Here is a 271,714-nt window from a genome sequence, read left to right as displayed (position 1 = left end):
TCTCCATCATCATCACCCTGGGCCTCACCGATCGTTCTCGTCAAAAAGAAAACAGGAGATTGGAGATTTTGCGTTGATTACAGGAAACTAAATTCAGTTACTAAACGAGATCATTATCCTCTCCCAAATATTATCGATGCTTTAGATTATTTACAAGGTGCTCGTTACTTTTCAAGTTTAGATCTTAAATCAGGTTATTATCAAATTGGATTAGATCCAAATGATAAAGAAAAAAGTGCTTTCATCACCACCGATGGTCTTTATGAGTTCAATGTCATGCCTTTTGGTTTATCTAACGCCCCCGCTACTTTCCAACGTTGTATGGATGTTGTTCTTTCAGGACTCAAATATAATTCTTGTTTAGTTTATTTAGATGATATTTTAGTCTTCAGTTCAAACTTTGATCAACATTTAGTTCGATTAGAATTAATTTTCCAACGTTTAATTCAAGCTAACCTCAAATTAAACATGTCAAAAGTCTCTTTGCTTTACCTGAAGTTACCTACTTAGGATTCAAGATTACTAAAGAAGGTCAATTTCCTGAACAGAAAAAGTTAGATGCAGTTAGAGATTTTCCAACACCAACTAAATTAAAAGATGTTAGGGCATTTATTGCCTTCTGTTCCTATTACAGAAAATTCATAAAAAACTTTGCCACTTTAGCCAAACCCTTAACCAGGTTAACAAAAAATGATGTAGGTTTTCATTGGGGATCAGAAGAACAGAAAGCTTTCGACACTTTGAAATCAGCATTAATTAATCCACCAGTTTTAGCTCATTACAATTCTAAATTAGAAATAGAAATTCGAACTGATGCTTCAGGTCAAGGATTAGGTGCAGTTATCGTTCAGAAATATCCTGAAGGTTGGAAACCAATTGCTTATGCTTCACGTCAACTTTCTAAATGTGAAAGTAATTATTCGATTTCAGAATTAGAATGTTGTGCCATAGTTTTCGCTCTCGAAAAATTTAAACCTTATGTAGATCACCAACACTTTACCGTAGTAACTGATCATTGTTCTCTGTGTTTCTTGAAAAATAAACGTAAACTCCCTCCTCGCCTGATGAGATGGACTTTGTTCTTAGAAGAGTTCGACTTTAAGATTGTTTACAAAAGTGGTAAATGTCATCAAGATGCTGATTGTCTAAGTCGATACCCTGTCGAAGAACCTGATGATTGTGAAGATAAAATAGAACAAAGGATCAATGTTTTATCAGTCGCTTTAAATACACACAATTTCCAAGAAAAACAACAAGATGACCGATTTTGCTCTTCAATAATTAATCAACTAAACAATTTTCTCAAGTTAAGCAAAAATCGACAACGAAGATTGAGTAAATACAAAATCGTTGGAAATGTTCTTTATCGAATCGTCTGGTCTCCTGAAGGTGATGTTGACTTAATTGTTGTACCAAAATCGTTGAGAAATGCAGTTTGTACTCTACATCACGACTCAGTCTTCGCCGGTCATCCTGGTGTTTCGAAAACTTATAATCGAATTAAAACTCATTACTTTTGGCCTGGAATGAATAAAGAGATAACAAACTATGTCAACAGTTGCATCAAATGTCAGACTCGGAAATCACCTTTCATTAAAACTCCCGGTCTGATTAGTCCACTACCTTTAACTGAAAAACCTTTCGACAGAGTGGGGATCGATGTATTAGGCCCTTTTCCAAGAGCTCATGGTAAAGAATATATAATAGTTGCAATCGATTATTATTCAAAGTGGGTTGAAGCTCAAGCCGTTAGTAGTTATACTGCTGAAATCACAGCTAAGTTTCTTATAACTAATATCTTCTGCCGTCATGGATCTCCAAAAACTTTACTATCAGATCAAGGAACTAATTTCACAAGTAAACTACTTGAACAAGTTAACTACATCCTGGCCATCAAACATAATTTCACTACCGCCTATCATCCTCAATGTAATGGACAAGTTGAACGAGTCAATTCAATCATCGCCACCATGTTGTCAATGTATGTCAATAAATACCACTCCGATTGGGATGAATATTTACCTTTCGTCATTTTCGCTTATAATACTAATCAACAAGCCAGTACCAAATTTGCACCATTTAAAATCCTCTACGGTCGTGATCCATTGTTACCAACAGAAATTGAACTGCCTCTTCTTTATCGTTACGATCAAGATGAAATTGTCGAGTGTGTTTGGCCTAAAATCCAAGAAATGGTAAAAACGAATTTACAAGAGGCTCAAAGTAAATACGCTCAAAATTATAATAACAACAGAGTACCAGTTGAATACTCTGAAGGTGACAAAGTATTGGTCCGTTTTCCCCATACTTTACCTGGCTTAGCAAATAAACTGCTTCATAAATCACATGGTCCTTTCATCGTCATAAAAAGAAAAACTCCATTGACATATCAAGTTCAAGGAACTGGGACAGATAGAAGGAGAATGACTGTCAACATTGAGAGGTTGAAACCTTTCATCGAAAGAAATGAAATGATCGATAATACCAATGTTAGTGATATTGGTGGTGCCGACAATCCAACGACTTTAGATAATAATCATACTTCAATAAATCCAGACATCAATGAAAATGCCTCAACAATCCCTGACATCGATGAAAATGCCTCAACAATCCCTGACATCGATGAAAATGCTTCAACAATTCCAGAAATTGATGGAAATGCTTCAACAATTTCTGATAATGACAAAAACGATTCTGAAATCCCTATTGACATAAGAGAAAAATCTAACTGTTCAAATTCCGACCATAAATCTTCATCAACGATCGACGGCATTTCCATGTATCCAGTCTTAAAGAAAGTTAGTTTCAAAGAAAACGATGATATCGTTCCAATCGATGATTCTTCGTGGATTACAATTGATGATAGTATAAAAACAAAATCTTCTACAGTTGTTCCGGGTGGCCCGAAACAATCAAAGAAGAAACCAAAAGACATGAACATAGATTTCGAAAAGTTGATTCGAGATTGGGAGAGTAATGTTGGACCAAGACAAAGTAGTCCAATCAATCACAATCCTCCATCACCTTCTTTTGTTACTCCCCAATCAACACTAAATCAACAATTAACTCCAAAAGCACCAACAAAAAAACCAACTGGTCTTCATTATACTTATCCAAAAGCAGTAGAAAAGACACCACCAAGTGAAAGAAGAGTTGAAAGAATTTGTGACCTAAAAAGACAAGTCGAAGCCATTCGTTTCGAAAAAGTTAAATCACCAAAGAAAAATCCAACAACAACCAATTTAATATCTTCATTAATTGTCATCTCTTCATTGATAATTCAATCTCATGCTAATTTCAATTTAGTAAAACCGATAGTTTGGAGACCATCAAATCGAGACATCACGTCAATGGAAGGTGAAATTATAACACGATTATATTTGAATAATACTTGTTCCATTATCGCAGATAAATTGAATTTAACTGAGTTAAACAGAGTATCATTCACAAATTGGTGTGATAATAGTTTCGAACGAAATATCATGCAACCAATCAAAGAGAATTGTGGACAGAAAAACTTAATGGAAAGCAGAAAGAAAAGAGAAATTTTCACGATTTTAGCGATCACTGCTGCTCTTGTTGTTGGTATTGGTGCTCTTGGCTTATCAGTCCATAATACAATACAGACTGGTAATAATAAAGAAGCAATGTCAAAATTAGTTACAAACCAGAACACGGCCCAAGAAGCGATAAATAGATTAGAAAAACATGTTAATACTTTAATCGATAAAGTTGATAATCAAACAACTCGTCTAACTACATTCGAACGCACCACTCTGCTCGTCTCTCTTACAACCGCAGATTTAGCAGCTCAATATCATGTTAACCAAGTCCAACTTGTTGACGTTTTTGAAAATTGGAAAGATAAAACAATTAGTGCTCAATTGTTTAGTCTCTTTAACCTCACTCAACATGATATTCAACTCTATCCAAGACGATTAATGACTCCATTAAATGTGTCCTCAATCCATATGAGAATTATATTGACTTATTAATTCATGGCCATAAATTAAATCCGATTATCTCATCATGGAAGCAGATCCATTTATCCAAAAATCAACTAATGATTGTCTATTTTACAAAGGTCCAAAAACAGTGTTATATAACTTGAAATCGAATCACATTTGTGATACTTATGGTTATGCATATTCTGGCCCATTACAATTACGACACGATTTTGAATGCAAACGAAAAATGGCACCAGAAAAAGACAAAATTTTTTGGAAAACTTTACAATGTCCAAATCTCAATAATGGAGAAAGTTTACTTCAAGTTAAAATCTCTGAACAAAAAAGATTTGTTTATTGTTTTGGACACGATATCAAACTGAATAATATCTCTCACAAATGTCCTGCATGGGTTTTCAGTCATTCACTTAATTTACCTTTACAAATCGATAATTATTCGTTCCCTTACTTCACCCTAAAATATGTCAAATCAAACATCATTGACCCAAAACATTATGATTGGATCGACCAACAAGTTTTTGCTGGGATTGATCATTCAGAATTATTACCTAAACTTGAAATAACTAAATTTAAACCACTTCAAGAAGATAGTCATTCTAATTGGATGATTTTATCATCAATCTTAATCTCATTTATCTTAATCTATTTCTTAATTTGTCTTTTAAGAAAATTCAACTTCGTTTTCTACACTCGACCTGGATTAATTCAGCCAGATTTAGTGAATGAGAAATCGAAATGGAGGAAAAGATTCTGAATTCCTAAAACTAATGAAAATATAAAAGGAATATTAATCCCAAATTAACATTTTAACCAAAATTTATTAATCATTTTAACTAACTAAATTCATAACTAATTTACCTTCATTCTCATCTACACCTTTATCATCCTCATCATCATCATCATCATCACCATCATCAACTCTAGTTATTCACTTTAACTATATTTTAATCATGATTTTATTTTTCTTTCATTTATTGTTTAGAGATGAATCCTAAAAACGATATAATTTATTTCAATACAAAATATTAAAACGATGCCACAGAACCCAACTACAATCATTGAACGAATTGATTCTGGTTCTGAATCTCCCTTGAAAATGAAACACCAGATAACCCTGATATCCAACTTGATACTTTCAATACCGTCCTCAGATAATACCTTCAACATCAAGAAATAGAAGAACCTTCTGATCAAATCCAAGAATCGATATTTAAAATAGATATTTCTCCCTTCAGCTATCAGAAATTTGTCATCGAAAAATGGATAAAATGATTGATGAGAGAACAAACGACCAACGAGATCGCTGGAATCAAATACCATCAGCATCTCATCAACTTGATTTACGCAAAGATATAATTTCACTGTTTACATTTTCGAAAACAATTAAAGTAAATTCTAATCCGGACTTTTGGACGAAAGTTTTCAACGAACACGGTGTGATGAGATATGGACAACGAGTGAAACATAATTTTGTCAACTCCCGATTTGAAATCTATTTAGGAAGAAAATCCTTATTTACTATAATCATCCTCCTTTCTAATGACCAAGAAGAGTACAACCGAGGATGTGAATTCTTAAAAACGATGGCCACTAGATCAGGATTCTACCAAGAATTACCATGTGATTACTGTGGAATTTGTTTCTCAATCGGCCATAGTACCAGAAATTGCCATTGTTGTACTTATTGTCATGAACGTTCTCATTACGTTTCTAAATGTCCAAAATATCAACAACAAAATACATCAACTTTGGCCTCTACGGTAGTTACAGACAACTCTAAACCGTATAATCCATCAAAATATACAAACAAAGCAACGCCAGTTACGAAAAGATCTATCAAAAAAGATGTTAACATCGGAGCAGCTTTTAGACATGCAGGTGAAATCATGGTTGCAGGTATTTTGAATCCAGATAATGTTATCCTTAAAGAAATCGGTGAACCTCCAATGCAAACCGTTGCTTTAGATTGCGAAGGTTGTACTCGATTTGATGGAGAAAAAGAAGTAAATGTGGTTAGTCGTTTGTGTGTGGCCGGCTATTTTGACTCTACTATCAAGGTCAATAACATTTACTATACTTGTGTTAAACATCACAACTTAAGCAGGTATAATTTATGTTATGGTGGTGTTCCTCCTCCTGAACTCAACAATGGTGAACCGTTAGGAACTGTTCAAAATAAGTTGTTAAGAATTCTCACTGGTAAACGACTAATTCTACATCACGGAGAAATTGACCTCGAACTTTGTGGGTTAAAACGGAAAGATTTAGAACAAAATTACAAATGTAAAATTGTAATGTTAAGTGATCTATTCAAAGATGGTAATGGTCAACATTTCAGCTTAAACAAACTTTATTCTTTTCTTTCTCCAAACGCTCAAATGTTACAACAATTTGGTGCTATGCCTGGTGGTAATCATAATCCTGAGAAAGACGCAAGAGCTACTTTGAAGTGTTACCTCAAATGGATTAACTACCCTAATCGTGACCTCCTTTCTTCTCATGGAGATAAAATACGAGACTTAATCAATTCTGGTAAAAATATTAACGATTTCAACTTAATGTTCGCAGATGAAATGGAGAAAAGAAAACCTTGGGATGGAAAATGGAATTGGGAAGAAAAATCTTCTGAACACTCGTGGAAATGGTAAAGACTGAGGACAGTCTTTTTTCAGAAGACCCGGCAATTGTGATGATGAAAATTTCATCATCTTTACCTTTCTTCTCTCTCTCACCCAAATTCCTTCTTCTCTTTCGCTCTCTGTCTACCTCAATCTCTTTCTTCTTTCTCTTCCCTCCGCCCACATTCCTTTTCCTCTTTCTTCTTTTCCTGTCTATTTTTTTTCTCCATTTTCTCTCTATTTCCTTTTCCCTCATTCTCACCTCAACAACAACAACTATCACAACAAGTGTTTTATATTCAAAAATTGTTATTGTTTATTGATATTTTCAATAGTTTTCTTTACTACAATTGGCTAATTTTATATATACAAAATATATATATAAGAAAAAGGTAAAAAATTAAAACTTTACATGTTTCTTTTCCCTTCCTTTCCCTATCATCTCCTTACCACAACGGGTGTCCGTTGTGGTGGAATCCCTCTCCTCCTTAAAATTAGATAAATTGAATTTTCAATGATTCGGGTGCTCGAATCATTGAAAGATGTTATATAAAATTTAGATCAATCAATTGATTATCAGAAAGATCAATTAACAACCGAATCTCCATCTAAGCCGAATCTCAGTTAAGCCGAATCTCAGTTAAGCTGAATCCCAGTTAAGCTAAAATTAAGATAAATCGAATTGCCGTCAAACTGAATTTCAACTAAACTAAAGTTCAACATTAAAAATAAAATTAAACACCAGAATCTCATCACCAGAATCTCATCACCAGAATCTCATCACCAGAATCTCATCACCAGAGTCTCATCACCAGAATCTCATCACCAGAATCTCATCACCAGAATCTCATCACCAGAATCTCATCACCAGAATCTTATTACCTTAATTTCATTACTATAATCTTATTATTCTAATAGATAAGCTGGTTGCTGACTAATCTCTTTCCTTTCTTTTGTTTTCTTAACTTCTTTTTTTTGTAAAGGTTACTTAATTAATAAGGTTACAATTCTCAGGTTAGAAAATCAATTATGAATATACAGTAATTAATTTAATAGTTAATCAGAAAATTAATTTAGAAACAACAACAATTAAAGTTAGACCATTAATTATCGGAAATCGTTAATAGTTAACTCAGTAAAATTACAGGAAATCAAATCAATTAACCAATTTAATAGTAATCAGTTAGTTAAGATTCACAGGTAATTAAATAAATCAATTAGTATAAAGTTCCCATGAGAATCAATTTCATCGATTAGATCAAGAAAATTCGACATCAGTATAAAATCAAAAGTAAATCAATTAGAATCCTCAGAGTTAAATTTTCATTTGACTACCAAGTTCACCTTATTAATTAATTAATCTTCTTTTCTTTTAATTTGTGTTCAATTGATTTTCATCAATTCTTTTCTTTTAATTTGTGTTCAATTGATTTTCATCAATTTCTTTCTATTAATCCGTATTCTTATATTTTCTTCTTCTTTATTATATCTTAATCTCTTTATTGTTCACCCTCAATTATAAATCAATTATTAACTTGTGTACCCTTCTAAACATTTTATAAAATTATTACCATTAAACTTTAATTTGCCATATTTAAAACCGTCACAAAAACAAACGTGACATCATCTTCATCGTTTTACTTGATTGGTCAGTTTGTAAACAATGGAACTTTTTGGTGAAACAGAGATTGAAAAAAATTCGACATTTACATGGTAAGTCAAGTTCATTTCGATCATTGGAAAGGTTCAATTAATTCTGTTATTCTTTTGCATCATTTTTCTTATCAAGTCGGTAGTGAATCCTATTTATCTCATGTCCATTTTTCATCTGACAATCACATCTACACGGCTGATGTTGAATTGATGGAGAGAGTTAATGTCTCTCAGTTATTACCGAACCTCAAGGTGAGATTATTACTTGGGGATAAGAGACAAAATTACTCATCGATTTATTTCCAATTTAAACTTTTCCAGTTTTTATCCTTGAGTCCTGTTCATGGTTACAAATGTACTTGTAATATGTTAGTCAATATTTTGTCATCAACAGCGAAACCGCTGGTTGGACTCATGTGTGAAAATCAATTTTGTTCGAGCGATGATTCCCTACAACCTGGTCATGTCGATGTCGATGAGATTGTTAAACACTGTGGCAGTCTCGAGTATATGAATATATTGGATGAACTTTTTCTTGAAAGTTATTTCCTTAAATATAAATTTGGACAAAATTTGAAACACTTTGACGGTTATATCTTACGGTACTATGATGATGAAGATTATGATTCCATGGAGGAAGAAATAAGTTTACTATGTCGCTACTTGAAGCAAATGCCAAATCTTGAAGTTCTGAATCTGGGAAAACCACTAAGTAAATATATTAATATCAAATAAGTTATTGATCATCTATACTAATCGTTTTTTTCGCCATCAGTTGAACCTCGTCTTTGGCCTTTACCAAAAATGAAACTGAAAGAGATTCGATTCGAAGACATGTCATTGAGATCGTCCGTCTTCCAGTTTTTGCCTTTGTTCCCTGATTTACGACGTATACATTTGGATATTCGTGAAGTCAAGGATAAAGATGAAGGATTTCCTGATTCGCATACTCATCTGAATGTTCAAGATGTAGTTCTAAAGACCGACGCAGTAAGTTTTTTATCTTAATTCATTTCCGTTATTCTAATTTCAATTACATTTATTATTCAGGATCAAGGCTCATCCGTCGGATTATTGAATCCAATTAAAAGTGTTATGGTCAAGTTCCCTAACTGTACAAACCTATACATTCATTACCTACCAGGCTTACAGACGATAACTAAAGAACATCTTATCGAGATAATCAAAATTTTGCCGAATTTAACTCTTATTGTCTTGAATAGGGAGAATTGTGGTGATGCAAATACTATTGGGACACTCGATCAATTCTGCAAATCAACAGATCGAAGAATAAATTTCATCTTGCGTGGCGATGACCGAGCAAATGATGGAACCAGGGTTCGCTCATATACTCGCTTTGCATTGAACGAAAATGTTGCGAGTCCTTTAAAGATCGATAACGAGTTCTTACAAAAGTACGTTTATTGAAATTCGTATTAGTTAAGCTCGAATTTTTAATCACTTCAACTTTTTACTCAACATACTGATCAACTCTTACAACTGATCTATATACACGAATTGAACGAAGATGTGGTCAAATATTTCGAGACCGACAACAAATTTATTCGGAGCTTTTGGGTTGTAAAAAGTATTGAATTTTTCTGCAACCAATTGATTGTTCAACGTTAGGCTTTTCTTATTAAATGAACAATGAAAATCATCTTGAGTCTCAATAATAAACTAGTATCGTTTTCGATCTTGATATTAGCTTTGTATACTTTTCAAAGCGCGATCCAGTCATCTCTTCATCTCTCTGCTGCTGTTGCTATTAACTTTAGATCGTCAAGACGATACGATTCGGTTTCTAATTGTCAAGTGTTTGTTTACTTGTTACTCGAATCAATAAATGTTTCAAATCATTTATTTGAATAGTATGAACCTTTTTAATCTTTGATAAATAAAAATATTATTATTTCATTATTAGTTCAAAAGAGTCAAAAAATATCAACGAATGATTTTGGCTGAAAAACTGAGCTTCGAAGTTTCGTTTTATTTTCTGAGATCCTTTCGATTGATGGTAATCATACAGCCACAAAAATTATCTCACTTTGCGATTTGAGTGATTAAACTGTGATTATTTTGATTAACTAATCGAAAACCTAATGTTTTTCAATTCTATCAATCTAAAGATTAATGATTCAATTGATTGTATACGCGAGTGATTTAATTTTTGCTCCAAAGTTTGGAATCAAACTCAATTTCTGTGGCTGTATAAATCGTGAAGATAATTGTGCATTGTTGTTCATCTTTTTATTAAATTTTGCTTCTAGAAAAAAGAGTCGAATAGTCGAATCAGTTGAATAAGATTAACATGGACAATTAAATACAAGCATTACTTTGAGAGTCTGTTGATAGCAAATTAGTTGAATAAGATTATCTATAAGTACTTTGGTCAAAGAGTAAGGAGAAAGAGAGATCAGTTAATGATGATGGAGTTGTAGTTAAAACATTTGGATCAGATGGCGCTGATTGCACTTTTTCAATGGGAAAAGAGAAGAGAAATTGAGGACGATGTGTAAAAAGTGGACTTTTTAATTAAGAGTTGAGACTTTGTGTATTTGTAGGGTCACTAATGACGAGTCCAAATATACATATTTCTTTCTGATCTGATTAGTAGTTTTCGAGAAAATCGAGTTCGAAGTTAAAACTTCAGGTCAATTTTTCTCAGCAACGACGCGTTTTCAGATCATGAAATTTTAAATTGAATGACAACTTTTGATGCTCTTTTTATCAAGCATATTTTTCTTATAAGAAAATTATCTCAAGAGCCTCCGGCCACAGTTCCGTTGTATTGTAACAAATGAACCTTGATTAGTCCCAGTATCAATACTTTAATGTTATTTTAATAAATATTTTCTGAAAGAACATCAAAATTTGATCTTAAATTTGAAATTTCATGACCTGAAAACGCGTTGTTGCTGAGAAAAATTGACCTTAAGTTTTAACTTCGAACTCGATTTTCTCGAAAACTACTAATCAGATCAGAAAGAAATATATATATTTAGACTCGTCATTAGTGGCGGTACAAATACGCAAAGTCTAAATTCTTAATTGTAAAGTCCAATTTTCACACATCGTCCTCAGTTTCTCTTCTCTTTTCCCATTGAAAAAGTGCAATCAGCGCCATCTGATCCAAATGTTTTGCAACTTCTCTTTTCCTCGTAGAGCTGAAGTCTCTTCTTCTTTACTCTTTGACTTTGGTGGATCATTTGATAGCAAATCAGCTTTGGGACTTAATCATTTTGCTTTCCTTCTGGAAAACTCCGATTGAACTTAATAAGTAAAGAAATTTTCACTTGTTGCATATTCCCATTCTGAATTTCTCCTATTTCCTTGAACCCATTACATTTGTGATAATGGAATTGAGTGATTTACCTTACGATTGTTTATCTTGTACATTTGATTATATTCCTGTGTTGGTCAATGTTTTGTCAACTTCAAAATGGTTAATTGGACTCATTATTGACTTAGATCCATGTTCTTTGAAAAATCCAGATACATTTGACGCTTGGTTTCATGTCGAAGCTGATGAGATAGTTCAACACTGTGGTAGCCTCAAGTATTTGGATTTATTGTATCGACTTTTCTTCGTAGTTATTTCTTCAAATTTAGATTCGGCTGAAATTTGAGATATTTTAAAAGTTATATGCATGATTATGATTTCAATCTAGTCGATGATTGCGCTCTTGATTTTAAAGAAATGACTTTTCTGAGCCTTTCTGCTTTTCCTGAAAAAATGAATCTCAATCAGATCGAAATCCATATAGTATCGACAAGAACTTTAACTTTCTAGTTCTTATCCCTTTTCCTGATCTACGAAGTATCTCTTTGAATATTCGTCGCATTAGAAATGAAGATGAGGTTTTTTCTGTTTCCCACACTCACCTGAATATCCAAGATTGCGTCCATCTTATTATCGGAAATGTAAGTTCTATTTATTATCTTTATTTTATCTTTAATTTTAAATTCTATTTATTATTTAGTACGAATGGCCCCTTATCAGATTATTGAAGCGGATTGAAAGTGCTATGGTCAAGTCAAGTTCCTCGAATATCCAAGATTGCGCTCTTCATATTGGAGGAATAGTAAGTTTTCTGTGGTATTTTATGAATTAACCTTAGTTGTGAATTCTATTTACTATCCAGTATCAAAACTCACCTGTTCGAGCGTTAAAGCTGATTAAAAGTATTATGGTCAAGTTCCCTAGTTGTAAAAACCTGTTCATTCATCTCATTAACAAAATTTCCATAGCGAATGAGGCTTTGGTCGAGATAATTGAGATATTACCACATTTAAATCTATTTGGGTTGGAGATAAGCAATTGGGGAGATGCAAATACTATTGACACAATTGATAAATTCTGTCAATCAACAGGTCGTAAAATATTCTTTTACTTGATTCGCGATGATCGAAAATGGAGCAAACTCTTTAAGGTTGGTTTAAAGACTTGATATTCATTGAATAAAAGTGTTACCAATCCTAATTAACTAAAATTGGATGATGAAAAGACTCGATATTCATTGAATAAATGTGATACAGATCCTTTTGCGACCGATAACAAGTTCATTCAGGCGCGTTTTCGTCGATAATAAAAATGAATAGATATAAAGTCGAAACTTTTATCATCCATGTATCCAAAAAGACTGAGTAGTTTGTTAATGAAACTCAATCCCAATGGACTTTTGATCTAACGTTTTCGAAACAATTTGTTGTTTTATCCATCTAAAGTAATCTAATTTGAACTGACTAAATAAACTTGAAAATATGAAATCTTTATGAAAAACATTTCTGTTCATAAAGATGATGTTTTTCCTCAGAAATTGATTGGTAAATTTAGATAAAGAAAAAAAAGAGAAAGAAGAAGTAAAGAGTAGGTCATTTTAATCGAAAAATATTAACTTTCGACAAGTGAATATAAATGCATTGAAAGAACTTGTTGGTCAGTGAAGGGCTAACGGATTAGGTAAAGTTCGGTCTTTTATCACCTATGGAGCCAAAAAAGTGAGAAGCCTCAGTTATTTCGTGGAGTTATACAGCCTAGAAAGTTGAGTTCGACCACACATTCAATTGGAGATACGCATACAAGTGATATCTTATCAATTTAGTAATGATTTTACATCGAAAATCGATAATATATTACTCTTTCCTCTGTATTGAATTGTTCATCCAGAGGTTCACAACATACATAAGAATTTATTTCAAATAATATTAGATAGAGAATTAGGAAGATTGAGTTGATATTCACACTATCGGTAAATTCTGTAGGCATAGAATTGAATTTCATCATGCACATAGATGTTCGCAGTTCTTGGACTGGTTTAATGTGATCAATATGCGTTGAATCAAAATGTTTGAGGCTCTTTTGCGATCAATAATTTCAAAAAAACGCATTTTTATATTGATGAAATTCAAACTTTTACTTTTAATTCAATTGTTATTCTTTTTAACTTATATCATCTGATATCACCATATCAGGATCTGTGATCAAGCCAAGTTTAACTCCTGTTTTCTTCATCGCTGCAGCCCATGCGAGACCAAGAGCGAAAAAGTAGTGGCAGGGATCAATTCCATAAATAATAAAATAACATCAACTTTCAAGTAAATTTCATGTAATTGTCTTAATGTTGTACACCCAAATTGATCCCAAATATTGTTGACATGAGCATACATTTCTTCAGAAATATGAGAGTCGGTCAATGTTGAGTAGAAAGCTTCTTTTGGTAAATGAGCAGTATCAAAATCATTAATCGATTTGAAATACTCATATGGTAAACAGCTTTTCTTCATTAATAAAGGGACAGGTGTTCCAGCTGCAAACACTTGACTCAATAAAAACCTTTTGAATACTTCAGGAACTGATGTGGCGAGATTGTTAAGGGATGAAGAGAGAAAACTGTAACTATCAAGAAAAACAAAGTCAATGTATTTTTCCATGGTGTGTGGAATCAATCGTGGTGGCTTGTCAAACATTTTTAGATCGTAGAGCATTAATGATAATATGTCTGTCGAAGTTTTTCAAATTATGAAAAATGACGGGAATCTTGGATGGAACCTTGTAAGCGATGTTACAAGCCTGATGAGCGGGACCTCTAAATCTATCAGTGGGATGATCATGGTCTCTTACACGGTTACTATGTAACTTTTTACGACAAATGTGACAGTTCTCTATATTTTTGAATTCATGTTCATCAAGTTTATTTATAGTTTCTTTTTATATTTTTATAGTTATTTAGTCAGACATTGACAATGGCTTGAAATTCTATTCATGATGGTCTTTCAACTTTTCTTTTATTTTATTATATCCAAGATTTCGACCGAAGGATAGTCGGTTTTCAACTATATTTGAATTCCAGTATGTATATAGTATGTTATATCAAAAGCTACAGGTGCGAAGCTAACAGGTACCAAGTCAGTGAGAACACATTCTGATCCTTCAACTTTAGTGGATAGAGTCTCAAAATCACCGTAAATCACATATGGAAAACGGCTTTCTTTTCGATAATCATTTCTAGTTATGTATGAATTCCGTAAGTCAGGTTCAGGAAGAATGATTCGTTGAGCTTTATGAAGTAAACAATCTTCTAAATAGCGTTCAATCGTTCTTCATCTTTGAACGAGTTTATGCAGCGGTGAAAAAAATGATGACAAGCTCAGCCTTTCCTACTAGCTTAACGATTAAAATTTGAAATGGCAAAGTAGTGATCATTATGTAGAAGAAGGTTACAATGTTTTGCATTTTGTTTATCTATAACTTTGATTGGCCAGATTGTTTTTGTTGACACTTCGTTATATGTTGCTATAATCGTATTAATGGCAAATTGGTTGAAATTCATCCAAAATCCACAAATTTTATATTTTTTCTTATCAAGTCAATAGTGAATTCTATTCACCAGATATCAGTTTTTCATCTTACAGTCACATCTATACAACTGATGTTGGACTAATGGAGAGAGTGAATGTCTCTCAGTTATTACCGAACCTCAAGGTGAGATCATTACTTAAGGATAAGAGACAAAATTACTCATCAATTTATTTCCAATTCGAACTTTTCCAGTTTTTCTCCAAAGGCTCGCTGACTGAAAAATGCACCTGTAAAATGTTGCTCAATGTTTTGTCAACAACATCGAAACCGTTGGTTGGACTCGGTTCTAAAGCTCCATGTCATTTTAGTGATCCAAAGAATATGAGCTCTGGATGCCACGTTAATGTCAATGAGATTGTTAAACACTGTGGAAGCCTCGAATATTTGTATTCATTGCATCGACCTTTTCTCGATAGTTATTTCTTTAAATACAGTGTTTCCTGATTGAAGAAACCAAACTTCCAAATGAGAGAACCTTTTTTTCATAACAACGAACCAATCATCAAAAGAAGAAACCAAATTTTCGAATGAAGAAACCAAATTTATTTCACTTTTCTGCTAATTTGAAACAATTTTTTAGACTTCGAGTCTTAAATTGTATTTGATTAATTTCAAAGCGACAATTTGTCTAGTAATTATGTCAAGACTTCTTATCTTGATTAATTTGATGAAAAGATAAATTTGGAATTTGAATTTAGTCTTAAATTAGGTTTTGCTAAGCAAGTTTCTAGTTATAAATTAATTTGCAGTAGAAATGACATCCAAAAAGAAAATTGATCTTTCAATCAAAAAATTGATAATTCAAGCTCGTGCCTCAGATCAAAAGTTTTCAAATATTGCTTCGACTTTTCAACTCAGCGTGAATACAGTTAAAAACACCTCGAGAAATTTTACAACTATTACAATCAAACGTGAATGAAGTTGTGAATAGACCGAGAGGACATCGACCAAGGAAACTAAACGATGAATGTGTCGCTAAATTACGTGAATGGGTTGATGAAGATTGTCAACTTACTCTGATTGATTTACAGAAACAAATGAAGGAAAAATTTGATGTCAGTATCTCGATTAGCTCAATTGGTCGCTACCTTGACGAGTTACATTACAGCGTTAAGAAAATCTCGATCGTTCCTATTGCTCGTAATTGTCCAGTTACCATCGATAAACGATTTGATTATTGTATCTCTTTCATCGCCTTGGATACAAATAGTAGAGAAAAATTACTATTCATTGACGAGACTGGTATCGCCGTTCATTGTCGTTCGTCTTATGGTAGATCGAAGGTAGGAAGTCGAGCTAATTTGAGAGTAAATGCAGTTAAAGGTCGAAACTATTCTGTGTGCGGCAATGTCAATAGATGGTCTCTACTTTTATCAGGCTCAATCAATTAGTTACAATACGTCTGAATTCATCGATTATCTCAAACAATTAATAGATCATTTAGATGTTGAACAGAAATTCAATTGTACTTTCATCATGGATAATGTTAGATTCCATAGAGCTGAAGACGTGAAAAATTTAGTTGAGTCTAGTGGACACTCGCTACTCTACCTACCACCATACAGCCCATTCCTTAATCCGATTGAAAATATGTTGAATCAATTGAAATTTTATATTAAAAGACAAAGACCAGCAACTATCGATGCTGTTTTCGAGGCAATCAGAGATGCATATGATGTCATCACAAGTGATGATTGTAAAGCTTATTATGATCATATGCTAGATTATCTTCCTCGTTGTCTACGCAAAGAAGAAATTGATAATTAATTGTAATTAGAAGAAAAGTGAAATAAATTTGGTTTCTTCATTTGAAAATTTGGTTTCTTCTTTTGGTGATTGGTTCGTTGTTATGAAAAAAAGGTTCTCTCATTTGGAAGTTTGGTTTTTTCAATCAGGAAACACTGTATAAATTTGGACAAAAATTAAAATACTTTGTTGGGCATTTCGAAGGATACTATGATCTTGAGGAAGATGAAGAAGAAGAAGAAGATATAGATTATGATTACAGATTTGAAAAAATAAGTTTACTATGTCGCTACTTGAAGCAAATGCCAAATCTTGAACGTCTGAGTTTGGATGAACCACTAAGTAAATATATTAATATCAAATAAGTTATTGATCATCTATTCTAATCGTTTCTTCTCGCCTAAAGTTGAACCTCGTCTTTGGCCTTTACCAAAGATGAAACTGTAAGAGATTCAACTCAGAGACATAAGAACGAGTTCGTCAGTCTCCCAGTTCTTGCCTTTTTTTCCTGATTTACGAACTATCCGTTTGCATATTCGTGAAGTTAAGGATAAAGGTCCTCCTGATTCGCATATTCATCCGAACGTCCAAAGTTTTTTTCTAAGCATAAACAAAGTAAGCTTTTTACCTTTATTTATTTTCGTAAATCTAATTTTAATTCTATTTGTCATTCAGCCTCAGAGCTCACACGTCGAATCATTGAATTTAGTTAAAACTGTCATGGCAAAGTTACCTAATTGTACAAACCTGTGCATTTTTCTCCTACGAAGGGTTATTACGATAACTAATGGAGATCTTATCGAGATAATCAAAATTTTGCCAAATCTAACTCTATTTGTCTTGGATGTAGAGAATTGGGAAGATGCGAATATCATTGAGACACTCGATAAATTTTGTAAATCAGTCGGTCGAAGAATAAATTTTATCTTGTGTGGCACTGCACATCACGAAACAATGGGTGCTCGCTCATATACACGTTACATATTGAACGAAGATGTTGCGAGTCCTTTAAAGATCGATTATGAATTCTTACAAAAGTGCCACGTTTATTGAAATTCGTATTAATTAAGCTCAAATTATTGCTCACTTCGACTTTTTTATGCACATCAAAAGATACTGTAAATGTTTTCTATTCGTTGGATTTTATTGCCAAAATAAAGTTGTTTTCATGAGAAGACAATTTTTAATTGTGAATCTTTGGTTGCTTTTTATTAATGATTGAATTGCTTTTGTTTCTTTAATTCTGAAAATGTAATAGCAAATGTTGATCTATTTACGAACGATGTCGAATTGATGGAGAGAGTAAATGTATCGAAAAAGTTCCGATGATGAAAGATGATGTTCACGAAAATTCCAATGCTTATTCGAATACTCAAGATTGCGCTCTACACATTGGAATAGTAACTATTCTGTAGTATCTTATGAATTTTATTTAATTCTAAATTCTAAGTCTCTTCCTCTCTCTCGGTTGCTATTAACTTTTTTAGTTTTTGATAAAAGTGATTAATGAAAATATCCTTTTGTTCAAGAGAATCAAAAAAATATAAGCAAATGATTTTAGCTAAAAAACTGAACTTAAATGTTTCGTTATTTGCTGGGATTTTTTCGATTGATCCGTAATATGAACTTCATACGAATACTTCAAAATGAGCTAAAACTCATATTTTATAATTGATCAGTTTGTAAACAATGGAACATTTTTGCGAAATGAAGACTGAATAAAATTCGACATTTACATGGTAAGTTGATAATAATAAAGTAATTTCATTGCGATTTACAAAAAGATAATCTGACCGCAGTTTCTTTATCCATGTTCCACAGACTTTTGTTTAACTGGATCAGATTAACCAAAGAAACGAAAAAAGTTAAATCAATAGCAATTGAACAGAAACTAAATTGGTGATGATTAAAATGTAACAACAGTAACTTTATTTAACAGATTCTGTTCAACAGTGTCTCATATTGAGCCCAGTTAATTCAAATTAACCGTTTGCGGTTCACACTACCGCTTATAATAATTCTTATTATTATAACCTTATTAACAATTAATAATTATTAACAATTTGATCTTTTCATTCATCTAATTAAAAATAAATCATTAATTTTTTCTTTCCACATTGTCTATTACGACTTCATTATAGCCATCAATATATTTTTTTTTCAAGCCTTTGGTAAGGCTCATTTTCCCTTTTCGTATTATTATTTCGTATTATTTTGTTGCTTTTTCTATTTAGAAATGGGATTAAAATCTTGTTTTCATCTTCATCGTTTTACTTGATTGGTCAGTTTGTAAACAATGGAACTTTTTGGTGAAACAGAGATTGAAAAAAATTCGACATTTACATGGTAAGTCAAGTTCATTTCGATCATTGGAAAGGTTAGATTAATTCTTTTTTTCTTGTTCATCATTTTTCTTATCAAGTCGCTAGTGAAGCCTTTTTATCTTGTGTCCGTTTTTCATCTGACAATCACATCTACACGGATGATGTTGGATTAATGGAGAGAGTTAATGTCTCTCAGTTTTTACCGAACCTCAAGGTGAGATCATTGCTTAGGGATAAGAGACAAAATGACTTATCAATTTATTTCCAATTTAAACTTTTCCAGTTTTTATCCCTGAGTCCTATTCATGGTGACAAATGTACTGGTAAAATGATGGTCAATATTTTGTCATCAACAGCGAACCCCCTGGTTGGATTTATGTGTGAAACTCAATGTTGTTCCAGCAATATAGTCCAACACTCTGGTCAAGTCCATGTCGATGAGATTGTTAAACACTGTGGCAGTCTCGAGTATATGAATATATTGGATGAAGATTTTCTTGAAAGTTATTTCTTTAAATATAAATTCGGACAAAATTTGAAACACTTTGACGGTCATATCATATGGTGCATCGATGATGAGGAAGATGAAGATGAAGATGAAGATGTGGATTATGATTCCATGGAGGAAGAAATAAGTTTACTATGTCGCTACTTGAAGCAAATGCCAAATCTTGAAGTTCTGAATCTGGGAAAACCACTAAGTAAATATATTAATATCAAATAAGTTATTGATCATCTATACTAATCGTTTTTTTCGCCATCAGTTGAACCTCGTCTTTGGCCTTTACCAAAAATGAAACTGAAAGAGATTCGATTCGAAGACATGTCATTGAGATCGCCAGTCTTCCAGTTCTTACCTTTGTTCCCTGATTTACAAACTATCCGTTTGGATATTCGTTAAGTCAAGGATAAAGGTTTTTCTGATTCGTATACGCATCTGAATGTTCAAGATGTAGTTTTGGACATAAACGATGTAAGTTTTTCATCTTTATTTATTTTTATTATTCTAATTTTAATTACATTTATCATTCAGCATCAAGACTCACCCGCCGGATTACTGAATCCAATTAAAAGTATTTTGGTCAAGTTCCCTAATTGTACAAACCTGTACAGCGATTTCGTACGGACGATAACTAAAGAAGATCTTATCGAGATAATCAAAATTTTGCCGAATTTAACTCTTATTGTCTTGAATAGGAAGAATTGTGGAGATGCAAATACTATTGAGACACTCGATAAGTTCTGTAAATCAGTCGGTCGAAGAATAAATTTTATCTTGTATGGCGATGGCCGAAGTGATCCAAGACGGACTCGCTCTTATACTTGCTTTGCATTGAACGAAGATGTTGCGAGTCCTTTAAAGATCGATAATGAATTCTTACAAAAGTACGTTTATTGAAATTCGTATTAATTAAGCTCGAATTTCTAATCACTTCAACTTTTTTACTCAGTATAACCTTAAATTCAAATTTTGTTACTCATCCAGCTACAGAGACCAGAAATTACCTTTCAGACCCTTGAATCTAATTAAAAGTATTATGATCAAGTTCCTTAATTGTACAAACGTTTGCATTCAGTTCATGGAAAGGTTTTCGATAACTAATGAGGATTTGATCAAAATTCTGCCGAATTTAACTCTTTTTTATCTTGGATATTTAAAACGTGGGGGATGCAAATACTAAATGTACAACAATGATACAATTGATAAATTCTGTCAATCAACAGGTCGTTGAATATCCTTTTACTTGCTTCGCACATGGAAATTGCACACTTAGAACTGGTTTATATACACGATACGCATTGAACGAAGATGTTGCGAATCATTTGAAGACCGGCAACAAATTCATTCGGAACTTTTTTTGTTGCGAAAAAAATGAATTGAATTTATCTTAAATCAATTGATTGTTCAACATTGGGTTTTTCTCATTGAATGTAACGAACAGTGAAAATTATCTTGAGGCCCAATAATCTTGTATCGTTTTCGATCTTGATATTAGCTTTTTAAACTTTTCAAAGCGCGATCCAGTCATCTCTCGCTCTCTCCTGCTGTTGCTATTAACTTTAGATTGTCAAGACGATTCGGTTTCTAATTGTCAAGTGTTTTGTTTACTAGTTACTTGAATCAATACATGTAAATGTTTCAAATCATTTATTTGAGCAATAAAAACTTTTTTAATCTTTGATAAATAAGAATATTATTTAATCATCAATTCAAGAGAATAAAAAAATATCTCCGAATGATTTTAGCTGAAAACTGAGCTTCGAAGCTTCGTTATTTCTGGTATCCTTTCGATTGGTCGGTAATTATAAATCGTAAAGTGAATTTAGATAATTGTGCTTTATTGTTCATCTATTGATTCAATTTTGCATCTAGAAAAGGAAAAGTCTTATTCAATCTCTTATCGATAAGTTGAATAAGATTGATTATTCGAGATAATCTGACCGCAGTTTCATCCAATTTCTGCAGATTGTTGATTAACTGGATGAAATAAACCTAAGAAACGAAAACAAGTTAAATCAATTACAATTAAACAGAAACTTAATTGGTGATTAAAATATTCTCTTCGCATTGAAGACTTCAATATTTCATTTGTTTTCTAGAAATAGTTACATTTGTTACAATGGAATTGGGTAAATTACCATATAATTGTTTATCGTATAAATTTGATTTTTTTTTCGAATCTTGAACAGCTTTTGAATCTGTCAACAGGTAAGAGAACTTTTTTGCTTTTTTTATTTAGAAATGAGATTAAATTCTTGTTTTCATCGTTTTCAACTTGATTGGTCAGTTTGTAAACAATGAAACATTTTGGTGAAACGGCGACTGAAAAAAATTCGACATTTACATGGTAAGTCAAACGCATTTCGATCATTGGAAAGGATATTTAATTCTGTTACTCTTTTGAATCATTCTTCTAATTAATTAAGTCGCGAATGAATCCAATTTACCATTTACCTATTTCTCATCTTATAATCATATGGTTACGGATGATGTTGGATTAATGGAGAGAGTAAATGTCTCTCAGTTTCATCAATTTACATGTATTTCCAATTTAAACTTTTCCAGTTTTTAACCCTAAGTCAGGAGCTGTATGAAACATGCACTTGTAAAATGATGGTCAATGTTTTGTCAACGGCGAATCCACTGGTCGGACTCACTGTCTTATGAATTTATCTCGAATCTGACCTTGCAGCATCTCCCAATCATCTTTACACGAACGATGTTGGATTGATGGAGAGAGTAAATGTCGCTCAAATGTTTCCAAATCTCAAAGTGAAGCCATTTATCAAGAAGAAAAAATCTTTTCTAATCAATTTTTCCACCGAACTCGCAGTTTTTCACGAAAGATGGTTCGCTCGAAACCACGTGTACCTGTAAAATGTTGGTCAATGTATTGTCAACTTCGAAACCTTTGACTGTACTCATTTGTGAAGCTCCGTGTCTTTCCGCGGGTCCTATGACTATAGACTTTTGCTGTCACGTCGACATCGACGATATTGTTAAGCACTGTGGTAGCCTCGAATATCTTGATTCATTGTATCGACCTTTTCTTGGCAGTTATTTCTTGAAATTTGGTCAGAATGTGAAATATTTTGAAGGTTCAATTGAAGGATACGACGACGATGAGGAAGATAAAGATTATGATTTCATGCTCAAAGAAATCTATCTACTGTGTTACTACTTGAAACAAATGCCAAATCTTGAAGTTCTGCGTCTGAGAGAGCCACCAAGTAATTACATTAATTTATTTGTTACTATCTGAAATCATTTGGTATACTAATGACTTTTTTCTTACTTAGTTGAACCTCGTCTTTGGCCTTTACCGAAAAACATGAACCTGAAACAGATCTATTTTGAAAATATATCGACAAAAACATTGGCCTTCCAGTTCTTATCTCGTTTTCCAAATTTGCGATGTGTTTCTTTTAGCATTCGACCAGTGAGAGGTGAAGATGAAATTTTCGAAGTTTCTAATACTTACCGAATATCCAAGATTGTGCGTTTAATATTGAAGGAATAGTAAGTTTTCTGTGGTATTTTATGAATTAACCTTAATTGCGAATTCTTATTTATCATTCAGCATCAAAACTTGCCTGTCGGATCGTTTAAGCTGATTAAAAGTATTATGGTCAAGTTTCCTAATTGTACAAACCTGTGCATTTATCTCCTGAGAAATATTTTAATAACTAATGAGGATTTGATCGAGATAATCAAAATGTTGCCCAATTTAACTCTATTAGTCTTGAATATAAAGAATTGGGGAGATGCAAATACTATTGAGATAATCGATAAATTCTGTCAATCGTCAGGTCGTCGAATATCCTTTTACTTGTTTCGCGATGATCGAATATGGAATCGCACGACCTGGATTGGATCATATACACGATATACATTGAACGAAGATGTTGCGAATCATTTGAAGACCGAAAACAAATTCATTCGGAGCTTTTTTCGTTGTTAATGAAAAGAATTCAATTTTTCTTCAATCAATTGATTGTTCAATATTCGGTTTTTCTTATTACATGTAACGACAAGCGAAAATTCTGCACTTTAGTTTTTAAACTTTAAAGTGTCTATTCACTAGTTAATTGAACCAATAAATGTCTCAAATGATTAATTCAAAGTTATCTTCCAAAGCCTTTCTCCTCATAAAGATGAAGTTAGTTCTTTAAAAATCATTTAGTGATACAATACAAAATGTAAAAGATAAAAATGGTTTCCGATATACATAATTGTCTGGACAATTAAGATAAATCTTATTTGTTTAGGAAAATAATCCATTAATAAATCCATTCAAGTCAAAGAGTTTTTTAATCTTTGATAAAATTGAAAAATTGATTCATGAAGATAATAGATGTTGATTGATATGATATTTGAATAAACGATAAAAGTGATTAATGAAAATATCTTTTTGTTCAAGAGAATCAAAAAAATATCAGCAAATGATTTCAGCTGAAAAACTGAGCTTCAAAGTTTCGTTGTATTTTCTGGAATCCTTTCGATTGATCGGTAATTATAAATCGTCATGTAAATTTAGATAATTATGCATCGTTGTTTCTTGTCCTCGTCACCAATTCCAGCTTTGATAGCTTCCATAATTACCTGGAGATTGGATGATAAAAAATGTCAATTGAGATCAAATTGTACATATGAATAAATAATAAAATAAATTACATTTTCTATTCCAACAAGACTTTTAGCTGAACATTCAACGTAACAGGAAGCATTCAGTTTACGAGCTAAGGACACTCTGCAAAAAATTAGACTTTTTAGTTAAGAGTTGAGACTTTGTGTATTTGTAGGGCCAAAAATATAAAGTCTAAATATGTTTATCTTTCTGGTCTGATCAGTAGTTTTCGAGAAGTTCGAAGTTTAAACTTCAGGTCCCTTTTCTCAGAAACGATAAATTTTTATCGACAACCATTTATTTTGACATTTTCAGACACAGAAAAATGTTTTGGTGAAATGTCCTGGTCATAATCCGTTGTATTGGATAAATGATTGTCTTGTCTCTGTGTCGAGAATGATCTGAACTTACTTGACTACCCAATATTGTGGATCGAGCACTTTCCATTTGATCAACAGTTTTACCGGAATGAGAGTGGCCTTTGATCTTCGAGAACTAATATCTCCGTAAGTACAATACTTAGAAATGTCTGAATTGTTTTTACCTCGAAAAATTGTGTGTTCTAGCTGAGATTATAGCTGATTCAAAGTTATACTAAAAACACCCAAATATTTTAACTTTTGTTCGAATGAAATATTATTTTATTAAACATTCTCGAACTATTTATAACAAAATTGGCCGATCTGCATGACCAGAAAACGATCGATTCTTATAGTTTTGGTTAAATGACGATGATTAGACTTATTCAGACATTTCTAAGTATTGTACTTACGGAGATATTAGTTCTCGAAGATCAAAGGCCACTCTCTCATTCCGGTAAAACTGTTGATCAAATGGAAAAAGTGCTCGATCCACAATGTTAACCCATATTAGGGTAGTCTCAGAAATAAGTTTCAGATCATTCTCGACACTAGAGACTAATCGCGGTCCATTTATTTAAATACAACGGAATTATGACCGGAGCACTTTGGACATTTTTTTCACCAAAACAAATCTAATTTTCTGTAAGGGCATGAAAAGTTGTCGGTAAAATAAAAATTTCATGATCTAAAAATTTATCGTTTCTGAGAAAAAGGGACCTGAAGTTTAAACTTCGAACTTGATTTTCTCGAAAACTACTGATCAGACCAGAAAAAGATAAACATATTTAGACTTTATATTTTTGGCCCTACAAATACACAAAGTCTCAACTCTTAACTAAAAAGTCTAATTTTTTGCAGAGTGTCCTTTACGACCCATGTCCGTGGTAATAAAAGTTTCCTCAGATCCATTTGATTGAGATGTCAAGTCGATGCACTTTGATCGATACCAAGGAGATGAGGATTTATCATCAGGTCTGAGATCACTTTTGGTTCCAACCAAAACGAACGGGACTTTCGGTGCATGTTCCCTGATTTCTGGAAACCATTTAGTTGTAATATTTTGATAGGAATTTAAATTGGCAACACTGAAACATAATAGAAACACATTGGTCTATGGGAAGAGAGAGAGAGAGAGAGAGAGAGAGAGAGAGAGAGAGAGAAGAAGAGAGAGAGACAAATCAAATTTGTAATCACAAATAATAACTAATGCCAACTAATGTAATAGTAGTTCCATATTTATCACTAAATAAACTACATCTGATAAGTAATAATTGAATTGAAATCCAAATAAAGAAAAAAATAAACCAAATCGATGAAATTATCACATTTATCAATTGGGAATAAACCCTAAATAAATTATTAAATTATCATCATCATTATGAATTAATTGAAAATCAATTTAAATCAAATCAATGAAAAACGAACCAAAACAATTGATTCAACCTAAATCAATTCAATTCAATACAATCAATGTTTAAGAGACAAACAAGTTAATTGTCTTAACATATTCTGAAAATTAAAAGGATTATTATAAGTTGCTTGAAATTGATTTGCTATTTTAATCCTTTGCTCTTTTGAATTTTGCTCAAACCTTTTGGCTCTTTTGAAGTACAATCAATTTGTGTTCATACTTTCATTTACTTTCATAGAAATATTAATAATTAAATTTGTAAAAATGGAATTGACTGATTTACCCTACGATTGTTTATCGTGTATATTTGATTGTTTTTCGAATCTTAAACAACTTTTGGATTTGTCAACAGGTGAGAAATTTTGCTGCTTTTTCTATTTAGAAATGGTATAAAATCTTGTTTTCATCTTCATCGTTTTACTTGATTGGTCAGTTTGTAAACAATGGAACATTTTGGTGAAACAGCGATTGAAAAAAATTCGACATTTACATGGTAAGACAAGTTCATTTCGATCATTGGAAAGGTTAAATTTATTCTGTTTTTCTTTTGCATCATTTCTCATCAAGTCATTAGTGAATCCTATTTATCATATGTCCCTTTTTCATCTGACAATCACATCTACACGGATGATGTTGGATTAATGGAGAGAGTAAATGTCTCTCAGTTTTTACCGAACCTCAAGGTGAGATCATTACTTAAGGATAAGAGACAAAATTACTCATTAATCTAATTCCAATTTTAACTTTTCCAGTTTTTATCCTTGAGTCGTTATCTGGGTCAAAAATGTACTGGTAAAATGATGGTCAATATTTTGTCATCAACAGCGAAACCGCTGGTTGGACTCATGTGTGTAGATCAATGCTGTACGAGCAATGATTCCCTACAATCTGGTCATGTCGATATCGATGAGATTGTTAAACACTGTGGCAGTCTCGAGTATATGGATATATTGGATGAACTTTTTCGAGACAGTTATTTCTTTAAACATAAATTCGGACAAAATTTGAAACACTTTGACGGTTATGTCTTACGGTCCTACAATGAAGATGAAGATTATGATTCCATGGAGGAAGAAATAAATTTATCATGTCGCTACTTGGAGCAAATGCCAAATCTTGAAGTTCTGAATCTGGAAACCCCATTAAGTAAATTATATCAAATAAATTATTGATCATTTATACTAATCGTTTTTTTCGCCCTCAGTTAAACCTCGTCTTTGGCCTTTACCAAAAATGAAACGGAAAGAGATTCGATTCGAAGACATGTCATTGAGATCGTCCGTCTTCCAATTTTTGCCTTTGTTCCCTGATTTACGAAGTATACATTTGGATATTCTTGAAGTCAAGGGTAAAGATGAAGGATTTCCTGGTTCGCATACTCATCAGAATGTCCAAGATGTAGTTCTAAAAATACACAAAGTAAGTTTTTCAGCTTTATTTATTAATATTTTGGTTATTTTGATTTTGATTTTGATTGCATTTATTATTCAGCACAAAGGGCCAACTAACGGATGTTTCAAGCATATTCCAAATATTTTGGTCAAGTTCCCTAATTGTACAAACCTGTACATTAATTTGATGCGAAAATTGTTGCTAACTAAAGAACATCTTATCGAGATGATAAAAATTTTGCCCAATTTAACTCTCATTGTCTTGAATAGGGAGAATCGTGGTGATGCAAATACTATTGGGACACTCGATCAATTCTGCAAATCAACAGATCGAAGAATAAATTTCATCTTGCGTGGCGATGAGCGAGCAAATGATGGAACCAGGGTTCGCTCATATACTCGCTTTGCATTGAACGAAGATGTTGCAAGTCCTTTAAAGATTGATAATGAATTCTTACAAAATCACGTTTATTGAAATTCGTATTAGTTAAGCTCGAATTTTTAATCACTTCAACTTTTTTACTCAACATAACCTAAAATCCAAATTCTGTTGCTCATCCAGCATCAGAGACCAGAAATTATTTTTCAGACCCTTGAATCTAATTAAAAGTATTATGATCAAGTTCTCTAACTGTACAAACGTGTACATTCAGTTCATGGAGAGGTTTCCGATAACTAATGAGGATTTGATCAACATTCGGTTTTTCTTATTAAATGAACAGTGAAAATTATCCTGAGTCTCAATAATAAACTAGTAGCGTTTTCAATCTTTATACATGTATTAGCTTTGTATACTTTTCAAAGCGCGATCCAGTCATTTCTTTCGCTCTCTGCTGTTGTTGCTATTAACTTTAGATCGTCAAGACGATTCGGTTTCTAATTTTCAAGTGTTTTGTTTACTAGTTACTTTAATAAATAAATGTTTCAAATCATTTATTTGAACAGTAAAAACCTTTTAATCTTTGATAAATAAAAATATTATTATTTAATTATTAGTTCAAAAGAATCAAAAAATATCAGCAAACGATTTTGACTGAAAAACAGATCTTCGAAGTTTCGTATTAATTAAGCAGAATTATTGCTCACTTCGACTTTTTTTATGCACATCAAAAGATACTGTAAATGTTTTCATTCGTTGGATTTTATTGCCAAAATAAAGTTGTTTTTATGAGAAGACAATTTTTAATTGTGAATCTTTGGTTGCCTTTTAATTGAATTGCTGTTCTGAAAATGGAATAGTAAATGTTGATTTATTCTTTTATCGATTAATCGACAAGGATTAACTCTGAAAGTTAAAAATAAGAAATTGGTCGGCGTGTTGGGGGCGAATTAGCCTAGGGGCATTTTGCGTTTCTTTTATAAAACTCCAGTTGAACTTATCAGGATAGACATTTTAACTATTGTTAGAAAACTAGAAACTTTTCTACAAATAATTACATTTGATACAATGGAATTGACTGATTTACTTTACGATTGTTTATCGTGTATATTTAATTGTATTCCTGATCTTAAACTACTTTTGGATCTGTCAACAGGTAAGACAATTTTTGTGGTTTTTTGACTTGAAATAAAATAAAATTCATATTTTCATCATTGATCAGTTTGTAAACAATGGAACATTTTGGCGAAACAAAGACTGAACAAAATTCGACATTTACATGGTAAGTTAATAATAATAAGATAATTTCATTGTGAATTACAAAAAGATTATATTAACTCTGCCATCTTTTCAATTCTCCTTAAACGTGGCCACAGCACAGCAAGATATCGATTCTGACCTTGCAGCATCTCCCAATCATCTTTATACGAACGATGTCGAATTGATGGAGAGAGTAAATGTCTCGAAAATGTTCCCCAATCTCAAGTTTTTCTCCAAATGTTATAATCTCGAAAAAATGTGTACCTGCAAAATGTTGGTCAATGTTTTGTCAACTTCAAAACCGTTGATTGGACTCATTTGTGAAGCGCCATGTCTTTTCTCAAGTCCAGAGCATCTTGGCTCTCGCTGCCACGTTGATGTCGATGAGATTAAACATGTGGGAGCCTCAGTACCTGGTTACATTGTATCGACCTTTTCTTCGTAGTTATTTCTTAAAATACAAATTCGGCCGAAATTTGAAATATTTCGAAGGTTCGATTGAAGGTAGCGAATATGAGGAAGATAGAGATTATAATTTCATATTCAAAGAAATGTATCTAATATGTTATTACTTGCATCAAATGCCAAATCTGGAAGTTCTGCATATGAAAGAGCCGCCATGTAATCTTCAAATGATTTTGCAATTAATTGTATCAGTAAATGGCTCAAATCATTAGTTCAAAGAGTAAAAACTTTTTTAGTTTTTGAGAAAAGTGATTAATTAAAATATCCTTTTGTTCAGGAGAATCAAAAAAAATATAAGCAAATGATTTTAGCTAAAAAACGGAACTTAAGTGTTTCGTTATTTGTTGGAATCTTTTCGATTGATCCGTAATATGAACTTCATAAAATGAGCTAAAATCCATATTTTATAATTGATCAGTTTGTAAACAATGGAACATTTTGGTGAAACGAAGACGAACAAAATTCGACATTTACATGGCAAGTTGATAATAATAAAGTAATTGTAAATTTAGCAACAAGTCAATCAAACAGATGAACCGGGAAGTGAGAAACTGTAAAATTAACCAATTTTACACAATAAAAAAAATTGAATTGTCGTCGGAAAATTAGAAACTTTCGCCATCTGGTGACAGTCAATCGACTCAGTTTTAAATCTCACGTTGATTAAAGATACTCTTATTATAAGAGTCAATTTAATCCAGTTTATGAAAATTTGTTCTTCTTTTAGTATTTTCATTCATTTTCTAGAATAAGTTGAATTTGTTAAAATGGAACTAATTGATTTACCCTACGATTGTTTATCGTGTATATTTGATTGTTTTTCGAATCTCAAACAGCTTTTGGATCTGTCAACAGGTAAGAAAATTTTTGTGCATTTTCTATTGAGAAATGAGATGACAGATGAGAGAAATCATGTTTTCATCGTTTTACTTGATTGGTCAGTTTGTAAACAATGGAACATTTTGGTGAAACGAAGACGAACAAAATTCGACATTTACATGGCAAGTTGATAATAATAAAGTAATTGTAAATGTAGCAACAAGTCAATCAAACAGATGAACCGGGAAGTGAGAAACTTTAAAATTAACCAATTTTACACAATAAAAAAAATTGAATTGTCGTCGGAAAATTAGAAACTTTCGCCATCTGGTGACAGCCAATCGACTCAGTTTTAAATCTCACGTTGATTAAAGATACTCTTATTATAAGAGTCAATTTAATCCAGTTTATGAAAATTTGTTCTTCTTTTAGTATTTTCATTCATTTTCTAGAATAAGTTGAATTTGTTAAAATGGAACTAATTGATTTACCCTACGATTGTTTATCGTGTATATTTGATTGTTTTTCGAATCTCAAACAGCTTTTGGATCTGTCAACAGGTAAGAAAATTTTTGTGCATTTTCTATTGAGAAATGAGATGACAGATGAGAGAAATCATGTTTTCATCGTTTTACTTGATTGGTCAGTTTGTAAACAATGGAACATTTTGGTGAAACGGCGACTGAAAAAAATTCGACATTTACATGGTAAGTCAAGTTCATTTCGATCATTGGAAAGGTTAGATTAATTCTTTTTTCTTGTTCATCATTTTTCTAATTAAGTCGAGAGAGAACATTATTTATCATATGTCCCTTTTTCATCGGACAATCACATCTACACGGATGATGTTGAATTAATGGAGAGAGTTAATGTCTCTCAGTTTTTACCGAACCTCAAGGTGAGATCATTACTAAAGGATAAGAAACAAAATGACTAATCAATTTAAACTTTTTCAGTTTTTATCCTTGAATCCTAATCTGTATGGCGAATGTACTGGTAAAATGGTGGTCAATATTTTGTCAACAACAGCGAACCCGCTAGTTGGACTTATGTGTGAAACTCAATGTTGTTCCAGCGATGAAATACACTCTAAATGTCAAGTCAATGTCGACGAGATCGTTAAACACTGTGGCAACCTCAAGTATATGGAAATATTGGATGAACCTTTTCTTGAAAGTTATTTCTTTAAATATAAATTCGGGCAAAGTTTGAAATACTTTGAAGGTTATATCACAGAGTACGACATTATTGAAAAAGATGAAGATTATGATTACAACTTTGAAGAAATAAATTTACTATGTCGCTACTTGGAGCAAATGCCGAATCTTGAAGTTCTGAGTCTGAATGAACCAATAAGTAATTATATTAGAAAAGTGATTGATCATGTATTCTAATCGTTTTCTTTTCGCCTTCAGTTGAACCTCGTCTTTGGCCTTTACCAAAGATGAAACTAAAGAGATTCGATTTCTAGACATAAGATCAAGTTCGTCAGTCTTCCAGTTCCTGCCTTTTTTTCCTCACTTACGAACTATCCGTTTGTATATTCGTGAAGTCAAGGGTAAAGATGAAGGATTTCCTGATTCGCATACTCATCAGAATGTCCAAGATGTAGTTCTAAAAATACACAAAGTAAGTTTTTCAGCTTTATTTATTTTCGTAATTCTAATTTTAATTCTATTTATCATTCAGTATCAAGGCTCACCCGTCGAATCATTAAATCTAATTAAAAGTATTATGGTCAAGTTCCCTAATTGTAAAAACCTTTCCATTGATATCCTACGAAGGGTTTTCACGATAACTAATGGAGATCTTATCGAGATAATCAAAGTTCTGCCAAATCTAACTCTATTTGTCTTGACTGTAGAGAATTGGGAAGATGCAAATATCATTGAGACACTCGATAAATTCTGTAAATCAGCAGGTCGAAGAATAAATTTCATCTTGCGTAGCGATGGCCAAACAATCGGCGCTCGCTCATATACACGATACGTATTGAACGAAGATGATGCGAGTCCTTTAAAGATCGATTATGAATTCTTACAAAAGTGCCACGTTTATTAAAATACGTATTAATTAAGCTCGAATTATTAATCACTTCGCCTTTTTTATGTAATATATCAAAAGATACTGTTAGTGTTTTCTATTCATTGTCAAAATAAAGTTGTTTTTATGAGAAGACAATTTTTAATTGTGAATCTTTGGTTGCTTTTTATTAATAATTGAATTGTTTTTGTTTCTTCTATTCTGAAAATGGAATAGCAAATGTTGATTTATTTACGAACGATGTCGAATTGATGGGTAGAGTAAATGTCTCGAAAATGTTCCCCAATTTCAAGTTCAAATGCCAAATCTGGAAGTTCTGCATATGAAAGAGCCATTATGTAATGAATTATTTGTCGTAGATTGGTACAATAATGACTTTTCTTTCAATTAGTTGAAGCTTGTTGGCCTTTTCCGAAAAACATGAACCTGAAACAGATCGAATTTGAAATCGTGTCGACTGAATCATTCGCCTTGCAGTTCGCATCTCTTTTTCCCGATTTACGGAGTGTTTCTCTTGATATTCGAACAGTGGAAGATAAAGATGATGTTTTCGAAGTTTCCAATGCTCACCCGAATATCCAAGAATGCGCTCTACACATTGAAATAGTAAGTATTCTGTAGTATCTTATGAATTTTATTTAATTCTAAATTCTTTTTATCAGTTTCAGTATCAATGTCCAGAAGTCGACCCAATGAATCTAATTAAAAGTATTATGGTCAAGTTCCCTAATTGTAAAAACCTTTTCATTTGTCTCATGGAAAGGCTGTCGATAACTAATGAGAGTTTGATCGAGATAATCAAAGTTTTACCCAATTTAACTCTTTTTGTCTTGGATATAAAGAATTGTGGAGATGCGAATACTATTGATATAATTGATAAATACTGTAAATCAACAGGTCGTCGAATATCCTTTTACTTGTTTCGCGATGATAGAAAATGGAATCACACTTGGAAATCGAACATATACACAATATGCACTAAACGAAGATGTTGCGAATCATCTCGAGGCCGACAGCAAATTCGTTCGCTCGGAGTTTTTGCGTTGTGAATGAAAAAAGTTTTTTTTCTCTTTAACCGATCGATCGACTCAGTTATCATTTTCTTTTCTTTTCTTTTTAAATCAACAATTGATTGATAAGAGTCAATTTATTCCAGTTTATGAAAGTTTGTTCTTTTTTGTATTTTCATTCATTTTCTAGAAATAATTACATTTGTTACAATGGAATTGGGTGATTTACCTTACGATTGTTTATCGTGTATATTTGATTGTTTTTCGAATCTTAAACTACTTTTCAATCTATCAACAGGTAAGACAATTTTGCTGCTTTTTTATTTAGAAATGAGATTAAATTGTTGTTTTCATCGTTTTACTTGATTGGTCAGTTTGTAAACAATGGAACATTTTGGTGAAACAGAGATTGAAAAAAATTCGACATTTACATGGTAAGACAAGTTCATTTCGATCATTGGAAAGGTTAGATTAATTCTGTTTTTCTTTTGCATCATTCTTCTTATCAAGTCGCTAGTGAATCCTATTTACCTTATGTCCCTTTTTCATCTGACAATCACATCTACACGGATGATGTTGAATTAATGGAGAGAGTTAATGTCTCTCAGTTATTACCGAACCTCAAGGTGAGACTATTATTTAAAGATATGAGACAAAATTACTCATCAATCTATTTCCAATTTTAACTTTTCAGTTTTATCCTGAGTCCTGTTCATGGTGACAAATGTACTGGTAAAATGATGGTCAATATTTTGTCATCAATAGCGAAGCCGCTGGTTGGATTTATGTGTGACACTCAATGTTGTTCCAGCAATATAGTCCAACACTCTGGTCAAGTCCATGTCGATGAGATTGTTAAACACTGTGGCAGTCTCGAGTATATGAATATATTGGATGAAGATTTTCGAGACAGTTATTTCTTTAAATATAAATTCGGACAAAATTTGAAACACTTTGACGGTTATATCATACGACTCTACGATGAAGATGAAGATATCGATTCCATGGAGGAAGAAATAAATTTATCATGTCGCTACTTGGAGCAAATGCCAAATCTTGAAGTTCTGAATCTGGAAAACCCACTAAGTAAGTTATATCAAATAAGTTATTGATCATTTATACTAATCGTTTTTTTCGCCATCAGTTGAACCTCGTCTTTGGCCTTTACCAAAAATGAAACTGAAAGAGATTCGATTCGAAGAGATGTCATTGAGATCACCAGTCTTCCAGTTCTTGCCTTTGTTTCCTGATTTACGAAGTATACATTTGGATATTCGTGGAGTCAAGAGTAAAGATGAAGGATTTCCTGATTCGCATACTCATCTGAATGTTCAAGATGTAATTCTAAATATATACGGAGTAAGTTTTCATCTTTATTCATTTATATTTTTGTTATTTTGATTTTGATTGCATTTATTATTCAACAGAAAGAGCCAACTAACGGATGTTTCAAGCTTATTGAAAGTATTATGGTCAAGTTCCCTAATTGTACAAACCTGTACATTGATTTGATGCGAGAATTGTTGCTAACTAAAGAACATCTTATCGAGATGATAAAAATTTTGCCCAATTTAACTCTTATTGTCTTGAATAGGGAGAATTGTGGGGATGCAAATACTATTGGGACACTCGATCAGTTCTGCAAATCAACAGATCGAAGAATAAATTGCATCTTGCGTGGCGATGAGCGAGCAAATGATGGAACCAGGGTTCGCTCATATACTCGATTTGCATTGAACGAAGATGTTGCGAGTCCTTTAAAGATCGATAATGAATTCTTACAAAAGTTCGTTTATTGAAATTTTTATTCATTAAGCTCGAATTTGTAATCACTTCGACTTTTTTACTCAACATAGCCTTAAATTTGAATTCTGTTACTCATCCAGCATCAAAGCTTATCTTTCAGACCCTTGAATCTAATTAAAAGTATTATGATCAAGTTCCCTAATTATAAAAACGTGTGCATTCAGTTCATGGTTGTCGATAACTAATGAGGATTTGATCAACATTCGGTTTTTCTTATTAAATGAACAGTGAAAATCATCTTGAGTCTCAATAATAAACTACAGTATGTAGTATTGTTTTCAATCTTGATATTAGCTCTTTACATGTATAATTTCAAAGCGCGACCCAGTCATCTCTTCATCTCTCTGCTGCTGTTGCTATTAACTTTAGATCGTCAAGACGATACGATTCGGTTTCTAATTGTCAAGTCAATTGTCATTGTTTGTTTACTAACTACTTGAATCAATAAATGTTTCAAATCATCTACAAACTTGAATAAGATAAGCTCAAATTTTGGGTAAAGATTGAGCTCAAGATAAAAGGATTCTATGAGATGTTGAGGTATCAAAAAATAGAGCAGAAAATACTACAGTTACGAAAAAAATCTGAGTAGCCGTTCATGAGAAATTCTGACTCAAAGATTTTTATGTAAGCATGCGCAAATAAGCTTTTTACAGCGCGCATTTTAAAAGAAAGAAAGACAGACAGAGAGAGAGAAAAGAAAGACGAGAAAGAAGAAATTTAGTTTTGAATTTTCGATTAAAAACGATATCCATTTCAATAAGCCACGGGTCTAACTAACCTTAAAAACTTTCGTAAGAAAGTTTTTTCCACTGTTATTTGAATAGTATAAACCTTCTTAATCTTTGATAAATAAAAATATTATTATTTAATTATTAGTTCAAAAGAGTCAAAAAATATCAGCGAATGATTTTGGCTGAAAAACTGAGCTTCGAAGTTTCGTTTTATTTTCTGGAATCCTTTCGATTGATCGGTAATCATACAGCCACAGAAATTTAGTTTGGAGCAAAAATTATCTCACTTTGCGATTTGAGTGATTAAACTGTGGTTATTTTGATTAACTAATCGAAAACCTAATGTTTTTCAATCCTCTCAATTTAAAGATTAATGATTCAATTGATTGTGTGCACTGTTGTTCATCTTTTTATTAAATTTTGCTTCTAGAAAAAAGAAAAAATCTTATTTAATCTCTTATCGATTAGTCGAATAATTAGATTTATTTAGAAATGAGATTAAATTAATATATTTATTCTTGATCAGTTTGTAAACAATGGAACATTTTGGTGAAACGAAAATTGAGAAAAATTCGACATTTACATGGTAAGTTAATAATAATAAGATAATTTTCATTGTGATTTACGGAAAGGTTGAATTAACTCTACCATATTCTCAATTCCAATTGCCATCAAAGTTGAGAGCGATATCTATTCTAATCTTGCAGCATCTCCCACATATCTTTACACAGACGATGTCGAATTGATGGAGAGAGTAAATGTCTCTCAAATTCTTCCAAACCTCAAGGTGAGTCCATTTAACGAGAAGAAAAAAGTCTTTTTCTAATCATTTTCATATCGAACTTCAAGTTTTTAACCAAAGGTTATACGCGCGGAACCACATGTACCTGTAGAATGTTGGTCAATGTTTTGTCAACTTCGAAACCGTTAGTTAGAGGATCGACAAGAACTTCAACTTTCCAGTTCTTATCTCTTTTTCCTGATTTACGAAGTATCTTTTTGAATATTCGTTGCATTAGAAACGAAGATGAGGTTTTTTCTGTTTCCGACATTCACCTGAATATCCAAGATTGTGTCCTTCGTATTATCGTAACTGTAAGTTCTATTTATTATCTTTATTTCAGCTTATGTTTAAATTCTTTTTATTTTTAGTGTGAATTGCCCCGTATCAAGCTGATTAAAAGCGTTATGGTCGAGTTCCCTAATTGTTGTTTTATCCATCCAAAGTAATCTACTTTGAACTGACTGAAATAACCTTGAAAAATATGAAATTTATTATGAAAAAACATTTCTTCTCATAAAAATGATATTATTTCTCAGAAATTGATTGGTAATTATAAAATTAGATAATTATATTGATACATTATTGTTTATCGTTTAATTGAACTAAAAGAGAAAGGAGAAGTAAAGAGTAGGCCATTTTAATTCAATCTTTTATCGATCAGTCGAAATAGATTAAGTTTCGACAAGTGAATATAAATTCATTGACTTGTTGGCCAGTGAATGGCTAACGGATCAGGTAAAGTTCGGTCTTTTATCACCTATGGAGTCGAAAAAGTTAGAAGCCTCAGTTATTTAGTGGCCTTATACATCCTAGAAAATTGAGTTCGACTAAACATTCAATTGAAGAACGCATACAAGTGATATTTTATCCATTTAGTTATGAATTTACGGCGAAAATTGATAATATATTACTCTTTACTCTGTATTGAGTTGTTCATCCATTGGTTCACAACATACTTGAGAATTTATTTCAAATAATATTAGATAGAGAATTAGGAAGGTTGAGGTGTTATTCACACTATCGGTAAATCCTGTAAGCAATGGAATAGTATCGCATCATGGAAATAGATGTTCAAGTTCTTGGAATGGTTTTATGTGCTCAATATGCGTCGAATCAAAATGTTTGAGGCTCTTTTGCGATCAATAATTTCAAACAAACGCATTTTCATATTGATAAAGTTCAAACTTTTACTTTTAATTCAATTGTTATTCTTTTTAACTCAAACTTTTTTGGCTTAAGGTTCGGTTTTTGTAAAAGGGAGGAGAAATTTTATTTAACTAAAAATTGATAAGTTTATCGAAAAGGATAAACTATCAGCAAGTTCGCAGTGAATGCGCTCCGGGGCTTCATTAGTTTTCTCTGCTTTTGAAAAAAAATCAGTTGATTTAAACCAGTTGACCTTAACAGTTGAGATATTTCAACTTGTGAATTTAGTAGTTTCCACTTTCTGTTCAATATTTTTACAAATAATTAGACTTTTTACAATGGAATTGGGTGATTTACCTTACGATTGTTTATCGTGTATATTTGATTGTATTCCTGATCTTAAATCGCTTTTGGATCTCTCAACAGGTAAGACAATTTTGCTACTTATTTTATTTAGAAATAAACTTGATTCATATTTCTATCATTAATCAGTTTGTAAAGAATGGAAAATTTTGGCGAAACAGAGACTGAAAAAAATTCGACATTTACATGGTAAGTTAACTATAGTAAGGCAATTTCATTTTGATTTACGAAAAGATTATATTAACTTCGCCATTTTATTAATTCTCCTTATCTCTGACCAAAGTTGAGCGCGATATCGAATCTGACCTTGCAGCATCTCCCAATCATCTTTATACAAACGATGTCGAATTGATGGAGAGAGTAAATGTCTCGCAAATGTTTCCAAATCTCAAGGTGAGTCCATTTATCAAGAAGAAAAATTCTTTTCTAATCAATTTTTCCTTAAACTCGCAGTTTTTCACGAAAGAGTATACGCTGGAAGACATTTGTACCTGTAAAATGTTGGTCAATGTTTTATCAACTTCGAAATCATTGACTGGACTCATTTGTGAAGCTCCATGTCTTGCCGTGGCTCCTATGACGATAGACTTTTGCTGTCATGTCGACATCGATGATATTGTTAAACACTGTGGTAGCCTAGAGTACCTGGTTTCATTGTATCGACCTTTTCTTGGCAGTTATTTCTTAAAATATAAATTTGGTCAGAATGTCAAATACTTGAAGGTTCAATTGAAGGATACGACGACGATGAGGAAGATAAAGATTATGATTTCATGTTCAAACAAATATATTTGCTATGTTATTACTTGAAACAAATGCCAAATCTTGAAGTTCTGCATCTGAAAGAACCACCAAGTAATTACAATAATTTATAATTTATTATCTGAAATTATTTGTTATATTAATGACTTTTTCTTACTTAGTTGAGCCTCGTCTTTGGCCTTTACCGAAAACATGAAACTGAAGCAGATCGATTTTGACAACATTACGATAAAAACATTGGCCTTCCAGTTCTTATCTCGTTTTCCCAACTTGCGAAGTGTTTCTTTCAGCATTCGACCAGTTAGAGATGAAGATGAAATTTTCAAGTTTCCAATACTTATCCGAATATCCAAGACTGTGCGTTTTACATTGAAGGAATAGTAAGTTTTCTGTGCTATCTTATGAATTAATCTTAATTCCGAATTCTATTAATATTTATCATCCAGAATCAAAACTTGCCTGTCGGGTCGTTTAAGCTGATTAAAAGTCTTATGGTCAAGTTTCCTAATTGTACAAACCTGTGCATTCATCTCTGAGAAATACTGCAATAACTGATGAGGATTTGACCGAAATAATCAAAATGTTGCCCAATTTAACTCTATTAGTCTTGAATATAAAGAATTGGGGTGATGCAAATATTACTATTGAGACAATCGATAAGTTTTGTCAATCAATAGGTCGTCGAATATCCTTTTACTTGCTTCGCGATGATCGAAGGTGGAATCGCACGGCCTGGACAGGATCATTTACGATATACATTGAACGAAGATGTTACGAATCATTTGAAGACCGACAACAAATTCATCCGGAGCTTTTTTCGTTGTTAATGAAAAGTATTGAATTTCTTTTCAATCTTTAAATTGTTCAATATTCGGTTTTTCTTATTACATGAAACGAACAATGAAAATTCTGCACTTTAGTTTTTAAACTTTAAAGTGTCTGTTCACTAGTATATTGAACCAATTAATTCTATTTATCATTCAGTATCAAGGCTCACCCGTCGAATCATTAAATCTAATTAAAAGTATTATGGTCAAGTTTTCTAATTGTAAAAACCTTTCCATTGATATCCTACGAAGGGTTTTCACGATAACTAATGAAGATCTTATCGAGATAATCAAAGTTCTGCCAAATCTATTTGTCTTGACTGTAGAGAATTGGGAAGATGCAAATATCATTGGTACACTCGATAAATTCTGTACATCAGCAGGTCGAAGAATAAATTTTATCTTGCGTAACGATGGCCAAATATTCGGCGCTCGCTCATATACACGATACATATTGAACGAAGATGTTGCGAGTCCTTTAAAGATCGATTATGAATTCTTACAAAAGTGGCGCGTTTATTGAAATTCATATTACAGTAGACTACACACTTATCGCAAGATCAGTGTGCTATGTAGACTAAGAGCTCAATGTTAAGTTAACATTGTTAACCCTTTACTCATTTCTAATTATCACACCAAATGTAAGGGTTCAACATGCCTAAATAACTAAGAAACACTACATGGTGACTTTCAAACAAAAATTACGATAAGTGTAGTCCACTGTAATTGAGCTCGAATTTTCAATCAATTCTTCGTGTTTTAATTATTTGTGATCGATTCTTTAAGACTAATTGACTAAAACTAATAAAATTTGTTACAATGGAATTGGCTGATTTGTCTTACGATTGCTTATCGTGTATATTTGATTGAAGAAATATGTCTACTATGAAACAAATGCTAAATCTTGAAGTTCTTCGTCTGAAAGATTTACCGAGTAATTATAATAATGAATTATGATCGTCCAAAATCTTTTGGTATACTAATGACTTTTTCTTTACTAAGTTGAACCTCGCGTTGACCTTTATCAAAAACCATGAAACTGAAGCAGATCGATTTTGACAACATATCGACAAAGACATTGGCCTGTCTGTGCTATCTTATGAATTTATCTCAATTTCGAATTCTGTCAATCATTAGTATCAAAATTCGCCTGTCGAATCGTTGAAGCTGATTAAAAGTCTTATGGTCAAGTTTCCTAATTGTAAAAACCTGTGCATGCATCTCATTGACAAAATTTCCATTACGAATGAGGATTTGGATTTTTTCATATTGATAAAGTTCAAACTTTTACTTTTAATTCAATTGTTATTCTTTTTAACTCAAACTTTTTTGGCTTAAGGTTCGGTTTTTTTGAAAGGGAGGAGTCATTATATTTAACTGAAATTGATAAGTTTATCGAAAAGGATAAACTATCAGCAAGTTCGCAGTGAGTGCGCTCCGGGGCTTCATTAGTTTTCTCTGCTTTTGAAAAAAAAACACCAGTTGATTTAAACCAGTTGACCTTAACAGTTGAGATATTGTTAATCTTCATTCAACTTGTGAATTTAGTAATTTCCACTTTCTGTTCAATATTTTTACAAATAATTAGATTTTTTACAATGGAATTGGGTGATTTACCTTACGATTGTTTATCGTGTATATTTGATTGTATTCCTGATCTTAAATCGCTTTTGGATCTGTCAACAGGTAAGAAAATTTTGCTACTTATTTTATTTAGAAATAAACTTGATTCATATTTCTATCATTAATCAGTTTGTAAAGAATGGAAAATTTTGGCGAAACAGAGACTGAAAAAAATTCGACATTTACATGGTAAGTTACCTATAGTAAGGCAATTTCATTTTGATTTACGAAAAGATTATATTAACTTCGCCATTTTATTAATTCTCCTTATCTCTGACCAAAGTTGAGCGCGATATCGAATCTGACCTTGCAGCATCTCCCAATCATCTTTATACAAACGATGTCGAATTGATGGAGAGAGTAAATGTCTCGCAAATGTTTCCAAATCTCAGGGTGAGTTCATTTATCAAGAAGAAAAAATCTTTTCTAATCAATTTTTCCACCGAACTCGCAGTTTTTCACGAAAGATGGTTCGCTCGAAACCACGTGTACCTGTAAAATGTTGGTCAATGTTTTATCAACATCGAAATCATTGACTGGACTCATTTGTGAAGCTCCATGTCTTGCCGTGGCTCCTATGACGATAGACTTTTGCTGTCATGTCGACATCGATGATATTGTTAAACACTGTGGTAGCCTCGAGTATCTGGTTTCATTTTATCAACCTTTTCTTCGTAGTTATTTCTTAAAATTTAAATTTGGTCAGAATGTGAAATACTTCGAAGGTTCAATCAGAGGATACAACGACAATGAGGAAGATAAAGATTATGATTTCATGTCCAAAGAAATCTATCAACTGTGTTACTACTTGAAACAAATGCCAAATCTTGAAGTTCTTCGTCTGAGAGATCCACCAAGTAATTACATTAATTTATTTGTTACCATTTGAAATCATTCGGTATACTAATGGCTTTTTCTTTACTTAGTTGAACCTCGTCTTTGGCTTCTACAAAAAAACATGAAGTTAAAGCAGATCAATTTTGACAACACATCGACAAAAAAATTGGCCTTCCAGTTCTTATCTCGTTTTCCCAGCTTGCGAAGTGTTTCTTTTGACGTTCTATCACTGGTAGATGAAAATTTCGAAGTTTCCAATGCTCATCCACATGTCCAAGATTGCGCTCAATATATTGGAGGAATAGCAAGTTTTCTGTGCTATCTTATGAATTATCCTTCCGAATTACCTTGAATTTAATTCTGAATTCTATTTATCATCCAGTATCAAAACTCACCTATTGGATCATTGAAGCTGATTAAAAGTATTATGGTCAAGTTCCTTAATTGTAAAAACCTCTTCATCCATCTCATGCAAAATGTCTCAATAACTAATGAGGATTTGATCGAGATAATCAAAATGTTGCCCAATTTAACTCTATTAGTCTTGGACATAGAGAATTGGGGAGATGCAAATACTATAATAAATCCATTTAAGTCAAAAACTTAAAAACTTTTTTAATCTTCGATAAAAGTGAAAAATTGATTCATGAAGATAATAGATGTTGATTGATATGATATTTGAATAAACGATAAAAGTGATTTATGAAAATATCTTTTTGTTCATCAAGAGAATCAAAAAAATATCAGCAAATGATTTCAGCTGAAAAACTGAGCTTCAAAGTTTCGTTGTATTTTCTGGAATCCTTTCGATTGATCGGTAATTATAAATCGTCATGTAAATTTAGATAATTATGCATCGTTGTTTCTTGTCTTCGTCACCAATTCCAGCTTTGATAGCTTCCATAATTACCTGGAGATTGAATGATAAAAAATGTCAATTGAGATCAAATTGTACATATGAATAAAGAATAAAATAAATTACATTTTCTATTCCAACAAGACTTTTAGCTGAACATTCAACGTAACAGGAAGCATTCAGTTTACGAGCTAATTTACGACCCATGTCCGTGGTAATAAAAGTTTCCTCAGATCCATTTGATTGAGATGTCAAGTCGATGCACTTTGATCGATACCAAGGAGATGAGGATTTATCATCAGGTCTGAGATCACTTTTGGTTCCAACCAAAACGAACGGGACTTTCGGTGCATGTTCCCTGATTTCTGGAAACCATTTAGTTGTAATATTTTGATAGGAATTTAAATTGGCAACACTGAAACATAATAGAAACACATTGGTCTATGGGAAGAGAGAGAGAGAGATCAAGTTAGTCATTGACAAATAATCATTTTGAGATACTGAATTTAAAGCAACTTGTTAATTAGTAGATGTTATTTCATTAAACTTTTAATAGGAAGATGAATAAAATGACAACAATCAATTCCCCATCACCACCCAAATATGTGGTTTCTTTCCTATGTAATTTGAATAATTATTATACTAATCGTTTTTTTCGCCCTCAGTTAAACCTCGTCTTTGGCCTTTACCAAAAATGAAACTGAAAAAGATTCGATTCGAAGACATGTCATTGAGATCACCAGTCTTCAAGTTCTTGCCTTTTTTCCCTGATTTACGAAGTATACATTTGGATATTACTGAAGTCAAGGATAAAGATGAAGGATTTCTGATTCGCATACTCATCTGAATGTCCAAGATGTAGTTTTAAAAATACACAAAGTAAGTTTTTCAGCTTTATTTGTTAATATTTTGGTTAATTTGATTTTGATTTTGATTTTGATTTTGATTGCATTTATTATTCAGCACAAAGGGTAAACTAAACGGATGTTTCAAGCATATTCAAAGTATTTTAGTCAAGTTCCCTAACTGTAAAAACGTGTGCATTCAGTTCATGGTTGTCGATAACTAATGAGGATTTGATCAACATTCGGTTTTTCTTATTAAATGAACAGTAAAAATTATCTTGAGTCTCAATAATAAACTAATATCGTTTTCAATCTTGATATTAGCTTTGTATACTTTTCAAAGCGCGATCCAGTCATCAATTCATCTCTCTGCTGCTGTTGCTATTAACTTTGAATCATCAAGACGATGCGATTCAGTTTCTAATTTTCAAGTGTTTGTTTACTTGTTACTTGAATCAATAAATGTTTCAAATCATTTATTTGGTGTCTCCTTGTTTTCATAATGACCTCTCAATAATCTTTTAAATAAATAGTAAATCTATTGTTTAATCCTTTTGTCTTTGTAAATTAGTGAAACGAATGTTTCTTAATTCACCTTAAGAATCAACCTTATGTTAACTAATTATTATTATCTTATCACAATTATATAAAAATATATCTTAAACATAAACTTTAATGTTACTAAAGGGAAGAGGGAAGTGGGACTGATCATACAATGAAAAAGATACAATGTATATCGAATGGATACAATATATGACGAAGGTGATCATGATCAGTGCATCATGATCACCTTCTAGAACATTCTATTAATTAAATAATCAATACTCATTCGTGACAATCTATTGATGACCATGATATTCATGGTCATCATCATGGTAACAATAGAAACAATACATAGACATGAACAAATCAATAATTTTGTTACATTACCCCCGTCCTCCAGACGAAAGCTCTCTTTTTCGTAACATTAATCGATAAATCAATAAGCACAATATTTGCATAAAACAAGCACAAAGAATGCGATAAAAACACCAATACAATATTATTCATACTCTATATTAACTTTCACATAGTCTGAGTTACAATAAAGTGATTATGTTCAGAAATTATAAACTGAAGAACATCTTCAGGTACATCAAATTTAATTACATTGAATAAAGCAGCAAATTCTAATAAACACTCACGAGCTTTTTCCAAAATTTTCGCTTGTTGATCAAATTTACCGTTGATTTCGTCTTCAATTCCCGAACAACGAAAATATGCATATTTCATCAGTAATTGATTACCTTTTATCCTACCCTCGATCTTTTCCTTGACCGATTTAGGAGCAGGTCGTTTCAGTGTTTTCTTCAACGTCAATATTTGATCTATGGCAATCCCTACCACCTTGACGAAGTTATCATTTTTATCCTTCAACACCTCAGAAGTCATCTTTTGATTACTGTTGAAAAGCAGAAAACAGCTAATACAATTAGATTAATAACAATTAATAACATATAATATGATAACATTAACATTAAGAATGTTAATTTACAAATGATTCATACAAATAACAAATTCTCTCAAAATTTTCATCAACATTAATCCAAGTTAGAATGAGAAATTGCAATAAGATCTCCATTAACTTGATTATAAAATAATTAATTATATTAAAACTAGAACAAGGTATGTAAAATTCCCATGGATCTATCGGCCACGTAATTTAAAAACCATCTCCCTTGCCACCAATAGCGCAATGAGTTGGATAAGGAGGAGGCGACTGTTGACACAACAACCAGTCCACAAGGTACCATCTCCTACGTTTAACCAAATTCCTAGTCATCAATAAAACTAATTAATTAAGCCGAGAAGCTAATCTATTGATATTAGCTTCGATTTGATTGATCTCCATCACCAGACCATCGATGGAGTTACTTGAGCTTTGATAAACATTATCACGAGCTCGTTTAAGAGTAGCCTCAGCTCTCTGGGCTCTTTGTAATAGATCATGAACTGAATTAATTTCGAATTGGGCAAAATATTGAGAAATTTCAGGCTTGATTCCTCGGACGATCAACCTTATAACTTTTCTCTCATCCATCTGAACATTAATTCGTTTACAAAGTTTGATTTGTTCCAATAAAAACGATAGAACTGATTGGTTTTCCTGTTGTCTTCCTTGGTACAATTTATTCTCCAATGATTGTACGTAATTTGGATTAACCATATCTCTGAGCAACATATTTTTCATGGTACTATATTCGACAACATTTTTATTTTTGACATAAGATAAGTACCAAAGTTTAATCGTACCAGTAATAAACATTGGGAATCGTTGAAGTCGAACATTATCATCCCAACCAACGGCCATCGTTTCGAACTCGAAATTCTCAAACCATTCGAAGATATCTTGACCATTGTCACCACTCAGTCGATAAACATTCAGATTTTGCTCAAGTGAAAGGTTATTTTGAAGAATAGACATTTTTTTTCTCTATCATTCAAATTCTACAATTTATATTATTTCAAAAATAACCTTTTTGTTCATAACACCTTTGATATCAAATGATCTCATAACAAATTATATTGATAAATACTTTCTACCTCAACTTGCTTTTGAAGCTGTTCAAGGTATTATATTTATATTATCAGTTATAACAAAATTATTCTAATATTCAAATTGCGATATATTTCATCACCCTGACTTGCTCTTTAAGCTGTCTTAGGGTATTCCATTATATCACAATAGTAGACACAGAAACTTACCAGTCCAATGTACGAACCAAGTTACCAATCGTTAATCAGGTTGAATAATTAGTTCTGAATTTAAAACGATTTTTTTTAAAACAATATAACAAACCAAATGATTAGCAGAAACTCTCGATCTCTGATACGTAAAACAAATTCAATTGAATCAAATCAATATCATATGATGAATGTCAAATCACTTGAAATCACTATCCTGCCTGGGTCGCCAAATGAAACGAATGTTTCTTAATTCACCTTAAGAATCAACCTTATGTTAACTAATTATTATTATCTTATCACAATTATATAAAAATATATCTTAAACATAAACTTTAATGTTACTAAAGGGAAGAGGGAAGTGGGACTGATCATACAATGAAAAAGATACAATGTATATCGAATGGATACAATATATGACGAAGGTGATCATGATCAGTGCATCATGATCACCTTCTAGAACATTCTATTAATTAAATAATCAATACTCATTCGTGACAATCTATTGATGACCATGATATTCATGGTCATCATCATGGTAACAATAGAAACAATACATAGACATGAACAAATCAATAATTTTGTTACATTAGTACTGTGCGCAGTAAACCTAATTAATTATAACAATTAGCGGCCTGGAGGGCCTGGGACTTCCAACATAATTAATAAAATAACCAAGGGCCCGGAGGGCCTTGGACACTCAACCTACTCAGCTACAATAACTATGAATCGCAAAAGCTTTACATTCATCATATTTGAATCTAGCAAAAACAAGAGGATTAACTTTAACGTTTACTTAAAATATTGTGAAAATGAGGGAGAATCATTATTTTGGTACAAATTGCCCCTTATCAAGATAATAAAGCTGATTAAAAGCGTTATGGTCAAGTTCCCTAACTGTAAAAACTTGTACATGTGACTGACGAAATTTCCATAACGAATGAGGATTTGGTCGAGATAATTGAGATGTTACCACATTTAACTCTATTTGGGTTGGAATTAATGAGTTGGGGAGATGCAAATACTATTGACACAATTGATAAATTTTGTCAATCAACAGGTCGTAAAATATTCTTTTGGTAAAGGCTCAAAAGAGCGAAGGCAAAAGGGTGAATGTCAAAAAAGCGAATGTCACAAACGCGAATATCAAAATAGCGAATTCGTGCTAATTCACTAAAACATAATCGACTTATCCAATTACTAGGAAAATAATGGTGTTGTGTTCGAGCTGAATGTAATGGTAAAGTGAATCTAATTGGTGATAAAATTGTTTCGAAATCTGAACATTCTCATGAACCTGATACTCTGAGAATAGTGAACAATGAACAGAAAAATTTTGCTAAGGCCATTGCTGAGACTTTTGTAACATAAAATCAACTTATAATGAGGCAACAACGAAAGTCCTAACAACGATTCAATTTCCTGATGAGGAAAAAGCCGCCGGACTTTCAACTTTTAATCAAATCAAAAGAACAATTATAAGAGCGCGTTATTCTCCTTTTCCATCTCTGCCTCGTTCTTTAAGTGATATCAATGTACCTGAAAATCTACAATCGAGTTCGAGTGAAAAGTTTTCTCGAATCTCTGATGGTGATGATGATAAAATCATCATTTTTGCAACTGATTCATTTCTTAGTTACTTGTGCCAATCTGATCATGTTTATTCGGATGGAACTTTTAAAAGTGTTCCTAAATTATTTCATTCTCTTTACACTTTAAATGTGATGAGAAATGAAATAATGATACCTGTTGTTTATGCGCTGATCCCTTATGCTTCAATGCTAATTTATACTCGACTTTTCTGTTTAATTCAAGACCTTTGTCAATCAATTGGGTTACTATGGAGACCTATGAAATTCACTCTGGACTTCGAAATCGCTACAGTCAAAGCAATTAACCTTATTTTTCCCTTTTGTGAACTCAAATGCTGTCATTTTCACCTGTGTCAAAGTTTATGGAGAAACGTTGGAAAGTTCGGATTGGTCAATCGTTATAAAGCCAATGAAGATAATGTTAAATTAACAGTTCGGCGGATTTCCGCTTTACCGCTTCTTATGAAAGATGACATAAATTCAGTTTATAACCAGATAAAGATTCAGGCACCTGATGATGATGCAATGCAAAACTTTTTGGATATTTTGATGAAAATTATCTTAAAAGTGATGCTCGTTTCCCTATCTCAATTTGGAACCATTATGATGATGATGACCCAAGAACTAATAATCATGTTGAAGGATGGCATTCAGCTCTGAACAAAGCTGTTGGCCGTAATCATGCTAATTTCTTCCAATTCTTCGAAACTTTGATGAAGCAGCAAAATAACTACGAGATTCAGATTCTCATCGCCTCTCATGGTAACCGTCCTCCCAAAAACCGGAAATATATTTCATTGAACGCAAAGATAGTTAACTTAACAAAAGATTACACCGAAAATCGTATCATGCCATTGGAATTTATCGATAAAGTTAAATATTGTTTAGGTTTATCAGAATGATGCGCAGTAGCTTCCCGTTTATTTTTTCTATGCGTAGTAAATTCGGGTGTTCAGAATTCGATGATAATTAATTTAAAATTGTAATAATTGAATTTTTCTTTATTTTCCCTTTGAAATCAAAGTTTTACTGACCATCAAAACTAATGCCATCTAGTGAGAGAAAGACTCTTATTGACATGCGCATTCGCTATTTTGACTCTCGCTCTTTTGGTTTCGCGTTTTTGTCTTTCGCTCTTTTGACCTTCGCTCAAATGAGCCCAAATCATTCTTTTACTTGCTTCGTGATGATGAAAAATGGGATGACGACTCTTCAGATGATGAAAAGACTCGATATTCATTGAATAAATGTGATACCGATCCTTTTGCGACCGATAACAAGTTTATTCAGCCGCGTTTTCGTCGATAATAAAAATGAATAGATATAAAGTCGAAACTTTTATCATCCATGTAACCAAAAAGACTGAGTAGTTTGTTAATGAAACTCAATCCCAATGGACTTGTTGTGGTACTTTGACTTTTCCTCCCATTATCACCTTGATCTTTGTTTGTTTTTCTCATAACAATTTCTTAACTAAAGACGACTTAGGACTAACTAATTAAGTGAACATCTAAATCAACATTTGATAATTGTCTTGATAAACTTTTCATTTTTTGGGTCATTATAATATTATCCATCACCGGACATTATATACAAAGTATGAAAAATTAGGTATAAATGATATTAAAATACAGAGTTAATACAATTAAAGTTGACAGACGTATCAGTCTAGAGTGATGATTCCAATTGGATTATTTAAATGTAGCTGTATGATGTTTGTGATGAATGTTTTGCCCCATTTTCACCATTTCTCGTACCAACTCCGCTGTAGGAATCGGAATCTTTTTGTTTTTTATTTTCTGCAATTCAATATAAGCTTTAAGGTGACTCGAGCGTCTCGTTCAGGAGAATAGTCACATGTTCATCATCGTCCCTACGTAATTTTTGGTGGTTGAAGAATAAAAATTTATCTAATGATACTAATCCTATTGGTTGTTGTAAAGGCCAAAGATCTTGCAGATCAACATGTTCGATAAATGATGCTTTTAATTTAGCTGGGATTAATTCAAGTTTATTTAAATCGTCTTTACCTTGGGTTAATAATCGTCTTCCGATTATCGCACTTGCCTCCATATCTCGTCAAGGCTTAACCCTGTTGTTAAAGCATTGATTTGTACAGGGCATTTCACCAAGTTTCCAAAAAGTTTTTCTTGAATAACTTTTTTGTTTTTGAGTGTTCAGACCACAGGCTCGAGTTATGGTAGTTTAGACCATACTCAATTGTCATATTAAAATACCAAGGTCATTCCAGTCATTTTGTTAGGATACGTTTTCAAGGCCATTTGATGGTCAAAATCGATTCAGATTAAAAAAATCACCATGCACCTAAATCGCAAAGATTTTACGCTCATGCTCTTTGTTACGAGAAAACTAATAAGAGGCGAATGAAAAGGATTTCGCCTCAAAAACGCTATATCTCAGCAACACAAAATGTCAAAAAGTTTTAAAATCGTAAGGAGCCTCATGATTGCTGATTAATTAGGTTGTGACCATCAAATGACCTTGAAAAAGAATCCCAACAAAATGACCTGAATGACCTTGATATTTTATTTTTTGTACAATAAAACTGTATATTTAAATTATTAAACGGACGGAAATACATTCAATACAATTCGTACGATTTTCGTAAATAAAGTTTAAACGGTAAGATTTTCAAGAAATTTTACGACTTTTTTTATTTGCTTTTTGTTTTTTATTATGATAATATCAAGACAATTGTTCAAATATTATGAATTCAGAAGGGCGTTAATGATACGTGTCTTGCCGTGAGACACAATTTCAAGACTGTCTATCGCTAATAGCAAAAATTTGCTTTTCTGTTATCAGATAAAAATTAAGAAACATGATGTTTGAATGGCCTGATCCCGTATCTACTCGCGTAGATCTCTTTATGGACTTTACAACAAGCTGGCTCCTTTAATAATTGACTGCTGTTTGCCAGAACTCGCTCTACTCTTTTCACCGTAATATTTCAAAAAAAAAGACCAATGGTCTGTATATGTCACACTACCAAAATTCAGAGTTGGCAAAAAGTGGTCACGTTAGCGGTCTCGCCGCACACGCGTTACAATCAAATTGTTCACCCAGACTGTTTTTTTGTGTGGCGAGACACGAACAGGTGGTGGGTTATCATTCGATTAACACACAACCTGAGGCAAGTCAATCTATTCAGCAAGAATAAATAAATGTTTTTAAAATGCTACGCCCTTTTTGTGTGAAAGTAAGTTCTAGAATGTTCGCGAAAAGTCCATTCAAAGTTCTTGAACGTTGAGAGGATTGATACGATTGAACACAAAGGTTATGATTGTCAACAATACTATGAGGTGGTAATGATAAACTGAATACAATGGTTTAGATAATCTACAAGAGGATTACCTCGGTTTGTGATGATTTCATTTCTTTTGTTAAGATCCTTTAGTTGAGTCAGTTTAGGCTTTCTATCAGTTTGGTTCTTTTGTCACCTCGGCTTGTGTTGAGGTTAGCTCTTTTTCTTCAATTGAGATTCTTTTGTTGAATTATTTTTCAGCTTTTGATTAGTTTTAGTTGAGTTCTAAACCTCTGATCTTTATTGTGTTGTTCCAAAGCATAAGCTTGTTTTTTTGTTTTTTTGGTGAGCAAATTTAGACTCGGACAATAATCAAGATCTACTTTAGACCAATGGCTAGAACTAAACAAACATTTCGACGCACAATCATAACAAGATCAAATTCGGCTAGTGGGATGAGATATGCGCTGAGTCCAGTGTCTCCCCTTTATGAAAACCGGCCTCCTCGAGGAATCAAAAGAATAGCAACAAAATGTCCGATAACTTCTAATACCTATCCGAAACCACCCACACCATCGTCAGTATTCGCTCCTCCTCAGCCCGCAGTGACCCCTGTATCTACATCCGGGCGTGTTTCAACCAGGAGGAGATAAGTTTCTCGGATGGTATTTACAAATTTGCGAAAGTTTTAAGAACGCAAAGAATGAAGATTGAAGGTAGATAGCATTGTGTGAGTGTGTTAAGATGGAAAGACTTCATTCAATTTCGATTCATTTAAATTCGGAATTAAAATCTGTTGATTTGAAAAAATGGTCAAAGCTCCGTATGGCTTGAATGAATAGGATAGTGATCGAATTTGGTCTAGTAGACCAAATGTAGTCAGACCCAAGGACCCGTCAAAATTTTATTGTAAATTTTGTGAAGTACCGGTCCAACTTAGACACTTGTGCGTTGCGAAAATCTAAATTTCCCTGTGCTTCACGTCAAACATGTACGGATATATGTGAAAAATATTGTCCTGGTCCTGGTCTACTTCTGTAGATTTTTGTGTTCTCTCACACGACGACCTTAAAATGACCTTTGAACGTTACCTTCGTTAAATGACCTCAATGACTTTGAAAATCGTAGGGTCGAGCGCTTCAATTCTGTCTATTTGCAATTGGAAAAAATAAAGTCAACTTCACTTATTCTTTTTTAATATTGTAAATTATATAGAGCAATCCAAACACAATAAACAATCAATTCACATTGCAAATCAATGCACATCAATCGTCTGTTTATCAGACAATGTGCATCAAACTTGTGAAAGTTTCGATTTTTTAGCAACCGGTTCAACATCACTTTCCTGCTGTTGCTTTTCTGACACAACCGTATCCGTATATGCTGTGGTTCGTTTTTTCTGTTTGCGGCTCAGTTTTTGAATGCTGGTTTTTTGCGTATAAGCGTTCAGAACCTTGTAAAAACTCGAGTATATTGAAAAAGTGATCTCTTTTTTATAGTTCGATTTGGATTAATTTAGAAATAAATTTGCATGGAAATTAGTTCAAAAATTCAAAAAACAAAAATTCACCCTCACACATGGCCACCAAATGTAATGTAATAATTACACGAAAAATTAAAAAGGGGTTGAATTTTCTTATTTTGAGCACAATTAATTGATTAATTAACCTTTAGCCTTCACTGGCTAAAGGTTAATTTGTTACTCTTATGAAAAAATAAATATCAACAATTAACAATTAACAAATCAACAATTAACACATCAACAATTAACAAATCAAAAACTATAAACGGGAAAAGACTAATAATCAATGATCAGAAATTAATAATTAGTAATAAAATTAACCATTACACATTAATAATTAATCAAATTTGTATTTAAATCAAATAATTGTGACACACTACAACTAATAACATATTTTACAGATTGTCCATTTATCTCTTGATTATACAAAAAGTAAGTCTTCTTTTTTGGTATCTTTTCCTCTTTACAATCGCTAATAAGGTCAGTGAAGACTAAATTTTTAGTACGATTGTGTTCTTATCTTGCTCATTCTCACAATTGATTTTTTCAGTAGAATCCTTAAACTTACGGTCAGTGTAGACCTCAGTTTATCATTTTTTTCTTTATTCATTTTTATCATTATCATTATGCATCAATATATTTCAATTTAACTCTTAGTTAAAACAAACCTTATAAATTATGAATTACTCTGAGCACTTTGGATTTAATCCAATCGAATTTAGCCCATCAATTAACACTATAAATTCAAACCATGTCATAAACAATCATATTACCTTTGAGCCATTCAAAGATGGCAATGAAGATTTGATTGATTGGTTAATAAACTTTGAATTAGCTTCTAGTGCTTTAGGTCTTGGTGCTTTTGAGATGTTCAAGATTATTCCCTTTTATTTGCACGGTTCAGCTCGCAAATGGTACAACGTTACCTGTAGTCCTCATTCTTTCCGAAAAAAGACTAAAATTTATGATGAATTAAGAAATAGAATGATCTCAGACCTTTGCCCAGTTGATTATCAAGCTCATCGCTCTCATCAATTTCATTATAGTAAACAAGAGCCAAATCAGCTAACGACTAAATTTGTCTATCAAATTCAAGAATTATGTATGAGAATGAATAAAAAGATGCCAGAAAAGCTCGTGATAATCTTCATCATTGAAAGACTTTTACCTCAAGCTAAATTCATAATAACTTTACAAAATCTTCAAACATTAACCGAACTTATTAATGCTGCTAAATTAGTAGATAAAACCGTCAATTCAAGGGTAAAAAAGAAAACAAAAACGAAAATACTTTGAATTCAAATCAATTACAATTTAAAATTAACAAAATCAATGAGAAATTAAACGATGCAGTCTCTTCAATTTTTCAAATTCCAAATACAAATCTAATTCACAAAGAAATTACAAACAACTTACAAATACAAAATAAACAAATTAAATAATAACAAAGTCCAAGCAATGTTCGATACAGGTTCCAGTTTAACTCTAATCAGTAAAAATCTAGTTGATCGACTGAGTTTAAATTTGCAACCGTATTTTGAACCCTTCCCATTAGCTGTTAATAATAGCCCAGTTAAAATACTTGGACAAGTCAAAGTTAGAATTAAAATTTGTGACGACGAATCAGCAATTGCAATATCAACAATTGTCCAAGTTACTGAATATTTGCCACATCAATTCGATGCCTCAATCGGTCACGATCTAATGACTAAGGTCAATCTTATAATTGATTGCGCATCTAAAACAATCCATATTCAAATCCAATTAATCTCACGAGTTTACCAAGTGCTAAACATTCGAATGAGATAAAAAAGACTGAATTTATTGAAAACTTTGATCGGTAAGGTTTAAGGAGTGCTCCGGGGTGTGTCTTAATCATTTAAACAACCACAACTCTTTAATTACGATTAATCGATGTGTTTAATTTCACCAACTTAATTAACTCCTGGGTAATTGTCTTTTATATAATTCAACATTGCGACAAATTTTTTACCAGGACTTAATTGTTTTAAAAAACATCTTTGAAATAAGTAAGAAAAATAATGATCATCTTTATCAACACCATTGATTCCTGTGGGTACTGCGTCTTTAACTGATCGCCAGAATCTCTCAACCTTTTGTGTGTTAATTGTTGGATCAATCGGATCGAGGAAGTTTTTTGAGTGGTTGACGGTGTAGTGTTGATATCTCAAGTTTTTTAGGTCATTATAACCTCTCCACTTGTCAGTATAAACAGTAGAACCAGGTAATACCCAATTCTTGACAATAGTATTTATTGTTTTTTGTCTCTCTTTTTTGACATCACCATGAAAGCCTTTTCTGAATTTCTTTCTACACCTCCAACTATCCAAATTGCTTGACCAGCTAAGGGCCGACCGGTGTGATTTTTTGCTGTGAAAATGTGAGACTCATCAATCTCCACCTCAACACCTTCTCCTCCCAGCTTAATTGAATTAGCTTTAAGTACTGATAAGCATAATTTTCTAATTTTTTTGTAATGTTGAATAGCTGTTGAAATAGAAACACCAATTAGTTCAGAAGCTTCAGTTACCGATTTCGATGAGCACCAGCAAAACACCAACTGAAGGTTTTGTAATAAAGTAATTTTTTCGTTCTCGAACCAAGTATTTTTAGATTTACTGTAACCTTTGAAACAAGTATTACATTCAAAAAACACTTTAAATTTCATCTCTCTCTTGATACGAGGATGAACAAATCCTGGACAGTTTAGAGCTGGACATGGTTTAGGTTGATCATTTGGTAATAAGCCGAATTCAGTCGCAAAGCCTAGACCGGGAATATCTTCTTCTACGTTAGTTAAATTAATCACGAAATTGAAAAAATTAAGGAAATCAAGATTTAAACCAGCAAAAGACATTGTTGATTACAATAGAAAAGCATGTTGATTATGGTTAATTGAACACATCGATTAATCGTAATTAAAGAGTTGTGGTTTTTTAATTGATTAAGACACACCCCGGAGTACTCCTTAAAGCTTACCCTTTGATCAAATCAATGCAAATTTAACGAAGAGAATGAACAACAAGAAAACTATTGTCCTGATTTAGAATTAGTTGATTCTCAAAATGAAATACCAAGTGCTGAAGAGGTACCAAAATCGATAGACAAAACTGATCACGCTAATTATCCTAATCTTTACGTGAAATCAAACTCAATTAAATGTTTATCTTCACATTATTACTCTTTACCTTCCTTAAATTGTTATCCTACACTCGAATATTATCAACCCTATCACCACACAAATGATAAAATCAACTCAAACAGTCATGAACTTGAAGATAATTTTTTCAACTGGTTGATACAAAGGAGTGTCGATGAAATTACCTAACGATAACCTCCAATAAACTTCTCGAAACATGGACTTCACCCTTTGCTTTGGCAGAGACTGCTCAAATTTAAGACGACGGAAATGTTGCAATATTATATAATTAGTGATTGACTCTCAACCATTGACGTAAAGATGATGATTATGATAAAAGAAGAAGTGAAAAACAAACCACTCAATTGAGATTTACCTGAAGATAAAAAGCAATAGTAATTCATAAATACTGAATTAAATATCATTAATTAATTACAATTTGATCAGTAAAGATCAACTAACGACTTTTGTAGTCCAGTAAAGGTCAACCAAAGTCAGTTTATAATATTAATACAATTAAGTTACCTGTATTTTTTGATTAAAATAGATTAAAAGTTTAATTAATAAATTGTTTGAGTTTTTATATTCACTATTGGTCAGTGAAGACCGATGGTTAAATCATCACCTCTGTAACTATATTCGTGTGTATAAATTGTTCGTCAGTGAAGACGACAATTTAGTCTGAAATATTAACAAGCCAGTGGAGGCTAAAGGCTAACTTCGAAACCATTAATTGGGCTCATTTGTGAAGATCCATGTCTCGTTTCAAATTCTCTTGACATTTTGCTGTCATGTCGATATCGACGATATTGTTAAGCACTGTGGTAGCCTCGAGTATCTGGTTTCATTTTATCAACCTTTTCTTCGTAGTTATTTCTTAAAATACAAATTTGGTCAGAATTTGAAATACTTTGAAGGTTCAATTGAAGGATACAACGAAGATGAGGAAGATAAAGATTATGATTTCATGTCCAAAGAAATCTATCAACTGTGTTACTACTTGAAACAAATGCCAAATCTTGAAGTTCTGCATCTGATAGAACTACCAAGTAATTACATTAATTTATTTGTTACTATCTGAAATCATTCGGTATACTAATGACTTTTTTCTTACTTACAAGGGAAAGTCACGAACTGTTCATTCGATATCGAGTCACCGACCACCGTAATCGATAGAGTACTTTTCGAAATGGGTAAAAATCGATATTATAGCTGCCACCTTTTCCGTTTCCGTTTTTGGTCGCTAATTCAAATTCTAACGAATTTTACGCTTTTGCCACTTTTAATCGGTATTTTAGAGTTAATTTTTTTGTTAATGATTTTTCCAGATCCATTCTATCAATATTAAACTATAATCAGATCAAATTTTACAAAAATACGACGACAAATCTAAAAGAAATTAATTTGAATGTTCTAAACAATCTTTAAGAATCACAAATTGATTGCAACTGATTTCTTCAATTTCGAATTTCATTATTTAAAAAAGGGTGAGAACGTCTTACTCATCAATAAGATTCGTTTTGTAATGCTTTTATCGAAAAAAATTCATAATTTTAGAACAAGTTATTGTACAGTGCGTGCTGAGATGATCATTCGTAATCTTGAAACTCTTGTTCTTCGCTTTACGTCGTTGAACCTCGTCTTTGGCTTCTACCAAAAAACATTGAGTTAAAGCAGATCAATTTTGACAACACATGGACAAAAAAATTGGCCTTCCAGTTCTTATCTCGTTTTCCCAGCTTGCGAAGTGTTTCTTTGGACGTTATATCACTGGTAGATGAAAATTTCGAAGTTTCCAATGCTAATCCACATATTCAAGACTGCGCTCTGCATATTGGACTAGTAAGTTTTCTGTTGTATCTTAACACATAAGGTACAAATTTACTTTCCGAATTACCTCGAATTAAAATCTGAATTCTATTTATTATCCAGTATCAAAACTCACTTATTGGATCATTGAAGCTGATTAAAAGTATTATGGTCAAGTTCCTTAATTGTAAAAACCTTTTCATTCGTCTCATGGAAAGGCTGTCGATAACTAATGAAGATTTGATCGAGATAATCAAAGTTTTACCCAATAATATTATTAATATTTAACTCTTTTTGTCTTGGATATAAAGAATTGTGGAGATGCGAATACTATTGATACAATTGATAGATACTGTAAATCAACAGGTCGTCGAATATCCTTTTACTTGTTTCGCGATGATCGAAAATGGAATCGCACACTTAGAACTGGAACATATACTTTAAACGAAGATGGTACGAATCATCTCGAGGCCGACAGCAAATTCATTCGCTCGGAGTTTTTGCGTTATGAATGAAAAAAAGTTGAATTTCTGTTCAACCGACCGATCTGAGTTTCTTATTACATAAAACGAAAAGTGAAAATTTGGATAATAAAAAGTAATATTGTTCTCGATCTTGAGATTAGCATTTCACACTTTTAGTTTGTCAACACAATTTGATTTTTTAGTTCCTAAGTTTTCAAATGATTATGTAATTGTATCAGTAAATGGCTCAAATCATTAGTTCAATGAGCAAAATTTTTTTTTAGTTTTTGATAAAAGTTATTAATGAAAATATCCTTTTGTTCAAGAGAATCAAAATAATATGAACTAATTATTTTAGCTAAAAAACTGAACTTAAATGTTTCGTTATTTGATGGAATCTTTTCGATTGCTCCGTAATATGAACTTCATACGAATGCTTCATAAAATGAGCTAAAATCCATATTTTAAATTGATCAGTTTGTAAACAATGGAACATTTTGGTGAAACGAAGACGAACGAAATTCGACATTTACATGGTAAGTTGATAATAATAAAGTAATTTCATTGAGATTTACAAAAAGATAATCTGACCGCAGTTTCTTTATCCATGTTCCGCAGACTTTTGTTTAACTGGATGAGATTAACCAAAGAAATGAAAAAAAGTTAAATCAATTACAATTGAACAGAAACTTAATTGGTGGTGATTAAAATGTAAAAACAGTAACTTTATTCAACAGATTCTGTTCAACAGTGTCTCATATTGAACCCGGTTAATTCAAATTAACCGTTTGCGGTTCACACTACCGCTTATAATAATTCTTATTATTATAAACTTATTAACAATTTGATCTTTTCATTCATCTAATTAAAAATAAATCATTAATTTTTTCTTTCCACGTGGTCTATTACGACTTCATTAGCCATCAATATCTTTTTTTCAAGCCTTTGGTAAGGCTCATTTTCCCTTTTCGTATTTTCATCAGCAATTATTTTATCAACCTTTCTATTTCCAGGTATTCCTGAATCACTTATATTCATACTAAATTCAAATAAATTTAGAAGTTTTTTAAAAGTTATCATTCAAATTAACCAATTTTACACAACAAAAAAATTAAATTGTCACCGGGAAATGAGAAACTTTCGCCATCTAGTGATCTGGATTTTTTCTTTTTAAATCAACAATTGATTAATGAGAGTCAATTTATTCCAGTTTATGAAAATTTATTCTTTCTTTAGAATTTTCATTTATTTTCTAGAAATAATTAAATTTGTAACAATGGAATTGGGTGATTTACCTTACGATTGTTTATCGTATATATTTGATTGTTTTTCGAATTTAAAACTGCTTTTGAATCTGTCAACAGGTAAGACAATTTTGCTGCTTTTTTCTATTTAGAAATGGGATTAAAATCTTGTTTTCATCTTCATCGTTTTACTTGATTGGTCAGTTTGTAAGCAATGGAACATTTTGGTGAAACAGAGATTGAAAAAAATTCGACATTTACATGGTGAGTCATTTTCATTTCGATCATTGGAAAGGTTAGATTAATTCTGTTTTTCTTTTGCATCATTCTTCTAATTAAGTTGCTAATGAATCCTATTTATCCCGTGTCCGTTTTTCATCTGACAATCACATCTACACGGATGATGTTGGATTAATGGAGAGAGTTAATGTCTCTCAGTTTTTACCGAACCTCAAGGTGAGATCATTTCTTGAGGATAAGAGACAAAATTACTCATCAATTTATTTCCAATTTAAACTTTTCCAGTTTTTATCCCTGAGTCCTGTTCATGGTGACAAATGTACTGGTAAAATGATGGTCAATATTTTGTCAACAACAGCGAACCCGCTGGTTGGATTTAAGTGTGACACTCAATGTTGTTCAAGCAATATAGTCCAACACTCTGGTCAAGTCCATGTCGATGAGATTGTTAAACACTGTGGCAGTCTCGAGTATATGAATATATTGGATGAAGATTTTCTTGAAAGTTATTTCTTTAAATATAAATTCGGACAAAATTTGAAACACTTTGACTGTTATTTCATATGGTACATCGATGATGAGGAAGATGAAGATGAAGATGAAGATGTGGATTATGATTCCAGATTTGAAGAAATAAATTTATTATGTCGCTACCTAAAGCAAATGCCAAATCTTGAAGTTCTGAATCTGGGAAAACCACTAAGTAAATATTTAATATCAAAAGAGTTATTGATCATTTATACTAATCGTTTTTTTCGCCATCAGTTGAACCTCGTCTTTGGCCTTTACCAAAAATGAAACTGAAAGAGATTCGATTCGAAGACATAAGATCGAGTTCGTCAGTCTTCCAGTTCTTGCCTTTGTTTCCTGATTTACGAACTATCCGTTTGGATATTCTTGAAGTCAAGGATAAAGGTTTTTCTGATTCGTATACGCATCTGAATGTTCAAGATGTAGTTTTGGACATATACGAAGTAAGTTTTTCATCTTTGTTTATTTTTGTTATTCTAATTTTAATTACATTTATCATTCAGCAAGACTCACCCGTCGGATTACTGAATCCAATTAAAAGTATTTTGGTCAAGTTCCCTAATTGTACAAACCTGTACAGCGATTTCCTACGGACGATAACTAAAGAAGATCTTATCGAGATAATCAAAATCTTGCCGAATTTAACTCTTATTGTCTTGAATAGGAAGAATTGTGGAGATGCAAATACTATTGAGACACTCGATAAGTTCTGTAAATCAGTCGGTCGAAGAATAAATTTTATCTTGTATGGCGATTGCCGAACAAGTGATCCAAGACGGACTCGCTCATATACTCACTTTGCATTGAACGAAGATGTTGCGAGGCCTTTAAAGATCGATAATGAATTCTTACAAAAGTACGTTTATTGAAATTCGTATTAATTAAGCTCGAATTTGTAATCACTTCAACTTTTTTACTCAGTATAACCTTAAATTCAAATTTTGTTACTCATCCAGCATCAAAGCTTACCTTTCAGACCCTTGAATCTAATTAAAAGTATTATGATCAAGTTCCTTAATTGTACAAACGTTTGCATTCAGTTCATGGAAAGGTTTTCGATAACTAATGAAGATTTGATCAAAATTCTGCCGAATTTAACTCTTTTTTATCTTGGATATTTAAAACGTGGGGGATGCAAATACTAAATGTATTGATACAATTGATAAATACTTTAAATCAACAGGTCGTTGAATATCCTTTTACTTGCTTCGCGATAATGCACATGGAAATTGCACACTTAGAACTGGTTTATATACTAGTACACGATACGCATTGAACGAAGATGTCGCGAATCATTTGAAGACCGGCAACAAATTCATTCGGAGCTTTTTTTGTTGCGAAAAAAAATGTATTGAATTTATCTTAAATCAATTGATTGGTCAACATTGGGTTTTTCTCATTGAATGTAACGAACAGTGAAAATTATCTTGAGGCCCAATAATAATCTTGTATCGTTTTCGATCTTGATATTAGCTTTGTATACTTTTCAAAGCGCGATCCAGTCATCTCTTTCGCTCTCTCCTGCTGTTGCTATTAACTTTAGATTGTCAAGACGATACGATTCGGTTTCTAATTGTCAAGTGTTTTGTTTACTAGTTACTTGAATCAATACATGTAAATGTTTCAAATCATTTATTTGAGCAATAAAAACTTTTTTAATCTTTGATAAATAAGAATATTATTTAATCATCAGTACACGAGAATCAAAAAATATCTCCGAATGATTTCAGCTGAAAACAGCTTTTGAATCTGTCAACAGGTAAGAGAACTTTTTTGCTTTTTTTATTTAGAAATGAGATTAAATTGTTGTTTTCATCGTTTTACTTGATTGGTCAGTTTGTAAACAATGGAACATTTTGGTGAAACGGCGACTGAAAAAAATTCGACATTTACATGGTAAGTCAAGCACATTTCGATCATTGGAAAGGATATTAAATTCTGTTACTCTTTTGAATCATTCTTCTAATTAATTAAGTCGAGAATGAATCCAATTTACCTATTTCTCATTGTACAATCACATCTACACGGATGATGTTGGACTAATGGAGAGAGTTAATGTCTCTCAGTTTTTACCGAACCTCAAGGTGAGATCATTACTTGGTGATGAGAGACAAAATGTTTCATCAATTTATGTCCAATTTGAAATTTTCCAGTTTTTAACCCTAAGTCAGGAGCTGTATGAAACATGCACCTGTAAAATGATGGTCAATGTTGGTGAGCACTCAAAATAGCCAAAAGAATATGAGCCGAATAGAAAACAGCCAAACTTATTTGAGCCAAAATAAAAAGAGCCAATTTCGATTCTTAAGTTCAGACAAATTGTAAGTATTTTATTCTGTCTAAATATTCAAGAGCTGATAATTCTCCATTGTTGTATCTTTCGAATAGTTTATCACGTTTTATATTAATTTGAATCCATTTATTCCTTTTTCTTACAACATTTGTACCAGAATTTTGGATTAGTAACCTCGTCTCGAATATTTTTTGTTGGTTCATTATTTTTTTTATAAAAATCCATAGATTAGGATGAGAGATTTTGATATCCAGGTTGATTGCATGATGCCAACCTTCGAGGTGATTAGTTGTTCGAGGTCCAATCAGATCAGCTGTATTCCATAGTGAACGTTCAAATCTTGCATCAGTTTTGTAAAAGTTATCATAAAAATATTCTAATAACTTTTCAATTTTATCTCCATCACCAGCATCAATTACTATTTTTTCAAAAACTTCATCAATATCAACAAGCTTAATCAATGGCAGAGAAATTAGTCTTTTGATTGTTTTGTTACATTTGGTCGACTCCGTAATCTTTTCAGGCCAATATTTTGAACTTTTCTCCATACATTGTCCAAAATGGAAATTACAACATTTGATTGTTGAAGAAGAAAACAAATTCTTTATCTTGAAATCACTCCCAGTTCGAAGTCTAATATAAAACTTCCGGAGAAAAGCTTAGAAATGCATCAATCGCTAGATCTTGAATCATTCAAGAAAAAAATCTTATGTAAGTTGACCGATTTTATCAGGGAGAAGAGCATAAATTACAGGAATCATCAGATCTTTTACCATAACATGGATAGTGTAAAGTTGATAAAAAATCGATGGTACACATTTGAAGGTTCCATCCATGTAAACATTTTTCGAAGCACATAATATTCTAAAAAAATCTCGAGTTCCAAAAATAAGAATTTTATCTTCATCTCCATCTTCAGCTAGAAGAAAATCTTTACCAGCCGACTGTTTGAAATTTTCAGGTATCACAATACCTGAACGAGTAACAGGTAAAGGTGGAAGTAATTTTAATTTGTTATATGAAATTGTGGGCTGGAGAGAGATGAACGGCTGAAGAGAAGCGCCAATTAGTTCAGATTGAGTTTCGATATCGGATCGATTTATTAGTTGATTTGTTGCTTGGTTATAAACTGTTAGCCCAGAAATTGTTGGATCAGTTGAAATGATCTCTTTGACTTTTGATCTTTGATTACGTTGAATCAGATCAATGAAATTCTGTTGATGATTATGATCACTTGACAAAGAAAATGAAGAATCTGAAAGTTTTCCTCTCGATTTACAATTAGTTTCAACACAAGACCAATAAGAAACATTTCCTGTCTTCGACCTTTGTCGATATAAATAATTGTTACACTTAATTAAATTTTTTCCTTTATTTGAAGTGATAAACTCGAAATTAGACATTTTACTGATTTAATTGAAATTGACTGAAACGATTTGAATGAAGCCAATATCATAAATGAATCAAGAAATACCTGTGAAAATTTCTCAGTAAATTATTAATTAGTTTATCAATTTTGGCCTAAATCTTTTTGGCTTAAACCACTTTGGCGATTTTCTATTCGGCTGTTTTCTAAATGGCTTAAATCTCAGGTAATCTCAATGTTTTGTCAGCGGCGAATCCACTGGTCGGACTCAAACGAATGTCTTATGAATTTATCTCAATTCCGAATTCTATTTATCATCCAGTATCAAAATTCGTCTATCGGATCGTTGAAGCTGATTAAAAGTATTATGGTCAAGTTTCCTAATTGTACAAACCTGAGCATTCATCTCATGGAATAGTTGTCGATAACTAATGAACATTTAATCGAAATAATCAAAATAAAGATGCTGCTAATTCTCAGATTGTTGGTTATAAATTAAGATAATTGTTATAATACATTCTTGTTTATCGTTAAATTGAACTAAAAGAGAAAGGAGAAGAAAAGAGAGCATTTTAATTTATTCTCTTTTCGGTCTTACAGTTGAAAAAGATTAATTTTCGACAAGTGAATATAAATTCATTGACTTGTTGGCCAGTGAATGGCTAACGGATCAGGTAAAGTTCGGTCTTTTATCACCTTTGGAGTCCGATAAATCCTGTAGGTATATAATAGAATCTCATCATTGACATAGATGTTCCAAGTTCTCGGACTGATTTTTTGTGCTCAATATATGCGTCGAATCAAAATGTTTGATGCTCTTTTGCGATCAATAATTTCAAACAAACGCATTTTCATATTGATGAAGTTCAAACTTTTACTTTTAATTCAATTGTGATTCTTTTTAACTCAAACTTTTTTGGATTAAGGTTCGGTTTTAGTAAAAAGGAGACGACATTTTATTTAACTAAAAATTGATAAGTTTATCGAAAAGGATTAACTATCAGCAAGTTCGCGGTGAATGTGCTCCGGGGCTTAATTAGTTTTCTTTGCTTTTGAAAACAAAACATCAGTTGATTTAAACCAATTGACCTTATCAGTTCAGATATTTCAACTTGTGAATTTAGAAATTTCCACTTTCTGTTCAATATTTTCTAGAAATAATTAATTTTTTACAATGGAATTGGGTGATTTACCTTACGATTGTTTATCGTGTATATTTGATCGTATTCCTGATCTTAAATCGCTTTTGGATATGTCAACAGGTAAGAAATTTTTTGTGCTTTCTTATTTAGAAATGAGATTAATTCATTTTTTATCATTGATCAGTTTGTAAAGAATGGAACATTTTGGCGAAACAAAGATTGAAAAAAATTCGACATTTACATGGTAAGTTAATAATAATAAGGTAATTTCATTGTGAATTACAAAAAGATTATATTAACCTCGTCATTTTATTAATTCTCCTTATCCATGACCAAAGTTGAGCGCGATATCGATTCTGACCTTGCAGCATCTCCCAATCACCTTTACACGAACGATGTTGCATTGATGGAGAGAGTAAATGTCGCGCAAATGTTTCCAAATCTCAAGGTGAGTCCATTTATCAAGAGGAAAAAATCTTTTCTAATCAATTTTTCCATCAAACTCGCAGTTTTTCACGAAAGATTATACGCTGGAAGACATTTGTACCTGTAAAATGTTGGTCAATGTTTTGTCAACTTCGACCCCGTTAATTGGACTCATTTGTGAATCTCCATGTCTTGCCGGGGACTCTATGATGATAGGCTTTTGCTGTCACGTCGATATCGACGATATTGTTAAACACTGTGGTAGCCTCGAGTACCTGGATTCATTGTATCGACCTTTTCTTGGCAGTTATTTCTTGAAATTTAAATTTGGTCAGAATATCAAATACTTCGAAGGTTCAATTGAAGGATACGATGACGATGAGGAAGATAAAGATTATGATTTCATGTTCAAAGAAATCTATCTACTGTGTTACTACTTGAAACAAATGCCAAATCTTGAAGTTCTTCGTCTGAAAGAACCACCAAGTAATTATTACTACTTAATACATTAATTTATTTGTTACTATCTGAAATCATTCGGTATACTAATGGCTTTTTCTTTACTTAGTTGAACCTCGTCTTTGGCCTTTACCGAAAAACATGAACCTGAAACAGATTGAATTTGAAAATATATCGACAAAAACATTGGCCTTCCAGTTCTTATCTCGTTTTCCCAACTTGCGAAGTGTTTCTTTTAGTATTCGACCAGTGAGAGATGAAGATGAAATTTTCGAAGTTTCTAATACTTACCCGAATATCCAGGATTGTGCGTTTAATATTGAAGGAATAGTAAGTTTTCTGTGCTATCTTATGAATTAACCTTAATTGCGAATTCTTATTTATCATCCAGTATCAAGACTTGCCTGTCGGATCGTTGAAGCTGATTAAAAGTATTATGGTCAAGTTTCCTAATTGTACAAATCTGCGCATTTATCTCCTGAGAAATATTGCAATAACTAATGAGGATTTGATCGAGATAATCAAAATGTTGCCGCATTTAACTCTATTAGTCTTGGATATAAAGAATTGGGGAGATGCAAATACTATTGAGACAATCGATAAGTTTTGTCAATCAATAGGTCGTCGAATATCCTTTTACTTGCTTAGCGATGATCGAATATGGAATCGCACGACCTGGACTGGATCATATACACGATATACATTGAACGAAGATGTTGCGAATCATTTGAAGACCGACAACAAATTCATTCGGAGCTTTTTTCGTTGTTAATGAAAAGAATTGAATTTTTCTTCAATCAATTGATTGTTCAACATTCGGTTTTTCTTATTACATGTAACGACAAGCGAAAATTCTGCACTTTAGTTTTTAAACTTTAAAGTGTCTGTTCACTAGTTAATCGAACTAATAAATGTCTCAAATTATTAATTCAAAGTTAATTTCCAAAGCCTTTCTCCTCATAAAGATGAAGTTAGTTCTTCAAAAATCATTTAGAGATATAAAAGATGAAAATGGTTCCCGATATACATAATTGTCTGGACAATTAAGATTATCTTATTTGTTTAGGAAAATAATCCATGAATAAATCCATTCAAGTCAAAGAGTAAAAAACTTTTTTAATCTTTGCTAAAAGTGAAAAATTGATTCATGAAGATAATAGATGTTGATTGATATGATATTGGAATAAACGATAAAAGTGATTAATGAAAATATCTTTTTGTTCAAGAGAAGCAAAAAAATATCAGCAAATGATTTCAGCTGAAAAACTGAACTTCAAAGTTTCGTTGTATTTTCTGGAATCCTTTCGATTGATCGGTAATTATAAATCGTCATGTAAATTTAGATAATTATGCATCGTTGTTTCTTGTCCTCGTCACCAATTCCAGCTTTGATAGCTTCCATAATTACCTGGAGATTGAATGATAAAAAAAAATGATAATTGAGATCAAATTGTACATATGAATAAAGAATAAAATAAATTACATTTTAACAATAAGTTTATCAAACAAATGAACAGATTAAAATTTAATCATTAAATTGTCGCCGGGAAAATGAAAACTTTCGCCATCTGGTGTTAGCCAATCGACTCAGTTTTAAATCTCACGTTGATTAATAAGAGTTCAATTTAATTCAGTTTGTGAAAATGTGTTCCATCTTTTAGTATTTAGTATTCATTTGTTTTCTAGAAATAATAAAATTTGTTACAATGGAATTGGGTGATTTACCTTACGATTGTTTATCGTGTATATTTGATTGTATTCCTGATCTTAAATCGCTTTTGATCTGTCAACAGGTAAGAAAATTTTTGTGCTTTTTTTTATTTAGAAATGAGATTAAATTCATGTTTTCATCGTTTTTCTTGATTGGTCAGTTTGTAAACAATGGAACATTTTGGTGAAACAGCGACTGAAAAAAATTCGCCACTTAAATGGTAAGTCAATTTCATTTCGATCATTGGAAAGGTTCAATTAATTCTGTTACTCTTTTGCATCAATCTATTAATTAATTAAGTCGAGAGTGAATTTCCTTTAGTATGTACCTATTTCTCATTGTACAATCACATCTACACGGATGATGTTGGATTAATGGAGAGAGTTAATGTCTCTCAGTTGTTACCGAACCTCAAGGTGAGACTATTACTTAAGGATAAGAGACAAAATGGCTCATCAATTTACTTGCAATTTGAAATTTTTCAGTTTCTAACCCTAAGTCGGAATCTGTCTGAAACATGCACCTGTAAAATGTTGGTCAATGTTTTGTCAACTTCGAACCCGCTGGTCGGACTCTTCTGTGAAGCTCCATGTCGTACCCAAGGTGTAATGGTAAAATACTCTCAATGCCACGTCGATATCGATGAGATGGTTAAACACTGTGGTAGCCTCGAGTATCTGGATTCCTTGTTTCCACCTTTTCTTGACAGTTATTTCTTTAAATACAAATTTGGACAAAATTTGAAATACTTTAACGGTTATATCGAAGGGTACATCAATAGTGAGGAAGATGCGGATGAAGATTATGATTTCAGATTTGAAGAAATAAATTCACTTTGTCGCTACTTGAAGCAAATGCCAAATCTTGAAGTTCTGAAGCTGGGAAAACCACTAAGTAGTTATATTAATATCAAATAAGTCATTGATCACTTATTCTAATCGTTTTCTTTTCGCATCAGTTGAACCTCGTCTTTGGCCTTTACCAAAAATGAAACTGAAAGAGATTCAATTTGAACATATATCCCCAGGTTCGCCAGTCTTCCAGTTCTTACCTTTACTTCCTGATTTACGAAGTATCGAGTTGAATATCCATTCAGTTAAGGATGAAGATGAAGATTTTCCTGATTGCCATACTCATATGAATGTCCAAGATGTAGTTCTAAACATATCCGGAGTAAGTTTTTTATCTTTATTTTTTCTCGTTGTTCTAATTGTGTTTATCATTCAACAGAGAAGGTCAATTATCGGATGTTACAAGCTGACCAAAAGTATTTTGGTCAAGTTTCCTAATTGTAAAAACCTGAACATTTTTTTGAGGCGAGAATTGCCGATAACTAATGAAGATCTTATTGAGATAATCAAAGCTTTGCCCAATTTAACTCTATTTGTCTTGGATTTATGGAATTGGAGTGATGCAAATACTATTGAGACACTCGATAAATTCTGTAAATCAACAGGTCGTCAAATGTCCTTTTACTTTCGTATCAGGGATCGGATCAGGGTTGGCTCATATAAACGATACGCATTGAACGAAGATGTTGCGAGTCCTTTAAAGATCGATAATGAATTCTTACAAAAGTGTTTCGTTTATTGAAATTCATATATATTAAGTTCGAATTTTCAACATTTCAGAAGAAAATTCAAGTTCTTGCTTTTTTTAATTATTCGTTAAATTTCATTCCAAATATCGTATCTTTGATCTAGTATCTTAGTATAAATTATATTAACTCTGCGTCTTTTCAATTATCGTTGCCCAAAGTTGAGCAAGATATCGAATCTGATCTTGCAGCATCCCCCAATCATCTTTACACGAACGATATTGGATTGATGGAGAGAGTAAATGTCTCGAAAATTTTTCCAAATCTCAAGGTGAGTTCATTCACCAAGAAGAAAAAAATCTTTTCTAATCAATTTCTCCATCTAACTTGCAGTTCTTCACCAAAAGTTACACACTCGAAACCACGTGTACCTGTAAAATGTTGGTCAATGTTTTATCAACTTCGACATCATTGACTGGACTCATTTGTGAAACTCCATGTCTTGCCGCGGGTCCTATGACGATAGACTTTTGCTGTCACGTCGATATTGATGAGATTGTTAAAAACTGTGGTAGCCTCGAATATCTTGATTCCATGTATCGACCTTTTCTTGGAGACTATACGGACTGAATTTGAAATACTTCTCAGGTTATATCGAAGGTTATGACGACGATGAGAAAGATAAAAATTATGATTTCATGTTCAAAGAAATGTATTTGCTATGTTACTACTTGAAACAAATGCCAAATCTTGAAGTTCTGCATCTGAAAGAACCACCAAGTAATTAAATTAATTTATCGATTGTTCAATATTCGGTTTACATTACATGAAACGACAAGCGAAAATTTTGACACTTTAGTTTTTTAACTGTCAAGTGTCTGTTCACTAGTTACTTGATTCAATAAATGTCTCGAATCATTAATTCATGATATAAATGCTTTCAGTAATCATTTAGAGAAGTGAAAGATAATTCAAATTAATTCAATTAATTTGAAAATGATCAAATCCATTCAAGTCTAAGAGTAAAAACATTTTTAATCTTTGATAAAAGTGAAAAATTGATTCATGAAGATAATAGATGTGGATTGATATGATATTGGAATAAACGATAAAAGTGATTAATGAAAATATCTTTTTGTTCATCAAGAGAAGCAAAAAAATATCAGCAAATGATTTCAGCTGAAAAACTGAGCTTCAAAGTTTCGTTGTGTTTTCTGGAATCCTTTCGATTGATCGGTAATTATAAATCGTCATGTAAATTTAGATAATTATGCATCGTTGTTTCTTGTCCTCGTCACCAATTCCAGCTTTGATAGCTTCCATAATTACCTGGAGATTGAATGATAAAAAAATGACAATTGAGATCAAATTGTACATATGAATAAAGAATAAAATAAATTACATTTTCTATTCCAACAAGACTTTTAGCTGAACATTCAACGTAACAGGAAGCATTCAGTTTACGAGCTAATTTACGACCCATGTCCGTGGTAATAAAAGTTTCCTCAGATCCATTTGATTGAGATGTCAAGTCGATGCACTTTGATCGATACCAAGGAGATGAGGATTTATCATCAGGTCTGAGATCACTTTTGGTTCCAACCAAAACGAACGGGACTTTCGGTGCATGTTCCCTGATTTCTGGAAACCATTTAGTTGTAATATTTTGATAGGAATTTAAATTGGCAACACTGAAACATAATAGAAACACATTGGTCTATGGGAAGAGAGAGAGAGAGATCAAGTTAGTCATTGACAAATAATCATTTTGAGATACTGAATTTAAAGCAACTTGTTAATTAGTAGAAGTTATTTCATTAAACTTTTAATAGGAAGATGAATAAAATGACAACAATCAATTCCCAATCACCACCCAAATATGTGGTTTCTTTCCTATGTAATTTGAATCATTTGTGATGATAATCAATTAATTGCGAGGTCATTTGACTATGAATAATTTTCCATCATGATTATCATCTAGGGAATTGCAGTTTGAACCATTTAAGGTTATGTTTCAAGCACAATTGGTGAGTAAAAAGTTATAATACAAACAAGCAACTAAATTTTCAAATTAAATGGAAATATAATTAACCTTCATTTGCAATTAAGGTTAATCGGGTTGAATGTCATGATTTTCTGACCATTGTGATTGTTTTCATGGTGTTGATTGTTTAAGTAGCTGATATGGAATATAATTGATAAGTGTCAACTATCAACAGAAGGGTTATTGAATTATCCATGATACTGAATGAAAACAAGAAGCTGATTATTTGAAACAAACAATTAATTATATTTAAAGTATCAATCTATTGTAGGAGGGGATGATCAAAGTGTATATTAGATGAGATTAACTGTAAATCTGATTTGAACATTTTTTTGTCTCTAGTTGACAATTTTGATTATTATCAAGTAGTAGCAGAATCGATTACATAAAATTAAATGGATTCATGATAATTACCCCTGGATAAGAGAGAGGTCTTAGTCTTTCGTAATCTTCTTGACCTGCAGTGTCCCAAAGAGCCAATTGATAATTTGATCCATGGTAATCCTGAATTCCGGTGTAATTTTCAAATCTTTTTTGTTGATTGGTTTGAGTGTAAGCGAGCGAGAGAGGAAGAGATCGAGAAAGGGAGAGAGAGAGATTAGATGGATTAATGATTAAATGAGTGAAGAAAATGGATTAGCATTGATCGGATGGAGCTTAACTTGGAAATTAGTCACAACCATCATAACGAATGGATTAGATCAACATAAAAATACGATGAGAAAAAAGAATCAAATATTTACACTGTTGGAACATATTCACTGTCTGGAAAAATTCCTTGGGTGTAAGCGATACACATACACGTTTTACCGACTGTACCATCGCCGACGACCACAATTTTCAATGGACTGGTTGAGTTGACGATTCCATCGGGTGACAAAAGCGATTCACCGGTTTGTTGTTGTCCCTCTTGTAATTGAGTCGCAGTTGTATTGTTGTTGTTGCAACAATCATTCAACTTATTAGATGATTCATTTTTTGCACATTCTACAGGTGATAAAACTCCATCGTCATTTCCATCATTTACAATCACCATGATTTCTTTAAATCAGTTAAATTCTAATTTTCTATCAAGTAATTGGGAAAAAAATAACAACTTGACTCTTTTATTGTAAACAAGAAAAACAATAAATTTGATTTGATTTGATTTAATTTCTCTGTAAAAAGCGACATCTGGATCATTTATAGAGAATGAAAAAAAAGTGATTCATGAAAGCGACAAATACAATTAAACTAAATCCCGTTACTTTTTATGAAGAAACTTTTTTACATGGAATTAGATTTATTTCTTTTTTAATTAATGAATAAATTTCCTCGACAATAACATCGTAATCCTCTAAAATTTTATCTCTGTCACCTTTGTGTGAATATCGTTTTCATCTCTTACTAAGTGAAGTTTGTGTTCATTTTGCTCTCGTTAGTGTGGCCATTTACTAATATGAACCTTGTTGATTTTTGATCAGTTGTTAGGTTCAAGTTGATAACTAATTTCAATAAGCTCGACAACTGAGTTAATCATGATCGAACCCATGATATTGAACATACACAGGTATAAGATGAATGTTATTCTAAGACCAATCGATTTACCAAATGGTACTTTCATCTTCCTTATTCTTTATTTAAACAAAAAGGATTCCAGAAAATACAACGAAACTTTGAAGCTCAGTTTTTCAGAGGACAGCGGAGGGCCTGGGACAGCCAAACGGGCGCACAATTAACCCAAAATTCGGCTTAATTTTGACATTTTGTAGCTAATGAACACCAACAATAATTGGGTTGAATAAATATTAGCTTCACCTCCAAACATTAACAATCATCTTATCCAATTATTAATAACAAGCAAACATACACTTGACAAGAAAAAGAATCGAATTATTAATATCTTGATAATCTAAAAGTTAATAGCAACAGCAGCCTAAAGATAAAGAGTTAACTGGATTGAGCTTTGAAAAGTTTAAAAAGCAAAATCGAGATCGAAAACGATACTAGTTTATTATTGAGACTCAGGATAATTTCTACTGTTCGTTACATTTAATAAGAAAAATCGAATGTTGAACAATCAAATGGTTGAAGAAAAATTCAATACTTTTGTTCACAACGAAAAAAGTCCCTAATGAATTTGTTGTCGGTCTTCAAATGATTCGCAACATCTTCGTTCAATGCGTATCGTGTATATAAACCAGTTCTGCGTGTGGAATTTACATGTGCATTATCGCGAAGCAAGTAAAAGGATATTCGACGACCTGTTGATTTACAGAATTTATCAATTGTATCAATAGTATTTGCATCACCCCAATTCCATACATCCAAGACTAATAGAGTTAAATGTGGTAAAATTTTGATTATTTCGATCAAACCCTCATTAGTTATCGTCATTCCTTTTTGAAGATGAATGCACAGGTTTGTACAATTAGGGAACTTGACCATAATACTTTTAATCAGCTTCAATGATCCAATAGGTGGGTTTTGATACTAGATGATAAATAGAATTCGCAATTAAGGTTAATTCATAAGATACCACAGAAAACTTACTATTGAAATGTGTAGAGCGCAATCTTGGATATTCGGGTAAGTATTGGAAACTTCGAAAATTTCATCTTCATCTTCCACCAATCGAACGTCCAAAGAAACACTTCGCAAATTGGGCAACCGAGATAAGAACTGAAAGGCCAATGTGTTTGTCGTAATGTCTTCAAAATCGATTTGTTTAAGGTTCATGTTTTTCGGTAAAGGCCAAAGACGAGGTTCAACTGAGTGAAGAAAAAGTCATTAGTATCTCAAATGAATTTAGAGCACACATAATTCGTCATCATAATTACTTGGCGGATCTCTCAGACGAAGAACTTCAAGGTTTGGCATTTGTTTCAAGTAGTTACACAGTAGATAGATTTCTTTGAACATGAAATCATAATCTTTATCTTCCTCATAATTGTCGTAACCTTCTATATAACTTTCAAAGTATTTCAAATTCTGACCAAATTTGTATTTTAAGAAATAACTACGAATAAAAGGTCGATACAATGAATCCAGATACTCGAGGCTACCACAATGTTTAACAATCTCATCAACATCGACGTGACAGCAACTAGTCATATCCCTTGGACCCGCGGCAAGACATGGATCTTCACACATGAGCCCAATTAATGGTTTCGAAGTTGATAAAACATTGACCAACATTTTACAGGTACACGTGGTTTCAAGAGTATAATCTTTGGTGAAGAACTTGAAGTTCGAAGAGAAATGGATTAGAGAAAGATTTTTTTCTTGTTAAGCGAACTCACCTTTAGATTTGGAAACATTTTCGAGACATTTACTCTCTCCATCAATCCAACATCGTTCGTGTAAAGATGATTGGGAGATGCTGCAAGATCAGATTCGATATCTTGCTCAACTTTGGCCATGGATAAGGAGAATTGAAAAGATAGTGAAGTTAATATAATCTTTTCGTAAATCACAATGAAATTACCTTATTATACTTAACCTACCATGTAAATGGCGAATTTTTTTCAATCTTTGTTTCGCCAAAATGTTCCATTGTTTACAAACTGATCAATCATAAAAATATGAATCTATTAATGCAAAATAAAAAAAGCACAAAATTTTTTTACCTGTTGACATATCCAGAAGCAGTTTAAGATCAGGAACACAGTCAAATATACACGATAAACAATCGTAAGGTAAATCAGTCAATTCCATTGTCACAAATGTAATTATTTTTAGAAAATAACAAACAGAACGTTTAATTTTTTGGACTGATAAATTCAACTGGTATAAATCAAGTTGATTTAATCAATTGATTTTTGCAAAATAAAAACAATCAAGTCCGTCGGCTCAACATTTTTGCTTAAAGCTGATTTCCTTTCGGCTCAAGTTTCAAGCTTCTTATGAAAATGGACTCAATTGTCCAGTTAATTGTGTTTGTCAAATTAGGTCTTCACTATTATTATTCGTTATGGCCAAAGAAAGGCCCGGAGCTCCTGAAACGCTCAAATCGAACCTCAAGCCGAAAAAAATTAGCGGAAAATTGAAAATGTTGAGCTGACAGACATATCTTGAGTGCTACGATTCAATTAAAAGATTAACAAGAATGTGCAATTATCTACATTTATACAGTATATATTCATATTTATATGTAGTTACCAATCAATTGCTAAAAATTAACATAATCTCTAAAAGGTTTTTCTTTTTCGTTTTTCTCAATGAATTTCATATTTTCCAAGTTTATTTCAATCAGTTGAATATACGGTGTCTCCTCGTTTTCACAATGACCTCTCGTTAATCTTTTAAGTAAATAGTAAATCTCTAGTTTAATCCTTTTGTCTTTGTAAATTAGTACTATTTCAGGCTAAAATTTTCAGAGAATTCATTCAATTGATAGATTTGGTTGAAACTGTTGGTGCTGTTCTGAATGAAGTTTGGTAATTTTTGGTTTGGTTTGATTAGGTGTGAGAAGTAAACCTAATTAATTATAACAATCAACGGCCCGGAGGGCCTCGGACTTCCAACATAATTAATAAAATAACCAAGGGCCCGGAGGGCCTCGGACACTCAACCTACTCAGCTACAATACCTATGAATCGCAAAAATTTTACATTCATCCTATTTAAATCTAGCAAAGACAAAAGGATTAACTTCAATGTTTACTTAAAATATTGTGAAAACGAGGGAGAATCGAATATACAGTCGTTCGATATGAACAATTTAAAGAGAAACTGAAACGGCTTAAAGATCAAATGAAACAGATTAGCGATTTAAAGGATTAACAATTTTCTTTTAAAATTCAAGTGAAACACTTTAAATAGGCTCAGAAACAGATTCAAACATTTCATTCTGTCTATGATATTTTAGTGATAAGTTTAATTTAAATCATGAAAGTTTCAAATGAAATAAAAAATTAATTATTTCTGCTTATTCTCGTTATTCTAAGGTTTATCGACTATCTCAGTGCTGAGAAAATTCAAAAAGCCTACATCATACATGTAAATTACTTTAGACGGATAGTTCAGGCCATTTAATTCAATAACTAACAGTTTTTCAGCTAAAATTATTTGCTGTTATTTTTTTGATTCTCTTGAACAAAACGATATTTTCATTAATCACTTTTATTGTTTATTCGAATATCATACCAATCAACATCTATTATCTTCATGAATCAATTTTTCACTTTTATCAAAGATTAAAAAAGTTTATTGACTTGAATGGATTTAGATTATTTTCCTAAACAAATGAGATTTATTTTAGTTGTCCAGATAATTATGTACATTGGGAAATAGAGATCGAGAATAAAACTAATTATTATTATGATAAATGATGATTTTCACTTGTTGTTTCATGTAATAAGAAAAACCAAATATTGAACAACCGAAAGATTGAAGAGAAATTCAATTCTTTTCATTCACAACGAAAAAAGCTTCGAATGAATTTGTTGTCGGTCTTCAAATGATTCGCCACATCTTTGTTCAATGCATATCGTGTATATGATCCAGTTCTGGTCGTGCGATTCCATATTCGATCATCGCGAAGCAAGTAAAAGGATATTCGACGACCTGACGATTGACAGAATTTATCGATTGTCTCAATAGTATTTGCATCTCCCCAATTCTTTATATCAAAGACTAATAGAGTTAAATGTGGTAAAATTTTGATTATTTCGATCAAATCCTCATTAGTTATTTCAATATTTTTTAGGAGATGGATGAACAGGTTTGTACAATTAGGGAACTTGACCATAATACTTTTAATCAGCTTCAACGATCCGACAGGCAAGTTTTGATACTGGATGATAAATAAGAATTCGCAATTAAGGTTAATTCATAAAATACCACAGAAAACTTACTATTCCTCCAATATGTAGAGCGCAATCTTGGATATTCAGGTAAGGGTTGGAGACTTCGAAAATTTCATCTTTGTTTGTCACTGATCGAATGCTAAAAGAAACACTTCGCAAGTTGGGAAAACGAGATAAGAACTGGAAGGCCAATGTTTTTGTCGTAATGTTGTATTGTTGTTGTTGCGCTTTAATTAATGAATAAATTTCCTCGACAATAACATCGTAATCCTCAAAAATTTTACCTCTGTCACATTTGTGTGAATATCGTTTTCATCTCTTACTAAGTGAAGTTTGTGTTCATTTTGCTCTCGTTAGTGTGGCCATTTACTAATATGAACCTTGTTGATTTTTGATCAGTTGTTAGGTTCAAGTTGATTACTAATTTCAATAAGCTCGACGACTGAGTTAATCATGATCGAACCCATGATATTGAACATACACAGTGATAAGATGAATGTTATTCTAAGACCAATCGATTTACCAAATGGTACCTTCATCTTCCTTATTCTTTATTTAAACAAAAAGGATTCCAGAAAATACAAAGAAACTTTGAAGCTCAGTTTTTCAGCTGAAATCATTTGCTGATATTTTTTTGCTTCTCTTAAACAAAAAGATATTTTCATTAATCACTTTTACCATTCATTCCAATATCAAATCAATCAACATCTATTATCTTCATGAGCCAATTTTTCAATTTTATCAAAGATTAAAAAAGTTTCAACTGTTTAAATTAATGATTCCGAATCCTTTATTGATTCAATTAACAGTGCGATGAGCGTTAATGGTTGAAGGTTGAGCCAATGGTTATTCAAAACAATTATTGTTGGTGTCCATTAGCTCAAAATGTCAAAATATAGCTGAATTTTGGGTTAATTGTGCGCTTGTTTGATAGTCCCAGGCCCTCCGGGCCTTCCTCTGTAGATTTTGACCCTTTTAATGAAGACCTAACCTAATTTAAACAAACACAGGAATAAGTGTGTTGAATAAATATTAGCATCACCTCCAACCATTAACACTCATCTTACCCAATTAACAAGTAAACAAACACTTGGCAAGAAAAAGAATCGAATTATCTTGACAATCTAAAAGTTAATAGCAGAAAGATGAAGAGTTTTTACTTTTTTTCGCAACAAAAAAAGCTCCGAATGAATTTGTTGTCGGTCTTCACATGATTCTCAACATCTTCGTTCAATGCGTATCGTGTATATAAATCAGTTCTAAGTAAGTCATTCCATTTTGCATTATCGCGAAGCAAGTAAAAGGATATTCGACGACCTATTGATTTACAGAATTTATCGATTGTATCAATAGTATTTGCATCACCCCAATTCCATACATCCAAGACAAATAGAGTTAAATTGGGCAACATTTTGATTATCTCGATCAAATCCTCATTAGTTATCGTCATTCCTTGTTGCACATGAATGCACAGGTTTGAACAATTAGGGAACTTGACCATAATACTTTTAATCAGCTTCGATGATCCGACAGGCGAGTTTTGATACTAGATGATAAATAGAATTCACAATTAAGGTTAATTCATAAAATACCACAGAAAACTCACCATTGCAACGTGTAGAGCGCAATCTTGGATATTGGGGTAAGTATCGGAAACTTCGAAAACAGCATCTTCATCTACCACTGATTGAACGTCCAAAGAAACACTTCGCAAATTGGGCAAACGAGATAAGAACTGTAAGGCCAATGTGTTTGTCGTAATGTCCTCAAAATCGATCCGTTTCAGGTTCATGTTTTTCGGTAAAGGCCAAAGACGAGGTTCAACTAAGTAAAGAAAAAGTCAATTTAGAGAACACATAATACGTCATCATAATTACTCGGTGGATCTCTCAGACGAAGAACTTCAAGATTTGGCATTTGTTGTATGTAGTAACATAGAAAATATATTTCTTTGAACATGGCATCATAATCTTTATCTTCCTCATAATAGTCGTAACCTTCTATGTAACTTTCAAAGTATTTCACATTCTGACCAAATTTATATTTTACGAAATAACTACGAAGAAAAGGTCGATACAATGAATCCAGATACTCGAGGCTACCACAATGTTTAACAATCTCATCAATATCGACGTGGCAACAAGGAGTCATATCCTTTGGACCCGCGGCAAGACATGGAGCTTCACACATGAGCCCAATTAACGGTTTCGAAGTTGATAAAACATTGACCAACATTTTACAGGTACACGTGGTTTCGAGTGTGTAACTTTTGGTGAAGAACTGCAAGTTAGATGGAGAAATTGATTAGAAAAGATTTCTTTCTACTTGAATGAACTCACCTTGAGATTTGGAAACATTTTCGAGACATTTACTCTCTCCATCAATCCAACATCGTTCGTGTAAAGATGATTGGGAGATGCTGCAAGGTCAGAATCGATATCTTGCTCAACTTTGGGCAACGAGAATTGAAAAGACGCAGAGTTAATTTTTTTGTAAATCACAATGAAATTACCTTATTATTATTAACTTACCATGTAAATGTCGAATTTTTTTCAATCTTTGATTCGCCAAAATGTTCCATTGTTTACAAACTGATCAATGATAGAAATATGAATTTAATCTCATTTCTAAATAAAATAAGTAGCAAAATTTTCTTACCTGTTGACATATCCAGAAGCAGTTTAAGATCAGGAATACAATCAAATATATACGATAAACAATCGTAAGGTAAATCAGTCAATTCCATTGTCACAAATGTAATTATTTTTAGAAAATAACAAACAGAACGTTCAATTTTTTGGACTGATAAATTCAACTGGTATAAATCAGATTGATTTAATCAATTGATTTTTGCAAAATAAAAACAATCAAGTCCGTCGGCTCAACATTTTTGCTTAAAGCTGATTTCCTTTCGGCTCAAGTTTCAAGCTACTTATGAAAATGGACTCAATTGTCCAGTTAATTGTGTTTGTCAAATTAGATCTTCACTATTATTATTCGTTATGGCCAAAGAAAGGCCCGGAGCTCCTGAAACGCTCAAATCGAACCTCAAGCCGAAAAAAATTAGCGGAAAATTGAAAATGTTGAGCTGACAGACATATCTTGAGTGCTACTTCATTATTATCTACATTCATAGTTACCAATCAATTGTGCAAAATTAACCTAATCTCTAATAGGTGAAACGTTTTCTCAATGAATTTCATATTTTCCAAGTTTATTTCAATCAGTTGAATATAAATTACTTTAAACGGATAGTTCAGGGCATTTAATTCAATAATTAACAGTTTTTCAGCTGAAATCATTTGCTGATATTTGATTCTCTTGAACAAAAAGATATTTTCATTAATCACTTTTATCGTTTATTCAAATATCATATCAATCAACATCTATTATCTTCATGAATCAATTTTTCACTTTTATCAAAGATTAAAAAAGTTTATTGACTTGAATGGATTTAGATTATTTTCCTAAGCAAATGAGATTTATTTTAGTTGTCCAGATAATTATGTACACTGGGAAATGTTTGCATCTTCATTTCTCTAAATGCTGTTTGAAGAATTAATGATTTGAGTCATTTATTTATTCAATTGAATAGTAAGCAAAACACTTGAAAATTGTGTGGAACTGTATTATTGTAATAATCTCAGTTAAAAGTAAAAAAAGTATAGAGGAAAGATGACTGATTGAGCTTATGAAAGCTCAAAACGTCAATATCGAGATCGAGAATAAAACTAATTATTATTATGATAAATGATGGTTTTCACTTGTTGTTTCATGTAATAAGAAAAACCAAATATTGAACAACCGAAAGATTGAAGAGAAATTCAATTCTTTTCATTCACAACGAAAAAAGCTTCGAATGAATTTGTTGTCGGTCTTCAAATGATTCGCCACATCTTTGTTCAATGCATATCGTGTATATGATCCAGTTCTGGTCGTGCGATTCCATATTCGATCATCGCGAAGCAAGTAAAAGGATATTCGACGACCTGACGATTGACAGAATTTACTGATTGTCTCAATAGTATTTGTATCTCCCCAATTCTTTATATCCAAGACTAATAGAGTTAAATGCGGTAAAATTTTGATTGTCTCGATCAAATCCTCATTGGTTATTGCAATATTTTTCAGGAGATGGATGAACAGGTTTGTACAATTAGGGAACTTGACCATAATACTTTTAATCAGCTTAAACGATCCGACAGGCAAGTTCTGATACTGGATGATAAATAGAATTCGCAATTAAGGTTAATTCATAAAATACCACAGATAACTTACTATTCCTCCAATATGTAGAGCGCAATCTTGGATATTCGGGTAAGGGTTGGAAACTTCGAAAATTTCATCTTTGTTTGTCACTGATCGAATGCTAAAAGAAACACTTCGCAAGTTGGGAAAACGAGATAAAAACTGGAAGGCCAATGTTTTTGTCGTAATGTTGTCAAAATCGATCTGCTTTAACTTCATGTTTTTCGGTAAAGGCCAAAGACGAGGTTCAACTAAGTAAAGAAAAAGTCATTAATATACCGAATGATTTCAGATAGTAAATAATCCATTAATATAATTACTTGGTGGTTCTTTCAGATGCAGAACTTCAAGATTTGGCATTTGTTTCAAGTAATAACATAGCAAATATATTTGTTTGAACATGAAATCATAATTTTTATCTTCCTCATCGTCGTCGTATCCTTCAATTGAACCTTCGAAGTATTTGACATTCTGACCAAATTTATATTTTAAGAAATAACTGCCAAGAAAAGGTCGATACAATGAATCCAGGTACTCGAGGCTACCACAGTGTTTAACAATATCATCGATATCGACATGACACAAAATGTCAAGAGAATTTGACACGAGACATGGATCTTCACAAATGAGCCCAATTAATGGTTTCGAAGTGGACAAAACATTGACCATCATCTTGCAGGTACATGTGGTTTCAAGAGTATAATCTTTGGTGAAGAACTTGAAGTTCGAAGAGAAATGGATTAGAGAAAGATTTTTTTCTTGTTAAGCGAACTCACCTTTAGATTTGGAAACATTTTCGAGACATTTACTCTCTCCATCAATCCAACATCGTTCGTGTAAAGATGATTGGGAGATGCTGCAAGGTCAGAATCGATATCTTGCTCAACTTTGGGCAACGAGAATTGAAAAGACGTATAGTTAATATTTTTGCAAATCACAATGAAATTACCTTTTTATTATTAACTTACCATGTAAATGTCGAATTTTTTTCAATCTTTGATTCGCCAAAATGTTCCATTGTTTACAAACTGATCAATGATGACAATACATGCATGAATTAATCTCATTTCTAAATAAAAAAGCACAAAAAAATTTCTTACCTGTTGACAGATCTAAAAGCGATTTAAGATCAGGAATACAATCAAATATACACGATAGACAATCGTAAGGTAAATCACCCAATTCCATTGAAAAAAACTCAATTGTTAAGAAAATGAATGAAAATATTGACAAGAAATCAAAAATTCAACTGATTAGGTTAATTAGTTAACGTATAAAAATCAACTGATGTTTTCCTAAACCAAAGCAAACTAATGAAGCTCCGGACCGGATTTGCTACCAATCTACTGATAGTTAATCCTTTTCGATTAATTTATCAGTTTTTAGTTAAATCTAATGTCTCCTCCCTAAATAGAGTAAAAATTGAATTGAAATTAAAAGTTTTGACTTCATCTCTATCATTATCACTATGCAAATGAGTTTATTATCGATCGTAAATGAGCCGTGAACATTTTGAACAAATACCGATTAAAACTATTTCTAGAATTTTGAGCATCTACAGGGCGATTACGTTAAATTAACAGATTTGTTTTTTGAATAACTTCTGAACTCAAGGTCATAAAAATTTTTCGGTGCGTCCTCATATTCACAATAAAGCTTCTAGGTGAATAGTTAATCTTTGGTTTAATCCTTTTGTCTTTGTTAATTTTCTTAGTTTTTAAGAGAAAATTTTCCTAAAATTCATTTCAATTGATATTAATTTGGTTTATCTTGGTGCTGTTCTGAATGAAGTTTGGTCATCTTTGGTTAGGTGTGAGACATAAACCTAATTAGTAATCAATTAATGGCCCGGAGGGCCTCGGACTCTCAACCTAATCAGCAATTAATACCGATGAATCAGTGACTTTTCAACTTACTCAATTCAAAGACAAAAGGATTCAACTCAAAATTCACTATTCACTTAAAATCTTTACTGTCAAAATGAGGAGGAACCAACAAATATAAGTTAATTAGTTAATTAATCATCAGAATAATCTTTTCTACTCTTTGTTTGATTATTTGTTCGTAACATTTAAGCAGCTTCTCAATCAACTGACTTGATCTTCTAATGGTAAATGATTAGTTTTCATTAACGATAATCATTCAATCAATTTGGTAAATAAGATTAACTTTACAATTAATTCTGATTTGATTCTTCAACTCGACCATTAACCTTTTCAGGATGATCAATCAACTTTTGGGTCAATTTTGTTAAATTGTTTGTTTTTTTTGATTGACCAAAACTTGATCTTTAATCGTTGGATTGATTTGATTAAAGATTACAATTGATGATTTAAGTTTCCAATGAATTATAATTACTAAATTACCGTTTGAAAATTAACCAAACACAATTGATTGTGACTTCCGTCAGTGTAACTAAACTTAATTGCTAAGTCAAAATATGTAATCATATTAAATCATATGATTAATTGTCTCATCAACAAGGAAATAAAGTTAATCACTTACTGATTATAATGATTAACAATTAACTGCAACAAATCAAAATAAGAATCAAAGAAAACTAATTGTTTCCCAATTGGAAACAACAATTAACAAAGGGTAGAAATGTTGATAATAGTTATTAATTGTCCTCGATAAATAATTTACTAATTAAAGGAAACCCGGAAATGACCTTGATTAACTTTTGCTTAATCGTAATTGAAAGTTTACCATCGGTTGATCGACTTGATTAACCTAAGGCAAAATTATTTTATTGTTAAGGTCATCAAAGTTGATCATTGAATTTTGTTCGTGAAATAATTAAATTGTTATCAAATGGTAACAACAATTGAATAATAATCGTTTCGTCAATCAATTGATTAAATTAGTCGATGATGAAAAAAGTTATTTGAAAGAAAATCAGGAAGAGCTAATTGTCGGAATTAATGGAAATGTCTAGTAAATTGCTACCAATTAACCCAAGAAAAGACTAGAAATTAACAACAATTAACTAATAATAATTTCGTTCAGAAATTGATTAAGAATGAAAGTTTTCAGTGAGAATAACAATGAGGCTATTTATCGAGCATCTTCGAAAGTAGCGCCATCTGTGGTTCAGTAGAAAAAGAAAACAAAAAGAAAACAAAAAAACTCAGATTTTTGTCTTTGTTCTGGACTTGTTTTTATTGGAACAATTAATCATTTTTCTATTTTTATTTGTAATAATTAATTTTTTTTCGTAATTGTTTATCAAAATTTGTGTAAACTATTGCTTGGAACTTTTATCACAAGTGAAATCATCTATTTATATATTGTATCAATTTATTTTTCACTTTGTTCTTCTCTCAATTCTTTTTTTTTCTTTCATCTTTTTCTTCCTATATTTGTCTTTCTCTTTCTTCTTTCTCTTTCACTTTCCCTTTCTCTTTTTCTCTCTTTCCATTCATCTTTTCCACTCCTCTGTTTTTGTATCAATTTTTTTTTCGGAGTGTGTGATTACCTTGCAACATGGAAGTAGATTTATCTCTTGAAGAGCGCTTAGCTCAAGCTATGATTGATCTGAGGAAGGGGCATACCCCAAATACCAAAAACCCATGTAACATTCATCAAAAACGAGATTATTTGATTGAGACAATCAAAAACATTAAGAAAAACATTGACCTTCTAAGGAGAGAGAATAACATTTTAAAAGAGCTAGAAGAGAAAACTGTATCCATAAGATATCAGATTAATCCAATACGTGAAATTGATGCTCATCTTATAAAAATCAAACATGAAAAATGTCATGATACTCGAGATATATCAATTCAAACTGATCCTGTTTCCACACACTTACCAAATATACCTCATAAAGCTGAAAAGTTTAAGATTATTAATAATTTATCAATCAGAGAGAGAATGTTACAAGCAAAATTGAGAAATTTACAGTTGGCAACAAACCACAGAGGACAAAACTACATTCTGCTGAAAATGAGTGAATATAAAGACATTGTTTCGCAAATTGCAAGCATGTCACCTGCAGATTCTACCTCATTCAGGGACATGGAGATTGAAAACGATACCAATATTCCTACAACAAATGTACAATCAAATTATTTATCAGGTGGGTCTACATCAACATCGACAAAAATTGGAATGACAAACACCACAAGCGGCAGCAATAATGGAATGACTCGTTCTCATGAAGAAAGTGATGATGAAGGTGTTCAACTCTTACTATCCATGAAAAGAAACGTATTCAACTGTAAATGCGGAGAATATTTGAATTCAATCACTGATTGGAGTGAACACCAAAAGATATGCACCAAATCAAGTGAAAAAAGTACGTAAATTATTTTTCTATCCTATTTAATTTCCCTGTTATTAATTTCTTTCCCTTTCTTTTTCATTTTTTAAATAGCTATTGGTGAGCAATGTCAACTCTGTAAGAAGACATTTTTGACTTGTGTAGCTCTTAATATCCACAGCACAAAGAAACACAACAAGAAGAAAGTAAGGACGGACTCGGTCATGCATTGTCCATGTGGTCAAAGTTTCACAGCCAAATGGAGGCAAAACTGTGTCCACAAACTAAATAGTCATGGACGACACTGTAAAGCATTTAAAGAAATAGGTATCATTAAGTTTTCATTGTTTCTCATCTCAGAACTTGCATAATCTAATTAATACTCAATTCTCTGATTATTTCTCATTTTCTCTCTTATTAGAAACTCAATGTTCCATTTGTAAAAAGGGATTCATCGATCGTAAAAGTCTCGAATATCATGGACTAAAGGCTCACAAACTGGCGGTGCCAGTCAATAGTTGAATCATTAAATCTGCAATCAGTTTATATCAGCAGATGATTGTAAGGGGCTAGTAAGGTTTTTTTTCCACATTGAGATGAGTGAGAGTGTGTGCTAATTAATTTACGTCAATTAACTTCAACAATAAACTTTTATTTACAAAAACCTTACGATTTGATGTAAAAATGCAATCATTGATAAATAAAGGTAAAATAATTCCAATGATTTTGATTGTGGACAATTAAGAAAGAGAGAGAGAGAGACGGAAATCATCTCGGATTAACTTTCTTTGATTAACTTTTAATCCAATTGAATAACTTGAGCTGAGATTAATGTTTGATTGAGAAGAAAATCAAAATCAATCAGGATTAATAAACTGGATTAATCTTTTGAAAATTAGTAATCTCAATGGTTTCTTTTTTATTGATGAGTTTTAATTGTTAGAAATTGGTGACAATTTGATAGTCAAGTTATTGGATTAAATTGTTGACTTATTTTATTTCAATTTGATTGGTCTGATATCAATTATTAATTGTTAGACTTAAGTTATTATTGAATATTTATAATATATTACAATAGTTATTGATTCAGATATTAGTTAACTGATAGTATTACGTGTGTGCATCTTGTCAATTGGTCAAACATTTAGAGATGAGAAATGAATCAAATAATTAAGGTTAATAGTTACAATTGTGACCAAGATGAAATTGAGAAAAAAAACTCAGAGTAAATTAGGAAGCTAATTGTTGGGTTAATGGAAATTAACGAAGGAAAAGTGCTTCTAATTAACTCTACGAATAAACGAAGACAATAAAGAAAGGTGTTAGTAACAATTAACCAATTGGATTGAACTTATTCACATTTTTTAGGTAAATTATTACAATTAGCTAACATTGTATAGACCTTGATTAGATATTAATTAATTATGATTGTGTATGCATATCATGAATATCCCAAATGATTTGAATGTTTATGCGATTAATTCAAATGTGGGAGGTGGGAATTCAAGTCAATTGCATAAAATGAGGTATGATTGTGATTCATGGTAATGAATGAATTGTTTGATAATTGAAATTGATTACAATTCCAAGTCAACTATCCCTCTAATCAGCATAGTCCATAGCATTTAAAAATCATCATGGGTCACAAAGTTTTGTACATTAAAGGCTATGCATTGATTAGGTTTCTCATTTGATTGAACTTTGAAAGTAGATGAAGAAAAGTAAACAAACAGTAATGACAATTAAATTGATTGTAGATGAAAATTAATTTCCAGTTAATCAGGTGATTCCAGGGTCATGATGGGCATCATTATTTTCTTGTGATTTGAATGGACTTTGTATTTACTATTCTCATCACCGGTAACAGGATTAGTGCTATTAGACACTTGATCAGAATCGATGACATTTTGACTTCCATGGCGACTACTCAAGTTACTATTCTGCTTATTGTATGAGATATTACCATATTCTCGTAGACATGGACACACAGAAAGGAGAAAACTACAAAAATCTTTCCTCATACCGAACCACCCTGATGGAGAAAAAAGAAAAGAACAAGATTAGTTAGTTATTAGATTAGAAAGATGAGGATTAATAAGATGACGACTTACATTGATTGTTTCCTTTACTATTAAAAGAGAGGCAGATAAGTATTAGGAAAGAAAAGTAAAGAGGAATACATATTGTAAAGTAAGATGGTCTTAAATGGTCAATAACGGGAGTGTGTAGAAGAGTGGACCTTAAAGGTGAGAAGGCGAAATCGGATGTTGTATCCAATTTATTGGAAAGAAGGACCAGAAAAATAAGCAGTGGAATCACCACCAGAGAATATGAAATTGCTGAATGGATACTGGCTTTTCGTTGCTCAATTGCAACTTCCGGTGTTCGTAAAAGAATTGCAGCAAAAATAAGAGCGTAAAGAACAGCGATGATAGCGAGACACATTACGATCCAGAAAGGGACGAAAACAACAACCCAAGACCAGTTGATGAAACGATCAAGACGAAGAGCGATGAAAATAAACTGAAGCACATTTACAGCGCAGAAAACTTCCAATTCAAAGGCACGATCATTTTTAAAGGCCCAAATACAAATGGCCATTGAAAGAAGAGAAATAAATATCAATGGGATAAATGCTAATATCCACATGTGTCTACCGGATTCAAGTTTATCACAGACAAGAAGTTCAAACATCAGGAGTAACAATTGTAGGGATAAGCTGATTAGCATGGATTTAAAGTGAATATATGATGATTCGCTCAGCCGATATTCGGGATTTCGAATCCAAACTAGAGAACCAACTATAGCACCAAGAATAACTAAACATTTCCAAATCCAAAGAGGCATGAAAACGAGCCAATAGCTCAAGCTTATGGTTCCATCTAAACGGAAAGCAAACAGGATACTGAATAGAAGGAGACATGTGTAAACCACGAAATTGCTGAAAATTGAAAGAGAAAATAATGAATTAAAATGTAATCGAATTCATCAAAACAAAAAAATCGTCAATCAAAAAACAACGAGACAAAAATTACAATATGGATCACTTTCGATTTTTGCATGATAAGTTTACATTACTAGTTATTGTTTTTCGAGTTCAAATTCTTTGTTCCATAAAATAAAATGACTCAATATATTAATTGAATAACTAATTAATAGCTATTTGAGACCATTGGTAGAAATTATGTCTATCATTTAAACCAACAAGAGATTTTCTGATACAAACCTAGGGTTGAATTCCTGAAGTAGCTCTTGGAGGTTCATTACCAATGAATTTTATATTTTGTTCTGTGAAATAGAAATCAAGAAATAATTGGTAAAAGTGACGAGAATAAATAAATATGGTGGATAAAAGGAGAAAAGAATAGAAAATGTCTCTTACCTTTGATGAAATTGATCAGAATAGACTAAAAAAAGATTATTTTTTACATGAATATAGAAACAAAGTAACTAAATCGTAAACTGTCAGATCGTTTTAAGGGTTGATTAGTATAAATTAATTTAATCCATAATCGATAATCTGATAGATTTCAATACTTTTATACGATGACAATTTAGAGATACAGAGGAAAAATCCATCGATCCAAGACATTGAAGAAAACATTTGTTGAAAAATTCATTTTCCAGAGTAAATGGTTAAGTCATAATACAGGAAAATCAAATTCGATTTAAGAAAAGATGACAAGAAGAAAAGGTTAAGGGTTAATTTAGAAGAAGAAAAAAATGCACTAATCACTAACAATTAAATTACCAAAATAAACCCAAAACAATCAAAACAAACTCAAAAAATTAGACAAAAAATTTGACAAGAAAAAAAAATCATCTGCTAAAATTTCATACGAAATTGGAGTTTGTGCTGCCATCTAACGAGAACAATTATTAATACAGAAAAGAATTTTTTTTAATTTCGACAAATAAACTTCTTGAAATTAAACTGATTGATTATCATTTTCAATGAATAATTTGATAATTGTAACAGTTTTGATTTTATTCTAAGAGGAAAAATTTATATAAGAAGCATTTGGAGCTTGAGTCTCTCGTTTAATCTTTAATATTTTATTTCAATTTGATTTCAATTGTTTGTCTAGTAATTACATAGATTATTATTATTATATATACAGATACAAGTAATTTAGATAAATTTTTGTCCTAATTAAGTATGAAAATGTTAAATTCTATCCCCAATTGTTGACCCATCGATTGAATTTTGAATAAATTGTTTCCTTGTGAACCATTGAAGATGATCCAACGTATGGAAATGGTTGATCAGGGAAAAATAAAGTGTCGTTATGATGTGACAATGGATGAGAATCAAAAGATGAGGATGATGAAGGCATTAATGATGAAACTAATCCTTTTCTCTGAGAAAATAACAAATAAATTAAACCAATAAACAAAGATAATTTTTCTGTACTGGATTCACATTAACTTACGAATTCGTTTGGTGTTAATTGTAAATAGATTTCAGTTATTTCTCCATCATTAACGGTAAATGTTTTACTCATTGACTCGAACCCTTCAGCTTTCACCTCAACGGTATAAGTTCCAGGTAAAAGGATTCTCCATATTTCACCTTTATCAGAACTTTTGAATGAAATGTTTCGACCTTTGATCATCAATAATGCTCGTGGAATCGGATTACCGTTAATATCTGTAATTAAGCCTCGAACTCCTCGATGAGCTTCACCCAAATAAGTTAAAAGTGCTTGTTTATTGTCCATCCAGAATTGGGATAGTTCGTGACGATAAGGATACTTGCAGCATGACAATTCCAGAGTCAGCTCCATGCAACCTTCCCAAATGTAATTGTAATCCTGCATTCCACCTGAAATAATACAATTAACACCCAATTCAGTTATTAAATCTAAATAGTTGCTTGCGAAATGAGGCAAAGTCAATTCTTCAACTGAGTTGGAGCAAAAAAAAATACAATTCAACTGATTGTTTGATCGTAAATATTGATTGTAATCAATTGGTGGGAAAATTTAAGAATCTGTTTTAACACAAACGTGTTGGAAAAACAATCTAGACAGACAATTAACGTTCATCTAAATTTTGACAATTCAAATCAGGTCAAATTATATTAGTTGACCTCGTTTTTTTCGTTCAAATCCCATCGATGAGTTGGAAGAGATGATAAAATATGAGTTCTTTTTTTTTCATCAAAAAGTGCAAAAGAAAAAATGAATTCTAATTGTAATCCAACTGTGTAATAGAAGTAAATTGTTCCAATCTTAATTGCATCTCAGAAATGATCAATAAAACAAAACTCACCAGCGAGTGGATACCAATGAGCTCCATTAGTGGTTCCATTGGGAAATCCATCGGTACCACCGGGCCCAGGGCAGGGCTTACCCTGGTACATAGTTCGATGGTTGAAAGAGTATATCTTGGCGAGATGGTAGAAAACGTCATCATCGGGTGCTGGTGAATTTCGAGCTGATTTCAATGGACCTAAAACTTAATTGTTGCAGCAAAGGGAAAAAAAGGAAAAGATATGAAAATGATTTAAGTTAATTTGATTTCTTTTTTTTTCTAGTCGAAGTTAACTAACTTCCTTGTGGGAAATTATCGAAAGGATAACTTGCAACCAAAGCACCACCATGTAGATTAGCCGATAAGACGAAGGGTGTCTTACGAATCCATTCTTGAACAGCTCGAGTTTCAGCCTCAGGGGGAGTATCGCTCGGGGTAAAATAGTCGGGGAAGTTACGATTAAGATCACGTCCATTAGCATTTCCTCTGTAAGAGAAAACAATTTTTTTTTTCGATGGTCGATTAATTTTGAGAATAAATTTTCCCACCATAGACATTGACCTACCTTCCTACTCCTCCGTGACATTGACCTTCCTTTGACATCTCGAACCCATCAGGATTCATCGAAGGCATAATATGAATTCTCGTATTATCAACTAAATATCTAACATATCGATCTGATTCATAATTTGTTAATAGATATAAAATTAAATGGATCAACATTTCACGTCCAACAGCCTGAAAATCAAATTCAATTGTTAACAAAATTGATCAACCATTTAAATTCAATCAATTGACAATCAAAGGCTTTACCTCATTTCCATGCATGTTTCCAATGTATTTGACATTCGGTTTCATTAAGATTTCTTCATTAATGTCCTTACTAATTAACATGACCCAAAGCTCACGACCTTAAATTAGATTTAGTTTTTCACTGTTAGTTAATGGATTAAGAATCATTTTAATTGTGACAACTTACCCTGGACAGATTTTCCTATGGAATAGAGTGATGTTAATTGTGGATAATTACGGTTAATATCATTTAAAATCATTGTCATCTCATCGTAATTGTGATAATCAAAGTTAATTGTTGTTTCACTTTGGACAAAATTAAAACTGGCCAACAAATGGATGACCAATGGAAGCACAAAAGCACATGAGAAATTAATAACTGTCAATCTCATTGTGAATCGATGATGATGACAATCAAAAGAAAACACAATTAAAATGTTATCCAAAGAGAGAAAGAAATTAAATTGATTCGAGTTTAAAAAAACAAGATACAGATGAGAATACGAAATGAATAATGATTTACATGTTGAGCAATTTAGACTATTAATGTACCTTGAACGTGGTGTTAGTTGATTGTAATAAGAATGAGAATCAACAGTTAAAGATTTGTTTCTGATTGCTACAACTGGTTTCTAATTAGATTGACTTGTTAATCAACTTCACGTTTAACAACAGGTAGAAACTATTGATTGAGTTAAAAATGGGAGATAAAGGTTAGTGCATGAAATTGGGATCAAGTTTTTTTGGGAAGAAGAAAAAAAAATCAAATTAGTTGATTGTGATTCAATAAGAATATAATTATATTGTTACCATCCACTAGAATTGACCCCTCATCTTGTTTTTCTTGTTTCTTTTACTTTTTTTCATACCTTGCGGTCATCGTTTAGGTTATTGATTGACCATCGATCAAAAATTCAGGCCCATCATAAGCCACATCATCATTAACTCAATCTAACAATTTAACTATCAATTAACTGGTAGAGTTGAAGAAAACTTTTCAAAATTCTCAATAATTTGATGTATTTCATTCATTATTGATCATCACTTATTTTTCCCCAACTTTTTCATGAGTAATTAGTAAATTAATTGAAAATTAATTGAATTTTTTACTTAATTGCGGCTTCGCCCAAAAATCAATTTCCAAGACTAATTTTCAACAAATTGAAGGTTTAACCAAATTTTCATGATTGAATGATGTTTCAAAATGCAACCCTATTAATCAAATGTCTTGTGAAATTTAATCATTGATAATTTACTCAAAAAGGAAACTATTATTCAAGACAATTTAGTTAATTGTAAATATTTAATCCGATTTTAGTGGCGCCATCTAACGAGAACAATTATTACCAATCGGGAAAAGTTAATTGTAACTTTTAATTATATTTCTCAACTGATTGTTATTAGCAAATAGTAAATAACAGTTTTGATCATGCTAATTGTTCAAGGTTTTCACGGGAATATTTAACAATTTTTACACTAATCTAATCCAAGGTTAGATACAAAACAATATAATGGTTAATAGTATTGGATAACCTAAAGGTAGATAAACTTGGTAATAATGTAATTAGTTGATTGTTGATTTTAATCAAGGACAAATTTAAATGATAAATAACAAAAGAAACAATTAAATAAACAGTAAATCATCAGAAAGTTAATAAACTTGTTAACATTGTTTCCAAAACAATCAATTCACTTCATCTTTTATCAACAGATCGATGAATTAAAATATTTTTGCGATTTTCACAATTAATTACTGAATAAACTAACCAATTAAACTTGAGATGATTAACTTTTTCCTCATCACCAATTAGATTTGATTATGGAAAAGTCAAAATAAAGTTTCCAATAACATTTATATCAATTTCTTCATCCTGATGAATTGTTTTGTTTACCTTTTGATGAGAATCCGATTCTTGATCATTGATTAATCATGAAATTTGTCCATTTTTTTAATTTCAACAATTAAAAAGTACATCGGGCTGAGAATAGCAGTAAATTGATTTTAAATTGGAAAATAAAAGTACAATTAATCAACAGTTACAATTGGAAATGAAAAAAAAGAGAAGGTTGAATTTCAATGAGAAAACAATTTCTTTGGATCAGCTGATCTGTTGACTGACTTGAGTCTTTTCATTGGCATTTGACTGCACACGTTGATTAATCAAATCAGCCAATTAATTTTCATCATCTTCATGATTAATTTCAGTAAATGTGATATAATTAAAGTGTTGACACTTGTGACTGTCTAAATTTCAAGCAATTAACTTCAATCGAATGATAAATTGGTGATAATTTTACTTTTCTCTATTCATTTGGTGTTTACTTTTTTTCTTTGAGTCTTTGATATCACTTTTTAATCAACATGCTAATTGAAAATAAAAAGGTGAGTTGATTAGTGAATTTTTGTTAATCTTAATCTATTATTGTGAAACATCTCAAGTAATAGAGATTAAGAAATTACCTAAACGATTGTCTCTCTCATAAGGAATTAATCTATTTTGTCCAATGTAAAATTTGTCTTATCTTTTCCTGTGAATCAAAGGGAACCAATAAAAATCCTAATCAATCGGATGATGATGATTATGAAGATAATGGCTCAGGTATAGAAGACGATGCTCCAGAGGGATTTCAAGCTCTTCAGCGACCAGAACAAGCTACAATCACTTTTCCCGATCTGCTCCGAGTACCAACAACCACAGCAAACATGTCGTCTGAAGATGATTCACCCGAAAGTCTATCATTTGCCTCTGGTGTTGGTCAACCAGTTCGACCGAATGATCTTCAAATGTCAGCGTCGACAACAGGCCAAGTAAGTGAACTATTCTTGGCCACGATTCGATTGTGTCTTGATTCTAATGTGATCTTTTTCTCCCCGCCTCTTGTACTCATCATTTAGAGACAAAGTTCCAACACACTCGGTGAACCAATTGGAGGATTACCAAGAAATCGCCGTCCATTGAGCCATCCCGATGTATCTCAAATGAATTTATCATCAACACCAAGCACTTCTCTTCCTTCATCTTCCAGTTCCATACCATTTGAGCCCACTGCAAGGCCACTTCCACCTCTACCTGCTAGTGATGAGAGCGGCGATACCAGTAACCAAATGCCACCGCCATTGGTACCTCGTAATCCCATCTCCAATTTTAATGCTTCTCATGATTCGCCATCACCTTTATCACCACAAACATTGGCACCAATTCTCGGTGCGATATCCAGAATTCAGTCTTCAGTTGAAACTCTAAGCAGACAATTTAATGAAAGATTGGATGTGATGGAAAATCGTATCAATGAAATAACCTCAAACAACGTTCTCGATAATCTTGATAACCTGAATCAAGTGACACCAGAATTTTTAAGAAACTTTATCCAAGAACAGAAAAGGGTAAGTTGATTATCCTCAACAATTAATGAAATACTGATTGTTTTCTCCCTCTTTCCTTCACAGGAAATGCACAATCAACGCCGATCATTTGTCTTATCATTTGCAGAGGCCTTGCGATTTGCCGCTGATCCTCCCCATCAAAATGGATCAGCAGAACCACCAAACTCATCGAATAACAATCGATCTCGATCTTCTTAATCGTCTCATCCAGTCCACTTTTCATACAAACCATTCGACAATTTGAACACAATTGTAAACAAATCAATGAATCTCACGTGAAAATACAATCATTACAATTAAGCCAATTGCAATTCTCATCTTTGTTTCTCGATATATTAATAATTTGACTTCTATTTTTTCGTGAATCTATTAATATCAATGGTTCAAGTGTACTCATGTCAGTAATTAATTTCAAGATTTGATTCGTTTATCAAAAATCGGACTTCAGTCTCAAACCTGTAATCAGATTTATCGATCATGATAAGGAAAATCAATTAACATACTTTTCCCTAATCTAATTTAGCAATCGATGGAAAGTTAAACCAAATCAAGGTTAATAGAAAGACGCGAATACAATCAACAAATTGTTCAGATACAAAGATAAATGATTTGGAGAGTCAATTGTCAATTTTATTTTCGTATTGTGCTTTAGATCAAATTTAACAATTTCGATCATTTAATTTACATCAAATGACTTATTGGTGGTAACGATTAAACAAAACAATCAAATTAACAGTTGATAAAAAATATTTGAAAACTTTGCAATTCAACAATTAAAATTCAAAACACAGGGCAAATAATTTCATTTAAATCATAAAGTTTTAGTGGAAACGAGTATTAGATTGTAACAGTGATTAAAAAATAAAGGAAAAAATAAATTCGATTGTAATTATAACAGTTAAATCCTCTTTCTTTGGCTTCTCTTAATTGTGAGTCGAGAAAAAAAAATCTCTCCATTTACACTCCTTGTTGATTAATCACCTTGACCTGAATTGATTGTGTTTAATTCATATTTTTAACTTTGTTTGTGCGATGATGTTGATTAGATTCTCGTAGCTAATTAAAGTTGGCATAATTGTCACAGGAAATTAACGGTTGTTATTGAGCCAAGATCTAAATATTGTTAGTTAATGGAAACTTTTAAATTGTTGATGATGAAGACATTTCACTCGAGAGAGAGAGAAGCGACTCTTTGATCCAATGACAAAGTCCATGAATGTAACAATTAACGATATGAAGTTGATTAAAATCCGATTGTTAAAAAAATTGTAGAGGAGAACAAAGAAAAATCTAATTGTTAGTTAATTGTAACCAGTCAATCACAGTTATTAACTCTTCTCGCTTTTCCTCTTTAAAAACAACTCGAAAAATATTGTAAACTATCAAATATTATTTTAAGTTCATTAATTGTTCATCAGCCAATTTACTTCAAAAATGATCAACTAATTAAAAAAAAAACTTTGAAATTAATTGAAAATTAAATACTCCAAGGGAATCAATACTTTCACTACAACAGGTGATTCACTCTAATTAAGTTGATTAACTTTTCTATGTTGATTGTTGTTCCAAAGTCTTTTCTTTTCCTCCATTGGATTTGACAGTGATTATTAAACTTTCACTTGTGTTTAATTGTTGTTGATTAAAGATAACTGGTTGGATGATAGATGGTTAGAAATGGAATCGAGTGAATCATCTGATTGATTGATGTCAATTTTTTAAGGTTTCAATTGATTAATCAATTTGTCAGCAATATTAAAGGAAATGATGTTTAGATGAAGACGAGATGAATTATGGTGATAGTAATTGATGTTGATTCTTTGGTAAGATTAGATATCCAACAATCAAGATTTTCATCTTACACTTGTTGATTAACGTCCGATAAACGGTAATCCAACTCAATTGGAAAACTTTTTCTACCAATTTGTCAACTCGGGTCTCTTGTCATCTTCCTTTTTCTTTAATATTTCCGTTATCTTCAGCTCTCTTTCTCTCTCCCTCTTTCACATTGAAGACAAATTTGATTAGAAGGATCAAGAGATTAAGATTAAAGATATTTGGGTTTCTCCATAAAGGAAAATACCATCGAGTTCAAAGTTAAATTGCATAACAAATAGATCCCAATTCTCATTTTAGCTTTGGTTCCTGTCTTTTCTTTGGCAATTTAATGATTTACTAAACTATCGTTGATTTAATTATGATGCAGCTAATAATTGCTGTCTATTGTCTTTCGGGTTTCCTTTACATTTGTTTGGCTTTTGTGTCTCAGTATCTTGTAAGTTTGTAGTTTAAGTGTTTTGAATTGAGATGAAAAAATTGAGCAGTTTTCCTGGAATGATTCAAGTTGAGAATTGATCCAAATTCAATTGTGAATCTCGATTGGCTGTTTTCAAATCAACTAATTGTAGGGTATGCACTTTGGTAAAATTTGATTGTGTGACCAGTTTAGGCTTAATTTACTTGTCCTCGTCGTGATGAGTGTTTCACACCATTGAAGATGAAAATCTGAACACAAAGAATTGGCTTCATTTTGATTGCTCAAATTTTTTTTTCCAGTTCAAGTCTACAAATCCAAGTGATTAATTGATAAAAAAAATTGCGACATTTTCCCAGAACTTTTGTCTCTTTTCTGCACTTTCTGTTCTGAGTTTACTCTGAATTTCCAATCTCACTCACAGTCAATGGCTCCCTTTTCAAGGATCATCCGGTGAATCTTCAGATGAAGACGATGATGGTGAAATTGGGGCTGGTGACGATGACCAGAAATGATTTGCAATGGCCAATGCACCTCCTTGAACGAAACGAACAAAATTATCACCGACTAGCGGTCCCATGGCGTAAAGTTTCTCAACGTTCAAACACTCATGTGTAAAGGGATTAATCGCAATTGGATTGTTTCGACTGTGGAATGGTTGAGTTGGATGTTGCAGCAATTGGGATCGCAATCGTTTTGGGTAAATAAAATCAAGATTAGCCCGTCGTCCAATTAGCGCAAGGATATAAGAGACCTGAAGAGTTGTTCGAGTTGAATCACCTAGGCCATTGTATTCAGCACCGATAAGGTTAGTTAGAACAACAGTTCGATTGGCTCGAATCTCACTGATACAGTGCATAGGGAAAGCTTTATAATCGGTTGATAGACTTTTTCCTTTCATTTTCTGATGAACTTTATGGTATTCGGGATACATGTTTCCAGGTAATTGATTGAATATAAGAGTGGGATCATCAGGATGCCGCCGGAATGCATGATAAACTGGTATGCCCTCAAATCGAGCGGTAATAACAGCGTCAGCTGCTGACAGACCAGCACCAACAATCAAAACGGGATCATTACAAACTGTTCGATCCAAGTTGGACAAAACCTTCTCAAATTCTGTCAGTGATTTAATGACAAAGGGAAAAGATTCCCCCTTGATACCCAATTTATTTGGCTTCTCATTGACTCCAGTGGCAAGAACCACCCGAGGGGTTGAGATGGTGAAATGTCCAACTTTCTCTTCCATTACCGAAACCTTCCAAAGGGCATCATCCTCGTTGTATTCCAAACGTGTAACTTGACTATTATTGAGAAAATATTTCTCAAGATCTTGACATTTAACATAATCACGATAATATTTGGCAACTCGACCCAAAGGGACTCGAGACTCTCTTTTAGTATCACAAGACCATTGTCTTATATTTAAATTGGGTAATTGCATCCATGTTCCGAGGCTAATGGTTAAGGTATTATTACAATCTTTCATTTTTTGCCAAGAACCACCGGGTGGACCTGAACCAAGGACAAGATGGGAAACTGATTTCTCTGGATGGAATGACCAAGAAAGAGCTGTCGGAATGTCAGAACCAATATCTGCATCAGGATGTTGTAAGGCATCAAACAAAATGGACACTGGATTACGAGAACGACCTGGTAAACCATTAGATAAATATTGTAAGTCACGTTTTACTAAAGGTATTGTCGATAAATCGAGTTGATCACTAAATGTTTCAGAATCACTTGGTGAAGTTAAACGAGCATTTAACTCAATATTGGGATGAGGTTCACTTGGCTTATAATAAGGCCAATTACCGGCTAAAAGGTAGCTTAAAGTAATCGCTGATGGACCATTGCCAATTATGACAAACTCCTTAGTCTCTTGACAATCAGCTAAGTTAATTGGTCTCATGGTTAAAGATGATCAATAATAGAATTTGAATTTTGAAAGATTTCGATTTGAGTGTATGTGTGTTTATATCCTCCAGATGAAAATGACAAACAGAATAAATGGAAAACCCAAGAAAAAAAGAACAGGTAAATTAATAGGAATGTGATGTTGTCAGTAACCGATGATTAATTGTTCCAATGGCAGAAATAAACTGTTGGTTAAATCGTTTGGTTGATGATCCAAATGCTGGTGACACTAGAAGACAGAATAGAATAGAATATATTGTATTTGTTTACCATCAGAAGAAGGTGATGAGAGTTGAGAAGAGAATGAGTGGTGGAAATAAGAAGACAATTAAGTAGATAATCGAGTGAGAAGGTGCAGAGAGAGAGATAGAGAGAGAGAGAGTGAGTGAGAGAGTGAGAGAGAAAAGGGGATACACAGAGATAAAAAGTCTATGGAAAAATTGATAAGTGAAAATGTCTATAGATTTAATGGTAAATAAACACGCATCATGATTTTAATAAGTCAATAGAACTACTCAGCTAACAGATAATCAACTGTTTCTATGATGATTTAAAGATGTTACATGGAGAATTCAAGGTTAGTTAATCAGTTTTGGGAATTTCAGGAAGGGTTAATTTGATAGAAATTACCATCATGTTTATAAACACTGAATGAAATAGATGATGGAAGAGATTAGAGATTAGAGAATTGATGGAAAATTATTCTATTCTCACTTGTTTGAGAAAAAGGGGAAATTTGCAATTAATTTATGAAGATGTTTTGGTTGTAGGGGAAGAAAATGGAAAAGGATAAAGAAAATTAGAGATGAGATAAAGATTAGAATGTTGGAAGATGAGGAAGGATTAAGGAGGTTGGATGATCACAGAATCTTCTTACCTTGGAGTCGTTACAAGTTGTTCTCTTCTTTTCTATTTAATGTTCTCCAGAATTGTGGGACAATTTAGGTTTACATGTACCCTTAACCTTGGAACAGATTGAATCATAAATATTATTTGTTCTATTAATCGAAGAGAATTTCAAATCAACAGAGTAATTCGGAGAAATGGCGAAACTGGTGATCACTTAATTCAAATACTCTCTTGATCCATGAGATTGTAAACATAAAGGCAAAGTGACTTTAAGAGAAAATGGAAAATTCTGATCAATTGGAAAAGGCAACACGAGATGTAGCAATCACTTAATTGTTGATTGTTTATTCTTAATTAATAGAGATCAAAATTCACCATCAACAACAACAGGAACGATTAACATTAAGACTCTGATAAGGGCGAGGGAAAACCAAAGAGAATAGAAAATTTTTCTTCCTTTGTAAACAAGACACAGAAAAAGATCCAAATCAAATTTGATTAGTTGTTGAGATGATTAATTAATTGTCCATGGTAATAGTGGTGTTGTTAACTTAATGATTATTTCAGTAATTAACTGATTGTTTCATGTTTATACCATTCGGAGGGTTAAATTTACCATTGGGCCTCCTGTTTGTTGATATTCACAAAGAAGTTGATTTGTTTTATCACATTGGTGATTATTTGAGATAATTTAACCGGATTTAATTGTGCTTAATAGAATCACCGATTGTTGATAAGGTTAATTGTCACAAAATCAAAATTATAAACAAATTAATTAACGAGATTAAATCAATTTCTCAAGGTAAACATAACAAATCATTTTCCTTTGTCATCTTTATGTTGTCCTGGTTTTTGCTTTTCCATTGAGACGAATCAAAAATCGATGTGAACAATTAATTGATTGTCAAGGTTTCCAATTTAATATTCAATGGAATTATTTAATTTGATTTAATTACATAATCTAAAGTAATAACAATCAACAGTCATACATTACTAATCTTAATCTCTCATAATCTCAACTGTAACGTGATTTACTGGATTAATTGTTAATTGTTGCACCTAAATTGTTTCTAATTGTTCTTGATTGTTATGATTTAATAATCTATTTCATTATCTTATCAAAGCATAAGAATAATTAACTAATTAATTAGTAATTTTACTAATAACTTAGTTACATTTTTCGTTTAGGAGTTTTTAGACTTGAGATTTAATTTGATTGTAACGATTAAAGTTAATCAATTTACTAATCATCAGAATTACAACTTAAATCAGTGATTGAGAGGCACTTAAGTTTAATTCATTTCCGTTGATTTCGTTGTTCTTTGCAATCAATTGGAATAATTAATAATTTTAATAGTTTTAATTGTTGGATTTTAATTGTTAGTTTATTACACAAAGTTTTCGGTTTTCATTTCTTTGCACAAGAAATTGATTAATTTTGTTTCGTATACAATAATTAATTTGGTTAATTGTTAAAGGGTTGAAGGTATTGTAATTGATTAATTGTAATTATATATAAATTATAAAAATTGATTATTGGGGTTAAAGTAATTGATTAATCATTTTCTTGATTATTCAATGTAATTGAGATGATTTTACTTGACTAGTTTTCCACCTCATCCAATATTAATTAAGAAATTGATTATCTTTAATCATCTAAATAAATTAAATCAACTGATATTAATATACTTGATGATTAAGAGTAATTTCTTAATCGTTTTCTTTTACCTTAATTGTGTTTAAATCATGATTCTGGTGAATGATTTAAGTTAATGAAGGACAATTATTGATACAATTGTCTTATAATTAATAATGATTAGTAATAATTGGTAATTGTGATGATAAATATTAATTGTTAAGGGGGGAATGTTTTTTAAATTGGATTAGTGTTAAGTGGTTAGTTGAAAATAAATTTATAAAGTTAATTAAATTATTAATTGTTCCACTTTGTAATTTTGTCAATTGGTGAGAAAATGATTAATTTGTTGGTGAATAATTAACAAATGGTGATGACGATGATTGGAATGATTTAAATTGATTTTTGATGAATTTTTCTTTGGATTAAGCTTTCTTTTGCAATTAAGAATTTCAATGAGATCCATTAATTGTTTGAGTCGATAATTTGTACAATTAGGTTGGTTACATGAAGATTGCCAGGTAATAATTAGAAATTAATTAATAAAAAGTTGGTGATCTTTTAATTGTTTAGGTGACCATTGATCAGGAATTGGATAAATTTTAACCAATAGACTTTCATTAATATCTCTTGATTGTTTAGGTTCATCCATCTCAATATCAACAGAATCCTCTTCAATTAAAGTTGATGAAGTTGATTGTCCATCATGATTAATACTAGTATCTAATGGATGATTAAGATAATCTCGCAATTTAAATGGTAATGGTAATTGCTCAATGTCCTGAGATCGAGTTAAATTTTTCAAGATAACATATCGACATCTGAAGGTGAGAAAAGAAATTAAATGAAAAATTAGAATTGAGATTAACAATTAAACAATCATTTAGATTGTTGATTTAGATGTAAATTGATTAACATTGAATAATCTAAGAGCAAAAACAATCAACAGTGTTAAGTTTGATGAACAATTAATCAATCATCGTAACAATTTGATGTACATATCAGATGCTCTTAATCAACCAACAGAATCAAACAAACAAAAAGTTGCTGGTTAAAGGTTAGAATTAAATTGACCCACAAAAGCGTGAAGATAATTATCTTCAACAGTAAAGTTAACCATAGACAATTAAATGTGCCCAAGGTCAAAGAAACACGAGGGCAAAGGTAAATGTTCACAGGGCGAAAGGTGAGAGAGGAAAACTCGTTCTCATGGTTAACCTTGAGAATAGACAGAGAGAGAAAGAGGAACAAAAACAAAAGCATCTGATGGTAAATCCAAAATAGAGAATATAATTAATTACTGTTAGAAAATTGATCAAGGATAAAGAGAAGATTATCCACAGGAATTTGTGGGGAAAAATTATTTTCGAATATAAAAATATCGATTATAATTGTTATGATAATAAAAGGCCACGAGTCACAGTAAATGATTTTGATGCCTTTTTTTATCGCTTCACTTTCATTTGTTTGGCCTTATTGTTACTGCGCTTAACAAACGGATCACATCGGCTTCGAGTTTGTCCCTCGTCTCGTGCCCATTGTGATTAACCATCTGTCTCACCTTTTTCATCATCTGGATCTTGATCATCCTCTTTCTGCTCCTTCTTCCTTTTTTGAAGGAGAGGGAGAAATAAGATAATATTGTATTCGATCAAGAAAAAATAATAATATGATCGGTACACATTAGATTTTTGGACTTTATGGATCATACACACGAAAGGTAAGCTCTTTCCTTCTTGAGTTCATTTTTATCCGACATCATCATCGTCATTACATTTGCATTTGCTCACTTTTATGTGAACATTTGCTTTTCAATTTTGCTAAAAACTCGAGACAACCATAGAAATATTAACAATCGAAACCATGGTTACCTTGATATTAATGGAATAGATTTTTTGTTTTTCTTTCCACTTCCTCCCACTCTTTTCATATCATATGTTTGATTTTCTTTCTCTCTCTCTGTCATCGGAATTGTCATTTGGCATAAGGGAAACCTTTCAACAACAATTAAGTCGTAAAATTTTTAGGTTTGAGTTAACGGTTGATAGAGAGATGGATAGAGGGAGTAGATATATAAATCTTTGTCACTTATTGGAAATCGGTTACTGGAATATTCAATTGATTGTTTCAAGTGTCGATAATTGTTATCAAAACGGTTCTTACCTTTCTTTCAATGTTGAACAATAATAGGCCACTTTAAGGTTACACAAAATCATGACAGTTTTGGCTGCGGTTGATGAAACTAAAGGATAAAGTGAAGATGACACTTGATTAAGTCCTCGAAATGCTACACCCAATTTAACCCCATCTTTGTAATAGGTTAAGGTTCCTTGGCACGAATCGTACAATAATCCGATGGTTGTTTTCACATTTTCACGAAAAGGTTTACAAAATTTACGAGATTCCCCATTGTGCCATATGTAACCTTTATGAGATAATCCCCAAGATTGATCATCTTCACCTAAAAGATTAGTAAACATATTGGCTTGAAGTCGAGTCTTAGAAGTTCCAATTCCAAACATCATACTAGTTCCAAATACTCTGTCTGGTAAACGAACCTAGAATTTAATTAATTGAAGGAAAAAAAAGAGAATAAGAAAAAATCGAATTAAATAGAAAGGGTTACATAATGAAGAAAGTCAATGTACTGTTATGGTCTGTTACTAAGGAGAATCTTCTGGTTAATCTTTTGTTCCTCAAAAGAGACCAACTGACTGTTGACATTTCCACTAATTAATTTCTGGTGGGAAAGTAAATTCACAATTTGACCTCTTACCTCCCAATAAATACACTCTTGGTGACCACTATTAAGAATCCTATTACCTCTGACCCCAGCGGTTCCATTACTCCAGTGAGGGTGGAAAATAATTCTCCGTCTTTCTTTACCAAATATCTTCACCTAATCACACAAAAAGAAAATCAATCAAATTTCCCAAACACAAAAATTAAATGCGAAAAAAGATTCAGAGATAAACACATATTCACAATTAAGAGACAAGACAATTAAATTACCTCACGAGATTTCGCCTTACTGCTCCATGTCCAATGATCAGGCCTACAAAACATAGAATCCATTGAGAGTCCAAAGTGTTGCGAAAAAAAGAAACAAATTCACTGAGCGAAATGAATCTCTCGATAATGTTAATTGTGAAGATGGTGGAAACACAGAAAATCAAATCAGGGTAACCAGGGAATGAATCGAATAACAGGGAATGATTAACTTAATCAATTAAAGAAATTCGGTTTAATTTGAACAACAGAAATGAATACAAGATGAAAGGAGAAAAGAATAAAAATTGAAATTGATTGGCGACCATAAGTGAACTGATGATCGAACCGCTAATCAATAAACCGCTCAACACAATTTAACATCTTGGTAACTCTCATCATCCATAGGTCAAAGTGAGAAGAGAGAGAGAGAGAAATAAAGGAAGATGAAGATAAAAGAAGAGAGGGAAATGAAAAGGAAAGAAGAGAAAAAGAGAGCAGACAAGAGACAGACAGAGAGAAAGAAAGAGAACTGAAGCCAAATATTGTTGTTCGATTTTCTCTTTCACCTTTTTCTTTCTTTTTTCTTTTTTTCTTCTTTGTCTGTTTTTCTTTTTTTTCTTTTGGGGTTTTTCTCTTTTTCTCTTTGATTTTTCTTTTCTCTTCTTCCTTCCTTCGAGATTATTTACAAAAGAATATGATGAGAATGATGATGATTAGGTAAGAACATGATGATTAGCGGATGGATAAAGATTCTCAAGATAATCTCGGAAAAATCCCCAATCCGAATTATTTGCCGTTAGAATGTCTCTCACCAAAAGCATCTTCTCATTGGTGAGACACAATTGACGTTCGAGTTGCGACTTTTTCTCTTCCAAAACTCGATTGAACACTCGTTTAAGTCTTTCTTTCTCCTTTTCTAGTCTTTCTTCCAGTTGGATTTTGTTTCTTTCTTGTTCGACGTTCGCATAGTTGAGAGCGCGAATTTTATTCTCCAGTTTCAATTCTTTCTCTTTCAAATTCTTTTCCAAATATTGAATTTTTCGATCACATTCATCTCTTATATTCTCATAGGAACTACACTTTGTTTCCAATTCTTTGAGCTGATTCTCTCGGACTTCCAGGTCATTCCTGAGAACGTTGAGTTGCTGTTTATTCAACATACTTTCGCTCTCATTGGTGGCTAATTTTTCGCGAAAAAGTAAATCTATCAAAAGAGAAAAAAGTTGATTAGAACTTCTTTTTTTTTCTACCGTACAAATCGAACTCACATTCTTGGCGTAAACGCTCATGGTGACGAAGCTCATTCTGTTTCCGTTGTTCCAAAACAGTGATCAGATTATTTAGAGCTGATGAATCTTTCCAGTCGATTTTCTGTTTGGTAAAAAGAAAAGAAACATTTAGGAGACAATTTCCGAAAGACGACAAAGATCGGGTCACATTTATGACCTCGACTTTTGTTATTTTCTCTTTGGACTTACATCAAACACCGGTAACGAGGGTCCGACCATTTCATTGTTGTCTAAACGCGGGAACGAGATGAATCTAGACATGTAAGGATGTGATACCCTCAAGTGGAAGGGTAGGTCAGTTGCGCGATTGATAAGCACTTCTTGTGTTGTCTCCGCGAATTTCATCACATGCTACGAGAAGCGGCGGGAAAAGGGGACGGAACGGATATGAAAGAATATCAAACAATTAACTTTAAGAGAAAAAGGAAAAGGTTTAAGGGAAAACACTTTCGACCTGAGAAGGTTATTGTTTGTAACACGTACCAAAGTTTCATCGAAATCTTCTGCTCCTGGATTAACGCAAATGATCATCTTGATTTTACCTTCGCCCTCGAAGTAGCTTTTGAATAGATGGGTCAGTTTATTGTCTCGATAAGGGACAATCTTATTGGTTCCGTATTTTTGATTCTCTCGCAGCAGGTCAATGCACGTTCTTAGGGCCATTAGGGAGTTATTGATGTTACCCGCTTCTCGTAGTCTTTCCCCTGTGGTTTGAGTGCGTTGAGAGCGCTCACTACCGGCGAGATCAACTAGAGACAATTGACTAACGGTCATAAATTTATCGTCTAAAATGACTTCACCTTCAGCGTCGGTTGGAGCTTGAACCACTCGAATATTGAAAACGGAATGAGATCGGCTCGATTCGGTGTTTAGTGCTGTATGGGCCATTCGTCGTCGCCTAATACCCTTGACAAACAGGTCGAAGGCTTCATCAGATGAGCTCACCTCGATTTCGGTTGCATTGTGGACAAAAACCCGACGTTTTTTGTCTTCGCGTAAAACCTTTGATCGAGGCTGTTGAGTCTTGAACGGATCGACCATCGCTTCATCGTCGAGAAGATCGTAAATGTAATTGTTGTAAATTTCAACATAAGAAATGAAAACGGCAAAAGCGTTCCCCTTAACCTCAATGTCAACCAGAGTCTCATCGCGTTCTCGATTCTCCCATTCTTTAAGGTCATCAACTTCTCGCTTTCTAACTTTAGGTGTAGCGGCCAAAGACGAAGGAGTTCGAGAGACTTGTTTCTCTCGTTGCCACTCTAAGAGCGCATCGGGTGTCGATTGAATCTTGAAGCCATTTTGCTCATCAGCTTTGAATATAAACTTCCGCGCCATGTTACCCTCAATCGAATTGAATAGAACGTCCAAAGTTCGAGGTAAAATTCCACATTCTTGCGAACTACCAGTAACTGTAAATGTCTTGCCCGAAGAAGTGATTCCATAGGTGAATAAAAGGCCTGAATTTCAATCGAATCAAAGAAACAATATAAAGAAAAACACCAATCAACAAAAAGAATCAAGAGAAAACGCCCAAAGTCTGACACTTACTATTTTTACCATTGACCAGATTCTCGATGAGCGGCAGTCCAACTCGATCAAATAGTTCCTTCTGGTTCGTCGTCTCGGGAAAAACATACTTGAAGGTGTAAAAGGATTCGATCTTATTATTACCGAACGACATTAATTGTAGTGTGTTGTTGTTTAGCCTTTTGATACAAACACAATCAGCAGCGTTTTTAATTGGCCTCAATCTACAATAAACCTCGACGGGATCTTTGGTGCCATTGCTGTTACCGATTGGAATTAATTTCGGCTTTGGTTTAATTGCCGGCGGCGGTTTTTTCATTGGTGTTCTACCTGTTTGGATCATTGGAATCTTCAAAACAAAATCACAATTAAAAAGAGAAACAATCAACAATTAAGATCCATAATAATTCAATTTAACAATTGAGCAAAAAATTGACTTACCAATTGAATAAGTTGTCTTTTAGAAATGAACAAAAAAATTGTCACATTGATTAATCCAAATTGAATTTACTTAATTGTGATTAACTGTAATCTCTTTTTCATCGACTAATCAAAGGACAATCAACACTCACTCCACCTGAGAATTAAAATAAAATTAGAGGGAAAATTTTTCTCTTTTAATTGTTAATTTAAATTGTCGATGATTCAAATTTATCCATAAGTTTTTTCTTCTAATCCATTTAGAGAGTTAATCCTTTTAATCCGTTTTTTGGTTAACCAGAAAATATCTAATTCGGTTAATCCAATTCTTTAATCAGTTTAATTCATTTTTAAACTAATTAGATTATTTTTTCTCTCAATGATAATCCGTTGATACTAATCAAGAGAAAGGTCAATTGGGGTGAAAAGTTTTTTATTTTTTTTTCTTTTTCGATTATTACAAGATTGAGTGGATTAAAGTGGATAAATAGGTTTTACAAGACAATAATGTGAAATCGAAAAAAAAACAAAAGTAAGAGAAATTACAAAATTACAATTAAGGATTATCAAAAAAAAGAGGATAGAGAGGAAAAAGAAATACATATTTTTGGGTGTTTTTCTTGTTGTTTTTGTGATTTTAGTTGATTCGAGGTGTCGATTGATTTATGCAGTTACTTGAGGTGGTGTGGATCCTGTGGTGATTTCTGCATTTGGTTCAGTCTTTTGTTTAGCGCGTTTGCTATCGTCATCTTCATCTTCCAGTTTACGTTTAACTGGTGTTGTTGTTGTTGTTGTTGCATTAGTTTCGGATTTTAATACATGAGCGGGAAGGTAATTGACAAGATCCCGTTTTCTTACATATTTAAATTCAATTTTATATTCGGTAGTCATTTTATTTGCAGCCGATTGTCGTACGGTGTTAAGGAATTGTCGTAAATCGGCTGTCAGATCGATGTTGCTTCCTTCAGATTTGTCACAATGTAATCCAATGAACCAATAGGTATCTGGTTCATTGTTTTCGTCTGTTGGTGTTTCTAATGTTTCGCTTGTTTCTTGTGTTTCTTGCGATTCCTGCGTCAATTTAGTATCTAGTGTATCTTGTGTTTCTTGTTGGTATGAATTTGGATTAACATGGGCTAATTTAATACATCTATGACGTTCCAGGTATGATACTGTAAGAATGTACGAGAAAAATGTAACGATTAGAAATATGACAATTTAGATTATCGATTTTACATAAAATATTGTATCATCATTAAGAGGATCAAAGGATATTTTGGATAAATATATTTACCTAGAACACGAATTTTAGATTCAATAAGTCCGAGCCATTCGGGCTTTGATTCCACTATAATGATGAGAAAATGTCGATATTTGCTGAAGAAATTATTCTCTTGGAAAAGATCTTTCCATTCAGCGTGTCCCTTGACAATTTTATTACAAATTGCATGAGCGTGGATAAACTCTTCAATCATGATTGTTTTAGTTGATTGGGTGACGTTAAAAGTTGAATTTTGCTGTGGATATGAAGGGGTAATAATGGGCATCAGGTGATACCTATCGGTAACGTTAACTCGCGGATCCCAGACCGGGAATCCTAAATTTGCTCTGTCTTCTTCCAAAGCTCGAAGTAGAACAGGTTTAGGCCAAGGCCATTTACTGAAGATTAAGAAAAATTTCTGTACAACGGTTGCAGCACATGCAAGCGGATATAGTTGACAGGTACGAGCGACAAGCATAGCCCAAGAAACACCACCTGAGTAATCAAATGAAAAGAAAAGTTAATAAACAGTCAAATGTAGAGAGAGAGAGAGAGAGAATGAGAAACCGATTTAGTTCATTAATTATAATTACCTAAATATCCAAGAGCATTGGAATAGACACCACGTCGTTTAGCCCATAATTTGATAGCTCGTAAACTGAGTCTGAAGGCTTCATGATTTGGAACCAGGGAAAGGATGTCATCGGTTACGCGGCAACCGTTGAGAGATCGAACACATTCTTGTTTCAAATTTCGAAGAAGTTCATTATTCTTCAAATCTTGATCATCGGGTATATTTTTTAAAGCTAAACGAGCAAAAAGAATATCAAATTCAATTCCTTCAATCTTGGTTTTGATAACGGGCACAAAAGCATCTTCTATTTTCCTAATGTATTCAACTTTTGGAAGAGTTTCAAGTTCAGTGGCAAAAGATTTAAAAAAATCAGCTCGATCAATGTGACGTGGGGCAACCAAGAGAGTATCTATATCAGCACCCTTGGTATTGACACCAAGTCGAAATGAACCAAAGGTAAAAATTTTACCAGACATTCGTTGGGCTGCCTCATTACCAGCTAATTTCTGTTCACTTATTTCTCGTATCCATTTTTGTACAAGATCATTCATCTGGCTAAGAACAACCATCCGGTGTTGCATTGAATCATCTGATTCAAATGTGTCAAACATTTCAAGACATTCAATCAATTTAGTAGTCAACTGAAGGTCCAGATCAGTTGGTGGTGCAGTACTAAGAGGAGCTGTAACACCGAAACAGGTAGTGGAACCAACTGAATTGTTCATGATGGATAAACACACAAACTAAGAGGATGAAAGAACAAAAAAAAAATAAACTCAAATGAGATGAAGACCCAAAGAAGATGATTAACTTGAAGGGATTGGAAACAGAGGTAAATTAAGATGAATGTATAAGAAATAGAAGAGACCAACACAGGCAAACAATTAGAAGGTAAGAAAACTTGGACCAGTTGATTAGAGGGTCAAAACATTAATGATTAAGATTAAAAAAAAACAAAAGGTTTAATCATTAATCAGCTGAAAGAGAAACAAAATTAAACAGATTAACCGAATCTCTTTTGCGCATGCGCCAAGTGAGAATTTCCAACAAGAGATGGCGCTGATTCTTCCAGCCGCCGGTCGATCGACTAACTAATTGTTATCGTTAGTTGAAAGTTTTTTATTTTTCTCATTTCAGCTCAGACTCTGTTTTATCGTTCCATGAATTTCATGAGCATGTTCATCTTTTTACATCATCAACATTATCATCATTGACTCTCTTCTTCTTCTTCTTCTTCTCTATTTGTATCATCATCTCTTTACGAGAGGAAACAACAAAATCTTTCAAGTGAAAATTTTTCATTTCTATTTTGGAGTAAAAAAATATTCTCTCAGTTTTTTTTTCGTCACAATTAACTTTTCACAATTGAATTTCTTTGACAATTAACAGAAGGAGAAGAAGTAAAAAGAAACAACACTGTTAACAATCAACAAATCTACTTGAATACAGTTAATCAATGATGATTAATATACAATAATGGTTAACAATTGATTCGTTAATCAACAACCACTTACAATTTGTGATAATAACAAAATCTATTTGATAATGTGAATCTTTAATTACAAACAATTGGATTAAAAGTAATACAACAAAAAAGAAGAGTAAAATTATAATCATTAATTGTGCAAATCTACAAGTCTTAGTAATTAAAAATTTAATTCAACTCGAAATTATAATCAGTTAATTGGCTTTTTTCCCCTCTTGTTGTCTTAAATTGTTAAATCCAAAGAGAAATTGATTTCTACTTTTAATTGTTTGTGTTGAGGAAAAAGTGATCAACGTTATTCCTTTTGATTGTTAACCAATCTAATTCTAATTGTTACATGACCAATGAAGAAAATTTATAATCAAATATTCAAAAAACAGGTAAGTCAATTAAACAATTAAATCGATTCAATTTAATCAAGTTAATCAATTGACCAAAAAAAAACAAAAATTTTTTTAACTCAATTGGTAAGTAAACAAATTAAAATCAGTTAAATTAACCTTGATTAAGGTGACATTCAACTTGATTAATTAACTTTGATATATCATAAATTAGCAAGGTAATAGTAATTAGTTTGTAAGTAATATAATTTACGTTTAATTATATCAACAATTAACAAGCCAAGTGAAAGTTGAAGGTATTAACGTTGTTAATATAATAGCAATTTGATTGAAGATGATTAAGATTATGATGATTATAATTATAATTATGATTAACTGTTGATTTACAATATCCATATATTTGACAAGGTTAATTGTTGAAGGTGAGAAACAGTTTTCACGATAAACAATTAAGATTAACGGGTCAACAATTTAGCTTTGATTAACATCTTGAAAAGTTAATTTTCCATATGACAACAATCAAGATTATGTCAAAAACAATTTCATCAACAATTTGAATGAGAAGACAATTTAGTTAATTTGATACAATCAAACCAAATGAATTAATAATAATACCAATGTTTAGTAATCTAAATTGTTACTCATCTGCTAATATTAATCCAATACAATCAAGTAAACTAAAATAATTTGATAATGATTCAAGTCTTTAATTATCACAATCAATCAATTGATTGCTACTATTTTAGATTTAGAGTAATAAATAAACTTTAAATAAATAATTTCCTAAATCAATTAGTAATTGTCTAATTGTCTCTAGTTAATCAAGCCAAACATAAATGATGAATGAACATGTTATCAGTTGATTAAATTTATCGATTGAAATTAAACTGAATCGATTTAATTTTCTTTCTCCCGCTCACAAACTGGAAGTAACTCTTGACAATCAATTGATTGCAAATTGAATTGTTGATTAATTGTCATGGAATTGTAAAGATGATCAAAGACAAAGTTCGATTGTTTTAAAGTACAACCACTTGTTACCTCGAATTTAAGTTCTATTCATTGTAATAGTATTTTCGAACATGATTTTTTCTCTATTATCTTTTTTTTCATATTCTTTTGGAGAGAATTAAAATGATTATCATGATGATGACGAAAACGACGGCGAAGAATAAGAAGATGATGATGATGATGATGATAAGAGGAGGAAATTGATGTTATTGAAAATTGGAATTATTTTGTTTTCTTTTTCGTTCTTTTCTCTTATTCTTTTCCTTCATTGGAAGTTAACAAAATGTTATTATTTTCCTTTTCTCTTCAATTCAACTTAATAACCTTGAAATTGACAGTTACATGGAGATGAAGATAAAGAAGATGATGAAGAAAGAGGTAGAGAAAGAAGAAGAGAAACAATATTCATATCAATTTAGATGAGAACTTTTTTATTTCTTATATTTCATTTTTCGATCAAAAATTTTCATTCAAATTTTATCATTTTCTTTTTAGATTCAACAACTCAGATTCCAATTCAAATTCTTTCAATTTCAATCTCTGTCTTTTATTCAGAACCATGACTTTGAGTTATTATTATTATTCTCATGAAATGATTGTCATTGTTAAGGTTGAGATAAAATTAACAAGCAATTAAAAAGGTTATGATCAGATTATCTTCAGAATTAGTTGATTAGATGATCAACTCATTGAATGAGGAAAATGATTTAACTTTTGTTGTTTTGTTTTTATGACCTGATTATGATTAACAGAGACTTTGAAATAGATGCAGATAAAAAATAGCAGAGAGAGAGAGTAAGATAATCCCTTTGACATGATGGATGAAGATAAGGATGATAAAAAAAGGAAGATGAAAAAAAAATCTAAAAATAAGTGATCACTTTTTTAACCCAGAATTTTTTATCTCCAAAGTGTCAAAGTTTGTTTGATAATGAATAAGACGATGATTATGATACTCACATGGTGATGAGGATGCTAAGCTCATGATGATAATGATAATGATGACGAGAGACCTGAACAATAAGTAAAAGGACTAATGATACTATCAACTTGTTAATGATGATAGAAAATGATTAGTAAAGAAGATGAAAAAAAAAGAGAAACAGAAAACAAATATTATCATGATGTTTATCGTGATAATGATGATAATGATTAGGATGATAAGGATGACCTATTAATGGCGATAAGATGGAAAAAAATATCATCAGGAATTATGGTTCCCAAAAGGATTCCTTTGGAAACCAAATGTCAGAATTTAAAGAGGACCAAGAAAAATCTGTTCGTCAGAACTTGAGCCAAACATCATCTCTTCATCCACCTTAGTCTCAATCTCCATCCTCATCCTCGTCATCATCTTAATCTTCAACGTAACCATAATCATCTTCTTTGTTTATAAGTCAAAAAATAAAATGAAAGTGAAAAAAAAACTTAATTTCTCGAGAGAATCATTAAAATCTATTGAATTTGTCAATTAGTTTGTAACTTTTTCTCATGAATTACTTTTCAGAACTGAATTAATAATCGTAATCATCATTAATTTGCTTACGAATCACAGAATCAAAATAATCCTTTAATCATAATTAGAGAAAAATAATTATCTCTAATCTTAAATTACTCCCAAAATTAGATCAAAAGTCATCAAAGTTGATCATAAATCGGTGAATGATTTTAACCAACAATCAAATTAAATCCAATACATCAATGTATCAATAATATTAACAATCAATTAAGTGATTTGCAACATTAACATTGACAATGTTATCTCATAAATTTAATGTATTATAATCAACTAATCAATCAACACAATTAATTGTTGCCTCTTTTGTTTCTTAACCATTTACCTTTTTAAACGATAAACCAAATTAGATTATCAACAAAAAGCTTAATTGTTTATTAATGATCATAAATAATGAATTACTAATACTTATGAAAACTTAATCTATTTTGAAGTAGGAAACAAAATGTTAATATAAAAACTAAAAGAGTGATCAACTTAATCCAATAAGTTTAACTAAATCGTAAATTGTTTAATTTAATTTCTTTATCTGAAATGTCATGTTAAACTTATCAGTGAGTAATTTTAATCTTAAAGTGACACATTTCAGTTTCTTAATCTTTACTACATGTTGACCCACCATAAGCCACTCAAGATGACCAAAAACAATCATCATGTTGATCATGAAAAATATCAAAATGATTCATTGATAAAGAAAAACTGAATTCATCTTAATTCATTTCCATTGATTCTTATGCTAATTTACTTGATGATAATCAGATTGAGATGAATGAATGAATATTAAGTTGATATAATTAATCGATAAAATTGATTTCTCTTTCTTATCATCATCAATTTACTTTATTTATCTTTTTCCATCCTAATCATCATCGTCATCTTTGTAATATAAACATTAAACAATCACGATAATCATATTAATCCTCATGTAATATTTTCATGAACCGAATTTCTTTTCTCTCTCTCTCTCTCACCTTGAATATAAACAGAAAGACGATGTTAAAGGAAACTCATCAACTTCATCCTCATCAGGATCAAAGGATGAGTCAAGTTTAATTAAATCACCTGGTTCATCTTCATCTTCATCTTTGGGAACAACGAGAAGATTACTCAATCTAACCACACCCTTACCAGAAACATCAGCTGATCGGTCAAACAGTTTCCTCACTTCCGCCCATAAATCAAAATCTCTTGACCTTCCAAGTCCCGAGATATTAATTGATACCAAAGGTAAATTTCCGGTCACTCCAGGTCCAACCATCGGACTTTTAAGAGGTACAGTTGGAGAGATAATCTCTGAAGATGATGATAAATTGCCAAGTTTATCTTCAGAGGGGAAAAGTTTTCAAGTGATTAGTGAAAGTGTAAATCCACTTGGATTAATAGTGAAATTACCTGAGATAATTAGTGATTCAATTTCAAATTCAATTGAAAAATTAACAATTAACTCAACACAACAAGTGATCGGTGATTTTGAAAATATTGATGAGGATAAATCACCTTCCCAAACCTCAGCAGCATCTTCATCAAATTCACCACTTCCTTTAACAATTAATCAACAATCAAAGCAAACTGATCAACCTACAACCCCATTAACACCACCACTACCCCAATCAACAGCAGCAACAACAACAACAATTGAATCATCAGCAACAATTGATAATAACAACAATAGTAATAATAATGAAACCAGTGATTCAATTGTTTCACCAACACAATTAGTTGATGATGAAGTTAATAGTGAACGGGAAAAGGCTTTAATTAAACGCAATTACGCTTTACGGGAGCTGGTTGAAACTGAACGTGATTACGTTAAAGATTTGGGCTTAATTGTTGAAGGTTATATTGAAGCAATTAAAAGAGATGAGCCAACGGTTCCTGATGATTTAAAAAATGGCAAGGATAAAATTATCTTTGGCAATATTGAAGCAATTTATGAATGGCACCGAGAGTAAGTAGTTTGTATTCACAATTAACATTTCATCATTGATCATATTTTATTGACCTTCCAAACAATTAACTGCAATCAACAATCAACAATCATAAAACTAGAAACTGTATTAACATCACATTACTTTTTATTAATGGATGTGTCTTAATTATGTGTATGTTTATTGCTAATTGTCAGCATATAATGTTCATTAACTGATATAAGTCTCTCTTTTTTTATGATTACTATTAAATCACAGTCAATTGTTATCATCTTTTCAGGTTAATTGTGTTAATTTTATCGCAATTTGATAGTGATCTTGATTGACTGTAAATATAATTTATATTTGATTTGATTTGATATATTTTTTTTGGTGCAATCATTTATTGTTGGAAATCAATTGAACAATCATTATCACTATTGACAGTTAATTAAGTTGATGATCATTGATCAGGATAAATATAAGTGAAATCAAACTGATACAATCAATTGGATTTTATATCAAATCTGTGCAAGTTAATTTAATCCCATCACAATTTCCAATAGAAAAGTTAATTGTTGCAATAGATAATTAAGATTGCATGATGATTTTTTTTTCAGCACAAATTGGTTGCATTAATTGCTAATCATCATCATCATTAGGTTGATATTTGCAACTATTTTTTTTACATCTTTTCCATTGAAACATGAATTTTATCAGATTATGAGGAAGATTTATCATCTCTCTCTCTCTCTCTTTTCATCATCTTTTATCTTCAATTGTCTGTTTCTCATTCTGCTCATTTTCATCATTCCGATGAATCTATTTGTTCAGTAAACAGTAATAGAGACTGAGCGAACTCGTATGACCTACATTCGAGCATCTTCATCACTTCTCGCCCCCTCCCAGGCCTCGATTTTTTTCACTCTTCCTCATCATCATCAGTTTACAGTTAATACCCACCCACTTTGCCCGGGTCTTATTCTCTCTCTCTCTCTCTTTCTCTCTCCTGAATTTCCACCCACTCCCTACGATTCTCATCATCATTCCACTGAACTTGATGTTGACCTTTTTTCCCGCAGCCTTTACTTTCCCTCCCTCATCATCACCCATCTGCGACCTTAACCTTATTCTTACATTTTCCACTCTCCACCATCACCAAAAAATTTCCCTTGAATTTCACCCTGATTGCATTTTCACCCAGGATAATGCAAAATCAAGAGGATTAGACACACAGAAAAAAATAAAATAAAATCGAGATCAAGTAGATTCATTATTTTTCTTTACCCAAACAACATTGAGGTTGAATAATTTCACCATTTCAAACGGTACAACAAAATACAAGACCAAATCGATTGGCCAGATACATAAATGATGTTTCCAATTGTTAAATTTAATTTGCAAATCCAATTCTACCTTTTATTTATTGCACAGAGAAAAATATTATTACCCAATAAAGCAGCAAAACAAAAGGTAAAAATTGCAATTGCTTTCGTATCCTGTGTATTTGCAAAGGATAAACAATTTAGCTTAATGGTTTTACCAATGGTTGAAATTATTAACTCAATCAGGCAAATAAAAAAACAAAATACTAATAATAAACAATCAGAGTTTTTTAATGGTTACAATCAAATTGTCCATAAATTTGATCCCTCATTGCTAGATTATCATGATTACCATGATAATCTGAATTTAATGTTATTTTTGTTAAAAGTTTGAAATTTGCAAACAAATAAAACTTTCAGCTCAATAATAATACCATTTGATTTTAAAATGATTAGCTGATAATAAGCTTTGACTTTTTTATATTTTTTAATCTGATTGAGAGATTGTGATTAACTGTTTACAATATTAACAGTTATCATCATCATCATCATCATCATCTGGTTCATTAGTATTGTCATTGCAATATTGATTTTATTAGTTAAATGTAAACAGACATAATGTCAACCCTGAAGAGGAAGTCAATGTGTCTCCAGGGTATCATCAGTTTGGTAAAAAGACTGAAACCGGAAACAGAATTGATGAAAACGATATTAACCTTCATCATCATCACTTTTGACACTTGAATTTGCAAATTGATGACTGATTGTAATCACTTTTCAAACTATTGCAATTTACAAGTGAAAATACAATTAATTGATTGAAACACAATCAAAAACCCATGGAAATAAATGAGAGATCAAAGAGAAACTTTTTTCTCTTCTTCCTCTCTACTAATCTAACTTAGAGCATCCATTGATTAGTAATGATAATTGTTCAATTATCTCCATGTTGGTAATAAATTAATGATTGTAACAATCAACCAAATCTAATTAGTTTTTTTTCCAGGTTACCAAATAATTAAGTAATCGGTTTTATCAGCTAACAATCAAGTGAAAAACACAAAATCAAATCAACTATTGGTTGTTTGTTTTTAATCAAACCGATTTTGTCTTAATTGTTGAATCAACAAAGTTCATTATCGATTGCTAATCATTGGTAAAATTGTATCAACTTGATTACCGTTCAAATATATTGTAACTATTGATTTAATTTGAAAATTTAAGTAATCATATCAATACAAAATTAATCCTTTAATCAATGAAACCACAAAATCCTCAACCAAATTAATCACAATTTAAAATTGGTTTTTATTTGTTCACAATTAATAATCACAAGTAGTGGATCAGGTAAACATCAATTGAATGATAATTAGGTTAATTACATAAATCTTAATGAGATCTACAACCAGTGTGTTTTAACAGTAACAATCAAATTACAATTGAACAACCAATTGAAGATAATACAGAACATGATTGTTAATTGTTACTATTAATAGTTTCAGTTAATTAGTAAGTTGGATAATCATTAATATGTAAAAGTTGTAATCAAGATGATCAATGTGTTGATAGATTGTGAGTTAATTGTTAACTCTAATTATTAGATTAATAACAAATTGTTCATTCAAGTCTCATTCAAGTGAAACTATCACCATGATCACCAATTGAGTGTCAAGGATTAACAACAATCAAACATCTAAATAATTAATTAATCAATCTAATACTCGCATAGATTAATTGTCAGAATAAAAGAAAAAGTTTTAACAATTAATAAGCTCACAATAAACTCGAAGATCATTTCTCTAGAGTTTAGGTGTCGAATAAGATATTAGGTCGAAGGACAGAAAAGTTCAGAACTATCGAGCTGATGTACTAACGAACTTGTGAGATTATCTCAGAGCGAAATTTTCCTCACGTTGGAAGCTCACCTTCTTTTTTGTCGAATTTTTTTTCCTTCATGTTCTATCTTTCGAATTTTTTATTTCTGTAGTTTTGTTCCACTCTGATTCCACCCAGTGGAACAATCTAAATAGAGAAAGAGAAAGAGAGAGAGAGAGAAATTCTGATTCTGAATGAGAAGGAACAAAAAAGTAAACTCATTTTTCATGTGTTTGTTTTTTTCGAATTTTTTTTTCTTTCTCTTTCTCCAATTATAAACTACAAGAGACTGATTATCATGATAATCAGAATTATATTAATGATGAGAAACAGTGAATTCAGTTCATGATAATCAGAATAAGCCTCAAAGGTATTCAGGTTTATTCTGAGCATGAAATGTTCAACTTTCAGTTAGTTTTATTTCTGAAAAATTTTCGATGATGATGATAAAACTAATCAATTGCTAATCAATTGATGGAAGATAAAATCATCATATGTACCATCAAGTTCAACAGATTATCATGAGAAGATGAAACTCTATCTATGAACAAATATTGATCGAATTTCATGAGAATCATCGAAAAAGAAAGTGATACAGAGAAAGAGTTGATGTAGAAATTGTTGATAACTCTTTCATTTATATTCCAATTCATTTCCTTTTCATCCTCATCCTCATCTTCAACTCCCATACATCATCATCACATTATCTTCATCATGATATATGTTCAAATGATAATCATCATGTCTCATCATGAATTTACCTTTCATCTTCTTGGCACCGATTTCAATGTTTCATTTCCACTCATTTCCAACTACATTTTCATTTCCCATGTTAATCATCACCAAATCTTACCACCGACTTGATCCATATCAAGTCGGCGGAGGAAAAAAAATACAACCAGTGAAAAAAAAATCAGTTAGCATTAATATAATATCTTCAATGACAGTTGTCACTTGACAAAACTAAAGAAATTGTTTTTTTTTTGCTGAATTGGAAAAGTAAACAAACATGAAACCAGAAATCGCATCATGAAAATGGCAGAAACTGAACATTTAGAAACAATTAACCAAAAAAAATCAATTAACTCACTTATACACTAATCAATTAGCTGTATCATTAAGCTGTTGAAAAGTTAACTCAACACTTGAACTTGCAACTCAATGGTAATCATGGCTGTCTAATTATCAGGGACCCAGAACTTTTTTTTGTACTTCTCGGATTTCAATGTCACCGTGATACTCTCATGAAGAGATACCATTATTATCTGGCTAAAAAATTGGCAACATCATGATTTTCAGTTCAGCATCAAAATCATTCAATGTAAGGGAAAAGGGAAAGTTCTGAGCATCTTCAGAGGCTCAGAAATTATCTAAATCCTTGAGTGAAAAGTAAATGACGATAACAAGATAAACTAAGAATCAAGATTATTATGGTAAATTTAATTATTCTGTTAGTTATCATGAAATCCTTGAAATCATTGTGATAATACAAAATATTATGAATGTGAATATGAATCATGATAGTTTTTCATGGTAACACAAACATTAAGCTTGATAATAATAAGTGTTAATAAGGAATTCCTGTTGAACCTTTCAGGCTAAGTGTCTATTGTTGTCAGGAGGTTTATTTGATAATCATTATCATCATGGTCATGAGATGATGATAATCACCTTTAACAGAGTGAGATACAGATAATAGTCCAGAATAAATATTCATTTTCCATGCAAACATCGCCTCAGGGTGAATATTACATGATGTATTTTCAATAGGTTTTCTCATTTGTTATCGAATGCAAAAAAAAGTTGTATTTACAAGTTCCAGTTGGAAAAAAAATTCTCATATCATTTTCATCTCAATTTTTCATCATGATAATCATCCAATCTTCTGGAACTGAATTAAAATTCACCTTATCTACTCACTTTATTGTGTACTTTTCGTATGCAATCTGAATATTTAGATTAATATTTTGACTCATGTATTTTACCTGAACATTGTATTATCTTGAGTCCATCGAGTTGTAAGTTATCACCATTATATTCATGAGGAATCGTTCATTTTTGACAAGATAAGATGAATACTGAACTTTTGTTATTATTTTCTTGTTGAAAGAGATTGGTGAGTATGTTAATCATCATAATATACACACTCACAGTTATTCACATAGACATGGAAAAGGATAAGGTAAATACACTTGAATACAAAGGAGGGTATTCAGGTGATGATGTTTTTTACTTTACCCAAAAGTAAATGCTGAGTTTTAAGAAGACAAAGTTTAGTTTATTTTTGTATCTTCTTCTACACTATGTATCCATATTATCAATATATTCATGGGGAATTGAAAATTCTGACGATAATGTAGAGAGATAAGAATCAGAATCATGAATTGAGATTGCAAGAGATAAAGTAAAGCCCAAAGTTAAATGATAATCAAATATTTAAGTTTGATTATGTTTTTGATGATAACGATCAATGTAAACTCAATACAATGTAAATACGATGAAAAAAAGACAAAAAAGTTTCAAGACAACTTAATTTACATAATCATTGTGATCAACGTTGTCATTGTAATACAACAAGACTGATGTTAATTAATTAGCCCAAGAAAACAAGATTGATTCATTATCATGTGATATATCAGATAGACAGGGAATCGGGATTGATTATAAGTGTGAATAGCAAACAGTTTAAATTATCATTGATATTAACTATTAGATTATCACAGTTATCATTTTCCACTCCCTGCTAAGTTGATATATAAACTTATTCATTGGTAAGTGGTGGGTGGGGTTACAAGGGTGTAATTTGTTCAATACTCGTGTAGGTGAAACTCATATCATGGTGATTATTACCATGGAACATGTTATACACTAAATGGATAGAAATTTGTTATTTTTTGTGTTTCGCTTTCTTCACTTAAAGGAAGGGAAAAAAAGTTCTGAAAGGAAATTAAAACTCAGAGAAAGAGCAAATTCTCATGTTAATATAATATACTTTTCCCTTTCGATAATGAAGTTATCTTTGTGAAAGAAAATTTGGAAAATTATTTCAATGGTGTTTTCTCTTCTCTTTCATGGTAACATTTTCATTGGAAATACACAAAGTATCCACTGAATTGCAATTGATTGGTTCCAAATGATCATGATTGGTAACCGAAAATTAGATAAACTTCATGAATCATGAAGAAAAGTGGGTTGGAGAAAAAAAAAGAGATCTTTTTTTCTGATTTTCTTTCTTTTTCTCCCTGATAATGATGAAAAAGAAACATGATTCTGGTTACTTTTCATCTCTTTGAACATGATCATCATAAAATTGAACACTGGGAATGAAAATTTCAATTGAAATCCAATTCTTAACCAAAGAAAAGTTTACTTTTCATGGAAACTGTTGTTAACATGTTGAAGATTTTATTTCTCATTCTATTGAAATCGATCAACAATCAGATTGTCTGAAAATGCAACAGGATATTGGACACTAATTAACCCTCGTTAATCAAATGATAAATTTCCTATTAATTGTTGCTAGTTAATTAACTTTTATGGAAAAGTTTCTAAACCTTTTATGATGCAACTGAATAGTTTATACATGAAGATAAGAAAAGATTAATTCAACTCAGAATTTGAATCAAAATTTCCATGAGAAAAAGCTGATTACATGTAATGGTAATTAAGAAAATACAGAGAGAAATATAATAGCGATAATTTTATTTATGAATTACTTTTGATTTATTGGGAAAAGAAAGAGATTATCATAATTTTTGCCTTCTCATCTCATGAATTTCAGGAAGAAAAATTCTGAGAAAAGGTGAGTAAGAGAGAGAGAGAACAAAAAATTTCTAGTCCAACTGTATAATCCATAAAATCAATCACTTTCGAAGATTTTTCCGACCTCTTTCTTAATAATAACCATCATAGAATCTTCTTCATGAAGTTTCCGATATAATATGAATTCGAAATGAACTCCCAGCTGAACAATCTGAATCAAGTATATAAGTATTAAAATAGAAGACAAATAGAAGATAAAATAATGAACAATTGGATTTTCTTTCTTACCTAATAACTTATCTTCTTGAACATCCATTCACCCATTTCATCTTCATCTTCATCATCATGATTACTTTCTGTTTCACCAGAGATGATGATGATTACTTGGAAATCTTGAATAAACATTTTGATCAATTATGAGTTGATTCAATTTCCATCCTCAACTTTAATCACATATTCATTGAGTAAATAAAAATACTACATTTGAGATAATTTCAATTCTGATCAACAGTCGAGCACATTTCAGGCTAATTCATTTTCATTTTTGAGTATTGATTGATTGATGAAGATAAATTGATATTAAGAGTTCATCTTAACAGATTAGTTGATGAAATATCTTCTTGATTAAGTTGAAACTTTAGTATCATGACAGTTATGGTGATTCTGTTTTCGTGCAAGTTTAAATCTTCCCTATCATAGGTTACAGGTCAATCTGTTGCTGTTGACATTAAGGATAAGCATAAAGTTCATAAAGGATTCTGAGGATTCTAAGGTGATAGGGATGGAGAAAGTTGAATAAAGTTCTTTTGGGGATTCGAACAAAATTGAGAGAGAGAGAAAATAATTATTGCTATTTTTTCCTCTTTTGGAAGAAAAAAAAAGATTTAATTTCTGACTCAAGAAGATTTAAGCTCCTCTGTTATTTCATTTCATTTCTGATTCAATGAACTCATGACATTTTATCATGAAATCAAATCTTTCTTGCTCTTTTTTTTCCTGGTTATATATTACAAATATATGTTAAGATGTTTCAATGAATGAATTTATTATGAACAATCCACATCATCATGAACCCTCATGAGGATTCACCATTTTAAATATGTTGATTGAAATTTTCAACTCATCACATTTAAGCTCAACTCTTAATTTAAGTAACAAAATTTTTCCTATTGAAAGTCACTCATTTTTCACCATGAATTCAATTGAATCAGTTGTTTCCTTTTAATAAATTTCCCTGGATTCCATCATGATCCTGTTTCAATTATTATAATAATCACTTTGCCCAAACTATTGACTAACCATCAGCTGATTCTAAGTTTGCTTGTACCTGATGATTATTGATATTTAAAGTCACCGTTGCTTTAGGATGATGAGATTTTCAATAATTCCAAATGAGTTATATCCTTTTCTTATCATGGAAAATTATCTTTTTGTTTTCCTAATGAATTGAATAGTTTACATTCAGAATTTACAATTTTTCTCATCATTATTATCTTAGAGAAATTTTTTCCTTACAGAACAAAAAAAAGCTCAACAATTGAACTTATTATCATTGAGGCAACAATTTATTAACTTTAATTCATTTCTCCTTTATTCTTAACCGTTCAGGGTATTTTTTCATGTAATAAATTCATTTGCTTGTTGTTGGTTTTGTTGTTCACAAAGATATTTGTTCAAAATCAAGATCATGATGATCTTCATGAGTGTTAAAAATATTTCTCATTTCAATGAGTCGAGAATAATAATTTAAGAGACAAAGAAAATAATAGAGTGAGTGAGAGAGAGAGAGAGAGAGAGAGAGAGAGAGAGAGAGAGAGCTGAAGAATTTTTAAATATTCTGATTCAACGCAGATCGAAATTTCCGGTTAGAACTTTTTTTTAATACTTCTCATCATCGAATGAAATTATTTATGAGTAACTTTTCAACAGGATGATTCTTGATAAGATTCATAATGATGATCAACATGATAACACATAAGTATGATTATGATGATAAATGGGTAGAGGATTATGATTAATAGAAGAACAAAACAAAATGCCCTCAGGATGGATATATAATACTAGTTAAACATTATCCACTTGGACATTGGTCAAGAAAGGGAGAGAGAGAGAGCTTGAAAAACTTATGATAATATTTTTCTCCCAGCATATTGAATCATTACAACCATGAAATTGAATCGATATAAATCCTAAAATGGTTCATTTGAACTGTTCACAACCTTGGAAAAAGTAAATAATGAAAAAAATTGCGAATCGAATTGAAATTGATTAATATCATGGTAATAATGAACATACTATCATGTTAATAAGAACTTTGGAAACTAGAGAAAAAAGAATTAGGTTAACCAGAAATTTTCTTTGTTCGAATTTCTTTTTTTATTTCATCTTCTATTCTTTTCCACCCTTGAACTCACCCACCCCACCTTCAACCACCAACCATTCACCTTATCATTTACATTGTGATCCAATTAAATAGAAATTAATTCAACTGAATAATTAACAAATTGGTGTAACAATTTACAATCAATGACTTAATAACTTTCCTTAACAAAGTAACATCTTCATCAATTAAATCATTCAACTTTCACTTGTTTAATTGTTCAATGAAAGTAAACACCAATTAGAGTTTAAAAAAATTGGTTTTATCAACAACAATTAAGTAAACTAACTAATACAATCAAAAGGGAAGATACAATTTCCTTCCTTCCGAGTATTTTGCTTTTTTTCTGGTTGATTTAAATTAATTTAAATTAAATTATTATAAACAAAGTGTCAATTTACAGTTATTATTATTTTAAGTTAACAACAAGTAACCTAATTGTCAATTTGATTAACATTAACATTGAATATAATTACAGTTTGTAAATGTTAATTGTCTATCTTTCTGTTTGGTAATTGAAACTGAGAGATGCAACAATTAAACCTATTATATTTACATGGATTGACCTAAATTTTTGAATTGGTAACAATTAAACAATGTATTTACAATGTAAATTGGTGATTGTTAACCAATCAGATTAAGCAACAATTAACTTTTTTTTTATTCAATACAAAAAGTAAACAAAATTATTTGTTATTACAATTGTGAACACCAGATTATGATTAATATTTATTATCATTATCAATCTTACGCAGCAATCAACTGATTGTTATCCCATTTTGACTGATGATGAATAATTTCCTGTAATTATTTACGATATTTTCCTATTACAATATTTCCCGCTCCACCTTAAATTCACCCACCTCCCATTTCAATCATTTCCGTTTACAAAGTAACTCTTGAGTATTTTCATATTAATAATTTCAAACTTGTATTCACAATTTATCATGTCCCATGTATCCAAGTACACAGTTGAATAGCTGATTCTGTTGATGATGATAAACCTGATTGTTTCTGAATTACCAATCAATTGAATCCCAAAGCTTTCAATAGCAATTTGTTGAGAAAACAATAGCAAAAAAGAAGACAGATAAACTTTCAATTCTTGAAAAGTTCAATCTCTCATGAGGATTAGTTTTCATGATGCTCATCATCAAGCTAATCATCAACACTTTATTCTGAGTCATGATTTTCGTTTTCAGAGAAAGTTTTTCTTCTTCATGAAAAAGATACTGACAAGACATGATCACTTTTAAAATCAACTGAATTAAATTCAGTCTCAGAACATGAATCCTCCGCCCTAATCCTTGATCTTTGGAAACAAAATTAATTCAATGATCTCATCAATCATGAACCATTCGAAAAAATTGAATAAAAGTCGAAAAATTCAGCAAGAAATTGAAATTATCATGGATGATAAACGATTCAATCTAAAGAAGAAAACGAATCAAACCAGTTATAAGAATAAACTTGATAACGAGTGAATCGAAACAATTAACTCGAATGATAAAATCAACTTTTATCATGAAAGGAAAATAATCACCATGAATGTTGTTTTATCGATTATGAGCAAAGTGACAAAACAAAATTTATGAAAATTCTAAAAATATTACATGGGAATCAGGATAATAACCAGGAAAGAAAAGGGGTGGTAAATATTGTTTATCGATTCATTTTCTAAGGCGAAAAGAAAAACAAAATTTCCGATAAAAATTGAATTTTATTTAATTCTTATTCATAGAAATATTAATATCAGGGAGGGAAGTGGGTGGTGGATTTCAGGTTGGATATCATGTACTCCTGAACCATTAAACTGCAATAAAAGCCTAATAATGATGATAATTCTTGATGAAAGTTCTGATAATATAATAATGGTAATAATTTTTATCTAATGACAGTCATTGTCCAAAAATTGTTACAAAGTTAATCTCATTAATATTAATATTATATCACAATAAGAATAATCAATTTGAATCAATGAATCATCTTAACCATGATCAATGTCCATTTTCATGATAATGCTCAGGAAAGTTTATTGAATCTAATACTAATTTCTTTATTTTTCTTGTTCCTTTTTCTTTTCCTTTCAACAGTTTTTTCCTCAATGAACTGGCCAAATGCTTAGAAGAACCCGGTCGATTAGGACTATTATTTAAACGGTACGAGCGTCGTTTGAACATGTACGTTGTGTACTGTCAGAACAAATCAAAGTCCGAATACATTGTCTCTGAATATCTGGACACTTATTTTGAGGTAAGTTATTCAAGTTTCTTGAGAGTATCCTGGAATTATGTTATTAATATTATGGAAAATAACGAGTTTGGAGGTGAAAAAATCCATGAGCTCTACCCTGAGATGAGAGATTATCATTCAGAGTATGTGTGTATATGTCATTATCTGTCTATTCAATTCCCTTGATTATGTTTCATTTGATTTATGCTTTTGATTGGTGATCAAATATGATCATGATATGGGAGAAAAATTCTGGATTCTGTTCAGTTCTTGTTTTATATCCTTAGATTTGCCATATTATTACTTATAAAATGATCATTTCATCAATGACTTCATATCAACGTTTCATCTTTAAAGTCACTTTGATCATGTTTTCCTCAAATTTTCTCGAACTCCATCTCTAAACTTCAACTAAATGAGGAATCAAATTCTGTTCCCATCAGAATTTATCTTCTTTCTTATCATTTTTAGGATCTATCTCATCTTCTTATCCTTTATCATCATCATGAAAAGGGGATTTGTTGTTCTCTGTTCAGAATCATTGTTAGAACTTTGTTATTATCTCTCTCTCTCTCTCTCTCTTTTCCTTGTTTTTCGCTATTGAACCATGATGATGACGAAGATGAAAGAAACAGTAAAATCTTTACGCATGATTCAGTTGAAACTGAATCTTTGTATTCTTTTTTCCAATCTATTCCTTTACCATCATGTTCGAAACTATTCAGACATGAGGAATTCATGCTTTCCACCATGTATTTCTCTCTCTCTCCCCACCGCCACGTTCATAGACCACTGTTACATTGATCACACTCTTTGTCTTCATCAGAATCCTTCATTCAGTTTGCTAATCTCTATTAGAATTGATTCAATTCTAACCATTATCATGTAACTCAGGGAATGTAAATAAATCCTCAGCAACATTATCATTGCTATTCAGTTGCCTTAACGTTTCCTTGATAAAAACGACGATGATGATAATTAAATCAATCGAGGCCTTCAGATTAATCATCTACTCTTATTGTCAAATTTTTAACATCTCAATTGACTGAATATGTTTCCAATAGATCAGATTAATCAGTTTGTAATGTTTTAACCATGAGGATTACATGTACATCTCTGGATAAGAAAAACAACAAACTAATGACTTTTTGTGTTGTTATTTTTTTCAACTTGATGATTGCCTGAATATGAACCAGAATAGTAATGAAAATTTCGCATATGAACAATGAACATTTACCATGTAGTATTTGAAGACCAATGAAAAGAATGATGAACAATGGTGATGATAATTTTCCAAAAGTTCTGCTGATATTATATGGGAGAGAAACGAAAAAATTTTTTTCTTTTTCCATTTTCATGATAATCACCATGAACTGTTACCTCAATCTTTCAGTAATGTCGATGAAAAACTTTGGGATGATATTGACATCGCCATCTTCCTGGTAATGATTATCATTGGACTAGATCACGCGATAATCATGTTAGTTGATTGTCAACAAATAGTTCATCAAAATGATTACCATTGAATTTAGAATCGGAAATGAGCAAAAAAATATATTCTTTTTGCTACCTTCATGAAGAGAAATGTTCATCTTCTTTTTGGCTCTCAGCTAATGGTTAGAATTGAATTTGGAATAGAGTTTTTTGCCTCGAATCAGAGGGAGAAAAAGTAATTAAAATTACGGCGAAAATGAGAAACAGGGTGATAAAATGCTAACTCCAACTGAGCTGAGTTCTGAATTTCTTTTTCTGATATTATTTTCTATATAAAAAATGAGAAAAAGTTTAAGTTTTGGAAAAAAAGAAACAAATAAAAAATTGTAGTTCGAAAGATATACTAATGGAATCGAAAAGTTTTTGACGATTTTCATGATAACTTGTAGATAGAGAGATGAAGATGATGAGTGAGAAAATGTGATTGACATCATGAAAGAGGATGACGAAGATACGTCATCTTTCACTGAGAAAAAAGTTCTGAGTAAAAGTTAATGGAAATGAAAAAAAGTCTATCAAAACAGATCGATATACAATCGTAATAATATATTTATATGCATCTAGACATGTTGGTGTAGCATTAGAACTATCGAACTATTACCTTTCTTTTCTGTTTTCTCGCTTTCTTTTTCAAAATTCTATTCTTTCTCATCATAATCATCATTTTCCTCTTCTTGCCTCTCGTAAGTTTGATCGATAAATGTTGCGATTGCTTACCAAGAGTCCAGCAACTTGTAAGTTAATTGGTTGTTTTTTCTTGTTGTTGTTCAGTTGAAATATATCATGAACAAGATTATCGTCATGATCATCTTCAGAAAGAATGATAGAGAAAGAAGATAAAGTGAGTCAATGAACAAAAGAGGTTCATCATTTTGATCTGAAGAGAGAAAGAAAAAAAGATTGTTCTATTTACTTGTGGAGGGAAAAAGTTTAGAATCTCATGGATTCTGTTGATTCGATAGATTTTCAAATCTTCTTTCATATTTTCTCCTCAAGCTTATTGAACTCTCTTTTTCTTTCTTCGTAAATTCAGTGACCAGGTTAAAGTATTAATAAGCATGATAATGGAAAAGAATTCTGAAAGAGAAAGGGTGAAATTCGCAGTTGGAAGTTCGATCTCTCTCTCTCTCTCTTCGAGTGAACTGTGTTTCTGACAACACTTTATCTTCATCTTCGAACATCATTCAGTATCTTGATAATGATAATCAACATACAAGAAACTCCTTCTTCTACTTATCTGATGTTCTGTGAGTACTGCTCAGTTTCAGGATATTCAGCATGGAAAAAAACGTTAATTATCTGAAGAAATCGCCTTTTTTCATCACATTGCATCTTTCACTTGACTTATTATCATCTTCATCATGAAATATATGATGAAGATGACACTATTTTGATAAAGGATAATATACACTTCCATGATCCTGATTTACCAGATTAATAACATGTTATCATGTTATTCATACGAAAGGCCTGAAATTATTTCTCTTTAGTTTTTTGTCTGTTTCTTGGTTACAAGTTTATTTATTATTATTTACTCTGAATTCATTATATTAATATCAACTCAGAATTCAGGGTAAAAATGTTTCCTCTCTTTCTACCCTTTCGTCTTATATGCTTGACCGTGTCAAAGTACCGAAAAAGAAAGAAAGAAAGAGAGAGAAAGAGAGAGAGTTCTGACTTTCATGATGATATCATGAACATGCTCAGAACTTTTAGCTAAATGAGAAAAAAATGTTCGCCTATTTCGATTCCTCTGTACTTTTACCTTCTTCAAGTGAGTTGGAATGTTATCATTTCATTGCATTAGTTGATGACGATTATAAAGCAAGAGTTAGGAATTTATCTTTATCATCATCATGAACTTCATCACTTTTTCATTCATTAATAGCATTACAATGATCACGTAACATTAAATTCAGCTCACATAAATAATAATCTTAAGATAATATCTTACTTTTACATGTAAACAAGTTAAAGAGATGATAACGAACTTTGAATCAAGAAAAAGATCAGATTTAAATTGTTAGATTAATTTTCAGTAGCAATAATCATCGAGCTGATTTAAACAATCAATCATCTTGCATCAGTTTAATTAACTAGCTCTGAATTGTCATGATTATTTCATTAAGTTTTGCACGATGATAATACAATCATTAAGAATCTGAGTTAACACCCAATAATCATGGTGATATATTGATATCTGTTTATTAGCTCAGGTTATTAATCATCTTATTAAAAACTGATTGTCCAGACGATTAACTGAATCCTCCCAATAATTAAGTTATAAATGATTGGTATCAATTAAATTTTCATCTCTTTCTTTCATCAATGTTTTCTCATAGGAAGTTCGTATAAAATTAGGCCATAAATTACAATTACCCGACCTATTGATTAAACCTGTCCAAAGGATCATGAAATATCAATTGTTATTAAATGATATTCTCAAGCACACTGAAAAAGCCGCACTGACCAATGAACTGGACAACCTTAGACGCGCAGTTCATATAATGCACGTTGTCCCAAAAACGGCAAATGATATGATGAACGTTAGCCGATTACAAGGTTTCGATGGTAAAATAACTGCCCAAGGTAAATTATTGCTCCAGGGGATTTTAAACATAGCCGATACCAGGGAACCAATTACTGCCTCTCTGGTGTCCAGTATTAAATTGAGAGAGAGACAAGTTTTCCTCTTTGAACAAATCATCATTTTCAGTGAGATTCTTGGTGCCAAGACTCAGTTCAGTCAACCAAGTTACATTTACAAGGCTCATTTACAGGTAAACAAAATGTCTCTCACTGAGAAATCACCTGATGACGATGAATTCAAGTTCATCCTGAAATCTAAGGACCCACAACAAGAGGGTCTCGCCTTTGTGGTACAAGCAGATGATCCCGATGAAAGATCAGAGTGGGTTCGCAATATCCAGGCCATTCTTGAGACTCAATTGGATTTTCTGAGAGCCCTTCAATCACCTATCGCTTATCAGAAGGAATTAACCAAAGAAGTGTAATTATTTTTCTATTATTATTATTGATCATCTCCACTTAACTATTCATACTATTAATTGCTCCCAATCAACAATCCATTCAAATAACTAAATTAATTTACATTTAATTTATTTGCAACTATTCACACTTTGGGTCAAGTTGTAACTCTCTTGACCCTTTGATTGCTTTGATAAAACTTTTTGATTACTCAAATAGGATTACAATCAACTAGTGTTAATCGCTAAATTTACTAATCCAATAATTTACTAACAATCTAAAAAATGCTTTTCTTTTTTTTTCGTTTTTATTTTCACATAATTAACATTCTACCGCTGGACTTGAATCGCTTTTAATACACTGTATTGTATCGTCGCTCGGCTTTTGATATGCTCGATTTTTCAACAACTAATACCGATGAAAATTCAGTTCAGCACCAGAATTGGGCTCTCTTTGGAATCCATCTTTACGTAAAACCTTTTCTCATCCAGCATCAGCACATCGAAACCGTAAGGGAAGCCAATTAAGCTCAAAAGAAGCCATGTCAAGTACCGTTATAGTTGATTCACCAAATTCAGGTTCAAATTGGTCTTCGGGTTTGCTTGGTAATCTTAATGTATCCAACCCTTCATCACCTTTGCCCACCACCTCATCTCTGTTATTATCATCATCATCATCATCATCTCATGCTCCATGTCCAATTGTGTCTTCCAAGTCGCTGAAAAATCCTAAAGGTATGACCTTTAGTAAACGAATGACCCGTGATAAGAAACTTTCCTCCCCGGTCTTAGGTTTATCATCCCGATTATCATCTAAATCATCATCTAGTCAAGATGATGGTAGTCCAAATAATACCGGAAGTAGTAGTTGTAGTATTTGGAAACGATCTTCAGTCCCATTGATTTCCTCGATTCCGCCAACACTGGTATCCACTCATTCAGCGTCCATATCAACCGATTCAACCCTTAACCCGACAATGGAAACACCATCGACACCAACGTCAACAACTAATCCAACATTTGACTCAGTAACAAGTGAGTCAACACCTTCGACAGGTGATCAACCCTCATCGATGACAACTCGAAGTAACAGTAAACGCCATTTCCTTGAAAGTTTTCGTAATCAATTACGATCTCGAAGTAGCACTTCCTCCTCAAGTCAACGAAGTAAAAGTAAATCTCATAACAGTGATCACAACTCAAAAGGACAGTCCACCAGTTCCGGTACACCAACACCAACCTCAACACCGACAAGCAACCTGACCATTAGTCTAAGTCTTGACGCTCCTTCACCTCCCACAACCATTGAAACCTCGCGATCACCAACATCGTCAAAAAAGTTTTCTAACTCACATTTACATTCAAATTACATTAATCAAAGTGACTCCGAGATCGGGATTAACCGACGATGGTCCGAATCAGAAACGCTTCGGGCCAACCGATTTACTCGAAAATTATCACCTTTAGGATTGAAAGTAAACAAAAGTGGAACCGGAAATGATAGTAATACCAGCACAACCACCGCGAGCACAACAAATGCCAATATTGTCGAAGAGGAAACCAAATGAACAATTAACTGATTCTATCAACTGATTAGTATTATTATTGGGAAACTTTTTTCCTCTTTCTGTTTTTTTTAATCACCAAAACTTTCAATCTTTGAACAAATTGTTTGTTAAATTGATTCTTAATTGTGATTTGTCTTAATTCCTGACTTTCTTTTGCTTTCTTTTGCTTAAAGATTGACAACAACAAAACTTTCTCGTCTTAATTATTATCAAACTAATCAAATTAATCATCATGGTGATGTTTTCATATTTTAAATTCAATTTTGTGCTGTTCAATATCTTGTGCCTCGATATATATAAATATATATGAAAAAAATTGTATAAATAATTAATTTAACTCATCTAATTGTCCTGCTTTTAATATAAACAATTAACTTGTAATTCATTGAGTTTTTTTCAATGATTTTCTCATTTCAAATATTAATTGAACTTTCTCTTTCCTGGTTCAACTTTTAATTATACTTATTATTGATTGATTGTTAAGCCAAATTGTCCTCCTGTGACCTTACTAATTAACTTGTAATCTAATTAATTAATTAATCTTCTGGAGAACATTTTTTCCCCCATTTTGACATCTTCCCTAATCAAACCTTGTAAATATCAAGCTAATTATCAATCAAATGTAATATTATACTGATTATGTTTCAATTCTGAGATTTTGTGTCAAAAAATGAACAAAAAAAAGTATAAACTTATTAATTCTTGCATAATATTGGTGACAATTGATTTCTTAATTTATCCTTTACTCTTGTTTACCTAAACTTAATGATAATCAAATCAACCTGATTAATGATTAATTAAGTGAAGATGAAACGAAAAAAAAATCTTGAATAAAAGTTCATTAGTTGTCTTTTATATCGCTAGATGGCGACACTTTTCAAGAATTGATTTAATTTTGATTTTAGTTTTAATTTTTGTTTAATTAACTTGGGAGTCGATTAAATTTCATTGTTCATCACAATTAAAGTTCCATTGAACTTATTGTAACTGTTGAGTTGAATTTAGAGCACTTTTTTTATCCAAATACGAGAAGTTTATTGATAAGAATTTGTTTAACCTTAATCAACTTAATTAAGATTCATAATTAACTGATTTCAATTGGAAATAGTATTTTTTTCAATTTTAAATTTCATCTCACATAAAGTAAATCAAATATAAAGAGAGAGAGAAAGGTTAATCTCTTAATTAAATAATAATAATTAATAATATTTTAATAATCGAGCTTGAAATTCATTCAAATTGATTTGGTAAAATTTAGCTCAAAAATTGAGAGCCCCAACAATTTAGTCCATTAAATTGTTATATTGCTGCTCTAATTGTGTTATAATAGAGAGTGAAATTAAATCAACCATGGCTACAAGAACCATAACAACAAAATGTATTGATTGTTGGTCAGTAATCAAGGGTTTTAATCACCACAATCAAGTTAAATTGTAAAAACAAAGTGAAACAAAAATCAAACAAACAAAATGTTGTATCAAATTGTTTATCATTATCATTATAATCATGATAACAATAGCCTAAAAATAATGATGAAACAATTATGATCACCTATTATTTATCATTCTCATCATCATGATAATCATATTGTATTGTGTTTTATTGGGATAAAATGATCAATGATAATTGAATTTGAGAGTAATCAGAATTGAAAAGGTTGAAGAAAACATCAACAAAAATAAAGTGGAGACTTGAAAGTTGGGTCAATGTCAGGCCAAAGTTACGATGGTCAATAAATATAGTGACCATCATCATGTTCATCACCTTCGTCTTCATAAAAATCTATCAGCTTATGTATGGAGTTTAACGGAATTCACTGCCCTCGAGGCGATATTTCAACCGATTTTTTCTCTTTCTTTTTTCTTTCTCCGTCCTCATCCTCATCATCCTCATCATCTCAATCTTCCTTCTCTTTCTTTCTCTCTTTCTTTCTGACCTGAAGACGGATTTGCGCTCAAGGAAGGAGACGGGGTCATACTACAGGTAATACTAGTTTAAACCGGCAAACCTCATGTTACCTGAGTTTCATTATCGTTGATCATATTATTGCATTACTATCAACTCCAAGGTGAGGTTGAAGTAACGGTTCGTAGTTTCATTTTTGTTCATTTCGTTTATAACTTTTTCTTTCTGCTCTTCGAACTTTTCAACTTCTCCGTTCATGATTAAAGTCTTAATTCTAATTGATCCAATCAAGTTTTTCTATCCATAAGTGACCATCACCCTTGGACCTTGTAATTTATTAAACTATCAAAACAATTGTTTCTTTATTCACTGTGGTGGTCATCCAATTGGTCATCAATTTGCTTTGACATTTTTCAATAATTTTCATCTATTTATGATTTCTGTTGGATAAAGTTACAATTAAAAGGTATTCTCATGATTTGGAAACATTTAATTATCGGTTTGTTTTTTATATTACAAACACAATCAACTAATCAAGGTAAGTCACAATTTACTAATCGTTTACTTTTTCAGAAGTGTTAAAGTTTAAATTTTCAAATGATCAACTGATCATCAGAGTTTTGATTACAATACAATTAAACTACTACTACTAACAATCAATCAATAACACTGATTAAAATTAAATTAATCAATCAAATCTCGTTAAAATTAAACGTATTGATAATGAGAAAATTGATAAACTTTGAAACAATCAAATCGTTAGAAGTCAATTGTTACCAATTTAATGAATTGATTCAAGCTTAATTATCGTTGTGATGATGAGAAACTTATCAATCATGACCTTGACAATTAACCATGAAAACGACTATCATGTTAATCACTGATTGACCTTTTTTAATGATAATAATTTAGTTGAAGATAAATTCAACTTAAACCATATTAATATCATTTCCTATTAACTGTTATCACTAATCATCATCTTCATCAACAGTCAAAAAAAAACATTTACCCTCAGGCATTTGTATATACACATTTATATAAATGATAAACAATTTGACTAAATGATGAGTAATTTAATTTACTGGAAACTAAATTTTCTTTTAATTGTTTAAACTTTCAATCAAGTTGTATTGAAAGAAGACTAATTTATTATTAGTTTTAACACCAAGACAGCAACAATTAGACACTTTGATTTGAAGTTAAATGTCATTAAATTAGTGATTAAGACACTCGAATGATTTATAAAAATATAACGATGATCAAGTTGATTGTGATCTTGTTTTGATTTAGTTTTAATCATCGACATTAACCAATCCTTTTGATTGTGACTCGCGGCCATTTCTCAGGCCTCAAGTCGCATTAAATTGTCCTGATTTAAAAGTCTCATCTAAATCAGTAAGAATCAATGTCAATAGTTAAACAATTAAACTGATAATTAGACCGGACATTGATTAACATTTTTGAAGGACAATCGATTTTGGTAAACAATCAATTAGCAATTCAATCAATTCAAATGAATCATATTAATTTACCCTAACAATTAATCATTTAACTTGCAAATTATTGTCCATCGTTTTAACTTATTAACTATTCAAAATTTAAAATCTAATTTAAAGGCTTAAGGGTAACAATTAATCAATTGATTGATAAGTTTAACTATTGATTAATAACAGAATGATTATCATCATTTAGTTAATCATAATCATTATTGTTTGATGAAAGTTACGTTATGTTAAATTGTTGCTCATTCAATTACCATTTAGATGGAAACAATTTATCAACAATTTAAATTGATAGATTGAGAATAAGAAAATATAATTGATCATATTACTCTGTTGCTCTCAAGTTTTTTTCTGCTTCAAGATCCAAGCAATTAACTAATTGTTATCATTAACTAAAACACAAGAATCGCTTTTTAATACAAGTAATTAATAACCTAACCCTTACAATTAAATGTAGATAATGATGATGATCAATTTAATTACAGTGTAAAAAAAATAACAATTATTGGCTATTAGTTAATTTTTTTGTTCTAACAGCGTAAAAGCAAAAAAAAAAGTTCATTCATGATAATTTATTGTTATGTAACTTTCATTGAGTAAAATTTATTGGAAGATAAAAATTTGCTTAGAATTTTTTTCTTCCAAATTGGGTCAAGTCCATCATCTTCATCTTCATCTTCATCTTCATCCTTACCTTTATCTTAAAGGTAACACATTCAAGCCGAATCTTATTTCAACACCAAGAGCTTGAGGTTAAGCTTTCATTGGAGGAATAGGAAAAGAAAGAAAAGAAAGAGGATGATAAAGATGCTGAAGATGAAGATAGAGATGAAGATGGAGATGAAGATGGAGATGAAGATAAAATTAATGATGAAGAGGGTGGTCCATTTAAAGGAGGCTACAGGGTCTTGAGATGAGGATGAAGATGATCCAATGAACAAGGTAACTCAACAGGAGTCAGATGAGGTAGATGAAGATGATGTAAAGACTGATGATGATGATGATGATGACTTTTCTCTCTCACTAGTTGATTAATTTAACTAGACTCAAATAGTTACAAATAATCAAATATTTAGGACAAGTTAATAATGGATTAGTAAATCATAATTACAGTTATTGTCTTTTGCCTGTCAATTTAATCAGTTGCCTTACAAATCAGTTAATCTTAAATTAATACATCAGATTAGACTTAATTGTTGCCCTTTATTGCAAAATCAAATCAAATCAAATCAATTTTTATTACTTAAGATTAATAAGTAAAATAAAAAAAAAAGGTTTATGGTAATTAGGATAATCGAGATTAAGATTAACTATTCAATCCGGTTTGACTTTTCAATTCCGACTGTGAGTTAAGATAATTAAGTTAAATGGAAATGCTTAAAATAGTTAACCAATTGAAATGAATTTATTTGATTAATATTCACAATCAATTGACATAATAATCAAATCAATATTATTTCATTCAACAATCAAAGTTAATCAAATTTGCTCTTAATCTTGTCAGTTAAGAGACACAATTAGAAAGGTAAACAATTAATTTTCAAGTGGTAAATTAATCAGTTAAGATCAATGGAAAAAAAATTAATATCTAACAATCAGTTGATTGACTATAACAAGAAATTTGTAACAACATTGATACAAATCATGTTACCATTAATCACAATTGATTAACTTTGAACTAAATACTATATCCAGATATTGATTTTAATTTTGACAGATTAATTGATTTCAATTCAATCAATCAAAATTCATTAACGATAATAATAGTAACAGAATTTGAAAGTTATCAATCAATAATTAAATTAAACAACATTCAACACCAATAATGATAATTAGAGTAACGAAAATCAATTGAAATAATAAAGGAGGAAAAAAAAGTTATCACAATAATCAAATGATGACCAATACTTAAGATAATCCAACAATTAGTTAATCAAATTATATCTCACAGATAAAAAGTGTACAGAATCATCAAATCTATTTCCTGTTTTCCATTGAAAATCCGGAATTGATAATCTGATTCCAAGGAATGGGACAAGACCAATCTGAATATTATCATGGTGGTGATGATCAATCATGATGATTGAGAAGATAAATAAACTGAATGAAACGAGTTAATTGTTATTATCAATATTATCATTATCGGGCTAATTTCTGGTGTAAGAATTAAAATAACATCTATTATTATCTCAATTAGAAAATCACGTTTTTTTGCTGAACTTGGAACTTTTTTTTTCATCGCCATCAGAACTTTGATATCGTTTTCTTTTTTTATCCTATCAATTTCTTTTCTTTTTCGGTGTCTACAAAACTTATTTCTATTCATGAGTCACAATTTTTGGAAGAATTCAGATTCATGATGCTTTTGAAAATTCGATTAGAACTTTTTTTTTCTTCTCATCTTTTCTTTTTTTGGGTTATCAGGTTTTTCACTTCCATCCGAATCTATGTTAACAGAATCGGTTTCCATTTCGTCTAATTGTGTATACATATAATACTAATCATCAATCAGGTTGATTACAATTTGATTATTGGGCTCATCTTGATGGTGATTAACTTAACCATTTTTGATTAGATTGTAAAAAACGCAAACAAATGATCATGTTAATCATTAGAATCACAATTTAAATTTTCAAGTGTATTTTGTAATATCTTAACTTTCTAATTATAATTAAATTTCAGCCAATGATTAAGCTTAATTGTTTGGGTTAATATTAACAATTGAACAAAAAAAAAGTGTTCAAACAATTTAAAATGTTCAAAAAACTAATCAGAGATAATCAAAGTTAATCATAACTAATGTAGGTAAGATTAATTTAACTTCATCTAACTTTGATTACGTTGATTATGTATAACTGGATTAGTAAATTGTTTGCCAACGAATTAGTTGATTAGCTAAATTGTTTGAAATGTAAGGTTTCTGGGTGAACATTTTTACTGTTGATGATGACAAGTGATTAATTATTGGTCAAATAGTTAATTATAATGCAATCAGAATCTGATTTATGTTCAACTTAATCAACTAAAATTCATGAGAGGAATTGAAACTTTGCTTTGAAATTTGATTAAAGATAAAAGTTCTGAGGTTGAGATTAACCAAATAAAATTCGTGATTAGTTCAATAAATTCATTTAAAGATTTAATCAATTAGGTAACCGATAGATCATCATCATCATCATGGTTATTATTTTCATGATAAGTTTCAATTCAGTTGAGAGATAAAATCAAGTTGACTAAAAAAAAACTATTGAACAAACTCATTGGTGGTCAGTAATCATATTTACACGTTCAATAAAAAGGATGATGATGATTAAGATAAACCAGTTATCATCATGGTGATCATGATGATAATGATTGAACTTTTTGGGAAATTTCAACAAGAATTGTTCATTCATCTTATTCATTGATCCATCTTTGTTTTCAATCAACAATTCAGTTGACAGTTATCAGATCAACACGATTATCTGTCGACAAGTTATCATCACATTTAATCATCTTCACCATGATTATCATCATAATTATCATCGTCTCGATATAATTTCAATAATAGAATCAAAAAGAAAACTTTTCTTATCCGATTCATGATATTTTCTCATGTTTAAATCATGGGAAAAGTTGAATTCAATTGATTTCTTTATCATTTTGTATCAATTTCAACTGATTGTTAAGCTTAATTAACTTTTACAATAAACTAAATTGTTGGTGTAAACAGTTTTCAACAATTGATCATGTTTACATTAAATCAAACTATTGTTAAATTAAATTGGAAATAAATTTTTGATTATCATTTGAATTAAATATAAAACCATCATCATTATCATCATCACGGTGTAACCTTAATCATTACCCAACAATCAGTAAACTTTACAAACAATCAATTGATTGTTTATCAAATGTTTGGATATAAATTTACATGCAAATAAATTGTGATTGTCTTATAATAATATACGGGTTAATTAGCCTAAATTACAATAGATTAACAGATCAAATTATAGCAGCAATTAGTGAAAATATTTGATTGATTGTTGCAACAACAATCAATAGACTGACTGTTAATCAAGTGAATTTATTAAATGATTCCTTAACCAGAGAGCAAAATTAAATTGCAAATTAGTGATGAAAAATTAACTTGTCAACATTTGATTGTAAAAAAAAACAACAACAACTTTCAATAGATAAACAATTTAATCATCATTAAACTACATCATTACCATTAGGATGTTAATCATTATTCAGTATCATTAACAATTAGGTCATTATCACAATGAAACATATGAATGAATTAGTTGATTATTTCAGTGAAAAATGAATTGTTATCGTAACAGAAATAACAGAATAAATATAAAAAAAAGTTCTAATTGAAAAGTTTTCAAGAAGAAAAAAAGTTCTAATAATGAAGTCGAGTTAATGGTTCGAGTGTTAATTTAACTTCAACAGAATAAAAAGTTTTAGGTTATTTTGTATTCCAATGATGAACCGGAATCAAGATCAGGGTCAATCTTTTTTCCTCTATCTCTCTCTCTTGATTGTGATTAAATTGTACCAACAATTAACTCTCATGATGAATTAACTGTTAGTTAATCAAAATTGATAGACAGCTTATATTAATAATCTAAATTTTGCTTCTTATTGATCGTTCATCATGATAATTAAATGATGATTAGTTATATTGATTTGTGAATATTTCCTTTGACTCTTCCCTTTTTGAGATTATTTTTAATTCTTAATCAATTCTTGGATTAATGTTAATTAACACTTTCATTTTGATGATTGATATTGCAATTATCAGGTTATATACAAATTGTATTAGTAAATTGTTTTGAGTGATGAGTTAATCTAGTTTAGCATAATAACAATTTATTTGATTGTTTGATCAATCAAAAGATTTACTATTTTTTTTTATTTCTATAAAAAAGTTTTAGCGATTCAAGTTAATGATAAGTTTTTGTGTTATTTTCAATGTTAATTGTTGGTTGATCAAGTTGATCAAGGTAAAAGATATTGACAACAATTAAGGTTTATTATTAGTTGCGAAACTTAATGGATTTAGAAATTTTTTTTCTGCTAATCTTATGAGGTTATTTGATTAACTAAATTGATTAACTAATAACCGATGAGAAATAGTAAAAAGTTAATCAGTAGTTTTAATCATTAGTATCCGGTAAGAATTAATTGATCATGCAATTAACTTTTTCTTATTCTCGTTGGACAATTAAGATTTAAGGTAAAACATGATTAAAATTGAAGATTTGATTAATTTGTATCGATCAAATTTATGAGAAAAAAACATTTTGCTCTACAATCAACTAATCATCTTTTTCTTGATTCATTACAATTTAAGAGAAACCAAAATAATAACAAATCACTGAAAATACAATCAATTTGATCAACATGTTTGATTCTGATTAACAATAAATTATATCAAGTTGATTGACAGTAATAAGCTGATTAGAATTGTTAATTAGGTGGGAAAACAGTTGTTACTATTAATATATCAGGTTTAATTGTTGATCGGCCAACAATTAAGTGTCATCATAATCATAATCATCACCTACTTTACACTTAAATATTATTAGTTGGTGGACATTTAAATTGATCAATTTAAACAATTGTTCACAAATTAGATAACAAAATAATTACTTTACAAATGATTAAAAATCAATAACATCTAATTGTTGACAATTAACATTTCCATGTGAAAGAAATTAGTTTAATACACCAACAATTAAACAAATCACGATTTAAACGTGACACTAATAAAGTTAATCAATTATTAAATAATCATGGACTAATTTATGATAACTTGTTAATCATGATTAATAAAAGTTAATTCATTATTATTCATTCATTATCTAATTCAATTAAAAATTGATGAATCGCTAATTGCTTTTCCTTTTTTGATATCAACTAATTGTTGATCCAATACTAAATCATTGAACTTATTAACTCAACTCAATGATTGATAATCTCTTAACAATCAAATGATCATTTTTGTTAATTGTTAGAGACAAATTGTTTAGATCTAAAATTAGAAGTTATATAAAATTTCATCATTTGTTAATTGTTGTTGACCTTGTTGTTAATTTACAATTAACTGTAAGGTTTGTACAATTAAAAAGGGTTGGTTGTTAATTAGCTAAGTCTCTTTGATTAACTAGGCCCTAGTTTTAAGTGAATGATAATCTCACTGATTGTTGTTGATGTTTAATCAAACAATCGTGATTTACTGTTAATCAAGATAATAATATAATCATTACGAAATTATGTTTAACTAATAGTTAAATGGAAAATTGTCTAATTGTTACATTAAAACTGATGAGTCTAAATTAACACTTAAATCGTGATTAACCATTTTTCCATTTTAATCAATGTGTATTTAAAAGTTTAATCATTTCGTTGATTAAACATTTAACGTTACTTCACTGAAGCTTCAATAGTTAATCATGATAATAATTGTTAGTAAATAAATTAGATTTTAAATATTAATAGGCTAACACAATCAATGGAAAGCTTTTCACCAATTAATATTTAATAATGTCAAACACGATGATCACAGTTATGTTGATTACTTGGTTTTTTTGTGACAAAATTAACAATCATCGTTGATTTTGATTAACATTTTCATCTCCCATCCTTTGATTACACATTTAAATTGGTTCTTCTCTTTGACTTTCAATTCCTAATTGTGGTTAAATTGTTCGAAGGGTGGAAGCTAATTTGATCCATTTACAAGTAGCATTGTAATACCAATACTCTCAATTACTTGAGAGATGAAATTGACTCGGGTTACAATGGAAACCATAAAACCGATTTACATTCAATCCTCCAATCGACCTTAAGTTGATAGTCTGGAATCAAATTTCTCATGTAAATTAAGAGTAACAATTAACATGAAATGAGTTTCCTATTAATCGGATGTAAAGGTAAGGTGATATGTAGATAGAGTTATGAAAATCAACTTGATTTACTGGTTAATTTTTTTTTCTCCTTCACCACCACCACCATCATGTTGTTACCTGTAAAGTAATAGCAACAACCATCATCATCATCATCATCTTAATGATAACGATAATGGTTATTAAAAGAGAGAGAGAGAAATGATCATAATTAAATGTCTTCCTAAGAGGTAAATATTTTACAAGAGAAGCCAAAAAAAAAGTGATACTCACCTTTTCCCTCCTTTTTATTTTTAAAACTGAATAGTATCCATACCAAATCGTGAGATTATTTCAAGTCATGATACATGGTGAATCATGGTAATCGTGACTGAACTTACCATTTCAATTGATCAACTTCAACCTTGTTTCTTTTTTAAAAACAGAAGAGAAATAAAATCAACTAAGGAAATGATCATGAAAAAATGGATCTTCAGGCCTGAATAAGTAAACACCAACATTAGAATCTTGAGCTTTTCACCATAAAACAAATACTAAAACAATGATATTCCAAATTGAATACGCACAATCTCTATAACCTAATAAATGAGAATAGGAAATAAAAAAGAATTAAAAAAGAAACACAATTAAAATGAAAACAAATCGAATAGAAAACAAAAGAGAAGCAATTAAAAAAATAGAGGAAATTTTCTATTAATAAACAAAACCGGAAAACCGAAGCGGGAAAGAATAACCGATAATCTAAGATTTCCAAAGAACAACAAATGATTAATCACTTTGAATTTATTCTAATCTCTTTTCAACTTGATTAACTAAATTTGTATATTTGGACTTCATATTTGTAGTCGTACAAGTATACAGTCTCAACTTTTAACTCAAAAGTCTAATTTTTGCCTTTGTCCTTTAATTCCTGAAATCATAGGCTCATAAGTGGAAAATAACTCGAACATTGTCCATTCCAAATCATTTCTTCTATCCATATTTACATGAGATAAAAATGTATCCATAGTTTTGCGTGACTTTGGAACTCTTTCAAAATAAATACGAAATTGGTCGCAAAAAACGAAAAAGTTATGGTTAAAAATCAAGCAATCAATGTACATGTATATGAATGAAGTTAATAAGACTAATTTGATAAGTTATGTTCTAATAATTATTCTTATATTATTTGCTCTAATTTCGGCAATATTTTCAACTTTGCTAATGAAATATCATCTTGGGGATTTTTCACTTCGCAAGAAATCTGTTAAGTATAAGAAGAAAAAGAAATCGAAAAAGTTTGTCAGTAAATAATGTGATTTTTACTTTTTGTGTACCTTGTTTAACAAATTTTTCCCGCTGAAGCTGAGAGACAACTTGTTCGCTTGATGAGATTGTACAGTGCTATTCAACTTCATTTTACGCAGATTTTTAGTTATAAGTCAAGAACCAGTAGGTCAAAAATAAATAGACTTCGTACATATCCATTTCAGAACTGAAGGACCTCGCATAAAAAATTTCAAGGTCATTGAGGTCATTTAACGATAAACCCATTTGGAGGTCACCTTGAAGTTTTATTGAAAGAACAAAAAATTATCCCTTAATCGGAGTCTCGGTGTCAATATCATTTCTTCAAATGACCTCTAAATGGATTTGAAATGGGTCGTGAAATGACCTCGATGACATTGAAACATTTCTACAAAGATTCACTTCGAGTTGCAATAACTTTTAAAATCATTGGGTTTTCAATGCGAAGGCCACCATTATATAGTTATCATTATATTAATATTACAATAATAATAATTAATAATATTAAAATTATTAATTCTTTTTCCAAACAATTTACAGTAAAAGTAACTGATTAACTTAATTTATTAGAATTAAAAAAAAACGGTTACTCTAAGATTGAAATGATTACATTTCCCCTGAAATCTTAGTAATCAACGGTTTTTGTTTTGATTTTTTGTTCTTCTCACAATTAATAATCTAATTGATGTTAATCAACTTTAAGGTGTAACTAAATTGTTCCTAAATATAATTAGTGTGTACATTGTGATGCTTAAAGTGATTAAATTGCGAATTGTTACTTTTTTCTTGTTAAAAGATTTCAACATGAGATCAGTTATCCTTTTAGTTTTGTTGCTCTTTGAGTAGCTCAAGAAAAACACTTCACCCTAATTGTTAATTCATCTAATACTTGTTGTTTACCTACAACATTAATTGTCTTGTTGTTGGTTAATGTTAATTTGTTAATCTGTATCTCTAATGTTTCCATCACCCTGATCAGCATCCAAATTAAAAATAAAACGAGTAAAACATTTGATGATAATGATGATTATATTATGGAAACAATTGATTCACTTGGTAATATTTTCGCTTGTGATGAATTACATTTGCTACTATTGGTAAACTCTGGATTTGGTGAACATTTTTAGGTTAACATTAATGTATTAATATTTATTGATTGTTATCCCAACCTAATAAGTAGTAGATTTAATTGTATTGTAATCTCTTAGATCACATTCATCATTTACATGAGCCATTTTTATCTTGTCATCTTCATCTTCATCTTCATCTTTAGTTACACTCTCCTCTTTTTTCATTGTTAACCTTTTCCCGCTTCATTTTACATTGAAGGAAAAGTGTAACATTTTCAATATCAGGATTCGAAATTGATTAATTGTGATTGTATTATATTAATTGTTTTTTTCTTCTCTTTTTCTCTTAATTATTACAGATAAATCCAATGAAACCGCCAAACCAAATAAACGAATTGTCTGCTATTATCGAGTGGAAGAATCATTTAGACCCTATGATATTGATCCAAATCTTTGTACTCATCTAATTTATTCATATGTTGTGATCAAGGAAAATTTCGCCTTCGTTGCTGGAAAAAAAGGTATCAAAAGGATTATCTCATCTATCTAATCTAATCCCTATTTCCATTATGATATCACAATAATCAACTCAATTCTGTTGGTACCAAGAATCAAGTTCCCTCTCCCTCCCTTGACTAACCTACCGAAAACAATTATTACAAAGTGATAACCATCAAGATAATTCATACAAATGGATAAATTCAATTAATTTGATCAATCTAAATGAAGATATGATTGATTGTATTACAGTTAAAAGAGAAACAATTACAATAATAGTTAGTAGAAGTTGCAAAACTACAAATACCACACCTTCATGAAAATCTCATAGAAATGAATACAAAGAAAGATAACAATTAGTAATAGAATAGAGAAAATAAATGAAATTAATAATAGTAACATAATTTCCCCTCAATATCACAATTCCCTTTTCTATCAATTGATCAACAATCAACTAATCAACCAAATTCTAATACATTTAATCTCCTCTCGCCATCTCACCTTTATCCATCTCCATCTCCATCTTCATCTTTTCTCTCTCATCCTTATACCCAATTCATCAATTGATTAATTCATATTAATCTGTTGAATTACATGTTTGTTACTTCATTTGATATTATCGGTGATGATGATAAACCGTTATAATAGTAATGATTATCTCAAGAGTGGGCGATTCAATATAAGATCAAAGTGAAAAGCAATTTGCTGATTTCTTTTAACTTATGTAACAATTAAAAAAAAAAGGACCCAAAATTTGGGCCAACAGATTTAGTATTAAAATCCAACACTAATAACACAGTTAAATTGTTGAAAAACAACAACAGGTAACCAAGAAAAATTAACAGAAAAATTTACCCACAAATACAAAATATTATTACCCACTTTTCAGGAATAACAAGATTTACCCTGAAGCCTTTTTAATTCATTGATAATTATAAGATTTTCCTCATCTTCATCATCTTTATCCTCTTTCTTTTCCTCTTTCTTTTACCAATAAATTCTTACCTTTTATCATCCTTAGTCTTTATCTCTCAAACCTGTTGCTGTTTAGGTTATCAAGTTTATTTATCCACAAATAATCATCATAATTAACGGTAAAATCGGAACAATTTCAAACTTAATTAACTACCAAAGGGAACGAGGGTAAACATTGAGATTTCCATCATTATCATCAACATCCCAAGTTCCCCTTTTAATTTAAAACAATTATTAACATAACGGGATAACTATTAGGCTCTGAGAATGATTTTAATTGTTGATTAATTCATTTGAGTTTTAAAACTTTTTTTTTATTTCCTGTCATTAAGATTTTCGCAACTTTCTTGTTTTCATCAGATTGGAAGTTGATTGTTTTGGTTTATTTAATTATTTCCATTTTGATTGTGATTGTATCTTTGTATTGATTTGATTTGATTTGATTTATTTGCTTTTACTTTTTTTCTTTAGGCGATTTGAAATTCCTTGGACAATTAAAGCAACGAAATCCTGACCTTAAAGTGATCGTTTCGTTACGTCCTTCAGGTCGAGAGTTTTCCTTAGATGGGACATCGTCATCGTCTTCATCTTTGTTTCACAATTCTGATCATAGTAACTCATCAGGACTTGCGATTAAAACTAAATTTGCTCGAAAAGTTCAAGAATTTATCCTTCGTCATGAGTTGGATGGTGTTGATTTGGACTGGGAATTTTTCCGTGATTCAACTAAAGACATTTCTACGAAAAAAGATTCACTTCTTTCAATTGTTCATCTTTTACGAACTTTATTCAATCAATTATCATCAGGTAATCCAGATAATGATCGTTTAATTACCATAACTACAAGTAAATACCCTCGAGAATTAACTGATGATTATGATTTTGGTAATTTACACAAGTAAGTTGATCTTTTTTTGTTTATATTCTAATAGTAAATTGAATCGTCTAATTAATTTTGATCTATTTTCTTATTAGGTATATCGATTTTGTCAGTGTTCCTGCTTACAATTATGATTCTGAAGGTAAATCAGTTCGACATCCAGCTCGACTTCATGGTATTTCAGACATGGAAAACATGGTAATTACCTGGAAATAATTTCGAAATACAATTGATGACATTTACTAATTGCTATTCATTTTGTTTTTATAAATTTCTAGGATTCACTTGTTGATTTAGTTCTGGCTTTAGGTCTTCCAGCTGATAAATTGATCATGGGATCTCCAGCTCATGGTATTTTATATAAATTAGTTAATTCAAGTCAAACAATTCCTGGTTCACCAGCAATTGCCTGGAATTACAATGAAGCAATTATTTCACATGCAAAGGTAATTGGATAGTAGATAAATTGATTAACCAATTATAACCTTTTACTTTTAATTAAAATAAATTGTTACACAGATTTGTGCCATTCGTGATAATACCAACTGGACATTGGTCAGAGAAAAGGATTTGACTTCACCTTATATTTACTTCAACAATAAATGGATTGGTTTTGATGATGAAATTAGTCTTAAATTAAAGGTAAAATTGTCAATTAATCTTGAAGATGTAAACAATTATTGATTTTTATTCTAATTGTTATTTAGACCAAATATTCAGTACTTCGAGGACTTGGTGGTATCGCTTTGTGGTCTGTTAATGATGACGATCCTCAAGGTAAATGTGGTTATGGCCCATTCCCCTTATTGCAAACAATTAAATCAGTTTTAACATTTCCAACGGATCACATTAATCAACCTTATGGTAAATTGGCTTCGATTGTTAAACCAAAAAGTGACAGTTTTGGTTTAGGTACATCATTTGTTGCAATCGTTGAAAAGTATGGTAATGTTGAGAAGATAAATGATGAAGATGATTCATCTAAAGATGAAGTGTCGACATCATTACCCTGTTCCGAATCGGGTTACATGAGGCATCCAAAAGATTGTTCCCGGTTTTACCGGTGTGTCCGGTATGATGATGGTTTATCATCATCATCTAATTCACAGTTAATCAGATTTCAATATGGATGCCCTCAGGGTTTACTCTTTGATGATAAATATGAGATCTGTAATTGGCCCTCTTGGTCACCTCCTTGTAATGGTTCAGGTGAAATCATGGTTGTTGACAAGAAAACATTTACCTGTCCCTCTTATGGTTACTTCCAGGATCCTGACAATTGTGAATTTTTCCACTATTGTTCCGATTTTGGTAAAGGTCATTTCCAAGGGTATGAGTTTAAATGTCCATTCGGTCTTGGTTTTGATGAAGAAAAGCTCCTTTGTAATTGGAAATGGTTAGTTCGAGGCTGTGGAACATCCGAACCTGATTCAAATGGCGATGGTTCGTCTAATCTTGATTCCATTTTGTCCAATTTTCCATCTTCATTCCTTCCAGTCGCAAGCGAGTCAAGTGAAATTAGCGTTGATAGTTCAAAGGGAGATGATTTTAGTTCAACCGATGAAGATGAATTATCAGCTCGATCAGATGATTCGGAAGAGATTAAATATCTTGATGACTCTTCAAGTGGCCACATTGATCTAAGTGCTGAGCATCGAGAAGCTGAACCTAAATCAAGACGATCCTTTGCTCGTGCTCTCAAAGAGCATGTAACTGAATTCGTAGGAAATGTCGGTACCAAAGTGAAAACTTTGTTCACTGGATCAGAAGGAAGTGATTCAATTGAACGACGAGATGTACTTAATGCCCCAGGAGGACATTTCGGCTCATGGTTATCAAACATCAATCCTTTCTCTGGATCACCGCCTGCAGTTATCCCCTTGAAAGATGTTCGACCAGATCGGGAACCTCGAAGACCTCCAGTTACACCTTTGACTGGCCGAGGCTCGAATCCCAAGGAACCAATGGTTTCTATTCCTGTTATTGAAATGTCCAAACCTCATGGTCATGGTAACAATGGTGGTCGAAGGGAAGAGAAACACTTAAGCGAAGGTCGTCATCGTGGACCCAAAAAACCTTCAGTTCAATATGCTGACGTTGAACCCGAACAAGTTGGTCCAATAAAGCCTAATGACCACAGAGAACAACGACCGCAACAACAGTCGGGACCAAATAAACCCAATCGTGAGACAGTCGCCGTTCCTGTGATTACAATTAAAGATCAATCAATTCAACGTAGACCAGATCCTGTAGGTGTTTCATCAAACAACGGACCAAGACCATCAGGTCAACGTGAGCAAAACAATCGTCCAACTGGTGAAAGACCAAATAATAATAATAATAATAACAAAGTTTCTGGACCAATTCCAATCCCGTTACCTAAGGAAGGAATTCGTGAACAAAAACGCGGCGGTCAAGATCAAAATCAACGACCACAAAAACAACAACAAAATCAACCACCAACTCGTGTTAATGGCCAACCAACTAATAACGGAGGTCTTCAAAGTTCTGCTTCGATTATTCGTCCTCAACATGTTCCACAATCAGTTGATCATCAAAAAGGTAATCAAGGTCCGCCACAACACCGTAAACCAACACAACCAGAATTAAATAAACCCAATCAACATCATCACCAACAAAAACCACAGAATAGACCAAATGTCGATATGAAAAATATCCCCGGTGTCGAAATGTTACCTGGATATGAAGTAGACATAAAGCCTTTGGAAGTTCAAGAAATGTTATTAAATGGTCAACTTGGTGCAAATGCTGCAGCGATTGCTAATAATCCCGATCTAATGAAACAAGCTCAAATTTTCTTACCTGGATTACGGGAACATGTTCGGGAACATGTTCGACAACATCTTAAGAATCAAATGAAAAAACCTGGTCCACCACAAGCTCCTCAACCTATTAATCAACATCAACCACATTCTCAACAACAAGCACCAAACCGCCAACATCATCAACAACAAAATCCACAAATACCGAACCAACAACAAATGAATCATCAACGAAATCAGCACAATCAACCACAACATCCACAAATACCTAATCAACACCATCATCAACATCAAAAGCCACAACAACCAATTACCCATCCTAACCAACAAACCCCTGGCATTAATCATCATCATCAACCTCAAATTAAACCAACACATGGAAATCAACCACAATTACCCACAATGCACCACCACCAACAACAACAAAACCAACACCAACAACAGCAACAACAGCATCATCATCAACAACAACAACAATTGCAGTCACAAGGAGGAAGACCTCAACCTCAACCTCAACCACAACCACAACATCAAAATCAACATCATCAATCACCAAATGTTCAAAACGGTCCAAATAAACAAATCAACAACAACAACGTTCCAGTTACACCAAGACCGATGAACGGTGTCACTTTCACCCAGCGACCAGTTCAAGATACCATGTACAAAGCTCAAGGAAGTGGTAATTACATGGCCGTTCAAGGACATAAGCAATCGCATTACGGTGTATCATCAGAATCTCAATTAGTAAATGGACCTCATGGTGGATCAAATAATCGAAATCCATCTGAACCTTTACCAATAAGTAAAAATGGCTTCATACCAATTCAACCTTCGGGTTCACAATTTACATCAACATTTACAAATCAACACCAATGGCCTGGAACCAATAATGGAAACGATAAAAACAATAACAACATGCAAACCTCGGGAAGTAGTAATGAATATCATTACTATTCAAATTCTGCTGATCCTTCAATGGACGTTCCCAATTTCGTGAAAATTGTTGAATTACCAACAAGCTCATCTGTTTCCCCATCAACATCCTCATCACAAGCAACTTCATCTACTACACCAAAAGCAACAACAACAACGACAACCACCACCAAGAAACCGCAACTATTAATCATCCCAGTTCCTGACAGTCATCCGCAAGCTTCAAATATTGATGAAGTTGAAAAATTGGCTTCAATGTATCCAAATATATTCCCGTCGGGACTTGACTTTAAACGTATTTCAACAACAAGAAGACCAGGATCAATTATCCCACCTAAAGGTAAACCAAATGGTAAAGATGATGTACTTTATGTTGTAGTTGATGACAAAAATAAACCAATTGGAAATCCAATTAAATTACCATCAGATCAAAATGGAAATCAACTTTTCGATGAAAGTAAAATGTCATTGGATGAAATTTTACGAAATCCTGACCTACTTACCGCTCTTTCTCAACAAGGTTACAATTACGAAACTTTAATTGAAGCCAGTGGATTAGGTCAACGTATTAATCCATCAATTGCCAATCGACCTCAACCACAACCTCAACAACATTTCCACCACCAAAGACCAGTCTCATCGTTCCCACCACACCAGCACTTACCTGCACCAGGTAACTGGATAAAACACAACGAGGCCGAAAAGTCGATCAACGATGTCAATAGTCAACATAATCCAAAGAACACTTATCGAAAACCATTCCAGCCCCTTGCACCGATCACACCACCACCACCACCACCACCAACGAGAGCAAGACCAATTTCATCAACAGTTTCAATTGTTAACCGTCAACGACCATCAGCACCATCAACAACAACCTCGACAACAACAACAACAACTCTCCCACCTGTTACTCAATATGATCTTAAACGAACAACCAAAAAACCAAGTAAATCACCACCACGTTCATCCGTTACTTCAACAACAACAACAACCACCACCACCACCACTACCACAACTACAACTCCTCCACCTTCAACCTCAACAACTACAGTTCCACCGACAACAATCAATCCTCCCTCAGTATCAACAGTCTCTCCATCAGTTACAAGTCCATCTTCATTAACTAACGGTACTTTAACTACTGATGACAATTTCTTCCTTGGGGCTCAATCAATTCCTCAAGCTTTATATGAATCAATTCAAGCGGTAATTGCTCAACATTTATCACAATCAGGAATTAGTACAACAACTACAACAGCAAGTCCACTTTCAACCGGATCAACTCCAATTAACTATGAAGGATCAACAGTTGACTCATTACGAGTACCCGGCTCACTAATCCCACCCCAACAACTACCACCACACCCACAGGGTAACAATAATATCAACAATCAGCCTCCAGCTTATCATTCATATTATTATCAGCCCCCTGGTTCAAATGAAACTGTTGTCTATGGTCAAGGATGGCCATCTTATCAACCTTCTTGGTATCAATATGCTTTCCCACCCTCTCCCATTTATCCCTCTGGTATTAACTTTACCAATCCAATGGGATCACCTTATTATCCTCTAGGCTCACCCTACCCTGGACCACTCCACCCACCTCATCATATCAACTATCAACCTCAATATCTACCCAATGGTTCACCTCAAATCGGATCTCAACCTTCCGGTTCATACTTTGATCTTCAATACGTTACACCTTCGGACGTTACCTCCCCACCGATTTACGCTAAAACCTCCGAGTATCCAATCAACCCACCCACAGTCTCACCAAATGTTCATGACAAGTATGGAGTCTATGATACTTATGACTACCATGTTCATGGAGGATACGAAGCACCGATAGGCTCAGGTGGATACACAAACGATTATGTGAGAGCTTCAACATCATTCCCAATCCAATCAACCACACCATCGACAACAACAACAACCACCACCACTACGACCACCACAGCAGCACCTCCAACAACCAGAAAAGTTTCCATTGAAACGGCAACTGAATATCTAACTGAACGTCCATTTGATATATTGAGAAACAAAGGTGACTCTCCACAGATTCAAGTCTACATCGTTCAAGGTGCTAATGGACCTCAAGTAAAGACGAAAACTGTTCATCCTCATCCATCCTCATCTTCATCTTCAGTTTCATCATCATCATCATCATCGTCGTCATCTTCATCTTCATCTTCATCATCAAAAGATTCGCCAAATGTTAAAGTTTATGTTATCGATGAGTTAAAAGAGCCCGGACAAAGTGAATCGATTCAAGATATTAGTAAAACCGATAATCCTCATCGAGGATATGGTCGACCGATTGGTGTTGAAGAATTGGAATCAGTTCATGAGATAAGCGACAATAATAATGGTAACAATTATTACTCATTCTCATATGAATCTCGAGGCCGGTCAACTACTCCGACTTATCCATCTTATCAACCACCAGAAACATCCAGACCAGAGGTGAATGAAAACAATTCAGGAGGAGTTAATCATTATCGTGACATTGAATATGAAGATGAATCTTCAGGTGATCAAGTTAATAGTGGAAACGTTAACGGTAATCAAGATAATCAAGGTTTCCTTCCAGCGGCTAAAGTTAATTCCCTGCAAAGTTTATACAATACGAATCTTTATCCAGGCTTAAGAAACTTTACCGATGGTTCAGTTCCGGAAGCGGCCTGTACCCGGGCTGGTCTATTCCAACATCCCGGTGATTGTAACAAATTTTATGAATGTTATTGGGACAAATTCATCAACAAGTTTACTCTCCATCTATTTGAATGTCCAGTTAAATTAGCTTTCGATTCACGAATTGTTGGTTGTTCTGCTCCAACTGATCCAACTGTTTGTGTCCAATATTAAAAACAATACAAATTGTGGATCAACAATTAATCAATTAATCAAAGAGATGATTAATCATCAAAACACCAATATACGTATCACACCACCGAACTTAATTAACGATCTTTCCAAAACGTTTTAATCAACTTTATATTCTTACACTTTTTTTTTATCAAAAAGTCTTGTCACTTATCAGTTACCATAATTAACTAATTGTTTTTCAAAGAGAATCAAATCAAGATGAAAGGTATAAACAATGATTTCATCTTAACGATAAATGCAATTAATTTATTTCAATTAAATATGATTAAGTTTTGTATAACTATAATTAATTTCAAATAAAAATCTTTAATTAATCACTTGAATTAGTCCATTGATTTAACGGATTGATTAGGATCGATTTCCATATTATTCATTTCCGTGGGAAATGAATAGCACCAATCGATTTCTCATCGGAAGTTACAAATTTTCATGAAAAAATTGACCGATACGATACGGAACTTTATATTATATTATATATAGTGTTATAACAATCATCACACCACCGTACCAATCATTACAATTAATTTGGTAAAAAGTTTTGGCGAAAGAGAATTGATTCTTCTTTTCTCAGGGTTTTTTCTTTGTCCGTAATGATCGATTTTTTCACATAAGTGGCCGAAGAAGGTAAATATTATATTAAGACTTTTCTTCGTTGGGGCTTTTAGTGCGTCCCCTGAAACCAAGATAATTAGCTTCGAATTCCTCTTGTGTCTGGACATTAAAAACGAAAATCATGCTTGAATTTAGTATAGACTATTAATATTGATAGTAATAAGAGATTATTAATTGTTTACTTACCAAGTCAGCGAAATGGTTGATTCCCACTCGGTGAGCGTGGACTCCATTGTCAGCTTCTCGGTTGTGGGCATTGACTTTTTCCAATGTCGCTACGAAAATTGATTTTCGATATGATTCTTCTGCTGAAGAACCATAAACTTTATTGTACTTGGCCTGGAAAAGAGATGAGAAAAGTTTAAACAAATGGATTATTAACTATAAAAGTGGAACTTACTTTGAATGATTCCCATTCTTTGTCGAGGGAACAACTTGAGCTGCTACAAGTCCTTCTTTGCCAAACCGATGAAACAAACCGTTTAATCATTTTGCTTGTAATTATTACGATTTTTAATTGACGGGAATTTGATTAACTATGAATCGTAGTCTATGATAAATGAATGTCTTCTCACAATAGTAAACAAAACAATTGCGCATAGTCGAGGACATGTGTAGTTTTAGTAATCGATCTTTCAAAATTTACCAAACAAATCAACGAGATTGGACTTGGAATGCAAAAAGATTTCGAGATGGAGATTAACAAACAAATTAAGAAAGTAAAAGTTACGATCAAAAAAAAACGAAGATAATTTGGAATCGGCAAAAGAGAAAAAGACACAATCAAGATACCTAACATCTATACAATAGAAGAATAACACATCAATGGTCAACAACGAGTAAACCAGGATTGGTGTTGGCCGATCATCGAATTCGGTATTGATTGACAAATCATTACAATTAATTTTGTAAAGAAAAGTTTCGGTGAAAGCGATTTTCGATTATTCTTTTCTCTGTGATTTTTCTTTGTCCGTAATGATCGATTCTTTCACCGAAGTGACCGATCTATTAACTCGGATCGACCAACCACATGATTGGACTTTGTGAACTTCGCTTCAAAAGGAAACCTAGTGGTTACCATTTTCTTCTGTTTTTGTATAAAAACTCAATTCTTTTCTGTCAATCAAGTGTTATTAATAGTTTCTAATAAGTGATAATTAAAGTGTGGGTCAAGATGGACGATCAACAATGGACATTGGTAGATACGGAAGTGACAATTGTGAACCGAAAAAAATCTTATCAAATTCCAAAACAAAAGTTATCATCGATTCCTTACTTTGTGAAATTATTTTCCGATTCTAATTGTGGCACAACCAAAATAGAACTTGATCTTGATGAAAGTTCATTCGATAATATAGTTGATTTTATTCTCAACGATCATCTATCAATTTCCATGGAAAGCGCCTTTTCAATGATTGAAACTGTTGATTACCTCGGAATGGACGAAATTAAACAGAAATATCATGATTATTTCCAATCAAATTTTAATATTAAACTATTGGAAGAATATTTAGACTTTTATGAGAGCCATAAATACCAAGAAATGTTCACTGAAAAAAAGCTCTATTCTTTTATTGCAAAGTATTTTCTTCCAATTTCCAACACAAGAGATTTTCTAAATTTTTCTGTTTCTCTATTAGAACGCATATTGAAACTGAAATTAGTTGTTTCTTATGAGTATCAAATAGTTGAAGCTATTCATCGATGGAGTGGATTCTATCAAAAAGCTAGAAGACAATATCTACCAAAACTCATCAAGTTCGTTAATTTTTGTCACTTGACCTATGGAGACATGCAAAACGTCACTTACATGCTTGCTCAATCTGGGTTCAACATCCATACTCTACAATTTAATGTACATTCTTTTCATGCCTGTCGCCCAAAACTCTGTGGATCAGATTGTGAAAGTCCTCGATTTCATTTTAAAACATTGATCGCAGTCTATGAGTTTGATGAAAATACAATTGAAATACGACGTTTGACAGGACCAAATCTCTGGACAAAAAATGGTCGATTTACTCGGGATGAGAAAATTTCAAATTCTTTAATTGTGGCAGATCACATTTTCGATATAATCTATGATTCAGGAAGAAAAGGTATTCGAGTTGATTGGAGTACTAAGAAATTCAAAGCTCTAAAAATGTTTGGTGATGACAATTCTTATTACGGTCAAATTCACAAATACATGAACATGTATATCACTCAAGATATTCAGGATCCATATCGGTAAGTTAAACTGACTCTTGATAATAATATAATCTAAATATCCTCTTTACTTTACCATCTTTAGTTTGAGTGGAATGATCACAGAATCGAAAATGGTTACCAGGTATGGACTTTCCTTGAGCCCGACACGATTGGAATTTATTTCTCTGGGTGATCACTTAGAGGGAATTTGCTGTGGTCATGAGCTGCCTTGTGAGTCTAATCAATCTGGTTTCTATCCCAGTGTTAATCCAGCTTATTATAATTCTGACAGTAAACAGCACTATTATTATCTTCCTTCTCTTGATTATCGACAATTATCTTCTTGTACGCTGCAAGGACCCGCTGAAACTCGTTCATGTTTTTCCTTAGATCAAACATCAATTAACATTAATTGCTCACATCCTGAAAAAATTTTGTACTTTTTAACGAAACAAGATTTCAGTTTACATTTCCTGAGAGGGTTTAGAAGTAAAAAACTTGATTATTCGTTTCTGAAAAGTTTCATCGGAAGCGATTCTCTTGACCATATCGAGTTGACTTCTCATAACAACTCAGTTCTGATTTGTAACAAGAAAACCAAAACCATTTATTCTCATATTATGGGTACTGATACTTGGCAATTCATGTCTGAAATTGTATCTCCCCAAAAGATGATTACAATTGCATCTATCAATTTACATTCGGAATAATAACTGATTTCCGATACTCAATCAAACTAAATTGTACAAAACAATCCTCAAATCAATCTAATAATATCTTAGCTTTCGATAGCTGTTATTAGCTTTTTTCCTCTACCTATGCTTACAGAGACTCTCACTCATTTTAGATCACCCGATATATTGAAACCATATCAATTGTAATTTTTGATGTCTTTGTTTTACTATTAAAGAGAACAAGGTACAGTTTGAATGAAATACTAAGTACAAATTAAATATGTTTTATTATAATTGATCAGTTGAATTATTCTCCTCGATTTAGCGGCTGAAGAAACAGGAATCAATTGATTTGTGATTTTGACCAATTTTTTTTCTAATACACTATATTTAGTTGAACGTCATAATTGGCCTGTACCGAAAATGAAACTGAAACAGATCGAAATTGAAAATGTTTTCGTAGATTCTTCAAATTTTGTCCCTTTTCAAAGTCAAATATATACAAAGTCTCTTCTTGGATATGAAACCAGCAAGCGACGAAACTTTCACTATTTCCGGTATTCATGCGAGTGTCCGAAATTGGCATTAGAAATTGTAAGTTCTCTTGTTAATCTTCTATTTACACTGCTTCGTTTAATTACTTATCGTATACTCAATTCGTTATAATAGTGTACAAAACCCGATATCGAAGACTCGAAGCTGATTAGAAGTATATTGATCAATTTTCCTAATTATAAAAATCTGATGATTCGTCTCTACCAAGGATCGATAACTAATGAGGTGGTATTCGAGATAATTGATACCAGATTTGAGTCTATTTGTTTTACATGTAGAGTATTTATTAGGTGATTGGGACCCAGAATACCGTCGATGAATATTTCAAGAGAACTGGTCGGAGAATCGCTTTTTACTTATTTTACGATGATTTTGGAAAAATTCGATATCTACTGAATGAAGATATTGCCAGTCCTTTCAAGACCGATAATAAATTCGGAACCTAGTGGTCATCCTTTTCTTTTTGTTTAAAAACTTCTTCTCTTTATTTTTTTATCAATCATAAATTCTTCAAACATTGTACGCGCTAACTCAAGTGCCTCTCGATGAAAAAACAATGGACATTATTAGTTATTATCTCTCTTTAAATTAGTGATCCTTTTTTACATTTATTTAATTAAAGCCCACGAGAAAAAGGTTCCATTCTGGTCTTGTCAAACTACAAAACAGAAAACAATAATCCATAAATGGCCAAGAACTAGTAAATCAGGATTGGTGTTAGCCGATCATCGAATTCGGTATTGATCGACCAATTATTACAATTAATTTTGTAAAGAAAAGTTTCAGCGAAAGAGATTTTCGATTCTTCTTTTCTCTGTGATTTTTCTTTGTCTGTAATGATCGATTCTTTCACCGAAGTGACCGATCTATTAACTCGGATCGACCAACCACATGATTGGACTTTGTGAGCTTCGCTTTCAAAAGGAAACCTAGTGGTTACCATTTTCTTCTGTTTTTGTATAAAAACTCAATTCTTTTCTGTCAATCAAGTGTTATTAATAGTTTCTAATAAGTGATAATTAAAGTGTGGGTCAAGATGGACGATCAACAATGGACATTGGTAGATACGGAAGTGACAATTGTGAACCGAAAAAAATCTTATCAAATTCCAAAACAAAAGTTATCATCGATTCCTTACTTTGTGAAATTATTTTCCGATTCTAATTGTGGCACAACCAAAATAGAACTTGATCTTGATGAAAGTTCATTCGATAATATAGTTGATTTTATTCTCAACGATCATCTATCAATTTCCATGGAAAGCGCCTTTTCAATGATTGAAACTGTTGATTACCTCGGAATGGACGAAATTAAACAGAAATATCTTAATTTGCACCAATCAAATTTTAATATTAAACGATTGGAAGGATATTTAAACTTTTATGAGAGCCATAAATACCAAGAAATGTTCACTGAAGAAAAGCTCAATTCTTTCATTGAAAAGTATTTTCTTCCAATTTCCAACACAAGAGCATTTCTAAATTTTTCTGTTTCTCTATTAGAACGCATATTGAAACTGAAATTAGTTGTTTCTTATGAGTATCAAATAGTTGAAGCTATTCATCGATGGATAGGAATAGATGAAAATTGTCGATGGATGTTCAATGAAGGAGAACGACAACAATATCTACCTCAACTCTTGAAGTTGGTCAATTTTTGTCATTTGAAAGACGGAGAGGTTCGAAATATCACTTCAAAGCTCGCAAATTTTGGATTCAACATTTATGCTTTGCAGTTGAATGTACATTCTTCCCATGCTTGTCACTCAAAACTCTGTGGATCAGATTGTGAAAGTACTCGACATCATTGTAAACCATTGATCGCAATCTATGAATTGGATAAAAATACGTTTGAAATACGACGTTTGACAGGACCAAATCTCTGGACAAAAAATGGTCGATTTACCCGGGATGAGACAATTTCAAATTCTTTAATTGTGGCAGATCACATTTTCGATATAATCTATGATTCAGGAAGAAAAGGTATTCGAGTTGATTGGAGTACTAAGAAATTCAAAGCTCTAAAAATGTTTGGTGATGACAATTCTTATTATGGGCAAGCTCACAAATATATCACTCATGATTCTATCCGGGGGTGAGTATTAATGAAACCTCGATAATCATATGATCTAAATTGTCTAAATTCTATACTTTTTCCTGCAGTCATACTCAAGCAATCATCAAAAAATCGAAAATGAGACCTGAACACGGAGGATCTACGATCGTAACACGTTTTGAATCCATTTGTCTGGATAATCACTTAGAGGGAATTTGCTATGGTAAAAAACTTCCCCGTGATTTCCTTGATCGTCATATTCAGCCTAAAATTTATCCAGCTACTAAGGATATTAGATGTAAACAGAATTATTTTTATTTTGAGTCTATTGATTATCGACAACTGTCCTCTTGTATGTTTCAAAAGTCGGTTCAATCTCGTTCATGTTACGTCTACCATATTGATGTCAACGAAAATCCTACAAAAGTAATGTACCTTTTGACGAAACATGATTTTAGTTGCCATTTTCACAATCATGCAAAAGTGAAAAACTCGATTATTCGTTTCTGAAAAGTTTCATCGGAAGGGATTCTCTTGATCATATTGAGCTGATTTCCTACAACAATCTAATTCTAATTTGTAACAAGCGAACCAAAATGATTTATTTCTATGTCTATGCTACTGATAATTGGAATTTGGTCTCTAAAATTGAATCTGCTGAAAAGTTAATTACGATCGCATCAATCAATTTACCGATTGATTCGGAATAGAAACATATTGTCAATCATTTCAACTTGGATGTTTAACCATTTGAAACAAGTTCATTCATTAATATCAATAAATAAGTGACACTCGACTAATTCACGAGATTATCAATCATTTCGAGGTTCCTATTACATTAAACTGAAAACTTTTCCATTGATAAATTAAAATATTCGTGAGGTAAGCGACATCTTTAGTCGGCGAAACTAATCATCGTATCGCTGATCAGCTGTTGAGTTTGTTTACAATTGTCAACATTTAATTTCTATTCAATTTTTGTATCTAAAATGTTCAATTTGTGTTTCTCATGTACAACCGATTTCCACCGATCTTAATTTTATCGAATTGATTGAAATGAGTGACCCAACTGAGAACAACCAACCGGGTAAAAGTGATACAATCGGTGGTTTATTGCATAAATATACAAACGTAGTCAAGGGTTGGCAATACCGTTGGTTTGTTTTAACACCTTCAAGATGTACATTGGAATATTATATGGTAAATATCATGTTTCTATCTTTTTAATTGTGTTGTGATAATTAACGATTGATTGTGATTGTTTTCCTTTCATTAATTCCAACAGCCAGACGAGAGGAAAAAAGCTCATGCCAGAGGATGTATTTACTTGGCAGGTTGGTTTATACAAGTTAATTTCTTGTTCTGGTTAAAGATAATTTGATTTGTACTGTTAACATAAATTGTGATAATTTATATTACCGAGAGTGAATCGATTACCAAATGGAAATCCATCAACAATATGCTCCAAACAATTGGTTCTACTTGATTACTATTACATCAGTTGTTAACTTTTTCTCCTAATATTTTCCTTAATTTTAGGTTGATCTGTTATCGGTTTTGATTGTGTTGCCGTTAATTTTTTCAATTTATTCCATTTGTTTTCTTTTTTCCTCAATTCTCTTTCTCTCTCTTGTATTATTCTGTGGGGATCTTTTCTGAATTTATATCGATTCAATAGTTCGTCCACTAGTTGTTGGTCTGATTTTGGTAGTTCTTGGACCAATTTGTCAAACTTTTCCAAACAATTTCGATAATCATTTCTGCTTAAGGTCACTCCATCTGCTCGACAATACGACCTAACGACCCTGTAATCTATTTTAGTTGATACTCGAGTTTAATTCTAATCCAATGAATTTCGTAATTGACTCACCTAAATTAGGTCCCATTCCAGCGGTCAAAAACATGATTAGATTATTTGTCCATAATCTTTTGCTTCGAACACACGAATATAAACAGGGTGAACATGTTTCATAAGAAAATAAGCAGGAACCCACCAAGAAAATTAAGAAAATCACTGCAATCAGGATGCAAATATAAGTTACATCGTTGAGAAAATCTAACTTGTGTAGTTGATCTAAAATCGTTTCTTCCTCTCGGGAAACGAAGTTTTCACCCTAAAAGAAACAGAAAAAAAAGCAAAATTAATGTTCCATAATTTCATATAATCAATCATAATTGTTACATAATAATAGTCATCAAAATTTCCACCAGAATCCTTCATCTCTAATTGTAATCACCAATTCAAAGAGTTCGATTGTTGATTGAAGCTCTTTTTATCCTTCGACCAACAAACAGTTCATTGGATATTATATATATTTTTTATCGAATCCATTGTAATCTTATTGACAAAATTAATTTTCTTCTTTAAAATTTGTAGGATCAGTTATTGCTCCAAGTGACGAGGACAGTCAAACGTTTACCGTTAGCGCGGCTTCGGGTGAAACCTACAAATTAAAGGCGAGCGATGCCAATGAAAGGCAGCAGTGGGTCAATCGATTGCGTCAAGTGGCTTTAGCTCATGAGACAAATTTGGAGAGATTAAACAATTGCGATTCTAAAGCTCAAGAAGAGACAAAATCATCACTTGCCGCTGTCACGGATACACTTATGAAAGCACAGAAAACCCAAAGAGCCTTAAACAGTTCAATCGAAGCTTTTACTTGTACCGATCAGAACCTTTGACCCTTAAATCGCTGGCATCATCTACTGTCATGTCACTTGAACAATGTTTCGTCATATTACATTCGATTGAGGGAAGGCGTCTCAGCTCCAAATGATACTATTAACATGGACACTCTAAATGTCGATTTCGAAAACGGGTCCAATCTAATCAATATTTTTTTCTCTTCATCTAAATTGCAACACGAACCCTATTGTTCATCAAATTGTCCGTTCATTTTAATTTGTTGATCAGCTCATTTTTTATGGTTGCAGCAACTAATTCGTGATAATATTTAATTATTGTTAAGCTTCAACACCAAATTTGCTGATTAAATATGAAAACAAAGCAAACGTTTATTTTTTATTAATTTATTTTAAACTAAAACTGACATTAAGCTTTACAAAATTACCATTTAATCATGTTGATTGATTCGTCAAGATATTGACCTAGTGGTCGATTTGGATTTTGTGAAACCCTTTGGACAAAATGTTGGACACAATTGAAAAAAGATTGGATGATTTTTAAATCGAAACAATTTTTACTATAACGAAAATCAATTGTGTATCTTGACTGAACTTTCATGAAATGTAAGACCAGAGCGTTCAATGTTAATGAAGTGGAATGAAAATCTTTCAGTTCTAATATTTCATTTTGATCGGTATCTTGAGTTATAGTTATTGGGACAAGTTCGAGGAAATCGTCATTATGGTTAACATCTTCATCCGTTGTAATACCAATCATCTTCTGGAAAGGAAAGAATCTAAATTCATGTTCTTTCATGACAGAATAGTGAGTTTTTCGTAAAAGATCAACGAATGTAATATTTTGATCGTGAGTCCATGAGACACGAGAAAAGTTGATGACCACAAGATTTCCGATTAACGGAATAGCCAAATGATGGTTAATATTTCGAGCTGCTTGGTAAACTGTTATATCGGTTGAATTTGTGTGTAAATGAAGAACTGATAATAAAACGGCCTGAGTGAATACGAATAAAGTTGTTCGATATTCTTTGAGAATGTTCTCAATTCCTTGAGTGACCTTTTCATCGAAACAAGTAAACAGACTGAGCTTCGTCTCCGATGCAAAAAAGTAGATCGCAAGTTAATGGTAATCGAGGAGCTTTAAATCCTTTTAATCGATTGGTCCAGAAAGTTTTGGCTTCTTCCATCAGCTGAGAGTCGCAATAAAAGGTTCGATTTTCCCAATCGATATAATCTAAAAAGTTCACTTTCATTGGAGATAAATTTAAAGGTTCTTTCAATTCGAGTTGATTAAATAATTGTTTCAACTCTTCTTTAATCAGCTCGAAAGAAACTCCATCCAGAGACATATGATTAGCGACAATGATGATCAATTTTCGTGAATCAAATTGAACAAAGGAAAATTTAACCAACAATTGTGATCCATTGAAAATGTTAACAATCGATGATTTTAATTGTTCATTGTGCTTATTGATTTGATCCAATGTTGAACAATTTACGATTGGGATTGTAACTGGTTTGAATGGCTCAACTGATTGTTTAATTTTATTGTGCTTATTTTTAGACATCACCAATCTTAATGCCTCATGTCGCTCAATCAAACAATTAACTGCTTGATTAACTTGATTCCATGTTAATTTAGATGGGACAATACAATAAGAGAATTCGTTGGTCACTCCTCGGCCATTATTAGCGATTTCGAAAAGTGCTAACCACGACTGGGCTATTCCAAGATCAATGCCAGTCCTTGATTCTAAAATGGGTATTGACTTAATTGTAACACTCGATATTGAATCTGATTCAATTAGATCACAAATTGATCGAATCGTTGCCAATGTTAACATCATTCGTGTGGTTATTGGATAATTAAATGGAGCTTGATTAAGTTGACCAACAATAGTTGCGGCTAATAAGGAATGACCACCATGCTCAAAGAAATTATCATCGATACCAAGAGACTCGGATGGAATCATTAGAACTTTGGACCAAACTTTGATCATATCGAATTGCATTTGTGTGCATGGCTGATGAAACATGGAACTGATTAAAGGCTCGCAATTATCTAATGAAAGTAGAACTTTTTGTCGATTTTACCGTTAGAATTGAGGGGAAACTGTGGAACTACGAAAACTTGTGGTAACATGAAATAGGGAAGATTAGATCGTAGAAATGAATGGAGATTCGAACCAAAGTTTTTCCGCCACGAAGTCGATTGTTCAAATGTTTGAGATTGATTTTCCTCGTCGATAAGCATAACAAACGCAACGATCCTCGAATCATCTGTACGTTTACCCTTCTTAATTAACACGATCGATTGGTGGATACCTTTTAGACTATTCAATAGTTTTTCGATCTCAGACAATTCAATTCGATAGCCACGAACTTTTACTTGATCATCGGCTCTTCCGAAAAACTCAATCAGTCCATCTTCACGCCATCGAGCTAAATCACCAGATCTCAATAATCGTGAGCCAACAATTGAGTGGCCATTAAATGGATCCGATGTAAACTTTTCCGCCGTTTGTTGGGGTAACTTATGATAACCTTTAGCTATAAATGGCGACGAATAAGTAATTTCACCAACAACACCAATGGGACATAATCGACCCACCGGATCGGTAATATAAGCCTTGACTCCGGGAACAGGTACACCCACCGGTGGTTTAATGTGATCTTGAGGTCTCAATGAATTAACTTTAACAAACGTTAATGGTGTTAATTCAGTCATTCCAAGTACATTATAAACTTGAATGTTTGACTCTTGAGATACTTTGACTGCCCCTAAGGGTTCACCTGATGCCCAAACCCTTAGTTGGTGTTTAATCTTGAGATGAAGATCAGTTTCAAATATAAGGTCCATTATTTTAGCGGGTAAATAGCAGTAATTAATTTTCTCTTCAATTAACCAGTCGACTAGATAGTTGTGATTGTAGCGATTCTCGCAATTAGGTAAGACAAGAAGTCCACCTTGAACTAGAACGGGAAACGATTCACAAATAGCAGCATCAAAAGCGGTCGCCGATATTAGTGACGATCGTGTGTCTCTAGTGACACTGAAAATGTCCGTCAAACTCGTGGCCATGAAACTGATTGTCCTCTGGCTAATCTGTACACCCTTTGGTTGACCAGTTGACCCTGAAGTGTACATACAATAAGCTAAATCATCTCGAGATGAAACTATCGGTAAATTGTCAACTGATTGTGAAGACAATTCCTTATCAATATCGGAATAATACAAGACCTTGTTGTAAGTAATTGACAACAATTTATCTTGAGTGATTAAAATTGGTTCATCACAATCAGTTAGAATATATTGTATCCGATCACTTGGATAATCAATTCCAAGAGGTACAAAAGCCGCTCCCAATTTCAGTGTCGCCAAAAGAGCGATGAAATTATCGATGCCCTGAGGCAACATTATCGCAATCATATCGCCTCGTTTAACTTTGTGATTTTTAGATAAATGATGAGCCAATTGATTTGATTTCTCGTTCAATTGTTGATAAGTTACACTTGATGATTGTTCCTTAATTGCCATTAAATTGGAATTATTATTGATCGATTGGTGAAACATTTCAATGAAAAAAGATTCGCTCCCCATGTTTGGTGGATAATCGGGATTGAATGTTTCAAGTTGTTCACGTTCATCATCATCCAGAAGCTCATGATCATCAAGTTTCCAATTTAAATTGTCAACAATCAATGAGTTAATTAGATTAATAAAATGATAAGATAATCGTTGGACTGTTGATTTTTTAAAAATATCAACTTTATACTTGTAATCAATAGATAGACAATTTTGATTGTCTAAACTGAATTCAATTACTAAATCATAATCATTTGTATTTACCGTTGGCTCAGCTGATTTAGATTCAGTTTTTTCATCATCCAGATTATTTTTAATTGTAGCAATTATATGGACATTTAATGATTTAGGTTCCAATGATTTAGCAATTTTATCACCAGGTACAGTTAATAGTTTACAATCATTTTCAATTAGCTGATTGTAAAAGACTTGAAGTTGTTGGCAAAGTTGAACAAAGTTACATTGACCATCACAATTAAATCTTGAAACCAACGATTGATCACCTCGATTTAGATCATTTAAATTACAGGTAATTAGCCAAGTAATATCTGATTGTTGAGTGTAACGGTAAAATAAGACACGACAAATTGAATCGTAAAAAACAATTGGTCTTAATTGTTGATTATCAATAAAATTGAAAATAATTGCCTTTAATTGTTCATTTAGATATTGTTTCCAATGGTCATAACCTTTAGGAGATGATGATGATAACTCTTGATGGACATAATCAACAGGAAGATTGACCAGTACAAGTTGAGATAATTGTCTTTTCCACCAATCTTCAATTTCATCGATATTTTGATCAACCATTTTATCAACAATTCTAATGGAAATCACAATCAAAGACTAACAACAATTAACCACAGAGATTCAAATAACAACTGATTAGTTAACCAACAATTGGTAATACATTTCGATTGCTTCGCTTTCTGTGCCTTAATTAATTTTCAATGGACAACAATCAACAGAAGGAAAAACAAAAGCAGAAACTTTTAATCATTTAAATCTGAACACTTATGGATTATTAAAAAATCACTGTGACCAATTAACTAATTGTTGCCGATAATTTTTTACTATCATGAGATTAAACCTATGGCGTAAATACAATTGGGCAATCCAATTAGATTATTATGTTTCCATCATTCATGATTAACTGTTTTTATTATTACTTTGAGCTAATTGTTATCATGATTGAAAATTGTACAATCAAAATGAAATCATATTAATATTGTAACAATTGAAGTAATTAAATCTTAATAATCTTATTTTTCTAGGTCATTAATTTGTCCTTGTCAATATTTTCATTTGTAATCATCATCGACTTGAACAATTAAAGAAAAGTTCTGATCAGGAGGATAAACGATTGAAATTGTTTACGATTATTCCTGATGAATTAGATGAACAATTCAGTCTCCATCCAGAGATCAGAAACTTTCCTTAAGCCTCTGTAATTATAATTGTCTTCAGATTGATTAAGATTTATCCTTCACAGAATTAGATTAACAAGGATCAAAGTTAATTGTTGATGAATAACAATAAGATTTAATTGTAACGATTAAAATATAAACAAGATGCTCAAACTAATAATAAAATTGATTCTAATCAATTGATGATCAACTTGATCAATTAAATTGTAAACAAAATCATACCAATCAAGGATATATTAGCATTTGATTAGACAATATTTATTATGATTAATTGATTAGATGATCAATTTGATTGATTCAAGAGTTTTTCATATTCTCATGTTAATCTTAAACACTTAATGATGATGATTAAGTATTGATCAATTTAAGAAATGATTTTATAAATAGTGAAGCGTAATTAGTTTATTCATTAATTTAGCAATTTCAAGTTCAATTAACACTTTGATTCAATTAGTTGAATTTACTTTCAATGTTTAGATTTTAATGTGAATTTAAAATAAATTATTACTCGATTGTAGAAAAAATTATTTAATATCATGATAAGATTAGTGACAATTTGTGTACTTTTAATTGTCGGGCTGATCTCGTCAATATCCACTGATTTTGTTTGCCCACGTAAGTGATTTAACTTTTATTGTTGATCTTTTCCAATTTCATTGTGATTTTAATTGTTTTTCATTTGCTTCTCCTTTTGATCAGCTGATGCAACTGATGATTTTCTTCCTGATCCAGATAATTGTGAGGTATTTTACAGGTGTACTAATGGTCAACAGTTTAGATTTACCTGTGGACCAGGGACAGTGTTCAATCCTTCAATTCGTAACTGCGACTGGCCTTCGGCTGTAGGATGTAGTCCAGAGGCAAATAAGTATAAACAACAGAAACAGCAACACCAAAAGAAACCCAAATATCCTGATTATCCTCAACAACCTAATAATAATTATCAAGAGACAAATTATCCTTCTGGTGATAATTTTCCCGAAAGAAATGTTAACCCTTCCCCAGGTAATTCTGGGAATGCTCATAATGGAGGATGGCCAGTAAGTTCAAGTGGAGGTTCATCTTTACCGAGTACCAGTGGGGATCATGATGTTGAACCAGTTAATTCTGGTCAACAACAACAAGGAAACTGGAATAATAATCAGCGACCAAGTAGCTCAGGTGGGACTCGTCATCAAGTGAGACCTGACCGACAACAGAATCGTCCACAACCGGTGAGAAAACCTCAGGATAATAGTTATGAAAATACTAATCGACAACCATATGAAAAGAGACCTGAAAATACATGGGGTGTTCCTGATTCTTACGAATCTACAAATTCTAATGGGAAAAATCCACAAGGTTATGGTAATGGAAACACTAACACGGATTCAAGTGATGGCCAAGATGAGTTGGATCAGCGTACTTTTGATCGACAAGGTTCATCAACAAACGAAAACAACGAAAATGGTCAGAGAAAAGTTTTAACTGATGGTAAACACCCATGGAAAGTTCCCAATCCAGGTTCTAAAAAAGATTCTCCAATTGAATGGAATGAAATGCCTTCGAAATCTTCTACGATTCCAACTGAAGAAGTGAATAGAGTTTATGACGATCCATATCCACCAACGAGTTCGAGTTCAAGTGAATCAGAGACTCGCCAGCAACCTTCATCTGGTCGAATAGAAAGACCAACTTATCCGACCGATAATAGATCATATAGACCTTCAACTCCACCATCAAACTCTCAAAGAGGTTCGCAAGATAATAATTATGATCGTAATCGTGATCAGTACAATCAACGAAAACCAAATCAACCAAAATACCAAGAACAAGGTACAACAAATCTACCCGATAGTCCAATTGTTTATCGTCCTGCTCAAAATCGTGACAACGGAAATAACCAAAGAAATAATCCAAGACAAGATAATCGTCGATACAATAAACCCAAAGATCCAGAACCAACTTGGGACTCAGAAGCAGCTCCTTCGTTTTCGAAAAATATTGAACCTTCTCCTGATCTCGCTCGTGATCCTAATCCAAGTAATCAACGCAAACAAGGTTATCCTGAAAATGAACAAAACCAAGGATCCAATCGATGGGTTAATCCGAAAACTAATCGACCGGATAAACAATCTCCCGATCAGCCTCCTGAGAATCAACCCTTTGAAAGTCAAAGATTAAATCCAAGTCAAAGATATGGTAAAACCACTGACAAAGAAACACCCGTTGAGAACGACGATGAAAACTTGAATCAAACGCAACAACCTGGTAAGATTAATCGACCAACAAAACAACCAACAAATCAATGGGATAGAAATCAATCGCCGAATCGGAACAATCAAGATGATTGGAAACGACGAACACCATCAAGTCCATATCAACCAACAGCACAAGAATCGCCTGATGAAGATCCAGCGACTCAGACACAATGGTATCGCCCCAAACTAAGTCCAACTTCAACTACAGAAACTCCACAATATGAAACACCTTTGAATCGTCCACGCGAAGGTCGATATAGAGATCCAAATGTTTCGACATCTCCTTATGCTGATAAACACCCCGAGAATCGAGTCAATCCAAGTCCTAGACCAGTTTATCGACCTGATAGACGACAAGGTGAGCTAAGACCAACACCATCAAGCAACCAAAGACAAGGACAAAATAATCAACGACAACAAGTACCACCCAATAAGAGCAATGAAAATCAATGGTCACCTCAACCACGTCCAGTTAGTCCAACAAGACAGCAACAAAATCGTCAGCAACCCGACCCTTGGGGACAAAGAAAAGACGAACCATATGATGAACAGATCAAAGAGGATGAACAATCTTTTGAATCGAGTAACATTGAACCAAGATTCCCAGATGAATCTGATGTCGCTCAGGTCATGAACGACATGTATGTCCAAGATCCATATTCGATACCCGATCTGATGACTAATCTTCCCTGCAATGAAACAACTTTGAACGATTGTGAAAAATGTGACAAATTGAAATGGCTTAAATTAAGCCAAGTGACACTTAAATCGCAACCCGATGAAGCCATTAAAACTTTACCCGCTCTCATAGTTACTGATTGTTTCCGTCGTTGCCACTCACAAGGCTGTGTCGCTTACAGTTACAATCAACGTAAAGGTCATTGTAAATTGTTTTATGGCCAAGTAAATGAGGACCACATAGAGTCTGATAGTGATTACGTAACTGTTATTAAAGAGCCAACATCAGCTTTACTGGCTGACCAATGGTTATACACTGACCACTCCGAGCCCATCGGTAAAGACATGGGTCAATTCAAATCACCTGATTCAATTAGCTGCTTAAGGGCTTGTATTAACGTTGGAGATCATTGTAAAGCAGTTAGTTACAACTCGGTAAGTCAATTGTGTAAAATTTATGATTCAATGAATGGTGAACGACTCATACTCACCGGAAGTGGAACTATCACTTTACAACATATCAGTATTCACAATAAAGGTGATGCTTGGAGGTTTTCATCAATGGGGAATCGAAAGTTCAACACAAGTATACCAATCATGTCATTCGCGATCAGTGAAGATCAAGAATGTTATGAAGAGTGTCTCAATTCTCAAGGCTGTTTAGCGATCTCAATCGAGGGTAAATCACCGAAAGAATGTCAAATTTATAATAAGCTGGAAACACTTTCAGATGAAAGCTCATCGGAAACTCAATCAGCATCCTCATCACAAATCGCTACTTACCTGATGAAGATACCTTTGAATTCATCACATTTCTTGCATCTTCCGGGTCTTTACTTTTCGGGTAAACCCTTGAAAAAATATGAACAATTTAACTTGAAGGATTGTCAAGAAGTCGTTAAAAGTATTCCAACTGCAATTAAGATCACTTATTTGAAAGAAAGTCAAGTTTGTTACATTTTCTCTGATGCTGCTAAGCTTGGCCTTTGGAAGAATCCAGAGATTGAGGCCATTTCATTTTTGGTCAATTTACCCGCTGACCCTAAATATCTGGCTTACAAAAGGTTGACTGGGTTAACTTTGACTCACGCTTTGTTGGCTCCTAAAGGTGAGAAACATCTTGGTACTCAATCGGCTTCCGCTTGTTTGGACAGTTGTCTGAAGACGGAAAATTGTTCGGCTGTTGCAGTGACCTATTCAGATATTCAAGATTCAGTTGAATGTATTTTATTGAAAGAAGATGAGCTCTCAGGAAAACCTCGATTCGTTTTCAAAGAAGACACTGATTTATTTGTTCGAACTCTTCCCGCTAATCTTGTCCCCGAATTGGGGGAGAAAGATGATCAATGTTCACTTCGAATCAATGTTCCCTCAGCCAACGATAATTTACCTTATTTCGAGAAAGAAAAATCAAAGAAACAATCAGAATCCAGTTTACTCGAAAAGGCTGAACAGTTTGTGAATAAAGCGAATCCATTTCACAATAATGAAAAGAAATCAGGCCAATTGAGAGAGCCGAAAAAGCTGAATGACGATGACGAAGTTTTTGATGAAATGATACCTCATGGTCTTGAATTCGAGGGGATGATTGAAAAACTAAACGAAGATGATGAAAGTGTTGAATCATTTGTCGACAATGGACAAAGATCAAAACGATCAATTTACGCTATGACTCTTAGAGGCGCTCAAGTTTACGATGAGACAATTGAACAAAACCAGAACAAGAATCCACTTGAAGCGGGTGCTGAGGCCGGTTTTGCAGTTCGAGATCTACTTAGTGGATCGTTGGGAATGAGTGACAATAATTCAACGGAAAATATTTTACTTTCGAGGTTCTTGAAACGAGCGCAAGATGTGTCCCAGAATCCTCGTCTCTCCGAAGACATAGTCAGCTCAATAAAATCTTCCGCTCGAAAAGTTAGATCCAATGAGAGCGGTGAATCGAAAGAAGATCGGATACCCTGTAAAGTAACGAAAGGGTCAACGGTCAAGGAGGCTAAATGTCGTCCAGATGAGATATGTTCCAATGTACCCTACATAGTCCATGGAGATCAAAAAGCGATGACAAACTGCTCGAACACCAGAGTTAATAGTACATGTCAAGTGATCTGTAAATCAGGTTACAGGTCAAGTAAAGGACGTTTAGTGTGTGAGGTTATTGGGTCTACAACGACCTGGAATACAAAGGATATCTCATGTGTTCCAGATGAATCGATGTGCTCTGAGCTTCCTTGGATTCCATTCACAACAATTAAATCAACGCCTGATGATAAAAAGTTAAATTATCTGATTAAATACGATGAGACCAAAAAGTTACCTCTTTTTGGTGTTTACAAATTTACCACCGCCAATGAAAACAATCAAGTGTCACAATCAACCAGATCGAGAAGATCAGCTGATGATTCAATTGTCGCCCTTCCCTGTTCACAATTAAAGCTAAATCAACTTTCCAATATGAATTACAAGCAAACCAATTACACTAAAGGTTATCTGGTTCCACCAAGCGCTTTCCCTGTCAATCCTGATGCTCGTAAATTGGTCAATTATTTTGTCAACACTGCGCCACAAGATTCGTACACTGCCCAAGGTCCATGGTCATTGTTGACCGATACGATCCATGGTTACCTTAAATCCAACAATCAATCGGGTTTCATTATCAACGGTGTTTGTAGTCAACAGATTTATTCACCATCAACCTCATCTCTTCCGGTTCCTAAGTGTTTCTGGAAGACAGTTTGCACTAGAGCACAATCGGGTCAGGTCACTTCGGCTACATTTTACCACGATAATCAGCCAATCGATCAAGATGACCAGTCCAATCAAAAGAAACGATTTGAAGAAGTGTTTAGTTACACTAATCCAGAATTTGTTAAATCATTGATCAATGTTAAAGATTATGATTCTCTATGGCCAGAGATATTGGATAGATTCAGCACCTCTTCAAGTGAGTAACAATCAATCAACAATTAACTTAATCACTTGAATAAATATTGATTGAAAACAACAATCTCAAGTCTATATTTAAATTTATAAATAGAAATTGATTGTAATCAGCTGATTAATGATAACATATCAACAATTTCTCTTGATATCCAATTGCAATATCTTGATTGTCATTCTAATAATTTACAATTTAATTTACTAATTGACAGGTAAAACTGTTCAAGATGAGATGATGATCCTTCAATGTGCTGCAAGTATCAAAATTGATCCTAAAATGATTGATTTCTGGAATACCCTGTTACTCAATGGAACTGATAATCCATCTGAAAGTTTATTACAATCAGATGATTTAAATAGCTCAGAGTCACAATCATCTCCAGTTTGGTCACAGAAATTAACTGATTCTTCATCGTCTTCGCCTTCATCACCATCATCACCTTCGTCATCTTCAGCTGATTGCGAGAAAAGGTTAATTGGTTACATCGGATTAAATGGAGATACAATTAATTCAACAACCATAAGTTCATCACCAATCACTCATTTAACTTTGATGGGAGCGATTAAGATCAATGAAAATGGAAGCCTAAGCCTCGGAAACGATACCAAGAAAGTTTATGATCGTCTTTATGAATTGAAATCATTGAAAAACGATAATCCAGATATTAAGATTCTGATCGCTTTAGAGGCTGGTCAAACTCTCAATGGTTCACAAAGATTAGTAGATCACCGAATGTCCAGAAAACGTTCATCATGGACATAATCGCTTTTCTTGATTACTGGGAGTTTGACGGGGTCGATATTGTTTGGCAATATCCAAACATTGGTGGTAAAGTTAAAGGATCAAAGGAGGATAAGGATAATCTTAATCGTTTGATGCAAAACATTAAAGATTCAATGATTGACCATCAAAGTGGAAACGGACGATCAGAGCCTTATTCACTTGTCCTAACTGGACCAGGATTATATTGGATCTTAGATTATGGTTATGATCTTAAGACTTTGATTAATCATGTCGATTGGATTAATATTATGGCCTTTGATTTCCATGGACCATGGAATTCATCTTGGGGCGATTATACCGGACCAATGGCACCTTTGTACTTTGGGTCTCCTGATGGTTTTCCAGGTAAATTGAATATCGATGCAATCGTTAAAAGGTATGTTTGTGAAACGGGTCGACCTGATAAGTTGGTTCTTGGACTTGGTTTCTTTGGACGAGCTTGGACCAATGTGGGTAATCATGTTGATGAAACTAAAGATGACCTTTTCCGTAAAGCAAGTCCAGTCAAAGATGGATCGAAGGGCTCAATGGTCAGTTATCGTAAATTGACTCAAGAATGGTTGACCAAAGGTGAACCCGTTTGGCACAATAAAACAAGGACAAGTTTCTTATGGAATCGAATGAAACGTTCACTGGTTTCGTTTGAAAGTGAAGATTCGTTGAAGGAGAAAGTTTCTTATGCCGATGCTAAAGGTCTTGGTGGACTCATGGTTTGGTCACTTGACATGGACGATTTGAGGGAACACTACTCAAGTCTATTGGTGGAGGATTAAAGTGCAACTCTAATAAAAAATCATCAGATACTTTCAAGTGTAATCCATTGGCTGGTGAAAAGAGACACTGGACTCAGTACGATGATAACGGAACCAAAGATCGACTTTGTGGTAAACGAGCTCCATTAATTAATGGCCACTATCCGATCTGTGATCCCGATGATCCAGGTTACAGTTGCTGTTCATCTAGCGGCTACTGTGGCTCAGGTCCAGACTTTTGCGAGTGTGAAGGTTGTGTCGACTATGGTTCAAACCCTGAACGTACTTTGAATGATTCAACTGTCCCAAGCTCACCTTCGATTACTTGGCTGACCACTGATTTAATCGAAGATCTCGGTAAACCAGATTGTGGTTTAAATTCACAGAAAATGGTCAATGGATCGAGTCCAGTGTGTAATCCAGAAGATCCCAAGAAACATTGTTGCTCATCGACGGGTTTCTGTGGTACTGGACCTGATTACTGTGAGTGTAAGGGCTGCGTCAATTTCAATAAAAATTCGAGTCACGTTTTCCCGGAGAAAAACTGGTTCGATTGGAGTGATGGACCTGAGAACGCTGGTCGATGTGGACCCCAAGCCCCACGAATTAAAGGTCGAATCGCGGGTTGTGATCCAAAATCCGAAACGGCTCACTGTTGTGGACCAAATGGCTACTGTGGCACTGGACCTGATTATTGTTCGTGCAAAGAGTGTGTCAACTTTACGAGCAAACCGATTCACGATTGGAGTTAATTAGCTCAATCATCAAGCACAATTTATTAACAATCGAAAACAATTAGTTCAACTTTATCAAACATTTTTCTCCCTTATTGTAAATAATAACCAATCCATTCATTTCATGTTTTTAAAGTAAAATAAATTAAAATTTAACTAAATCAAGTTAATTGTTCAAATATTAAAATTTCGGTCAAAATGACGTTTCAATCACCAGCAACAATTAAAAATGATTCAATCAACTAATCGGTTGATGAAAAAAAAACTTCGTATTGATTTTCTGGCAAGTCAATTGTGTTAATTGCTAAATCATTAACTAGAAAAAAAAACCGAGTAGTTGATTAGTTTAATTAACAGCAAAATCTGTTTATCAAATTAACATACATTTTATAATCACTGAGTAAATAATTAAGATTCAATGAATCAACAATTATTAATACTTAAGATTGTCTTGAATTTCAGTTAAATCATAGTAAATGTCAACCATTGATGATTAATCAAAATCAGGTCACAGGAAAATAAGCCAATGATTAACTTAAATTAGCTCAAAATGTAATATAAATTTAGGTTATCATGTTGATACCTTAATTGTACTTAATTTGATTGCTCTGGAGTTTCAATCTAATATGAGTTATTTTCAATTTAAAATGAAAATTAGATCAGGTGATAAAGTAATTGATTTATTATTGATAAATTACTTTTATGATACAAAAATTAACTTGACATTAGATTTTAAAGTTTCATCTTTAATGATAATTGTTTCCATAGGAAATGATTTAGATTTTCAGACAAAATAGACTAACAATTTAATACAATTAATCAATATCACTTATATTCTGTGGTGATTGTAATTGTGATAATTTCCAGTTGATTAATATTATTAGTTGAGAAAATTTTGTTCTTTAAGAAGAGTTAACTGATCAGAGTGAATCGAAACTTGGACAATCGAGTCTAAAAGATCTTGAAGCGCAGAACTGGACGGATATAGACTGGCCGCTGTTTTCGTATTTGTGATAAGATTTTTCAACGATTGACACAACGAATTTGAACATTTCGCAATATAACAGCTCATTTCTCCTGAAACATTACGATTAATCGTATCACCGATTGAAATCATTTGTTGACCAGCGATAATCACCAATTTGGATAAGCTGATGAGCACATTAGGTAATTGTTTCGTGTTGATTGCCGATATTAAAGCATTAACAGAGTTACGAAGGTTCTGATTGTGCTCCTCCAAAAGTGGACAATAATAGGATAACAATTTATCAATTGTTGATCTTGATTCACTGAAAATTTTCAATTTATCATCATGATAATCTTCTGATGATGTTACTTTTTGATTGATGTTTTTGTTTGTGACGATTTGTAGATTAGGGTTGAAATTTTCAGGGGAAATGAGTCTTTTTGATGTATTGGAATTGCATAAATTTCTTTGACTAATTTTATCTCTTGTCTCAAGGCTTGCATAATCATCGTTCTCATCAGCATCCTCATCTTTTATTTGATTTCCTAGTTTTTGATAATCTTCCTCTTTGGTTGTTGTTGTTCCACTTTCAAGTGTCACTTTGCCAAGATTTAAATCTTTCATCTTATCTGTTGTTTCAGATGAAGAATAAGATAGATTATCCTTAGGAACCAAGGGTAAAGGTCTCAAATTGATCGGTGGCTTAGGTGGAACTGGAGGAGGAGGTGGTTTACTTGGCAAACTTTTCACTGATCCGGAGGTGGATTTGCATGTTGAGCTTGAAACTGAGCCAATGGTGTTTGATAGACAGCAATTCATTTTATTTATCGTAGGTTGTTGTTGTTGTTGTTGTTTGTCAACCTGCTTTTCAATAGGAAACAACAAGTTTCCATAAGATTTTACCAGGGACATGATATGTTTAATATCTTCCTTGAGTCCAGGCATGCAAGCGATTAATTGATCAAGTTCATCATGTGAAACTTTCCTTGATTCATTTTGGGTGTTGATTATTGATAATTCATTTAAATTCCAACCTCTTGATTCAATACTACGAATAGTTGAGATTACAATATTAGCTGAATCTTTCAATTGCCTGGAGAGACGATGAAGTTTATTATTAATTGATGATGAAGTTGATTGAATTTTCAATGAATTAATGTAAATACCATCAGTGAAAACTTCCAATTCCCGGATAACACATTTCAATTGAGAGCATAATTTAGTTAATTCACTTAATTTAGTTTCAAGGTTTTCCCGTTTTCTCCAACCTTCCGTTGAACTGATTCCAATAAGTTTACCAATAGCCTCAAGAGACTCACTCTCCAATCTATTAGCCAATATCAGGCCACCATCAAGGTTTAAATCAAGCCCAAAAGAATCAATAATGTAATTATCAAGTTGATTAGAGGATAAAGATGATGATGAGGATGATAATGAGTTATTGTTGGTATTGTTATTGGATGAATAGGATCGGGCAATGGCAGTTATCGCTTTCATTGGGCGTTGAGAAGATGATGATGAGCATCGATCATGATAATTATTATTTCGGCTTAAGGTGTTTTTGGGAACATCATAAGTTAATTGATTGTTTTTAATTAGATTATTGGAAGTTGATTTATCATAATTTCTTTCATCAATCAAGGTATTATAACTCGTTTTCCTTTGAAACCCAGAGAGTGACCCTCTTGGTAGAGTCAATGTACCACAATTGGAGCAACAACCGTTAACCATATCGGTCAAGGGTTTACCTGTTTCTCTGTTTGGTGGTACATCATATGTTTCACTTGACCCTCCCATTGATTGGTCACTTAAACTGAAACGATTTGAATTGTTGCTTCTAATTGCGTTGTTGTTGTTGTTGTTGTTGTTATTGTTATCGGAACTCGAGAATGAGGTTGTTGAAGTTTCCAGGCTTGAATGGTTGGGAATGGGTGAAGGTAGTGATGAGGTTGACCCGAAGTTACTTATTGGTTTAATTGTGGTCAAGGGTAAGGGTAAAGATGTGTTAGTACAAATGGTCCGAGGTAAAGACGAACGGGAAAAATCGTGGCTTCCGCTTCTTGGTAATTGTTTTAAGCTTTGGTTTTCTATTAACCCTTTGTCCATCGATGATGATGATGATGATGGTGGAGGTGTTGGTGGAAATTGTGGATTATCGTAATTGTTTGTCGTTATCACTAATTGTGCAGGATAAACATTGTCCAGTCTTATATCTGATTGTCCATTTGCTGGTGGTGTCAAGGGAGTAAGTCGAGGATGTGGTTGAGGTACATCGTAGATTTGACCACAATCTGATATATTTTTGGGCTGATTTTCTGATAATCGAAGCAGTTGATTAAAGTTGAAATCACGATCAGGTATTAAAACATTTTCATTACGATTACCATTAATATCGTCATAACCTTTCACCGAGTGTGGTAATGTTTTATACCGATGAATGTCAGTATAATTGTTGTTGTTAATTATATTATTACAATTAGCTAATTGTGAATGTTGTCGAGGTAACGTTGCAGATGAATCTATGGGACGAAAATAAGACAAGATTAATCAAACGATAGAAAACAATTGGTAACTTTATTAACAATATCTTATATTGAAAACTTGCAATCTAAACTGTCGGTAGTTTGGTGACAAAATTTTCCTTGAGTAATCAAGTAAATTGTTGATAATTCCGTGAGTTTGGAAAGTCACTTCGGATGTTTAACGAGCTATCCCTCGAGAGAGAAGTTATTTCAATCAAATTTTACTAAACATAAATATCGTAGCGACAACGATCCTTTGATTTCAAGCTCAAATTTTCTGACAATTTCGCTAACAAGATTGTGAGATAAAAGTTTGATTATCTTCTTATTATCGTAATTTAATTGAGACCTTACATGGAAATTTAATTTCTATTTCTGATATAATAGCTAATAATGACCTTTCTCTAGAAAACTCAAAAGGTCTCATAACTAAAATTTATCCGAACTAAATCAAAAGAAACCAAATTAAAAGTGTCTTCAATAATAATAAAAGAAAACTTTGATTATTCAAATTGAACATTTGAAATTTTGGTTTACTCAATCGGTAGACCCTGTATAAGAATTGTCAACTTACTTGAATGACGATTGAAGGTCTGATCGGGTTGACCACAAATGCTAAAGTAAATGGGATAACCACAAGTTGACGGAGGTACATCATAATCAATTTGATCACAGGCGGTTAATTGTTGTTGATTAAACATCGTTGAGTAAAATATATCAACACCAACACACAGAAAATTAATTTACAAACACGAAATAAGTAATTAGGTGAGAATATCAGTTGAGAGGTCGATGAGATATGAAAATGAAGAAAACACCAATGAAAATAAAGTTACATGATCTTTGAGAATCAGAATTGGAAATAACAATTGTGAAGAAGCAAAAAATGATCAGAGTGGTAGAAACATGGAGAGAAACATGATAACTTAAAGCAGAAAATTAAAGGAGCCACAAGAGTGTAAACAGACATGCGATTTAAAGGAGATCCACAAATGGATAAACATTGAAGGAGAAACAAAATCCAACTGATGACACAGATTAGAAGAGAAAACAAATTAAGATTGATCTTAATTGTGATTAAATTGCTGAAAGAATTTACATTTATAACCTGTAATATTGTTTGATGATCATCATCATTTTTACGTCAATAAGATGATTTCACTTTTTTTTTTACTTCTTCTTTTCTATTATCGTGATTACCTGTTTGTCCTTTCACCTTTTCATCGTTTAGTTAATTGTTTGCTGATTGTGTCAATTGATGGTTAACAATAATAAAAATCAAGATGATTTTGTTGTTGTTGCTCGGGAAAAACCATCGTCAACAATTAGATTTGATTGTGTGTTTGTTGAATATTGAAATTGATGTTTAATGTTTGATTATGGTGATTAAAATGATTAGATGGCCTGAAAGAAATTGTTGTAATCTAATTTAAGTGATTAGTTAATTGCGAACTGGATTACAATGTTGATCAACGGTAATTAACTATCATCTTTATTGTTATTATTGAAATATTATCATCATCATGATCAATATAAACAAACGATTGAAATTGAATAACAATAACAATTAACTAATCATATTATAAATATGCAATAAAGTGACAAACTTTATCCGTCTCTATGTTGACATAATACAAATGACACTTTGATAATCAAATGAAGATTAATTTTAATTGTATTATTATAACGGTAATTGTGATCATTGAGAAATTTTCTTGTTTCTAACAATTAAGATTATTTTTGTTGTTTTGTTTAGCAATTAACTTTTTTTCCTCATCAGTAAAGGTTAATTGTTTGAAGAAGAAGCCAAATATTCAAATGATCTGTGAAAGAAAACAAAAAGTTAATCACAATTAGTTAATCATGATAGTTAAAAATAGGAACCCATGAACTTTGAGATATGTATTATAATTGAAACACAGAAATTGGTTAATTGTTTGAAAATCTAATTTAGTTAATTGAATTTCATTATTGTGATGTAATTGATTTTTCATTCAATTCAAATTGGCTTCAAATATTAATCCAATTTTATGTTAACATTGATAATATCAGCAATTAAGGTGATTAGTGTTGTTGTTAATCATCATGATTAAAAGTTGCATGTAAGTTTAGTAAATTGTTAATCATGATTGGATCAATCAACTGGTTTTTTTTTGGGTTAATTGATTAGATTCAAGATTAGACAATAAATAATTTAATGTTGGTCAACTAATTAAATTGAAACGGATATTGGAAACTTGCAATCAAGTTAATTGATTACCTTGTAATTAAAAACAATTGGTTAAATTGTTGTGGGAAAGTAACTTTGTAAACCTTGATTGTTTTGTTTTTTGATTGTTAATATCTCTGTTTACTAATTGTGATCAACAGATTATGATTAATGTAAACAGAAACAGCAATTAAAGGTCAATAATCTTACAGTTAATTGTTGATTAATTTTCTCATTGTAAAATTTTATTTTCTAATTTCTCTGATTGATTTCAGATTAATTGCTATCAGCTAATTAACAATCAATCAAAAATGATTGTTAAATGTTTTTCATTGTGCTTTATGAATCGTTGTACAATTTGACTGGACAACAATTTACATTTAATTGTATTAGTTAGTTGATTAGAAAAATATTACAAAATTAAATTTACACAAAAAAAAGGATTAGCAAAAATTATATTTATATAATTATGAATCTTGTTTTTTGATTGTTGTGGATTTGGTGTTGTTAATTGTTGACAATTAAACTTAACAGTGATGGGGAAACATTCATCTATTAGGCTAATCTCATTTAAGATAAATGGTTAATTGATTGGATCACTAATTGTTTGATAGAAAGACAATTAATCATTGGAAATTGGGGAAATTTGTATTGTTTGTTTTTCGATCAACTCGAAGAAGCAAAAAAAAAGTTGAGGAGATTTTGATTAACAATAAATAATTAATAGATTGTGATGGTCATGAGGAAGTGAGATGAAGATGGTCAATGTTTGATTATCGAATTGATGTTTATCTACAATGAACATGAATTAGATTAGTGACATTTTACTGTCATTATAATTTAGATTATTTTAGATATAAACAAAGAATTATAGTTAAGAGCTATGGTTTGCAGTGAATGACAAATTTCTGCGAAAATGATAAATTCGTAGCATTCGTTTAACCAATAGTCCAAACTCTTCGATATCAAGAGCGTAATCGTCAGTCTCCGAAGTCGATGTTACCTTGAATGCATTGTATTCGGGAAGATATACTCGAAGGTATTGAGAATCAACCTGTAAGTGGAAAAAGAGAGAGAGATGAGATTAGAACTTTTTTTCGAAAGATTTTTGTTCTGTTAATGAAGATCAAAGAGAGATTGAGATTAATTACCGTTGATGAGACGAAAATAATATCCAAATCAATTCCACCAAGAGCATAACCTTTTTCGTGAATCTCTTTAATCTGTTCAGCTAAAGAGCAACTAATTTCCAAGAGGAATCGAGCCTCAGTATTGGTCATTTCTCTAAGGAAATTGGTCAAACTCATGTAGCCATACGGGGATTTAAGAGGTCGCATAATTTTAGGCTGATTAACTGAATTGGCATTTTTTGAGGTCAATAAACGATTTGTTAATGAGTCACGTCTCTGATTGTTGAAAAGGGTCGGCCGGAAGTAGGCAAGTGTATAAACCAATGGGTTTGTAGCTGAATTAAGGGGAAGTATGAAAACCGCTGTCCATGAGTAAACGGTAGCGGGTAAACGGTGCCCGTTAATTGCCAATAAGCCCATTACAATGATTGGAAACCAGCAGAGGAAGTTAGATCCAACGATTAGAGCCATTTGTCGGCCAACCTGACGTTCACGAACTTGTCGAGATTTAACTTGACTTAATCGTCTTGATGATTCGAGGATAATTTTGTACATATATACATAACAGGAAACGATTAAAATGAAGGCAAGTAAATTAAGAATCACAAATACAGCAAATGAATACTCCCAGCCAGCGGCTTTTTGATTAGTTATATGAAGAGCCAGACAAACGCCTGATCGAGCATAGAACTGACCTTGAAAATAACGATTGACCAGTAAAGGTAAAATGCTAATGGCCAATGCTAAAATCCAGCTACCAATAATTAATCTATTAGGATAAAGATTAGACAATTAATATTAATTAGTATCGATTTTTCTGATCATCTTGGAAATGAATCAATTAATTTACTGATTGCTTCTTAATAGTAATCAATTAATCATGATTATCTTTGTGTCTTTTTTTGTCTCATCGGTCTGGTAATTGTGTATAAATGATGATTTACAATTCTGATTTACTGATTATTATAAATTTGGATTAATAAAGATAAGATTTTACTGAGATTGAGTATTATGTAGTTGATTAACTGGATAATGTTATCATTGAGTTTAATTGCTCTAGACCTAAATTGAGTTAATCTATTGAGGTTTAAGATGAAGCTGATTGTTGAAACATCATTAATTGTATGAATGTTTCATTGATTTCATTTCAAAAGTGGATTACTGCTAAATCATTTAAGTTAATTGTGTAGTTGGAATGTTGAATGAGCTGATATATAAAAAGCAGGAAATATAATCTCATTATGTAATAATTACTACAATTTAAAAAATGAGTTAAGATTAATGAAAATTGAGTCAATTCAGTTCAAATGATTAATCAAAGTCTCAATAATCAATGTGACATTTAAGTAATAAAATCATTTGTTTTTTGTTTCATCAATAATGTAATGAAAGGGTTAATCAAATTGATTAATTAGAAGTGAATCAATTCACAATTAAAGTACTTGATTGTATAATCCCTTCTATCATTTGGTTGATTGTTGTACACTCAAAATGAATGATTTAATAATAATCCCAGTGGTTAATGATTAGTTATTTTTTTCTTTCTTCAATTAATAAGCAATTTACTCACTTATAAGTGAATCGCAAGGTGAGTCGGTACTTTGAGAACGGGAAACAGATACAAATCAATCTGTCGATGGCAATGAAGACCAAAGTGAACACCGAGGCTTCACTTGAAACTGTTGACAAGAAGCCACAAAATTTACACAGGTAACTGGTCCTCCAAACGTCCGACACTTCAATGTAACGACCTCTGGAAAATTAGTTAATTAGTTGGGAAATTTAGATTATTTTTGATCAATTATTCCTTTTGATTTATACCTGTAATATACATCAACTGAAGCAATGATCAGCATGTAAATGCCCATTAGGACATCGGCACAACCAAGGGAGAGAATCAAAGTAGACGAAACTTTGTTCGAATAAGCTCGAGATCGAATTCGCCAAATTACAACTGAAAGATTACATATAAGAGCGACTGACCCTAAAATCCAAAGGAAATATCGTTGAATCGGCGATGACATTAGATCTTCACAATCGGAAATTTCGTCAGGTAAAGGTAAACATCGTTCGAATGGGATATTAAATGGTTTGTCCGCTACAAGGCAACAAAATTTAAATGAATTTGTGTAAAGGTAACGAAGTGATTCAAGTCCATTGAAAACATCCTTCTTAAATGATCTGATATCGTTTCCTTGAAGGTCAAGAATTGTTACCGATGTTAGTCCGGTGAAACAACCAGATTCAACGACTTCTAACCGATTTGAACGAAGTTCAAGATTCTGCAAATTTGTAAGGCCCATGAAAACATTGGCACGAAGAGTTCGTACCAACGAACCAGTTATGTTGAGTATTTTCAGTTCAGATAAGCCAATAAATGCTCTCGGTTCGATTTCGGATAGATTAGTATTACCGTCCAGAAGAAGTGAATTAAGTCGAACTAATCCAGCAAAAGAAGCAGATTCGATTATCTTGATTTGGTTGTACCTTAAATCGAGAAGGAGAAGATCTTTAAGATCAACAAACTGTCGACGGCGTAAAATTTGAATCTCGTTGGATTGAAGAATCAGTTCGATAAGATGAACATACGGACTGAAATCTATTTGAAATGAGTCCATTCCCGGGCCAAGAAAGTTACCGGTCAAGTCTAATTTCCGAACCTCGGAGCTTAGATTACGCGGTAAAGTGGTGAAATTGGACATTGTACAATTAGTGTAAAGGCCAATGCACGAACACAAAGATGGACAAGTTAAATTGCAAAACCATTCGTCATCGCCTCCTGGACAATGTCGGATACCATCACAAAGTTGATGTAAAAGTATACACGAAGGATGATTGATACACTTGTATTGGCCTGGACAAACAAATGTACCGCACCGAGTTTCATCTTCCCCACCGATACAGTCCCGTTTTCCGTCACAAATATATCTCGGTGGAATACAATAAGAGTTTGGACATTTAACATAATCCTTTGAACAATTAAACTTTTCACAGTCTCGAAGATGAGTAACATCTCGACATCCAACCTGATAACCGAACTGATCAAATTCGTAGATACACTTGAATTTAGGGTCAATTCGTTGACCTGAGGCACAATTTAAATCACCAGAGAATCGTTGATAAGAGTGATAAAAGGATGTTGATGAAAGAGGTTGAAGAGCGGTTGATGATGATGATGATGATAATGCTGGAATTGAAAGTGCTGAACGATTGGACATCATGTAACATGATGACTCTTGTTCATCTTCGTGAAATTTACCTGGACAATCACGATGATGATCACAAACAGCGTAAAGAGGAATACAAGTACCATAGTAACATTGGAAAGTACTTGAGGGACAATATCCACTTGAAGTGCAAATCGATGGATTCTCATCTGATCCATCTTTACAATCGGCAAGTAGGTCACATCTTTGGGCTATTGGGATACACTGACCAGAAGCACATTTAAATTCAGACTTAGATTTACAGGTTCGTATGTAACAATTTTTCTCATCTGAACCATCACCACAATCGTCAACAAAATCACATGTTAACGCAATTGAAATACACCTTCGGTTATTACAACGAAACTGGAAAGGTAAACATCGTTGATTTGATCCGCCGACGGAAGGACATTCGTCCAACTCATCGGTACCATCACGACAAGTTGCTGATCCATCGCAAAGTTGAAGTATCGAAATAACCTCAAGATTGGCACAGACGAAATACTTTTCCTTTACGGCCAGTGAACGAATCACCTTTTCCTCGGGAACGATAACATCATCATACAAGGCTTCTCGTGTCGGTGGAATATTAAATGAGGCCACTGATGCGTCCATTTTACATATATAACTATCGACAACATCTTCGAAATGTTTAGACGATAAATTGAGGAATGAATTTTTCCCCAATGAACAGGGAACATCGTGCCAACCATCAGTCGAATGGATCGAGGAAAATTTAATTATGGTACAATCTTCATAAGCTCCACCATCGGGCTGAGGAGCGGTAATCAGATCACTAACACCTTGGAAACCAAAGCCTTTCGCCCAATCGGTATAAGACATTGGATTGTTATCCGACCAACGATAAACACCCTCCTTGGAAACATCGATCAGTCCAATATAAAAGGATTGATGAGGTGTAGCGTTCCAAATGGAGGTCAGAAAGTGATGGACAACCCTCATTTCCTTGCCATCAAGAATGGACACCAAATGACCATCACGACCTTTACCAGCATCGGAACATTTCTCCTCCGCTTTGTACCATTGAAGTGGCGATTCCTGCTCCTTGTAGGCACGATAACAATGACCTTTATAAAATTCCCATAAATGTGGACAGGCCGCTGTTGGAGCGGTCAAATGAGGAATCAATTCAGGGTCAAGGGTAAACTTGGCAATGTTAATAGTAAAATTGAAACCTCTCCCGGCACCTTTAATGTCCGTATTGAAATCAATTCTTAATCGATTCCAAGGTGAGACAACATAATGTCCAGGTAACAGGGAATTACAGAATCGACCGATCAGCCGGTTAAATTTGGAATCAAAGAACGAAACATGATCAAAGAGACACGTCTTCTTATCCCCTGCATCAGGAGTCTCTGAACCCGGAACGTCAAAATCGTTTATCGTCAGATTAATATAATAACCTTCATCAGCTCGAATCTCCCATCGGCATCGATAATTATTCGGATAATGAGATGGATAATTAATCGAAATTATATCATTACAATTACCTGTACATCGATCAATTAACGTACAGGAATCAGTGTGTCCTCCACAAACTGTACAATTTGGTTTACCTTTTTGTTTTGAACGAAAAAAAAACAAAAACAAAATCAGCTGATCAGTGAATTAGCATTAAAACAAACCAAATTGTAATACTTACCATTTACTTGATTAACTAGAACAATTAAAACAATAACAGTGATTAAAATAAAGCCAAAAAATAAACTATCATCATAATAACAAATTGGATTGATAAATTTTCGTCGTTGATGTTTATGACATTTAATTGCATTGATTGTTGGTTCAAGTGAATTGATTAACATGATTAGTTTTGTTTTTGCGTTTTTCGTTGTTAATTTTAACAATTTAACAAATTAAATCAATAGATTAAACAATTAAGAAGAGGAGGAGGGAAAAAATTAAATCTGATTAAACTTTTAATCACAGTAATTAATCACTGATAATCAGTAAGGGTAAGATTATTAAGGTTGATTGTAGGTCACAAAAATACAAACAATTAGTTGATGAATGATGAACCGTCAATGGAAAACCAAAACAATTAAGTTGATTAACATGAGAGAGAGAGAAATAAATGGGAAAAGGATTGATTATTTAATTATGCTGGTAATTAATTGCTGATTTGGATTATGATGAGAGAGAAACATTAACAACAATCATTGAAGGGTCAGTTTGGTGTTGATACATTTAACTAATGGTCAATGGGAAAATGTGGTTTGATTGTTTGATGTTAATTGTTGTTGATTTGCGACATGAGAATAACAAATAAACAGTAAGAGTGTTGATAATGTGAAAGTTGATAAAAAAAAAACAAAGATGATTAAAGTAAACAATTAAAATACACAAATAGTAGAATTACTTGTAATCATAATCTTAATCAAAAATATGACTCTTAATTAACTATCAGCTGAGTCTAAATCATTATCTTAATTGTAAGATGAGAGGAAGACTAAAAAATAGCTTCTTGATTTACTCATTTACTTGGTGAGTAAATTGTAAAGATCATCAAGTAAATAGAGTCTTAATTAGATTACTTAATTATCACAATTTACTTAACACAATTAGAAACACAAAGTTTTTCTATTCATTTGAAACACACACAATTAAAAAGGAAACTAATTAAATCTTTGATTGTGATTTGTAATTCTGATGATGTTTTTTCATATTGAAAGTGATTAGATGGTTAATTGTTAAGGTTTTTAATTTGCTGTTAATTGTGATTAAGCTTTTTGATTTGTTTCTTTTTGGTGGTTTGATTTAATTAATTATCATTCTTCACAATTAACTCTCAATCGAGAGAGAGGAAAACAAAATGATTAATAACAAACCAAGAATAACAAACAATTAATTAATTGGAATCAAATTCTCAACAGGTTAATAAAGATTATGATCTTAATTGTAAAACCTCAAGAGGTGAATGATTAGATCTGAAAATTATAATCAATCTTCCTGTTGCTAAATCATCACATTAATTGTTGGTAGTTAAAATAAATTGTTCATTTTTGATGGTCTGAACTTTAAATTCATTGTATAGATTTGATTGTTTGTCTGTGGATTAACAACAATTAATCTTAATCACTGAATAAAAGGATTAGCTTAACATGTTAATCTTTTAATCTTTACAATTGATTTGATCGATTCAATTAACCAACTTGACGATTAATTGAGATGATCAACTAATTGGAGAAAGAAAAAAGTTTTTCTTTTTCTTTTATTAGTTAATTGTTAAACTAATAGAGATTATTAATAATTAACTTACCGTTCATCAGATTGGAACATGATAGTTAATCGTTTTCTTAATTTACAATTAAAGTAAATAGTAAACCAATTTGTTAATCATTTGAAGGGTAAAAGATTTTTTCAAATTTTGATTGATCACAATTTGAATGGTTAATTTAATTTCTCGTTGTTGATTGTTGTCCTTTTCACTATTTCCTATCATGTTGATTGTAACACTCATAATTTAACCTTTAATTTGATATGAAGGACAATCAAAGGTGAACAATATCAGCCAATAATAATAATAGCAACAATTAACATGAACAATTAAACATTAAAAGTTTAGAGTGTAAAGTTAAATTGTTAACCCATAACCATCACTTGTTAATATTTAACAATTTAATTTTGTTGATTGGTTGAAAGGTTTGAGAGATTCAGTGATGATGGTAAATCAATGTGAACAATTTAAATTGGATTAAAACTGGAAAATTCTAAATGAATTAAGCTTGATTGTAATTAGTTAACTAAGAGAGAAAGATAAATATTATTTTCACTGTTAATTGATATTCTCATCACTGGGAGATGGGAAATTGTAATGTAGTAGGAAGATTATGATTCTTGGTAGATTGATGATTCTAATTATGATGAGTTGATAATCATCAGGGTGAGAGAGAAAGAGAGACAGTCTCTTGATTACTCAATCTAAGCTTTTAAAAAACGACACAATTACAATCAATCAGAGAGAGAGAGAGAGAGAGAGAAGATGAAGAAAAGGATTTCTTTTGTAATTCAAGGTTTTCGGCAATCGTAGTGTAATAAATGCCATTCATTGAGAGATAATAATCTCCATTGGATTGAAATTTTCTCGAGTATCGAGTAACAATTATCGCTTATGAAATGGTGCTAATTGTTTGCCTTCGAGGCGAAAGTAACCAAAACATTTAGAACAGAATAGATTAGGATTTACTTTGTCTCGAACTTGATTTCGATCGTTGGACTTTTGGGCTTTCTATTTATGAATAGATTCATTTGGTCGATATGATTTGATTTCTACAAATTTCCATTAACTGTTCCAGTGAATCAAGTGATTAATCATAATCATTTGTTGATGTTGATAATGAAAAAGTTTTAAATTTATCAACAGAATAAGAAATTACCATTGAAATAATCGTCTTACTGATCGTCATCATTATCGTCAGAATAATCTTTGGATATCATTAGTTTCAATAGAGTGAGTATATGTTTTCTTTAATGTCTGTTGAATAACGGTAAATATTTTAGATTAATAAGAAGACATCATAATGGAAACAATTAAGAAAATGAATTTAATGAATGGAAACCAAAGAAATGAGGTAATTAACCAATGATTAAAGAAGACATTTAAAACCAAAAGGGAAGAGATTAATCTTGAGAAAAAGTAAACACGAGGAGAAAAATAATCAAGTAATCATGTTCATTAATTAACCAATTGTGTCATAAAAAAGTAAATAATAACAATTAAAGTAACAACCAACAATTAACACTAATCGACAGGTAAGTAACGGAACCAATAGATGGCACTGGTGACGAGTTAATTTTCTTAATTGTTAATTTTGGTGATTTATTTTTATTACTCAATTTTTGTTGAATACTAATTAAAATTAAGGAAGTAATTGATTGTCAGTGCTTTATTAGGGATTTAATAACCAACAATTAACTCTAATCATATGAAAAGATTTTACTGTTTTACGTTTTTTAAGTTTAAAAAGACATTTTATTCAATTGATTTGGTTTAGTTGATTAGTTAATAAAAGACAATTAATATTGATGAAAATTTCATCTTATTCAATTGTAATTATCAATATTATCACTTGGGTGAGATATGAATTGATTCAGTTTTACGACAAAATGTTCACAATTTAGTTAATTGTTAGTCTTGTTATTCCTTTCATTTACCGTTTCGATTAATTTAATTGTTTCAAGTTGGAAAAAAACAGAAAATCAAATGAAAAATGAAACAGTGATTAAGAAAACAGTTAATTTCGATTAAACTGATTTAGAATTAAATTAAATTTCAATTCTACTGATTTATTAACTTTCGTTTCGTTCAATTCGTTTGGTTTGATTGCGAAAAACTTTTCTTTTTGGTTTAATTTTAATGTCGAAAAAAATTCCAACAATTAATAGATTAATTGTTGAGATTATGTTAATTAATTCAATAAATTTTCTATCAATCATTAGTTAATTGTGATTCCATTGACAAAGAATATTAATAAATTGTATTAATTATGATTGAAATGTTGAAATTCGATTGAATCGATTTTCGAATAATCGATTTAAATCTTTCTTTTTGCTTTGTTATGATTTTTTGGTCTCTTTTATTTATTGTTGATGTTTGGTGATAATCAGTTAATATTTTGTATTATATTTTTTGATTAGTTGATTTAATTAACCATTAATCTTTTTTAATTGTTTTCTGTTTCCTTATTAACAATTGTTGAAACTCTCTGTGTCTCTGGTTTTAATTGTTGTGAATTTAAAATAAACATAATGTCCTCTGGTGAAGATTTAACAGCCAACTTACGAAATTATCAATTATTATCATTTTTTAATCTTCCATTTTTAGGATGGTCAATTAAAATACGAACTCATTTTAATCCTGAGATTCCAATTTGGTTATTGGGTATTAGGTATCAAAGTATTTCTGGTTCTAATGTTTCTAGAAATGAGATACTGGAAAATTTTAGACAAGATTTCTCAAGTAGAATCTGGTTAACGTATCGTCGGGATTTTAAAAGATTACCTGGTTCAATGTTCACCTCGGACAGAGGTTGGGGCTGCATGTTGAGAAGTGGACAGATGATGTTGGCCCAAGCCTTTTTGAACCACTATTTGGGCCGTGAATGGAGGTGGAATCGAACCCAATCAGATAAAAGTGGGATGATCCATCGGATGATAATCAAATGGTTTGCTGATGAATTAACAGCCGATTGCCCATTCTCTGTACATCAACTGATCAGAATAGGAGCTTCTGTTGGTAAAAAACCCGGAGATTGGTTTGGACCTTCAAGTATCGCTCATCTATTAAAGTAAGTTAATCTTTTCCTCAATGATTAAACAGAAAAAACCAAAAGATTTGAATCATTTGTTATCCAAATTCCAAACACCATAATCATAATAATATTTACTATCAATACTAAGCATTTTATATGCTCCAACAAGCTGAACTTATCATACAATTGTAACTGATAAGTCTCTCTTTTTTTTGTCGATAACTGTTACAATCGGTGCTTTAAAGGCAATTTATCATCCAAATTACTGAACATTGTTGACATAATCTAATCTCATCTAATCCCTTTCTCTCTCTCTTAAAATTTCTGTAGGAAAGCTTTAGCTGTCGCTGCTCCATCGAACCCGATTCTCAGTGATATCTGCATTTACATAGCAAATGATTGTACAATTTACATTGAAGATGTAATCAAACAATGTACTACACCTACATTAAGTTATAAAAAATCTGACAGTATTACCCGTGATTATGGTCGATCTTTGGTAAACAATCGTTCAACTCGATTCTCATTAGATTATGGTCGTACCCTTGATCCCCGTGAACATGGTTACTTTCCAGTTGAACATGGTGACTCTGAGAGAGATAATTTAAAAGCTCGTCGTCATTCAGCTAAACCCATTTTCTATGGTAAAGCAATGTCAACAATCAATTTAGTTGATACGGTAAACAGTGTAACAAACAGTCCAACCTTGGGTAATCATCCGCAAATGGATTTTGTAAACAATTCATCGGCATCTTCAACCACCACACCAAACTCATCATATTCAACATCTCACAATAATCATCTTCCTCATCATTCACAGTATCTTCCCTCTTCCCAACGTTCTCAACGTCCAACAAGCCTTTCAGCTGTTGAATCGACACGAGAAAAATGGAAAAGTGTCATTATCATTGTTCCCGTTCGACTTGGTACTGAAACATTTAATTCAATGTACGATTCGTGTGTTAAATCACTTTTTCGTCTTAAAAGTTGTCTTGGTATCATTGGTGGTCGACCTCGTCATTCATTATATTTCATCGGTAGCACCGAAGATAAGTTAATCTACCTTGATCCACATAATGATCAGAAGGCAATCGATCCAAGTAAAAATGATTTTCCACTCAATTCATATCATTGTGATTTCCCTCGTAAATTATCACTTGAACGAATGGATCCAAGTTGTGCTGTTGGATTCTATTGTCGAACTCACCAAGAATTTAACGATCTGATGAACACTTTAAAAGAAATTGTCATTCCAAGAGATCATAATTACACTTCTTATCCAATGTTCAACATATCACCAGGATCTGCATCTGATCAAAGATTTGACTACGATAGTTCAATGGAACAAACAGTTCGAATCAAACATCGATATTTAGATGCCTTCGGCGAAGTAACATCAGAATTTGATGCCGACGAATTTGTCATGATCTGATTAACATCGAATTGAGAAGCGCAAAAAAAACCAAAGAAAAAGAATTCGAATATATATATTTATTAATATAATATTATATTTATCTCTTTCCTTACTTGACGATCTCAAATAATCTTAATTATAATAATCATCACCCGTATTAATTACTCATGGTCAAGGAGAGATAAACAAAATGGAATCTAAAAATATAATTTAATTGATTATGGCTCTAAGTTAATTACTCTTATTACATATACATATGATTATGCAAAAAAAAATATGATCTGTACAAATTTAAGCAAATCAATCAACTGAATATCCGTTTGATTGTCACAAAATTGTAAATACAAATTTGATGCTAAAAAGTTACTGATTATGCTGACTGAATAAATTTTTGCTTCTATGCTCAACTTTTTCCTCGGTCAAGTAATCAAATTAAAATGAATATCATTTGCATCAGTTTTCAATGATTCACAATCAAATAAATTGATACTTTTTGAATGTCAATTAATACGCTATCACAAGTGTAAGGTTACTACTCGTTGACTTCCGAGTAACAATTAGGGTGTAAATTGTCAACTATTAAGTTCCTAGTGAAATTAACTTGATATGTTTTCCTCTCCCAACTTCAAAATTCATTACAATTGTTTAAAAATGAGATAAATTTACTTTCTGGAAACTTAACTGGACGATGGTCAGTTACATGATAACTGGGATGCAATTAATAGTTACATTTGAAACGATTCTGCTACAATATTGTTTGTTGGATATTAGATTACAGGATCAATTTGAATGAGCAAGTTTTCGATTTCGTTAAATTGAATTTCTGTTTAAATCGTTGAGTTTAAATCGTAACGATAAGTTGGTGAAAATTCCAAGTTTAAAATTGGCGGTAAAATGTTTTGTTCGATTGAAAAGCTCCGCCTTCTTTAAACACCTTTTTGGATTCAATTTAAGTTCACTTTCTGTTGTTGTTGTTATGCTTTAGATTGTAACTTGTGCTTATATTTTGTTCACAATTCGTAATATTTTGATTAAATATAATCTCTCTGCGCCAATTAGGTCAAAATGGCATCTAAATCATTTGCTTCCGAAAGAAGATTAAGACCAATTTATGGTTAGTTTACTTGTAATTTAACTAATTACTTGTAGAATCATGTTCTTTCCACTGATCACATTTTTTTCTCTATCTCTATCTCTCTCTCTCTCTTTCTTTCTCTTTTTCTTTTGATTCTATTAGATTGTTTAGACAATGGAAATGCTAAAAAGGCTCTTCAAGAAGCTGAAAAACTATTGAAAAAGCAAAAAGAATTACTCTGTGCCAAAGTTTTGAAAGGATTGGCACTTATTCGCCTTGGTCAACCTGATGCGGCCATGGAGCTTTTGCAAGAATTTCAAGAAGAAGTGCCAACTGATGATTGTACCCTTCAAGCTATGGCTATTTGCTATAGAGAATTGAATCGCGGTGAGAAAACAGTTTATATTAACTACTGTGTTTAATTCATATTCTAATTGGGGTAACTTTTTTCTCTCTTTTCTTTGATAGCTGATCTCATTGCTCAAACATACGAAAATGCTTGGAAAAAGGAGCCTAATAACGAAGATATCATGCTCTTATTATTCGCGGCATATGTTCGTATCGGAGATTTCAAGAAACAACAACAAGTGGCTTTAAATCTCTATAAATTGAGACCGAAAAATTTCTACTACTTTTTGGCCATAATGAGTGTCTATATGCAGGTAAAGTTTCAAACAAATCCTTGTTGGAAGTTGTCGTTCTTATTATCATGATTACATTTTTATTCATCGTTCCAGGCTATAACTCATGAGGATCCTGCCCTTGCAAAGAAAATGTTATTTCCGTTAGCCCAAAAAATGTGTCAAAAATTCATAGATGAGGACAAAATCGAATCAGAACAAGAAGTTGAATTATACTTGATGATTTTGGAGAAACAGGAAAAATACGAAGACATTTTAGTCGTTACTGATGGCCCTCTTGCAAGATTATTGCCTAATTATTTAGACTTTTTGAGAAGACGAAAAGCATATCTTTATATACAAACATGCCGATATCAGGAGGCCTTTGAAACTTTCCGATCCATGATAGAGAATAATGTTGATCAACTTGAATATTATCAACAATTAATTGATGTGGCTTTCAAACTTGACCAATCAACAGTTAATCATCATAAATTTACAAATGATCAAATGGCCAAAAATGAAGAAAGTCCGATAATTTGTAAAGTGATTGAAACTATTTCCAAGTATTTATTCAGCAAAACAGATTCTAGCTTTAAAATGATCAAGCAAACAGGCTCAAAATCGTCTCCTAGTACTGTTAAAGCACACAAATTTCGAGCTCCGTTTATCGCTAGAATTGAACTTTACGAAACTCTCAAAGCAAAAAGTGATTCTCACCCATCTTACACTCGCCTTCTATCAATCATCTCGGAAGATCCAGTTACACTTTACACACAATATTTTTCTCTTTTTGGTCACAAAAATGCCTCGTTTTTCGACTTTTCTTATCTTTTTACAAAATTCAAGAAACCAAAGGCTGAAATTCGCTCTGTAAGTATTTTCTAAATTCTATTCTAAATCTATTTACTATATAGTATTTTAATATCCTGTTTATCTTATCCACAGATTATCGAGGCAATCGATAAGATGAATGGCCCATTGATTGAAAAAAAGCCAAACACTCTTGATGAAATGTATCGTTTATTGTGTTTAATTAAGTTAAACTATTATTCTGGTAATTATGGTTTACTGGATGATATTGGTAAACAAAATATCATATCAAAGTTAATTGATTTACATGATGATTGTATCCATTTTGGAGCTGATCTATTGCCAAGTGATTTTCAGCCAGCTGATCCTTTTATACTGGTTATTTCATATCTTTTAATGAACCAATCGGTAGTTCAAGATAACTCAAAGCTACTTAATCTATTAATTATTTTGGAAAGATCTCTACAAAAAAGTCCATCCAATTATAACAGTAAAGTAGCTTTGATTAAACTTTACAATGCTATCGGTGCTTGTGGCTGTGCTAATCATTGGTTTGAATCAATGGACATCAAACATTTACAAATTGATACTCTTGGTTACCTAATTTCTGACTCATTACTTTTAAATAGTCATTATTCTGTTGCCTGTTCCAAGATATCTCATGCTTCAAGGTTTTATTGTTCTAATTACAAAGATGTAAGTGTTAATTTGTTTATTTATCCTTTCTACTTCCTCTTTCCTATTTCATTTCAATTTCCATTATTGAATTTTGAATAATGTTTTTCTTTGTTTTCTCTTTTTCTTTACACAGAACTATGATTATCTTGTATCATTTTATAAAATAGGAAGTTTCACCAAGATTGAAGAGATAATGAAACTGAAAGAGAAGTTGAATATCTCCATCAATTATTCATCCATAGAGCTTGACAAATTGCTTATGGCTCTTGTCCTGGTAACCAAAAGGTAAGATTTTATTTTTACTATTCTTTGGAAATTTGAAAATATTAATTGTCAACTTTGAGGAAATTTTTTCATTCAATTTCTACTTTCATGTGACTCGAAATTAATTTTGAACATTTTTTTTATCTACTTTTCTTATTAGTCCTGATGTTACAGCTCATGCAATCAATACAATCGACGTTGATCTGGATAAGATTGAGACTGATTTTGATAAGTTTATAGACAATAGGGATTTCACCATTTTCAGAGTTTTGGATAACGAAACTTGGGAAGAGACTCAAAAAAATGAGTCCCAATGGTTTGATGATCAAAAGAAATGGATTAAATTGCGACATTTGTTACTCAAAACGTTCATCATTGGACATTGTAATTTGTATAAAGAAGGAGACAAAGATAATACTACCAAATCACTTTCAACTAATTCAATTGGTGCTAAATTGGATGGCAATAGTTTCACTAATTTTACGGAAAATTTAGAAAAACTTGAACTTTATTATCATTCATTGAAAAATGAACCAACCCATTTAAACTCGGTAATTTATTATTTTTCCAAATCACATCATGTTAACAAACTTTAAAACTTATAATTAACTTTTATTTTTTATTCTTCACCATTTAGTTTCCCTTACAAGGTCCACAGCCTTCTAGGATCAACTATTATCTTCAACGAGATCACGTTGGTATATTATTAGCAATCTTTAATCAACTACGAACTGTTTATGAGTCAAGCTACGAAACAGGAGTATCTTGGAACGATTCTTGGTTACTCGATCTACAAACCATGATAAATGAAAGTATCGTTTCCTTGAAAGTGGCAAGAACTTTCCACGATATGGGTAAAGTTTTCATCGATCTTTCGTTCATCGTTGAAACGATTTGTTTTGCTGTTATTTTATTGGGATTCATCAATTTATCTCTAACAAAAGATGTTCAAGAATCAAAAAAGACTAAAAAGAAGCGAAATCCAGAAGTTTTAACTAAATTAACTCAACTAGTTGAAAGTTATAACAAAACTTTGGATGAATTAAGTGTGTGCATGAAATTTTTGCTCTCATCTTTGGATGAACTGGACATTGGTCATATTATCAATTCGCCTGTCGATTTGAACATGTTCAAAAGTGAAGGAAAATTTTTCCAACAACCTGAGGTAATTAATTAATTTCTTTTCATGTTTTTGATGCTTTTCTAATTGATTTTTTATCATCTTTCCATTTAACAGATTTACAGAACAACTTACGAGGAAATAACTGCGAAAATAGACCAAAGTTACCAGAAAACATCCAAACAACTCAACTCAACCGTTGCAATGAAATTAAAATATCTCAATCTTATTAAATTATGACCTTAATTTAGATACGAATTAACTTAAGATCCATAAAAAAAAATCGGTCGATAAAACAACTTATCCACACACACGTTGGTGAATCTTAAAGGAAACCAAACTTGATGAAAGAAGCTTATAAATCACCAATGGCTGATTTTCAGGAATACTTGTAGAAACAAAAATTAGTCACAATTAGTCAATTGTAATTTTTGAAACGAAGCAATTTCTAACTTTCAATTGATTTTGGAAAACAAACTGTATCTGTATCTATTGAAAGATCAAATACAAAATTATCAGATACAAAGTATCTTTTCTTTTCTCTTTTTTCAACTGATCTAATGTTCAACTTCAACATTAATTGTTCTCTCCCGAATTTTAATTGTAATCAAATTTGATAGCTCATTTTTCTAAATCTGTTATTTTGATTAAATTGTGACTAAAATCAATTGATCTTTTCCTTTTTCTTCTCCTCATTTAATTCACATTCTACAATCAAAGGTTTGTTTACATTCACTTTTTCTCACATGTTGATCACCTGTTTTTCTTTCAGTGTTTTCGTTTGAAAGTTGATTACATTTAATTTCTAATCATAACCTAAGACCATTTGATTAGGTTTAACTATTGATCTCTATAAGTGTGAATAGTTAATTTAACGATAATCATTTTATCTTTTTAGATTTAAATCTAGTAAATGTCTTCAACAAAATCCAAACAATATTGGCTCGTGCGATTACCCGATGATGTGGATGGTAAAGATTTGGACAAAATGAAAATAAAATTGAAATTTGGTTCATCAACTCATTCGGAAAATGAATCGATAAAAATAAAAACATCGACAAACGATCAAGAAACTTCAGGATTAATTGTCACAGAGAAAGAAGGAGACAAATTGATTGTAGCGAAACCTTTTGCTGGTGAAATAACATGTGAATGTAAATCAGTTTGGTCATAATATTCAAAGAAAATTAAAGAAAATTAAAGAAATTTATCTTCGTTACCACAAGGAACACAGTTAATGATTTGTAATTGTTAATGTATTCGATGATTTTATTAATGAAATGGAATTGAAAAACGACAATCAAATATTATGCAAATTATGTTTCAAACAATCGACCATCAATATTTCGGACAATCAGTAATTATTCTAAATCAATCGGTAATTGATGATTAACACATCAATCGATTTTATCAACACTGTGCCTTGAGCTGTTGGAATAATCAAACAAAGATATCAAAACTCAATATTTTAATAGTTTCAATTTATTATTCAGTTGATGAAAATAAAAAATTACTTTGATAAAACAGTGTTTCTTAAAGAGACAATCAGTAATTATTCTGAATGATTCAGACTGAACCAATCGGTAAATTGATGGATGCAATTGTGATCATCTTTTCGGAAGATTCAGTTTTAGAAATAATTTGCCAATCATCAGCATCGGAAAGATAGGAATAAATGGTTTTGGTTTGCTTGTTACAAATTAAAACTGAATTGTTATGATTAATCAGCTCGATATGATCAAGAGAATCGCTTCCGATGAAACTTTTCAGAAACGAATAGTCAAGACCTTTAAAAACATTTTTTCTCGGAAAATGTAAGATGAAAAATCGTTTCGCCAAAAGGTACAAAACTTTCTCACTTTTATCGATGACCAACAATGAGCGGGTTTCAGTCGGCTCTTGTAACTTACAAGAAGAAACTTTCCGGTAATCAAGAGACGGAAGAAAATAAATTGCAGAATCAGAATCATAATAAAGGAAGATAGCGTATCCATTATGTTGCTTAAAGGAAAGATCTTTTTTACCAACGCAAATCCCCTTTAAACTATCGTCCAGATGAATAGCATCCAAACTTGGTACACTTGAATTCGCAGGTCCATTCCTAGTGTCTGTCCTATCAGTACTATCGATGTGAAAATGATTGGATAAAGAGAAAGTATTAAGATTATATTATTGCTGAGAATCAGTAAATACTCACGGATTAGCAGGAATATCATGAATGATATATTTGTGAGCTTGACCATAATACGAATTGTCATCACCAAACATTTTAAGATATTTGAATTTTTTGTGTTCCAATCAACTCGAATACCTTTTCTTCCTGAATCATAGATTATATCGAAAATGTGATCAATCTCGATCAAAGAAGAAGAAATTGATTCATCTCGATCAAATTGATCGTATTTAACCCAAAGGTTTAACTTTGATAAACGTTGGATCTCAATTGTATTTTCATCCAATTCATAGATTGCGATCAATGATTTATAAGAATGTCGAGTACTTTTACAATCTGATCCACATAGTTTTGGGTGACAGGCATGAAAAGAAAGTGCATTCAACTGCAAAGCATAAATGTTGGATCCACAATTTTTGAGCTTTAGAGCGACATTTTCCATCTCACTTTCTTTCAAATGACAAAAATTGACGAGCTTAATGAGTTGAAGAAGATATTGATTTCGATCTTTTTCATTGAATTTAATCCATCGATCAATAGCTTCAACTACTTGATACTCATAAGAAACAACTAAATTCAGCTTCAATATGCGTTCTAATAGAGAAACAGAAAATTTAAGAAATGCTCTTGTGTGAGAAATTTGGAGGAAAAATTTTCAATGAACGAATTTCCCTTTCTTGAAGTGAGTAATTCTGAGGAATTATGTTTCTCATAAAAGTCCAAATATTCTTCAGTTAGTTTGAGTCTGAAATTTGATTGATAGAAATCATAATATTTCTGTTTAAGTTCATCCATTCCAAGGTAATCAGCGGTTTCCAACATCGCTAAAGCACTTTCCATGGAAATTGATAGACGGTTGTTGAGAATAAACTCTATAATATTATCGAATGAGTTTTCATCGAGATCAAGTTCTATTTCGATCAAATCCAAATTAGGATCTGAAAATAGTTTCACAAAATAAGGAATCGAGGATAACTTTTGTTTAGAAAGTTTATAAGATTTTTTTCGGTTCACAATTGTCACTTCCGTATCTAGCAATGTCCATTGTTCTTCATCCATCTTGAACCACTTTGGTTATCACTAAAAACTAAACTATTAATAACAATTTTCAGAAAAGATTTTTGCTTTTATACGAAAATTTGAAAAGGAAATGGTGACCACTAGGTTTTCTTTAAAAACTGAGGTCCAATCATTTCTTCACAATTTCTTGGGTTTGGCTTGAGTAAAGTGATCGGTCACTTCACTTCCGTTAAAGAATCGAGCAGTAAAGACAAAGCAAGAAAAGAAAAAAGTAAGAGAAACTTTTCCATAACGAATAATTGATTTTTATACATCTTGTATTCTAAGTGTCTCATTCACTGGTTTTTGGATTATTTTCTTTAAGTCTAATCTCTTGATAATTATCAAGAGTATTATCGGCAGCCAAACTTTGGCCTGCAAGGCAATTTGTATATCTGAAGACCAGTCATACACTTCAAATGAATTCGAGCCATTCTGCCCTTGAGATTTGATTTGATTAACACATCAATCGATTTTATCAACACTGTGCCTTGAGCTGTTGGATTAATCAAACAAAGATATCAAAACTCAATATTTTAATAGTTTCAATTTATTATTCAGTTGATGTAAATAAACAAATTATTTTGATAAGACAGTGTTTCTTAAAGAGGCAATCAGTAATTATTCTGAATCAATTGGTAAATTGATGGATGCAATTGTTATCATCTTTTCAGAAGATTCAATTTTAGACAATAATTTCCAATAGTCTGCGTCTTTCACATAAGAATAAATGGTTTTCGTTAGCTTGTTACAAATTAGAACTGAATTATTGTGACAAACCATCTCGATATGATCAAGAGAATCGCTTCCAATGAAACTTTTCAGGAACGAGTAATCAAGTTTTTTACTATTACTAGACTCTCTCAGTAAATGTAAACTGAAATCTTGTTTGGTCAAAAAGTACAAAACTTTTTCTGGATTCGATTTCCGTCCTAGTAGAGTAATATCTAAGCCGATATTTCCAGATTCAAAATTTGGGTGAAACATGAACGAGTTTCAGGTGGTCCTTGGTTACAAGAATACAGGTACCGATAATCGAGATACGGAAAATAATAATACGGTTTACTGCAAGGAATACGAGTATCCATACTATTATAGTTTGGGGGATATACACAGGGTCGGGCAGGTTTATTTAGCCGACTTTGAAATTGCATAAACCTGCTCGTACTTATATATTGACTATAATAATCAAGTCCACGAGGCTGTTCGTCGCGAATCGTGTCCCCATCGAAAATTCCTCCTAAGTGATCTTCAAGGAAAATAGATTCCACACGTTGCAAGTTCACTGAGGGAGCTTCATGCCTGAGTTCCATTCTCGAATTTTTGATAATCGAGCAATAACTGTTGGTTTAAAAAAAGGTTGAGAGTATTTATTAATAGATCAAATTGTTAAGCCTCAGTAAATACTCACGGACGAGTAGGAATATCATGAGTGATATATTTGTGTGCTTGATCATAATAAGAATTTTCATCACCAAACATTTTAAGATATTTGAATTTCTTTCCAATCAAATCTACTCGAATACCTTTTCTTCCAGAATCGAAGATAATATCGATGATATGATCAGCCTCAATTAAAGAAGAAGAAATTGTTTCATCTCGAGTGAACTGACCATATTTTATCCATAAGTTTGATTTGAATAAACGTCGAATTTCAATTTTATTTTCATCCAATTCATAGATTGCGATCAGTGATTTATAAGAATGTCGAGTACTTTTACAATCGAGTTGGCAGCATTCTGGATGGCAAGCATGGGAAGAATGTATTCTCGGAGAGGACTGAATATCGATACCAGAACTTTTGAGCTTTGCAGTAACATTTTCCATCTCTTTGTCTTTAAGATGACAAAAATTGACGAGCTCAATGAGCTTCGATAGATATTGTTTTCGATCTTCTTCATTGAATTTAATCCATCGATCAATAGCTTCAACTATTTGATATTCATAAGAAACAACTAACTTTAGTTTCAATATGCGTTCTAATAGAGAAACGGAAAATTTTAGAAATGCTCTTGTGTTGGAAATTGGAAGAAAATATTTTCCAATGAAAGAATTGAGCTTTTCTTCATCAAACATTCTGGGCAAATTATGTTTCTCATAAAAGACTAAATAGTCTTCCAATATTCCGATATTAAAATTTGATCGATAGAAATCATAATATTTCTGTTTAATTTCGTCCATTCCAAGATAATTAACAAGTTCCATCATTGATAGTGCACTTTCCATGGAAATTGATAGATGGCCGTTTAGAATAAAATCAACAATATTATCAAATGAGCTTTCATCAAGATCAAGTTCTATTTTGGTTGTGTCACAATTAGAATCGGAAAATAATTTCATGAAGTAAGGAATCGATGATAACTTTTGTTTTGGAATTTGATAAGATTTTTTTCGATTCACAATTGTCACATTAGTATCAAGAAATGTCCATTGTTCTTCCTCCATCTTGACCCACACTTTAATTAAAACTTGACAGAAAAGAATTGAGCAATAAAACCAAAACAGAAGAAAATGGTGATCACTAGATTTCCTTTAAATGCCCAAGTTCTAAGGATCTTCACATTGCTGTTGATCGATCCGAGTTAATAGATCGATCACTTCTGTGAAAGAATCGATCATTACGGACAAAGAAAAAAACAGAGATATGAGGAATGAATCAACTCTCTTAAAGTCTCTTTCGCTCTTTTCTTTCTAAAGTTGATTGATTGGGTGATGATCGATCAATACCCAATTCGATGATCGATTAAGACTAATTTATTATAATAATTCTGGTTTACTTGTTCTCGACCATTTTCTGGGTTATTGTTTCTGTTTTTTGGTTAATAAGAATGGAACTTTTTCCTCATGAGTTTCAATTCACATTGTTTAATGCAATCAGCAGGTTCATCGAATACTACAGATTTGTATTAATAGTAAAGATTTGGTTATTTAAAAAATGCCGTAATGAACATTTTATTGAGAATTATTAATATAAAACTATGTACATATAAATGAATCAATTGGTCCATAAAGAATCAAAGTGTATTCATATTCTTCGATTATCTCTCTTAATATTTCAATTTCATCTTTTTCACTTAATTCAATCTCTTTGATTGGAATCAATTTACTTCGTTTGACTATCGATGTTAAATATCGTAATTGTATCTTTTCCTCTTTTGTCGATTCTAAATTCTCTTCGTTTTCTTTGATCGTAGCTTTTAATTTCTCTATTTGTGAGTTGATCTCCATCTCGAAATCTTTTTTCATTCCAAGTCCAATCTCGTTAATTTGTTTGGTGAATTTTCCATCGGCACTAAAGCTAAAAGGAGTTCGTCTATTGGGTCGAAAATTGTCCAACAAAGTGCCAAGAGTTTCGACAACATAACAAAACTCATTAGCGGATTGATTAACTAGATAATTGCCAAGATACTTTTCTTGAGGATCGAGATTAAAATCAGTTCGCATAAGTTGTAAAGTCTTTAATGATCTTTTCATCATTTCCATGCCACTTTTCATGATCATCATTTGCCCACGATTAGTGACTTTACGATTGAATCCATTGATCATCTCGTCTAAATTATTCTCGATATACTTCATAACAGGATAGCGTTTGACGGGATGATTACGATTAAATATTTTCTGTAATTCCACAAATTTATATGGCTTTTTTGGTTTGTAACGGAAAAGTCGATATTCTAATGCATCTCGATCATTTGATATTTTGACCTTGGCCAAACATAAACGATCAGCCAAGTCAAAGGAAATCGATTTTAGTTCATTATCATCCAAATCTGACTCGAACAATGCTTTAAAGACATAAATCATATCAACGAAGTCATCACATACTTTTCGAGGTTTTCTGTCTTGAAATTTGTTCCAAGTTAATGAATTGAGATAATCAAGATATTTAACGAGATGTATCAAAACAATTAGAAGATGTTGATGAGAATTTACATTCAATTCATTGTAAATTTCATCGTCTCTTATGAATCCTTTAGGAACATCGACAGAGGGTTTCGGAAGTACCTTATCGGTGAGATAATAAGCATTGTTGACAATTCTCGATGAAGATTTTTGAGTACGATGAAAATTCGTTGTGATATTTTTCATTCCTAAAATGATCCAATCTGATTCCAATTCAGATTTAATCATTGACAATTTCTTCATTTGTTTGATGTAAACATTGAATCTCCTTAATGCTGCAAGTCTACAGACTTTACTCGTTTCATTAACTGTCTTTTTCTCAATCCAATCTTTTTTAATTTTCTCCATGTAACCGATAACATCATCAAAAGAATCAACTCCTTTCTCGTTAATTACGATGAATATTTCATCACTCTCGTTGATCCAATCGATTGTTTTTAAAGCAACAATCAATTCAAACGTTTCTTTGATTATTAATCGAGTTCCATTTACGATATCTCGTAATTTCTTTGCTTTTTGCTTTGGTTTATTCTCCATTTCTTCGGCAACCGATGACATTTCATCATTCAGAAGATTAAGTTTATCACAATAGATTTTGATCAGGGTTAATTGTCCTTCATTAATATCTTTTGATTGTTTGATAAATTGTAATTCACTTTTAGCAAGTTTAAGTAATGATTCCACTTGGTTTTGAGAATCAGGATTTGAATTGTTTTCCAAAGATTTCAACAGTTTGTCAATTATCGATGAGAAATCATAAGGAGATTTGTGACCAGAATCCAAAGCGTTCATTGAGATTGCACTTGGTTGCACCGATCGCTTAATGAAAGATATAATCATCTCTATGAATGTATAAAATTCAAAACCTAAAACACTTAATCTAAAGAATTTTGAATTGAGCATTAGATAGTTTGGACGTTGAAGCATAGATTCATGAAGATCTGATGCTTCTTCCGAATACTTTCGCAAAACAGATAATGAAGATAAAGTTTTGTCCACAATTGTAACTTTTCCTTTGATAACATCAATTTCCCTTGTAATAGAAGTTAAATCTCCATCAAAAGCCAAATGATCCAAAGATATTGTTAATTCGTTACTTTTATCCAACAGTTTATCACGATAAAATTCAATATTTTTGATTACAGTCTGAAGTAGTATAAGAAGATTTGGATAATCATTCACTTTTGAAAGTGATTCAGGTATTTGCAATAAACAATCCATTGGCTTCTAATCAAATTGAATCGATTATCAAGAAAAAAAAAAATGATAGAGATCAAAATCCAATAAGTTATTTCATCAATAACTCACCCAGGCTCAAATTACTCTTTAAGCGATCAATTTGGATTAGAAAAGCACAAGTACGAAAATGATGAAAATAATTGAAACAATAAACCAAAAAGTAAGGAGTATTTCTAGTCTTTGCAATTAACTAATCAATGATAAGTTATCATTGATAACTTTCCATTGAATTGAATCATTCAACTTGAATGAAGCTGATTATCAGCTGCTGATATTCAAAATGTAAACAAACAAAATGATAACTTTTTGAGATTGGAAGTTAACGCGGTAGATTTGAACTTTTAGTTAGATTAGATTTGAAATTTAATATTTAAAAAAAACAAGTAAGAAATTACTTAATTGGTCCATAAAGAATCAAAGTGTATTCATACTCTTCAATTATCTCTCTTAATATTTCAATTTCGTCTTTTTCACTCAATTCGATCTCTTTGATTGGAATCAATTTACTTCGTTTGACTATCGATGTTAAATATCGTAATTGTATCTTTTCCTCTTTTGTCGATTCTAAATTCTCTTCGTTTTCTTTGATCGAAGCTTTTAATTTCTCTATTTGTGAGTTAATCTCCATCTCGAAATCTTTTTTCATTCCAAGTCCAATCTCGTTAATTTGTTTGGTGAATTTTCCATCGGCACTAAAGCTAAAAGGAGTTCGTCTATTGGGTCGAAAATTGTCCAACAAAGTGCCAAGAGTTTCGACAACATAGCAAAACTCATTCGCAGATTGATTAACCAGATAATCACCAAGATACTGTCCCTCGTTCCAATAAGCTTCAGATCGCATAAGTTGTAAAGTTCTTAATGATCTTTTCATCATTTCCATGCCACTTTTCATGATCATCATTTGCCCACGATTAGTGACTTTACGATTGAATCCATTGATCATCTCGTCTAAATTATTCTCGATATAATTCATTACATGGTAGCGTTTATTGTGATGATTACGATTTAATATTTTTTGTAATTCAACAAATTTATGAGGTTTTCTTGGTTTGTAACGGAAAAGTCGATATTCTAATGCATCTCGATCATTTGATATTTTGATCTTAGCCAGACATAAACGATCAGCCAAGTCGGAAGATATTGATTGTAATTCTTTATCCTCCAAATCAGAATCTACTGCGGCTTTAATAACATCGATCATCTCAACGAAATCGTCACAAACTTTTCTGGGTTTTCTGTCTTGGAAGGTGCTCCAAGTTGAACCATTAAGATAATGAAGATATTTAATAAGATGAACTAAAACAATAAGAAGATGCTGATTAGGATTTGAGTTCAATTCTTCATAGATGATATCATCTCTGATGAATCCAATAGGAACATCAACTGATGGTGCAGGTAACAGTTTATAAGTTAAATAATAAGCGCTGTTTGAAATTTTTGATGACGATTTGCGGATTTGATAAAATTTCGATGTGATATTTTTGATTCCTAAAAGTATCCATTTTGACCCGAGTTCTGATTTCATTGATGATAATTTCTTCATTTGTTTAATGTAAATATTGTATCTTCTCAAAGTCGCAAGTCTACAAACTTTGTCTGTTTCATTGACCGTTTTATACTCAATCCAGTTCTTTTTACTCGCTTCCATGTAATCGATAACATCACCAAAAGAATCAACTCCTTTCTCGTTAATTGTTACAAATATTTCGTCACTTTCGTTAATCCATTCGACTGTTTTGAGAGCAACGATTAATTCAAAAGTTTCTTTGATAATTAATCGAGTTCCATTTACGATATCTCGTAATTTCTTTGCTTTTTGCTTTGGTTTATTTTCTGTTTCCTTGTCAACCGATGATAATTCAGCGTTCAGAAGATTAAGTTTATCATAATAGATTTTGATTAGGGTTAATTGTCCTTCATTCATATCTTTTGATTGTTTGATGAATTGTAATTCACTCTGGACGAGTTTAAGTAATGAGGACACTTGGGTTTGAGAATCAGGGTTAGAATTTTTTTCCAAAGATTTCAATAGTTTATCAATAATCGAGGAGAAATCGTGAGGAGATTTGTAACCAGAATCCAATAGATCCAATTGGGTTTCACAAAATTTTAGAAATCGCTCAATAAAAGATAACAATATGTTGATAAAGTCAGTAAAACTAATCGAAAAGACATGTAATCTAAAAAGTTCCGAATTAATCATCTGATAGTTCGGACATTGGACTAGCAGATCAAAAAGTCCAGAAGCTTCTTCGATATACTTTTGTAGCACATTCAACGAATTCAAAGCCTCATCAATTATTTCAATCTTTTTCATGGAAACATCAACCTTCCTTTGGACAACAATTAGATCCTTAGAATTGAGCTGATCCAATGATTTTTTAATTACTTCACTTTCCATCAGCAATTTATCACGATAACATTCAGCATCGTTGATAACTTGAAACAATCCAGGAAGATTTGAATAACTGGTCCAAGCAAAAAATGTCGTCGGTACCTTAAATGGATTATCCATTGGGCATTAATCAATTGATTAGTACAATCAATACACAAAGAAGTAGGTGAAATCCGTTGCGATTTAACGTGAATTAAAAGGTTATAAAACTGACCTGAAATAGAAAATAATTAATTACTCTTCCAACAATCACGGTTGAAATGAACCCAAATTTCAGGATAATATATTAATGGTTCAATCAATCAACTAATCCAATAATATTGATTCATTTAATTTCATCAGATTTAATGTTCAAATCAAAATACGTTTAAACATAATCAAAACAAAATATTAAATGAGATTGCAAACTAATGCGGTTAATTTGAATTGACGTAATTTTAGTTGAGAATTGAATTATTTTTATTAATATCATTTCGACAAGTTTTTAAAATATTATATTAATAAATATGAAAATGATAAAGATTAATGATAAGTTGGTAATTGATGTGTAAAAATTAGTCAAATACTTGCTAATTAAAGGTTGATAAATCTTCCAATTAGTTTCTAATCATTTCCATTGTTAATAAAAAGATGGGTACCGTTTATGACTTTTAATTGTTAACGAATTCGTTGATTTTATTAATGAATGATAAATTTTCACGTTGATTGGTAAAAGTCCATCAAATTTTCCTTGTTTTAAATTGTTGACCATCAATGTTTCGGACAATCAGTTATTATTCCGAATCAATCGGTAAATTGATGGATGCAATTGTGATCATCTTTTCATAAGATTCAATTTTAGAAATGATTTGCCAATCATCAGTAGCACCAATATAAGAATAAATGGTTTTGGTTTCCTTGTTACAGATAAGAATTGAATTGTTATGAGAAATCAGCTCGATATGATCAAGAGAATCGCTTCCGATGAAACTTTTCAGAAACGTATAATCAAGTGTTTTACTTTCAAATTGTCGATCAAAATAAAAACTAAAATCATGTTGTGTCAAAATGTACATCACAGGATTCGAGTGGCCATTGGGATGTAAACATGAACGAGTTTCAGTCAGTCCTTGGAACGTGCAAGAAGACAAGCGTCGATAATCAAGACGTGGGATAAATAGATAGGATTTATCGACCGCTTTAGCAGGAGCTTGGCGAGTATTCATCTCCTGTGACATCGGTCCAGTTTCACGATTAGAATGCCGAGAAGAATTACGAGAACAACGAGAAGGTTCCTTAACATCGAAAATTCCTCTTAAGTGATCACCCAGAGAAATAGATTCCACACGTTGCAAGTTCAATAAAGGAGGTTCGCATTTGATTCGTATTTTCGAATTTTTGATAATCGCAGAATTGCTATCGGAGGGAAAAAGATTCGTAAAATTTACATCACATTTATAATTTATCATTAAAGTGATTTAGAAATACTCACTTGGTGTTACAAATATCATGAGTGATATATTTGTGGACTTGACCATAATACGAATTGTCATCACCAAACATTTTAAGATATTTGAATTTCTTTGTGTTCCAATCAACTCGAATACCTTTTCTTCCTGAATCATAGATTATATCGACAATATGATCAGCCTCAATCAAAGAAGAAGAGATAGTCTCATCCTGAGTGAATATATCATATGTTGTCAAAAGGTTTGATTTGGATAAACATCGAATTTCAATTGTATCTTCATCCAATTCAAAGATTGCGATCAACGACTTGTTATAATGTGGGTTTTTTTCACGATCGGGTTGGCAGAATTCTGGATGGCAAGTATGGAAAGAATTCATTCGCAGCAAGCGCTGAATATCGATTACAGAATTTTTGAGCTTTGCGCTTACAATTTCCAGCTCACTGTTTTTTAGATGACAAAGATTAACGAATTTAATGAGGCGAGGTAGATGTTGTTTTCGATCTTTTTCATTGAATATAATCCATCGGTCAATAGCTTCAACTATTTGATACTCATAAGAAACAACTAATTTTAGTTTCAATATGCGTTCTAATAGAGAAACGGAAAATTTTAGAAACGCTCTTGTGTTGGAAATAGGAAGAAAATATTTTCCAATGAAAGAATTGAGCTTTTCTTCATCAAACATTCTGGGCAAATTATGTTCATCATAAAAGTTGTCAATATCTATCAATACTCTCAATATTCCGATATTGAAATGTGAGCGGAAAAAATCATGATATTTTTGTTGAATTTCATCCATTCCAAGATAATTAGCAAGTTCCATCATTTTTAATGCACTTTCCATGGAAAGAGATAGACGGTTATATTGAATAAAATCAACAATATTATCAAATGAGTTTCCATCGAGATCAAGTTCTATTTTGGTTGTGTCACAATTAGAATCGGAAAAAAGTTTCACAAAGTAAGGAATCGATGATAACTTTTGTTTTGGAATTTGATAAGATTTTTTTCGGTTCACAATTGTAACTTTCGTATCAAGAAATGTCCATTGTTCTTCCTCCATCTTGACCACCACTTTAAGTATCACTTATAAGAAGCTAACAAACAATTGACATGAAAAATTGCCTTTATAAGATCCTTACAAAACAAAAAGAAAATGGTTACCACTAGGTTTCCTTTTCAAACCGAAGCTCACAAAGTCAAATCTTATATTTGGCCGATCCGAATAAATTGATCGGTCACTTCTGTGTAAGAATCGATCATCAAGACAAGAAAAAACAAAGAGAAAAGAGGAATTAACTTTCTTTCGCTCTTATGAAACATATTGGTAACGAAAAATTGAGTATAAAAATAGTCCGAATTACGATTTGAGTTCAATTCGTCGTAAATGATATACAATTTGATCTATTGTAGTTTCTTTCAAATTTCTTCACAAAGTTTAGTGTTCAGCTGAACTTATCTAATCTTGGTTATTCATTCTTGACCATTGGTGGCTTATTGATTTCTGTCTCTTAGTTTAATAAGACAGGAATGAATTTTTGAGGAGATTAAGAGATTAAGCAATTAAACATCAAAACTTTAAATTTTAATAAATCCAATATGCAACCAATTTGTATCTTTGGCTGTGTTATACAGTTGATGTGTCAAAAATGTTGAAAAATTGGCCTGATTAACAGAAATGTACCAAAAATTGGCGATTATAAATAGTTGATTATTATTATTCCGAATCAATCGGTAAATTGATGGATGCAAATGCAATCATCTTTCCGGGGATTCAATTTTCAAAAATATTTTCCAATGATCAGTATCACCGTTATAAGAACAAATGGTTTTGGTTTCCTTGTTACAAACTAGAACTGAATTGTTATGAGAAATCATCTCGATATGATCAAGAGAGTCGCTTCCGATGAAACTTTTCAGGGACGAGTAATCAAGTTTTTTACCTTCACGTTGTTGACCACAACTAAAACTGAATCCATTTTTAGTTAAAAGGTACACATACTTTACATGATAATTGTGGGTATTGGTATAAAGTTTATCAAAACATGCAAGAGTTTCAGTCGGTCCTTTGAACGGGCAAGAGGAAAATTGCTTATAATCGAGATACGGAAGATAATACTGTTTGATGCCAGATTTTTCCGGAACTGGATAGGTGGAGGGTGCATAATAATGAGAAGCACCAGGAAGCTCATTACCGTAGCAAATTCCCTCAAAGTGATCATGCAGAGAAATAGATTCTAATCGCGTCGGGCTCAAGGAATGTCCATACGTGTGAGCCATTTTCGAATCTGTGATCACTCCACGAATCCTTAAGATGATAAAGTAAAGAAGATATTTAGATTATATTATTATAAAGAGTCAGTTTAACTTACAGATTGGGAGGCTTGATATCATGAGTGATATATTTTTGAATTTGATCATAATAAGAATTTTCTTCACCAAACATTTTCAAGTATTTGAATTTATTTGTGTTCCAATCAACTCGAATACCTTTTCTTCCAGAATCATAGATTATATCGAAAATGTGATGAGCCTCAATCAAAGAAGAAGAAATAGTTTCATCTCGAGTGAATTGACCATAAATTGTCCAATGTTTCGATTCTGTCATCCGTCGAATTTCAATTGTATCTTCATCCAATTCATAGATTGCGACCAACGATTTGTAATAATAATGTCGAGTACTTTCACAGTCTGATTGACACGATTTTGGATGACAGGCGTGGAAAGAATGTACATTCAACTGCAAAGTATAAATACAAAACCCAGCATTTTCTAGTATGCTAGCGACATTTTTCATTTGTTGTTTATGCAAATGGCAAAAATTGACAAATTTAATAAGTCGAGGCACATATTGATTTCTATCTTTTTCATTGAATTTAATCCATCGATCAATAGCTTCAACTATTTGATACTCATAAGAAACAACTAATTTCAGTTTCAATATGCGTTCTAATAGAGAAACGGAAAATTTTAGAAATGCTCTTGTGTTGGAAATTGGAAGAAAATATTTTCCAATGAAAGAATTGAGCTTTTCTTCATCAAACATTCTGGGCAAATTACGTTTCTCATAAAAGACTAAATAGTCTTCCAATACTTCGATGTTGAAATTTGATAGAAAGAAATCATAATACTTAAGTTTAATTTCCTCCATTCCAAGGTAATCAGCGGTTTCCATCATTGATAACGCATTTTCCAGGGAAAATGATAGATGATCTTTGTGAATAAAATCAACAATATTATCGAATGAGCTTTCATCGAGATCAAGTTCTATTTTGATCAAATCAAAATTAGGATCTGAAAATAGTTTCACAAAGTAAGGAATCGATGATAACTTTTGTTTAAATATTTCATAAGATTTTGTTCGGTTCACAATTGTCACTTTTGTATCTAACAATGTCCATTGTTGCTCGGCCATCTTGAAACACTTTAATTTTGTCTTATAAGAAACTAACAAACTACAGAAAAGACTTTTTCTTTTATACTCAAACGGAGAAAAGAAAATGGTGGCCACTAGGTTTCCTCTTCAAACGCAAAATATGATTGGGTTTGTGAAAGGTCGATTCGAGTAAATTGATCGTTAACTCCCGTGAAAGAATCGATCATCACAGACAAAGAAAACAAAAGAAAAAAGAAAAAAGTAGAGCAGATTATTCATCTTCCTCAAGTTTTCCTGTTTTCTCTCCATCTTTGTTTAAAATAGATTAAGATCGATTTAAAGTCGTTATGGAGCATCTCTATTGGCTACTTAAGGTGATTGAGAGAGATCGTTTATCATATGCTTAGGTCCTGGAGATGTTCTTAGGCCCTTCAACCAAAGCATCGCAACTTGAGATTTGTCAACTCACAATAGTGACAAATAGATGAGTCACGATTTGCAGAATTGATGATTTCTGAGAATGAAATCTACTCTATTATCGAATGAGCCCGAAATGTTCAATTCGCAGTATTTTCTCAATGATTATTAACAATTAAAGAAGATTCTGATAGCATATTTTAACAGGATTATACAACCAAACTTAAAAAGTTTCTGACTGAATACAGAAAATCACATATGAAAATTATTGCTGTTGAGATTATTCAACGTTTATTTCAATTGAAATCTTAGGAAAGTTGACAATTAAGAACCGTTTGATTGGCCAAATCAAATGACGATGACAGTTTTGATTAGGTAACAATCAATGATCACATGAAATGATTAACTAATATCCCAATCCAATCCGTGAGTTAAGATATTCATCAGTGAGCAAAACTTTAATTAATGAATCACCTAAATCGTGTTTTGATATTTTAGGTCCAACTCCTGATTCCTTGACCAATTTGTAGTTACCTTTACCATCACCATCTAGTGATCAAATTGATAACCATTTTAAATCACAAGCCAGAGTTAATTAATCAATTAATTACTTACTGTCAATATGAGGTGGACACAATATAATCCAATCTAATTCTGATTCTTTAATCACTTTTTCCATTCTCAAATGATCTTGGTGAATATTCATCACTGGTGGTGGGATTTTTTCAGGCTCCCAGAAGAGGAAAGCTAATCAAAGTTGAAGAAAAAACATCAAATAACAATAATTTAGAGTTAATTGTAACAATTAAACTACTAATTGTTGTTTCATTTTACCTGAGATACAAACAGAGATCCGTTTGACTCCAAACTTTTTCATTGAAGCGACAATGTTTCGAGCTCCATCGGACATAACGGTTGTTGGTCCAAGGTCAGTTCGAGTTCCTAAGACAATGATCACAGCATCTTGACCTTCAACGGCCTTATCGACATCTTCACCATTGGTCACATCACCGATAACAGTTGAATTAACCTTAAGGTCACTTGGTAGTTTACTTGAGTCTCGGACAAAAGCGGTAACTTCAAAACCTAAAAGGAGAAACAAATTCATACACAATTAAGACACAATTAACTTGACAGTTGAATTGAATCAAACCTTGTTCAATTGCTTTGGATACTGTTGCTAATCCAGTGTTTCCGGTAGCACCAAAAATAACCAACTTTTTAATTGTTGACATGTTTCAGTTGTTTGAAAGTTAATTGTTACTCTACTTGTTGTCTCGTCTAAAGTATTCACTTTAATGGGAGTTAATTAAGCTACAAATCATTCATTTAAACAGTTTTATGACAATCAAAGGAGTGTCTTAGTTTTATCAATGAATTAATTATTATGTAATCAGAATAATTCAAAGAATGAACCAGAATTAATACTATTAATTGTTATTTACTTTTACTGATTGATTATTTTTTAACCTTGACTATGATTAATCCCATAAACGGTTTCCATTAATTAATTATAATCAATGGTAATTATTTGATCAACCAGATGATTTCCAATTAGTTAAATGATCAGGATGTTGATACACCCAATGTTTAATCATCAATTTCATCAAACTTAATCAACAAAATCTAAACCATTTTCATTGTGAATTAAATTGTAGTAAAGAGTTAATCAAACGTCAGTTGATTAAACCCAACCTGCACTTGATATGATCGTTAATTGCTCTTAATCTTGATAAAAAAACTTTATTTTTGTATCTTAATTATATCCTTGATTGTTATAGTCATAATTGCACCTTCAGTTAATAATAATTACCGTTGGTTCAAATAATTGCTAATAACTAATAGTAATAATTAGTATTCAATTAGAATTGCGATTATTTTAATTGCTAAATTCAAATTCTACACAATCAAATTGATTCTTAAACTTGATCCATTTCACATGGAAATCAATAAATTGTGAAAATATAAAATAATACAAAGTCAAGAAACAATGGTTAATAATACTATCAAGTTGACGAACAATTAATTTCGTAATTTAGCTCTTACAAGTAATGCAAAATAAGCTAATAAACGGAAAATGATAATGACCACAATCAACATCCAGTAATCAAAATGTAGATTTTTCTTATCAAATCCAACGGAAGCAATTACTTGAGGTCCATTAACGAGGCAACCCTGACCGGGAACGGTTCCATTCGAGGGTAAAGTTGTACTATTAAGAATATTATTGACACTTGATGTCTCGTAATCACAATCAATGGAGGTCACATCTTCCCATTGGTTTATTAGTAGAATCTCATTTGAATAATAAATCCATGAGAAATACTTGATCCATCTTAACCAGGCAGGAATAGTTCTGAAATTGAGGAAACGGGAAACGGAAAAATTTGATTAGATTGCGAATTCACTGTTTATCCAATAACTTACGCGGCATTTAAAAAAGTACCACCGAGTAAAATTAATGGTGCTTGTAACGGAGACGACAATTCAAGGGCCATAGTGGTTCCACTCGAAATCGCTGAAATAAAATACCCGAATCCCGAAGCTGCATTGACAATCAGAATACTGACCAAGTTTCCGATCATGAAAGCATAGAGATTGTCATACAATCCAACTGCATAGTAACTTATTGACCAAGTTAGAACAGGAAGAAGTATGAAATACGGTTGGTCAGCTAATGTCCGAGCCAAAAAGTAGATGCTAACCCGATACAGGCCTGCACCGTGTTCTCGCAGAAATATTGGTGTTTCTTGACAGAAGGCCTGGATGAAAACAAAGACAGAACAGACAATCAATCAATGAATAATTGCGAGTTAAATGATAACTAATTGTTTCTTACATTAATCACAACAAATACACTTGAAAATTTGCATTGACGATTAGCAAAAAAAGGGCACCATTGATATTCATTATGCCTTCTTGGTTGTAATCTTGTCTCCAATAAACTAAACTGACCAAACCAACGGAAAACTAAGAGGAAAAAATCATTACATTTGCAATTAATTAATGGAAAATGTTACTTATTAATATTAATAACTAAAAATCCTCACCAATGTGTTGAAAATTCGTGCAACGGTCATCATTGGATCTCGAAGGTCAACTAACACAGATCTCCATAATAATAATCGAAATTGTGTCCAGATCCCTTGTTTATAAACTCGTGAATTTAGAGGTACTGAATTGTCCATTAACTGACTGTTATTGATTAATTGTTCATCGGATTTAATTTTTGACTCCATTTTTTGGAACTGACCAGTTTTCTTGTAAGCATCACAGATCATCTTGAACAATATTAATAATGAATTGAAATTAGTAAATTGGTATTGATTGTTTAGAGTAAATTAACTTACATTAATTTTAGATCGACACTGTTGCTCGTTACCAGGATCTATGGACAGTTTTTGAATGAAAAAATCGGGTGGATTATAATTAGATGGACAGACTAGACCATTTGATGAGAAAAAATCAATCGCTTGACCAGAGGTACCAAAAAATGCAAGTCGACCATCAGCAATAAGCATAATTTTATCAAACAATTTAAATATTTCGGACGAAGGCTGATGAATGGTACAAATGATAGTTCGTTGCTCGGACGCCAATGACTTTAGAACTGAAATTACACTCAGAGCCATGAATGAATCGATTCCCGAAGTTGGTTCATCACAGAAGAGTATCGGTGGATCCATGATAATCTGATGCCAAGAAAAAGCAAATTGATCACTCACACAACTAATTAGAAATTAATTATTAGTTAATTCACCTCTGTAGCAATAGAGAGCCGCTTCCTCTCTCCCCCTGATAACCGTTGACCAGTTTTCTCACAAGCAATCCTGGAGTCGGCAACTTTTGAGAGACCCAACTGATAATAGAAACAGAAACAAATCAAATAATAGACTATTGATATTGTACATGGAGTCAATATTGACCACCTACTCTTTCAAGAAGCTGATCAATCTTGGAATTGATCTGACTACTGGTCAGTTTGACTGGACTTCGCATTTTCAATTGAAATTTTAAATGTTCCTTAACAGTGAGATAACCAAAAAATAGATCATCTTGTTGAACATAAGATGAATACTTGGATAGTTTCTGAATGGTAGTTGGCTCGTTGTTCAACAAAACTTGACCATCGACAATAACGTTCTTAAATTTTGACCAGTCAATACATTGAGTAAAGTTGTTTTACCTAAACAATTAAAGAAACAATTTGTTAATAATGGAACAAAAAACCAACCAGATCAACTAATAAATATACTGAATTACCTGCTCCTGATGGGCCAAGAATAGCCAATAAATTACCCGGTTCAACATAACCAGAAACTATTGAACAATTAAGGTAAAAAAAATTAATACATTGAAATAAAAATCATGAAGGTGACAAGTGATTCTGTCATGATAATTTCAGCAAAGTATCCACTCATGAGAGATAATCATTTTCAGATTAACTTGATTTACATTTGATGAGAGAAACAAAAAAAGTATCAAAAATAAAAAGTAATTATGTCAATCAAAGTAGCAAAGGTTAGTTAACTATTAACAATGAAGGATATGAAGGACATCAAGATAATACAACTAATTGTCAAGTGACTGAACAATTAAATCTATCTAATCTCAAAAAATTGTATCAATTGTGTTAAAAGTGATCAATATGAGTAGATTTACACCTACAACTCACCATTTCGGATAATATGAACTGATTCCTTTGGATTACCCAGAAAATTGCTTAATCTGGACGAGGCTTTGGAATGGACATTAAGATTATCCCAACCAATTGAAATCGGCTTGAAATCAACATAAGGATTCATATGATTATCCCGAGGTAGAGTTGAATTATTGTTCATTCCTGTAGAAAAAGTTGAAAGTTATTTAGTTGATCAATTGGATTAGTTTTAATTGAATTGAATACACAAACTCATTCTCATCAATGTAATTGAATCAAGATATTAACACTAAGTCCGATGTTAGCGACTATCAAATTGAACACTTTGAACAGTTTAACAAACCAGAACAATGAATAAATTGTTAATGAATTGTTGATTGATTGCAGAAAATTTTCAAGTTACCATTGATTGTTGGTTGAATCTCATCAGTAACGGTAAAAATTGGATTATCAAAGGTATTATATGAACCATTGTGGGTTGAACTTAATGAAATATTTTTATCAGTTTCTGATTTCATTTTAAATTGAACACAATCAAGTCTAATTGTTGACTGTTGAATGTTTTGTCTTTGATATTATTATTATTGCGACAATGTTAACACGTTAATTTAAATTAAATCAGCGAAATGATCAACAGATTGATACACTTTTAAGAATCAGGGTTAAATAAATTAAGAAAGGAAATGAAATTTACTTAATTAAAAAGTTGAAACACTTTCTACACTTTCTGCCCTCGTGATCTCATTAATTTGACTAAGTTATTTAATCGAGGATTTGAATCAGTTAATTGAGATAATTTAACCATAGAAACACAAGGTTATGATCCGGTTCAGAGGAACTTAAATCACTTGATTTATAAATTGTTGGATTATGATGTGACAAATCACTTAGCTTTTTCCAAACAACAATGAAACATCGAGTGAGGTAAATAGTTGATCAATTGAAAGTACAATCAAGGTAACGATCTTATCAATTATTTATAAATAGTATCACTTTCAATTGAAAGGGAAATTATGACAAATAATCTCAGGTAAGGATAACATAAGATAATCCAATTTTAATCTTTGATGGTAATCAGAATAAAATTAACTCCTTAACTAGAGATAATCAACCAACGAGTCAATCGAAAATTAATTTAGTAGATTTCGTTTGTTCTCTTTCAAGATTTATTTCCAGAATCCAATTAATCCAAATGGGTTTGGCATTCTTGTGGCTTACGATAAATTAAACAATTGAATTTATCAATCGATTCTCCAGTAGATTAACATGAATCACCGAAGCCAATTTATACGGGAAGGAGCTAAGAAACTGACCCAATCAAGTTGACCGACTCTTCTTATTTCTTATTGATAATATTTAATGGAGAAAGTGTTTCAATGACAATTAGAATATTTTTTCTTATTTAAGTCATTTTCCATTTTAGTAGCGATTGAATTTCAATTCAAATTCAGCTGATCCAAAGATAAACATGTAATGTCTTCACTTACCAGCAATTAATCAGAATTAGATTCAATTTGTTTCATTAAATCTTGATAAAGATCAACATTATTGTAGTTTAATCATTTATACCGGAAAATTGTGTTGATATTTTGGTTTGATTATCCATCACAGTTTAATTATCACAATTTGAAAAATTAACTAACCACATAATTAATATAATCGGATAAAAAGTGGACTTTGCCAAATGTTGTTGCTGATTAATTTAATTAATTGAATTTCTCACCAAATCAATGATGTTACTATTAATTAACTGTCAACAGACAATTTGTATTGCAAGATATCATCAAATCAATCAGATTATGAAAACATAAACATTTCGACGAAATGATTTCGTCATCTATTAAATGGAAGCGGTTCATTTGAAAACAGAAAATCAAAAATAATTTGAAATCGGCTGAGATTCCGAATACTTGGTTTAGGATTAGAGCCCATTTCTTTATAAACGATATTATCTCTTATGAATCTAATCGGAACATCAATCGATGGAGCAGATAACAGTTCATGAGTTAAATACAGTGTTTCCCCCATTGAAGAAACCAAACTTTCATACTCATTTCCAATACTGATGCAAATGTATATCATTCAAATAAAAACTTACAATTTGGCTTATTAAAAATTGGAGAAACAAATAAATAACTACACAATAATGATGATATTAGATTGTTTATTATAATCAATTTTTGAGTTAATCAATAATGGATAAAAAACAATTGGAAGTAACCTTGTTTATTTAGATTGTGAAATGGAAACAAAAATGAAAGTTAAAAAGGGGACAATGGGTAAGTTGATTAGTGGTTCCATCACTGAACAGTTATTGTAATCTAGGACGATATTTATCGTTACCTTCAGCTTTTTTTCAAATCCACGTTTAAGATACTTTTTTACTTGGTCCAAGGTTCGATTTTCTGTGTCGCGACCGGGAATGGCATTTACCCTTCTGGTCAAGTCCTCGAGATCGATTGTTATGTCGTCGTGGTTCATTATCTCCACATCCATAGACACTCACTGGTGTTCATTCAAATTTGTTCTATACATCTTTACGTAAGTAACACAAACAATAAAATTTCGTCTATGGAAGTTTAACCGATACTCAATTGTCATATTTCAAGGTCATAAAGGTTATTCATGAAAGAACGCACTTTTATGTCGTTTGAAGAACTTTTTGAAAACCAGAAATTTTTTAAAGCCTGGCCGTGAAGTCAAAAAAATAATATCACAAAGCAACCTTGTTATCGCGCTAAGACAAAATCATTTACTTTAGGTAACTTTTTACAGAAAGCAAATTGAATCATGCCTTGTAAGTGAAGAAATGATAAAAGATCACAGGTAGGCTTGAAAAAATCTCTAGTTCTCAAAAAGTTCTTCAAACGACCTTCAGGTGCGCTCTTACATGAGTAACCTTTATGACCTTGACCTTGAAATATTAAAATTGAGTTTAGGTTAAACTTCCATAGACGAAATGTGGACCATGTCGGTCAAGTTGTTTTTGATTAATTGTGAAAAGAAAACCAACAAAATAGCTGAATTGTTTGGATTTTATATGACGATTTGATTAATATTTATTTCAACTTCTCAAAGCCACAGTTCAGCACGTTCTACTATCGTTCATTGTTTTCTAATTCTCTCTATTTTCCTTTCTCACAATCGTAAATAATTAAATCAACTAACAACAATAAAGGACCATTATTCCTACCAATGTATTGGCAGCTTAGAATTGAAAAACATCTAGAGCCCACATGATAAGTAGTGAAATGAAATGAATTACTAAGAATCCGTACAATGAAATTGATTTCAAACAATTGATTGAGTCTTTTTTATTGCTATTAGAACTTTTTGTTACTTCACTAATTCTAATTTAATTAAATAAATTCTTAATTTTCAAATTCGCGCTTCGAGATGTCATGGGTTCGGATCAAAGAGTAGAGAGATGATTGAGTCATCCAATTATTATTAATAATCAGTCATTGATTTGAACTTCAAAGTTAAAGTGAAAACCTCGTGGACGCCATTTTCTTTTGTCTGTTTTGTCTATACGAACTTACTTCTTTATTAATTTCTTTATCGAAAGGTTATTAATTTTTTATGCTTAGTGAACTATAAAATACGTGAAGATGGAAGATCAGTGGATAACATTAGATGAAGATACTAATGTGACAATTGTGAACCGAAAAAAATCTTACGAAATTTCTAAACAAAAGCTATCATCCATTCCTTATTTTGTGAAATTATTTTCCCATTCTAATTGTGATACAACCAAAATAGAACTTGACCTTGATGAAAGTTCATTTGATAATATTATCGAGTTTATTCTGGATAATCATCTATCGATTTCCATTGAAAGTGCTTTATCTATGGTAGAAACTGCTGATTATCTCGGAATGGACGAAATTAAACAGAAATATTATGATTTCTACAAATCAAATTTCAACATCAAATCATTGGAAGAGTTCTTGGATTTTTATGAGAAACGTAAATCTCCTGAAATGTTTACTGTTGAGAAGCTCAATTCTTTCATCGGAAAGTATTTTCTTCCAATTTCTCATACAATTGCATTTCGAAAATTTTCTGTTTCTCTATTAGAACGCATATTAAAACTAAAATTGATTGTTTCTTATGAGTATCAAATAGTTGAAGCTATTGACCGATGGATCAAATTCGACGAAAAAGAAAGAAATCAATGTCTACCTCGCCTCATTAAACTCGTTAATCTTTGTCATCTAAAAGACAGTGAGATGGCAATTGTAACCGCAAAGCTCAAAAATTCTGAGCTCGCTGTTGATACTTCACATTCTCCACATGCTTGTCTACCAAAATTCTGCCAATCTGATTGTAAAATTGATCGACACTATTACAAGTCGTTGATCTCAGTTTTTGAATTAGATGAAGATAAAATTAATATTCGACGCTTGTGTTTAAGTTCGCACCTCTGGACTAAATATGGTCAATTCACTCGAGATGAGACAATGTCCACTTCTCTGATTGAGGCTGATCATATCGTCGATATAATCTATGATTCCGGAAGAAAAGGTATTCGAGTAGATTTGATTTCAAAGAAATTCAAATATCTCAAAATGTTTGGTGGTGACGATTCTTATTATGGTCAAGTTTACAGATATATCACCCATGATACTCGTCCTAAAAAGTGAGTATATTTATTGATTCTTAGTGATTACATTATCATACTAATTATTCATTCTCCATCTTTCTCACAATCTTAGTACTTGTGTAAAGATCAAAAATTCGAGTGAATCGCGTTATGCACGTTTCATTGTACAACGTTTGGAAGCCATTTCTCTAGGTGATCACTTGGAAGGAATTTGCTATGGACATGGAGATCACATTGATTCTATCGGTTTTGGCGATGAAAGCTGTAGTGATGAATCTATTTTTTCTGACGATTCTGATTGTTGCGAAAAATCTTATTATTATCTCCAGTCTTTGGATTATCGAAAACTATCTTGTTGTGAATTCCAAGCAGCGGTTCAAACTCGTTCATGTCTATTATTGAAGCAGAATAACGATTCAGAATTGCAAAAAGTTTTGTACATTTTGACAAAACGTGATTTCCGTCGACAGTTTTTACTAGAACATAAGAGTAACATAAAATTACTTGACCATTTGTTCCTGAAAGAATTCATCGAAGCGATTCTCTTGATCATATTGAGCTGATTTCTCATGAAAATTCACTTCTTATTTGTAACAAGGAAACGAAAATGATCTATTCCTATGTGAAAGACACAGACTATTGGAAATTGATGTCTAAAATTGAATCTCCTGAAAAGATGATTACGATTGCATCGATCTATTTGCCTTTGATCGAGAACAATAACTAATTGTCGCTCAATTTAAAACATTAATGTTCAATCACTTGAAACAATTAAGTTTGATTGACTTTTCTTAATGTATGTGATAATTTTCACTTTCATATTTTATTGTTGCTTCTTAATTCAATTCCATTAAAACCATCCAACTCATTAACACGTAAAAATCATAAATGAAGTTCATCTTTATTATCAATAGTGAATACGATTAGCTTTGATTGGTAAATATTAATAATATGAAGATTCATCAACACAATTTCTATTAATTCACAAATTGAGAAATTGAACAGACTAAGGAGACAATTAAGCCAAAATCAAATGCATCATCAGGATAACAATTGATCTTCTCAATTTTCAGATTCGCGCTTCTATTTGTAGATTGCGAAATGTATTGCGCTTATAGAGAAAACCTAGTGGACATAATTTTCTTTTCTCTGTCTTTGCTATAAAAAGCTTAGTTCTTTTGTTAAAAGGGTTATTTAATATTTAATTTCTTTCAAGTGAATATCAAACTGCCTCAAGATGGAAGATCAAATGACATCATTGAATGAAAATATGAAAGTTACAATTGTGAACCGAAAAAAATCTTATGAGATTTCTAAACAAAAGTTATCATCGATTCCTTACTTTGTGAAATTATTCTCCAATTCTAATTGTGCCGTGATAGAACTTGATCTTGATGAAAGTTCATTCGATAATATTATCGAGTTTATTCTGGATGGTCATCTATCGATTTCTATTGAAAGTGCCTTTTTAATGATGGAAATTACTGATTACCTTGGAATGGACGAAATTAAACAGAAATATTATGATTTCTACAAATCGAATTTTAACATAAAACTTTTGAATGAGTTCTTGGATTTTTATGAGAAACGTAAATCCCCTGAAATGTTTGCTGACGAAAAGCTCAATTCCTTTATTGCGAAATTTTTCCTTCCAATTACTCGCACACGAGCATTTCTGAAATTTCCTGTCGCTTTATTGGAACGAATTTTGAAGTTGAATTTGGTTGTTTCTTCCGAGCATCAAATATACGAAGCCATTAAGCGATGGATCTTTTTTAATAAAAAGGCCCGGAAACAATATCTACCTCAACTCATGAAATTCATCAATTTTAGTCGTTTGAACGATGAAGAGATTAAAATTGTCGCCTCGACGCTTAAAGCTTCTGGATTCACTCCCGATACTCCACCATCGAAGAAGCAACCTCCCCGTGCCTGTCTACCAGAATTCTGCCAATTTGATTGTATGATTAATCGACAATATAACAAGTCATTGGTCGCAATTTATGAACTGGGCAAAGATAAAATTAATATTCGGCGTTTATCAAAATCAAACCTCTGGACTAAATATGGTCAATTCACTCGAGATGAAACAATGTCCACTTCTCTGATCGAAGCTAATCACATTGTCGATATTATCTATGCTTGTGGTCATAAAGGTATTCGAGTTGATTTGATCGGAAAGAAATTCAAATATCTTGAAATGTTTGGTGATGACGATTCTTATTATGGTCAAGTTTACAAATATTTCGCTCATGATATTAAAACTGATAAGTGAGTATATTAGTTCTTATTGAAAACATAATATGTAAAACTAAATACTCTTATTTTCACATCCTCAGTACTTATATAAAAATCAGAGACTCGCAAAGTGGATCTATTAATAATATTTGTGCTAATGTTAACATGAAACGTTTGGAAGCCATTTTTCTTGGTGAGCACTTGGAAGCAATTTGTGATGGAACAATTAAATTTGTTGAATCTGCTAGAACTAATTGTCGATGCTCTAAGCAAGTTGATTGGTCCGATTGGGACAGCAAATCTTGTGGTCATAATGAATCTTGCCGTAATAATGAATCTGATATGCTAGTGAATAAGCCTTATTATTGCCCGTCTCTTGATTATCGAAAATCGTCTTCTTGTGAATCCCAAGGACCAGTTCAAACTCGGTCCTGTTTGTTATCGAAACCAGATAAGTATTCAGGTTCGCAAAAGATCTTGTGCTTTTTGACTAAACGTGATTTCCGTCGGCAGCATGTGGATGGACATAGAGTTGGCATGGATGCATCAATAGTACTTGACTTCTCGTTCCTAAAAGATTTCATCGAGAGCGATTCTCTTGATCATATTGAGCTGATTTCTCATGAAAATTCACTTCTTATTTGTAACAAGGAAACGAAAATGATCTATTCTTATATCGATGATACAGACTATTGGCAATTAATGTCTAAAATTGAATCTCCTGAAAAGATGATCGCAATTGCATCCATTTGTTTACCAATTGATTTTGACCAATAACTAATTACCAATCAATTTAAAATATTGATGTTTAATCAATTGAAACAAAATTAAGTTTGGTCTACTTTTTTTAATGTACGTGATAATTTTCACTTTCATATTTCATTATTGCTTAAATTCAATTCAATAAAACCATCTAACTCATTAACACGTACAAATCATAAATGAATTACTTGTAAAACAGAAATGATTAGTTCTGATCAATAAATAATTAGAAATTTCCCCGATCTCATGCAAACAAATTAATTGTTTGATCAGTTTTCAATCAAACGGATCTTCATTTGCTTATTGTTGCTCATTTAATGGATGACGAAATGTCTTTGTTTGGTTTCTAATTCGATTAGTAATTAGCTTTTTTTGATTTGGTGATGAATTGGTCATCAATACTTTCACATTAGGCTTTCAACAAATTCGTAATCGACTTTTAATTTGTTAGTCATATCACAATACGAGTTTTATTAGATCATTAATAATATTAATTTAATATCTTTGGACCTAATGATTAAGTCGGTATCGTCCAAATTTACCAATTTCTAAGCTCTTAATCAACTTGAAGCAAAGTTTAATCCACTAGCAAAAACAAAAGATTTACTAAACCGATAGAATCAATCAAATGTCTTGAGTTTGAAAAGGAAACCAAGTAGACGCCATTTTATTTTTTCAATAAAAAGCTTAATTCTTTTGTAAAACCGTTAGTTTTTTATAATTAAATATGGACCCAATTAAATGAAGATACTGAGGCTAAGAGATGTTGCTAATGAAACTCGACTGCTTGTTAAGGTCCAAATGAGCAAATCATCGTCGATTTTAAGACAATTGAATCAACGAAAGAAATTATTTAATCAAGGATTTGAATCAGTTAATTGAGATAATTTAACCATAGAAACACAAGGTTATGATCCGGTTCAGAGGAACTTAAATCACTTGATTTATAAATTGTTGGATTATGATGTGACAAATCTTCTTTAAGAGTTAGAAAAAGTGCTCATCGGCTCACTAATAGGAATATGCCAACGGTCAATGTTCCTCATGGATTCATTCAGGATGATCTTATTTATGAGGCATTGAATTCGATTTCTCATCAATATCCCTTAATTACTTTAACTCATCTCATTGGGATCTTCATTATCTTAGTTCATTAACAGGGAACAAATTTGAAACTAGAAAACCTCGAAAAGTATGAGATGACTTTGCAACGGCAATCCAAAGTTTAATCGAGTCAGATCTGGGTGATAATGAATTACATTCGATAACCTTTGATTTGGCTGATTGTTTGTTTGGCCGAGATGAAAATCGCAAACGATTGAGATGCGTTAGAATATCGACTTTCCCGTTACAAGCCAAAAACCTCATAGATTTCCAGAATTGCAAAAAGTACTGCAAATTGCAATACTTTAGAGCATTGGAATATACCGACAAAAGATGATGAAAAGTTAATAGACAACATTGAGACTTTTTCGATTCGAAGCCTATTGGACAGGAGGAGAAGATTTTCTAATGGGCTATATCGTTGACCAAGCTTCGAATGAGATTTGTTATGCTATCGAAACTCTTGGTAAATTGTAGACAATTTTCTACACAACAAACGAGCTCCTTTTATCTTTAATGTCTGTTTTTTAATTTTGAACGAAAAAATCGGGTGGATTGTAATTAGATGGACAGACTAGATGAGTTATTTGATGAGAAAAAATCAATCGCTTGACCAGAGGTATCAAAAAATGCAAGTCGACCATCAGCAATAAGCATAATTTTATCAAACAATTTAAATATTTCGGACGAAGGCTGATGAATGGTACAAATGATAGTTCGTTGGTCGGACGCCAATGACTTTAGAACTGAAATTACACTCAAAGCCATGAATGAATCGATTCCCGAAGTTGGTTCATCACAGAAGAGTATCGGTGGATCCATGATAATCTGATGCCAAGAAAAAGCAATTGATCACTCACAAAACTAATTAGACTTTGATTAGTGTCATCGACAATGCCATTCCTTAAATTTTTACCAGTCAATACATTGAGTAAAGTTGTTGCACCTAAACAATTAAAAAAGCAATTTGTTAATAATGGAACAAAAAAAAAGCAACCAGATCAACTAAATATACTGAATTACCTGCTCCTGATGGACCAAGAATAGCCAATAAATTACCCGGTTCAACATAACCAGAAACTATTGAACAATTAAGGTAAAAAATTAATACATTGTTTCCAAAATCTAATTAATCGCAATTCTTCATTAGATTGACACAAATCATCAGAAATCCACTTTTGTATGGGAAGGAGCAAAGAAACTGGATAAGTTGGTCGCGTCTTCTTATTTATAAAAGTTAATGAAGAAAGTGTTTCATTGACAATTAGAAGTTTTTTTCTTAGTTTAATTATCACAATTTGAAAAATTAACTAACCACATAATTAATATAATCGGATAAAAAGTGGACTTTGCCAGATGTTGTTGATGATTAATTGAATTTCTCGCCAAATCAATGATGTTACTATTAATTAACTGTCAACAGAAATTTGAAATCGGCTGAGATTCCGAATACTTGGTTTAGGACTAGAGCTCATTTCTTTATAAATGATATTATCTCTTATGAATCTAATCGGAACATCAATCGATGGAGCAGATAACAGTTCATGAGTTAAATAATGAGCGATGTTTGGATTTTAGGTGACGATTCGCTGGCTTGATTATAATTCTTACTGATATTTTGATTCCTAAAAGTATCTATTCATAGCCAAATTCTGATTTTATTGCTAATAATCTCTGCATATATTTAATACAAATAATGTATCTTCTCAATGTCGAAGCTCAAATGTCCTGTTTAATTTTCTCAATTGAAAATTCGCGCTTCCATCTGGTAGATGGCGAAAGTAGTGGACATCATTTTTTTCTTTCTTATCTAATAAAAGCAGCTTAATTCTCTGCAGAAAAACTTCAAGACCTGAAGTTCAAGTTGAAGCTCAACAGTTACTTTTCTTTTTTAACGAGTGAACATCAAACCTTCTCCGCTTCAAGATGAAAGATCAATTGATATCATTAGACGAAAATATGAAAGTTACGATTGTGAACCGGAAAAAATCTTATGAGATTTCTAAACAAAAGTTATCATCGATTCCTTACTTTGTGAAACTATTTTCCAATTCTAATTGTGACACAACCAAAATAGAACTTGATCTTGATGAAAGTTCATTCGATAATATTATCGAGTTTATTCTTGATGGTCATTTATCCATTTCCATTGAAAGTGCCTTTTTAATGATGGAAACTGCTGATTACCTCGGAATGGGCGAAATCAAACAGAAATCATTTGATTTCTATCAATCGAATTTCAACATCAAACTATTGGAAAAGTTTTTAGATTTTTATGAGAATCATAAATGTATTGAAAAGATTAATGAAGAGAAGCTTAATTCCTTTATTAGAAAGTATTTCTTTCCAATCTCTCATACAAAAGCATTTCTAGAATTTCCAGTTACTCTACTGGAACGCTTATTAAAAATGGATCTGGTTGTTTCTTCTGAGTTTCAATTGTTCGAAGCTATTGATCGATGGGTTGAATTTGATAAAAAGCTTCGAAAACAATATTTTCCCCGACTCACCCAATTCATCAATTTTCGTAAGATGAAAAAGGCTGAGATCTACGGTGTCGGGTGGTTGCTACGAAGGCAGGGATTGACTTCTGATATTCCACTGTATAGTGAAAAGTATCCTCCACGTGCTTGTCTACCAGAATTCTGCCAATTTGATTGTATAATTAATCGACATTATAATAAGTCATTGATCTCAATCTATGAACTTGATGAAGATAAAATTAATATCAGACGTTTATCAAGCTCAAATCTCTGGACTAAATATGGTCAATTCACTCGAGATGAGACAATGTCCACTTCTCTGATTGAGGCTGATCATATCGTCGATATAATTTATGATTCTGGAAGAAAAGGTATTCGAGTTGATTTGATTGGAAAGAAATTCAAATATCTTGAAATGTTTGGTGGTGACAATTCGTATTATGGTCAGGCTTACAACTATTTCGCTCATGACATTCAGGTTGATAAGTAAGTATATATTGATTCTTAACGATAATATGATCGTAATACTTTCTATCTTTTCATATTCTTAGTACTTATGTTAAGATCCAAAAGTCTCAAAAGTCTGATAAGGAATCGAGTTGCAAAAAATTAAACATGCCGTTTAGAAGCCATTTCGCTGGGTGATCACTGGGAGGGAATTTGCTATGGAAATGAAGATCCCGATGATTCTGTTGGGTTTAATGGAGGTCATATGTCTGATGAATCTGATGACTTGATGACTCTGATGATAATGGCGGATTGAATAAATTTCATGACCAGTATTATTATTGCTCGTCTCTTGATTATCGAAAAATGGTTTCATGTGTATCGAAAGGACTGACCCGAACTCGTTCATGTTTGTTACCCAATCCATATCGTTATAATGGTTCTTTTAAACACTTGTACTTTTTGACAAAAAGCGATTTCAGTTTTTATTATGTACGAGGAATGTATCATTCGCATAAACGTGACTTCTCGTTCCTGAAAGATTTCATCGGAAGCGATTCTCTTGATCATATTGAGCTGATTTCTCATGAAAATTCACTTCTTATTTGTAACAAGGAAACGAAAATGATCTATGCTTATATTGATAGTGATGGAGCTGATTATTGGCAATTTATGTCTGAAATTGAATCTCCTGAAAAGATGATTACAATTGCATCGATTTGTCTGCCGTTTGATTGTGAACAATAACTAACTGTCACCCAATTTAATACATTGATGTTTAATCACTTGAAACAAGTTATTTTGCTTTTCTGAATTAAACCGATAATCTCGCCTTAAGTTTTCAATTGTCGCTCGAATATTTTAAATTAAAAAAATTATCAAATTGATTTGCGATTTCAAGTGAACCTCATCTTTTTGTCCACAACCTTTAGCTGTAAATTATTGTTTTGTCTTATTTTGAAAGAGTCGAAGGAGTTTTAATTAATGATGCGATTTTGATAGAAATAAATTATCAGTTAATTGGCTTCTATCATTAATTAAGTGATGAATTTGTCATCAGTATTTTTACATGAAGCTTTCAACAAATTCCTAACCGACTTCCAAGTTTTACGCGATAATATCAATAATTAATGTCTTGATATATTCAACCAGAAATCAATCTTTGATTAAATCAAAAATTCATTTCTCAGCTTGATCGCAATCAAATGTCTCGAATTTGAAAAAGAAACAAAGTAAACAACATTTTCTGTCTGTTAAAAGCTCAACTCTTTGTGAAATTTTAGCTCATTAAAAGGGATAATTAAAGATAAACATAACATAGACACAATTAAATGAAACAACGAGATTTTGTTAATTGGATTTAACTAACGAACTAATAATTGTTACTTCTAAAACAATTGATTGAGTAAACAAAGTAAAGAAAATTAGTAATTATCAACAAGAGAGAAACCGATTGTTTAGATTATGTTACAAAAGTAAAAAAGATTGAATCTAAAACTGATTGGTACTAACTTTTTAAATTATTATTGAAATGTGATGAGTTTTAATGTTAAATCGATAATCAACAATTAACAAATTAACAATTAATAGCGGGAAAACTTTCTTACGAAAGTTTTTTAAGGTTGTTATAGACCTGTGGTTTGTTGAAATGGGAATCGTTTTTTAATAAAAAAATTCAAAACTAAATTTCTTCTTTCTCACTACTTTTTCTCTTTCTTTCTCTCTCTCGTCCCATTCTTTCTCATCTCTTCCTTTTTCTTTCCTATCTTTTCTTCTTTCTTTATTCTCTTCTTTCTTTCTTTCTCGTCTCTTTTCTTCTCTTTCTTTTTTCATCTCTTCTTCTTTTTCTTTCTCCTCTCTTCTTTCTTCTTTCTCTTTCTTTTCATCTCTTTCTCTTCTTTCTTCTTTTCTTCTTTTCTTTCTCTTTTTTCTTCTTTCTTTTCATCTTTTCATCTCTTTCTTTCTCTTTCTTTCTCTTCTCTTTCGTTCTCTTTCTTTTGAAATACGCGCTGTAAAAGCTTAACTGCGCATGCGTACAAAATCTTTGATTCAGAATTTCATGAACGGCTATTCAGATTTTGTTCGTACTATTTTCGCTACTGTAGTACTTTCCGCTCTATTTTTGGTACCTCAACATCTCATAGAATCCTTTTATCTTGAGCTCAATTTACCCAAAATTTGAGCTTATCTTATTCAAGTTTGTAGATTAATACATCTCTTCACAAATAGTTCGTAAACATTGTAAGAAGAGAAAATAATTTGTTTACAAAATTAATTGGAATCAATTGATGGCAAGCATCTTAACTGTATCTTTTCCTCTTTTGTCGATTCTAAATACTTTTCTTAATTAGGAGTAACTAGGAGAACCTTAATTCATTTCTTAATCGATTATTGAAAAAATAATCGATAATTATTTGCCACTAACTAATCGATTAATTAATCGAAGTAATCGCCCATCTCTAAATTAGAGACTCTAATTGTTTAGAAAGTTTCTAGTGTTGATAACGATAATATTGCCCATCACCATTTAAACATTCATTTAACTGTTAGTTTGTTACGAGTGAACATTAACCTGTTTCAAGATGGAAGATCAATTGATATCATTAGATGAAAATATGAAAGTTACAATTGTGAACCGAAAAAAATCTTATGAGATTTCTAAACAAAAGTTATCATCGATTCCTTACTTTGTGAAACTATTTTCCAATTCTAATTGTGATACAACCAAAATAGAACTTGATCTTGATGAAAGTTCATTTGATAATATTATCGAGTTTATTCTGGATGGTCAACTATCGATTTCCATTGAAAGTGCCTCATCTATGGTAGAAACTTGTGACTATCTCGGAATGGACGAAATTAAGCGAAAATATTATGATTGCTTTGAATCGAATTTCAGAATCAAACATTTGGAAGAGTTTTTAGACTTTTATGAAAATCATAAATGTCTTGGAAAGATTAATGAAGTTAAATTGAAATCTTTCATTGGGAAATATTTCGTTCCAATTTCCAATACGAGAGCTTTTCAGAAATTTCCAGTTACTCTATTGGAACGCTTGTTGAAAATGAATTTGGGTGTTTCTTCGGAGCTTCAAATTTTCGGTGGCATTTTTCGTTGGTTCAGTTTTGATAAAAAGGCTCGAAAACAATATCTACCTCAACTCATGAAATTTGTAAATTTTTGTCGTATGAATGATGCTGAGATTACAACTTGCGGAATCATGTTTAAAGATTCTGGATACAATTCTAATCTTCGACAAGGAAAGAAGCCTCGTGCTTATCTACCAGAATTCTGCCAATTTGATTGTATAATTAATCGACATTATAATAAGTCATTGATCTCAATCTATGAACTTGATGAAGATAAAATTAATATCCGACGTTTATCAAGCTCAAATCTCTGGACTAAATATGGTCAATTCACTCGAGATGAGACAATGTCCACTTCTCTGATTGAGGCTGATCATATCGTCGATATAATTTATGATTCTGGAAGAAAAGGTATTCGAGTTGATTTGATTGGAAAGAAATTCAAATATCTTGAAATGTTTGGTGGTGACAATTCGTATTATGGTCAAGCTTACAAATATTTCGTTCATGATATCCGTTGGGTTTAGTAAGTATATACAGGCTGCCAAGGTTCAAAGTGAACACTTTTGAAATTTTATTGTGAGACAACCAGAGATGTTAAATTGATCAAATGAAGTTTTTATGATTAATTGGACTATCTAGAAGATAAAATAATTTTTCCATGATAATCAAAAAAGTCATATCTGAGTAAGGTCAATTTTCCGAAAGTCTTCGAAAAAAAACTTTTTAAAGGTCGTTTTTTTTCTTTACCTCATAACTCGGCCATTTTGGATTTTTTTTTGTTGAAAAAAATACCATTGATAGCTCACACTATTCGCTAGCGATGATCTAAATTTCAGAAAAGTGAGAGCTACAGATCTTCAACAAAATTCATTTAGCTGAAGTCAAAAAATCGAAAATTGAGAAAAATTGAGGGAGATGGGACTCTCAATGTTAAACCGCCCATAGACTTAACATGGGCTTAAAAAGTTTTTTTTTTCATCTTTTTTTTAAATATTGATATCTCCTAAGCGTTTCATTATTTTGACCTGAAAATTTGGGGACCGCTTGTTAATAGTATAAACATGATTGTCTGAAAATTTCATACATTTAGTATTTATACTTTGCTCACAGTAAAAATTCAAAAATGTTCACTTTGAACCTTGGCAGCCCTGTATTGATTCTTAACGATAATATTATCTAAATACTTTCTATCTTTTCCCATTAGCACTTATAATAAGATCAAAAAAACGGAAACACATCATCGCAACTCTGGCAGTAATGTTTTCAACTTCAAACGATTGGAAGTTATTTCTCTGGGTGATCACTTGACGGGAATTTGCTATGGAAATGAAGATCCCGATGATTCTGTTGGGTTTAATGGATGTCTTGGGTCTGATGACTCTGATGATGGTGGCGGATTGAATAAATCACATGATCAGTATTATTATAGTTCATCTCTTGATTATCGAAAATTGTCTTCATGTACTCTAAAAGGACCATTTCGACTTCGTTCACTTATACTTTCGAGACTTGGTCCCTATTGGGACAAGGTTTGGTACTTTTTAACGAAACGTGAGTTTTGTAAACACATTCATAGCTACTTGCATGTACTTGACTTCTCGTTTCTGAAAGATTTCATCGGAAGCGATTCTCTGGACCACATTGAGCTGATTTCTCATGACAATACAATGCTAATTTGTAACAAGGAAACGAAAATGATTTATTCTTACAACGATAAAATTGACCATTGGCAATTGCTGTCAAAAATTGAATCTCCCGAAAAGATGATTACAATTGCATCGATTTGTCTGCCGTTTGATTGTGAACAATAACTAATTGTCACCCAATTTAATACATTGATGTTTAATCACTTGAAACAATTAATTTTGATTGACTTTTCTGAATGAAAGCGATAATTTCACCTTAAGATTTCAATTGTCACTTGAATATTTTTTGTGTTTAATCACTTAAAACTAAAACTAAGGTAGTGCAACTGAAAATTGACACATAATTTTAATTGTTGATTGTTCATCAACCAGAGAGTTTTAATTATTGAAATCAACACCAAAGATAGAAAAATTTTTGAGGATTCTAATGACACTAAAAAAATATAAATTAAAAAAAGACTTAAAATTATTAGCATTTAAATCAATTTATCAAACTTAAATTGTCAAATTCATATTTAAAATCTGGTTTTTGCTAAATTTAAATACAAAAGTTTTTTCTTTGAAAATTTTACAAATTTTTTAATACGAAATTAAAGTCCATTTTCTAATCTACTATATGGTATGAAAAAATATTGGTTAACTTGATTAGTTCTCTAATTATTTAATTTAAAGAAACAATTAGATAATGATAAATCCGTCGATAATGTTTCTGTTAAGTGCTTAACATTGTTTTACCCATAGAGGGAGCTATAAAAGTTAATTTATTTTCAACAATTAGTTAAAAAATATTTGATTAATTTTTTGTTAATTGTTGTATTTTCTATAATTTGATGTCATTAGAATTCTCAAAATCTGATCTACTATTGGTGTCAATTTCAATAATTAAAACTCTCCGGTTGACAAATAATCAACAATTTAATTTATGTGTCAATTTTCAGTTGCACTACCTTATTTGTCAAATAGTTTTGATTAAGCTTTTCTTAATGTAAGTGATAATCTCTCCATAAGTTTTTAATTATCGGTTTAATATTTCCAATTAAATAAAATGATTGAATTCATTAGCAATTAAAAATGGATCATTTGACCACAACCAAATGATTAAAGAATAATTTGCATATTCATCAATCTTTGACAATTATTTTTCTGATTTGTTCCTACCAAAGAGTTGAAGGAGTTTTTTAATTACAATAATTCAACAGAGTTCAATTATTGTTTCAGGTAGATTCGACTATATCATTGATTTGGTGATGAATTGGTCGCCAATATTTTTATATGAAGCTTTCAACAAATACCAAACCGACTTTCAATTTATTAGTCCTATTACAATACGAGTTTTATTAGATAATATCGAGTCGATATTATCGCTAAACAATATTTTTGGACATGTTAATTAAATCAAACATACAAAAAATAAAAATAAATCTCTTGTCCACAATCAAAATGATTAAAAAATATTTTGCATATTCATCAATCTTTGGCGATTATTTTTCGATTTATTCCTACCTAAGAGTCTAAGTAGTTTTCAATTAGAAATTATTAAGAATTATTTTAATTAAGAATGGTTCTTCTAAGAATACTAATTAGTTCTTAATGCCTTAAGCTATTAAGAATAGAAATAATTTATTGTATCAGATTAATAAGATATTATCCTTGATTTGGTGATGAATTTCTCATCAATATTTTTACATGAAGCTTTCAACAAATTCGTAACTTACTTTCAATGTATAAGTTATAACACAATACGAAATAATATCAATAAATTACTGACAATAATTAATATCTTCAAATCTTTAAATCAATTATCAATCAATCTTTGATTGTCGATTAAATCAAACATACATTTCTAACCTTAATCGCAATCAAATGTCTCAAATTTGAAAAAGAAACAAAGTAAACAATATTTTATTTGTCTATTAAAAGCTCAACTCTTTGTGAAATTTTAGATCATTGAAAGGGATAATTAAAGATAAACATAACATAGACACAATTACATGAAACAAGGAGATGATGTTAATTGGATTTAACTAACGAACTAATAATTGTTACTTCTAAAACAATTGATTGAGTAAACAAAGTAAAGAAAATTAGTAATTATCAACAAGAGAGAAACCGATTGTTTAGATTATGTTACAAAAGTAAAAAAGATTAAATCTAAAACTGATTGGTACTAACTTTTTAAATTATCATTGAAATGTGATGAGTTTTTTTGTTAAATCGATAATCAACAATTTACAAATTAACAATTAATTATTATTACATCTTTTCACAGATAATTCTTAAACATTGTAAAAAAAGAAAATAATTTGTTTACAAAATTAATCGGAATCAATTTCCTTTAACAATTGATGTTAAGTATCTTAATTGTATCTTTTTCTCTTGTGTCGATTCTAAATTCTCTTCGTTTTCTCTGATCGAAGCTTTTAATTTATGAACCAATTTCCATTCGCAATTTTTCTCCAACTATCCGAAAACTACTGTTAATTTTCTTCGAACTCATTTCTATGAATACCGACTCGATATTCTTTTTTTATATCGATCATAAATCGACAAAATATCGATATCTATCGATACCGATAGTATCACCATTTAAAACATTCATTTAACTTAATTTAAGATACTTAAATGATTTTACAGTACAGTCATACCTCTCTTAAGTTATAACTCTCTTAAGTTACAAAACAGAGCCATCTCTTGTCGAAAGAGGAGCAACTCGTAACTGTTAGTTTGTTACGAGTGAACATTAACCTGTTTCAAGATGGAAGATCAATTGATATCATTGGATGAAAATATGAAAGTTACAATTGTGAACCGAAAAAAATCTTATGAGATTTCTAAACAAAAGTTATCATCGATTCCTTACTTTGTGAAACTATTTTCCGATTCTAATTGTGACACAACCAAAATTGAACTTGATCTTGATGAAAGTTCATTTGATAATATTATCGAGTTTATTCTGGATGGCCAACTATCGATTTCCATTGAAAGTGCCTCATCTATGGTAGAAACTTGTGACTATCTCGGAATGGACGAAATTAAGCGAAAATATTATGATTGCTTTGAATCGAATTTCAGAATCAAACATTTGGAAGAGTTTTTAGACTTTTATGAAAATCATAAATGTCTTGGAAAGATTAATGAAGTTAAATTGAAATCTTTCATTGGGAAATATTTCGTTCCAATTTCCAATACGAGAGCTTTTCAGAAATTTCCAGTTACTCTATTGGAACGCTTGTTGAAAATGCATTTGGGTGTTTCGTCGGAACTGCAAATATTTGCAGCTATTGTTCGTTGGTGCAAATTTGATAAAAAGGCTCGAAAAAAATATCTACCTCAACTCATGAAATTTGTAAATTTTCGTCGAATGAAAGATGCTGAGATTACAACTTGCGTGTCAATGTTTAAAAATGTTGGAATCTTCTAATCTTCGATACGGAAAGAGGCCTCGTGCTTATCTACCAGAATTCTGCCAATCTGATTGTATAATTAATCGACAATATAATAAGTCATTGATCTCAATCTATGAACTTGATGAAGATAAAATTAATATTCGACGTTTATCAAGCTCAAATCTCTGGACTAAATATGGTCAATTCACTCGAGATGAGACAATGTCCACTTCTCTGATTGAGGCTGAGCATATCGTCGATATAATTTATGATTCTGGAAGAAAAGGTATTCGAGTTGATTTGATTTCAAAAAAATTCAAATATCTTGAAATGTTTGGTGGTGACAATTCTTATTATGGCCAAGTTTACAAATATTTCGTCAGTGATATTCGTGTGGTTTAGTAAGTATATATTGATTCTTAACGATAATATTATCTAAATACTTTCTATCTTTTCCCATTAGCACTTATAAAAAGATCAAAAAATCGGAATCATATCGCAAGTATGACAGTAATGCTTTCAATATAAAACGTTTGGAAGCCATTTCTCTGGATGATCACTTGGTGGGAATTTGCTATGGAAATTCAAACCCCGATGATTCGTACGGGTCTAGTGAGAGTCATGGATCTGATGAATCCGATGATGGTGGCGGATTGAATGAATCTCATGATCAGTATTTTTATTGTTCTTCTGTTGATTATCGAAAATTGTCCTCGTGTGATCTAAAAGGACCAGTTCAAACTCGTTCACTTTTACTTTCAAGACTTGCTACGAATCCATATTCTGAAAAGGTCTTGTTCTTTTTGACGAAACGAAAATTCTGTATAAAGGAGCACAAAGTTTCGGATGGCGCAGATGTACTTGACTTCTCGTTTCTGAAAGATTTCATCGGAAGCGATTCTCTTGATCACATTGAGCTGATTTCTCATGACAATAATATGCTAATTGTCAACAAGGAAACGAAAATGATTTATTCTTATATCGATGATGTTGATATTGATTACGATGACGCTGATTATTGGCAATTTATGTCCAAAATTGAATCTCCCGAAAAGATGATCGCAATTGCATCCGTCTTTTTGCCCTTTGATTGTGAACAATAACTTATTGTCTCTCAATGCAAAACATTGATGTTTAATCACTTGAAACAATTAATTTTGATTGACTTTTCTGAATGTAAGCGATAATCTCACCTCAAGATTTCAATTGTCATTTGAATATTTTCAATTAAATAAAATGAACGAATTCATTACTATTAATAATTAAAAATGAATCTCTTGTCCACAATCAAAATGATTAAAAAATATTTTGCATATTCATCAATCTTTGGCGATTATTTTGCGATTTATTCCTACCTAAGAGTCTAAGTAGTTTTCAATTAGAAATTATTAAGAATTATTTTAATTAAGAATGGTTCTTCTAAGAATACTAATTAGTTCTTAATGCCTTAAGCTATTTAGAATAGAAATAATTTATTGTATCAGATTAATAAGATATTATCCTTGATTTGGTGATGAATTTCTCATCAATATTTTTACATGAAGCTTTCAACAAATTCGTAACTAACTTTCAATGTATAAGTTATAATCACAATACGAGATAATATCAATAACTAATATCTTCGATTAAATCAAACATACATTTCTAACCTTAATCGCAATCAAATGTCTCAAATTTGAAAAGAAACAAAGTAAACAACATTTTCTGTCTGTTAAAAGCTCAACTCTTTGTAAAACTTTAGCTCATTAAGAAGGATAATTAAAGATAAACATAACATAGACACAATTAAATGAAACAACGAGATTTTGTTAATTGGATTTAAATCATTGTTACTTCTTAAACAATTGATTGAGTAAACAAAGTAAAGAAAATTAGTAATTATCAACAAGAGAGAAACCGATTGTTTAGATTATGTTACAAAAGTAAAAAAGATTAAATCTAAAACTGATTGGTAGTAACATTTAAATTATTATTGAAATGTGATGAGTTTTAATGTTTAATCAACAATGAAGTTAATTGAATTAACAAATCAACAATTGATTAATTCATCTCTTCACAAATAATTTGTTAACTTTGTAAAAAGAGAAAATAATTTGCTTACAAATTTAATTACAATCAATTTACTTTCACTCTAAAGTGAATAAGTAGCAACAGTTAATTAAAGTCTAGATGATCAATTTACATGTAGATTGAAACGCGAGTAATTTTAAATACAATGAATAATGACTATTAAATAGTCAATCCGATTGACATTAGAAATTAAAAATCAACACTTAATCTGATTCAATGTTTAGCCAGAATAAAATGTATTAATTGTTTTCTATCGGAAACTGAAAAGAAATGATAACATGAGATTGACTAATTGTTGAGTAAATCAAAGCTAATGAATAACCACAGCAAAAGAAAAATAAATTTTGTAGTCCATTAAATGGAACAAAGATCAACTTCATTTGATTAGCAACTATTGAAGAATTTATTTATTTTATTGTAATCAGAAAGTAAAGATTATCAAGTTTAATAGAAAAAGTCGAATTTGTTTCAAGATTGACAATCGTTAGTTATTATTCCGATCCGATCGGAAAATAGACGAATGCAATTGCGATCATCTTTTCTGAAGATTCAATTTTAGTCATAAATTGCCAATGATCAGTTTCCTCCATATAAGAATAAATCATTTTCGTTTCCTTGTTGCAAATAAGAATCGAGTTGTTATGAGAAATCAGCTCGATGTGATCAAGAGAATCGCTTCCTATGAAATCTTTCAGAAACGAATAGTCAAGTACTATTGATTCATCTTTGCCACCTTCGTGTCGCACCATAAGCTGTCGCTGGATTTCAATCATAGGTCCTTTACTTCGAGGCTCTCGCAATGAATATCGACTGAAATCTTGTTGGGTCAAATTGTACAAGACTTTTTGAGATTTTGAATCGCTACCTAGATTCGAGGACAAACATGAACGGGCTTGAGTTGGTCCTTCAATTCACAAGAAGACAGTTTTCGATAATCAAGAGACGGAAAATAATATTGCGGGGACGATGATCTATGGACACCGAAAACATGACAATCACTCGAATATCCATCCAGATAGCAAGTTACCGCCAACTTGTCACTCAGAGAAAGTGATTCTACACGCTTTATGTTGAAACGTTTATTACTAGATTCTGTAAGCGCATTCGAGATCTTAAAATGAGTGCTAGGGTATGAAAAAGAAAGAGAATAGTTAGATTATGTTAACACTAAGAATCAGTAAATATACTCACGAATCAGTACAAATATCATGAGCGAAATATTTGTAAACTTGACCATAATAAGAATCGTCACCACCAAACATTTTCAAGTTTCTGAATTTCTTTGTGTTCCAATCAATTCGAATACCTTTTCTTCCTGAATCATAGATTATATCGACGATATGATCAGCCTCAATCAGAGAAGTGGACATTGTCTCATCGCGAGTGAATTGGTAACTTTTTGTCCAATTATTTGATCTTGACAATCGACGGATCTCAATGTTATCTTCACCAAGTTCATAGATTGAGACCAAAGACTTGTAGGAATGTCGATTACTTTTACAATCAGATTGGCAGAATTCGGGTTGACAAGCATGGGGAGAATGTTCTTTCAACTGTTGAGTGTGGAAATGGAATCCAAAATTTGCTAGTATGCCAGTGAAGTTTTTCATTTCCTTAAAAACGACGTCTGTTATTTCTCTTTCTTTCAAATGACAAAAATTGACGAACTTCATAAGATGAGGAAGATGTTGTTTTCGATCTTGTTCATCAAATTTGATCCAACGATCAATAGCTTCAACTATTTGATACTCGTAAGAAACAACCAAATTAGAGATGGGCGATATTATCGGTATCGATAAATATCATCGATATTTTTATGACGATTATCATCGATAAATTGAAAATTATATCGATGATAAATGTGCTTTCAATGCGAGTAAATTTCATACATTTCTCATTGAAACTTGAATGTTTTTCACCATAAAATGCCGGCAGTAATTTGGGATTATTTTAGCAATGTGAACAGTACATCCGTGATGTAAGCAGTGTAACAAAATAGTGAAAACCTCTGGTAACACTACCAACATGAGGAGCCATTTTCAGAGAAAACACCCAGTCATCTATGAGTCAATTTTTCAAGTGAACCAAAGGATAAACAACCAAAGATAGATGATCAAATTAGTGAAATTAATTCATTTAAAGGTAAGATTTTCGATTAGTATTTTTATATGCTGTAAGTGTATTGATATTTTTTCTTTTGAAATATTTAGATGGTGAAAGAAGCTCGTCATTCACAAGCTCTTTAATATGGTTCATTGTTAGAAACTTCCAGCCTTTTAAAGTGGTGGAATCGCCTGAATTTATCTCAATGATCAAATGCTTATCCCCTCATGCTCGTGTTCCATCAAGAAAAGCAATCACTAACATGATCTCCGATATGTTCCAAAGGAAAAAGGATCTCGTCAAGCTTCATCTCACCACTATAAATTATGTATCTTTTACTTGTGATATTTGGACGGACACTTTTAATTCTCGTTCTTATCTTGGACTCACCTGTCATTACATTGATGACTATCACCCTCAGAGCATATGTTTAGCAGTTAAGCATATGAACGAAAGTCACTCAGCTGATCATATTGCAGCTATTATAAGAGAAGTTATGGCAGATTACGAAATCTCAGGTGATAAAGTGGTAACTATTGTTACGGATGGTGCTGCTAATATGGTCAACGCTGCTAATCAGATCTCTAAGTCAATATGGTGTGTTGCCCATCGTCTTAATCTTTTGGTCAATGATGCAATAAGAGGTAACAAAGATGTTGACAATCTTATTGCATCAGTGAGATCAATTGTTACGTTCTCAAAGCAAAGCAATAATTTCGCTGATGCAATCGAAAAGGAGCAGCTCAGAGATAATCCTCGTTCACTCAAATTGATCCAAGATGTACCAACTCGTTGGAATAGTGCTTATCTCATGTTAGATCGATTTCTCGCAATCAGGAATTACGTAAAGATGGCATTGGTCAAGGTGCATAAAGAAGACATGGATATTAGCTATGAAGCAGTTGATCTTCTTAATGACATAAGAGATTTACTCAAACCATTTTATCAAATGACCAATGATGTATCTGGTGAAAATTATGTCACCATTTCAAGGATTATTCCTGTTGTGAACAATTTAAGTTACGTATTGAGTATGGTTAAAGTTACGTCACTTACTGGATTGGACCTGAAGAAACAACTAGAGAACGGAATTGAAAAACGTTTTGGTTCGATTGAAAGGGTTCAACTTTTAGCCTTTGCTACTATACTTGACCCTCGTTTCAAGAAAGTTGACTTTGCTGCACCTTCAGCTTGTTCCTCAGCTATTGTTTCAATCAACAACCTTCTAAGTGATGTTCCTCTTACCCAATCAATAGAAACTGAAGGTGATAGTGATCCTCTTTGGGTCTTACATGCCAAGCGATGTCAACAGTTGGTTGATAACCATGGAGCTTTGGCAAGTGGATTCAAACATTATTTATCAAGTCCAACATTAGAATTGAATGGAGATCCATTGGATTTTTGGAGAAAGAACAAAGAAAGTAATCACGCTTTACATAACTTGGCCCTCAAGCATTTAAGCCCACCAGCAACATCCGTTCCTTGTGAACGACTTTTTTCCAAATCAGGAACAATTATCAACGAGAAAAAAAGTAGGTTGAAACCTAAAAATGTTGAAATGCTTTGTTTTTTATACTCTTTACCTAATTGTTTCAAAGACTAAAATTTAATAATAAATATCGATTTATCGATATTATCGATACTTAAAATTAAAATATCGTTATCGTCGATGATATTTTTTTCAGATATCGCCCATCACTAAACCAAATTCATTTTTAAAATTCGTTCAATTAGAGCAACAGGAAATTTCAGAAATGCTCTTGTGTTGGAAATTGGAACGAAATATTTCCCAATGAAAGATTTCACCTTATTTTCAGTAAAATTCGCAGGGTATTCACGATTCTCATAAAAATCCAAAAACTCTCCCAATAGTTTAATGTTGAAATTGGACACGAAACAAGCATAATATTTCTGTTTAATATCGTCCATTCCGAGATAATCAGCAATTTCCATCATTGAGAACGCATTTTCCATAGATATTGATAGATGATTGTTGACGATAAAATCAACAATATTATCAAATGAATTTTCATCAAGATCAAGTTCTATTTTGGTTGTGTCACAATCAGAATCGGCAAATAGTTTCACAAAGTAAGGAATCGACGATAACTTTTGTTTAGAAATTTCGTAAGATTTTTTTCTATTCACAATCGTAACATTAGTATTTTCTAAAAGGATAAATTGATCTTCCATCTTGAGGCAGTTGAATAATCACTCTTGAATGAAACTAATAAGAATAGAAACTATTGGTTAAATGAATCTTTATCAGAAAGAATTAAGCTTTAAATAATCTCTCCGAGAGAGAGAGATGTCGTTTTACTTTCGAATAACGTTTCTATTATTCGTTACCCTGAAATTTGCTTCAGGTCTCATGCGTTACACATGAGTCTTGTTTCCATAGATTCACCAGTTCTTTTATTTTGTTGATGACGTTTTCTTTGTTATTTGTATTCTGCATATTCCAATTGAATCTATTGGTTAAGTTTATCCAATCAGGACATTCTTTTAGTAAATGATATATCCTGTTTCCGGTTACATTACAATTGCATTTAGCTTTTTTATGCGTCATGTTGATGCTTTTAATTTGTGTGATTATATCAAATGGTATCATTTTGAATTTCTTTCGAGTATTTGGAAAAAATAAATGAAAATGTTTTGGTCCATATTTGTTGTATATTTGTTGTTCCAAATTTTCCATGCAGAAATCAATTGCATCAGGTATTTCTTTTTTTGTTATTTGCCTTGTAATATTTGTTATTCCAATTTGCTCTTGACATGATGATAATTGTTTGATTATGAATCTTAATTCATTTTTGTAAGCTCTTGTTTTTGGATTCATTAGTTCTCTTGCAACTTCAATGGTTTCAAAAATAAAAAATTGATTAAATCTTCTTATAATGATGACAAAATTCATTTCTTTTGTGAGATTTAGCATATTATCAATTTTTATGTGTTGATGATTGTTTTTATATTTTATACATGTTATTGTTTCATCTTTATACGTTATTTGTAATAAGTCAATTTTTTGTTTTTTCCTTGGCATGATTATTGTTCTTGGTTTAATTATTTCCAAAATTGGATAATCAGTGATATTACAATTGTTTTCAGTTAGGCTAATTATCAATCTTTTGATATATCTGTTACTGGGATTTTTCATTCCAAGAAAAATATTAAACCATCCGTTAATTCTCGTTCCAAGATGATGAGAATTGATTTTCCTTCCTAGAATTATTAATTGTTCCAATTTAATTAAATAATTGTTCCTTTTATACCAAGGTATTACTCCCAATTTTTCCATTTCATGTCCTGTTAGTCCTTCAAAGATAATTTGACGATTTTTTCTTCCAAGTCTTTTAATTATTTCTCTTTGTTTACCATCAATTCTCTTAACAATTTTTCCTTCAATATTTTTAAGTTGAGTTACATCATGAATGAAAATTCCTATTATTTGTTCATTTCTTTGTTTTATTAGATGAGTTTTTTTTAGATTTATTTCTGCGTTTATTTTTTTAAATTCTTTTATTATGATGTTAATAGGTGGTTCATCATCAAAGAATATAAATAAATCATCCGCATATGATAATACAGTGAATTCATTAGCGTTTAGTTTTTTTAACGTATTATTTATTCCAATAACGAAAAGAAGAGGTCCACATGATGTTCCTTGAAGAACTCCTTCCTCTATTGGTTCAATTGTAATCTTGCCTTCTTTCACATATCTTATTTTCCTATTTGATAGAAATGATCGAAAAATATTTGTTTCTCTGTTTCCAATTTGTTGTTCCAAGGTTGAAAGTACGTAGCTTCTGGAAATTTTGTCAAACGCTTTGGTAAGATCACTTTTAATCATAAACTTATATTCATCTTTTAGTTCCCTTATTTTTATGATTAAATCATATCTTGTTTTTCCAATGTATGCATATTGATATTCTTTATCAACTAATTTATCAATCTGTTTCCATAATCTTTTTTTCAAGATTGAATCAATTATTTTACTCATGTAATTTTGAGTATGGACTATTCTTGTACCTCCATCAAATTTGGGTATTTCAGTAGCTCCACTAATCTTTATTAGATTTGGTACTTGATTGTTGTTGAAAATTTCTTTTATTATATTAATAACCATTTCTTTATTGAGTTGAAAGAAATTCTTCCATGATTTATTTGTAAAATCGTCAGCATTACCTGAGGATCCTTTTAACTTTATTTTCTCTATTTGGTTGATTTCTTCTTGCGTGATGTAACCTTGACTTTTTTCCATATATTCCAATTCATCTTCATCAATTTTTCTATGAACAAAAATTTTCTCATTCTGTATCAATCTTTGATTCTTGTTTATTAGCGTATTATATTTTTCCCAAATTGTTTCCGAATCATCTTTTCCTGTTATATAATTGTTTCTTTGTTTGATTGACTTAGTATTTAGTTTTTTGTATTTGAATGGTGAATTGAAAATTTTGATTATGTTTTTCTCCATTTGATTATTAAGTTTTAATTTCTTAAATTTATATTTGTATATTCTCGGTGGGTTTTTATTTTTCGTCATGGTTAATATTTGTACAAATAGTATGTTGTGATCTGAGAATTTCTCCATTCTGTTAATTTGTTGAATTATTATTCTTTTAAAATTGGTTAAGATTACATCAATTGTTCTGTTCGTACCATTTGTTGAGTGTCTTGTTGGTTCATCAATTTTGAGACAATTTGTGTATTTATATTTGTTTAATTTTTCGTATAATTCAGCATTTGCTTTATTATCCGGTTCATTTTTTCTGCTCCAAATTTTATTTTCTATGTTCATATCTCCTGCTATGATTACATTTCGATCAGCTAATTGTTCAATTAGATTCGTCATGAATTCATACCATGGATCTCCATCATTTCTGTTGTGATAAATTCCAATCAAGTAAATTGTTAATTTATTAATTTTCAACTCCATGCTGATAGTGTTTTTATAATTAAAGGTTGAACATATTATTTTTATCTTTTTTCCTATTACAATAGTGGTGTTTTCATTCATAATTATTTTGTGATTAAAAAATAAATTGTTGTTAATATGTTTAAATGGTTCATTAATTATCGTTATTAAGTAATCATTATTCAGTGTGTTTTCAATTAGCTTAATAGTAGCTTCATGATTTTTGCATACATTCCATTGAATAATTTCAATTTTCATTATATATTGATTATCGATGAGGCCGTTTGATTTGAAATAGTGATGATGTTGTTCGTGATGTTATCAGGATTGGTCTGCGTATCCATGAATATTTGTATGATTGATGGTATTCTCATGTGTTGATGATTGTCAAGAAAATTATTAATTCTCGAATTAATCTGTTGAATTGTAAGATTATTATATATACATGGTAAAGTGACAGTTACTCCATTATGAAAAGTAACTTTTGCCCCGAAGGTGTTAATTGTTTCAATTGTCTCTTGATCAATTAATTTTGCTGGTGTTATAATATAATTTATTTCTCCTCTGATAGTGTTGATAGTTTTGATTTCATTTTCAAAAAATTCTGCTATTGCTTGATCAAATTGATTGAAATTAAACTTAACATTGACTATTTTTCTATTCAACCAATTTTGATTGTTCAGTAATTCTCCAAAGGAGAATTTATTAATATAAATATTACGATTATTCATGTTCTCCTGTAAATGATAGGAAATTTATTTCTGATATTAGTTCAGATTTACTGATTTGTTCAATTTGTGTTTCATTTAATTTTTTATAAGTGTTTAATTTAAATCTGTTTGTATTTTGTGGTGTCGATTTGATTATTATGAATGATTCAATATTAGTATTGATTAATAATGAAATTAGTTTATGTACTTTGATTTCTTCTGTGATTAAGAAATATTCATAAGTTTTCTTGATTTCAATATGATATGAATTGTCTATTAATTTGTCAAGTGTATTAGTGATATTCCTCTCATCATATAATATTCCTCTTAAATAAGCAGATTCACTAATTCTATCCATATCTTCTGGCGGATCTTCATCTACTATTATCATGTAAGGAAATAAATCTCTAACATATGATGATAGATAAAATTCTAAATGTCTATGGTTTGCTATGATTTCTACTCCTTTATTGATATCAATACAAATGTATGAGTATTTACCTTTGTATGTAGATTTTGTTGAATCACAAATCATGTTATAAATTGAATTAGTAGATTGATACAATTTTCCTCAACCCAAATTTGAAAGACTGAAATTTGAAAATCAATTGAAAAATTATTAATATTTCCTATCAACCAATTTTTAATTTTTGTTTTTTCCTCTTCACTATTGTATTTGTATTCTTTAGCAAAGTAATCAACGTCTCCTAAAAGTATAATTTCACATTCATAATATTTCATATATCTAACTAATTGATGATTGTTAAAAATATCATTCGATTGAATTTTGATTGTCAGATTATATTCAGTTTCTTCAAATTCTATTCGATTAATTCTTAGAAAATTTTTAAAATTTGTTTGTCTCTCGTTTCTAAAATTTAATTCAAGACTAAAATTTTCATTGTTATTTTTTGAAATTTTTATAAAATCTTCGTTAATCATATTTTTTTGAACATTTTAAATTGAAAAAAATCAGTAATCTTACCAATATTTCCTTTAATTGTTCAACTTCCGTAGAAAAGAGTTCACAATTAGAAAATTAGTTGTTTAAATGAATAACTTGTTTGTTTCACTTTATTTCAATTCACATTTGAACTTGTAAGCTTAATTGTTACAATGTTATTGAAAAATTTTTTGAGCTTGATTGCTCTTTTATACTTTCAATTTAGTTTGATTACAATATAACTTTGTTATTGTAATTATTAGAAATTTAAGATCTTGGTAGATGATTAGTGTTTATGTAAACAATTGGATAGTTATAGTCAAAGTAATTAGTTAACTTTTGAATGTATTCTTTGAGCATCAAACATTTGTTTGAATAAGCCTCATGAAGCGTTTGATTACAATGTGGACAAATGGGTGTAATATCTTTGCAATTTAAATGAATATCTCTGCTTGAGCAACTTGGACAAATTTTGTTCTTGCAGTTTTCCCATTGATGTTTAGTTCCAATTTCATAGCAGTGATAGCAGTTTTGGATACCAATTTCATCTCTTATCTTAATATCACCGTGATAATTAATCATTCCATCTAATGATTCTATGTATTTTCGATTTTCTTTATCCAATTGAACAGTAATTCTTTTGCTATAAGGATAGAGGTCATCTCTAATGGATTCAACTATTATGGTTGATGATGGAAAATTATTGCAATTTTTAATTTCCATTGTTATCATTTCTTTTGATTTGTTTACGATTCTTTCTTCATTAATTTCAAAAGATATTCTCGGGTTCTCTTTTTTGATAGTTTTAACTTTTTTAATTCCTTTGATTAAAGGTAATGAATCAAGAAAAATTTTCCTTTCTTTTTTCAATATCATCATGTGTATTTCATTACCTTTGATATCATAGTTGATAATTGAATCACCAATTGTTAAATGTCTTTTGATGAAATTAATAATTTCTTTTGGATTTCCTTCACATTTACTTTTGATTATAATTGTTTTGGGTAACACATTTAATGATATTTTGAGTTGATACATTGTAATTAACACCGAAGAAAAATAATTAATATTTTTGTTTATTTGTAATTTGATACCTTTTTTAATTAGAAAGAAAATGTAAATAGAAATTCTATTGTTACCATGGCAATACAATATGGTTATATAATGATTTGATCTGTGGCGGTACAATTTAAATAAACAAATTATCAAAAATGTAATCAATATAATCAAAATTGTTTGGTTCATTAATAATTAATCTGTTTTGTTTTCTTTTCTTCAATTGTTTATCTTTCATTTTTTCATTAACCTTTATAAATATTATATCATTGAAGCGATAATGTTTTTCTTTATCCATTAGAAATATGATCTTTTCTTTTCCTAATTTTTCTCTGACCATTGGACTTATTTCTATTATTGTTATTATTCCTTTGTTCATTTGTAGACTCCAATGCTTTTGATTAGCGATTTGTCCATTACCTCATTGTTTTTATTAAGCATCAATTCCAATGATTCTTTGTTTGTTATTCCAATATCCTTGAATTTAACCATTATCAGGGATTAATCTTTGTTGTGATTTTTTCAATGTTTTTCATAAGCATCAACGTTTTGATGATTGTTGTTTTTTCTTCCTTTGGAACTTCACATTTAATATATTTAAAGAAAATTTTTCTTATTTTGATTTTTGCACTAAATGTAAAATTATCTTTAATTGTTTGATATAATTCTTTTGAATTAATATCATCTTTACATACAATTATAATTGTCTCCATTTTAACACAATAACAATTTAGATGTTGAGGATTGTGAGAATTTTATTTGAAGAAAAAGGAGAGAAGATGATTTTGATATCAATATGGTTACCATGGTTTGGTTAATGGAGGGATTTTCAAAATTGTCTTCTTTTTTCCATGAAGATTGTTTTGTAGTGATAATCAACATTTTTCAATGTTTTCATTAATTTTTGAGTGAAAATTTTACATTGAAAAAACCAAGCACTATGACCTATCTTATAACAACATGGACATCGATAATTATGAAAATCACCTTCAAATTCACACTGTGTGTGTTGACCTGAGCATAGCATACAAATTGGGTCATTTGGACAATTAGCTTTTGTGTGAGTATAATTTGAACATTTAGTACAGAATTTTATGTTGAAAATGTCAATTATTTCAATCATTTGTCCATCCATTAGAATGATACCATTCCTGTCTTCAATTTTGTCTCTGATTTCCTTAGTGATTTCCATGGTAATTGATATTCTTCCTGAAAGATCTTCCATTTTAATTATTTTAATGTCACCATTGAAACCGTTTTCAACCATTAATCTATTTGTTAAATCAATTGGTGGTTTCTGTTGTATAATAAATTTGATTCGAGGTCTTTTCTGATAATCCATATTGAATTGACACATTGATTGTAAATTAACCTTAGCTTTTTCAGCATCTTCCTTGTTTTTAATGGTTAACATGAAACCTTCTCTAACATTTTTAAGGCTAAAATCAATAATTTGATTTTCTTTTAATTTTTCACGTATTTGTTGTAATTTAATTGTTGCGTGTAGATTAGGATCACGTTTAATCACTAAATTATAAGTTGGTTGATACTGAATTGAGATTCTAATTCTAAAAAGATCACAATTTATAATTGATAACATTTTAATCTTTAATTTTGATTATAGTAATGGTAGAGCGTTACATGTGATTACAATTCTCTTTTTCTTGTATTAGCGCTATTTTCAAATTTTAGCGTTTTTATTTATTGTGAGATTTATTAAGAATGACATTTATGTAATAATGATTGATTTTTTCCAAATCATTTTTTAAGGCGTTTTGAAAAACTTCACAACCTTTATATTTAGCGCTATGGCCCATTTTTCGACATCTTGGACATTCCCATTTGTTTATATCATTTGCGACTGGACAATGTGTAATATGATGTTGGTTACACATGAAGCATGTTTTCAGGTTATTACAATTTCTCATGGTATGACCATATTGAGAACAATGATTACAAATCAATATATTGAATTGATCAGTAATTAAACATGTTTTATATCCAATATTAATCTTTCCTCCATTTTTCTCAATTTCGTTTCTTATTCGAGAACTTACCGATAATAATATTTCGTTATTGTTTTTTTCTTCGAATGTGTGTTTAATTTGAATTCCATCTTCACTCATCCATTTGTTCCTTTTGATTATTCTCTTTAGCCAGTCATTCCAAGTTTCATCTTTGTTTTTATTCACATTTTCAATTGCAATTACTGGATTTTTAAGTTCAGGTATTTCAACTTTTACTTCAAAACCATCAATTTTAAAGTTTTCATCAAGAGTTTCTTTTAAAGTGATGCGTGAATCGTATTCATCAACGTAAACTTTGATACATTTGTTACCAGTTAAAGTGTCCATTATAGTTGGTATTTCCGTTATTTCGTCTATTGCTTCAATGAACTTCTCTTTCAGAACGAACGGATTAAGATGAGTTGATTCATTAACTGCAGTGATAATTAAAACAGGTAGTATTTGAATATGTTCAACATTCATCCAATTGTTTTCACTTTTTTGTTGATTGTAACGAATATGAACTTCTTGATTTTTTTCCTTTCTGGTTCTTGGTGTGTCCATTTTTATTCGTTTAACTGGATGTTCTTGTTCATATGATTCACTTTCTTCATCATTGAGAAAATCAATAATTTCTTTAAGTTGTTTTTTCGTATCAATGTCAATTGATTCATCCATTAGACCTTTGATTATGACAACCTTAAAGTTGGTTTCAATGGCTATTACTGACCAGGGGCTTCCCCACTAGTTGGGGAGCTCGGCTGATTCACACTTTTGCGTATTACCCGACTATTTTAGCCGACGTACTCAATCGGCTGTATATAGTTTAAACTACGGGAGAGAGTCTCTCGATGGAGAGTTAATGTTTTTATGGAGAAGAAAAAGAAAGTGATGTCCTCTAGGTTTTCTCAACTACTCTTTGCTCAAAATTAACTACATTTCGTCATCCAGCAAATGGAAGCGCGAACTTGAAATAAAGAAAATTAATATATTCATGAGATTCGACTAATTAAAGTTAAGGTTCTAATCCAGATCAGAGGAACTGATGATGGAAATGAACATGAAGTATTAATGTTTATGTCAAAATCAGACGTTTGATGACATTAGAACCGAAATTACACTCAGAGCCATGAATGAATCAATTCCCAAAGTTGGTTCATCACAGAAAAGTATCGGTGGATCCATGATAATCTGATGCCAAGAAAAAGCAAATTAACCACTCACAAAACTAATTAGACTTTTACTTTGACATTAAATTTTGACCAGTCAATACATCGAGTAAAGTTGTTGCACCTAAAGAAATAATTAAAGAAACAATTTGTTAATAATGGAACAAATAATCAACCAGATCCGCTAATAAATATACTGAATTACCTGCTCCTGATGGACCAAGAATAGCCAATAAATTACCCAATTCAACATAACCAGAAACTATTGAACAATTAAGGTGCAAAAATTGATACATTGATTTGTTTCCAAAATCTAATTAATCGCAATTCTTCGTTAGATTGGCAAATCATCAGAAATCCATGTGAATATCTATATGAATTTAATCGGAACATCAATCGATGGAGCAGGTAAAAGTTCGTAAGTTAAATAATGAGCGATGTTTGGATTTTAGGTGACGATTTCAGTTTTTATTACGTACGAGGAATGTACCATTCGCATAAATGTGACTTCTCGTTCCTGAAAGAATTCATCGGAAGCGATTCTCTTGATCATATTGAGCTGATTTCTCATGAAAATTCACTTCTTATTTGTAACAAGGAAACGAAAATGATCTATTCTTATATTGATTATGATGGAGCTGATTATTGGCAATTTATGTCTAAAATTGAATCTCCCGAAAAGATGATTACAATTGCATCGATTTGTCTGCCGTTTGATTGTGCACAATAACTAATTGTCACTCAATTTAAAACATTGATGTTTAATCACTTGGAACAAGTTATTTTGCTTAAGCTTTTCTGAATGCAAGTGATAATCTCACCTTAAATTTATAATTGTCGCTTGAATATTTTAAATAAAAAATTAATTGGAATCAATTGATGGCAAGTATCTTAATTGTATCTTTTCCTCTTTTGTCGATTTTAAATTCTCTTCGTTTTCTCTGATCGAAGCTTTTAATTTATTAATCAATTATTAGTTGAGATTTTCCATTTGAAATTTTTCTCCAAATTCATTTCTATAAATAGTATTAATATTTATTAAATACTATCGGTTGAAGAAGGAATAAGGAAACAGAAAATAAATCAAAGCAATAAATACGAGATATTGTAAATGGAACTCGATTGATTATATCAAAGAAACTTTTGAGTTGATTGTTTCTCTAAAAACAATCGACAAAATTAGTGATGAGCGATATTAAGATTCGACAGCGACAGAGAAAAAGACAGTAATTAATGTAAAAGAAAGAGCCAAAGGAAAGAGAAAGAGAAATATTTATCGATATTCTTTCTTCATATCGATAATAAATCGACACAAGAATATCGATACCTATCGATATCGATAATATCACCCATCATAACAATTTAAAAACTCATAATGATTCATTTAACTGTTCGGTTTTAACGAGTGAACATCAAAACCTCAGCGAAACGCTAAGGTAATATAGTGTTTACTCACTTAAAATTTAACATAAAACCGCTTCAAGATGGAAGATCAATTGATATCATTAGATGAAAATATGAAATTAACGATTGTGAATAGAGAAAAGTCTTACGAAATTTCTAAACAAAAGTTATCGTCGATTCCTTACTTTGTGAAATTATTTGCCGATTCTGATTGTGACACAACCAAAATAGAACTTGATCTTGATGAAAGTTCATTCGATAATATTATCGAGTTTATTCTAGATGGTCAACTATCGATTTCCATTGAAAGTGCCTCATCTATGGTAGAAACTTGTGACTATCTCGGAATGGACGAAATTAAGCGAAAATATTATGATTGCTTTGAATCGAATTTCAGAATCAAACATTTGGAAGAGTTTTTAGACTTTTTGAGAATCATAAATGTCTTGGAAAGATTAATGAAACTAAATTGAAATCTTTCATTGGGAAATATTTCGTTCCAATTTCCAATACGAGAGCTTTTCAGAAATTTCCAGTTACTCTATTGGAACGCTTGTTGAAAATGCATTTGGGTGTTTCGTCGGAGTTGCAAATATTTGCAGCTATTGTTCGTTGGTGCAAATTTGATAAAAAGGCTCGAAAAAAATATCTACCTCAACTCATGAAATTTGTAAATTTTCGTCGAATGAAAGATCCTGAGATTACAACTTGCGTGTCAATGTTTGAAGATGTTGGAATCTCTTCTAATTTTCGACATGGAAAGAAGCCTCGTGCTTATCTACCAGAATTCTGTCGATTTGATTGTATAATTAAACGACAGTATAATAAGTCATTGATCTCAATCTATGAACTTGATGAAGATAAAATTAATATTCGACGTTTATCAAGATCAAATCTCTGGATTAAATATGGTCAATTCACTCGAGATGAGACAATGTCCACTTCTCTGATTGAGGCTGATCATATCGTCGATATAATTTATGATTCCGGAAGAAAAGGTATTCGAATTGATTTGATTGGAAAGAAATTCAAATATCTTAAAATGTTTGGTGGTGACAATTCTTATTATGGTCAAGCTTACAAATATTTCGTCAGTGATATTTGTGTGATTTAGTAAGTATATATTGATTCTTAACGATAACAATATCTAATTACCTTTTATCTATTATTCCTATCTATTCTTCTATTAGCACTTATACAAAGATCAAAGAACCGAAAACACATCATCGCAAGTATGACAGTAATGATTTTAATTTAAAACGTTTGGAAGCCATTTCTCTGGATGATCAATTGGTGGGAATTTGCTTTGGAAATGCAGATCCCGATGATTCTGACGGGTTTAGTAGAAGTCATGGGTTTGATGAATCTGATGATGGTGGCGAGTTGAATGAATCTCATGATCAGTATTTTTATAGCTCATCTCTTGATTATCGACAATTGCTTTCATATGAGATAAAAGGACCTGTCCAAACTCGGTCCTGTTTTTTATCGAAATCAAATAAATATTCAGGTACTCAAAAGGTCTTTTACTTTTTGACTAAACGTAAATTCTGTAAAAAGGTGCTAAGATTTAAAGATGTACTTGACTATTCGTTCCTGAAAGAGTTCATCGGAAGCGATTCTCTTGATCACATTGAGCTGATTTCTCATGAAAATACTGTGCTAATTTGTAACAAGGAAACGAAAATGATTTATTCTTATAACGATGATATTGATACTGATATTGATTACGATAACACTGATTATTGGCAATTTATGTCTAAAATTGAATCTCCCGAAAAGATGATTACAATTGCATCGATTTGTCTGCCGTTTGATTGTGAACAATAACTAATTGTCACCCAATTTAATGTTCAATCATTTGTAGCAAATCAATTTGATTGAGCTTTTCTCAATGTACTCGATAATCTTACTTGTTTTAGTCTCGCTTTAATATTGTCAATTGAATAAAATGAGTGAATTCACTAGCAATTAAAATGGATCTCTTGTCCTTAATCAAAGTGGTTGAAAAATAATTTGCATATTCATCAATCTTTGACAGTTATTTTGCTGATTTATTCCCTCCAAAGCGTCGAAGGAGTTTTTTAATTAGAAATAATTAAGAATCGATTTAATTAAGAATATATAAGAATTAAGCTATTAAGAATAGACATAAATTATTGTATTAGATCAATTAGATTTTATCATTGGTTGGTTACCATTTATTATTAGTGATGAATTGGAGTAAGAATTAAGCTATTAAGAGTAGAAATAAATTTTAGCGTCAGATTAATTAGATTTTATCCTTGATTTGGTGATGAATTGCTCATCAATATTTTTACATGAAGCTTTCAACAAATTCGTAACTGACTTTCAATCTATAAGTTATATCACAATACGAGTTTACGAGATAATATCAATAATTAATATCTTCAAATCTTTAAATCAATTATCAATCTTTGATTGTCGATTAAATCAAACATACTTTCTAACCTTAATCGCAATCAAATGTCTTTAATTGGAGAAAGAAACAAAGTAAACAACATTTTCTGTCTGTTAAAAGCTCAACTCTTTGTAAAACTTTAGCTCATTAAGAAGGATAATTAAAGATAAACAAAACATAGACACAATTAAATGAAACAATGAGATGGTGGTAATTGGATTTAACTAACGAACTAATAATTGTTACTTTTAAAACAATTGATTGAGTAAACAAAGTGAAGAACATTAGTAATTATCAACAAGAGAGAAGCCGATTGTTTAGATTATGTTACAAAAGTAAAAAGATTGAATCTAAAACTGATTGGTACTAACTTTTTAAATTATCATTGAAATGCGATGATTTTCAGTGCTAAATCAACATTATTGATTAACTACTTATTATTACATTTTTTCACAGATAATTCGTAAACACTGTAAAAAGAGAAAATAATTTGCTTACAAATTCAATTGCAATCAATTTACTTTCACTCTAAAGTAAATAAGTAGCAACAGTTAATCAAAGTCTAGATGATCAATTTACATGTAGATTGAAACGCGAGTAATTTTAAATACAATGAATAATGACTATTCAATAGTCAATCCGATTGACATTAGAAATAAAGAATCAACACTGAATCTAATTTAATGCTTAGCCAAAATAAAATGTACCAATCGTTTACTATGCGAAACAGAAAAGAAATGATAACATGAGATAGACTAATTGTTGAGTAAATCAAAGCTAATGAATAACCACAGCAAAAGAAAAATAAATTTTGTAGTCCATTAAATGGAACAAAGATCAACTTCATTTGATTAGAAATTATTGAAGAATTTATTTATCAATTGTAATTAGAAAGCAAAAGTAAAGATTATCAAGTTCATTAGAAAAGTTGGACAAATTTGTTTCAAGATTGACAATCGTTGGTTATTATTCCGATCCGATCGGGAAATAGACGAATGCAATTGCGATCATCTTACCAGATGATTCAATTTTAGTCATAAATTGCCAATGATCAGTTTCCTCAATATAAGAATAAATCATTTTCGTTTCCTTGTTGACAATTAGCATATTATTATCATGAGAAATCAGCTCAATGTGATCAAGAGAATCGCTTCCGATGAAATCTTTCAAGAACGAATAGTCAAGTGCTATTGATACATCTGTGCCATTTCCGTGACCTACCACGAACGGTGAACGGATTTCAATCATAGGTCCTTTATTTCGAGGCTCTCCTCGCAATGAATATCGACTGAAATCTTGTTGCGTCAAATTGTACAAGACTTTTTGAGATTTTGAATCGCTACTTAGATTCGAGGACAAACATGAACGGGCTTGAGTTGGTCCTTCGAATTCACAAGAAGACAGTTTTCGATAATCAAGAGACGGAAAATAATATTGCGGGGACGATGATCTATTAACACCAACTCCATGACAATCACTTGAATATCCATCCAGATAGCAGATTCCCTCCAACTTGTCACTCAGAGAAAGTGATTCCACACGCTTTATGTTGAAACGTTTATTACTAGATGCTGTAAGCGCATTCGAGATCTTAAAATGAGTGCTAAGGGTATGAAAAAGATAGAGAATAGTTAGATTATGTTATCACTAAGAATCAGTAAATATACTCACGAATCAGTACAAATATCATGAGCGAAATATTTGTAAACTTGACCATAATAAGAATCGTCACCACCAAACATTTTCATGTATCTGAATTTCTTTGTGTTCCAATCAATTCGAATACCTTTTCTTCCTGAATCATAGATTATATCGACAATATGGCCAGCCTCAATCAGAGAAGTGGACATTGTCTCATCTCGAGTGAATTGGTAACTTTTTGTCCAATTATTTGATCTTGACAATCGACGGATCTCAATCTCATCTTCACCAAGTTCATAGATTGAGACCAAAGACTTGTAGGAATGTCGATTACTTTTACAATCAGATTGGCAGAATTCGGGTTGACAAGCATGGGGAGAATGTTCTTTCAACTGTTGAGTGTGGAAATGAAATCCAAAATTTGCTAGTATGCCAGTGAAGTTTTTCGTTTCCTTAAAAACAGCTCTTGTTATTTCTTTTTCTGTCAAATGACAAAAATTGACGAACTTCATGAGATGAGGAAGATGTTGTTTTCGATCTTGTTCATTGAATTTGACCCAACGATCAATAGCTTCAACTATTTGATACTCGTAAGAAACAACCAAATTCATTTTTAAAATTCGTTCAATTAGAGCAACAGGAAATTTCAGAAATGCTCTTGTGTTGGAAATTGGAACGAAATATTTCTCAATGAAAGATTTCACCTTATTTTCAGTAAAATTTTCAGGGTATTCACGATTCTTATAAAAATCCAAAAACTCTCCCAATAGTTTAATATTGAAATTAGACACGATACAATCATAATACTTCTGTTTGATATCGTCCATTTCGAGATAATCAGCAATTTCCATCATTGAGAAGGCATTTTCCATAGATATTGATAGATGATTGTTGACGATAAAATCAACAATATTATCAAATGAATTTTTATCAAGATCAAGTTCTATTTTGGTTGTGTCACAATCAGAATCGGCAAATAGTTTCACAAAGTAAGGAATCGATGATAACTTTTGTTTAGATATTTCATAAGATTTTTTTCGGTTCACAATTGTCACTTTCGGATCTAACAATGTCCATTGTTGCTCTGCCATCTTGAGACACTTTAATTATCGCTTATAAGAAACTAACAAACTACAGCAAAGACTTTTGCTTTTATACTCAAACGGAGAAAAGAAAATGGTGACCACTAGGTCTCCTCTTCAAACACAAAATATGATTGGGTTTGTGAAGGTCGATTCAGTAAATTGATCGTCAACTCCCGTGAAAGAATCGATCATCACAGACAAAACAAAAGAAAAAGAAAAAGTAAAGATTATTCATCTTCCTCAAGCTTTTCTTTTTTCTCTTTATCTTTGTTTAAAATAGATTAAGATCGATTAAAGTCGTTATGGACAATCTCTATTGGCTACTTAAGATAATTGAGAGAGTCATTTATCATATGCTTAGGTCCTGAAGATGTTCTTAGGCCCTTCAACCAAAGTATCGCAACTTGAGATTTGTCAACTCACAAAACTATTAATAATTAAACTTTGATCATGGTCATTGACAATGACATTCATTAAATTTTGACCAGTCAATACATCGAGTAAAGTTGTTGCACCTAAAGAAATAATTAAAGAAACAATTTGTTAATAATGGAACAAATAATCAACCAGATCCGCTAATAAATATACTGAATTACCTGCTCCTGATGGACCAAGAATAGCCAATAAATTACCCAATTCAACATAACCAGAAACTATTGAACAATTAAGGTAAGAAAATCAATAAATCGATTTGTTTCCAAAATCTAATTAATCGCAACTCTTCATGAGGATGGCACAAATCATCAGAAATCAATGTGAATATCTAGTGAAGACTCTTTTGACTCTAACTCTTGACTAATTTCCTTTAAAATAGTTCGTTCCATCATTGAAATTCACGTAAAGATCAAGGTAACCATTACCAAATTGAATCAGATAATAAAGGGTGTGTAGTAAGTTCCTTTTGAGATAAGAAAATAACAAGCAAATTAGATAAAATCCTTGCCTGCTATCTTATCTCAAAAGAACTTCTTATTCTATATAAGTTCTCATCTAGAATAATTAATATCGTTTAAAATCGATAGGTCTTACTCATACAATTATCGAAGATAGCAACCAATCCGGTAAAGATTTAGTTGAAAAACGAGTCAGTGAAGACTCACCTTGTCACATTTTGTCAGTGAAGACAAATGTATCACCTGAATTCAAGTCAGTGAAGACTAAGAATTTGAATCTTCTGGATTGATTGAACCCTCTCTTCTCCTTATCCTTTCAAAATTGTATGTTAGATTAATTTCCTTTTCTCATAAATTGTGTTTAAAATTCATTTGTTTCATATAACGAGTATGTAACCTTCTTTTGACTTTGAGCTTTACTCTGTAATCAGCTCATAAATCAGTTACTTCAAACAATTAATCTAGATTATTGTTGTGTTTTCTCTTGATCAATTAGCGATTAATTTTGCTCTCATCTCTCAATTACAATGATTTCTAGACCTGAACCTTTGGATTCTGGGTCCAATGAGTATCAGTTTAGTCAATCAAATCAATCAAATCAATCAAATCAATCAAATCAATCAAATCAATCAATCAATAATAATGAGTGTTAATCTTTCGAACCTATTAAAAAATCATGTGACTATTGAACCTTTTAAGGGTGACAATGAAGATGTTATTGACTGGTTACTACAATTCGAATTAGCATCTCGAACCTTGTCCTTAGCCTAGAATCAAATCAATCAAATTCAATCGAAAACTATTGTCTACTCTTTACCAATTACAATCAAAGTTTGATCAATTAGAGAATAAACTCAATGCTTTAACCGTAAGAACCAATAATACAAACATTAGCTGTAACTTTTGTGGTCATCGAGGTCATAGTGAAGAAAACTGTAGGTTCAAAATTCAGCTCTTCTGACTAATTGCTTTCAGTCAACAGTCAACTCACTCAGCCTTCGCAATCTAATCAACAGAATTTGACAGAGCACTCGACTATTAGTCAACCAAATTATGCAGCTCAGCCGACAGTTAATCAACAGTCTCTCAAACTAATAACCAATCAATCAGTTTCCCATCTCAATCAAATCAACAACCATTTTACAATCAAAGGTGAAGAGCAATAGAAATTGGCATCATTCGAACAATGACCAAAATTGGAGAGGCGTAATCAGAATAAACAAAGAAAATCAGAATCAATCAGAGCCAATTACCCAAAGTAATCAAGGTCCTCACATCAGAGCAATTACCAGGTAATTACGATGCTGAGGATGATTATAGTGATGAGGGACCCCGATTTCAGCTGTTTGCTTAATATTCAAGAAAAAACTCCAATTCATCAACAGCTTAAAGTCGATAATTTGAAAGTCGAGGCAATGTTTGACACAGGTTCAGATATGACCTTAATCACTAAAGAGCTAGTTAATCAATTAAATTTAACTTTACAACCTTACAAAGGTCCGATTCCTTTAGCAGCTAATGATAAGCCAATTCAGATCCTTGGCCAAGTTGAAATAACAATTAAGATTAGCGACAATAATTCAGCTCTATTGATTGTAACAACAGTTCAAGTGATTGATCGATTACCATAGTAGTTCAGTGTCCTAGTCAGTCAAGATGTCATGTCAAAAGCAAACATTATAATTGATTGCTCAGCCGGTAGAGTTCATATAAATAGTCAACCAACAAGACAAGTTGATACCGAAGCAACTGATCTAAGTGAATCTGAGCCTATGACCGAAAGTGAATTTGATACTGTTGATGTTGATAATATAAGTAATTCATTGAACCTCGAAATTGACAGTGAAGTCAGCGACGAAGATAAAAATAAATTACATGAATTAGCTAGTGAACTCAGAGATGTGTTTGCAACGACCCAAAAAGAAATAGGTCGATCCAATTTATTCACTCACTCTATTGACACCGACAATCATCCTCCGATCGCCTGTGCAACCATCCAAATCAACTAAGAGAGATATAAAATCATTAATTAATGAAATGATACAAGATGACCTCATTGTTGAGTCATTCTCACTTGTCCTCACCTGTTGTCTTGGTCAGTAAGAAGACCAAAGACTGGAGACTCAGTGTCGATTACCGCAAATTAAACGCGATAACGAAGATCGTTACCCAATACCAGATATTAACACCTCATTGGATTGTTCACAAGGTGCACGATATTTTAGTTTACTCGACCTTCGAAGTGGTTACCATCAAGTGGAAGTTAATCCGCCTGATCGAATCAAGACGGCCTTCGTCACTACATTTGGAGTATATGAATATAAAGTGATGCCGTTTGGACTTTGTAATGCCCCTGCCACGTTCCAACGATTGATGGACGTTTGTCTCGCTGGCCGCAAGTACAACTCTTGTTTGGTTTACATTGACGACATCATCATTTTCAGCAAAACAATGGATGAACATTTAAATAGACTCAGATTAGTCTTGAATAGATTGAGAACCGCTGGTCTCACCCTAAAACCTGAAAGATGTACCTTCTTCAAGAAAAAGCTTCTTTACCTTGGTTACATCGTCAGTGAAGACGGCCAAGAGCCTTATCCAGAGAAAATCAGAACAATTGCGAATTAACCAATTCCTCTCACGATTCGTGATGTTAGAGCCTTCGTTGCCCTTTGCTCATATTATTATCGCAAGTTACTATCAGAGACTTCGCCAGATCGCCCGGCCTTTGACTCAGTTAACTTGAAAGGAAGCACCATTCAGTTTGGGATCAGATGAACACTCAGCATTTGAAAACTAAAACAATTACTTTGTTCAACTAATGTCCTAGAACATTTTGACCCAATCAGATCCAATTACGAGCCGATGCCTCTGATTTTGGCTTAGGTGCGATTCTCCTTCAGCGACACGATAATAAATGAAACCGATCGCCTATGCTAGTCGACAATCACAAGGTGGCGAATTAACTATCCAATATCTGATAAAGAGTGCCTGGCAATCATCTATGCCGTTGAAAATTTCGTCATTCCTTGCGGTCAAAATTCGAAATTGAAACCGATCATTGCGCCTTGTGTTTTCTCAGATCAAAACTAAACTTCTTCAAGATTTATGAGATACTCCATCACCTTACAATCATTCGATTTTACAATAATTTACGAATCAGGAAAAATTTGCCGATTGCCTCAGCCGTTACCCGACTTATGATCCTCAATTCAACGATAAACTAGAACAATGCTAACAAGAGGATGATATCTTCACCTCTTGGTTCAAGAAGATTCAAAGGAGATGAATAAATTAATGACCGAGCAACAGAGTGACCCATTCATTCAACTCAAACTTAACCAATTATCAAATTTAAATTCATTGGATAAAACAACAAAACAAAATTGATCAATAATCATCGTTTTCGAAATGGTGTTCTTGAAAGAAAAATTATCACTGAATATGGTAGTCGATGGGTTCAAGTCGTTCCTGAGACTCTAATTGATGAATTGTTAATCTTATTATGATGAACTGGTGGTCACTGTGGAATTTACCAGACTTACAACAGAGTCAGGCAACTATTATTGGCCAAAATGCATTAAGTAGCAAACTCTCTTAATGCATAAAATTGTGGGTTAAATCGCAGTTAATATACAATAGATGGCGTTAGTTTTTTTCTGCCTTTGGCTGTGCATTTACCGTCTATTCTAACGCAACCTAGTGGGAATTAGCTGCAATTTAACCCACAATTTTATGCATTTATCGAGTTATGCATTAACCGAGAGTTTACTGTAATTACAAATTACATAAAAATTGTCGTGATTGTCAATTTAAATAACAAATTAAATATGATGCTCCCATGAAATCGATTCGTTGGACGACCATTTGAGAAGCTCGGCATCGATATTGTTGGCCTATATGGCGATATATTGCCCTTCTCATCTGGCAAAAGTATATCATTGTGGCCACTGACTATTTTACTCGGTGGGTTGAGACCAAGGCGCTCACTCAAGAGCCGCCCAGTAACAAAATTTTTAATCGAAAATATCCTCTCGTCATGGTTGCCCTCCTCCATATTGTCTGATCAAGGTACCAATTCCACTTCATCAATCATCCAAAAATTAAGTGAATTTATGACATCAATTTTCAACACTTATCATCCTCGAACCAACGGATTAACTGAAAGAGTAAACCGAACACTCTGTCAAATGTTAATTCATTATTGCTCTGAAAACAAATCCAAATAGACACAAATGTTACCTCGCATCACCTTCGCTTACATCACCGCAACCATTAGCAGCACTAAATCTTCCCCATTTTATCTAATCTATGGACGAGAACGAATTTTCCCTATTGACATCAAACTATCACCACAAAAAAACTAAATTTTGACACTGGAAAATTCTGTCACAAGGTGCCTGAGGCTGGACTCTGGAAATTATCGGATTGTATTCAAATTGGCTCTTACAAATTCCAAATTAAAAAATCCCAAACAAAATCGTCAATGAAGATTTTTACGTTTATTGTTATGGTCACAATCTTACCATTTTAAATATTACTCGACCTTGTCCCAATCAAGTATTGAAAATATCCCGATCAATGTCTCTCCGAATCGGCGATTTCTCCCTCTCCTATTAGATGCCTGGTGATAGTCTCCCATTTACATTTATACTAAATTTACTCATTTTAACCCGATATCTACGTCGAGTCTGCAACTCTTATGGTGTTCCGATTTCACCCAGCGATAGGAATGACCAATGGTTCAGATTTCAATGCACCCAGTTAGACCATCGAGTATATGCCAAAGTTACCATCTCCGCTGCTACTGATGATAATTTGAAAAGAGGATATTTACAGTTAATGAAACTCTTAGACAATTGTCCAGTGAAGGACAGGGTAAGAGAAATTCACTGTAGCATTTGCTTCCGCTATAGCCATTTAGAAAAAGATTGTACTTTCTGTGCCGCTTGTCTCGAGGGTGATCATCTAATTGCTGCCTGTCCCTGGCTAAGAAAAGAGGAACCTGAGCAACCAAGGGTTAACCTTATAATCTCGAACCCAAAACGACACGATTATCGACAGAAAGATAGAGTCGATCATCCTATCTTTTGGAAAAACACTGGCAATATAGATTTCAAGATGCTAGATAAATTAAATCCTATTGGTCCAGAAAACAACCTGAAAAAAACGTTAGCCATTGATACCGAAGGTCTCTCTACAGATGAAAAAGCTGATAGTCCTTGCCGCTTGGTTCGCAAGTGCTTTGCTAGGGGCTCAAGTCATTTACAGTGCCTTCGTCAAAAGCAATGACATTAATTACCTTACAACACCCATCTCTAGCGTCCAAGCCCAACAAGTCAAAAGTGGTAAACCCTTGGAAGAAATAAAGAAAAATATTCTACTCGCATGTGCAGATAAAAGGGGATTGATTTTCGTTTCTCATGACAAAGAGCTACTGAAAATTGGAATCACATCAGCTGATTTAAAGGAACGGGAAATTGAGTAAATATTGAGTAATTTGGTAAATGTACAACAACTATTTGGAGGTTCTGCATTATGTAAATTGGTCCAATTTTATTTTCCATCTTCACAAGGATTAAAAAGAGACAGTGATAATCCAATAGATAGTCACAACTCTCTAGACCTCTCCGCTCTAGACGCTTGTTTTACTATTAAACTTTATAGAAAACACCTTAGCATGAAAAAAGGTAATGAAATGTTTCCGAGCCCTGATGAAGTCTCATCCTTCGTGAAGACAAATAAGAATTTTAAACATTGGGAAGAGGACAATAAATTCCTCCAAATTCTAAATAAACCATGTTCATCATAATCATCATGGTCTTCTCAAGATCAACAAGGACCATCACTTTCTTCTACAATAGGCTTTTCACGAAACACCAGTCAAGTTGAAACAACATCGAGATCCGTTGATCAAGTTGGTTCGAAAAGAGAAAAAGGAAATCTAATAAAGTATTTAAATTACCTCCCATTGAAGCACCGACTGAAGGTGATTGGAATGCACCTTTACCATTCACAGGGACTGCTCAGAAATGAGCTGACGGAGATGTAGTAATATTAAATCATTAGATGATCCCATTTGATAATTGTTACCAACCGTTTGTTAGGTTTAGAAAAATTATAAACAAAGTACTTAACATTATCAGTTGCCGTATAAACCGATAACGCTCATACAGTAAAATTGTATTAATCAATAAAAGTAGTTAGTAACGGTGTTACCAAAACCTAAGAAAGGTTAAAATGAGTTTTATTTTCTTTCCTTATGAAAACGTTTAGTGATCGTGAACCGACCCAAAAAGTTAACCAACAGATCGGAACATCAATCAATGGAGCAGGTAAAAGTTCGTAAGTTAAATAATGAGCGATTTTTGGATTTTAGGTGACTATTCGCTGGCTTGATTATAATTCTCACTGATATTTTGATTCCTAAAAGTATCTATTCATAGCCAAATTCTGATTTTATTGCTAATAATCTCTGCATATATTTAATACAAATAATGTATCTTCTCAATGTCGAAGCTCAAATGTCCTGTTTAATTTTCTCAATTGAAGATTCACGCTTCCATCTGGTAGATGGCGAAAGTAGTGGAAATCATTTTTTCCTTTCTTATCTAAAAGCAGCTTAATTCTCTGACGTAGGCCTGAATTCTGACCGAATCTTTAAATCTTCCTGATTATGATTTATTCCAATAGATGGCAGAATTAACAATAGTATTTCCTATTCACCTTTTATATTTGATTTAATTAAATGTTTTTAATTGTTTTTAAATTTAAAATTAAATCAGATTAAGTTATATTATGGATAATTGTGATTCCTCTAAGTTTTTGTGTGATATTTGTGAAAGGACTTTTAACAGATTGATAGTATCCCCATAATATCCACATCTATGTTATTTTAAATAGATTTTCTTGATTGGAAACTCAAGTTAGAAGCTGATGAAAACTCGAGCTTCATAAGTTTCCGAGGTGCTCGTAAAACTAAAGAAACAGAAGTTTATTATTATACTTGTTGTGGAAGTGGATCATACGATTCAAAAGCTCAGAAGCGACAAGAAAGAGTTCAGGGGACTAAAAAATAGGAAGTCGATGTCCAGCTTTCATTAAAGCGATTAAAAATCTTAGAGTGGTTCGGTTTCAGTCGAGTTCACTTCAACTCATGTTGGACATGAATGTGAACTTAAATTTCTTGATGTCCCTGAACATGATCGTGAATTGATTGCCACTGAGCTAGCATCACAAGTTCCAAGGTCGGTGGTTCTTAATAATATACGAGCTTCACTCGAATCTAAATTAGAAAGAAAACACCTTGTTACGGCTAAAGATATCCAAAATATTGACGCATCTTTCAATTTATTGAATAATGTAAAAAAATATTCTGATGATATTTTGAGCGTCGAAATGTGGATGGAACAATTTGAGGAACTGCCGAAGAACTCAGTATTATTATGCGAGAAAGGTCACAATCAATTCATGCTTGCGATAATGAATGAGACACAATGTTTCATGTTCAAAAATACGGACAAAAAATCATAAGCATTGACTCAACACATGGTACGAATGCTCATCAATTCCAATTAACTACGATTTTAGTTATTGATGATAACAAGTGAGTATAAGTTTTCTCTCATTTTCTTAATCTCCTCTCTCTCTCTCTCGATTTTTCTCTTTCTTCTATTTCTCTCTCTCGATTTTCTCTCTCTTTCTGATGTTATTATCCACATATCGATTGATACAGTTATGGGTTTTCAGTCGCATTTCTCTTTTCAGAGAGAATAGACACAGAGACATTCATCGAGTTTTTCAGAGCCATAAAGGATACTATTGGTGTGATTGAAACTCGCACATTCATGTCTGATGATTATCCCGCTTATTTTAATGCATGGTGCGTGGTGATGAATAACCCTGAGAATCAGTTGATTTGTGCTTGGCAAATAATTCATTCATGGTAGAGAAATTATAAAAAAATTCCTGATCTCAATAAGTGAGGAGAAGTTAGAACAAGTTTACCGAAGATAATAAGACTCACAATGAAAGTGAATTTGAAACAGAATATTCTCGTTACATTGAATATCTGTTAGCAGATCAGCAAACATTGAAATTCGCTGAATATTTACAGTCTCATTATACAAATCGACGTAAACTGTGGGCTAATTGTTACCGAAAGGGATTAGGAATAAACACTAATATGCATCTGGAAAGCTTACATAAGTAAGTAAAAAAATATCTTACAAAAATTTTTACTTGATTCTAATTTAAACATTTTTTATCGATATTAAGAAAACTTATCAATAAGGACTTATCCGAAATGAGTAGTTTTTACTAGTTGTAGTAGTTGCTAACACTAACTAGTAGCTCCGCCCAAGTAGTAATGTCCGAATCTGAAAATTTACACTAAACTATTTAGTGGTTACCATGGCATTAGGGATAGTATAGGGGTGGAAATCTAGTCGGTGATTTTGCTCATCTACTTTTCATCCCCTCACACTACTTTTGGGTTGCTAAGGTAAACAAAGACTTTACATATTGTTTTTAATGAAAAATAAGCCCACCATAAACAAAAATTTTAGATAATCATTTTTAAAGATAAGATTTGATTAATTTTCGACAGTAATAGATCTATTAATTTAATTAAAATAAATAAAAAAATTAAATAATCCTTTTTATTGATGTTTTTGTATTGATAAAACATTGGAATTACGATAGATGGCGCTCTAACTAGTAAGTGATTCGGATGCTACTTTTAAGTATTTTCTATCTAGTAAATACTATCTAGAGTAGTATGTAGTATTTACTACACATTTCGGATAAGTCCTAAGTTAGTATCAATTTTACAAAGGAAAGCAAGTGAAGCGGTTGGATGTCGCAGTTACAGGCTTGATGAGTATGTTACTTGACTATGAATTTAATCGTCTCATCCGCCTTGAAAAAGGGACGAGAAGTAATCATAGTTGGAAAAACAAGCAACGCCACATTGCTGCCATTTCTGAAGAATATCAGTGGGCTGAGACAGAATCCAACCAATGGTCAATTGTAATACCAGAGCAAGGTGAAATTTATACAATTAGAGACACAAATAACAACATTTGTTGTAATAATTCGTGTGAACAATGTAAAATTTGTTATCATTGCTTCATTTGTTCATGCGCTGATTATTGCGTTTCCTCGAATATTTGCAAACATATTCACTTCAT

The 271,714-nt window shown here is 31.8% G+C and overlaps 42 protein-coding genes, 4 long non-coding RNA genes and 2 pseudogenes across 53 annotated transcripts; 23 read left to right on the top strand and 25 right to left on the bottom strand.

The window, feature by feature from the left end:
• The first annotated feature begins 19,797 nt into the window (after positions 1–19,797).
• On the top strand, positions 19,798–21,091 carry LOC128387875 (uncharacterized). Its single transcript, XR_008325191.1, has 3 exons — positions 19,798–19,872; positions 19,936–20,144; positions 20,205–21,091. It is a non-coding gene; the product is annotated as an uncharacterized LOC128387875 (long non-coding RNA).
• Positions 21,092–23,969: 2,878 nt separating this feature from the next.
• LOC128387868 (uncharacterized) lies at positions 23,970–24,416 on the bottom strand. Its single transcript, XR_008325186.1, has 2 exons — positions 24,348–24,416; positions 23,970–24,275 (listed from the first exon to the last, which is right to left on the bottom strand). It is a non-coding gene; the product is annotated as an uncharacterized LOC128387868 (long non-coding RNA).
• Positions 24,417–26,298: 1,882 nt separating this feature from the next.
• LOC128387980 (uncharacterized) lies at positions 26,299–27,245 on the top strand. The gene is made up of 4 exons (XM_053347308.1): positions 26,299–26,425; positions 26,507–26,566; positions 26,641–26,756; positions 26,826–27,245. Exons 1-4 carry the CDS (start codon positions 26,338–26,340, stop codon positions 27,243–27,245), a joined length of 684 nt encoding a protein of 227 aa, XP_053203283.1. The 5' UTR covers positions 26,299–26,337.
• Positions 27,246–41,319: 14,074 nt separating this feature from the next.
• LOC128388166 (uncharacterized) lies at positions 41,320–61,815 on the top strand. 3 transcript variants are annotated; one of them, XM_053347545.1, is made up of 8 exons: positions 58,987–59,095; positions 59,178–59,923; positions 60,008–60,067; positions 60,144–60,259; positions 60,329–60,746; positions 60,809–61,017; positions 61,078–61,430; positions 61,531–61,815. In XM_053347545.1, exons 2-8 carry the CDS (start codon positions 59,749–59,751, stop codon positions 61,556–61,558), a joined length of 1,359 nt encoding a protein of 452 aa, XP_053203520.1. In that variant the 5' UTR covers positions 58,987–59,095; positions 59,178–59,748; the 3' UTR covers positions 61,559–61,815. The 3 variants fall into 3 exon arrangements, with proteins under 3 accessions (XP_053203527.1, XP_053203520.1, XP_053203521.1); XM_053347552.1 differs by lacking the exons at positions 58,987–59,095; positions 59,178–59,923 and adding an exon at positions 41,320–41,548; XM_053347546.1 differs by having other exon boundaries at positions 61,078–61,625.
• A 44-nt stretch (positions 61,816–61,859) lies between these two features.
• Positions 61,860–62,787, top strand: LOC128388244 (uncharacterized). Its single transcript, XR_008325231.1, has 4 exons — positions 61,860–62,333; positions 62,411–62,470; positions 62,550–62,658; positions 62,728–62,787. It is a non-coding gene; the product is annotated as an uncharacterized LOC128388244 (long non-coding RNA).
• A 2,249-nt stretch (positions 62,788–65,036) lies between these two features.
• Positions 65,037–70,317, top strand: LOC128388207 (uncharacterized). Of its 2 annotated transcripts, XM_053347593.1 has the most exons (7): positions 65,330–65,495; positions 65,560–65,619; positions 68,272–68,387; positions 68,457–68,865; positions 68,930–69,144; positions 69,202–69,839; positions 69,902–70,317. In XM_053347593.1, exons 1-6 carry the CDS (start codon positions 65,408–65,410, stop codon positions 69,562–69,564), a joined length of 1,251 nt encoding a protein of 416 aa, XP_053203568.1. In that variant the 5' UTR covers positions 65,330–65,407; the 3' UTR covers positions 69,565–69,839; positions 69,902–70,317. The 2 variants fall into 2 exon arrangements, with proteins under 2 accessions (XP_053203560.1, XP_053203568.1); XM_053347585.1 differs by lacking the exons at positions 68,272–68,387; positions 68,457–68,865; positions 68,930–69,144; positions 69,202–69,839; positions 69,902–70,317 and adding exons at positions 65,714–65,823; positions 65,885–66,287; positions 66,370–66,590; positions 66,652–67,750 and having other exon boundaries at positions 65,037–65,495.
• Positions 70,318–70,525: 208 nt separating this feature from the next.
• Positions 70,526–72,682, bottom strand: LOC128388234 (cell division control protein 42 homolog). Its single transcript, XM_053347615.1, has 4 exons — positions 72,296–72,682; positions 71,967–72,081; positions 70,911–71,225; positions 70,526–70,837 (listed from the first exon to the last, which is right to left on the bottom strand). The coding sequence occupies exons 1-4, from the start codon at positions 72,586–72,588 to the stop codon at positions 70,769–70,771; spliced, it is 792 nt and encodes a 263-aa protein (XP_053203590.1). The 5' UTR covers positions 72,589–72,682; the 3' UTR covers positions 70,526–70,768.
• Positions 72,683–73,515: 833 nt separating this feature from the next.
• On the bottom strand, positions 73,516–75,572 carry LOC128388192 (uncharacterized). The gene is made up of 6 exons (XM_053347563.1): positions 75,161–75,572; positions 75,038–75,097; positions 74,834–74,943; positions 74,372–74,774; positions 74,085–74,302; positions 73,516–74,024 (listed from the first exon to the last, which is right to left on the bottom strand). Exons 1-6 carry the CDS (start codon positions 75,246–75,248, stop codon positions 73,632–73,634), a joined length of 1,272 nt encoding a protein of 423 aa, XP_053203538.1. The 5' UTR covers positions 75,249–75,572; the 3' UTR covers positions 73,516–73,631.
• A 2,540-nt stretch (positions 75,573–78,112) lies between these two features.
• On the bottom strand, positions 78,113–80,210 carry LOC128388197 (uncharacterized). The gene is made up of 6 exons (XM_053347573.1): positions 79,999–80,210; positions 79,872–79,931; positions 79,680–79,789; positions 79,218–79,620; positions 78,947–79,164; positions 78,113–78,886 (listed from the first exon to the last, which is right to left on the bottom strand). The coding sequence occupies exons 1-6, from the start codon at positions 80,084–80,086 to the stop codon at positions 78,497–78,499; spliced, it is 1,269 nt and encodes a 422-aa protein (XP_053203548.1). The 5' UTR covers positions 80,087–80,210; the 3' UTR covers positions 78,113–78,496.
• Positions 80,211–80,631: 421 nt separating this feature from the next.
• On the bottom strand, positions 80,632–82,980 carry LOC128388222 (uncharacterized). The gene is made up of 6 exons (XM_053347604.1): positions 82,689–82,980; positions 82,557–82,616; positions 82,365–82,474; positions 81,909–82,305; positions 81,619–81,839; positions 80,632–81,558 (listed from the first exon to the last, which is right to left on the bottom strand). The coding sequence occupies exons 1-6, from the start codon at positions 82,774–82,776 to the stop codon at positions 81,175–81,177; spliced, it is 1,260 nt and encodes a 419-aa protein (XP_053203579.1). The 5' UTR covers positions 82,777–82,980; the 3' UTR covers positions 80,632–81,174.
• Positions 82,981–84,734: 1,754 nt separating this feature from the next.
• On the top strand, positions 84,735–86,576 carry LOC128387932 (uncharacterized). Its single transcript, XM_053347237.1, has 3 exons — positions 84,735–85,888; positions 85,967–86,179; positions 86,274–86,576. Exons 1-3 carry the CDS (start codon positions 85,075–85,077, stop codon positions 86,372–86,374), a joined length of 1,128 nt encoding a protein of 375 aa, XP_053203212.1. The 5' UTR covers positions 84,735–85,074; the 3' UTR covers positions 86,375–86,576.
• A 240-nt stretch (positions 86,577–86,816) lies between these two features.
• LOC128387936 (transmembrane protein 185B-like) lies at positions 86,817–89,647 on the bottom strand. The gene is made up of 4 exons (XM_053347251.1): positions 89,235–89,647; positions 89,079–89,140; positions 87,964–88,793; positions 86,817–87,884 (listed from the first exon to the last, which is right to left on the bottom strand). Exons 2-4 carry the CDS (start codon positions 89,114–89,116, stop codon positions 87,628–87,630), a joined length of 1,125 nt encoding a protein of 374 aa, XP_053203226.1. The 5' UTR covers positions 89,117–89,140; positions 89,235–89,647; the 3' UTR covers positions 86,817–87,627.
• Positions 89,648–89,887: 240 nt separating this feature from the next.
• Positions 89,888–92,561, bottom strand: LOC128388142 (carboxypeptidase D-like). Of its 2 annotated transcripts, none has more exons than XM_053347523.1 (7): positions 92,088–92,561; positions 91,922–92,019; positions 91,674–91,846; positions 91,407–91,594; positions 91,127–91,306; positions 90,286–90,677; positions 89,888–90,213 (listed from the first exon to the last, which is right to left on the bottom strand). In XM_053347523.1, exons 1-7 carry the CDS (start codon positions 92,290–92,292, stop codon positions 90,028–90,030), a joined length of 1,422 nt encoding a protein of 473 aa, XP_053203498.1. In that variant the 5' UTR covers positions 92,293–92,561; the 3' UTR covers positions 89,888–90,027. The 2 variants fall into 2 exon arrangements, with proteins under 2 accessions (XP_053203498.1, XP_053203489.1); XM_053347514.1 differs by having other exon boundaries at positions 91,127–91,312; positions 92,088–92,558.
• Positions 92,562–94,061: 1,500 nt separating this feature from the next.
• Positions 94,062–95,592, top strand: LOC128388157 (uncharacterized). The gene is made up of 4 exons (XM_053347535.1): positions 94,062–94,283; positions 94,443–94,709; positions 94,797–95,285; positions 95,349–95,592. The coding sequence occupies exons 1-4, from the start codon at positions 94,263–94,265 to the stop codon at positions 95,481–95,483; spliced, it is 912 nt and encodes a 303-aa protein (XP_053203510.1). The 5' UTR covers positions 94,062–94,262; the 3' UTR covers positions 95,484–95,592.
• Positions 95,593–95,893: 301 nt separating this feature from the next.
• LOC128388135 (oxidative stress-induced growth inhibitor 1-like) lies at positions 95,894–101,160 on the bottom strand. The gene is made up of 2 exons (XM_053347501.1): positions 100,331–101,160; positions 95,894–99,682 (listed from the first exon to the last, which is right to left on the bottom strand). Exon 2 carries the CDS (start codon positions 99,446–99,448, stop codon positions 97,976–97,978), a length of 1,473 nt encoding a protein of 490 aa, XP_053203476.1. The 5' UTR covers positions 99,449–99,682; positions 100,331–101,160; the 3' UTR covers positions 95,894–97,975.
• Positions 101,161–102,351: 1,191 nt separating this feature from the next.
• On the bottom strand, positions 102,352–105,090 carry LOC128388120 (SPRY domain-containing SOCS box protein 3-like). 2 transcript variants are annotated; one of them, XM_053347489.1, is made up of 6 exons: positions 104,951–105,090; positions 104,715–104,837; positions 104,102–104,496; positions 103,810–103,932; positions 103,500–103,546; positions 102,592–102,759 (listed from the first exon to the last, which is right to left on the bottom strand). In XM_053347489.1, exons 1-6 carry the CDS (start codon positions 105,011–105,013, stop codon positions 102,740–102,742), a joined length of 771 nt encoding a protein of 256 aa, XP_053203464.1. In that variant the 5' UTR covers positions 105,014–105,090; the 3' UTR covers positions 102,592–102,739. The 2 variants fall into 2 exon arrangements, with proteins under 2 accessions (XP_053203457.1, XP_053203464.1); XM_053347482.1 differs by lacking the exons at positions 103,500–103,546; positions 103,810–103,932 and having other exon boundaries at positions 102,352–102,759.
• Positions 105,091–105,163: 73 nt separating this feature from the next.
• On the bottom strand, positions 105,164–108,341 carry LOC128388101 (kinesin-like protein KIF23). The gene is made up of 6 exons (XM_053347461.1): positions 108,187–108,341; positions 107,767–108,094; positions 106,702–107,675; positions 106,408–106,569; positions 106,198–106,300; positions 105,164–106,133 (listed from the first exon to the last, which is right to left on the bottom strand). The coding sequence occupies exons 2-6, from the start codon at positions 108,086–108,088 to the stop codon at positions 105,643–105,645; spliced, it is 2,052 nt and encodes a 683-aa protein (XP_053203436.1). The 5' UTR covers positions 108,089–108,094; positions 108,187–108,341; the 3' UTR covers positions 105,164–105,642.
• Positions 108,342–108,581: 240 nt separating this feature from the next.
• On the bottom strand, positions 108,582–110,988 carry LOC128388111 (poly(A) polymerase type 3-like). The gene is made up of 3 exons (XM_053347473.1): positions 110,020–110,988; positions 109,460–109,921; positions 108,582–109,337 (listed from the first exon to the last, which is right to left on the bottom strand). The coding sequence occupies exons 1-3, from the start codon at positions 110,723–110,725 to the stop codon at positions 108,829–108,831; spliced, it is 1,677 nt and encodes a 558-aa protein (XP_053203448.1). The 5' UTR covers positions 110,726–110,988; the 3' UTR covers positions 108,582–108,828.
• A 134-nt stretch (positions 110,989–111,122) lies between these two features.
• On the top strand, positions 111,123–134,594 carry LOC128388092 (triple functional domain protein-like). Its single transcript, XM_053347450.1, has 5 exons — positions 111,123–111,866; positions 115,341–116,302; positions 127,697–127,856; positions 131,672–132,339; positions 132,747–134,594. Exons 1-5 carry the CDS (start codon positions 111,831–111,833, stop codon positions 133,882–133,884), a joined length of 2,964 nt encoding a protein of 987 aa, XP_053203425.1. The 5' UTR covers positions 111,123–111,830; the 3' UTR covers positions 133,885–134,594.
• Positions 134,595–135,930: 1,336 nt separating this feature from the next.
• Positions 135,931–155,535, top strand: LOC128388008 (uncharacterized). Of its 2 annotated transcripts, none has more exons than XM_053347343.1 (7): positions 135,931–136,327; positions 146,904–147,065; positions 148,489–148,915; positions 148,993–149,095; positions 149,176–149,343; positions 149,417–149,539; positions 149,605–155,535. In XM_053347343.1, exons 1-7 carry the CDS (start codon positions 136,264–136,266, stop codon positions 155,482–155,484), a joined length of 6,927 nt encoding a protein of 2,308 aa, XP_053203318.1. In that variant the 5' UTR covers positions 135,931–136,263; the 3' UTR covers positions 155,485–155,535. The 2 variants fall into 2 exon arrangements, with proteins under 2 accessions (XP_053203318.1, XP_053203327.1); XM_053347352.1 differs by lacking the exon at positions 135,931–136,327 and adding an exon at positions 146,035–146,530.
• On the bottom strand, positions 143,797–145,268 carry LOC128388077 (uncharacterized). The gene is made up of 2 exons (XR_008325214.1): positions 144,461–145,268; positions 143,797–144,346 (listed from the first exon to the last, which is right to left on the bottom strand). It is a non-coding gene; the product is annotated as an uncharacterized LOC128388077 (long non-coding RNA).
• A 440-nt stretch (positions 155,536–155,975) lies between the features above and the next one.
• Positions 155,976–156,901, bottom strand: LOC128388065 (cystein proteinase inhibitor protein salarin-like). The gene is made up of 3 exons (XM_053347420.1): positions 156,518–156,901; positions 156,304–156,456; positions 155,976–156,216 (listed from the first exon to the last, which is right to left on the bottom strand). Exons 1-3 carry the CDS (start codon positions 156,605–156,607, stop codon positions 156,142–156,144), a joined length of 318 nt encoding a protein of 105 aa, XP_053203395.1. The 5' UTR covers positions 156,608–156,901; the 3' UTR covers positions 155,976–156,141.
• A 307-nt stretch (positions 156,902–157,208) lies between these two features.
• Positions 157,209–159,171, top strand: LOC128388029 (uncharacterized). Its single transcript, XM_053347375.1, has 2 exons — positions 157,209–158,343; positions 158,408–159,171. The coding sequence occupies exons 1-2, from the start codon at positions 157,292–157,294 to the stop codon at positions 159,012–159,014; spliced, it is 1,659 nt and encodes a 552-aa protein (XP_053203350.1). The 5' UTR covers positions 157,209–157,291; the 3' UTR covers positions 159,015–159,171.
• LOC128388038 (uncharacterized) lies at positions 159,081–162,414 on the top strand. Its single transcript, XM_053347387.1, has 4 exons — positions 159,081–159,222; positions 159,373–159,572; positions 159,648–161,627; positions 161,696–162,414. The coding sequence occupies exons 3-4, from the start codon at positions 160,570–160,572 to the stop codon at positions 162,096–162,098; spliced, it is 1,461 nt and encodes a 486-aa protein (XP_053203362.1). The 5' UTR covers positions 159,081–159,222; positions 159,373–159,572; positions 159,648–160,569; the 3' UTR covers positions 162,099–162,414.
• Positions 162,415–162,523: 109 nt separating this feature from the next.
• LOC128388057 (oxysterol-binding protein-related protein 11-like) lies at positions 162,524–164,600 on the top strand. The gene is made up of 3 exons (XM_053347409.1): positions 162,524–162,788; positions 162,874–162,922; positions 163,966–164,600. The coding sequence occupies exons 1-3, from the start codon at positions 162,645–162,647 to the stop codon at positions 164,268–164,270; spliced, it is 498 nt and encodes a 165-aa protein (XP_053203384.1). The 5' UTR covers positions 162,524–162,644; the 3' UTR covers positions 164,271–164,600.
• LOC128388047 (uncharacterized) lies at positions 162,854–163,959 on the bottom strand. Its single transcript, XM_053347399.1, has 3 exons — positions 163,771–163,959; positions 163,459–163,702; positions 162,854–163,400 (listed from the first exon to the last, which is right to left on the bottom strand). The coding sequence occupies exons 1-3, from the start codon at positions 163,807–163,809 to the stop codon at positions 163,093–163,095; spliced, it is 591 nt and encodes a 196-aa protein (XP_053203374.1). The 5' UTR covers positions 163,810–163,959; the 3' UTR covers positions 162,854–163,092.
• A 2-nt stretch (positions 164,601–164,602) lies between the features above and the next one.
• On the bottom strand, positions 164,603–168,721 carry LOC128388022 (linear gramicidin synthase subunit D-like). Its single transcript, XM_053347363.1, is given in 3 exon segments — positions 164,603–165,304; positions 165,306–166,311; positions 166,314–168,721. Coding segments are annotated over 3 exon segments (3,972 nt in total). The 5' UTR covers positions 168,631–168,721; the 3' UTR covers positions 164,603–164,655.
• Positions 168,722–169,652: 931 nt separating this feature from the next.
• LOC128388000 (uncharacterized) lies at positions 169,653–177,540 on the top strand. Its single transcript, XM_053347330.1, is given in 5 exon segments — positions 169,653–169,862; positions 169,947–175,109; positions 175,318–175,788; positions 175,791–176,621; positions 176,624–177,540. Coding segments are annotated over 5 exon segments (7,314 nt in total). The 5' UTR covers positions 169,653–169,783; the 3' UTR covers positions 177,394–177,540.
• A 494-nt stretch (positions 177,541–178,034) lies between these two features.
• On the bottom strand, positions 178,035–181,879 carry LOC128388318 (probable myosin light chain kinase DDB_G0279831). Its single transcript, XM_053347710.1, has 2 exons — positions 181,439–181,879; positions 178,035–180,861 (listed from the first exon to the last, which is right to left on the bottom strand). Exons 1-2 carry the CDS (start codon positions 181,563–181,565, stop codon positions 178,256–178,258), a joined length of 2,733 nt encoding a protein of 910 aa, XP_053203685.1. The 5' UTR covers positions 181,566–181,879; the 3' UTR covers positions 178,035–178,255.
• Positions 181,880–183,296: 1,417 nt separating this feature from the next.
• LOC128388306 (G-protein coupled receptor GRL101-like) lies at positions 183,297–191,299 on the bottom strand. Of its 2 annotated transcripts, XM_053347697.1 has the most exons (6): positions 190,690–191,299; positions 189,073–189,369; positions 186,025–188,986; positions 185,774–185,956; positions 184,225–184,972; positions 183,297–184,127 (listed from the first exon to the last, which is right to left on the bottom strand). In XM_053347697.1, the coding sequence occupies exons 2-6, from the start codon at positions 189,233–189,235 to the stop codon at positions 183,948–183,950; spliced, it is 4,236 nt and encodes a 1,411-aa protein (XP_053203672.1). In that variant the 5' UTR covers positions 189,236–189,369; positions 190,690–191,299; the 3' UTR covers positions 183,297–183,947. The 2 variants fall into 2 exon arrangements, with proteins under 2 accessions (XP_053203672.1, XP_053203674.1); XM_053347699.1 differs by lacking the exons at positions 183,297–184,127; positions 190,690–191,299 and having other exon boundaries at positions 184,593–184,729; positions 184,899–184,972; positions 189,073–190,652.
• A 1,708-nt stretch (positions 191,300–193,007) lies between these two features.
• On the top strand, positions 193,008–195,502 carry LOC128387917 (cysteine protease ATG4D-like). Its single transcript, XM_053347210.1, has 2 exons — positions 193,008–193,717; positions 194,012–195,502. The coding sequence occupies exons 1-2, from the start codon at positions 193,179–193,181 to the stop codon at positions 195,111–195,113; spliced, it is 1,641 nt and encodes a 546-aa protein (XP_053203185.1). The 5' UTR covers positions 193,008–193,178; the 3' UTR covers positions 195,114–195,502.
• A 547-nt stretch (positions 195,503–196,049) lies between these two features.
• Positions 196,050–200,333, top strand: LOC128387908 (N-alpha-acetyltransferase 25, NatB auxiliary subunit-like). The gene is made up of 9 exons (XM_053347198.1): positions 196,050–196,209; positions 196,333–196,557; positions 196,639–196,832; positions 196,908–197,663; positions 197,739–198,299; positions 198,415–198,566; positions 198,706–199,096; positions 199,183–199,710; positions 199,783–200,333. The coding sequence occupies exons 1-9, from the start codon at positions 196,161–196,163 to the stop codon at positions 199,903–199,905; spliced, it is 2,979 nt and encodes a 992-aa protein (XP_053203173.1). The 5' UTR covers positions 196,050–196,160; the 3' UTR covers positions 199,906–200,333.
• Positions 200,334–200,635: 302 nt separating this feature from the next.
• LOC128387970 (uncharacterized) lies at positions 200,636–205,438 on the bottom strand. The gene is given in 5 exon segments (XM_053347298.1): positions 200,636–201,787; positions 201,863–202,495; positions 202,498–202,912; positions 203,851–204,238; positions 204,309–205,438. Coding segments are annotated over 5 exon segments (2,553 nt in total). The 5' UTR covers positions 205,343–205,438; the 3' UTR covers positions 200,636–201,704.
• A 393-nt stretch (positions 205,439–205,831) lies between these two features.
• Positions 205,832–208,255, bottom strand: LOC128387946 (uncharacterized). The gene is made up of 2 exons (XM_053347262.1): positions 208,109–208,255; positions 205,832–208,027 (listed from the first exon to the last, which is right to left on the bottom strand). Exon 2 carries the CDS (start codon positions 208,019–208,021, stop codon positions 205,874–205,876), a length of 2,148 nt encoding a protein of 715 aa, XP_053203237.1. The 5' UTR covers positions 208,022–208,027; positions 208,109–208,255; the 3' UTR covers positions 205,832–205,873.
• A 2,684-nt stretch (positions 208,256–210,939) lies between these two features.
• LOC128388265 (uncharacterized) lies at positions 210,940–213,077 on the bottom strand. The gene is made up of 2 exons (XM_053347660.1): positions 211,906–213,077; positions 210,940–211,829 (listed from the first exon to the last, which is right to left on the bottom strand). Exons 1-2 carry the CDS (start codon positions 212,946–212,948, stop codon positions 211,208–211,210), a joined length of 1,665 nt encoding a protein of 554 aa, XP_053203635.1. The 5' UTR covers positions 212,949–213,077; the 3' UTR covers positions 210,940–211,207.
• A 363-nt stretch (positions 213,078–213,440) lies between these two features.
• LOC128388275 (uncharacterized) lies at positions 213,441–215,733 on the bottom strand. The gene is made up of 2 exons (XM_053347670.1): positions 214,258–215,733; positions 213,441–214,193 (listed from the first exon to the last, which is right to left on the bottom strand). Exons 1-2 carry the CDS (start codon positions 215,298–215,300, stop codon positions 213,644–213,646), a joined length of 1,593 nt encoding a protein of 530 aa, XP_053203645.1. The 5' UTR covers positions 215,301–215,733; the 3' UTR covers positions 213,441–213,643.
• A 219-nt stretch (positions 215,734–215,952) lies between these two features.
• Positions 215,953–217,003, bottom strand: LOC128388296 (flavin reductase (NADPH)-like). The gene is made up of 4 exons (XM_053347691.1): positions 216,832–217,003; positions 216,513–216,764; positions 216,294–216,425; positions 215,953–216,227 (listed from the first exon to the last, which is right to left on the bottom strand). Exons 1-4 carry the CDS (start codon positions 216,911–216,913, stop codon positions 216,085–216,087), a joined length of 609 nt encoding a protein of 202 aa, XP_053203666.1. The 5' UTR covers positions 216,914–217,003; the 3' UTR covers positions 215,953–216,084.
• A 532-nt stretch (positions 217,004–217,535) lies between these two features.
• Positions 217,536–221,005, bottom strand: LOC128388251 (protein white-like; annotated as a pseudogene).
• A 2,783-nt stretch (positions 221,006–223,788) lies between these two features.
• LOC128388286 (uncharacterized) lies at positions 223,789–225,833 on the top strand. The gene is made up of 2 exons (XM_053347681.1): positions 223,789–224,980; positions 225,057–225,833. The coding sequence occupies exons 1-2, from the start codon at positions 223,950–223,952 to the stop codon at positions 225,505–225,507; spliced, it is 1,482 nt and encodes a 493-aa protein (XP_053203656.1). The 5' UTR covers positions 223,789–223,949; the 3' UTR covers positions 225,508–225,833.
• A 287-nt stretch (positions 225,834–226,120) lies between these two features.
• Positions 226,121–228,186, top strand: LOC128388259 (uncharacterized). Its single transcript, XM_053347648.1, has 2 exons — positions 226,121–227,215; positions 227,284–228,186. Exons 1-2 carry the CDS (start codon positions 226,182–226,184, stop codon positions 227,957–227,959), a joined length of 1,710 nt encoding a protein of 569 aa, XP_053203623.1. The 5' UTR covers positions 226,121–226,181; the 3' UTR covers positions 227,960–228,186.
• Positions 228,187–230,920: 2,734 nt separating this feature from the next.
• On the top strand, positions 230,921–232,823 carry LOC128387887 (kelch-like protein 3). Its single transcript, XM_053347175.1, has 2 exons — positions 230,921–232,017; positions 232,083–232,823. The coding sequence occupies exons 1-2, from the start codon at positions 230,975–230,977 to the stop codon at positions 232,174–232,176; spliced, it is 1,137 nt and encodes a 378-aa protein (XP_053203150.1). The 5' UTR covers positions 230,921–230,974; the 3' UTR covers positions 232,177–232,823.
• A 1,627-nt stretch (positions 232,824–234,450) lies between these two features.
• LOC128387880 (uncharacterized) lies at positions 234,451–237,023 on the top strand. Its single transcript, XM_053347165.1, has 2 exons — positions 234,451–235,594; positions 236,276–237,023. The coding sequence occupies exons 1-2, from the start codon at positions 234,561–234,563 to the stop codon at positions 236,880–236,882; spliced, it is 1,641 nt and encodes a 546-aa protein (XP_053203140.1). The 5' UTR covers positions 234,451–234,560; the 3' UTR covers positions 236,883–237,023.
• A 2,449-nt stretch (positions 237,024–239,472) lies between these two features.
• On the top strand, positions 239,473–241,367 carry LOC128387926 (uncharacterized). Its single transcript, XM_053347223.1, is given in 3 exon segments — positions 239,473–240,126; positions 240,128–240,504; positions 240,567–241,367. Coding segments are annotated over 3 exon segments (1,671 nt in total). The 3' UTR covers positions 241,207–241,367.
• Positions 241,368–242,558: 1,191 nt separating this feature from the next.
• On the bottom strand, positions 242,559–246,566 carry LOC128387960 (uncharacterized). The gene is made up of 3 exons (XM_053347286.1): positions 245,981–246,566; positions 243,365–243,957; positions 242,559–243,297 (listed from the first exon to the last, which is right to left on the bottom strand). Exons 1-3 carry the CDS (start codon positions 246,467–246,469, stop codon positions 243,039–243,041), a joined length of 1,341 nt encoding a protein of 446 aa, XP_053203261.1. The 5' UTR covers positions 246,470–246,566; the 3' UTR covers positions 242,559–243,038.
• Positions 243,945–245,909, top strand: LOC128387991 (zinc finger BED domain-containing protein 4-like). The gene is made up of 2 exons (XM_053347319.1): positions 243,945–244,315; positions 244,384–245,909. Exon 2 carries the CDS (start codon positions 244,482–244,484, stop codon positions 245,877–245,879), a length of 1,398 nt encoding a protein of 465 aa, XP_053203294.1. The 5' UTR covers positions 243,945–244,315; positions 244,384–244,481; the 3' UTR covers positions 245,880–245,909.
• Positions 246,567–256,549: 9,983 nt separating the features above from the next.
• Positions 256,550–258,613, top strand: LOC128387898 (uncharacterized). The gene is given in 3 exon segments (XM_053347186.1): positions 256,550–256,941; positions 256,944–257,595; positions 257,673–258,613. Coding segments are annotated over 3 exon segments (1,671 nt in total). The 5' UTR covers positions 256,550–256,562; the 3' UTR covers positions 258,313–258,613.
• Positions 258,614–259,765: 1,152 nt separating this feature from the next.
• Positions 259,766–261,636, bottom strand: LOC128387952 (uncharacterized). The gene is made up of 2 exons (XM_053347275.1): positions 260,576–261,636; positions 259,766–260,507 (listed from the first exon to the last, which is right to left on the bottom strand). Exons 1-2 carry the CDS (start codon positions 261,634–261,636, stop codon positions 259,871–259,873), a joined length of 1,698 nt encoding a protein of 565 aa, XP_053203250.1. The 3' UTR covers positions 259,766–259,870.
• A 7,149-nt stretch (positions 261,637–268,785) lies between these two features.
• On the top strand, positions 268,786–270,129 carry LOC128388084 (uncharacterized; annotated as a pseudogene).
• Positions 270,130–271,714: the final 1,585 nt, after the last annotated feature.

Source organism: Panonychus citri, unplaced genomic scaffold, assembly GCF_014898815.1.
Source record: "Panonychus citri isolate SS breed McGregor unplaced genomic scaffold, ASM1489881v1 Contig00003, whole genome shotgun sequence".
Classification (NCBI taxonomy): domain Eukaryota; kingdom Metazoa; phylum Arthropoda; class Arachnida; order Trombidiformes; family Tetranychidae; genus Panonychus; species Panonychus citri.
This window is presented reverse-complemented; position numbering and strand designations above follow the sequence as displayed.

Coding starts and splice junctions, on each gene's coding strand:
- LOC128388065 (XM_053347420.1), bottom strand. CDS start 156,607: ATGATTAAACGGTTTGTTTCATCGGTTTGGCAAAGAAGGACTTGTAGC. Junction 156,457..156,517: donor AAGAATGGGAATCATTCAAA/GTAAGTTCCACT, acceptor TCTCTTTTCCAG/GCCAAGTACAATAAAGTTTA. Junction 156,217..156,303: donor TCAACCATTTCGCTGACTTG/GTAAGTAAACAA, acceptor TTTAATGTCCAG/ACACAAGAGGAATTCGAAGC.
- LOC128388008 (XM_053347343.1), top strand. CDS start 136,264: ATGATTTGGAAACATTTAATTATCGGTTTGTTTTTTATATTACAAACA. Junction 147,066..148,488: donor CTTCGTTGCTGGAAAAAAAG/GTATCAAAAGGA, acceptor TTTTTTCTTTAG/GCGATTTGAAATTCCTTGGA. Junction 148,916..148,992: donor GATTTTGGTAATTTACACAA/GTAAGTTGATCT, acceptor TTTTCTTATTAG/GTATATCGATTTTGTCAGTG.
- LOC128388296 (XM_053347691.1), bottom strand. CDS start 216,913: ATGTCAACAATTAAAAAGTTGGTTATTTTTGGTGCTACCGGAAACACT. Junction 216,426..216,512: donor GATCTCTGTTTGTATCTCAG/GTAAAATGAAAC, acceptor AACTTTGATTAG/CTTTCCTCTTCTGGGAGCCT. Junction 216,228..216,293: donor GTGTCCACCTCATATTGACA/GTAAGTAATTAA, acceptor TTTGATCACTAG/ATGGTGATGGTAAAGGTAAC.
- LOC128388135 (XM_053347501.1), bottom strand. CDS start 99,448: ATGAGACCAATTAACTTAGCTGATTGTCAAGAGACTAAGGAGTTTGTC.
- LOC128388057 (XM_053347409.1), top strand. CDS start 162,645: ATGAGTGACCCAACTGAGAACAACCAACCGGGTAAAAGTGATACAATC. Junction 162,789..162,873: donor GTACATTGGAATATTATATG/GTAAATATCATG, acceptor TAATTCCAACAG/CCAGACGAGAGGAAAAAAGC. Junction 162,923..163,965: donor AGGATGTATTTACTTGGCAG/GTTGGTTTATAC, acceptor TAAAATTTGTAG/GATCAGTTATTGCTCCAAGT.
- LOC128387917 (XM_053347210.1), top strand. CDS start 193,179: ATGTCCTCTGGTGAAGATTTAACAGCCAACTTACGAAATTATCAATTA. Junction 193,718..194,011: donor AGTATCGCTCATCTATTAAA/GTAAGTTAATCT, acceptor AAATTTCTGTAG/GAAAGCTTTAGCTGTCGCTG.
- LOC128387936 (XM_053347251.1), bottom strand. CDS start 89,116: ATGAACCTCCAAGAGCTACTTCAGGAATTCAACCCTAG. Junction 88,794..89,078: donor CTTCAGGAATTCAACCCTAG/GTTTGTATCAGA, acceptor TTCAATTTTCAG/CAATTTCGTGGTTTACACAT. Junction 87,885..87,963: donor TAGTAAAGGAAACAATCAAT/GTAAGTCGTCAT, acceptor TTTCTCCATCAG/GGTGGTTCGGTATGAGGAAA.
- LOC128387952 (XM_053347275.1), bottom strand. CDS start 261,636: ATGGCAGAGCAACAATGGACATTGTTAGATCCGAAAGTGACAATTGTG. Junction 260,508..260,575: donor CATGATATTTGTACTGATTC/GTGAGTATATTT, acceptor TCATACCCTTAG/CACTCATTTTAAGATCTCGA.
- LOC128388157 (XM_053347535.1), top strand. CDS start 94,263: ATGCTAATTGAAAATAAAAAG. Junction 94,284..94,442: donor TGCTAATTGAAAATAAAAAG/GTGAGTTGATTA, acceptor TGTGAATCAAAG/GGAACCAATAAAAATCCTAA. Junction 94,710..94,796: donor CAGCGTCGACAACAGGCCAA/GTAAGTGAACTA, acceptor CTCATCATTTAG/AGACAAAGTTCCAACACACT.
- LOC128387980 (XM_053347308.1), top strand. CDS start 26,338: ATGGAATTGACTGATTTACCCTACGATTGTTTATCGTGTATATTTGAT. Junction 26,567..26,640: donor AAAAATTCGACATTTACATG/GTAAGACAAGTT, acceptor TTTCTCATCAAG/TCATTAGTGAATCCTATTTA. Junction 26,757..26,825: donor AGTTTTTACCGAACCTCAAG/GTGAGATCATTA, acceptor TAACTTTTCCAG/TTTTTATCCTTGAGTCGTTA.
- LOC128387887 (XM_053347175.1), top strand. CDS start 230,975: ATGAAAGATCAATTGATATCATTAGACGAAAATATGAAAGTTACGATT. Junction 232,018..232,082: donor CATGACATTCAGGTTGATAA/GTAAGTATATAT, acceptor TCATATTCTTAG/TACTTATGTTAAGATCCAAA.
- LOC128388092 (XM_053347450.1), top strand. CDS start 111,831: ATGAAGAAAATTTATAATCAAATATTCAAAAAACAG. Junction 127,857..131,671: donor ATCTGGACACTTATTTTGAG/GTAAGTTATTCA, acceptor GTTTTCTCATAG/GAAGTTCGTATAAAATTAGG. Junction 132,340..132,746: donor AAGGAATTAACCAAAGAAGT/GTAATTATTTTT, acceptor ATGAAAATTCAG/TTCAGCACCAGAATTGGGCT.
- LOC128388101 (XM_053347461.1), bottom strand. CDS start 108,088: ATGATCCAAACAGGTAGAACACCAATGAAAAAACCGCCGCCGGCAATT. Junction 106,570..106,701: donor AAGATTTCGATGAAACTTTG/GTACGTGTTACA, acceptor CGCTTCTCGTAG/CATGTGATGAAATTCGCGGA. Junction 106,301..106,407: donor CCTCGTTACCGGTGTTTGAT/GTAAGTCCAAAG, acceptor TTTACCAAACAG/AAAATCGACTGGAAAGATTC.
- LOC128388234 (XM_053347615.1), bottom strand. CDS start 72,588: ATGGTGATTGTAAATGATGGAAATGACGATGGAGTTTTATCACCTGTA. Junction 71,226..71,966: donor GACCTCTCTCTTATCCAGGG/GTAATTATCATG, acceptor CTCTTCCCATAG/ACCAATGTGTTTCTATTATG. Junction 70,838..70,910: donor GTCTTGTTGGAATAGAAAAT/GTAATTTATTTT, acceptor TTCAATCTCCAG/GTAATTATGGAAGCTATCAA.
- LOC128388265 (XM_053347660.1), bottom strand. CDS start 212,948: ATGGAGGAAGAACAATGGACATTTCTTGATACGAAAGTTACAATTGTG. Junction 211,830..211,905: donor CATGATATTTGTAACACCAA/GTGAGTATTTCT, acceptor TCCCTCCGATAG/CAATTCTGCGATTATCAAAA.
- LOC128388222 (XM_053347604.1), bottom strand. CDS start 82,776: ATGGAATTGGGTGATTTACCTTACGATTGTCTATCGTGTATATTTGAT. Junction 82,617..82,688: donor GCTTTTAGATCTGTCAACAG/GTAAGAAATTTT, acceptor ATCATTGATCAG/TTTGTAAACAATGGAACATT. Junction 81,840..81,908: donor GCATCTGAAAGAACCACCAA/GTAATTATATTA, acceptor TTCTTTACTTAG/TTGAACCTCGTCTTTGGCCT.
- LOC128387908 (XM_053347198.1), top strand. CDS start 196,161: ATGGCATCTAAATCATTTGCTTCCGAAAGAAGATTAAGACCAATTTAT. Junction 199,097..199,182: donor AACCAACCCATTTAAACTCG/GTAATTTATTAT, acceptor TTCACCATTTAG/TTTCCCTTACAAGGTCCACA. Junction 199,711..199,782: donor AATTTTTCCAACAACCTGAG/GTAATTAATTAA, acceptor TCCATTTAACAG/ATTTACAGAACAACTTACGA.
- LOC128388259 (XM_053347648.1), top strand. CDS start 226,182: ATGGAAGATCAAATGACATCATTGAATGAAAATATGAAAGTTACAATT. Junction 227,216..227,283: donor CATGATATTAAAACTGATAA/GTGAGTATATTA, acceptor TCACATCCTCAG/TACTTATATAAAAATCAGAG.
- LOC128387946 (XM_053347262.1), bottom strand. CDS start 208,021: ATGGATTGTTTATTGCAAATACCTGAATCACTTTCAAAAGTGAATGAT.
- LOC128388192 (XM_053347563.1), bottom strand. CDS start 75,248: ATGGAATTGACTGATTTACCTTACGATTGTTTATCGTGTATATTTGAC. Junction 75,098..75,160: donor GCTTCTGGATATGTCAACAG/GTAAAAAAATTT, acceptor ATGATTGATCAG/TTTGTAAACAATGGAACATT. Junction 74,944..75,037: donor AAAAATTCGCCATTTACATG/GTAGGTTAAGTA, acceptor CCATGGCCAAAG/TTGAGCAAGATATCGAATCT.
- LOC128388120 (XM_053347482.1), bottom strand. CDS start 105,013: ATGGATTCTATGTTTTGTAGGCCTGATCATTGGACATGGAGCAGTAAG. Junction 104,497..104,714: donor AAGAGTGTATTTATTGGGAG/GTAAGAGGTCAA, acceptor ATTAAATTCTAG/GTTCGTTTACCAGACAGAGT. Junction 102,760..104,101: donor TGTTCAACATTGAAAGAAAG/GTAAGAACCGTT, acceptor TCTCACCTTCAG/ATGTCGATATGTTATCTTGA.
- LOC128387932 (XM_053347237.1), top strand. CDS start 85,075: ATGGAAGTAGATTTATCTCTTGAAGAGCGCTTAGCTCAAGCTATGATT. Junction 85,889..85,966: donor CACCAAATCAAGTGAAAAAA/GTACGTAAATTA, acceptor TTTTTTAAATAG/CTATTGGTGAGCAATGTCAA. Junction 86,180..86,273: donor TAAAGCATTTAAAGAAATAG/GTATCATTAAGT, acceptor CTCTCTTATTAG/AAACTCAATGTTCCATTTGT.
- LOC128388286 (XM_053347681.1), top strand. CDS start 223,950: ATGGAAGATCAGTGGATAACATTAGATGAAGATACTAATGTGACAATT. Junction 224,981..225,056: donor CATGATACTCGTCCTAAAAA/GTGAGTATATTT, acceptor TCACAATCTTAG/TACTTGTGTAAAGATCAAAA.
- LOC128387880 (XM_053347165.1), top strand. CDS start 234,561: ATGGAAGATCAATTGATATCATTAGATGAAAATATGAAAGTTACAATT. Junction 235,595..236,275: donor CATGATATCCGTTGGGTTTA/GTAAGTATATAC, acceptor TTTTCCCATTAG/CACTTATAATAAGATCAAAA.
- LOC128388047 (XM_053347399.1), bottom strand. CDS start 163,809: ATGAAGGATTCTGGTGGAAATTTTGATGACTATTATTAT. Junction 163,703..163,770: donor ATTTTGATGACTATTATTAT/GTAACAATTATG, acceptor TGTTTCTTTTAG/GGTGAAAACTTCGTTTCCCG. Junction 163,401..163,458: donor TGGAATGGGACCTAATTTAG/GTGAGTCAATTA, acceptor CAACTAAAATAG/ATTACAGGGTCGTTAGGTCG.
- LOC128388166 (XM_053347545.1), top strand. CDS start 59,749: ATGAGAGTCAATTTATTCCAGTTTATGAAAATTTATTCTTTCTTTAGA. Junction 60,068..60,143: donor AAAAATTCGACATTTACATG/GTGAGTCATTTT, acceptor CTTCTAATTAAG/TTGCTAATGAATCCTATTTA. Junction 61,018..61,077: donor TAGTTTTGGACATATACGAA/GTAAGTTTTTCA, acceptor TTTATCATTCAG/CAAGACTCACCCGTCGGATT.
- LOC128388318 (XM_053347710.1), bottom strand. CDS start 181,565: ATGTTTAATCAACAACAATTAACCGCCTGTGATCAAATTGATTATGAT. Junction 180,862..181,438: donor GACCTTCAATCGTCATTCAA/GTAAGTTGACAA, acceptor TTCGTCCCATAG/ATTCATCTGCAACGTTACCT.
- LOC128388275 (XM_053347670.1), bottom strand. CDS start 215,300: ATGGCCGAGCAACAATGGACATTGTTAGATACAAAAGTGACAATTGTG. Junction 214,194..214,257: donor GATATCAAGCCTCCCAATCT/GTAAGTTAAACT, acceptor TATCATCTTAAG/GATTCGTGGAGTGATCACAG.
- LOC128388197 (XM_053347573.1), bottom strand. CDS start 80,086: ATGGAATTGACTGATTTACCTTACGATTGTTTATCGTATATATTTGAT. Junction 79,932..79,998: donor GCTTCTGGATATGTCAACAG/GTAAGAAAATTT, acceptor ATCATTGATCAG/TTTGTAAACAATGGAACATT. Junction 79,621..79,679: donor AAATGTTTCCAAATCTCAAG/GTGAGTTCATTC, acceptor TCTAACTTGCAG/TTCTTCACCAAAAGTTACAC.
- LOC128388306 (XM_053347697.1), bottom strand. CDS start 189,235: ATGTTAATCAATTCACTTGAACCAACAATCAATGCAATTAAATGTCAT. Junction 185,957..186,024: donor TCAGTTGATGTATATTACAG/GTATAAATCAAA, acceptor CTAATTTTCCAG/AGGTCGTTACATTGAAGTGT. Junction 184,128..184,224: donor TTATTTTCGTCTCATCAACG/GTAATTAATCTC, acceptor TTCCACTTACAG/GTTGATTCTCAATACCTTCG.
- LOC128387991 (XM_053347319.1), top strand. CDS start 244,482: ATGATCAAATGCTTATCCCCTCATGCTCGTGTTCCATCAAGAAAAGCA.
- LOC128387960 (XM_053347286.1), bottom strand. CDS start 246,469: ATGGAAGATCAATTTATCCTTTTAGAAAATACTAATGTTACGATTGTG. Junction 243,958..245,980: donor GAATTTTAAAAATGAATTTG/GTTTAGTGATGG, acceptor TCGATACCGATA/ATATCGCCCATCTCTAATTT. Junction 243,298..243,364: donor CATGATATTTGTACTGATTC/GTGAGTATATTT, acceptor TTCATACCCTAG/CACTCATTTTAAGATCTCGA.
- LOC128388142 (XM_053347514.1), bottom strand. CDS start 92,292: ATGAGATTGACAGTTATTAATTTCTCATGTGCTTTTGTGCTTCCATTG. Junction 91,595..91,673: donor TGTCACGGAGGAGTAGGAAG/GTAGGTCAATGT, acceptor TTTCTCTTACAG/AGGAAATGCTAATGGACGTG. Junction 90,214..90,285: donor AATTAACACCAAACGAATTC/GTAAGTTAATGT, acceptor TTATTTTCTCAG/AGAAAAGGATTAGTTTCATC.
- LOC128388029 (XM_053347375.1), top strand. CDS start 157,292: ATGGACGATCAACAATGGACATTGGTAGATACGGAAGTGACAATTGTG. Junction 158,344..158,407: donor GATATTCAGGATCCATATCG/GTAAGTTAAACT, acceptor TACCATCTTTAG/TTTGAGTGGAATGATCACAG.
- LOC128388111 (XM_053347473.1), bottom strand. CDS start 110,725: ATGAACAATTCAGTTGGTTCCACTACCTGTTTCGGTGTTACAGCTCCT. Junction 109,922..110,019: donor CAATGCTCTTGGATATTTAG/GTAATTATAATT, acceptor TTGATTACTCAG/GTGGTGTTTCTTGGGCTATG. Junction 109,338..109,459: donor ATCTAAAATTCGTGTTCTAG/GTAAATATATTT, acceptor ACATTCTTACAG/TATCATACCTGGAACGTCAT.
- LOC128388038 (XM_053347387.1), top strand. CDS start 160,570: ATGGACGATCAACAATGGACATTGGTAGATACGGAAGTGACAATTGTG. Junction 161,628..161,695: donor ACTCATGATTCTATCCGGGG/GTGAGTATTAAT, acceptor TTTTTCCTGCAG/TCATACTCAAGCAATCATCA.
- LOC128388207 (XM_053347585.1), top strand. CDS start 65,408: ATGGAATTGGGTGATTTACCTTACGATTGTTTATCGTGTATATTTGAT. Junction 65,620..65,713: donor AAAAATTCGACATTTACATG/GTAAGTTAATAA, acceptor CCATGACCAAAG/TTGAGCGCGATATCGATTCT. Junction 66,591..66,651: donor CGTTTAATATTGAAGGAATA/GTAAGTTTTCTG, acceptor TTTATCATCCAG/TATCAAGACTTGCCTGTCGG.